The 259,844-nt window shown below is 46.8% G+C and overlaps 3 protein-coding genes, 2 long non-coding RNA genes, 31 other non-coding genes and 1 pseudogene across 38 annotated transcripts; 14 read left to right on the top strand and 23 right to left on the bottom strand.

Annotated features, from left to right (window-relative positions):
* The first annotated feature begins 20,343 nt into the window (after positions 1–20,343).
* GPX5 (glutathione peroxidase 5) lies at positions 20,344–28,081 on the top strand. The gene is made up of 5 exons (XM_026489570.1): positions 20,344–20,430; positions 23,245–23,398; positions 26,186–26,303; positions 26,707–26,806; positions 27,875–28,081. Exons 1-5 carry the CDS (start codon positions 20,344–20,346, stop codon positions 28,079–28,081), a joined length of 666 nt encoding a protein of 221 aa, XP_026345355.1.
* Positions 28,082–32,345: 4,264 nt separating this feature from the next.
* On the top strand, positions 32,346–32,780 carry LOC113248144 (oligosaccharyltransferase complex subunit OSTC-like; annotated as a pseudogene).
* A 1,505-nt stretch (positions 32,781–34,285) lies between these two features.
* TRNAI-UAU (transfer RNA isoleucine (anticodon UAU)) lies at positions 34,286–34,378 on the top strand. Its single transcript is given in 2 exon segments — positions 34,286–34,323; positions 34,343–34,378. It is a non-coding gene; the product is annotated as a tRNA-Ile (tRNA).
* Positions 34,379–45,458: 11,080 nt separating this feature from the next.
* Positions 45,459–45,531, bottom strand: TRNAR-UCG (transfer RNA arginine (anticodon UCG)). Its single transcript has one exon. It is a non-coding gene; the product is annotated as a tRNA-Arg (tRNA).
* Positions 45,532–52,459: 6,928 nt separating this feature from the next.
* Positions 52,460–52,533, bottom strand: TRNAT-UGU (transfer RNA threonine (anticodon UGU)). Its single transcript has one exon. It is a non-coding gene; the product is annotated as a tRNA-Thr (tRNA).
* An 8,863-nt stretch (positions 52,534–61,396) lies between these two features.
* SCAND3 (SCAN domain containing 3) lies at positions 61,397–77,145 on the bottom strand. Its single transcript, XM_026489530.4, has 4 exons — positions 76,267–77,145; positions 66,965–67,112; positions 64,542–66,037; positions 61,397–63,515 (listed from the first exon to the last, which is right to left on the bottom strand). Exons 1-4 carry the CDS (start codon positions 76,684–76,686, stop codon positions 61,599–61,601), a joined length of 3,981 nt encoding a protein of 1,326 aa, XP_026345315.2. The 5' UTR covers positions 76,687–77,145; the 3' UTR covers positions 61,397–61,598.
* Positions 77,146–81,728: 4,583 nt separating this feature from the next.
* Positions 81,729–155,541, bottom strand: LOC123000493 (uncharacterized). 2 transcript variants are annotated; one of them, XR_008956634.1, is made up of 3 exons: positions 155,472–155,541; positions 125,551–125,816; positions 81,729–89,695 (listed from the first exon to the last, which is right to left on the bottom strand). It is a non-coding gene; the product is annotated as an uncharacterized LOC123000493 (long non-coding RNA). The 2 variants fall into 2 exon arrangements; XR_006408493.3 differs by having other exon boundaries at positions 155,427–155,525.
* Positions 82,655–82,736, bottom strand: TRNAS-GCU (transfer RNA serine (anticodon GCU)). Its single transcript has one exon. It is a non-coding gene; the product is annotated as a tRNA-Ser (tRNA).
* On the top strand, positions 89,399–89,470 carry TRNAA-AGC (transfer RNA alanine (anticodon AGC)). Its single transcript has one exon. It is a non-coding gene; the product is annotated as a tRNA-Ala (tRNA).
* TRNAA-UGC (transfer RNA alanine (anticodon UGC)) lies at positions 98,651–98,722 on the bottom strand. The gene has a single exon. It is a non-coding gene; the product is annotated as a tRNA-Ala (tRNA).
* Positions 103,290–103,361, top strand: TRNAA-UGC (transfer RNA alanine (anticodon UGC)). Its single transcript has one exon. It is a non-coding gene; the product is annotated as a tRNA-Ala (tRNA).
* Positions 112,581–113,063, top strand: LOC113248138 (60S ribosomal protein L21-like). Its single transcript, XM_044380472.3, has one exon. The coding sequence runs from the start codon at positions 112,584–112,586 to the stop codon at positions 113,061–113,063; it is 480 nt and encodes a 159-aa protein (XP_044236407.2). The 5' UTR covers positions 112,581–112,583.
* Positions 119,415–119,488, bottom strand: TRNAT-CGU (transfer RNA threonine (anticodon CGU)). The gene has a single exon. It is a non-coding gene; the product is annotated as a tRNA-Thr (tRNA).
* Positions 128,851–128,922, bottom strand: TRNAA-AGC (transfer RNA alanine (anticodon AGC)). The gene has a single exon. It is a non-coding gene; the product is annotated as a tRNA-Ala (tRNA).
* Positions 141,782–141,853, bottom strand: TRNAA-CGC (transfer RNA alanine (anticodon CGC)). Its single transcript has one exon. It is a non-coding gene; the product is annotated as a tRNA-Ala (tRNA).
* Positions 153,971–154,043, bottom strand: TRNAK-UUU (transfer RNA lysine (anticodon UUU)). Its single transcript has one exon. It is a non-coding gene; the product is annotated as a tRNA-Lys (tRNA).
* A 2,852-nt stretch (positions 155,542–158,393) lies between the features above and the next one.
* On the bottom strand, positions 158,394–158,465 carry TRNAA-CGC (transfer RNA alanine (anticodon CGC)). The gene has a single exon. It is a non-coding gene; the product is annotated as a tRNA-Ala (tRNA).
* Positions 158,466–163,681: 5,216 nt separating this feature from the next.
* Positions 163,682–163,753, top strand: TRNAA-AGC (transfer RNA alanine (anticodon AGC)). Its single transcript has one exon. It is a non-coding gene; the product is annotated as a tRNA-Ala (tRNA).
* A 439-nt stretch (positions 163,754–164,192) lies between these two features.
* On the bottom strand, positions 164,193–164,264 carry TRNAA-AGC (transfer RNA alanine (anticodon AGC)). The gene has a single exon. It is a non-coding gene; the product is annotated as a tRNA-Ala (tRNA).
* Positions 164,265–165,751: 1,487 nt separating this feature from the next.
* Positions 165,752–165,823, top strand: TRNAA-AGC (transfer RNA alanine (anticodon AGC)). Its single transcript has one exon. It is a non-coding gene; the product is annotated as a tRNA-Ala (tRNA).
* A 9,234-nt stretch (positions 165,824–175,057) lies between these two features.
* Positions 175,058–175,130, top strand: TRNAF-GAA (transfer RNA phenylalanine (anticodon GAA)). The gene has a single exon. It is a non-coding gene; the product is annotated as a tRNA-Phe (tRNA).
* A 491-nt stretch (positions 175,131–175,621) lies between these two features.
* TRNAF-GAA (transfer RNA phenylalanine (anticodon GAA)) lies at positions 175,622–175,694 on the bottom strand. The gene has a single exon. It is a non-coding gene; the product is annotated as a tRNA-Phe (tRNA).
* A 1,576-nt stretch (positions 175,695–177,270) lies between these two features.
* Positions 177,271–177,344, top strand: TRNAT-AGU (transfer RNA threonine (anticodon AGU)). The gene has a single exon. It is a non-coding gene; the product is annotated as a tRNA-Thr (tRNA).
* Positions 177,345–178,699: 1,355 nt separating this feature from the next.
* On the bottom strand, positions 178,700–178,772 carry TRNAF-GAA (transfer RNA phenylalanine (anticodon GAA)). Its single transcript has one exon. It is a non-coding gene; the product is annotated as a tRNA-Phe (tRNA).
* A 2,019-nt stretch (positions 178,773–180,791) lies between these two features.
* TRNAA-UGC (transfer RNA alanine (anticodon UGC)) lies at positions 180,792–180,863 on the top strand. The gene has a single exon. It is a non-coding gene; the product is annotated as a tRNA-Ala (tRNA).
* Positions 180,864–183,117: 2,254 nt separating this feature from the next.
* Positions 183,118–183,189, top strand: TRNAA-CGC (transfer RNA alanine (anticodon CGC)). Its single transcript has one exon. It is a non-coding gene; the product is annotated as a tRNA-Ala (tRNA).
* A 3,887-nt stretch (positions 183,190–187,076) lies between these two features.
* TRNAA-AGC (transfer RNA alanine (anticodon AGC)) lies at positions 187,077–187,148 on the bottom strand. The gene has a single exon. It is a non-coding gene; the product is annotated as a tRNA-Ala (tRNA).
* Positions 187,149–188,945: 1,797 nt separating this feature from the next.
* On the bottom strand, positions 188,946–189,018 carry TRNAR-CCG (transfer RNA arginine (anticodon CCG)). The gene has a single exon. It is a non-coding gene; the product is annotated as a tRNA-Arg (tRNA).
* Positions 189,019–192,116: 3,098 nt separating this feature from the next.
* Positions 192,117–192,189, top strand: TRNAK-UUU (transfer RNA lysine (anticodon UUU)). Its single transcript has one exon. It is a non-coding gene; the product is annotated as a tRNA-Lys (tRNA).
* Positions 192,190–202,874: 10,685 nt separating this feature from the next.
* Positions 202,875–202,946, bottom strand: TRNAA-UGC (transfer RNA alanine (anticodon UGC)). The gene has a single exon. It is a non-coding gene; the product is annotated as a tRNA-Ala (tRNA).
* Positions 202,947–206,274: 3,328 nt separating this feature from the next.
* Positions 206,275–206,347, bottom strand: TRNAF-GAA (transfer RNA phenylalanine (anticodon GAA)). The gene has a single exon. It is a non-coding gene; the product is annotated as a tRNA-Phe (tRNA).
* Positions 206,348–212,582: 6,235 nt separating this feature from the next.
* Positions 212,583–212,654, bottom strand: TRNAA-AGC (transfer RNA alanine (anticodon AGC)). Its single transcript has one exon. It is a non-coding gene; the product is annotated as a tRNA-Ala (tRNA).
* Positions 212,655–220,662: 8,008 nt separating this feature from the next.
* TRNAA-AGC (transfer RNA alanine (anticodon AGC)) lies at positions 220,663–220,734 on the bottom strand. The gene has a single exon. It is a non-coding gene; the product is annotated as a tRNA-Ala (tRNA).
* A 7,603-nt stretch (positions 220,735–228,337) lies between these two features.
* On the bottom strand, positions 228,338–228,409 carry TRNAA-AGC (transfer RNA alanine (anticodon AGC)). Its single transcript has one exon. It is a non-coding gene; the product is annotated as a tRNA-Ala (tRNA).
* An 8,205-nt stretch (positions 228,410–236,614) lies between these two features.
* TRNAR-CCG (transfer RNA arginine (anticodon CCG)) lies at positions 236,615–236,687 on the top strand. Its single transcript has one exon. It is a non-coding gene; the product is annotated as a tRNA-Arg (tRNA).
* A 1,263-nt stretch (positions 236,688–237,950) lies between these two features.
* LOC125283544 (uncharacterized) lies at positions 237,951–249,815 on the bottom strand. Of its 2 annotated transcripts, XR_008956585.1 has the most exons (4): positions 248,412–249,815; positions 246,739–247,261; positions 242,745–242,886; positions 237,951–239,822 (listed from the first exon to the last, which is right to left on the bottom strand). It is a non-coding gene; the product is annotated as an uncharacterized LOC125283544 (long non-coding RNA). The 2 variants fall into 2 exon arrangements; XR_007191455.2 differs by lacking the exon at positions 248,412–249,815 and having other exon boundaries at positions 246,739–248,404.
* A 3,271-nt stretch (positions 249,816–253,086) lies between these two features.
* Positions 253,087–253,192, bottom strand: TRNAL-CAA (transfer RNA leucine (anticodon CAA)). The gene is made up of 2 exons: positions 253,155–253,192; positions 253,087–253,132 (listed from the first exon to the last, which is right to left on the bottom strand). It is a non-coding gene; the product is annotated as a tRNA-Leu (tRNA).
* Positions 253,193–259,844: the final 6,652 nt, after the last annotated feature.

The following is a 259,844-nucleotide window of genomic DNA, read 5'->3' as shown; positions in this document are numbered from 1 at the left end:
TCGGTAGGTCCAGAGGCTGAAACTCCAACTCCCCAGGTTCCTGTTGCAACAGTCCTGACGAGCTTCTGAGCACCGTGGCTCCTGGCCTCCAGCAGAAGTGAAGGTGTGGAGCACACCCCGGGCGGGAGGAACGGGTCTCTGGTCCGCTGGAGGGTATCTCAGGCTGCAATTCCCCTTCTGTCCTCCAAAGCCCACTTCCTAACCTGCTTCCAGGAATCTTGCTTCTCCCCTTTGCTTGTCTCCTTCCTTCCCCTCACTCTGCCTCTGTTGTATGATTTGTTATAAAGATTGTATTTACTTATTAGAGAGAGAGAGAAAGCACAAGGTGGAGGCAGAGGCAGAGGGAGAAGCAGGCTCCCCGATGAGCAGGGAGTCCGATGTGGGGCTCTATCCCAGGACCCTGGGATCATGACCTGAGCCGAAGGCAGACGCTTCACTGACTGGGCCCCCCAGGCGCCCTCTGATGTACGATTTTCTAAAGATCAACTTTGTTGACATCGCTCGTATATTAAAATGCTTTGGTTCCTCCCTAATTCTTACACCTTTAATTTGAAATTCTCCCATGGAGCACTCTGGATGTGACACTGGCAAATTGCTAGGTGTATCCCTCCCTCCATAAATGTTATGTTCCTGGCCAATTGAACTGGCTCCATCACCCAAAATCCACCCAATGAGGTGTCAATTCTTGACGTTTTAGGTAAAATCTGAGCCAATCCTTTGGGATCCTACCTGAAAGATTTCTTGATATATTAATGACCTATTTTTATTCAACATGATGGAACACAATTTTATCAAACGAGACTTCAGAGGTAACTTCTGAGGCCTGAGTCGCAGATCAAATCCTAAACAGCTTGACCAGGCCTTGAATTGGACCCCAGATCAGGCCTGCTGCCTTTCACAAGTAGCCTGGGGCAGACAAGGGTGAGACTCAGATCAGTTTGTCTCAGTCACTGCTTCTGTGACCCAGTTAGGAGCAGTTTTTAAAGGACACAGGAGGAGTCCTAAGGGAAGCGATGATCTGACCAGGTTATAGGGTGTTATGGGCTGAATTATGTTCTCTCCAAAAGATATATTGAAGTCCTAACCCTCTGTACCTTGGAATGTGACCTTGTTTGAAAATAGGCTTGCTCCCAGTGTGATTCGTTGAGATGAGGTCATCCTAGAGTAGGCTCTTTGTAAGAAGAGGGTCGTGTGAGGCTGTCCCGTAAAGAAGGGACAGAGATTGAAGTGCTGCTGCCATGAGCTAAGGACGGCCTGGGGCCACCAGGCATGGGAAGAGGCACAGAAGGCTCCTTCCCTACAGGTATCAGGGCGAGCAGGGCCAAGGTCACTCCTTGGTCACACTTCTAGCTTCCGGGACCGTGAGACAGTACGTTGCCGTGGTCTCAGCCACTTGTTTGTGGCTCTTTATTAGGGCAGCTCTCGGAAACGCACAGTAAGCTTCTGTTCTCTCTACCTGCTTTCCAGATTCTTCCATTCCTTCTGTCCGTCCCCATGCTCACCACAAGCTTCCTTCATTCTCAGTTTCTTTGATCTAAAAGGAAGCAAAACTCTGTACGGCTTCCATGCATGCCTTCATCCTAGTTCCAGAACAAAACTACTTTGTTTACCTGAACCCCAACGTAGAGATTCCAGCCTCTGCCTGATGCGACCTGAAAGATTTTTCGGGTTCATCCATCTTCCCCAGTATGGGGGGCCGCCCTCTCAGGACTCTGGGGACCTCCTCCTCTGACCTGCGAGAGACACAGATGGCGGCTCTGCCCCCGCCATGTTTGTAATGCCATTCCGGTGTGCTGTAAACCGTGTCTTCCATTCTCCATGTCACACCGTCCTCACCACCAGAGGACACCTGCGGCAGGAGACGTGAGAGCGTGGTTTAAAAATATAAAGTTACTTGACTTCAAATCTAATTTTTTGTTTGTTTTTTAATCTCCTTTGACTTCTTTAAATCCATTAACTACACGTATTGGGAATTTGAGGAGAGTGGTGATTTGCTGTATTTTGTTGTTGTTGTTGTTACATTTTTAAAAAGATTTATTTATTTCTGAGGAGAGAAAGAGTGTGCAAGTGGGAGGCGGGCAGAGGGAGATGATCTCAAGCAGACTCTCCACTGAGCGCTGAGCACAGAGCCTGACGGGCTCAGTCTCATGACCCTGAGATCGTCATGACCTGAGCAAAATCGAGAGTCAGACGCTCAGCCCCCTGAGCCGCCCAGGCGCCCCTGCTATTCCATCTCTGTCCCGGTGTCTGTCTGCTCTTGCCTTATCCTTGAGGACACCTCAGACCCAGGCTGGCTGTGGCCCTGACCCAGAGCCCTCACGAAGGCAGCCAGTCCTGAGAGGCCCTCCGGGAGGCTTGGCTGCTGCTGCCAGCATCCCCGGCCTCAGCGGCCGGCCAGATCACTAGTGCCCAGTGAGGCAGCAGGGACAGCATGTCCAGCAGAACTTGCTCTTTCCCAGGCAGGGCCAGGGTCCATTGTCCCCAACCTCGTGTTCCAGGGAGGTGCCCCTGAGTCCACACATACACCGTGGGTGCCTGAGGCACCGTGGGCTCCCCCAAGAGCCATAGAACCAGCCGTCCCGGGACTTCCGTGACTCGGGCCTTTCTCTTCCCTGGGGAGGAAGCAATATGTCATCTCATCAACACTGCAAGCCAAAAATCCAGCCATGACCTGGGACAGGGGTTTGGGACTACGAGATGACCGTCCTCACTGCCTTTGACACTTCATATCTTTTAATATTTCCACATCTTTTAAGAGGTGCAGATCTCTTGGTGATTTAATTTGACCAACTTGCACCTTGGGAAGACTGGGAAGAGAAAGCATTGACTGAGAAAACTCTAAAATTTTAATGCCCGAATGTTTTAGTTTCTTCAATTCACATATGGCCTTTCAGAGGCCCAGAAAGTGGAGTGATTGACCCTTCTGACCTCGGGTAGCCTTACGTAAAAAACAAGCACTGACTTCTGTCCCTGTAGCCATCAGGTCAAGTCAGGGGCAACAGAGAGGCTGGGAAGCGTCCCTTCTTCCTGTGGATTCTCACTGCCAAGGGTTCACACCGAGCTCTAGCCTGGGAGGTCCCTGCAGCTCTCAGCCTACTTTGGGGCAACTCTGCCTCTCCCTGGATCTGACCTGCAAGAGGAAGTTCAGTAGAAACAAGGGATGCTGGAGGAACAGGGTGCCAGAGCGAGAATGGGGAGAAGTTAGAGGAGAAATAGGGGAGTGACGAAGGGAGAGGGGAGGGAAAGGGAAGAAGGAGGGAAGGAAGAACAAGGTATGAAGGACAAGAAGGCAGGAGAATCGGTCTGTATTAACTCCATGTTCAGTAGTACCAGGAATATCTAGATAGATTTTCTTACTGAAGCATCACCAAAATGACCACTAGGTTAACATTTTCTCCATTTTATAAGTCAGGATTAAAGACAGAGTAAAAATAAATGGCTTCTCAAGTTACAGACCTAGTAATATGTCAGGCTGAGATTCACACTCACATATGCTCTGATCCTAAATCCAGACTCTGTGGTAGCCTAAATAATAGCTCCCAAAAGATATCGGGTGTTAATCCCCAGAACCCAGACGTCATCTTCTATGGCAAAGATTTTGCAGATGTGATTAAGTTAAGGATCTTGGGATAAAGGGATTATCCTGGATTATCTGGGTGGGTACTAACAACAATCACACATATTCTTAGGGGAGGGAAGCAGGGGAGATTTTACTAAGAAGACAGGAGAGATACCACAGTGGAAGCCGGAGGTTGCAGTGGTGCCAGAAAGGGGTCATGAATCCTTTTCTCACTTTCCCACAACATGTTCCTCCCTTCCTTCTGAGCCTTTGCCAGAAGCATCCTTTAATACCCATATTTCTGCAACAGTTAGCTCAAGCCATTCTAGGCTTTTTCTATCACGCACCTCGAGATTCATCAAGTGTCTACACATTACCCATTTTCAAAGCCACTTTGAGATATATATAAAACAGATAGATATATAGATATCTATATCTAATTTTATATCTATATCTTCTGTAAGTATACAGATAACGATATCAATATATCTGTATTTATGTGTATATATAGGGAGAGAAAGAGACAGAAACAGAGAGACAGAGAGAGATTTATTATAAGGAATTGACTCACCTGATTTTGGAGGCTGAGAAATCCCGAGATCTGCTATCAATCAGCAAGCTGGGAACCCAGGAGAGCTGATGCAGTTCCTGTCGGAGTCTGAAGGCTTGAGAACCTGGGGAGCTGATGTTACAAGTTCCACTCTGAGTCTGAAGGCAGAGGACTAATATCCCAGCTCAAAGACACAATTCTTTCTTACTCAACCTTTTTTTCTACTTAGACCTTCAACAGATGAGATGATGCCCACCCACATTATGGAAAACAACCTGCTTTATTCATTCTACCAATTTAAATGTTACTTGTATCTGGAAACACTCTCACAGACACACTAAAAAATAATGTTTAGCCAAAATATGGGCATCCCAGGACCCAATCAAGTTGACATAAAATCAACCATCATGGTAAATGCATTATGAAGATTGATTATGTAAACAACATCTCTTTATATATTTAGATAGGTATGTTTCTGTTTGATCACACCAGTAACACGACATATAAGTATATAATTCAAGAACATGCATATAGTGTTATAAAATTCTAAGCTCTTTACATTGCCTAGAAAGAGGGGAGAAGAGACAAAGTAACTATTTATGACTAGAATCTGATATATCCCAGGTGCATTTTGTAATCTCAAAGAATGATCAAAGTGTGTATAACCATCAACCTTATCGGAGTGGGAGGGGGATAAACATATACCAAACAGTTCAAAAGAGAGCTAGAAAGAGAGAATATGGAATATAGAACAGAAGAGAAAAAATACACACCCAACACAGGAAAATATATGATGCTTGAAAGTAAAAGGATGGGAAAGAGTTACTAAGCATAAATAAACCAAAATAAAATTAGCTATGTTGTTTTGAGACAAGGTAGACTTTAAGACAAAATAGGTAACCAAGGATTTAGAGAAAGTTTGTGTAATGATTAAGCATACAATTCACCAGGAAGATAAAAGTTATTCTAAATTTGTAAGCACCTAATAACATAACTAATAATATATAAATTAAAAATTGACAGAAATCTACAGAGAAATATACAAATCTGCACATCACAGTGGAAGACTTTAACATACGTCTTCTAGTAATAGATAGAAAAAGCAGGAATGAGTAATGATAGATGAGATTTAATCAGCACATTTATCATATTAGACCTAGCAGACATATATAGAAAACCCAACAACTGAGGGTACAAAGTATTTCAAAGCAAACAAGGAATATTTATAAAAATTGACCATATGCTGGGCTATAAGCCAACTATCTATAAATTTCAAAAGACTGAAATGATACAGACCATATTCTCTGACCACATGCAATTAAGCCATTATTCAACTAACAAATAACTAGACTTCCTATATACTTGGAAACTGAAGACTATACCATAAAATGATGTATGTTTATAAGATGACATCAGAATGGAAATTATAAAGTATTTTTTCTTGGAAAAAAAAGTTTCATACTTTGAAAATACATCTCACACTGGTTGGGCCATTCATCCTCCGCCTCAGAGTAGAGGTCTCCAATGCTAGTAGCTTTCCAACGTGTCCTTGATTTCCTTCAGGTAAAGTGCTGTTTTTCTTCCTCTCCCACATCCCTATGTCCTCCATGGCCTGCTTCTGGGCTCTAGGAAGTATTTTGAGCTGAATGATAATAAAACTATGACAGCAAACGTTCTGGGCTGCACACAGGGGATACATGGAGGAAATTAAATAAAATGGAAGGAAGGAACTGTAAGGGTAGAAGCGAGAACTAATGAGATAGAAACCCAATACACAAAAGAGGCGGACTTAATCAAAAACTTAAAAAAAAAATTACTGTTACTGATAACTCTATGGCAATAACGTTCCAGAAAAACAGAGAAAGCACAAATAGCTAATATTAGAAGTGGAAGAGGAAGGGGTCTGGCTGGCTCAGTTGGTGGAGCGTGCAGCTCTCCATCTTGAGGTCCTGAGTTCAAGCCCATGTTGGGGGTGGAGTTTCCTTAATAATGATAAAAAAAAGAAATGGACAAGGAGACATCACTTCAGATCCTATAGGGGGTAAGAACACATATCATGAACAATTTAATGCTGATGAATATATGAGTTTAAATGAAATGGGCAAATTAGTAAAAGGATACAACTGTATCTTTTCTCTATTTCTGTAATAAACACAAAATATGAACAATAATTCGGTGTTTAAAGATATTTATTTCAAAAAATCTTCCACGAAGAATTTTCCAGGTATACATGACTCTGTTAGTAAATTCTACCAAACATTTAAGGAAGTACTAATCACGAGCTCACCAAAAAATCTTCCAGAGGATAGCAAAACAAGAAAGAATCCTGAATCATGTTATGATATGGATAGTGTAGCCGTACTGTCAAAATGTGACAAGGACCAAAAAAAAGTGACAAAGACATTATGAGGAAGAAAAACCATAGGCTCAATCTTCTTCATGAACAAAATATTAGTAAACCAAATGAAATAATTTAAAGTTGGATTTTCCCCCCGGAAAGCAAAAATGGTTTAACAAAACCAAGCAATTAACATACCATTTTAACAAAATGATGTCACATGGTCATCTCAATATGTACTTCAGAAAACGTGTGATACAATTCAGCACTGATTCATATTTTAAACTCATAGCAAGCTGAGACTGGAAGGGAGCTGTTCTACCTGATAGAGTAACACAAATCTGCAACACGTATTATACTTCATGGTGAGATATGTCATCGTTACCCCTGAAATAATAGTCAAGGGAAGGATGTCTCTGTACTACCTCAATCCAATATTGTATTGGCAGAATTAGACAGCGCATTTGAAGCAAAAGAGGGAAATTTAATGTACAAAGATTAGAAACAAATGAAGCTGTCATTAGTATACCTTGTGAACATGTAATTTAAAAAGAAACTAGCAATAAATTATTACAATTTTATGACTTTAGCAAAGTTGTTAGATAAAAAATTAATACAAAATTCACTATATTTCTATATACTTTTCATAAACCACTAAAATTAAGCTTAATTTTTAAAAGTGGCATAATCAAATACTCAGCAGTAAAGTCAGCAAAAGATATCCTAGATTGCTTTGATGAGAAATGTAAGTTTTAATTGGTACATGTTTGAAGAGTCCTAAATTTTTAGTATACATGCTAATGAATTAGAAGAGTCAATGATGTAAGAATGTCCATTCTACACAAACCATTCTGTAGAATTAATGCAATCCCAACCAAAGTTCCAACTTCCCCAAATTTCTAAATTTCTGTGGAATTTGAAAACAATGATTAAGAAACTTAAACGTGGCTAAAATAAAAAACACAAGAAACAAGAAGGATGGTGAGGATGTGGAGAAAGGGGAACTCTCTTACGCTGTTGGTGGGAATGCAAGCTGTACAGTGACTCTGGAAAACAGTATGGGGGCTGCTCAAAAAGTTCAAACTGGGACTACCCTATGATCCAGTAATCGCACTACTGGGTATTTACCCCCAAAATACAAAAACACTAATTCAAAGGAATATAGACACGTCAATGTTTATGGCAACATTATTTACAGTAGACAAATTATGGAAGGAGCCCAAGCACCGACAGATGAATGGATATAGAAGATGTGGCGTTCCTCTCTCACTCGCTACGCATACGCGTGCACGCATGCACACGCAGGAATACTACTCAGCCGTTAAAAAGAATAAAATCTTGCCATTTGCAACAACGTGGATGGAGCTAGAGAGTATTATGCCAAATGAAATAAGTCAGTCAGAGAAAAACAAATACCATATGATCTCATTCATACATGGAATTTAAGAAACAAAACAAATAAAGGAGAAAAAAAAGAGACATACCAAGAAACAGACTCTTTTTTTCACGTTTTTATTTTATTTTATTTTATTTTATTTTATTTATTTTATTTTTTTATTATATTATGTTAGTCACCATACAGTAGATCCCTGGTTTTTGATGTAAATTTCGATGATTCATTATTTGTACCAGTGCACCATGCAATACGTGCCCTCCTTACTACCCATCACCAGTCTATCCCATTCCCCCACCCCTCTCCCCTCTGAGGCCCTCAGTTTGTTTTTCACAGTCCATAGTCTCTCATGCTTCATTCCCCCTTCTGATTACTCCCCCCCTTTCTTTATCCCTTTCTTCTCCTACTGATCTTCCTAGTTCTTATGTTCCATAGATGAGAGAAACCATATGATAATTGTCTTTCTCTGCTTGACTTATTTCACTTAGCATTATCTCCTCCAGTGTCGTCCATGTTGCAGCAAATGTTGAGAACTCGTTCTTTTTGATAGCTGAGTAATATTCCATTGTATATATGGACCACAACTTCTTAATCCAGTCATCTGTTGAAGGGCATCTCGGTTCCTTCCACGATTTAGCTCTTATGGACAGAGCTGCTATGAACATTGGGGTGCATATGGCCCTTCTCTTCACTATGTTTGTATCTTTGGGGTAAATACCCAGTAGTGCAATGGCTGGGTCATAGGGTAGCTCAATTTTTAACTTTTTAAGGGACCTCCACACTGTTTTCCAGAGTGGCTGTACCAACTTGCATTCCCACCAACAATGTAGGAGGGATCTCCTTTCTTCACATCCTCTCCAGCAATTGTTGAAGAAACAGACTCTTAACTCCAGGGAACAAACTGATGGTTACCAAAGGGGAGGTGGGTGGGGGGATGGGGGAAATAGGTGATGGGGATTAAAAGGACACTTATTATGATGGACACTGAGTAATGTATAGAATTGCTGAATCACTATATTGTACACCTGAAACTAATATAACACTGTATGTTAACTATACTGGAATTAAAACTTAAAAACTTAAATATAAAAACACCTGGAAAAAAAAGAAATTTAAATATAAGTGCAAATGGTCAAAAATAGTCAAGACACTTCTGAAGAGGGTAGGAGAACTTGCTTATAAAATATAATTGCACATTAAAAGCTACATTAAACACGGCTTATTTTAAGGATAAACAGCAATAGAAAGAAATAGAAACAGACGTGCACATCAAACACTTGATTTATGAGAAAGCATGCTGCAAAGTAATAGAAAAAGGAAGAATGATTTTTTAAATAAATAATAATGATTCAATTGGATATCCATCAGGAAAAAAAATTAAAATGTTACCTCTACCTTATGTCATATATGAAATCTGTGTCTGTTCAAGTCATTGACCTCACTTCTAAAACAAGAAAAATAGGAGAAGGGAACCAGGTAAATAGCACTGATTGAGGAAACAATAAGACAAACAAAAATATGGGCTATGCCTCGGGACAACTGGATTTGTATCTTCAAAGATGCCCAAAAAAAGCACTTTAGTGGGATTGTTCTAGATTGAAAGTAAAAGCTGTGAAAAATACGTTAGCAATGAAAATCAAAACATGAACCTTGAATGAATCCCAGTTTGTATGAAAATTATAGTTGGTTTAGGAACTGTTGGATGATTTTGATTATGGAGTGAATGTTAGAAAATTTTAGGGTTTTTGAGGCGGAATCAGATATCTTTTAGGTAGAATATATTGTTTTTAGGATAAGGTTACCGGTGTATATCGGGTGATGTATCTGTATGTCTGCAACATAGTTTCAACCGAGCCAGCAAAACAAATGAGCAAACACACGTGAATGCACAGAAGCTGTGAACAGCAATACTGAAAACAGGAGGTGGACAATCCGGCCATCACGTCTTTCTTTTAAGTAGGCTCCAGACCCAGCATGGGACTTGACCTCATGGCCTGAGATCGAGAGCCACGTGCTGGGACAACTGAGCCAGCCAGGTGCCTCCCCACCCCCGCCACCCTTTTATTTTTCCAGTGATCATGTTTCTGCTTTGTCAAATACGTGTATATTTTCTAATTGTCATAATAAAAGCTTGTGAATCAATGAAATCTAGGAGAATTGTAGATATAAATGGGAAAGGCCAACCAATGACGCTTTTAGAAGACAACAAGCAATATCTTTGTGACCTGGGGATTAAGAAAAATGGCTGAGATAAGACACAAGAAACATGGAGTATAAAGGGAAAAATTATTAGATGACTAAAGAAACTTACGAAATTCTGCTCACCCAATAAGCAGCATGCAGCTGGCGTCAGTAGCATGCCTATAATACTTTGTTCAACATACCTAGCTATTGTGCAGAGAGGTTTTGCGGGACCACGAGTACATAGATGGGTCAAAGGAGGTAACACGTTCAAAATACGTGTATACTATTCACTTAGTGGGAAAAAACAATAAACTGATGTTTTTTCCTTTTCCTTTTTTTTCGGGGACTAGTGAGCATTTCCATTACGTTGGAGCACAATTTAGCCAAGACAGGGGGTTACGGAGGGGTTATGTGGGGAAAGGCAGGCTAAGGCCCTGGCTGGCAGTGTTTGAACGGTTCTGCGGAGAAGCATGGACTTCATCTCATCGGCACAAAGAAGGAGCACGAAGCTCAACGAGCGTGTAGGGCAGAGTCACGGGATCAGCCGGAAAAGCCCGCTTGTGCTTTTCTGCCACCGACCACGTGCTTCCGCGAGTTTGCTGGGAAGGTGATTCCACTGCGCGGGTCTCTCGCAAAGACCCGCTGGGGTGCTTCAGCAGTGGGCTCTCCTTGCTTTAGCGTGCTGAGCCTTGGTTAGTCCGGGTCCCAGGGAAGCCATAGCACCTGCAGACGTGAGCGTGCAGAGGCTTTATTACAGACGTGTTGCCTGTACACGGTCATCGGTCACAGAACAGTTCTGTCCAGGACGCTTCAACGCCACAGACAGACAGAAGCACGGAGTGTTATTTAAGTGCCCTAATCCTGAGTTCAGGAGACGGACGTGGGCGCTGCTCCCTCAGTGGGTACGTATTGAGCCTCGGACCCCCCCAGCAGCGGCCTTACTCAGGAGCTGTAGTTTTTCAGACTGGAGCCCAAACTAATAGCCAGTGATGAGAGGGAAACTCTGAGCTTCCAGGGATACCTGTCTTTGTTTCAGAGGCTCTGAATAAACTGAGAACTGGCAGATTATTATTTGGCCAGAACATCTACTCCTATCAGCTTCTGGATGAAACCCATGTCCTTAGAGGAAAATATTTTCTGTTCCTGATATTTTAAACAAACCAACATAGCTATAGACAGCAACAAGTATTGAGGAATCAGGGACCCCTTGATATTATATATGTATTTTTAAGATTTTATTTATTTATTTGACAGAGAGAGCACAAGCAGGGGGAGATGGAAGCAGAGGGAGAGCGAGAAGCAGACTCCCTGCTGAGCAGAGAGCCCCATGCGGGGCTCAACCCCAGGACCCTGGGACCATGACCTCCTGGTATTGAGCCCCTAGGGGAAGGCAGACGCTTAACCAGCTGAGCCAAACAGATGCCCCACCCCTTGATATTATAACCATAGTATCTAGTGTCATTTTTTAGAGAGAGTGAGAAGTCCATAGTTTTCAATAGATCTGTAAAATTACTTACTTACCTCTGACCAGATTTACGAACTCTACTCTCAAACATCTAGAGATCTACTTATTCATCCAACAAACGTTCGTTAAGACCTCATAAATACAGACAGGTGCCTTTTCAACAAATCAGACAAAGTAACCTGCACGTGGATAAGGTACACCATAAATCAGTACACACTTATCTCCTAAAATAAACAAGAAAGTGACAGACTTCGATAAGCCCTGTAAAGAAAACCACAGATGGTGTCACACAGCGGAACCAGGAGTGAAGCGCATTAGAGGAGTCAGAGAAGGTCTCTGCGCTGAGCGGAGGTGGATGAGACCTGAACCAGCGGGAGATGCAATTCGGAGGAAGCAGCGCGTAGAGACGCGGTGGGGAAGCGGTCCAGGCTGCGAGCAGCCTGCGTGGAGACCCGGGGTGAGAGCGAGCCTTGCGCGCTGGGGAAGCACAGGACAGACCCGTGTGGCTGGAGGACGGCCGGCAAGTCCCGGGCTGTAAAGTAAGTCGGGAGAGCAAGCGGGGCTCAGATTCCCTAGGGCCTGTAACCATCCTGGTTCTGCAAGCGCTCTGAGCAGCTTCGGGAACTCCCAGTGGGGAAACGCTGCCATACAGTCCCCACTACATTCTTTGGAAGGTCCCTCGGCCTGCTGCACAGGAAAGGTACCGTGCGGGCCAAAATCGAGGCAGACAGAACATGTCTTCCTCCCTTCAGTAGTTCATCCAGTCACTCTGTTACCGGGTCCCTCGCTTCTGGTCCCAGATGCAGCGAAGAACTGGAGACCCCAGACCAGAATGGGGAGATAGTTGACTGAGGAGAGGAGTCTAGTACACGGATAAGAGAGAACGCCCGCCAACGCCGGAGCGAGAGCAGCAGTGGCCCCAAGGCCCGGAGCTGCGGCCGTACAAGCCTGCTTCCTGTGTATGTAGATTTGCTTTGATTGACATTTCTGATTGACAGCTGGTGGTTATAGCCCATTTTGGATCCTGCGCATGCGCCTATCCATGATGCAGTCTGTTACAGTTGTATTTGTTTATGTATTGCATATTTATGAGTTTCTCATACGCTTTTGCTGTGACCTTGAGGCAAGCTGCACCTTTCCTGCGCGTGCTCAGCCCTTGGAAGTCCCTGTGGCCTCTGTGGCTAGGCCTTCCCGTCCTGGTGGCCCTCAGGGGTGGCTCCCAGGGTGGCCAGCCTCTGCTTTATCCCTCCTTGCTCTTGTCTAACTGCCTCGCAATGCAGCAAATACATATTGGAAGTTAGCTGACATTAGAATACGGTCTGATTTATTAATTTATGTATGTTTAAAACTTTTTAAAGTTTTACTTATTTAAGTAATCTCTACGCCCAACATGGGGCTCTAGCTCATGACCCTGAGGTCAAGAATCACATTCTCTTCTCGCTGAGCCAGCCAGGTGTCCCTGTTAATTTACATTTTAATTTGTTCTGTCCACAGGTAGAAACATTAGTTCAGATCTGATCTGATCGATTAAAAGCACATTTTTTGGAATGCTGTGCACTGATCAATATAGTCCAAGATAGCATTACTTTCTCTAATATCATCGAACACTATCAGTTCACTGATTTTTTTTATTTTTATTGATTCATTTTTGACTTAATGTCAAGTAAAAGTCAGTCTAAGTCTATATGAATTTTACCATGAGGATAATGGTGCCTGCTTTAGTCTATCCCCCAGCAATGGACCTTTTCAATCTTAATCTTTCATCTATCATAATAGCTATTTCCACCGGCTATCAATGATCTATGCATTTGACGAGCATACGTTTTGTACCTTCCACGAAATAAAATCTGAGTTTGCAGGGCAGAGAGAGGTGAAGTGCAGAACATTCTGCCCAGACCTAGAGTTTAACTGACAATGTTAAGATGCTTGTGGTTGACTTTTCGTAACCCCATGCTGGCCTACAGCGTCCAGCACCCACATGTGTATTAACAGTCTGTCTAAAACATGTCCTCGGGGCGCCTGGCTGACTCCGTGGGAGAGCACACAGCTCTTGCTCTTGGGGTCGTGAGTTGAGCCCCACGTTGACTGAAGAGGTTACTTAAAAACAAACAAACAAGTTTTAACTAAAAATAAAAGAAAATTAAAAAAAAATAAACCAAAACATGTCCTAAACAGCAGCCTTGGCTGTAGAACTTCCTTAGGTTGGAAAGTTCATTTCCCCTGCTTTGGAAAATCAGGTCATTTGTGTGTCTATCAGGACATCTGCTTCTTGTGATGACCGGCGGGGATCTATGGGAACACGCACAGCACCCCTCGGAGGCCAGCATCTGTCCCCATTGGTTGTGCCGGTTCGGCAGGTTAAATATTTGAATGTCCCCTTTGATTACAGAACCAGTGCAGGTGAAGTTATGGTTTTAATTTTTATCTTGAGATCTGTCTGGCTTGTGTCCACAAATTCACATACAAGTGGATGGCTTTTGTTAATCCCTGGTTTTAACTTTAAATTCTCTTTGTCTTGAATTTGTTTTTCTTTTAAGTTTAAATATATATCTTTCTTAATGGAGAAGAAAGAAGCAAAGTCAATGTGAAGTAACATTGCTTTCTCGTTGTCAACGATTAACCTATCATTTCCCTTAAGTTCTGTATTTATCTCTTCCTTGTTCCCTTTCTACTATAATTTGGTTTGCAAACACACCCACACACTCACAAGAAGTTAGTGGCAGGGCCAGTCACACATGTCTGGGAGGTCCTGGGTGCAGGCACTGGCAGAGGGAGGACAGGGATGCAGAATCTGTGTTCCCTCCACAGCACTCAGCGGACGGCACAACAGATTTCCTATGAACATATCCTGATGACGGATTAATCATTCCTCAGAAGGGCCAAGGTTGAGCAAAGCCAGCCCTTGTCGCCTGCTGACCCAGGAATGGCTCTGGAAGGCCTTCTTATCAACCCAGTCCCTGATGCTGAATTCACTGATCCTCATTCTTTCTCCTTTTTTTTTCTTTTTTCCCCCATTTCTATACCTTCTACCCTTCAATGTCTACAATTGCTTTTTTTCTCCCTCCCCATTGTGCACAGGGGAAAAGTTTGGATTTAGGATTTAAACAGATCTGGCTTTGAGTTCTTTCTAGCTATGCAATTTTGAGCAAGTTATATAATTTTTATGTATCAGTTTCTTTTTGGTAGAAGGACATAATAATGACTTTTAAAATAAAGATTAAGAATTTATACCCGGAACTGTCTGGCACGGAGTAAGGACTTAGTGAATGTTCACGTAAGTCCCACTGTTTCTTTGTCCTCTTCCTTCCTTCCCCTTCCCTCCCTGCTTATCTCTCTTCTTTACCCTCTGACCTGCTCTATTCCTTTTCTATCCATTAGTCTTAAGAAGTCCCCCACCCCAGGTGTCTCCAGCATGATACTTTTAGTTAAAAATTTTATTATGGAAAATCTCAGACATGTACAAAGGTAGAGAGGAGAGTACGACTCACCTCACGTATCTATTACGTCAGCCGTGATCAGCACACCTGGTGCTAATTTCATTGCGTCCAGATCCACACGTGCTTCTTTCCACCCCGCCTCCACACAGACACATACTCGCGGAATCGTTCTGAAGCAAATCCCAAGCATCGTACCGCTTCATCTGTATTTCCTGCCTCTGCTGATCTTACCAGAAAGAGATTCCACCTTGTCTCTGGGTGTCCTGGGACGACTGCAGGGAGTTTCCAGGTGAACTCCTGCTGCTTCCCACTGCCCCTGATGCCCTTCTTGATGTGCCACAGGCCAGCAGGTTGTAGGATGGGACAGAAGCCAAGTGGTCTCACTCTCAAATTTGTTGTTCTGAACTCATCTGATTGTAACATGGAGAGAGAGTCTGTGTCTGTCTGGCCCTGACCTTGAACTTGGACAGGGCAATCTTTCCACTTTCCCGGGCATCTAGTTCTCATGTATACAGCTGTGACCTGGAAAACCTGTATGACACAGTAGAGCTCGAAATTCATAAGATTTCTTGCTTCTTACTCTTGTTTCCCAATCGTCTAGGGGTAAAAAAAAAAACTGATCAAATCAGCTTCAGAGGTGATCAGAACCTCTCAAACTTGGGAACATCAACTGAGAATGTCAGCCTTAGAAGGGACTTCGGTGATTTTCTGTTTACAGATGGGTAAACTGAGGCCTAGGGAGGTGTCTTCCCAATGCCCCACAGTGCTATTCACGCCATTGGTGATGGCTGCAGGGGGTGTGTGTTGAGGTGACGCATATTTATTCTTTCCCTGGGAGCAGCAAGGGCCGGAGGCACAGACTGGAGGCTTTGCAGGTGGGAGGGCTGGGGTTTTGAATGCTGTGGGTTCCTCAGATTCCGGTGGTTGTGCATGGACACGGAGCTCTCTCCCACGCCCTCCCCCAGCCCATTAGGACAGGAGTAACAGACAAGAACACTGCCTAGGGGAGCACACAGCCTTCCTTTCACTGCCTCCCCAGCCTAACCCCCAAGAAGCAGAGCTCTTCCAGCCTTCCTCCTTCCTGGAGGCCAGGGAGGAAGGCTGCGTCAGTGACACACCCTTCAGAAAGTCCGAGTGCCAGGCCAGCCACCTCTGTGAAGGTTCAGGGCCATGGTCAGGCTCGACCAGAGCACAGCCCCAGACCTCAGCATGTTTGGGGAAGGAAGTCAGAAGGTTAAGAGAACATGAGGATGAAAATTAAATGTAAAAGGACAGTAGTCTCTCTAGGACTTTCCTTCATTTCCAAACATGTTTTATGGGAAATGGAGCCAAGAGTGGAGAGACAGGTGGATTTGAAGTAAAAACTCAAGTTTATGGTCTAGGTCCACACTATTCTGAGACTTTGCCCAAGTCACGCCCCCTTTCTGATCCTCACTTTCCCACTACAAATTCGAGCAAGGAACCCATGGCCTCCGCATGAGAAGGGCTCAGTGGGAGGGCGAAGTGGGGTCACTGGTGTGAAGGACATTTGTGAACTACAGATATTATATAAGCATACGCAATATTATTTTAAAGGAACGGGTCTTACGCCCCACACTTGCACCCGGAGTAAGGAAAATCCTGGCGGTCTGCGTGGGGATCTCACATGCCCACAGAGATGACCTAATTCAGGGGAAATATTCAAGTAAAACTGTCCCCAAGTAAATGGGGACAAAACTCTCTAGGTCAGGTTCGGGTTGCCGAGGCTGGGTTTGAATCTGGGAGGAAGACGTGGACAGCACCTGTGCAGAAGTGGAACTTGTCTCCTTTATGATCAAAGGAACCCAACTTCTGTTACTTTTAGCTAAAACACAGGAAACTTGGTATTGATTTTCGGGGAGGATGAAGTCATTAACAGGCTTTATTTGAGTCTTTAGGCCACAGCTCACTAGCTGCGTGACCTCTCCTCATGAGAGTCCCAGCTCAAGGAGAAGTCGGAGTCTGAGTGGGAAAAAGCAGGCAGTGGCTGAGACATAGGGATTTTCGACACCCTGCCTATTGAAGATTATGCACTACTTGCGATTGTAGGATTTTCAAAGTCAGAAAATGACAGGAGTTTATGGCCAGGTTAGATCCGGACGGGTCTTCGGCCTTAACGCTACGGCTCAGGTCACAAACATTGCCACTTCAAATCTTGTTTGATAGAACTGCATTCCCCCGCCTCTCGGTGGGCATAACTGTAGAGATACCTTGGAGCAGGGGCAGAAGCGTCTGGAAGTACTCGGAATAACTGACCTCTAAGTTCAAGAGTCTAAGTCCAAAGAGGTGTGTTTTAGAGAACGTGTGGATTTAGGGTGTGCGCAGAGACTGGCGGGAGGGAGTCCTGGGGGGACGTCGAGGGCACTGTCAGGGCAGGTTTGGGGACCCACCTGTTCAGGTCTGATGCTCTGCTAACCCGGTTAGCCTGACTTTATCAGTGGGGCGTCAGCCGGCAGGTGCCAGAGGCTCAAGGCTGCAGGAAGGGAGGAGCCTGGAAGAGAGAAGACAAACAGGAGATTATTTCCACATTCAAGACAGGAAAGGACAGGGACTTGATCAGCAGCCCTGGTGGAAGGGGAAGAGGAGGCAGCAGCTGCTGCTTATAGGCAGGGGGACCGAGACAGGAAGCGCCCCCTGAGGCCTCCTGTGGACAGTTCCGGAAACTTCTCCCAGACAGAGTTCTTGTCTTGGGGAGACTACAACAGTGGGACACAGAGACGGAGGAGACTTTAGGTCACTTGATCTGACCAGCGAGGCAGAGTTTAAGATGAGAGTTTCTCTTCTACTCTGGGAGTTCTTGCGTACCGAGCAAAGATAGAACCGTGAAGAGAGGGGGGAATTTCAAACAGTAGGCGGGAGCAGGGCGTGATTCCACGGGACTTTGGGGAAATCGGTTTTTCTGCGTCTGCTCTGCTCGGTTTCTTCCTCTGTTGAGTAAACATGGGATGTTTACCTTGGGGCCAGGTCGGGGCTTGGAGTTTAAATGAATCACCTTTGTTTTTTTTTAATCAGCCGTGTCAAGTTCACATTATTCTCCCAATTTGACAAACGAAAACTGAAAACCGGAGGTGCAGAGGGTAACTTGCCCCAGGTCACAGAGCTTGGGAAGTAACAATTAAAACCGTGATTCTTAAGGCTCGAGGTTTTGATCTCCATCACTTTGCACTGAGAGAGAGGGGACCAGGCGGGGGTCAGCACCGGCAGGCAGCAGACACACAGCACAGGAACGGGGGCTCAGCGGCCTCCAGGGCTGTGGGACTTTGTGGCTGGGTCAGAGGTCATTGTTGTAGGCTCGCCCTCCCCCCACCAGATTAGAGGCCTCTGAGGAGAGAAGAGGAATCTGGGGGAACAAATAGCTTCTGTTTTCCAAGAGACTGAGGAACGCCCAACTCAAAGAACTGAGCCGATCAGACTTGAGTTTTCAGGAGGTGGAGGCCGTGCTCCCTGTGGCCCTGGGGAGGGCAGCTGGCGGCCGGGCTGGTGGGAGAGGAACTTACAGCAGGGGAGGGGTGTGCCGTCTCAGCACAGGGGAGTTAGCAGAGCGAGCTGGCTCGCAGACCCTGGGGCTTGGGGGGGACGGGACGGCTGTGGGAAGAGAGGTGACGGGAGGCAGCCCGACCCTCCTCAAGGAGTCCAGTTTCCAACGTCTCCTTGTCTCTCACCACAGCCGAGCCCAGGGAGCTGCTGCTCTCAACTTCGACGACGTGGAGTCAAAGCTTGAGGAACAGCCAGGCCACACGAACGCCCCCCCCCCCCCCCCGTTTACTCATTTGCCTTCTTGTCGCCATTTCCCCAGTCTTCCAGGAGGCAGAGCTGTTTCCTTGCCAGTTCCCCCCACAGCCGGGAAAGTGGGAGTGAACTGGGGACAAAACCATTTTTAAAACATTAATATAGTAAGGGGCGCCTGAGTGGCTCAGTGGTTAAGTGTCTGACTCTTGATCTCAGCTCAGGTCATGAGTTCGAGCTGGGTGTGCAGCCTACTTAAAAAAAATAATACAATAAGACAGTCACTGCACAGCCTAATGATGATAAAGTGCCATAAATTTAAGAGTTTGATTAACTCAACCCTTTGAATCTTATGTCCAAATGGGGGGAAAAACTAAGTGATGTTTTAAACTTCAAGGGGCTAATAATCTGATGAGGAATGCACACGTTTTTCAAGAATACAAACAACGGGAATATTAAACACATTTTACCCGTGGGGAGAGGGGAGGGAGAATGGGGTTTGGGAGTCAAAGCCTGGGAATAATACACGAAACAAGACAGGGGCCTTGCAAGGACAAACGATCATGAATTCCGGAGTGCGATGAACTCAGGCCCCAGCACTTGGGGTCCAAAAGTAGACTGTATTGTACACAAGAGGGAGGAAGATCTTGATAAGTCTCCTGACGGGTGGGGTGGGGACTAAATATGTCATGTCCGTGGGAAATCCGGCAGTTCCTAGGCTCCCGGTCTCTGTCCCGCATCTGGTCCCGGAGCGGAGACCACTGAGCGGCTAGGAACGGCAAGCCAACGACCGCGGTATCTTTCTTCTTAGAGGAATCTGTGTCTCCTGTCCTTATTCTCTCAGGCCCTGGGGCTTCCCGGAGATGAAGAGCACTTTTAAAAGAACTGCACTCAGAATGGTGGATTATCCTCCAGAAAACTGCCCGCCAGGAGTCCGCCTCCCCCGTCTGGAGTGCCAGAGCCTCCGGGGCCTGGCCCACAACTGCAGGGCGGGTGACGCCACCCACGCCTTTCAGCTTTGGCCGATCTGATAAACACAGAATACATCCTTTCTTTGATTATTGGGAGGAGAACATTGTATCCCAGCACAGACGCCGTTGGGTTTATTGTCTGCGGCCCGTTTTCTGCAGGGCTGGGTGCTTCCCTTACTGGTTTCTCAGCACTTGAAGGCTGTTGCATAACGAACATAGACATGGGCTCCCTTCATACATGTTGAGAATACTTTTCCCTCCTCGGGGCCGGTTTCCTTCCAGATCTCTTGAGAGGTCCCGGGTGGTCCACACATCATGATATCAGGGATGGTATTCGGAATGTCTGTCGTCCCGTTTGCAGTGACTGCACTGCAATGCTGGGAAGCGTTGTCTGCCTCTGGACCCTACTATCCATGCGGTTCAAACACACAGTAATCTTCAAGGACCATGGGTGCTTGCCCTCACCTGTTCATAGTTCTGCCAGAATTTATACGAGTCCCAGGTCCTCATCGCACCGGTGAGCACTGAGTGCCCACGGGGGTGTGTGTGGGTGAGGATGTGGTTTAAATCCTACGTCCCCACTCATGCCCCAGAAATCCTTGCCGCCTTGTGCCCGGCCTGCGCAGGCTTGGCCAGCGCATCAAAAGGCTGCCGGGGTGTGCGAGATCTCAGCCTCAGACACTAGAGCTACGGGCACTAGTCATGACTGCACGGTTGAGGGCCGCCTACCTTGTACCCCTTCTGCTAGTCAGCGTCACGCAGACAAATGCCAAGCTTGAGAAGATGAAGGTGAGTGACCTCCAGAGATGGCGGGGTAGGGCTCCACGGTCGAGTTACTGCGCTGTCCTGCTGCAGTCATTCTTGTAAGACTCTGACCTCTGCTTTCTTTCTTCTTGCGGTTTTCCATGAACCTTTCCTTTCTTCGTGCCTCTTCTTCCGTCCTAGAAATGGGTGTTCCTTGAGCTGAATACCGGTGGGGAGAGTCTCCTTACTGTGGTCCTTGCTGTCCTGCATCTCTCGTTATGGTGGCCTGGACACCCTTCCAGCCACACCAGTATCTGCACCAGAGCTGGGCCCAAGGCACAGGAAGGCATCGGGCTTCACAGTGGGGGGCAGGGTTTAGAGGAGAGGGTGGGCTAAGTCATCTCTGATGCAGCTCATGGGACACCTAGGGTGAGGTGGAAAAAACCAATGTGGAAGTTTTACAGATGGATAAAGCCAGAGAGTTAATCAGAGAAACATAACACACAGGCAAAATAACTGGAGGTCTAGGGGCACCTGGGGGGTCAGTCGGTGAAGCAGCTGGGTCTGGCTCAGGTCAGGGTCTCAGGGTCCTGGGACAGAGCCCAGAGGGGAGTCTGCTTCTCTCTGCCCCTTCCCCCGCCCATGTGTGTGTGTTCTGTCTCCCAAATAAATAAAAAAATAAATAATTGGAGGTCTAAGGCAACTGGGTTTAGAATCAGGAGTGTTGGATCTGGCCTCAGTCTAGTCCCAGTTCACGGCTCAGTGGCCTTCATGATGAACCGTGGGTATAGCAGTGGGAGGGGCAGCTCTGGGAAGGGCGGCAATGGTCTGGGTGACCTGGAGGCAAAATGGAGTCATAAAGTGAGAGGCAAGCAACCTTCCCTCCGTGTAGGGGGGCGACCGCTTCTGGTCTCGGACAAGTCCCTTCGCCTTTGTCAGCCTCTGCTTCTCATTAGAAATTTGTGGGCAACAGGTGAGCCGCGCTGTGACACTAGAATGTGCTCAGGGAAAGGCAGCTCTGGTGAGGTCTTCCCACCTTTCTGAGAGTGACGGAGAACCTCCTGGGTGGCCCTCTACTGCTGAGAATTGGTGTGGCTTTTCTGTTACTCAGGGCTGCCTCATTGGGTATGAAGACCTGGACCCTGGGCTATAGAATTTGCTTAGTAAAAAGCTGAGTCTGGAGGTACTGGTGATGTATCATATGGACTTAAACACGTTTGAAGCAGCAGTGAGTAACCGGAGGAAGCGGGCCTGAGAAGGACTCCCCAGGTCCAGAGTCTCTCTACAACCCCACACCCTGGATACCCAACGTGATTTTCAGTAAATTTCATTGCAGTAGCAAAGGAAAAAAATAAAAGACAAATTCTTAAAAACATTTAGCTTAGAATCATGGAAATCGAGATGGATGACTTCATACTGTACTCTCTTTCCGCATGTCTCAGTCTTGCTGGGATGCGTTGTGTGTGCACTTGGGAAGGTACAAGAGCCTGCATGGAGAAGGCACCTTTCTGCCCAGGAGCAGGAGCGAGTACAAGAGCCTGGTGAGCTAGTGACAGACGCAGTTGGCCTAGGAGGTTGGAGAAAGTCTGGCTTTGTTAGTGTTGCATCCGGGTAGTGGCGGTTGGCTAAAATCCTTTCTAGTCCATCGGATTTCCAGGGAGCCTCGTTTAATCTTAGTTTAAATCTGGACCTTCCTCATCCCCTTACGTCCTTCTCCCCTTTCTCGGATCAGTTCCTCTTTGCCTTTTTCTCACCGTGTAGTTCGGTGGCTTCCTTCTCACTTCCTGTGTCATACTCCCTGTGCTCCATGGGCGACTGGCAGCAGCTTTCCCAATGTTGAAGAAGGGGTCCTTCACCGACCCAACGTGGATAGAGTGGAGGAAGAATAAGGTGAGATCTGCCTTGTAGAGGAATTTAAGCTGAGAACAGGCAGTAAGAATGTCGTGGACAACTTATTTCTGTTATTTGGAATTTATTTGTGTTACATGGAATTCTGCTCAACTATGTTCAGGAGATTTGGGGACGAATAGGATAGATGGAGCCAGTGATGGAGGTGAGGATTAGACTCCCGGAGCTCAGTGGGGCAGGTTGGGGGGCTGGTTATGCGGCAGCTGGGTGCTGCCGGAGAGATTTCTGTGGCACTAGCAGATGATCTCGTGCTCTCCGTCTGCCGCTGGGAGCCACAGACAGTTTCACAGCAGTGGCTTGTGTGACCATCTTAGAGTAAGAGAGTGACAGGACAGAGAAGACTACTCAAGGCACAGCTAATACTAGGTTCTAGAATGTTAAACCGGGAAGGCCCCTGGAGGACCTGGTCGGAATCTAGATGAATGTCTTCATTTACCAGTGGGGAAGCTGAGGGTCAAGGATGAGAACTGCCCAGGCTCACAAGAGCACGTGGCAGCAGAGCTGGCTTCTGATTCCCAGGTCAGAGCTCTTTCCACTATGCAAGCGGTCCAAAACCTTCCCTTCACTGGGAGAATGCAGGCAGGCTACCTTCAGTCCAGAGCCAACCAGAAGCACGAAAGGCAATGAGATTTTCTTTTTGGCCTCACTTCCTCCCTGGTCTTCCCATCCCAGCTCATGAATCTCTGCTCTGTTCATCTCATCCCAGCACATTTTCTGGTATCCTGCCTCTCCCAGGATAACAGGAGAGGGCACTTGACAGTTTGTTGCTCAAAAACCAGTGGCTTCCAAGTCACAAGACTTAAGTCTCAATCCTGTCATACACACCGTAGACAAGTCCTGTTTGCTGCTTGGCTGTTTTCAGTTAATGCAAGTACTACCCTTTGAGTGCTTTGAAAGCTTACACAGATGTTAGGAATTGTTGTTATTAATATCATTTTTTAAATCTTCCAGATGGATTGCTACAAAGATGTGAAAGGCACCATCTATGAATATGAAGCCTTCCCTCTGAATGGAAACGAACACGTTCAGTTCAAGCAGTACGCGGGCAAGCACGTTCTTTTTGTCAATGTGGCCACTTACTGTGGTCTGACAGCTCAGTATCCTGGTAAGAATTCATAGCCACATCTCCTTGGGACTGAATTTTCCAGCTCATTATATTCTAAATCTTAATGAGAATTATATTCTCATTACATATAAAAATCAATGCTCATGATCAAGTGACTTCATTCCCTGATGTCAGGAGCCACCAAGCAATGGCCCACAGGCCCAATCTGGCCAACCCGCTTGTATAAACAAAGTTTTTTTATCAGAACATAGCCACGCCCCTGCACTTACATACTGATTTCATACCTCCAGGCAGAGGTGAATAGTTGATGAGAATGGTGATGGAGACCATCTGGCTGGCAAAGTCTAAGGTGTTTACCATCTAGACCTTTACAGAAAAAGTTTGCTGACTCCTTCCCTATGTCCTGCCTCTGCTTTGCTCCTGAGAGTTCCAGGAGAATCAATAAATCTCTGAGGACTAGGGGTCTCTCCGCAGATTCCAGAAGTCTCCTTGGTAAATACCAGAGACAGGATCGATGTTTTTGAGACTTTTCCAGAATTTTACAGATAACCTACAAAGACAGAGGGGGGATGGGGTTTTATACAGGAGCCGTGTCTGGCTGGAGAGCTGGTAGACCAGGTGCTGATAGAGGCAACTCTTCTGGCTCCGACTCAGTGCTTCCTGGACATAGATTCCCCCTCTCTGTACGTTACTCAGGAAGGGATTTTATCTTTCTCATACCTCAGACCACGTGATTTAGAAGACAATGAATAAAGAGTACAATTAAGGGTACCTGGGTTGTTCGGCTGGTTAAACGTCCAACTCTTGATCTCAACTCAGGTCTCAATCTCAGGGTCCTGAGTTCAAGTCCTGTGATGGGCTCTGTGTTGGGAGTGGAGATGACCTGAAAAAAAGAAATAATGAATGGGATGAATTTTACCAGAAACAGAGGGACTTATATTTAAACTAACAAGAACTTCATCTTTTGTTGTTTTTTATTATGTTTTGAATAGGTAATATATTCACAACTCTCAAAAATTATAGGAATCTAAAAGTCTACCATGAGCAGACATTCCCCTCTCCTTAGATGACTGGTATTGTCATGTGTACAAAATATATAGAGTTTTTTTTCTGCATTCCCCTCCCATTTGCAGCATAATGTAAATACTACTTGCCACTTTGCTTTTTGTTTTAATTAATAAAGTACTTTAGAGTTCAGACTATCTCCTCATTCTTTTTTAAGACTGAATAACACTGTGTTGGACCATAATTCATTTTACCAGTTTACAGTGACTTTAAAAATCAACTTATTTAGTTCCCACTCCGTAAATAACAGACAAGGACACTAAGGAATAGTTGCTTAAGGACTGGAAGACAGGATTCCTAATTTATTGTCTTTTTCCTGGAGGAAGTGGTCATGTACAGTGACTGAAGACGGGGGGAAGGATGTGGGGAGAGGTACTGAGGAACCATATGGAATCAGGAAAACAATCTCTAGTTTGTGAAAAGGAAAGAAAGAAAGATAGAAAGGGAAGGGACGGAGAGGAGAGGAGAGGAGAGGAGAGAGAGGAGAGGAGAGGAGAGGAGAGGAGAGGAGAGGGGAGAGAGGGGAGGGGAGGGGAGGGGAGAGGAGAGGAGAGGAGAGGAGAGGAGAGGAGAGGAGGGGAGAGGAGAGGAGAGGAGAGAGAGGGGAGGGGAGGGGAGGGGAGGGGAGGGGAGAGGAGAGGAGAGGAGAGGAGAGGAGAGGAGAGGAGAGGAGAGGAGAGAGAGGAGAGGAGAGGAGAGGAGAGGAGAGGAGAGGAGAGGAGAGGAGAGGAGAGGAGGGGAGGGGAGAGGAGAGGAGAGGAGAGGAGAGAAGAAAGGAGAAGGAGAAGAACAGGACTCGGAGGACCTACCAGTTGACCAGCTGGCCATGCAGAATCTGAGTGGGACTGGCTGGTGTTTGTCAGGGGACTGAAGCCACATCTAGCCCAGGAAGTGTTAACAGAGAAGTTGATTATAAACATCTGAGCAATCAAATTGGAAAACAGTAAAAGGGAAGGTGCAGTCTTGTGTTTGGGCATGTCAGTGAGGACCACTAGGTAGAATGTATCTTCGACATCCTGAGGATTGTTGAAGAACACCAGGAAGCTAGACCTGGAATTTCTCTGGTTCTCTTTGCACCTGTCAGGTTGATCTCTGCTCCCCAGGGGCATCCAGTCTCTACAGAGGAGAGAAGCCCATTCTCGTCATCTGTGTCTTTCCCTTTAATAAAGAAAGATTCAGTCTAGCAATTAATCAACCAGGGGAGGCAAACTTTTGTGTGTGTGTGGTTAACTAAAGACATAATATAAAATTTACAGTTTTAACTGTTTCTAAGTGTACTGTTCAGTCATGGTAAGTGTAGTCACATTCTTATGAGACGAATCTCCAGAACATTTGCATCTTGTCACACTGAAACTGTACCCATTAATAACACCTCAATACACTTTCCATAAGCAGTTGTACCTTTTACAATCAACAGGAACCTGGTGAGGTTCTGAATAATTGAGATGAGTGGGGAACGTCTCAGAAGAAGGGAATCAGAGAATTCTCTGGGATGGGACCTGGTCGCCCCTGTTTTTCAGGAAGGGCCCTCGGCTGATTCTGATGTGCCACAGATTTGGGGAATATTACCCTATAATAAAGGGCTTTTGAATGCGTGTCTGGAGCTCCAGCATCTAACCTCAGCCCTGCCACTAAGAGTCTTTCCAATCTAGAGATTCTTCCTTCCGGAGGCCTCTCTTTCCCTGAAAGCGCATACGGATCGTTCTCTCCACAAAGCAAGTCTCCAGTCGGGCCTCCTCACTGTCCCTTCTCCACCCACAGAGCTGAACGCACTTCAGGAGGAGCTGAAGCCCTCGGGCCTGGTGGTGCTGGGCTTTCCCTGCAACCAATTTGGAAAGCAGGAGCCAGGAGAGAACTCAGAGATCCTGCCAGGGCTGAAGTAAGTGCCCGCCTGGATCCCCAGAGGAGGCCCCTGTCTACCTTTCTTTGGTCTCCAGAGCCACTTTCATACTGGGGACTTCCTGGGCAGGTGGTAGATTGGGGGCACCTGCCAACTGACCTCAGCGTTGTCCTACCCCGACGTGATCCTTCTCCCTGGGAGTGAGATCTGGAGGGACCACAGAGGTTCAGGACAGACACCGCTGGAACAGAAGCAGAGCAGGGAGCACAGCAGAACAGAGAAATATTATGTGAACTAGGGAGCCCAAAGTCAAAGAATGGCCTTATTTCCCCTTCCCAGCCCTGTCTTCCACATCTTTTTCCACATCCCCTCCCATGGTGCCCCATCATAGCTGTCTCTCCCACTTTCTGGAACTTCCTGGGAACGTTGTGGCTCGTTGCAGGTACGTCCGTCCAGGGAAAGGATACATACCTAATTTCCAGCTTTTTGAGAAAGGGGATGTGAATGGCGAGAAAGAACAAAAGATCTTCACCTTCTTGAAGGTGAGTGAATTATTGACCCAAACCTCTTCTTCCCCAGTGTTCCTAGCATAGAGCTGGTTCTGGTGGAAATGGACCCAAGGCTCATGCCTGGAAGTGGCATTGGACTCTTGGCAAGAGGTCTCCACATTAGCACAGAGATCGGGGTTTAATTCGTTAATATTTATGAGATTCTGGCTTTTGGGATGGAGAGGGCTATGTAGAGTGGTAGTGTTTCCAAGGACCACCCTCGTTTGCTCATTGACATTCATTCATTCAAGGTACATTGGCTGAGTATGACGCAGTTTGCTAAATTATGTGGATATAAAGGAGGGTAAGACACAGTCCCTAGTCCTTGATGGGTTCCTACTGGAGAAGGGGAAGTAGAAATCAACAAGTTAATACCATGTAGTAAGTGCCTTTTATGAAACACTGACTTTTAGATACAGAGAACAGAAGGCTGACAGGGTCCCTAACCACCAGCTATTGTTTCTAAATGCTGGGTGGCAAGCCAGTGCTGGCCCAGACAGATATTTTTATATACCCTCAGCAAATTGAAGAAAACAGGGCAGTGTAAAGAGGGTTTCATAAACTCAACAGACTCATAGGGTTTCCCTTTATTCTGAGATTAGGACCTATATGTAATTTATTCTTACAATAATCTTTTTTTAAATTAAATGATGAAGTGATGCTGCTTCTCAAAAGTTCTATTATTTGACAAAACAAAATGTTGGAACTCCATGTTGGTCCCAAAGATATTTTTGGAATGCTACTGGACCAGAAGCCCTAAGACCTAGGAAACCGCATTCTAATCTAAACCATTCGCTTTGCGGAAAAGGAAACTGACAGCCACAGAGGTGACGTATCTTACAGTGGCGTGGTTTGTGATCACAGCGGTTACAGGGGAACAGGAGAAGGGAACAGACTTTTGCTGTTACATCTACAACCATCTTGATAACTGGCGTGGTGGCAATCCAGAGGATTTGTTAAGAATCACAGGAAATCAGAATATCTAGGTATGGGAGGGAGCGGATTCCCTGTGGGTGACAATAGCAGAAATGATGCTGTTTGTTTGTTCCATCTCTGCTTCAGCTCTCCTGCCCACACCCCTCTGAGGTTCTGGGCTCATTCAAACACATATCCTGGGATCCCGTAAAGGTCCACGACATCCGCTGGAACTTTGAGAAGTTCTTGGTGGGGCCTGATGGAGTCCCTGTCATGCGCTGGTTTCACCGGACTCCCATCAGCACTGTCAAGTCAGACATCCTAGAGTACCTGAAACTGTTCAAAAGTAAATAGGAAGGCCGAGTCTGGGGAAGAGCCACCCTGCTTCTTATCTGAAGACCTTTAAAAAAATTCCCTATTTCACTACATTCTTCCTAAATGGCCTCCACTTGACTAAATCACTCTATACCACCAGAGTTCCCACTCTCTACCAAGTAGATTTATATTTGGAAGGCTACTGATATTTCTCCTTGCAAGAGTATATATGTGGGAGAAGAAGAAAAGAATGGAAACCCTAAATCCTCAGACCTCTGTTATACATTTAATCACTCCTCTCCATCAAAGGAAAATCAGCCTTCCATGAGGATGGTTCAGTCTGCCACGGCATCCTGAAGAAGAATGTTCCTAGACAGAATGTTCCCCCTTCTCTCTCTACCCTGAAGGTGTAGAAGTAACAGTGGGATGGTAGCCGTACAGCCCAGGTTCCACCTCATAACACTCTCCCTCCCCTAGGACAAACATGTATTGTCAGTTTCCAAGTCTTCTCAGATCAGTGTTCATCCATGACACCCACCCTCCCACACGCACGCTGACTGGTCATTCTGGTTGAGGGGCTCTAGGGTGGAGTGGGAGCAGGAGACTGTCTTGCATGGAGAGAAGGCATCTTCATGAGAGTGGGACCCAGAGCCCCTCTCTAATTGAGATCCTACAGAAACTTCCCTACTGTTTGACCTCCAGTGCACTCCGGTTATGACACTTGGGCAAGGCATCCTTTGAAGGATGGGCTTTCCCCTCTCCACCCTGGAGTCCTCAGCCCCAGAACCAGCCCTGCACTGTCTCCAATAAAATGTTTTCTGCAGCATTTGGCATCACTGTGGTGGTTTTTTTTACCCTATTCTGTGCTCAAACTTTTCTCATCTCTCTCTTCTTTCTCACTGTGACTATCACAGATGGTGTGTTTCTCAGATTACCTGAACCCCTTGGATAGAAGGAATTATCCTCCCAGATCTTTGGGAGGTTGTCACCTGGTGGCTCTCAACCGTTATCCCTTGTTAGGAATTATCTCAGGTTGAGGTCATGTCCCCTTTCCAGGGGCAGCCTGTATCCAATTACTGGTCAGTGGAGGGTATAAAAGGCAAGACCTGACTTCTCAACTTGGGACACCTCTGAAGGGCCCATCCCAGTTGCAGAGACCCCGGAGGGTCTGAAGCCCTTCTTGACCCTGAGGTAGTGCTCCAGTAAGCTTTGCAGGCAAATCTCCATCTTTGAGTCTTTACAGGCAACCCAGCCCGCAACGGTTGGTGCCAGAAGGGATCTGAGGAAGAAGGTGCTAAGATGAGAGCTTTGAAGCTGAGCTATCCACCATCCAGGTGGCAGTGAGGAGAGGGGTAGAGCGCAAATAGCCACCGGCATAGAGTAGCCGTGCAATTTTCATTTTTTATTTTTTTAGAGAGGGAGAGAGAGGGGGGTCGCAGAGGAAGAGGAAGAGAGAGAATCTTAAGCAGACTCTATGCCCAGTGCAGAGCCCAACACGGGGCTCGATGTCACAACCCTGAGATCATGACCTGAGCCAAAACCTAGAGTCCAATGCTTAATCGACTGAGCCACCCAGCTGCCCCATAGCAATTTTTAAAACTTTCATCAAACCTGAATGAGGTGGTTACACTGGTGAAAGGATACGTATCGGTGGGTGTGATGTGTCAGGTGCCTGAGAAATGTGGGAGAGGCAGTACAGTTAAGGCAATACAATTTTAAGGCAATTGTAAGGTGGTGACTAGAAGAAATTGATGCGTTGAAGAGAGATGATCAAAGGCTGCGGGTGATATCTGACCCAATAAAGGCTAAAGGTGGAAGCCAGAGTGCCTCCATAAAAGGAGATGAAGAACCTCTCATATCCTGCAGCCCGACAGCACAAAAAGCTAAGGTTCAGGTCCAAGACTTAATCGTAGGAATAGCAGAGCTCCAAAGAAGGTTAAATTCTCAAACTAAATTATCTTCTATGTCCAGGTCATGGCCTTGATTGGAAAAGACTAGAACCTTGAGACACTGGGCGGAGACATCTGGTTGGATGCATTAGAACATCTAGATCCCCAGATTTTCCAAGACCCCCCAGTCTCCTTATTCAGGGTAAGCATGTCCCTCTTGCTTGACGACAATGCAGAAGCTCTGTTCTGCCAAACATCATGGGCTCTGCCACCTACTCAACACCTGTCCCATAAAGAACTAGATCCTAAAGGTTCTGGATCAAGGGGCATGGAACACAAAGTTAGCTACAGGAGAGCTCATTGATATTGGAATATTTTCCCAAAGTGCAGAAATTTTACACATTGGCAAGAACGCAACACACTGTTTGGATTCTCCTGCTTGGAAAAAGAAATGGCTCTCATTAAATGTAGTAGAAATGCCAGGATTGTTGTGCCTGATGACAGAAAGGAGGGATCAAAAGCTGAGAGAAGTGTCCACACTAGAGTGGATTTACCATGTGATGCTGGAAACTCACTGAGGACGATGTTGCAGGAGTTGGAAAAAAGAAAAAGGGATGTGCAGGATCACTGAGAGGATGTGTGGTGAGTGTCCTCGAAAGGCCTGGGCTGATACAAGAGTCTGCTATAGAAGTAGCCTCACTGTTAGTAATGTGGATTATAGGATCCTGAAATGATTCAGGCCAGACTTGGCAGCACTCACCCATCAGAATCTGTGTGTGTGTGTGGCAGTCAACTCTCCAGAGTGTTGGAGACGATTCATAGAACACAGCTTCCCTAGAAGCAAAGCAGATGAGCAGCCAACACAGGTTATCATTGTCTGTACAATCAGCGGAAACCAAGAATAGATAACCAGGAGACTGAGCACGGCAGCCCCAGTTACAAATAAAATGACAACACCTTGCTCAGCTTCTGATCTTGAACCAGTTTTCAGACCCAGAATCACTGACAAAAGGAGAAGCCAAGTCTTGAGAAAGCAGGAACTGCAACACCACCACAAATATATAGAAAGTAATTTCCCCATTCCTTTCCTAAAGGGGCTTCTGACCATTCACTCAGTAACCATAAAATCAGGAAAGAGAAATACCCTAACATTTCAAGAACTGTTGTACATACGATCCAGGTGGACATGGATACTGGAAGGCCTAACATGTTGCCATGGCCCCGGTGAGAACGGAGGCTATGGGGACCACGCAGCAGGAGTCCTGGCCCAGGTCTGGTTCACTGTTCATCCACTAAGGCCATGGATCCATCTGGTAGAAATGTCTCTTGTCCCCAAATGATATACGTGGTAGTTGGCAAACCGCCACATTGACATCTTCGCATGTGCTGTAAGAGCTATCACAGTAGAAAAGGCCAAGTGAAAGGCCTGATGCTGACTCCCAGATCCACGGCCAGGGAAGTAAATGAGGCCGTCCTCCCCGGGAGAGTGACAGGTGGACCAAAAGGATGCACAATCGTCTCTGCATATAATGCACCAGCTTGTTCCTACAAAGAGTAAAAGAAAGACCCTGGAAAATGGCAGTGGACCACCTACCACAAAATAAACCAGGGACTAGCCCTAACTGAAACTGCTGTACCTGATGTGGTATCTTGGTTAGAAAAGATTGATTTAGATCCTTGGATTCTTTAAAGAAATAAGTGGAAAATAAGATTAAGTGTAACCTTTTTTGGAGCCATTAGTTCAAAAAAAGTAATCTGAACACCATCATAAAGTCTTACCCTTGACTCATCATACTTTCTACACATCCCGACACTACCACCTTATCCCCAAACCTGGCTCAGAGAACATCCACGTTTGCTCAGAAAGTATTAAGGACACTGACCCTCTGGGAATGTTGTCCTATCAGAGACTGACTTCTCAGCTAGGAAAGCCACATTCCTACTCAGAAGACAATGTTTATGGTTTGGGGGTCAAAGACAAGAGAGGACCAATGGGTTGGTCAGACCTTTGGCCCCTCCCCAGGACCAAGAATTGAGCTCGCTCTTTAACTTAGGCTGGGATAGTCCTAGGAAGAGAAGACACGGAGTCAGAAAGACAGCCTGGAGCACTGGTCCTCAACCTCTAAAATGCACCTCAGTACCAAATGTCTTCTTTATCAGAAGATAGGTCAAAGACATCCAATTAAATTGTGATAGATCAATGGATGGATTGAACATTGTCTCTTACACATAATGTAAGAATGTGGAATAACGAGTCATTATATGTTCAGTTCTTAGAAGAGGTCCAACCCCAATAGCTAGGGCTATATAAGTGTTTCCTTTAGCTTGACCATCATGGGAAATAGTTTATGTTATAGTGTTAAATAAAAATTAAATACTACAGGGGGTCAAGAGCTGCCCCTGCCACCATCAACATGGAGACTTTGGACTGAGTCCTGTTCTTAGTGCTCGAATGCCCCAAACTAAAGCTGAAGGAGCCACCTTGGGTGCACTTGCTGTGGGCCATGACTGTGTATGCTCCGCCGGTGGTGTTCTTACTTCCTCATCACCAGAAGAATCATTGATGATGTTACTGGTGAACCTCCGAGTTTTGGCTCTATGACCGATGAGCACGGGCATCAGAGAGCAGTAGATTGCTTGGACAATATATTATGGAAGGACTCCAATCCAGCTTCCTGTTTACAGTGGGAGGCTTAGGGCTCATAATCCTGGATGGATCGAATGCACCAAACATTCCAAAATTCAGTAGATTTCTTCTTCTATTTATTGGATTTGTCTGTGTCCTATCGAGTTTTGTCATGGCTAGAGTATTCATGAGAATGGAAGAGTTGGGCTACCCAATGAGTTAAAATGCCTTTTGAGAAGAAATCAATAGATATTGAATTTGCTCCTCTTAATGAAGTTTTAAAGGCTGTACCAATCCTCTGATGTGAAATATGGGAAAAAATGAAAAGAACAGAAAAGTGAACACTTTATCTAGTGAAAACATAGGAAGGTATTAAAGCTTGAACTAGAATGTTTTCTTGGCATCAGAGACAAGCTTATCATAGTATTTTTTCCTGGTAGTCTGTACTGATGTAACAATGATGATAAGTGGCATTTACTTATTAGTTTTTCATTTCTTAAAGAAAATATTTTCCAGGGACGCCTGGGTGGTGCAGTTAAGCCACCCCTTGGTTTGGCTTAGGTCGTGGTCTGGGGGAACTGGAATCCAGTCCCTTGTGGGGCTCTGTGCTCAGCGGGGACTCTGCTTCTCTCCTCTGCCCATGACCCCACCACACCTCTGCGCTCTCTCTCTCTCAAATAAAGAAATAAGGGAAGACATGAAGAAAGTTTGGGGCACACCAATGAAAAATTAAAACCTTAAAAAATATATATACTCCAGTTTTACAACTATAATATTGAACAAAGTGATTATTTTCTACAGCCCCCTTAACAATTCTTGGACATGACATTTGTGACTTTCAAAAATCAATGTAAAAGTCAGGAAGTGAGATCCCCTAAGCTGAGAACTCTGGACAGATGATCAGCTCTATGGTACCTATGGTATTTGCCTTTACACAGCGTGTGACGATACATTATTTCAGATATGTATGCAAGACTGTTTCTTGCACAGTAAGACGTATTAAAGGAGCAGAAGTTAAAATTTTTCTAATTAAAATAATAAATACATATATATTATATTGTATATACGTGTGTGAGGGTATAGCTACAGCCATGCCCACTCCAAAAATACTCCAATGAAAACCTTCATAGAACAAAGTCTGAAATGAGCTAAAACACAAGTCAACAGTGGATTTGAGTACGAGACTGTAGAAAATGTTCAAGTAATGATCACGTTGTTTCCTGCATTTCCTTCGCCCGTGTTGCAGCTACATATTTGGAAAACAGTGCTATTTCCGAAGGAAATACTAGCTCTCTGAAGGCTTCAGGGTAGTATTTTCCATCCTCAGGTTAGAACCCAGCAACCAAGGGCCGGGCGGGCTGGGGGTCCTGCGAGGGAGGAAGGCGGGCGGGACTCCCCGGCCGGAAGCGCAGGAGTCCGGCAGGTGGAATTCGCTCCCCCACGTGGGCACCTCCGCCAGGGTAGGAACAGGCTCGCCTGCTTTGCAAGGAGTCGTTGGGGCCGGTGTGCCTCCTTCCAATGCCTTCGGACACCGGTCTGCGCGCGGAGGGCGGTGGGGATCGGAGCCCAGCCGCGGGCCTCTGCCTCCGGCGTCTCTGGCGGCGGGGGTCGCGGGGGTCGCGGGGGTCGCGGCCCGCCGGCGGGAGGCTGTGCGGGCGTGAGTCCCTCCAGCAGAGCGGTCCTGGAGAAAGCATATTCACTGCACCGCCGCAGCCCTGCATCCGCGCAGCTCCAGTGGCGCAATCGGTTAGCGCGCGGTACTTATAAGACAGTAGCTGGTGGGCGATGCCGAGGTTGTGAGTTCGAGCCTCACCTGGAGCAGCTTTTACCACCCCTCCGACCCTACAGCTCAATGAGGGACCGACCCCTCAGGGATGCTTACATCCCACCCCGAGCCTGCTTGTCATTTGTCCCAAAACTCCCTGCTCGGGGTCCTGCGTCACCAAGAGCCCGGCGTTTTTGGCGCCTGCCCTCTCCCCACACCCCTGCTAGTGTGTGACGGTTGCCCCGGCGACTGTTCACAGCAGTCAATTCAGCGAGAAAAGGACCGTCAGACAGAGACTCGGGCCGAGTTCAAGTATATGTAACAATTATAAAACTTACTGAAAAATACTCCTATGCCTGCTTTGCTGACTCCATGAAATGTGGACAATCGTGGTTTTTAGTTAAGTATTTCAGTGGAAACTCTCCTGTCTTTAACCTGCCTTCCTTACCTCAGTTTCTCCACTCCTCCGGGCTGCGTCCGGGATCCTCACCACTCAGGTCCGCGAGGCCTGTCGTTACGACGAAGACACAGGTGCTCAGTGTGAGAAAACGAGCTGACCCAGTACCACGTCCGACCTGAGCGGGAATCTTGCGTCTAGACAGTCGGGGTTGCCGGAGGCACCCTGCAGACAGGGACAGAGCTCTGCAGCTGCCCCGGGAGATGTGAAATCGTCCGCGTCCGTGCTCAGCACCGTCAGGTCTCTTCCAGATGCCTCTACAAGTCGGAGTGTCCACAGCCCCGCCCCCCCCTGAGCTGCCCACCACGAATTACGGTTCAAAACCAGGCCCACAGACCAACTTTAGGGGGACACTTGGTAAGGAAGTGATAATGAACAGTTTCCTCCCCGAGATGTACAGTGAACACATGAATAGAGGTTATTCACAGAGTTGTTTTCAGTTACAAAGGAGATAATAAATTATCAATTAATTAATGGCCACAAATTCCTCCCATCTCTCTGCTGTCCCCTTGCAAGGTGATTTTGTGGTATCTTCCATCAAGAGATGGGGTCTGTTTCTCTCCCTCTTGTATGTGAGCTGATCTTGTGATTGATGAAATATAATGTTGTGAAAGTGATTTTGCAAGAGTTCCGAGATAAGGCCTGGAGAGGCCTTACAACTGCCCCTCTTGCCCTCTTGGGACCCTGAGACCCACCATATGAAGAAAACCGGTCTAACCTCCTAGAGGAGCACATAGAGAGAGAGAGAGAGAGACGCTGCCATCCTAGCCTTCCCAGCCTTGCCAGCTGACACCCCACATGTGGACCGTCCAGCGCCAGTCAGACTGCCAGATGACTGCCATCACATGAATGACCGCAGGCAAAACCAGCAAAAGAATTGCCCAGCTGAGTGAAGCCCAAATTGTTAATCTGCAGTAAATGAAAGAACACTTATTGTTTTAAGCCACTAAATTTGGGTGCACTTTGTTATAAAGATATAGATAACTGTCAAAAGCATTTAGCACAGAGTAAGAGCCTAAGACAAATGAGCAGATTATTACTTTGGGGGATCTTCTCATTGTCCTAAGCATTAGGTCTTCTCTGTTCTTGCCGCAGCATAGAGACTCCAAATCAAGGGAACCTTGGGCTATTTAAATTTATTCCAGGAGTAAGCTGTCTCCTTGGGTCCTTACACCAAGCCCAGAGTTGAAAGGCCCAGAATTTCCACATCACTAGAGTGAATAGAGGTATGACTGAATAGTCAGTGTCCACATTCTTTGCCTGCTTTTGCAAACAGACTAGGCTGTAGGATCCATATTTCTCTCTAGCTGCATTTTCCCAATGCTGGCTATCCTTTTGTTAAATGTCCTGGTTTGCCTTGTTGCCCGTGACAAGGAGACAAGGGACTGATACCCACATTGAAGAGCATTTGCATATTGAAGCAATTTAGAGATACCAAGCACTCGCACCTGGTAGCTTGTTGCCTAACATTTTTTAAAGGAAATCCTATAACAGAAATCCATAGGGGTAGTATACTTGCTGTCCTGGTGGCTGAAAGTCACACGTACAGTTCTTTTTTCAGATAGGTCTCCAGGACCTTCCCACTGGGTAACCCACCAAGATACCACATGTAGGCCAAACTTTTTTGCTTATACAAAAAAGCAATTATATAAAACAATATATGCATAACGTATTGTTGGACCTATAACAGAGAAATGTAATATATTTGCCAATAACAACACAGAGAAAACAAAAAGTAAAATGGCAGATATAAATACCACTATATCAAAAATAACCTAAGTTGTGAATGAATTAAATAACCAATCAAATGGCAGAGACTGTCATACTGGATCAAAAGATCCAATGTATGTGGTCTACGGGAGACACACTTTAGATTCAAAGATACAATAGATAGAAAATAAAAGAATGATAAAAAGATAGATCATGGACACAGCAACCACAAGAACACCAAAGTGTCTATGTCTAATATTACACAAAAAGACTAAAACAAACAAAAAAGGTTCTAGAGATAAAGAGCAACATTTCATAATGATGAAAGGATCAATCCATCAGAAATATATAACAATTATAAATATGCATGCACCCAATGAAAGAACACCAAAATACATGAAGCAAAACTTAAAGAAATAACGAGATGAATAGACAATTCAACAATAATGGTTGGAGATTTCAAAATCTTACTTTCAATAACAGATGGAACTAGACAAAAGCTCAACAAAAAATAAAAAAATAGGGGCGCCTGGGTGGCACAGCGGTTAAGCGTCTGCCTTTGGCTCAGGGTGTGATCCCGGCGTTATGGGATCGAGCCCCACATCAGGCTCTTCCGCTATGAGCCTGCTTCTTCCTCCCCCACTCCCCCTGCTTGTGTTCCTTCTCTCGCTGGCTGTCTCTATCTCTGTCGAATAAATAAATAAAATCTTTAAAAAAAAAAAATCTCTATCTCTGTCGAATAAATAAATAAAATCTTTTAAAAAAATAAAAATAAAAATAAAAAAATAAAAAATAAAAATAAAAAAATAAAAGATCTGAACCATATTATAAACCAGACCTAACAGACATCTATAGAACACTCCACCATCAATAAATAAATACATTCATCTCAAGTGCACATGGTACATTCTCAAGGATAAACCATATACTCATAAAACTTGATAAATCTAAAAGGATTAAAATAATACAAAATATATTCACCAATCACAATGTATAAAATTAGAAAGTAATAATAGAAAGAACTTGATAGAACTTACAATTATGTGAAAATTAAGCAATATACTCTTAAATAACAAATGGGTCAATGAAAAAAAACCAGTAGAGAATAGAAAATACTTCAAGATAAATGAAAATGAAGGCTTAACATACCAAATCTTATGTGATGCAGCTAACATAGGGCTTAGAAGACCATGTATAGCTATAAATTCTTACTTAAAAAAAAAAAACAAATACCAATCTCCAATTAATAACGTAACCTTCCACTTTAAGGCACTGGCAAAGAAGAGCAAACTAAATCTAAGCAAGCAGAAGTAAGGAAATAAATATTAGAGTGGAAATTAATGAAACAGAGAATAGAAAAACAATAGAGAAAATCAATGAAACCAAAAGCTGGTTTTTTGAAAAGATCAACAAGACTGACAAACCTTCAGCTGACTGACTAAGGAAAAAAGAGGGTGGACTGAAACTCCTAGAATTAGAAGTGAAAGAAGGGGCATTACTATAGACCCTACAGAAATAAAAAGGGTTGTCAAGGAATACTGTGAAAAATAGAACACCAACACATTAGATTACCTAGATGAAGCGGGCAGATTTCTGGAAAGACACAAACTAATGAAACTAATTCAAAAAGATTAGACAATATAAATAGATCTATAATAAGCAAACAGATTGAATTAGTAACCAAAAAACTACCAACAGAGAAAAGACCATTCTCAGGCATCTTCACTGCTGAATTCTACCAAACATTCAAAAAAGAATCAATATCAATTCTTTACAAACTCTTTTTTTTAAAGATTTTATTTATTTATTTTTTAAGATTTTATCTATTTGCCAGAGAGAGAGCACAAGGAGGGGGAAGCAGCAGGCAGAGGAAGTCCAAGGTGGGGCTTGATCCCAGCACTCTGGGATCATGACCTAAGCCAAAGGCAGATGTTCAACTGACTGAGCCACCCAGGCGCTCCTACAGACTCTTTTTAAAAATACAAGAGAAGGAAAGACTTCCTAACTGATTTTTATGAGGCCATTATTACCCCAAGGCCAAAACCAGACAAAGACATCACAAGAGAACTATAGACCCATGTCTCTTATGAACATGGATGCAAATCCTCAACAAAATACTAACAAAATCCAGCAACACATAAAAGGAATTATATACCATGACCAAGTGGGATTTAGCCCAGGAAAGCAAGGTTAATTTAACATGCAAAAATCAATTATTGTAATATACCACATCAACAGAACAAAAAACAAAAACTACATGTCATCTCAATAGATGCAGAAAAGAACTTGACAAAATCCAACACCCTTTCCTGATGAAAATCCTCAATAAACCAAGAATAGAAAGATACCTCCTCGGGGCGCCTGGGTAGCGCAGTCCTTAAACGTCTGCCTTCGGCTCAGGGCGTGATCCCGGCGTTCGGGGATCGAGTCCCACATAGGGCTCCTCCGCTGGGAGCCTGCTTCTTCCTCTCCCACTCCCCCTGCTATGCTCCCTCTCTCGCTGGCTGTCTCTCTGTCACATAAATAAATAAAATATTAAAAAAAGAAAGAAAGAAAGAAAGAAAGAAAGAAAGAAAGAAAGAAAGAAAGAAAGAAAGAAAGAAAGAAACCTCCTCAACCTGACAAAGGACATCTGTGAAAAAACCCCACAGCCAACACTATAAATGCCATTTTTCTTTCGTTATGTGTCTGTGGATGAGCTAACTTAAAAAATTTTAATGCTGTCAAATTCGTCAATCTTTTTCCTTATTGTTGTCATGTTTATGAAATTCTTCCCAACTCCAAGTTTAACAAATATATTCTTTATAATTTTCTAAAATTTGTATATATTTGTCTTTTACATGTAAGTCTTTAGCTCAAACAGATTTTTTTCTATATGATGAAGTACAGGTCAACACATTTACATTCATTTTCTCTAGAACTATATACCTAAAAATTCACTCCACCCTCCATCTGTAGTGTATCCTCTGTTCTCTCAGGTGTCCACATGAGCATAAGCTCTCTGTTACGTTTGATTTCTCTATTTACCTATTCTGGCCAGTGCCATGCTTCTTTAATTACTGTTGAAACTTTGAATGAGTCTTTTTTTAAAAGATTTGTTTATTTAAAAGAGAGAGTCAGTGCACGAGGGGGGGGGGGCAGAGGGACAAGGTGAGAGAGAATCTTAGGCAGACTCCATGATCAGCACAGAACCCAAGGCAGAACTTGCTTGATCTCTCAACCCTGAGATCATGACCTGAGCCAAAATCAAGAGTCAGATGCTTAACAGCTGAGCCACCTAGGCATCCCTCTTTTTCCATTTTAAATATTAAATATTCCTGGCTGTCTCAGTTGGTAGAACATGTGACTCTTGATCTTGGGGTTGTGAGTTTGAGCCCCATGTTGAGCATAAAGATTATTTAAAAAAATTTTTTTTAATTGTGTGATGATAAAATGAGTTAATATTTTTTTAAAAATAAGTATTATTTTCCCTTGTTGGAAAAGAGAAGCAAATGGGTATTAAATGGCATTGCTTTCTTCTGTCAAAGGTAATACTGCACCATTTTCCTGCTACGGTGGCTTTATCTTTTCCTCGTTCCTTTCTGCTATAAGCTTTTTAAAAGCATGTGGGGCGCCTGGGTGGCTCAGTCGTTTAAGTGGTTGCCTTCGGCTCCGGTCGTGACCTCAGGGTCCTGGGGTTGGGCCCCAAGTCAGGCTCTCTGCTCGGTGGGGAGTCTGATTCTCCCTCTTCCCCCCACACCCCTACTCATGCTCTCTCACTCTCAAATAGATAAATAAAATCTTAAAAGAAAAAAGCATGTGCACACCAAATACCATAGTTAGTGTTGGGACAGTCATAGGGGAATCGTAGCTGCAAAAGCAGGAGTTCTATTTATTGACATCATTGAAATTTAGCTTCTCAAGGCAGAGACTATTAAAATTGTTCATTTTTATCCCAAGAAACAAGAAGTGTGTATGAAATTTAAAATACATCAATATGTGTTTAATTAATAAGTGATTTCTTCCTAGGAGAGGCTGAGGTCTACATGAGATCAACCCTCACTCAGCAGGCATTTATATCATGAACTCATGTTACGATGGGTTCTGAACCCCTCATTATCCCCTGGGACTTTGCTCCTGAATTCCCTGCATTTCCTTTCTTCCTACCCTTTCTCCTGAACTTTGCCCTGTACATTCCGCCCTCATCCATTACTCTCTTCATGTCTTCCATAAGTCTTTATTATTGAATAGTGAAGATAAATTGGGTTTTGGAACATTTGGGATTGTTAAGAAAACAAACTTAGGCATATTATTTATTTTCTGTCTGTGTTGACTTCCTTATTGACATAATGGGCACACTGACAGCCACCTGCTCATTGGTGAGGGCTAAATGTGATGTGTTTGAAGATGGCTGTCACGTGGTAGGCAGCTTGTCAACATTAGTATTCTTCTCTTCCCGCGTGCTTCTTCCTTCCCCTCCCCTCCCCCCCCCCTCCGCCTTCTTACCTTCCTATCTTCCAGCCCTAGACTCCCACAACACCTCCTGTCGCCATCGACTCTGTCTTGACCAGGATGTGAGCCAGAATGGACGCGTTGGCCCTGAGAGCCTGAAAACTATAGGATCCGACAGGCCACTATTGGCCTCGATGTCTTTCAGTGGTAGTCTACTGGCCCAGGGAAGGGAAGGACCCCGTGAGTAGGCAAAGCTCTTTCAGCCTCTAGTTTTTACTCTTACCCTGGTTGCAATATGGGTATGTCATGCTTTCAGGTGGGAGTTCTGAAATAAACCCACCATGTTTTCCCTCAAATCTAGATTGTTTGCTCTTCTCATGCTGGAGGCATGCTCCAAAGCTTCTAAAAAGCTTATCAGAACTTTGAAACTCAGAGATCTGGGAAAGCAGAGTCTTTAGGCTACTTAGATCTGATCTGATCTGTGAGATGGGGCCCATAAAGAAAGAGTTTCCTTACTCAAGGGCCAATTACTACAAGTTAAACAAAGATTAATAGTCATAGATGGTTAGGAATTAGTAACAACATGTGAGGGGTGGGATGATATCACAGATAGAACCCTAAATAGGTAGGAATATGGAAATTGGATTCCTTCCAACGTTATTAACCACATGATATGGTATATCACTTCCCCCCACCCTGAGCTACAAATACATAATGTAAATGATAAATACAATTTATTATGCACAGGCCAAATGCCATGCCTCATGCTCAGTGCTTTATAAACGTGTATTAATCATATTTTTTATTTTCTGTATTTCCTGATGCTTTGACGTCTTGGGGCCTTGCCAGACCAAGAGAAAGACTATCCCTGTCCCCAAGGGCTAATCAATTCCCAGAGGTAGGAAACAATGCCCCTGTGACTGCGCCTTTCCCATGCAAACCAACTGGTCCAGAGTCTGTGCTCCAGACAGCTTCCTAACAAGCTCTTGTGCCTGGGCTGCTATTCTCCTACCCTAGTCATCCCAGGGCCGGGTACCAGATCACTAGGGACAGCCCTGAACCATTCAAACTGCCCAGTGCTAAGCCTGTTTACCCTGCCTCACTCATTCCTCCTACAAAAAACCACAACGAAGGCTCTTGCCCAGTTCCTCCATCACTCGCTCTGCCTCCTGCCTGACCCTAGTACTTCTCCATATGCCACAGCTTCTGTTTCTGGGGATCTGTGAGTACAAAAACTTCTTTCATGACAGCCAAATCCTGTGTATTTTACCATGTCCGATTAAAACAAACCAACGATATATTCCACAACAATATCTTAACATTTAATCTCACGAGGCAGGTATCCAGTAGTGTGGGACTGAGTGTTGTAATGTCTCTGGTGACAACAGAAGAAGACTTTTGCATGACTGCCCTAAAGGGCTTTGGGGTTTTTGAGGCAAATTCAGTGTTCTTGTGCTTTTTTTTTCTCAGTTTAGAAGCCCCGAGAAGAGCTCAGAAATCTAGAGACAGAAATGGTTTCTACTTCCAAAAAAAGCTTTCAAAGTCTCATAATCCACCATCCCTGGCTCAGGCCAGAAACCAGTTCCACCTGGAGTTCAGTTTCAGAAAGGACCTGGAGGAGGCAGGGGGATGGAGGGGACAGGGTCGGACAGGCAGGTAGAGCAGGAGGACTTCAGCAAAGTAGAGCTGCTTTCGGTCTGGATTGCATGACATGCTCTCAGAGCCCCTCCGTGAAGACTGTCGGCGACTGATTAAAACAAAAAATGGAAACCGTGTCATAAATGAAGTCTGTCTATCAGATTCCTGGGCTTCTGTGGAGTCAGCAAGGAAAGCGCTCGTCGACGTAAGCGTAGAGGAGGCGTATTCTCCAATCCTCTCATTTTCTCACTGTAGGTAACATACCCTTCGCGGTTCATCCTTCATAGACACAGGCCATTATAGTACCATCTCAGCTCTCACAAGCTATTACGTTGTAATCGATCAACGTGATCCAATAACTTACCTTTGTATGTCATCGTACCATCTGGGAGTAAGCACATTCCTCTTTCCTCCTTTCTAGTCATGGGACCTTGTATTCCTTTTTTGAGCATGACTGAAAAAGACAATGAATGAGGCACACAGAAATCCATAATCTTGAATAGGAGTGATAAGAGCTAGTCCCTGATTTGTTACCAATCTCAAACAGAATTTTTCATCATTCTGCGTATAGTCAATATTTCACATTTAAGATTGATGTTGACTATAATTTCTCAAAGACGCCAGGTTAAAGACATTACCTTCCCTCGCTAGGTTGCTTGGAGTTTTGATCGTGACTGAATGCTGAGTTTTAGCAAATACTTTTTCTCTCTACTGAGGTGATCCCGTGGCATATTTCCTTCTTAATGTGTAAATTGGAATGATTTATGGTAAATCTATGGTAAAACAGCCTTGTAATCTTGGTATAAACTCAAGACCAAAATGACTTACAATTAATTTTAAATATGACTGTATTCAGTTCCTTAACCGTCAAGATAGCTCACGTCTGTGTTCAAGAGTGAGGCTGACCGTGACCCTCCTTTCTCACAACGTCCCTATCGCGTTAGGTATGACGGTAATACCAGCCTCAGTTTGGCACTTTCTTTTTAAAACATTAAATATAGACCTACCATACGGCCCAGCCATTCCACCCCATTCCAAGGGAAATGAAAGAATATGTCCACACAAAGGGTTATACACAGATGTTCATGGCAGCTTTATTTATAACTGGAGGTAATATAAATATTCATCAAGGGGCAAATGGGTACACAATTGTGGTACGTCCATACAACAGAATACTATCCAGCAATAAAAAGAAAGGAATTACACATATGCAGATCATGGGTGAATCTCAAAATAACGGAGGGGAAAGAATAAAGAGAGCCTATATTGTATGATTTCATTTACATAAAATTATAAAACTACAAGCATAAAACGTTTCATAAAACTACAACATAATGACAGGAGGCAGTGGCTGTGGGAGGGGGATGATGTCTGTGCTCACTACCTTTCTTGTAGTGATGGCTTCATGAGTTTATACCTGTGTCAAACTCACATGTATGTTTAAATATATGTAGTTTATTCTAAGAAAACTGTGCCTCAAAAAATCCATTTAAAAGATACATTAAGTGGGAAGAAAATCTCATGACGGCATTCTGCAAACATAATTGTGTGTCTTTCTTTCTCTCTCTTACTTTCCATGCTGTGGAAGTGCTCGCCCGGCAACAGGAGCAGCCAAGGAGCCTCACGGGAGCTCCCGGCCCCGCTTCACGGGGGCTGCTGCTCCGCCCCTCGTGGCCGCGGGGAGGAAAGAATTCTCAGGCTGGCGCCGAGGAGCGGTCAGGGAGCGGGCTTCACACACACGCAGGTGGGCAAGAGCGAGTACAAGCAGGTGGAGGCGGGATGGACGAGCACCGGCGCACGTCAAGGTCCCGCGTCTTCATGCGCGGCCCGGCCACTGAACGCGTTGACTCTCCACCCCCGGGGGCGACTTCTACCGTGAAAGCCCAGCGCGGGGGTCCGTCCCGGTGCGGACCGCTTGGGTCCGGCGCCCGCCAGACGCTGGGCTCAGCCCCTCCCTCCGCATTCCTGCCGGATGCGCGGCGCCAGAGGCACGGAGTTCACGGCGGAGCGCGCGGGGTGCGGCGTCCGGGTGGGGGGACCCGAGTCCAGTCCCCGCTCTGTCTCAGAAGAGTTATGTCTGATCAGATTGGGCTCTTTGAATGTTTTAAGGAAGTCTCCGGTAAACGACGGGACATGGGATTTTCTCAGTAGGAAGACTTTTGAGAACGAACTCAAAACGTGTCATAGTTGAAGACTTCATAATTGATACTCCGTCTTGAATCTCACTTGGTCTGTCATACTGTTCTAGCATCTTGTCCATTTCATCTTAATATTCAGCTGTGTTTGGCCAGATTCTTTACACTTCTGCCGAGGCTGCTCGCTCTTGGCCCCCGCTCACTGGGTTCGCCTCCCCTGGAGGCTTGGGGTCTCTGCGCGGGCGCCGGGTCCTCACCCGGGCTGGTGGCGCCCGCTGAGCCGCAGGGGGTTGGGGGGTCGTCAGCCCGAGTCAGCAGGACTCACCGCCTCTGCTCCGGCTCCCCTAAGGTAGGAGTGGTCTCCTTTTGAAAGGGGCAGCATTTAAACTGACTTCAAAGAGACAAGTTGCTCAAAATACAGGTTTTCTGTGAGTCTGCTGTGAAATCACTGAGCGCGGCCACGAGGTGCCGGGAAGCGGAGTAGGGTCATTTCCCGCCGAAGTGACCGAGTAGCACCCGCGCTGCAGGGGCCGAAGTGACCGAGTAGCACCCGCGCTGCAGGGACCGAGAGGGCAGAGGTCCTCAGCCTTCGCGCCCCACTCCTCTGCCCCACACACCTGTGCACCTGCCAGGCCGCGCCGCCGCCTCCTGCGCAGGTCTGATCTGTCGGGACGCACTGTCCAATTTCCTTCCAGACACCTGGATCTGGGATCTGAAGGTCGGGACAGACATGCCTGGGAGAGGGGAGTGTGAAAAAGGGAACTGCAACCACGAAGGGATTCGAACCCTCAATCTTCTGATCCGAAGTCAGACGCCTTATCCATTAGGCCACGTGGTCCACCGGTTTTATTGTTAGGAAAAATAGGACAAGTGTTGAGAATCTGGGCTCTCTGGATTATTTGCGTATTCTTTGCATCCCAACAAAGTAACGTCATCTTTTCTGTTAATCCCATTTCAAAGAGAATGTGGTTAACACTCCCAAAGCCAAACAACTTCACCCGGGAACAGGCTAAGGCAAAGAGGAATTCTGATTGCCTCCACGCTCCTGCCTTTAACCTGACACCGCATGTCCTTTGTGAACCTAAGTGAGCACTTGGGCTGCGCGACCCCGCTCCGCCAGCTGCATGGGGCTGTAAAGACAGGAGGAAAAGACTGACCGTCCCTCTGTGAGCAGGACGACAGACTCTCAAGTCACCTTTAGAAGGAAGACAAAGTCAGAACGGAGACCCCTGGGAGAAAAGGAAAATCATCACGAGGGGGACAAGTAAGCCTCTCCTGCGGCCTCTCAGCTTAGCCCTACGCTGCTGGGACAGCGTCAGGTAGGGCGGGATCCAGGGCACCTCCTAGGCCTGGCTCTCCTGGAGACTGCGCAGAGTGGAGCTGCCAGTGCCTTCCAAGGACCTTTGTAAGAAGCCCCAGAAGGTCCCAGACACTCTGTGCACGACTGAGAAATGGCCGCCTTCTTGGGCGACCACACATAGGAATAGCCCCAAATCATTCAATAAACTGAATAAATAGTCAATTTTTTTCCCCACAGAGAAAACTTCAAACCCATCTGGAAGATGGGTCATCTGCTTAATAGTCTCTCTCCCTCTCTGTCTCCCTCTGCTCCTCCCCTGCTCTCTCTCTCTCACCCCCATCTCTAAAAAAAAAAACCAAACAAACAAAAAAAACAAAAAACCCCCACCACTCTTGTAAATGTTTGTGTGTGTGTGTGGACTTGTGCACAAGTTTTTGGGGTATTGTAATTAAGAGGTTGACTATTACTGATGTTTGCTGATAGCTTTCAAGACTTGTCACTCTTTACTCACGGCTAAACTAGCTCATGAGAAAGAGCACAAGCTCCCTCTCTCGGCACCAGAGGGAAGTTCAAACTGCACAACACTGTTCCCACCTGGGAACCCTCATCCCAGCCCAACCCTCCAACCACAGTAACAGCCAAAGCCACTCACCCCTCCTTGCTTTCTCAAACCATTTTGGGACCTGTTTGGGAGCCTCGTTATATAATAAACCACATCCTGGTGCATGTGTAGTATTATCAGTCCTGTGATTTAAACCAAAGGGCACTTACTTTCAGCCGAATGATTGCAGGACAGATGCGTACTGAGGACTGGACTTGCTGAGTCATGGCAAGAACGTTTAACTCTCCTACAGATACTGTTGCGAGCAGCATATGTGATTTCCATCCATCTGTAATTACATAGAAAAGAAATGGGCAAGCTGAAAACAGCAAAGGAAGAAATATGACAAACTAGATGAGAAACAACTGTCCAACAAGTTCAGCTGTTGAACACAAGACTTTATTCCAACACCGTGGAAACGCCACGGAGGTCAGTAGAATTTCTACTCACTTACTCAAGGACTGATTTTCTTATAATAGGAGAACTGTTCCTCTGTAAGTCCTGTCCCTCCCACTGTGGTGTCTCAGCACAGACAACACAGGTAACTAAGCTCACAGCAACAATCTGAAGTAGAAGGCTGGCCCATAATCACTTGAGAAAGCTCCTTATGTGGTGGTTGATCTGGAAGGATGGGAAAGTGATCTTTCATAGGTAGGAATTGAGTGGACGGACAGTCCAAATGCATATTCCAATTAATGGTCCTAGTTTGAAAGAACTGAAGCCTCTGACCAGTGTCTAGAGAGAGGGTAAAAAAACCAAACCAAACCAAACCAAACCAAAAAACAAACAAAAACCCCATATGGGGGGCACCTGGGTAGCTCAGTCGTTAAGCGTCTGCCTTCGGCTCAGGGCGTGATCCTGGCGTTCCGGGATCGAGTCCCACATCGGGCTCCTGGGCTGGGAGCCTGCTTCTTCCTCTCCCTCTCCCCTGCTGTGTTCCCTCTCTCGCTGGCTGTCTGTCACATAAATAAATAAATAAAATCTTTAAAAAAAAAAAAAAAAAAACCCCATATGGGCTGTCAACTCTGCATTTGTACAAAATACATTCTTGCATCTTTTAAAACGTAAAACTACTTGCATACATTTCTCCAACATGGTAGAACACCAAATGACCCAAGTCTCTGGATTACACTCCAGTCTCATTAAGGACATCAGTTTCTGTCCTACCACTGCCAACGTTCTTGCGTATTTTGTGTAATTAAAGCAATTACGTTCTCAGATAAAAATTGGTCTTTCAAAAAGACAGAAGGGAATTCAATTTGAAGTAATTGGCTTGGTGGTACAGCATTCTTAAGTAAAGTAGTTAAGTAGATCATTTTTAAAAGAGACTTTACTTATTTGTCAGAGGGAGGGAGAGAGAGAGAGAGCGAGTGAGCACAGGAACAAGGGGAGCCACAGAGGGAGAACAAGGAGAGCTACAGAGGGAGAGGGAGAAGCAGGTTCCCCGCTGAGCAAGGAGCCCAATGGGGGACTTGGGACTTGATCCCAGGACCCTGAGATCATGACCTGAGCTGAAGGCAGACGCTTAACCGACTGAGCCACCCAGGTGCCCCTCAAAATACATATCTGATAAAGAACCGATATCCAAAATATACAAAGAACTCTTAAAATTCAAAAACAAAAGAACAACTCAATTTGAAAATAGGTCAAAGACCTTAAAAGACATCTCACTAAAGAGATATACCGATCCAAACAAGCCTATGAAAAGACGCTCCACATCATATGTCATTGGGTAAATGGAAATTAAAGCAACGATGAGATACTATCACGTTCCAATTAGCAGGGCCGAAATCCAGAACACTGACAACATCAAATGCTGGCAAGGATGTGGAGCAACAAGAACGCTCCTTCCTTCTCGGTGGGAATGCAGAATGGTGCAGCCGCTTTAGAAGACAGAAGTAAACATACTCTTACCATATGATCCAGCAATCACACCCATTGTTATTTACCCAAAGGAGTGAAACAGTCACGTTTATCCAAAAAGCTACACATGGGTGTTGATGGCACCTTTACTCATAATTTCCCAAACTTGGAAGCCAGAAGATGTCCTTCAGCAGGTGACTGGGTAAAAAATCTGTGCTATACCCAGACAACGGAATATTATTCAGAGATAAAAAGAAATGAGCTATCGAGCCATGAAGAGATATTGAGGAACCTGAAATGCATGTTACTAAGTGACAGAAGCCTGTCTTAAAGTCTGCATACCGCACGATTTCAACTATACGACAATCTGGAAAAGGCAAAACCATGGAGACAGTAAAGAGTTCGGTGATTGCCAGGCTTTCAGGGTGGAGTGGAGGGATGAACAGGTGAATCACTGCCGTGTTGCACACTTGTCCAGAGAGGAAATGATTACTCAGAGTCCAGTAACTTGGAGCAAAGAGAGGCCAGAAGGGGCCGCACCACCAGGCACCAGCAAGAAGAGTCTGGGTGGACTCTCGGTTGCATACCGTGATACGTAAAGTATGCGGGAAGCAAGGAGGGACACACAACTTAAGAAAGCCATCACATGAGGGGCAGCTGGGAACTGTGTGTGCGCGACTGTTAGCGCAGATCCTAGGGAAGCGTAAACTAGGGGACTGTGGGGGGTGGAGAACTGACCTCAGCAGGCCTAGCTATCTTATCCACCATCACCACTGTTTTCAGCACAGGCCGATGGCCCGGATAACTGGCTTTCCCACGCGTCTAGAGCTGTGGCCATTCATGCGTGTTCCTGTTCTTATTGGCTCTTTTACCCGCTAAGGTCCTGCTCTCCCACAAAGCACCAAGAATTTTTAGGGCAGTGAAAGTACTCCGTAGGATACCATAAAGATGCATACACGTCACATTTGTCCAAACCCACAGAATGTAGAAAGAGAGCGTACTGCAATGTAAACTATGAACTTTGGGTAATAACATGTGGATGTAGGTTACTAATTCAAACAAATGTATCACTCATGTATGGGATGTTGTTGGTCACTGGGGAGCCTATGCATGGCTAGGGGCAGGAATCTGACAGGAAATCTCTGTATCTTCCCTTCAGTTTTCCTGTGAACCTAAAACTGTTCCCCCCACACAAAAAAATCTTAATTTTAAAAAGAGTACTTTTTCATATTTTTTCCTGATAGCTCATGTTTATATACAAATCATTTGTTCTTCATAACATTCAAATTGATGGTAAAATCAAAGTAGTAAAAACTCAGTCTTATAATATGCTTGATAAGACTAATAATATTTTAATAGTATTTTAAAGGGTAACATTTAAAACCTACATGTTATTATCTATTATTTAATATTATTTAATGTGTATGTATGATAAAATACATATAAATCAAGGCATATCACACATCATTTTTAAAAGGAAGCTTGTGTATAAAAGAGGGAAGAGGGCTGGTGACCGAAAGTCAAGCGGCCATCAAGCTTTGCTTTCTGTGCTTTGATGTGGGCCAGGGTTTGATCTCATCTGATCTGAATGTGTCCTCTCAAAAGGGACGGTCCCTTCCACGTGCGTGCGCTGTGTCCTGCATTTTATAACATGCTGTGAGCAAACAGGGTAATACGGAGTTCCTCACATTCGAAGCTGAAAATCCTGATTTGCAACATTATTTTCTGTGATTTTTTGATACACAAGCATGGATACTCTTATTAGTGACAGGTAAGGTGATCCTAGTGTTTGTTCTTAGACGCCTGTGCTCCTGACATCTTTTCCTCAGGCTGCTTTTCCCCCACAGCTGCAGAGACCAGTAAGGTGTCCCTGACCTCACCCCACCTTGGAGGCTACCTAGACGGCCAGTTGGTGACACCCCAGTGTTGTTCCTTCTTCTAGCCCACACTGGTGCTCAAATCAATGGGGGATGCTGGAAAACTGGACATTCCGTATCTTCTTTATTAACCCAACAGTATTATACCAGCTGCCCTGTTCCTTGAGCTCCAACCCCCGGGAGGATTGTCAATTCAAAGAGAAAAGGGCAAGTGCCATTGATAGGCATATTTTTCAGGTGACCGTGTCCCATTTCAGGTTCAGAAGTGTACCTGGATTCACATACATCCCATCTTCAGATCAGCTGAAGTTGTACCTGTACACAAGCTCACATGGTAAGTGTCAAATTTATTTCTAATAAGACTTTATTTAGGGGGCGCCTGGGTGGCTCAGTTGGCTAAGCGGCTGCCTTCAGCTCAGGTCATGATCCCAGGGTCATGGGATTGAGCCCCAGTCTGCTTCTCCCTCTGCCTCTGCCTGCCCCTCCCCCTGCTTATGTTCACTCTCTCACTCTCTCTCCGACAAATAAATACACTTAAAAATCTTAAAAAAAAAAAAAAAGATTTTATCTTTAGGTTTAAAATACTTTTGTCACTTGGCATTAGGAGTGCCAGGTGGCATCAGGACGGAATGCAATACATTCGAAATTCATGTCCTCAATATGCTTTCCCTTCAAACTGACCATCAGGGGAGACCTGTGGATGGGGTGTCGGTAATTCCATGTGCTTAGGTCCCCACGAGAGGACTCTTTCCTCCTAGGTCACTGTCAGTCACTGGAATAAGTTAGGGGCAACCACTGTGTCTTCCATCAACAGGTTTCTAATCTTCTCATACTTGAGGGTAGATGCTTTGTTACAGGCCAAAAACAGGGTCTTCTGGTAAGTAAATAAATAAATAAAATCAAAGGAAAAAAAAGTCTTGGCGTTTCACTGGGAAGTTTCAATATACCAGGAATTCCTGTTTATATTGCCGGGGGAAACTCACAGTATTATATTCTGTTCGAATTTTGTTTAGGAAATTGGAACTGAAAATACAGCCCACATTCTGCAGAAGTAGCCAATACCATCTAATTGTCGGTCTTCTTTTTGTTCATATTTTTTGCTTCACTAAGACCTGTGCATCCAGAAACAACAGTTTTGTGTTTTTAAATTTACAGAAATAAAATCATCCTGGAGTAAGTATTCTGAGTTGCAGTTGTTCATTCAACGTTACACTGGGAAATTAAAGAAATATTATGTTTTTACCATAATACTGTCACTGCGACTTTAGACGAATTGTTATTATTTAAAAGGAAACGTCCACGGTTTGAGGGCAGCGAGGGCCCCTGCGAGCCCCGCCTCAGGCGGTGGGGACCCAGGACGGGGACTGGGGGCAGCGGCAAAGGGAGCGGGCCCGACGCCCCCAGGCCGAGTTCCCACCCCTCTCTGACCTCCCTGCACTTCTCGCCTCCCCCCACCCTGTGCCCCTGGGCTCCAACTTGTCAGCCAATAATGAAATAGGGACGAGGAAGCAGAGAGCACCAGCACCCATCAGCCGGAGAGGGGGAGAGCTGGGGGGAGGAGAGGACCAGGGGAGAAGGGGGCGAGGGGGAGGGAAGGGGTCAGCAGAGAGGGAGGAGAGGGAGAGACACTTTCTTCGGATCCCGTAGGAAACGTGCGGAAGAGAGGAGACATCCTCCCTTCGTTCATCCAAGCGTCATTTACTCATTCAACAAACACGGCCGAGAACCTGGCTCGCGCGGCACGACACAGCCCCAGCAAGGTGCGCGTGGTCCTGGAGGACCCGGTGCGGGGAGAGGAACAGGCGGCCCGTCCTGCAGAGGCGCCGGGACGGCCTCCAAAACACCCTGCTTACAGTCATCAGTCACTGTTCCTGAGTTCCTGACTCTCCGCCCGGGGTGGGGGGGAACACCTGCTGTGCACCTGCCGGAGCCCCTCCCGGGCCACTGTCCCATGAAGGACGCGGAGGCAGAACTTCCCTGGAAAACGACCTTCTGTGATGGGAAGAAGGACCGCGGAGGTTTAAGCTGATGCCTGCGCGCGGGCGGCTGTCCTTCCGTCATCGGGACGACGTCTCCATCCCCTCCCCGGCCACCGAGACGTTCGCTAAAAGGGGCGCGTGGCCCGAGGCCCCGCTGGGAGTCGAACCCAGGATCTCCTGTTTACAAGACAGGCGCTTTGACCAGCTAAGCCACGGAGCCAGACTCAGCGCCTGCTTCAAAAAGCACCTTTTAATTCATCGTTTCCCCCTTTTCTTTCCTGTTTGTTTTGAGAGACAGGACCTTCTTTCCTCGCTGCGTCCGTATGCGGGCAGTTGGAACGGGTGCCCGCCGGCGCAGGTCACCGGCTCGCAGCAACCCGGGAGCTCACGGGAGACCCGCGGCGGAGCCCAGACCGCCCGCGGGCACCGCGTTATTCACGTCCCACGTTTCCGCGGCACTTCAGAATTTACCAAAAGCGTCTAAATGTATTTCCGCCTTGAACTTCAGCGGCAACCCCAAGGTGCCGAGCATGGGAGGTTTGGGCCCCGTTTTATGCTGCACTCCGGTAACATCAACGGACCCTTCGGCTCAGCCAGCCAAGCGCTTGCAGTCGGACGCGCGCGTTTTCTGACGTCGGTCCCGTCGCGTCATCAGTGCGGCGTCTCCGGGGCGCTGTGCGCGCTGAGCGTCCAGGAAGCACAGGGAGCGGCAGGAACAAAGGCGATTGTTGCTCAAGCCGTGCCGTCGGGATCCGGCCCGGGTGCCGCAGCGGATGGTCCCTTGACCCAGGAGAAAACGGAGTCAGCAAATCGAGGGCCGAAACACGTGGATTCGCTCACATTTCATTGTCCAGCGTGAAGAGAATGAGGCAAATCTGGTGTCTGTGGAACAGGGGGAGTAATGATCTTACCCCCGGAGGTGATCTTACCCCGGGGAGTAATGACCTTACCCCAGGAGGTGATCTTACCCCGGGGAGTAATGATCTTACCCCAGGAGGTGATCTTACCCCGGGGAGTAATGATCTTACCCCAGGAGGTGATCTTACCCCGGGGAGTAATGATCTTACCACAGGAGGTGATCTTACCCCGGGGAGTAATGATCTTACCCCAGGAGGTGATCTTACCCTGGGGAGTAATGATCTTACCCCAGGAAGAGGCAGCAGATACTTGTAAATAACAATCATCTACCACAATGACCATCCAATATTTTCTCTCATTTGCAAAACCCAGAGGTTTTTTTCCTTTTAAAAATTTTCTTCATTTGCTCATCTTCTCCCTGTGCTGAAAATGTTCAGTTTTGTGGCTTTCAGGCTTTATTCTCTTTTACTGGACAATGGCTATCTTTATATAAAAGAGAAGCTCTCGAGTTTTTTGGCTGGGCTTAAGCCAACATCCAGGATGTGTCCTACTCCCCTTGAGTGAAGATTTGCGTAGGGTAATTATGTGACCCAGTTGTGGCTGTTTAGTTGAAGAAGGAATCACTGGAGGCTTTTGGAGAAGACTTCCTTGCTGATGAAAGACGGTTTTGAGAGAAGGTTCTTTCCTACTTAGCTGCTGTTCTGTGAATGACACTAGGAAAGCCCGCTGTGACCTCTGACAACCAACTCAGGACAAAGAGTCCCTGACAATATTTCTGGGCTATTTTTTAAAAGATTGATTCTTTATTTTAGAGAGAGAAAGACTGGTGGGGGAGGGGCAGAAAATCTCAAGCTCCCACTGATCACAGAGCCTGATTCGGGGCTCGACCCCACGACCCGGGTATCAGGGCCTGAGATCATGACCCTGAGATCATGACCTGAGCTGAAGCCAAGAGGTGGTCCCGTAACTGACGGCCACCTATGCACCACCCCTCTGGGCTACTGAAATAATCTTGAGACCATTTTATCTGGCAATGTAAAAAAAAAAAAAAAATGTGTTTATGATTTAAAAGACTTTTAGTTGAATATTCTGGGGTTTTTTGGTTTATGCTTTTTGCTCTTGCTATGTCTTCCCTAGAGATGATGTATACTTTCCTAATCCACTGACACTGGGTTTAGCGACAGGGCTTGATCTGACCAGTGGAATGTGGGTGGGAGGCGAGTGTGTGGCTGTGAGCTGAGGGAAGTTCTCAGCCCACCTGCGTGAGCCCACCTGCCCACCTGCGTGAGGCCAGGAGAGGAGCACACCAGGTGGCTACTGGTCTGGAATGAGAAGACATATGGAGACACACAGATAACACAACAAAAGCCTGGCTAATCCCTGCTGAGCCCAGCAGAATCTAGCTACACAAGAGACCTTTGAGAAGTAAATGTCACTTTTAGCCCCTGGAATCCTTGACCCATTTCTTTTCTTTTACACCGTTCAACACTTTTCTTATTTATTGAAAAGATCACCATCAAACATATAAATATAATAGACCAAGTGTATCTATCTACTGTATTCTAAACATTTTCCCAGTTACTAATTTTTATATTTATTAATAGCTTGTTTCAGTATAGAATTATAAATTTTCAGTGGGGTTAAATCCAATACTTGCTTCTTTATAGCCTTCCTGGGAGTCATTCTTTGATCACTTTCCCTCCCACTATTTACATAATTATCATTTATCCTAACATTTAAAACATACATTTAAACAATAATATATCCAGGATTAAAACAGTATGGAGGTTCCTCAAAAAGTTGAAAATGTTCCACATCACTTGGCATCAGGGAAACACAAATCAAAACCACAATGAGATACCAGCTCACACCAGTCAGAATGGCCAAAATTAACAAGTCTGGAAACGACAGATGTTGGCGAAGATGTGGAGAAAGGGGAACCCTCCCACACTGTTGGTGGGAATGCAAGCTGGTGCAGCCACTCTGGAAAACAGTATGGAGGTTCCTCAAAAAGCTGAAAATAGAGCTACCCTATGACCCAGCAATTGCACTACTGGGTATTTACCCCAAAGATACAAATGTAGTGATCTGAAGGGGCACCTGCACCCCAATGTTTATAGCAACAATGTCCACAATAGCCAAACTATGGAAAGAGCCCAGATGTCCATCGACACACAAATGGATAAAGATAGATAAATACACACACACACACACACACACACACACACACACACACACACAAAGGGAATACTACACAAACATCAAAAAAATGAAATCTTGCCATTTGCAATGATGTGGATGGAACTAGAGGTTGTTATCCTAGAAAGACAATTATCATATGATCTCACTCATATGTGGAATTTGAGAAACAAGGCAGAGGATCATAGGGAAAGAGAGGAAAAAATGAAACAAGATGAAACCAGAGAAGGAGACAAACCATAAGAGACTCTTAATCATAGGAAACAAACTGAGGGTTGCTGGAGGGGAGGGGATGGGGATGGGGTAACTGGGAGATGGGCATTAAGGAGGGCATGTGATGTAATGAGCACTGGGTGTTATATAAGACTGATGAATCAGTGACCTCTACTTCTGAAACCAATAATACGTTGTATGTTAATTAATTGAATTTACATAAAAATCTTTTTTAAAAAGATGAGGGTTGACTCAGTGCTTTTGATAATATAAAATCACTATTCTTTGCTGTGAAGAAAGATCGGGACATATTAATGGGCCGATTACTACATACGTACGAAAGCTCTTCAGATGGGTTAAAGTCAGATGAGGTTAGATATATGCACGCTGTGCATCTTGTCATCATGAATTTGAATTTCTGGCTAGTTTCTCTGTTCAGATGAGCAAGAAGCTCTCCTATCAAATTCGAAGATATTCATAGTAATCGCCATTAGGACTTTTAGTGAAGTATCTTGTCACTAGGAAATTGCATTTGTTGGATATAAGTTGAAGAAAATTGGGTTTGTTCCTTATAGTTTAAATTATCTTTAAAAAAAATTCTTATCACCCTGCTCTGCCCAACTTACTTGTTTAGTGTTTCAAGTTCCTTCTTGGTGTTTTAACCCCAATAATTACACATGATTACTAACATTATGTTACAGGAAATGTTTATGTAGATTTCCGAGCTGTTATTTTCTTTGCTTATCCTTCCTTGTTGAGCTTAGTTTTTCCTTCATGGTTTAATTTTATTCTTTCTTAATTATGTCCTTATAGTTTGTTTTAGTGACAGTTTATTGGTATCATGTCTCTCGTGAGATTCGTGAAAATATTTTTATTCTTCTGTCATTGTTGAACACGACAGTGAGCAGTGGGTTTCATCTCTATTAAGTTGGTAGTTATTTTTTCTCAGCTCTTTGAAAATGCTTTTCAACTTTTTCTGGTTTTTGTTATGGCTGTTGAAAAACCTCCCATAAGTCAATTCTATTTGTTATTTTTAAATCTCTTTTAATCTTTTTCCCACTATGATAGATCTATGTATAAATTTAGTTTTATTTATCTTGCTTTGGGGTGGTTTTGTAGCTTGATTTTGGGGGCTCAGGCCTTTCTCAATTCTAGAATATTCTTATGCTTCATTTCTTCAAAGACCACTCAGTGCCCGCTCTCTCTGTTCTCTTCTCATGAACGGACACTGAGACGTCCCGGTCTTTCCTCCATAACGTCAGTTCTATCACAATTTTTCATTTTTAAATCTTTTCATCCTGTCTTCAGCATCAGTTTTGTCAGATTTATATTGTATTAACTAATTATTTTGTACCTTAACCTTTGGAAAGATATCAGAGTATTCATAACGTGTGTACAAGGCATTAAAACAAAAGCACCCCCCACGTTGAACACGAGTGTCCTCACCGACTACGACCGAGTGACCCTCCCAAGTCACAACCTTCCTTCCCTCACCCGGCACAGGCCCTCCGTCCGGGGTTCCGTTTCCATATTCTGCGGGTTCTCCTCCTTCACATTTGTACCACATCGCATCTCTCATTTGTGCTGTTTAGGTTTTTCAGACTTCCAGAACTTTATGAAGCTTTTTTTTATATGGACGGAGCAGTACTTCGGTATTGTTGGGCAACTTTGCTTTCTCCTTCAATATTGTACCCTTGAATTAAACCCGTGTTGACGTAACACAGGTCCCTCGTCTTTAAACTAAACTTGATTGAGGTACACCGTACAACAAATGCACCCATCTTAATCCTGTACTTTGAGGAGCTTTGACAGATACATTGCATTTCATCAAACCCCCAACCCTCAATGATGACTCAATGTCACTACCGTAGCTAGACGTTGAGTAACATAGTCCATTTTACTCTGTGGACGGACATCTGGGCTGTTTTGCATTTGGGCTCTTGTAAGCGCTGGTGCCGTCGGCATTCACAGGCACGGCTCCTCCCGACGCCTGGCGTGCAGCCGACAGTGTAGAGAGACTGCGGGGCAGGCCCCCGTCTTCAGTGTCTCTGGGCGATAACCGATAAAACAAGTTCTACGGCTTTGCATTTCACATTTGTATCTTCAATACATTTGGAATGTAGGGATCCAGTTCCACTTTTTCCCAAAGGGATAATCAATTTTTTCTTTTCTCCACCAAGCAGGAATAGCTCTGCCGTATCAAGTTTCCACTGATCAGTTGGATTGCTTCTGGGATCCCTGTTCTACTCCAGTGGTTTGTCTACCTCTGTTCTCATACCATCCTGTCCTATACACTCTGGCTTTCTGATGACTTTCAACATTTGAGGTGAGAATAAGCAAGTTTTCTCATCTTTTTAAAAAAATGTTCTTAGCAAGTCTGACCCTTTGCTCACATATATATTTTTTAGATATTGTTATATGGCATGAAACCTCTGTCGGTAAATTCAATAGGACTGGACACTGGCACCTTTACAATCCTGAGCCTTTCAAATAACGTCCCTTTCCTTTCATCCCTACTGCCGTGCCCCCAGCCACACCATGACCACTAATCTAGCCCACGACCGGACGCGGCTTTCTTGCCTCTGGCACTCCAGGGTACTGGCCACACTGTGCGCAGAGAAGCCTTGCTAAAATGTGATTCCAGTCCCCTTCTATTTACCATTCGTTCAGTGCTTCCCAGTGCCTCCGGAATGAAGGCCACACTCCTTACCTGGGTTTGTCCCGTGAATCGGCTTCTCTTCTGCGGCCTCCTCATCGCCGGCCACCTTTCCCACCTACAGTGCCCGGCGCTCCTGTACTCTGGTCACTCTGAGTTCACATTTGGTTCCTGCAGTTAACTATGAGAGGAGATTTTCCGACAGGAAAATAGCAGTTTGGAAAATTTGCCCTCCTAAAGATGCAAGAGAGATTTCAGTCAGAAATTAGTGTTTACTACGATAACGCACATTATAATCATAGTCACACTCTTGAAAGTCATACAGTCCACAATGGCCTCACGCTCTTTCCCTTTTTATATTTTTTAATGAACCCAAGGCTTAATTAATTAAAACCACAATTGTATCAATAAATAATTGATAGTAAATTCAACTTAACACAAGTATATCAGAATGCAAAGCACATAGTACGTCCTTTGAACCAGTAAACATGTTTTATTTCCTCATCATAATTTCTACTTCTAGGGGCGTCTGAGTGGCTCAGTCAGTTGAGCGTCCGACATTCAGTTTCTGCTCAGGTCCTGATGTCAGGGTCGTGAGATCAAGCCCCGCATCAGGCTCTGGGCTCAGCTCAGACTCTGCTTAAGATTCTCTCCCTCTCCCTTTGCCCCTCCTCATTGCTCACGCTCTCTCAAGTAAACAAAAAACAAATGTGTTATGTGTAATGTCTGTAATTTAAAAAATAGTCTAGTTCTATAGTTTTTGGACCTTTCACAATAATCTATCGTGGTGAACACCAAAACAGACATTCTGCTAGGAGAGCCCCGTGGGCATAAAGCTGAGCAGGCCACCTGGCCATCAACTGCACGTCCCTCTTCTAACCTGCTTCCCCCAAACTCAGCCCTATTCGTGACAATAACTCTTGCTAAGAGGCCAGGGTTCGTCTAACGATGTCAACACACACACACACACAGTGTAAATTGGTAACATGCTCTCTGATTAAACCCTGGAACTCTAGCTTCCTTATGGGGAGCACGTGAGATTTTCTGAGGACATTTGTGGGGGCCTTACCTACATATACAAGGACAGAAAGATAATTTACCTCCCGCTTCACCTCCTCCATGGCCTTCAGCTCCCAGCAGCCACAGATGGCAGCAGCCTTTGCAGGTGAGCTCTCCTGGCTGGAGGACCATTTTCCCGCGTGGGACACTAGCTGAGAGTACAGACCTACATTCCTTGGTGTCACCTGACCCACAGGGAATTTGCATATTTTTGCCCCAAACTGTGGGACCCTGGGCCGACCTGCTGCAGGTCGAACCACCTCTCTCCAACTTTGTTTTCCAGCTCAGGTAGCCATAGAACCGGTGAGCACATCCCCTGCCTAAACTAACAGCCAGTCTGGAAGTGAAATGCAAGTCTCCTCTTCCTGAAGGCGCCCCTTGCAAGTGACTCGTAACACCGGAAGGCGTGTCTGTGCGCGTGAAGGGCAGGAGGCTTTTGGGTCTAGGCGTGCTAACAGGTCTTTAGGGTGGGGGAGCTTACTATCTCCTCGACCCATTTTGGCCCCTCTGTAGTTGCCATTCTTTGAGTAACAGGAAACGTTCAACACGACATCCTGCTATACACAGATAACCATAAATGCAATTTAAAAACGACACAAACATAAATGATAAACGGGTACAAGCACAAAGTCATACGCGCACACGAGAGAACACGAACTCTGTGGTGTATGCGTGCACCACGGGTCTAGACGGGAAACTCGCCGAACATAGGAAGACAAAGGTCTTCTGATTTACAGAATCACTAGTCATCAAATTCATGTTTTCATGTAAACTAGACCTCAATAAAGCTGCTAAAGAAAAAAAATGTACGGTAAGACAATAAAACAGGGAGGAGGAAAGGGAGGAAAGACAAATATTCCTTAAAAAAAAAAAAGTAGAGGGAAAGCAATTCAGCCTTCTGGTACTGAGTCATTTGCAGGAAAAATACACAGGCATCTAAAGCAAATATCTGAGAGGGCCAAAAATCACATCAACAATTTTGTCCAGATGATTCTAATTCTGCTTTCAGATATCCAGTATTCTGTATTTCTTAGAGAAAATAAGGGAGTTTAGTTCTCTTTTAAAATGTACTCTTTATGTCCCTCGGTTTCTTTTCTCCCAGACACTTCAGGCATTTATAAAAATAAGTATAAAATCACCACACATACATTGCTTTTTAACACTGAAAATTGGAAGCACAATACTTTACTCAATCAACAAATGGCAAAATTTTTAAAACCTAAGTCCCTTAGCTCCAAAATAGAGTCAAGCAGGAGACAGGACACCTAAGATGTAGGAGGACAAAACCAAACTACTGTCGTGGACATCTGTCCACCACTAGCACCTTATTTTTGAAAAGCTCTAAGATTTTATGAAACACATACAATAAAACATAATCCTACTGAAGTTTCAGAATTGAATGTGAAAAACATTTCCTCCACTTTCTAAGAGTTTTGGGATCCATTGCAATGGAACTTTTCAATCAATAAACTAGTAGTGACATTCTGTGTTACTAAACACCCTCCCCTTCTTCAACCTTCAGTTACTTTTCTTTGAAAAGCAGCACTTACTGTTACGCTGCTTCCCTGTCTAGGAGAAGACTCACTTTCTCCGAGGACCTTGGTCTGTTTTACCTGAAGAGCCTGCTAAGAGCCCGTTCTCAGTCATTCCGAGCGAGGGCAGACGTGTGGCGCTTCCTGAGGTTATTACATGCCCCAGAGGAGCTAAAACCCCTGGCTTGTCCCACAGAACCGCAGCAGCAATCGGCTCAGGAAAACCTGAACACCTGTGCCTGATCCGGCTCTGCGGTCCGACCCCCCCGCCCTGACGAAATCGGAACTTAGCAACGTGCCTCCAAAGCCATGACACCACCACAAGGTGCTTCCCCACCTCAGCCACATAAGCACTGCGTCTAAACGCGCACCAACAGAGGAAACCCAACGTCAGCTTCCACCCAGGACCAGCTGGAGAAGCCCACCCCTCCCTGACCCTGGCACCCCGATTCTAATTCCAGCCCCGAGTCCACTTCCCGTCATGGTCTAAGACACCATTTCAAAGAAGTCATCCTACAATCTAAATATCCTAATGAAATACAACAACAACAAAGACGTACAAAACGTAAGACCAAATTGTTTAATATTAGAAGCAACAGATTTAAAGTTACATTTTAATAAATATAGCAAGAAAGAAAAGAATTATAAAAACTGTACATTTAACTGAAAGTGTACATATGGACAATTTATACAGAGAACTGCTATCCTAGTAACTTTCCATATTCCATGATGTGCATATGCACACCCCGACTGAATACTTTCAAGTTTTTAATGTGATAAGTGAGCTTGCTTCTTGCTTGTCAATCTGTCTAACCTCGGCTGGATGGATGACAGTGCTACTCTCAGGGGATAATGGATATTTAAACTGTTTCTGTGTTTTGCTTTAATGACACTCAGAGTGGAGAACCCAGTCTCACAGAGGGACGTGGAGGGGAACAGAAGAAGGGATTTCAGAGCCACCTCAGCAAGCTCAGGGTACACATTTTTAACTTTTATCCAAAAGGAAGCAAGTGATGCTGTACTTTCAAAGTTCATTTTCAGCCCTTCATCCGTAGCCAGCTTCAACAAGTTATCCTGTAGGGTTACGGTTAAATTTACATTATCTTTTGATGAAAGAAATGGATTTTGGATCCATGAGTTTCCTACGCGTGGATCTTCTTTCGATGGAAAGTACAATTCAAAACAGTCCAACAAATTTGTAAGATGTTCGTTGATAACTTTTCGCAGATGGACAATATCAAGGTCACTGCCCACTTCATGGATAACTGTTGTTAAATTATGGAACATGTCATAACGATCTGTAGAAACTCTGTTTTTCCAAGCTTCTAACTTCCGTTTTTGTCCTTCAATCTTATCAGCCATTGAAAAACAGGTTGCGTTCTTTCCTTGCATGGAAACGTTAAGATCATTAAAAATACCGAAGATATCAGATAAATAAGCAAGTCTGGCTGTCCAATTCACATCTTTGAAAAGCTGGGACCAAACTGGTTTCTTGCTTTGCAGGAACACTAAGAGTTCGTTTCGTATTTCAAACACTCTTGACAGCACTCTCCCCCGTGATAGCCACCGAATCTCGGCGTGCACTAACAGCTGCTCGTGATCAGCTTCCATACTGTCGCACAGTAAAGAGAACAGTCTTGAACTTAACACGTTAGACTTGACATAATTCACAATTTTTATCGTGTCAGTAAGCACGCTGTTTAGTTCCGCGGATACCCTTCTCATCGCCAGACTCTCTCGATGAATGAAGCAATGTGTTATTCTGCATTCTGGCGCAAGCTCCTTGAGCTGGGTAAGCACTTCGGAGTGCGTTCCTGTCATGGAGGCTGCGCCATCAGAACAGACTCCTACACAAAACCTAAATTCCAGGCCACACTTGTCGACCACGTAATTCTTCACAGCTTCGTACAGTTCTGAGCTAGTTGTGTGTGTCGGTAAAGTGGCTGAAAAGAAGAATTCCTCCTTGATATCATCACCGTGTTCGAACCGCACGTACACCAGCAGAACGATCATGTTAGCGATATCTCTGCACTCATCGAGCTGCAACGAGAAGTACTTTGCTTCTCTTATTTGCTCTATGAGCTGGTCTTCCATGTCGCTGGCCAGCTCCTGAATGCGCCGGGCTATGGTGTCATTGGAAAGTGGCACCTGGGCCACCCTCTCCGCCGCGGACTCACCCAGCATCTCCAGACAGACTTCTCTGATGCAGTCTTTCACCAGCGTCTCAGCGATCGTGTAGGGCGTTTTAGACTTGGCGACCGGGAGCGCCACTTTGTACGAAGCCCGCAGGGCACTGATGTTGATGTGAGAAACACTGAACACCTGCTTTGGCTGGCTTTTTAATTCGTTACTCTTCCTCTCAAAGAATTCTTTTGGTTGTGAACTTACTTCTTTATGTTTTGAATATAAATGCCGCTTAAGTTTTGATGGTTTCATTGCTTCATTAGCCAGTATGTCTCCACAAATAATACACTGTGGTTTCAGCACTTCACCATCAATTACGGCTACAAACCCAAACTCGATATATGAGGGATCATACTTCCGAGTAAAACTTGTGTGAACTCTTCTGGTTTTCACCTGCTCTGGGCGACTTCCATCGTTACCATTTCTCTTACTACTACTGCCATATTCAGAAAAGGGATGTTTTTTCTTGACAAAAAAGTCCAGTGAAGGTTGTTTTGCCATCTGCAAATTATGATGAAAAATAAACAATACAAATTTTACTTTCCTCCTTTTTCTGATAAAAACTATAAATTAAAAACTAGGCTTGATTAAAAACTTAAAAATGGTTTTAAAATTAAGTTATAAAGATAAATAAAGGCTTCCATTTTTCCGAGTTACAGCAAACTAGCCATCAAACATCACACGTTGTAACTGTGCTTGACTGGCGTGCATCTCCCCCCACAGTGACTGGCCCTGGGAGGTTAGTGATGCCCGAGCCGGGCCGTGTTCTATTCAAAAACGCAAGTTCATGCATCACGGGTCTGGATACTACGGTGATGTCAAACTGTTATGACTTTCTGAACACTCCTTGATTAGTGTACTTAGCCCTCTGTAGACCAGTGCTGGTCCGCAGATCACACTCTGGGTACCATTGGCCCAAATCATGCGTAACCTCCATGTTTCAAAACTCCAAACTCACATTAACTCTACTTTATAAAACCTACTGATTTAAAATACATCTATTTGGCCTTATCTCATGCTCTCCATTTAAATCCGAAAACTGAGCTTTTTCTCAACACAAACCCGTATCCCCAGTCGAACTGATCATCCCTTGCCCTTCCTAAATACTTCTCACTTGACCTGAGCCGCCCTTTCCTGGCTTACCTCCCCACCCAAACTTACATACAATTAAAACAAAGTAACATTAAGATGGGCTTTTCCCACATTCACCCTCCTGGAGAAACACACCCTCACACACGCGGTCTTAGCTTTCTCACCCCCCAGGAAATGCCTGACACCAGAAAGGAGTAAAAGAAATACCGCCATGACCCCAGACAACAGATAAAGCAGCATTCAAGGTTACAACTTCCAACCTGAAAGGGGGGGGGGCATTAAAAGTAATGGGCTTTTCTCTGGAGAAAACCAACCCAAGTTGGCCCAATGGTGCTTCATGTCTCTACCGCACACATCCTCGCCCAACACGCGCACAGTGACGTGTGATGAAGCTCTTCCCCTGCTCTCATCTGCAGCACACACTCAGACTCTTACCCAATCTCCCACTTTGTCTAAGGAAAATGGTGTGTCTGACGGCTTCAGCATTTTGGAAGTCTGACCAGTCAAACTTCTCTGGATCTCGTCACGTTTCCTTTTCACTGTCGTGGTCTCACAGCAGAGACTACACGCTCCTCTGTGGCGACAGCCCTCAGCGTCATGTGGAGGGGGCGCTCTGCGGATCGCACGGACGTTTCCGTCACGCGGTACACGACTATGAGCCCCTGAGCGTGCTTTCTCACAAACTACACAGGATACAAATCTCAGTCTGTCTTCGGGAGGCTTCTTCGCGGCCCCTGGAGGAGAAGCAGAAAGATGCTCTCCGGTATCACTGCTGTCCGTGCCCGTCTCCATGTTCTCTGCAGACTGCGCTCCTGGCGTGCTTCCTAATTCTCCGTCGGCCTGATCGACCTCATTGTCTGGACGCAGGCGAGCAGTAAGTTCTTCAGCTAGCTGACAACGACACGGGCCTAGTCTAGCTTCAGAGCTAAGGGTGCCTGCAGAAGGAGCCTGCCGCATGCCTCGGTGATAGGGTTGATTTTGGGTCATCTGAATGAACCACAAAAATTCAGCCCAGTGTGACGAACGGTTAGTCTGCATCCAGGAGATAATCCTATTCTGGATATCCTCATTACTCTGATTCATAGAACTTTGGCTTTCACAGGGCAGAGGCTTCCCATGGACAATTTTCAATTCTGGCCAAATATTACTGAGCTCACTGACAATCTGCCTTGAAAATTCCCTCCCATTGTCAGATTGTAGGACACTGGGTGCGCCAGTGATTGTAAAAATATCTAAAAGAGCATGTGCAACTTCCTTAGGCTTTTTAGATTTTAGTGACCGCAAAAAACTCAACCTCGTACGAAGGTCTTGATAATGCATAATAAATTTATACTCCCCATCAGGATTCAATTGCATGTCGATAAGATCCACTTGGCATCTTGAATTCACTTCCTTCATTGGCTCTGATGTTAGAACTTTCTTGAGTTTTGAGTTTTTCTGTTGGCACGGTCTGCAGAGAGTCAAGTATAGCATTATGACTTCCTTCGTGATGTTCCTGTACTTTGCTTGTAACTCTTTTTCCATGCGGGTACGCCCACCATGTCCAATGCTGAGATGGGTGTCATGCAGAATGTCAAATAACTCCTCGCTGTGCAAGTAATACCGTACTTTATCTGTTTCCCCATTGACAGCCTCAATCAGCTTCTCATTTCCTTGTACGAGGATCACATCAAATCTAGCCAAGCGACGGGAGTCAACGGAGTCCTTTCTCGCCTTTGCTTTCGCCTCTTTCACTTCCCTTACTAACTGACAGTACTTCGCTTTAGAAAATATCTTGGTATTATTACTTTTGTTTTCCAGTAACACTGCTAAGCTTCTGCAGAACTTCTCTCTCATGTTTTCTGGTTCAATTTCTGGTTCATCAGTGTCTAAGCTACTAGGGTTATCATCACCCATGCTTTGAGACATCATGGAAAGCCACAAAAATGACCCTAAAATATGAAGAAAAAACCAATTAGAATATTTGGGAATATAATTAGAAATATATATACTACCCAAGTAGCTACTAGCGTTTGAGGTAGAAGCAGAGGCTATGAGCACACAAGCTGGTGGAATACAGTTTTAGTTCGGGAGTCCAGCCTTGGAGGAACAGAAGGTAAATGAAGAACCCCAGCCCGGAACAAAAAGTGCTGACACAGTAAAGAGCAGAAAGCCAGGATGTGACCTTCCAGAGCAGTATCTGGGATTAGCCTTAAAGTAAAGCACTGTTTTATGAAAAACAAGAAGTAAATTGATGTTATTTATTTACTTACTACCTACAAAAGACAATTTTTTTGGCTAGAAAAGCCTCAGCAATACAGTAATAGATTTTTAAAAAGATATTTACTTATTTATTTAAGAGAGTGTGAGTGAGCAAGCAGGGGGAGGGGCAGAGGAAGAAGGAGAAGCAGACTCCCGGCTGAGCAGGGAGCCCGATGTGGGGCTCGATCCTGAGCCCCAGACAGACGCTTAACTGACTAAGCCACTCAGGCGCCCCTCATTTTCTTTAATAGAATTTCTAAGTAGTATTTCCAAGTCTTAAACATCGTATGTGACAAAATTTGCGGCAGAGGCTATAGAAGTGGGACCTATGGCTACACTGACAAGCACGCCCCACAGACATCTGGCTTATCCACAGGTACTTAACTCCACTGCAGAATGTCCACGGAGAGCCACAGGTATTCAACTACTGGAACCGTATTCAACTATTTCTTACATTACCACGTGGCTGCTTCATTCAACTCCTCTAACAGCCTCACACGACGCGACTTTTCCTTCAGCTATGCTCAGTAAGGCGGCAATGGATGAGCTCTGCTTACTTCTCAGGACTGGACCCTTCCTGCTCTCCAATCTCATCTCTCAGACCACACCGTCCTCACCGTTATCTTGCAGTGGGTGTGGCTCTGGAGAGTGACATTCCATTCCATCTTCCACCGGCTGCAGCTGGGCACCTAAGGACCCCTCTGTGGTGTCCACAGGAGTCATTTCCTCCATAGGAATTTCCAGCCCATCTGTGCCCTGTGGGACCTGAGGACAAACAGGAACATCTGGAAATTAACAGACGTGCTCACTGCACAGACCACTGCGCAAACCTCAGAACATTCTTCTACTGAAATAGAACATAAGAAGACAAAAGTCTTCACTGAACTCTTAGGAGGAGTCCAAGACGGGATAAGAAGAAATAAAAAGTGCTGGGACTAATAAAGCCAGAGCCAGACAACAAAAGCTGCCTCCACTGGACAGAGGCCGATACTCATCCCCGTGGTTGCTGTTTGGGGGAATAACAACAGAAACACATTAACGGAATCCTCCCTAAATTGTGATAATTAAAAGAAAATTGTAAATGGATTTCGGTGTGAGCAACTAAAAATAAATACCTGGGGTGAGGTTATGCAAATTATTTAAGAGTTACTAATGAGCTATTCAGCCCAGAGAGGAATCTAACAGTTGTCTTGGAATAAATGTGGAAAACGTTACCCCAGTGTTATGGACGGGGAAAGAAGCCAATCCGTTTGGATGACTGTGTTGGGTGAAAAAGAACACATTATCTCCTCCTTACACTAATCATCTCATATATGGTTTATAATTAAATTTCCCTAACTGTCCTCAAAATATATTTTATGTTTTTTTTAACTCTGTGAAACAATATTTATTCACTGCTTTTGGTTATTATGTCTTTTGATTCTTTTAATCTAAAATAGTTTTCTGCCTTTTTAGGTCATTCCATTTTTGAAAAGTCAGAGCCAGTTATGTTACAGAGTATCCCACGTTAGGGATTTGTCTTATTCTTTCTTTGCAAATGGACTCAGGTGAGTAATTTCTGGAAGAAGGCTACGTAAGTGCTGTGTACTTCCTGTGGAGTGTCTCAGGGCACACGCGATCACGTCATCTCATTACTGATAACGTGATCACGTCTTAGCTCAGGTAGTGACCACCAGCTCTACCCATGCACTTTTCCCACTGGAATCAGTAAGTCAGCTATGGGGGGATAGCGTGGAACTCCATAAATAGCCCATTCCCCAACACTCTGAGCATTCACTGATGATTTTGATCGATTTTTATACTGGAGGCTGCAAAATGACTGCCTGTCTTTATCATTCCTTCTACATTTACTAGCCAGCAATTTTCTGTAAAGAGCTTTCTGTCTCTTTTTGGGGAGAGAGAATGGCAGGCGTGTGAAGGAGACAAACTCTTAAGCAGGCTTCACGCTCAGCACAGAGCCTAAGGCGGGGCTCCATCTCACGACCCTGAGATCATGCCCTGAGCAACGGCAAGAGTCAGACAGTTAACCGACGGAGCCACCCAGGTGCCCCTCTGTCTCTCATCTTGAATATCAGTATAGACTTACTTTGTAATCCATTCCATCCTTACTCACCTTGATCTTAAACTGTCTCCCATTTAGCCCCCAGCGTCCCTTTCATCAGGTTCCTGCATCCTTGAACACAACCCCACTAGTGTGTTTAGCACATCCATGCTTTCCAGAACAATGAACCCAAGGACCACGCTGTATTTTCCCAGATCTAGTTCCAACTGTTTTCCCCCAGAAGTCTTGATTCACTGTAGAGCAACCGTGTTAGTAACGAAGACTGAATAGCAGGTAGGCTCGCTGTTAATGGTGCGTCCTCCCCTCCAGGCCCTTTCATGAACAGAGCTGGTAAATATACGTCTAGATTATCATGAATTCCATTCCATGTCAATACCACTAGACTTACCTCACCTCTCCGTATTCCATTTTAACACCTCCTTCTCCCACAGCGACACGAACAAAACCCAGTTCAGTACAATGTTTGTATTTACACATATGCTCTGACCCACAATAAACACCCAAGTTTCAGAATTAAGTGCCATGTGTTGTGCAGCGGTATCTCTTTGTGGCTTTCTATGCCCACAGACGGCACCCCACAGAGTATATAATCAGAACCCCGTGTTCAAGTCACCTGAGTTATTGTTCTGCTGTTATTGTTATTAATTTGATATGCGGTTGAGTTCATCTGTTTCTGTGTTTAAACATTTTAACATTGCTTTTAAAATATTTAAAACATTTACATGATATTAAAAAATTAAAATAAATATTCAGAGAAGTCTTGTTTATATTCTACTCCACCCCCACTCCCATAAGAAACCATTTTGGGGGCACCTGGGTGGCTCAGTTGGTGAAGCGTCTGCCTTCCGCTCAGGTCATGATCCCAGAGTCCTGGGATCGGGTCCGCATCAGGCTCCCTGCTCAGTGGGGAGCCTGCTTCTCCCTCTGCCTGCAGCTCCCCCTGCTTGTGCTCTCTCTGTCACAAACAAATAAATAAATAAAAATCCTTTAAAAAATAAATAAAACAAAACAGACCACGAAAGCTACTTTTTTAAAAGAAAGCAAGTTGTCATCTCCCTAAAAACAGAAATTCTGATCTGTATTTATTTAATATACCTTCCGGTGTAAAGGACACAAATAACAGGCCTGGACTCTCTGGCTGGAGCTCTGACTATGGCACCTGCTCCCACCTCTGCGAGTGGGCTCCATACAGTGGAAGAGCCTGGCCACTTCACATTCTTGCCAAGCCTGCTTTCTTGCACAACAGCCTCATACTGCAGTCAAACCAAACATTTCAGACTTGGTCTGCCTTGCCAAATATTCTCAAGGATAAAATAATGAAAAAATCGGACCTATTCCACACCATTAGGTGTAGAAACCTAATCAATTCTTGCTCTGCCATATTACCCACGCTCTGCATCTAACTTGCAAAATCCAAGTAAAAATTTAGCTTATCCTTTGGAGGGCATTTACAAACCTGGTTAATTCTGGAAATTTCCCTCACTAGGTCTTTGCTTTACAAAAATAATTCCTCATTCACATGACATATGAATCTAAAAATGTGCACATAGTCAAATACCCCAGCCTATCATGCAGGAGACACCACGATGGGATAAAAATCTTTTCATTAATACAATTTTTAAGGATTTATTTATTTCAGACAAAGAGAAAGAGAGTACACAAGCAGGGGGAGGGACAGAGGGAGAGGGAGAGAGAGAATGTCAAGCTGACTCCACACTCAGTGTGGCGCCCACATGGGGCTCGATCTCACCCAAGAGTCAGCTGCTCAACCAACCGAGCCACCCAGGCGCCCCGCAATTACTACGATTTTTAACTGGAGTTAAAAAATGCTTAGAAAAAAGTACACAGCTCATAAGCATAGAGCTCAGTGATTTATCACAAAGTGAACCTCCCTGAACGTGATCAACGTCTCAGAAGGCTACGTGTGCCCTACTCTCTTCCCCAGAAGTAACTACGACGCGGACGTCCATCACCAGAGTCATTTTGCTTTTTGAGCTTTATATAAACAAAATCAGACGTGTATTTATTTTTGTCTGACTTCTTTGCTCAACACTATGTTTGTGAAATTCATCCACACTGTTGTATGTGGTTGTTCATTTATTTTCACTGTTGTAAAGTATCCAATGGTACAAATACACCATAATTATGTTCACCTACTCCATTTTTAATAGTCATTTCACTTGTTCAGCGTTTCTGGCAATTGCAATAATGCCGCTATGAATATTATTTTACATGTCTTTGAAAGTGTTTCTTGTAGACACATACCTGGGAGTAGGTTTGTTGGATCATACAGTATGGATGGCTACACGTGGTAGATGTTTCTGAAGTGGCCAAAACAACTTATTCCTACCAGGACATAAGCATTCTCGTGGCTCAACATCCTTACCCAAATTTGGTCATGTCAGCACTTTTAATCCACACTGGCTGGAATAAAGTGGTGCCACCTATTGTTTAAATTTGCATTTTTCTGATTAGTAAGATTGAGTCATTGTTTTAGTTTCATGGGCCCGTTATCCTTTTTCTGTACAGTGCGTGTTCAAGTCTTTTGCTGATTTTTTATTGGGGTATGTGTCCTTTTGCTTATTGATTTGTAGTGTATTATACATTCAGATAGGAGATTTTTGTATGTAGTCTGGATCTGGCATAGGGAAATGTAAGTCTGGAAGACCTTATTGTTTGGAAGTGACGGTCTCAGGGACAGCTGAGCTTGTGCTGAGATTTTCAATGTTAAGGTGTGACAAGCTAAGCAATGGAAAACAATTATTATGGCAAATTAAACAAGCCATGCATATTTTAAAAAAACTTTTTATCCATATTACTATAGATGGCATACAATGGGCATAAAGTCCATTATAATGCACGTGTAAGTTCTTAACACTGCCCCAGAAATATTCATTAATCTACATTATCAAATTCCTAATGAAGTTGTCACACAACCCAGATTACCATAAAATACTGTTGATTTGCATGTCCTGATCTATTTTAGCTAATTGGCTAACTCCCCCTTTGTAGACACTGAAAAGAAATGCTAGCTTAAATAATCAGGAGTTATCCTATAGTTGACAATAAAACTTAGAATTAAGTGGGGGTTTTTTGCTCATTTTTGCTGGATTAGTAAAGCATATATAAAAGCATATACATAAAAATATACTATATATAATATTATTATATAACATTATATTCACTTTACTAGGTATTGATGGCATCTCATCATTTCCTATGCTCAATGCTGCTATGATTTTTTTAAAAATAAAAAATGAAAAAAAAACAGAGTCCATAGCAATGTTCAGATGTCAGCTAGTGAAATGTTATGCTTTAAAATGTACAGATTACAGATAATTTTATATTCATCAGCAGTATCTACGGATAGAAACAACTTTGTTTCTAGTATTGTCAACCTCCTCTCCTAAAATTTATCAACCGAATAAAGAAGTTTCTGAAACGGCTCCAGACACATTTATGTTCAAAACAGGAAGTGGGAAAATACGGAACTAAACACATCTGTCCCATTTTATAAGGAAAGTAAAAACTTTCCCAGAAACCCCCAGAGAACATGCCTATTTCTCCCCGGCCAGAGCCATGCTGCACAGCCAACTCGAGTACAAGGAAAGCCGGAAAAGCACGTAGGCAGGTACGTGGGCAACAGGAGCAGAACCATCATGTTTGAAGGAGGGAAGAGGGGAGAGCGGATGCAGGTCTCCCCGCTGTACAGGAGTAGAGCGTTCCTACGAAAACCACTGTAAGCCGAAATGGCACACAGCCAACAGTCTCCCCACTTTCTGCAAGTCCACGCGGGGCTGCTTCGCCTGTACAAGGACTGCATTCGTCCCCGTGTTTGCTCACCAGCAGAAATCCATAGAGGATTTTCATTCTGATGCAAAGGAGCCATTGCTGTACCAATGCAGGTGTTCTGCAAGGGCAAGTGGAGTAAAGTGAAGTGGGGCGGAGCGGAACTTTCTGAAGCAGGGACGCCTGTGTCCAGCTGGCAGCTAAACGTGTCTGCAACGATGGCATTGTCCCCTTCCTCCAGAAACCACACAGAAACGAGAGCAATGAGAAACACATATGCAAACGAAATATTCCATAAGACGAGGAGATACCTATAATCCTGAGTCGTATGAAAAACGATCAAATATGAACATTACCCAGAACTGACCAAACACCAAGTCCTACCAATGGCTACATTTCTCAATAAAGCTGAAAGAGGAAAATTCTAAAGTAACAAGCACATCTTAAGGGAAAAACCAGTATTGTTTATTTGAAACAAAGGGAGAAGATGTGCTGGCTAGAGGTAAGAAACTGCGTATACAGGCATCTATGTTAGAATATGTGAACTCATGAAAAAACATGCTTTCTGCAAAACCATACAAAAAAGTAACCAGGTTTATGGAGAAAATAAAATTACAGGATAGACTACTGAACATCTACACAACTTTGTCATCACAGTGCTAATAAAACTGTAGCAATTCTAGTAAAAATAAAAGCACTAAAAGCATAGTCAAAAAGACATACTAAAAAGAATGATTACATTTCACATAGGACTTTACCTTACAAAGGTGAAGCTACTGTGTTAGAAAGAGGTACGAGGAAAGGGTGGAGCAAGGTTAGAGATGCTGCCATCAGAAGTCCAGGTGGAGAAGCATTTGCACATTTTCCAAGAAACGTAGTGATTTGGGGCACCTGGGGGGCTCAGTCGGTGAAGCGTCTACCTTCAGCTCAGGTCCTGACCCCGGGGTCCTGGGATCAAGTCCCACGTCGGGCTCCCTGCTTAGTGGGGAGCCTGCTTCTCCCTCTGCCTGCCACTCCCCTCTGCTTGTGCTGACAGGTAGATAAATAAAGTCTTTAAAAAAAAAAAGAAAAGAGAAATGTAGTGATTTTAGAAGAAGTATAGTAATGGTTCTGGCTCATTGTCTTCTTTTTACTTCTTTGGCATTGACATAAAAAAATATCCAGTTTTTGCTGCTTAAACATCTTCCTTTGTTCATAAAGCAGCAGCTTCTATGGCTCCAAACAGGACCTTACGCGGAAGTGCGATCCCACCGCGTTCTGCGTTATGTCTGGCCCACTGGCACTCCTTCTCCAGTGGACCTAGAGCAGAAAGTGACGCGGAAGTAACCTCTTTCGGGGTAGTTTCTCCCACACCTTCCATTTGTGCCTGAGTGACTACCTGTTGCAGCTCTTACGTGAAGAGCTCGTCTGCGCGGGACTGCAGCAGCTCCCCAACATCCTTGATCCCAACTTCTCAGATTCAGCCTCCTCTGCCGAGCAACACAGCTGGCTCTGCTTGGGGCAGCTCTCATGAGGGTTCAGGGCCTTCAGAATCATGACCTAAATCAGGGAGAATGTTACGCTACACTCCAAGCAAGCAGGCTTTCGTGACATCATTCCAAACCTCTACAATACTATCAACGGCAAGTTTAATGTTGAATTTATTCCAGAATGCAAACACTGTAGGTGCAGTAAACATCTTGAACGTTCTCCTTAAGTAATGAGCTTTAAAGGCTGATACCACACCCTGATCAAGGGGCTGGAGTAAAGAAGTTGTATTAGGAGGGAAAAGAGAACTTTGATACTTGAAGAAAGCAACTGCTGGAGGATGGCTTGGATGGCTTATAATTCTTGAGAATTAAAAGAATTTTAAAAGACAATTTTTTCCTCTTGCAGTTACTTTTTTAGATCACCTACAAAAACATCACCTAAAAGACCAACAAGTACCTCCCCGTTTTGCAGCCTCTCTGCTAGAACTATAGCAAGCTAGGCTTGCAAGTCCTTTCAAAGCTTGTGGGCAGGCAAAGTGATGAACCACAACAGGCTTGAGCTTTACACCCTCACGGGCATTTCCACCCAGCATCACACCAGACGATCTTCTGTAGCCTTCAGCCCTCGAGTGTGTGTTTCTTCCTTCAAGATACAGGCTCTTGAGAGAATCTGCTTCCAACAGACACTGTTTCATCAAAATTAAAAATCTGATCCCAGGTACAGCCTTCTTCATCAGCCAAATTTCGTAACACTGGGAGAACCGTCTACACTTCTTCCATCTGCACTCACAGCCTCACCGGAGGGCTTAACGCTGCAGAAGGTGTGGCAGTTCTCGAAGTCACTGAGCAGACACTACTTACGCTAAATGAAAGCACTTCTGCAGGACTTCCAGCTTTCATCTTAAAGTGTTCACATACCGTGAAGACCTTCTCTTTATTCTGAGAAAGGCTGCCTCTGACTGCTTCCGTGTTTGGTCCTCAGTCCACACACTTAACAGATGTTCCACGTCCTTCATTTCCTCACGTCTTGTTCTAACCACCCTGAGCACTGGCACTGGCCCAGCAACGTAACTCCCCTTCGTTTTCCCAGTGTGGTCTCGAACCGAATGCAAAGCTGACTCCCTCGCATCCATCAGTGTCACAGGTTCTTCCATTTTCTTCATAGCGTTTTATAATTTCGAGCTTTTCTTCAATTGTTAAAGCTTTTCTTCTTTTTTTTTTTTTTTAAAGATTTTATTTATTTATTTATTCGACAGAGATAGAGACAGCCAGCGAGAGAGGGAACACAAGCAGGGGGAGTGGGAGAGGAAGAAGCAGGCTCATAGTGGAGGAGCCTGATGTGGGGCTCGATCCCATAACGCCGGGATCACGCCCTGAGCCGAAGGCAGATGCCTAACCGCTGTGCCACCCAGGCGCCCCAAAGCTTTTCTTCTTTTACGCTCAGTAGCAGGAATTTTATCACCAGCATGCTCCTGTGCCACTTGTAAACCCCTGTGCTTGCTCATTTTCTGGAACACAAAAAAGTTTAACAATGCACAAAGATGGGAGGGAGCCATGCAAATGAGCATCTCCAAAACAGAGCGTGTGGCCAAGAGAGCCCAGAGGAAGGGCGTGGAGGTGAATGGGCATTTGGCACAGCACTGTCTGTCTTCAAAATGCGCTGCATTCCACTATCGTCAGATACTTTCCATTAAGCCACTCTTACCTGGTGGCCCAAAACATCCACGTGCTGGTCAACTTCACGTATGAGTCAATTTCAGCATCATACAGACTCAGGTCCCTATTTATCAGTCTCATATGACAGATGTGCATTTCAGAAAAATGTGTTTTAACAGATCAGACTGTATACATAATATGTTCATATTTAAAGGATTCAGGTAAGTGTATGGATGCTATCATTATAGCAACGTAAGAGTGTTTGGCAACATCCATAATGGTCTAAAATCACTGTCCTAGAAGCAAGTATACTCTCTTAAAAATAATCTCTAATGTCATGGTGAAAGACCAAATACTGGGCTCAATACACTTCCCGTACCAACAACTCCAAGTACTGGGAAGTATCTAGAAAACGATGCAATGAATCTCTTTGTTGTACAGATGAAGACATTAAAGCCCAGAGAAGGTGTGATATGCCCAAGGTTACACAGCTCATTAGTGACAGGGCCTATTACGGAATCCAAATCCCATCATTCACCCTTTCCTGATTATTTCTATTACATTTGGCTACTTCTCTATTTGTGTCTCCTAGAAGGTATTCCTTATATTCTTATACTGATTAGTTTTCATATATGGTTAAGGTAGTGGGCATCCTAAGAAGAGACAGCTACTTTACCCTCACAGTCACTAAATAAATATATTTTCTGCTGGTAAGCGTTGGACCAAGGTTTCCCATTTGGTTAAATCGAGTTACCTGGATCCGCTATCACTTAACATCAACACTGTCATCCCATTGCATGAATGCATTCCTCTGCACCGGAGGTCAAATGGTAACGCCCCAAACCAGAGTCCGCAGCCACCAGCGTGAAGTTCACCGCACGCACTCCACCTTGGACCCATGAACTCAAATTCCCCAGGGAAGCTGGCACTTGCCAGGTCTCACCTGCTGTCGAGGCTCATCCAGCTCCCTCTCCAGATCTTCCAGCACAGTCACCACCTGCTCGCCGCTCTCCGGCTGCTGCTCCCGCACCCAGGCCTGCAGCTCCTCGGGCAGGATGGTCAGGAACTGCTCCAGCACCAGCAGCTCCACGATCTGCTCCTTGCTGTGGGTCTCGGGCCGCAGCCAGCGTCGGCACAGCTCCCGGAGCCGGCTCAGCGCCTCGCGGGGTCCGGGAGTCTCCTGGTAGCAGAACTGTCGGAAGCGCAGACGGCAGAGCTCCCGGGTGTGAGACGCGTCCTTCTGTGGGCAGGACTCCTGATCCCACACGTGGTCTTCTTCCTTAACCTTCACTCTGATAATCTCCGCGTGTTCCCCTGCAGCCCGGCCAGCCAGGCCCGGGAGGAGCCCGGAGGCGGCGGCCATCCTGAGCCCCGAAGTTCAGCGCGCCGCTCTCTGCGCCCGGGGTCTGGGCAGGTGGGCCGCTTGCCTTGCGCGCCGCCCCCGCGCTGAGTCCGGGAAGTCGTCGTGAACACAGAACGACGGCAGCCACGGAGGACGACTTGTGTCCGGGACGACACGGCGTCACTGGAGCGAGTCCGCGGGACGGGCGGCCGCGCTCCGAGCAGACCAGAACCGCGCCCAGCGCAGAACCGCGCAGCACGGGACCCGCCACGCCGAACCCCGACGTGACCGAGGCCGTCGCGGGCCTCACGACGCTTGGGCCCCGCAGCCGGGCGGCCCGGCGCGGGGAAGGTCGCTCCGGAGCCGAGCCCGGCGGCCGCTCGCACCCCGGCGTCCCTCAGCCGCGGCTCCGCCCCCGAGGAACGCAGAGCGGCCGCGCGACGCCGGGCGCAGGGCCACCCTCCCGGCCGGCGGGGCTCCCCGACGCGCAGCCGCCCGCACGTCCCCGCCGGCCAGGCGCGCACTTCCGGTCCGCTCTAGGACTGCGGGCGGTGCGAGCTCTCGGTGGTCGTGGCCGCGGGCTGCGGCGCCCCGGAGCCAGCGCGGGGAGAGCCGGCGCCGCCGCCGTCAGCCGTCCGTTCCACCGGCTCCAGGCGGCTCTGGGTTTTCTTGGCGGTCGGACGCTGGTGCGAGGGCACCCCTGCGGCGCACGCCACGGCCGCGAATTTGCGGACCGCACCCCGCCTCCCTCCCCGGTCGCCGCAAGCCAGGCTCGAGAGTCACCTCTCCATTTCACGGGTGGAGAGGCGCCCGACCCACAGAGAGGGTCTGCGAGCGCGGCCCTGAACCGACCCCAGAGAACGACCCTGCGCGCTCCGGCGCGCTCCCAGAGCCCCGGAGTCCCCGCCCGGGAGCCCGGAGACCCCCCGCCCGCCTCGTGCTCCCTCGGGCCGCGCGCTCCGCAGCCACGGCGTCGGCAGGTGCGCGCAACCGCTTCCGCGCCGCGCGGGAAGGCTGCGGCGAGCGCGGCGCCCGGGGCCTGGGAGCACCTGCAGCGGCGTGGGGCCAGCCCTGGTTCCTCTGGGTCCTCCGCACCCAGCCGGCCTCCCGGCCTGGTTAACACCCTCAGAGAATGATGCACACCCGAGCAGTGCTTGCTGAGGGCTGGACGGCTCCTCTCTCCATTCTCTCTTTCCTTCTACTTTGGTCTCTACTGATGACTCACATTTTGGCATTTCTGATTCAAGAGGCTTTGAAGAATCAGGACGTGTCTTTTGGAAATCTCTGCATTAAAAATTCTTACCCCTGGGTTCTGTAAATGGTCCCTAAACCATTTTTCAATGGTCAAATTGTATGTAAAATTTTTCCTTCTGTGCCCTAGTGGTCAGATCTTCAAAGGAGCCTCCCCGGTTTCCCAGCCACTATTAACGTGTTGCATTTGTCTTCTGTGGTTTTCCCGTAGCCAACTGCTCACCCTTTGCACTCACGGATTCCATCTTCTATCCCTTTTATTTTCTGTGCTATGCTCACGGCCATGCTGAGCCCAGTACGGGGTCAACGTGGAGTAAACAAGACTTCTAAACCCTCTACGGAAGGGCGTTTATCTCTTGGTAGATTATCACTTTTAATATCCAAAGTGATAGACACCTGTAAACAAAAAAAGTATGTCACAAAGGTGAACATGGCAAAACATGAAAAGCTCCTTTAGCCCCCAATTCCATTTCTCAGAAAAATTGATACCAACTTTGGTATATATTCCTCGAACCTATTTAAAAGTGAGTATATAAACCCACAAATTAAGACATAAAAATTACATCATGCTCTATATTACAATTGAGAAATTGCTGGGGTTTGTTTGTTTGATTTAAAGTAAATCCTCTCCCAAAACTGCCAAGCCAACATGTGGGTACCTACCTCCATCCCAGCATTTTTAGTAGCTGGCTATTATTTCCATCAAGTGAATGGGCACATTTTCAAATTTCTGATATCGCAAAATATTACAATGAACATTCTTAAACAAATATTTTTAATTTTTTTGTACTTAAAGAAAAATTGTTGAGGGAGATTATCTTGAAAGATACTGCCAAACAGCCCTTCAGAGAAGTGTTTATCATGACCCCTGACTTGCACGCACCCCCCAAGGCCCTGGAAGGGGTAGCCCTGTGTGAAACATGTTTTGTAAAAGTGCCAAGTGTATTATCATGGAGAGTAGATAAGACTGCTGCCTCTTATCCTCAGATATATCACATACACCTGAGAGTGGCTGCATCTAATTCTGTGTTGATAACGTCTATTCTTTTTCTTAAACAGAACCCCCTAAGTTGTGTAGGCTGCAGACCTCACAAACTCTGGATAGCAACAAAGCGGGCTGGAGAGTGCCCCGACTGCCTTGACTTGTATTCTGCTCATCGCCTCTTCAGCGACAGTGCAGGTCAGAGTCCGTTATCAGCTTGGCCCCGTGGAAGCCTGACCCACCTCCGAATTGGAGACACTGCATTTATTTAGAGGAGATATTTAACCACAACGATGCTATCCATCCTCGGTCCCATGAAGCAGCGGCTAGCACTTTGGGCCTGGAATCCTCAAGCTGCGTTCGAGTCTCACCTGATGCCACTTCCTGTACTTTCTAGTTCCTGGGATGGCAGCTGTACGCACAGCAGTATTCAACTTCCCAACTAGAATCAAACAGAAGAACCTGGGGATTAAATTCCATTTTCAAAAGTTACCTCCCTGGGGCACCCAGCATCTTCAACATTTCCAAGTACAAAGGTGTCCCCTGCCCAGAGCTCTCAGTCTGTCCCCCCCCCAGATGCCAAGCCCCATGAATAGGGCACTTCTCACTCTTGAAGCACTCATCCACCCTCTCTCCTTCCTCCTCATTCCCACCACCTATCCCAAATCCCTGGAGGGCAGCCTGGAGGTGGCAGGATGCTCCTTGACCGGCACCCTATGCAGGTGGCCCAGGGTAGGGTGTCCTCACACCAACAAACATTGCAATTGAACCAGCCAAGCTGAGACTCAGGGACAAAAATGTGCTTGAGGAACATTCTTCTCACCGTGTAGACAAGATAGAGTTGGGCATAAAGATCAAACCTAGGAAGTCCGTACACTCATGTTACCTGTAGAACAATGAGAGAAACAGGCCACAGGAAGGAAAGATTTCCTTCCAAAAGGACAGGAGCTAAATTAGGAAGAGACAGGTATTAAAAAAAAAAAAAAAAAAAAAAGGAGGGGTGCCTGGGTGGCACAGTGGTTAAGCATCTGCCTTTGGCTCAGGGCGTGATCCCGGTGTTCTGGGATCAAGCCCCACATCAGGCTCCTATGCTATGGGCCTGCTTCTTCCTCTCCCGCTCCCCTGCTTGTGTTCTCTCTCTCGCTGGCTGTCTCTTTTTGTGTCAAATAAATAAATAAAATCTTTAAAAAAAAAAAAAAAGGAAACCCAGGTATCTGTATTTTGTACAGACGAATCTCTTCTATGTCATAAGAGGCAACCTTTAAATCCAGTGAACTACTTCCAGATTCCTTTTTACTTCAACATTTTAATGTTCTCATAACAGAAAGTCAAGTCCTACTCTTCCCAATTCCAGTAATTCATTAGACTACGAAAATTTATTAGCTCCTATTATGAATTACCATTGGTTACACAGAACTTATGTAACAAATTAAGGCCACTAAGTTTATGAAAACAGATTCTTTTGGTTCCCACCGGGGATGCTTGATGGCACCTGCACTTACATGGTCTGTGATAATGCCAGCTGCCAAGGGAAAGAACCTGTTCTGCTTGGGCTGTCGCCAGCAGGTGCGGCCCTGCCTTCTTTCCACCTGGCTGATGCTAGTGTGATGAGGCCTCCCCCAAAGTGTCTTCTCTCTTCTGAAATGGCCTGATGGCCTTCCCGTCTCAGAATTCTATACTTGCAGTCCTTCGTCCAACCAGCACCACCTCCAGCCTGTGGTTCTCTCAGCCGTGCAGCACTGACATCCTCACCAAAACAAACTCAACACCACATATGGACCCCAGCCTTCCAACTTTATGAAGTGACACGAACAGAAGGAAGAAATGCTTCTTAAATACAGAAAGATATTTTAATGATGTAATCATTATGATCATATCCAGCATCAAGGACCCACTTTAGCTCAAATCCACGAATTCAGACTTTATTCCAATCCTCTAAATTAAGGTAATGGAAAAGGCCTGGGTGGAGGGGTGTCTGCGCCCAAGTGACCCAGGACTGGGGAGAAGGCCACGGAGCAGGTGCCACAGGGAGACAGAACCAGCCAGACACACGACAGAGGCTGGGAGGGCACGTGCGTACTTCTGCTGGTTCCTCACATGTTCCGTGGCTCTCCTATGCCTTTAGGAAGCTGAGGGAATCTCTGTGGGTGTTAACAAGGACTCCCTCCTTGACCAAACAAGTGAGGTTCTTCTGAACAAGGCTCCATCCTTGGCCTGTCAAGCCCAGTTTCATAAAGAATCCTATTGAGTCCAGTTTAGGTGGGAAACCCCTACCCTTGATATCAAATCAAGTTCCTTCTACTCCACTAAATATTTAATCAAGTTTTTTGTGTTTTTGTTCTTGTTTTTTTAGCAATTTTCCATCCAGTGACTCCCTTACCCTGCCCATTGGCTGTAAGCCGCTGGCTGCCCCAGTTGTATTCCAAGTTGAGTTCAATCTGTCTTCTATTGCAATAGTCTTAACTTTTTAACTGTTTAACTCCATCTGGTGCAATTTTCTTTGATAGTTCCCTCAAAGAACTCACAGACACACCCTGGGAAAATGTCTTTTCCAGAGAAGAGACCTAACTCAGGATTTGAGGATGCAATCAGCTATGTAGAGAAGGTGTGTCCAGAGGAGAGTGAATGAATTAATGGTAGCCAATTATCTGAGGATATGAAAACAGTTTTAAAGTCTGTACCAAATAGGAGAGATGTGGCTGGGAAGATTGAAGACAGGAGCAGCTTTCCTGGGCTGAACATTTATAGAAATAAAGAGAATCCTGGGTGGTTAGATGTAACAGGCAGGTACCTAAGCCAGATGATACAAGTCTTTAAGGTCAACAGAAGAAACATCTGAATGCTTTATTAAATCACAGATTCAAAAGCACACTCCTCGAGATCATAATTTAACAGATCAAGAGTGAGGCCCAGAATTCTTCATTCACAACAAGCACTTAAAGCAGCCCAGAAATCATATTTCAAATACTGCTCTCAGCACCCCCCAAAAAAGCAAAAACAAAATTCAGATGATTTAAAACAAAAACAATTCTATTTTCAATAAATGTTCAGAGGTGTTCTATTGTAACAAGGGAGATGGAAGTTAAATCGTACTGTAATATCACTCTCACCTACTAAACAAACGGAGAGCCCAAAGTTGACAACATATCCTACTGGGGAGGGTGAGGGGAGCAAGGACTTCAATCATTATTGGTTGGGAGTGTAGACTGATAAAATTCCTTTGGTGGGCAATTTGGCACTGTGTCCAATATTTCAAATGCATATATCCTAGGAAGCAGCAAATTCATTTCTAAAAACGTATGTTACAGTTTTACAGATGAACACATTCAAAATTACATCTCGGGGGCGAGGGGACACTTTAAATTAGCAAACATGTTGAAAATTGCAGTACAGTTAAAATCTGGCTGAAAATACCGTGCAAAATACAATATATACAATACAACTTATTTACCTCTGTGGATAACTTTAAGCTCAGCAATGTCTTTCTCGCTCAACTGCTTCTTCAAAACTCCTGGAGAGTCCGTGGAGGGGGGGAGGCATCTCGGATGAGAGTGAAGGTTGGTCAAACCACCCCTGGTGATAACTCTGGTGGTTCTTGTGCTGCTGAGGAAGACCGGGCTCTGAGACCCAAGAGCCTTCTCGGGGAAATTAGCAACAGTAGTGGCTGCCCACAATCTAAACTGGTCAGGGGGAACCAGGAGTGAATCCAGGCGGTTCTCCCAGAGCCATCCAGCCAGGAGTTCGCGGGAAACCTCTCGACGAGGGTGGGATTCGAACCCACGCGTGCAGAGCACAATGGATTAGCAGTCCATCGCCTTAACCACTCGGCCACCTCGTCGGGTGCAGCCCTCGCGCGGTCAGACTCTTCACCCCGCAGTCGGTTCTGCGGTGATCCATGAAACTGCATTTCCCCTGATCCAACGTGGCCTCGATGCTCACGACTGTACCCCCAGTCAGGTGTGTCCGGGTCCCCTCACGACATCACACCCTAGATGGGCAATACACCCAGCAGGCGGAGGGTATCCTGCGCGTGCACCTGTTGGCCGCCCCGCCCGCGCGCAGCAGCGCCCGGGACTCCGATGTGACCGCCGCTCCCGGGTAAGGCTGGACCCTCCAGGATTTGCCCCCGAAACACGTGAGACTGCTGGGCCGCGCCTGCAGGTCTCTCCTGTTCGCTTCTCTGGGGCTTGCCCCTTACAGCGACCCGGGAGAACTTGGCTGGAGCAGAAGATAACGCACACGCCCGGAGGAGACCACGCTGGCGCGGGAGTGACCTGGGATCTTAGCACCGCTGACAGCGTGGCCGCGTCCGCCCTGGGGACGCCCGGGTGGGGAGACCCGGGATTCGGGGTCCAGCATGCCCGGGGCGGGGGCTCCATCACGTTCACCGGCGGCTTAGCGCAGGCCATCTCGCCAGCTCCACCTCCAGCCCCCTCCCCACCTCCGTGATGTTTCTTCCCAGGAAGAAGCCGAACTCGACAACTTAGGTAAACCCAGCGTCAAGAAACCCCTTTCACTCACTAGGCTTCTATGCTTTTCTGTATTTAGTGCAGGATTTTGGAGAGAAATGGTAAGACAAGAGATTCTTATTTGCCAGGGTGCTTTTCCCTTCCTATGAAACCTCTCCTTCTGTTCTTAGCTTTGGCGCGGGAGACCCTCTTCTCTCCGTCAAGTTTCTTTACTGAATTTCATAAACTCACCTCCAGCATACACCACCCATCAAGGGAAACTCACCTACAATCCATGCGTTAGAGGACTGAGGATTCATTCATTTAGTGAGTCAAACAACCATATTACCTGTTTTTATGATTTTCCTTAAGCCTTGAGTTTTTGTTGTTCAAATCATTTATGTTCACTTCTTGTGTGTCCCTCTTCACAGTTCCAAGGAAACCTAATTTATACCAGTGACTTCAAAACTATTTCTCAATACAAATTTTGAGTCGGAAATTTCCGTTAGATTAACAAAGACTTTTGGACTGTTTTCCCTCCAGTGCTCCCCAGAGGGCAGAGATCATATTTCATTATTCATCACGTTAGACCGAGCACGCTGGGGGCAAGTAGTAGGCACACAATAGCTGTTCTTGAGTGAATGAATGAAACCAATCTGTATTTTAGTAAAAGAACTACTAAACACCAAAAAGCAAGGTACACAGAGGACTATTTTTAAACTTCAGTTTGTTGGGCTCATAAGTAACACTGCAGGACGGCTGTGAGGATTGAATGAATATGCGAAGTGCTTTAACAAGCCTGGCACTGGGAATCACCACTGCCTGACAAAGCTTTGCATTCTCATTATTATCCCTAAGAAAAGAGAACTGGCAGAAAAAAATGAACCATGACCACGTGCAGTGCAGGCAGTCCACAGAAGTAGGGAAAAAGTCAGACAATAAATGTCCCAAAAGAAGCTCCACTTCATGTGTATTTACAGATATGCTAATTAAAATAGTAATATATTCTCCCTTCCATCAGATTGACAAATATTTATAAAATTAATAATAACAAATGTGGGCCAGATGTTGGAAAGCATGTTTTGAAATACTGCGGTGAGAATGTACATTGGCACAAACACATTCACAGATAATTTTATAACACCTATTAAATTGTGTTAAACTTACATCCTTATTCCCTTCCTAAAACCCAACTATCAAGTGGAGGTGGGAGGGATGCAAGTTCAAGTATAGTATGTATAGTTTTGTTATTATTATTATTTTAAATGCATATGAAGGTAGATCGATTACCTACCGATGGATAGTAGTATCAGTGAGGGCCATTTAGCCTCAGCCTCAATTTCATGAAGGCTCAAATTTAGACTTTTCTTGATACCTCCAAAGTACATTATACATACAAGTATTGTATACTTATTTGGTGTTAACAGAGTTCATCTGTAAGTATGATTATTTCAAGTATCTCCCAATTTTTAGAATCTTCCTTTTGTATTTATTTTGATGTGCTGTAAGACTAAAACAAGTGGAAATTGCCCTTGGCCTTTTGCAACTTTTGAAAAATCATAATGGGCACTGACATCAAAAATATCTGCATATCAGATAGAGGGCTGGTATCCAACATCTATAAAGAACTCATCAAACTCAACACCCAAAGAGCTTGACTGATCCAGTCAAGAAATGGGCAGAAGACATGAAAAGACACTTCTCCAAAGAAGACATACAAATGGCCAACAGACACATGAACAAATGCTCCACATCACTCGGTATCAGGGAAACACAAATCAAAACTACATTGAGATACCACCTCACACCTGTCAGAATGGCTAAAATTAACAAGACAGGAAACAAATGTTGGAGAGGCTGTGGAGAAAGGGGAACCCTCTTACACTGTTGGTGGGAATGCAAACTGGTGCAGCCACACTGGAAAACAGTATAGAGGTTCCTCAAGAAGCTAAAAATAGAGCTATTGCACTACTAGGTATTTACCCCAAAGACACAAATGTAGTGATCCGAAGGGGCACCTGCACCCCAATGTTCGTAGCAGCGATGTCCACAATAGCCAAACTATGGAAAGAGCCCAGTTGTCTATCGGCAGATGAATGGATAAAGAAGATGTGGTCTATATAGACAATGGAATATTACTCGGCCATTAGAAAGAATGAAATCTTACTATTTACATCAGTGTGGATGAAACTGGAGAGTATTATGCTGAGTGAAATAAGTCAAGCAGAGAAAGACAATTACCATATGATCTTACTCATATGTGGAATTTAAGAAACAAAACAGAGGATCATAGGGGAAGGGAAGGAAAAATAAAACAAGATGCAATCAGAGAGGGAGACAAACCAAAAGAGACTCTTAATCATAGGAAACAAACAGGGTTGCTGGAGGGGAGGTGGGGGGGGGATGGGGGTAAGTGGGTGATGGGCCTTAAGGAGGGCACGTGATGTGATGAGCACTGGGTGTTATATGCAACTGATGAACCACTGATCTCTATCTCTGAAACTACTAAAACACTATACGTTAATTAATTGAATTTAAACAAAATTTAAAATAATCTGCAAGAATAGATACCAACTGTCAAAAGTTGGTATCTCAAGGGCTGCTGTTATGGGGCTCTTGCACTTCCCGTATCATTTGTGTAAGGTTTTACTTTTTACTTTATTCCCAAGCATGTATTAATTATGTAAATAAAAAGTGGAAATAAGACTTTTGGTTTTCAATCCCACACGTAAAGACCTTGGAAGTTGTCACTCCCATCCTTATAATAAGGAAAAAGCTGAAAACAAATCTTGTTAGACCCACCAGAGAATTGAGTCACAGGGCAAAGACCTGCCCCAAAGCTGGAGAGACAGATAGATAGTCACGATTTTCAGGAGCGGAAGTCCAGGAACAGAAGTTGCAGCTGAAATCAGTATCAGGATAGGAAATCTTAAGCCATCATTAGTGAATTGCTGGGAGCTCAGTGTAGGGTAGCTTGAGAGTTGGAAACTGCAAGGGGCTCTATCCTGGGGGAGCCCCCACGCTTTCCTACATCTTAACACCAGGAGCTCTGCGACCAGGCTCTCACTTTGCAGATACAGAAAAATACCCTCTTGCTTCTGGCTAGGACAAGGGAAAAGTAGCCACTTTGAAATGTAGTAAGCACACCATAGCTACTCTTCAGTGACTGAATGAGTGAATGAATTTTAAAAATTCAACTTTTTAATAAAAGAACCACCAAGCATCAAAAAGCAAAGTACACAGAGAGTTTCCTTTGCAAGCAAGAGCTCTTACCCAGACCTCTGAGTTCTCCTAACAAGGTCTGCTTGCAAGGAAGCTACTTTATAATTATAAAACTTCTAATGGGTAACACAGGAGAAAATCTAGGTGATGTTGGGTTTGACAGAGTTCTTAGACACAACACAAAAAGCATGATCTTTGGAAGAAATAATAAATGGTACTTCATTAAAATTTAAAAACTTACGCTGCGCAAAAGGCAGTATCAAGAAAATGAGAAGACAAGGCAGACTGGGAGAAAATATTTGAAAAACACGTATCTGATAAAGGATTGGTATACAAAATATACAAAGAACTCTTAAAACTCACAAACAGGAGAACGAATAACCCAATTAAAAAATAGGCAAAATATCTGGACACCTGAACAATCTGGACACTGAAGATGTACAGCTGGCAAGTAAAACATTAAAAAGAAGGAACACATCATGAGGGAACTGCAAATTACAGCAAGATGCCACTACACAGCTATTAGAATGGCCGAAGTCCAAAACACTGACCATGCCAGATGCTGGCGAGGACGTGAAGCAACAGGAACTCTTTCTCCTTGCTGGCGGGAATGCACAATGTTACAGGCACTTCGGGAGACAGCGTGTCAGTTTCTTAAAAGACTAAACATAGTCTTCCCATATGATCCAGCAATCGCACCCCTTGGTACTTACCCATATGAGTTTAAAACTTGAGCTCCCACCAAAACACGCACGTGGAAGTTGATAGCAGGTTTATTCATGATTGCCAGAACTTGGAAGCAGAGTCCTTCAGCAGGTGAATGGATAAGTAAACTGGTTCATCCAGACGATCGAACGTATTCAGTGCTCTCCAAAATGAGGTCCTCTTGCAAAATATAGTGCCCTCGAGTCTCACAGGGCTGCCTAACAAAGCACCACCAACTCCGTGGCTTACAGCAGCAGACATCTACTCTCCTACCGTCCTACACGTGTTGGTGGGGCCCGCACTCCTTCCAGGGGCTGCAGGGGAGAATCTGGTTTTTTTTTCATTTTCCAGTTTTTAGAGCTGCGGGGTTTTCATTTCTGAGCTCCTGGTTTCTTCCTGTGCGATCGAAGCCTCAGGGCAGCATCTACCCTCCAGGAACACACTGCCTTCTTCTCCTTTGCTTTCCCTCATGTAAGGACAGGAGTGGTGACATTCGGGGCCCATCCAGATAACCCAGGATGACTTTCCCAGCTCAGAACCCTTACCCCCACCACGTCTGCACTCTCTTGCTGACTGAGGCAACAGTCACAGGCTCGGGACTGAGACCGGAATGTCTCTGAGGGCCCTGATCTAGCTTATCACCATGTATTTTTGGGCCCTGGGTGTCTCTCCCAGCGAAATTCTCCCTCAAATCTTCGGGGGAAAGTTTACAAAGATGCTTTCTGTAAGCAGACACAGCGTCTAATTTCAAGCCTTAAATCTGGTCCTTATCCCCCTTCTTTTCTCGTCTCTGCTCTTTTCATTCTAAATACTATGAACGTGGGAGTTCTCCCGCTAAACACGGGAGTATTTGGGCATGGTGCTGTCACTCACCCTCCAGACACCATCCTAACACAACACCAGCTATGCAGTACTCGGTGGGAAATGCGCGACCTGAAACTAATCATGAGAAAACTACAGTCAGACCCAAAGTGAAAAACGTTCTATTTAAAAGAGAAGAAGAAGAAAAGACATGCTTCAAATGGCATGTTGAATGTCATAAAAGACAAAAAAAAAAAAAAAAGTCTGTGGAAAAGTTTCAGATTAAAAACTAGAGAGACAGGCCAACTCGACGCAATGCCTAACCCCAGAGTAGACGCTGCACCAGAGGGGAAACCGGGCCAGCCGGTCCACTGGCAACTGAGCGCAGAGGAAACAGGCTCCGGGTCGGTGCTGGGTTCCCCGGGGTCCCTAACAGGACCCGGTTCTGCAGCGAAGTACGTGAGGACGACTGAACAGGATGGCCTGCAACCTACTCTCAAACGAGAGGAAGAGGAAGCAAACGTGAAAGCAAATGGAGCAAAATATTAACAATAGCTAAATCTGGGTAAAAGGCATCGGGGTGTTTTTGTACTATTTTTATCCTTCTCAACTTTCTAATAGGTTTGAAATCGTTTCAGCCGCAGAGTAAGGGAGACCGCCCTGGGGGCCCCAGAGAACCGACGGCTGGGAATCCGGGCCGCACCGGGCCAACATTTCCCCTAAATCCTCCGAGGAAGCAGCAAGTCTTCGCGGCTCCCGGGGTGCGGGGTCCCCACGGCTGGTCGAGGGGAAGCAGACGCAGGGCTGTCAAGGTGCTCACCTGTCACCGAAGCAACATTCCCACCCATCCCCCACCAGCCCGCACAGCAGGGGCCGCCGGGGGTTGCGGACGCGACACCTGTCGCCCCGGCGCGGGTGCCCAGCTTGTCCGGGTCGTGAACCCGCGGGCACCGAGCGTTCCTTCGGCTCCGGAAGCGGAGATGCTGCGAGGGTGTCGGGTCGGGGCGCGGGGGGCGCGCACCCCCGGCTCCCCTCGGGCCCCCCGCCCATCCCCCGCGCCGCCACCTGCTGCGGCCTCCCGGGGGGGGGGGGCTGCCCCGCGGAAAGCGGGAAACCGAGCGGCCACGAGCCCGACCACACCCGTCTCCGCCGCCCCCTCCTGAAACCTCAGGCTGGCTTTTTGGGTTCGCTGGTCGCTCCTTCTGAAGCCACCGCGCAGCCGGGTTCGCGCGCGAGGACATTTCCTCCGCAATCCACTCATCTCAGAGGGAAGAAATGATGATTATAAATCACGAAAGGAATCCAAAGGCACGCAGCCGCAGCTGGGGGTGTAGCTCAGTGGTAGAGCGCGTGCTTAGCATGTACGAGGTCCCGGGTTCAATCCCCGGCACCTCCACCAGTTTTGGGAGGATGTGCTCGTGACGCAATCACAGTCGCTCGGGTTCCCGCGACACCCGCCGCCTCCTCTGCTTCCGTTTTCTACCTGCGTGGATGCCGCAGTGACCCCCGATGTCTGTGGATGCGTGTGCACAGGTCCTGGGTCCCACGGGCAGCAAGCAGCAGACGCTCGGTTTCACCACTTTCTTCTGAATTTTGGCAGGTTCTTGGGGCCGAGAACACCCTGGAGGTGGAACAGAGAACGAGCTGATGATTTTTTCCTTCTGAACCTGCGAACTCCTTTGCCCCTTTCTGAGTCACCAGACATGGACCCAGGGCCCCCGCTGTCACTGTGGCGCTTTACGCACATGAGGGACGCCGAAGGACCATCTGCCGTAGCACGTGGTGCCCAGACTGTGAGTGACAGAGGCTGGGGGTCCGGAATCCTGCCTCTGCGGACACTGCGCCAGACAGCAAGCATCTAAAAGTCTCTGCAGTCAAAGTGGAACTTCAATCACAATAAATGCCGTGTCAGGCTCATTTCAGACATGACTGGAGGACCCCTTCCACTGCCCCAAACCAACAAGCATCCCACAGGTAACTGAGGGATGCATATCCGAGCCAAGTCAGAATCAAAGCTGAGTCGCTAGTCTGAAATATCAGCTGAATACATACTGTGAGAGAGCGAGCCCTCACTTGCAAACTTATTAACTTCTAGGGATTATTTTTTATTCTGGAAAATCATTCTGTGTAATATATATTGTTAGGAGATGTTTATGATCTGCACTCCCTATTTAAGTCTCTTTAAGGCATTTTGTGTCAAACATTTATTAAATTTTTTTATGACAAGATAAGGATGTCTATTACCTTCACTACTATTTAATGCTGTGATAGAGGTATTTCTTTTTTCTTTTCTGTCTCTCTCTTTCTTTCTTTTTTTTTTTTAGCGAGAGAAAGAGAGAGGTGGGGAGAGGGGCAGAGGGAGAGAGTGACTCTTAAGCAGGCTCCACACCCAGAGCCGAGCCACATGTGGGGCTCCACGCCTGACTCAATCTCAGGACCCTGAGATCATGCCCCTGAGATCCTGATCTGAACCGAAACCAAGAGTCCAACCCTTAACCGAATGAGCCACCCGGGCGGGGGCCTCTGTGATGGGGGGACTATTCAAGACACTCAGATAGGAAAAAACAGAGGATTAAGTATTGGATAGCAAGTGAGAAAGCTATCTCTATATATCTTGGCAGGATTATACATCTGGAAATTACCTTTCAAAGTGGAAAAGCCACTACAAATAAGAGAATTTAGAGCATCTAGCTGTAAAACCAACACAGACTCACACACAATAGTCTTTCTATATCCAACCTTTGGAGGTTTTTGGAGAGCATCTCATTATTTTGAAAGCTCACCAATGAGGGAAAAGAACCAAGTATTTATCCTATATGAACAATAGGGAATGTTTTTTGTTTTGTTTTGTTTTGTTTTTAAGATTTATTTATTTATTTGACAGAGAGAGGGAGAGAGAGCACAAGCAGAGGGAGCTGGACAGGGAGAAGCACGCTCCCCACTGAGCAGGGAGCCCCATGAGGGACTTGATCCCAGGATCCTGAGATCATGACCCGAGTTGAAGGCAGACGCCTAGCCAACTGAGCCACCCAGGTGCACTGAATAATATGGAATGTTTTAAAAAAGATTTTATGGATTTGTTTGAGAGGGAGAGACAGCATAAGAGGGGGGAGGGGCAGAGGGAGAAGGAGAAGCAGACTCCCCCTGAGCAGGGAGCCTGGTGGGGTGCTGGATCCCAGGACCCCGCAATCACAACCCAAGCTGAAGGGAGATGCCTAACTGACTGAGCCACCCAGGTGCCCCTGGAATGTTTTTTAAGATAAACATATAGTTGATAAGGGAAAGATTTTCTCCATAGACTCACAGCTGATAAATGGCAGTGGAATGATGAAAATTAGGGTCCACATTTTACAGCAAATATAATGCATACAGGTCACAATCATCAATGGCAGCTACAACCACGAGGAGAAATGGGACGGGGAATTCTAGAATGGGCAGAATAGGCTGACATCACCTAAAACCAACGATTAATTCCATGGCACTAAAAGTGAGAGAGAACTACACGTGATGCACGTCTGGATACAGTGAACTAGAACATACCCAACCCCACCAACGAAACACTTGAGCTGAAAAATTAATGCTTTACCCAGTCACGCGGATGGAGACATCTGCTTACAGTTAAGAATTGGGAATACAAGAATATGTGTAATAACACATGAAATCCGCCAGACCCAGAACGTGAAAAATTCTCCCGGGTAAACTGACCCTCAGAAAGTAAACGGCATCAGGGGGGAAAAGGAGGTAGAACTAATACAGATTAAATGACATACAAGGAGATTAAATGCATGTTTGGACCTGGATTCAAACAAAGTAACTGGAAAACGAAACAACTGAACATAGACTGAGCATCAGATTAAGAAGTTTCTTTAATTTTGCTGGATCTGATATTGTTATGGTAGTGTTTTTAAAAGTTTGTAACAATTCGCTATACATGTGAAAATATTTATAGTTAAAATTAATATAACATTTGGAATTTGATTTGTTTTCCAGTGGGAAGCAAAAATAAAGAGTTAAAGTTGGTAAAAATTGAACAAGAACAACAAAGTGACGTTTAAACGCTGAAACCGTGATGGAATGAAGCTGAATTCATTACAGTATAAGCTCTATTTTAGACTCTGTGAAACAGCGGAGCCTGGCTGGCTCAGTTGGAGGAGAATGTGACTCCTGGTCCTGGGATTACGAGGTCAAGCCCCCACATCGGGGGTAGAGATTATATAAAAAAATAATAATAATCTTAAAAATAAAATAAAATGTCCAAAACAGAAGTTAAAAATGTTTACATGTAATATTTATGTTATTTACTTTATATTATTTATTTAAATATATTTTTAATTTAATTTTTGTTTTTCTCAAAGAAATGAGCAAAAGACATGAACAGACATTTCTCTGAAGAACACATCCAAACGGTCAAAAGACACATGAAAAAATGTTCCACATCACTTGGCATCAGGGAAACACAAATCAAAACCACAAGGAGATACCATCTCACACCAGTCAGAATGGCCAAAATTAACAAGTCAGGTAACGACAGATGTTGGAGAGGATGCAGTGAAAGGGGAACGCTCCTACATTGTGGTGGGAATGCAAACTGGTGCAGCCACTTTGGAAAACAGTATGGAGGTTCCTCAAGCCATTTAAAATAGAGCTACCCTATGAGCCAGCAATTACACTACTAGGGATTTACCCCAAGGATACAAATGGAGTGATCCGAAGGGGGACCTGCACCCCAATTTTTATAGCAGCAATGTCCACAGTAGCCAAACTATGGAAGAGCCCAGATGTCCATCAACAGACGAATGGATAAAGAAGATGTGTTGTCTATATACGATGGAGTATTACACAGACATCAAAAAAATGAAATCTTGCCATTCGCAAGGACATACTTGGAACTAGAGGGTATTACGCTAAGCAAAATAAGTCAATCAGAGAAAGACAAGTAACATGATCTCACTGGAATTTGAGAAACAAGGCAGAGGACTATAGGGGAAGAGAGGAAAAAATGAAACAAGATGAAACCAGAGAGGGAGACAAACCATAAGAGACTTTCAATCACAGGAAACAAACTGAGGGTTGCTGGAGGGGGTGGGTGGAGGGATGGGGTAACTGGGTGATGGACGTTGGGGAGGGCATGTGATGTAATGAACACTGGGTGTTATATAAGTGTGATGAATTACAGACCTGTACCCCCAAACAAATAATACACTGTATGTTACTTTTAAAAAATTAAAATAAAATGTTCAAAACAGAAAGCTAAAAATGTTTACATTTAATATTTATGTTATTTAGATTATATATTTAAATATATTTTTAATGTAACTTTCATTTTTCCCGAAGAACGGCTTCTGTTTCTTGAAAATCGTTTCAGTGTATAGTTTTTTAATTAGGCATAATTGACAACACTGTAATATGTTTAATACAAGGGTACCTAGGTAGCTCAGTCACCTGAGGAGCCAACTCTCGATTTCGACTCAGGTCATGATCTCAGGGTTGTGAGATCAGGGTCCCTGCTCGGTGGGGAGTCTGCTTGAGATTCTCTCCTTCTCCCTCTGCCCTTCCCCCACTCTCTCTGTCTCTCAAATAAATAAATCTTAAAAAAAATAAAATGTACAATGTGATGATATACGTATAATGTAAATCAGAACTACAGTGAGATATCACATCACCCCTGATAGGATGGCTAGTATTTTAAAAAGGTAACAAGTGTTGGCAAGGATGTAGAGAAACCAGACCCTTGTGTACTGTCTGAGAATGTAAAACGGTGCAGCAGCTATGGAAAACAGTACGGTGCTCCTCAAAAAAGTAAAACTAAAACTCCGGGATGACCCAGGAATCCCACTTCTGGACAGATACATATATCCAAAAGAATTGAAAGCAGGATTTTGAAAAGACATCTAACAGTCAAGATATGAAAACAACAAAAGCATCCTTGACAGATGAATGGATAAAGAAACCCTAGCATGCAGATAGATAGATAGATAGATAGACAGACAGACAGATAGATGATACAAAAATATTATTCAGCCTTTAAAAAGAGGAAATCCTGCCGTTTGTGACAACAGGGATGGACCTGGAAGACACTGTGCTGAATGAAATAAGCCAGCCGTAAGGACAATTACTACATGATTCCACTGGTACGAGGCATCTCCAACAGCCAAACTCATAGAAGCAGAGAATGTGATAGGGGTTGCCAGGAAGTGTGGAGGGGAGGAAAGAGAGAGGCCGCTCGGTGAGTACAAAGTTTCAGTTATGCTGGATGAGAAATCTGCCTACAGTTAGCAATAAGGTATCGTGCACTGCAGAGTCTAAGAGGGTAGGTCTCTCTCACACACACACACCCCAAAACCAAAGGACACAAGGAAACTCTGGGTAGTGGATATGCTGTGACCTTGCTTGTGGTGATGGTACAAGGGGTATTTGCTTATGTCCAAGTTCTTCAAACCATACACACTGAGGATGTGTCGTTCTCTGTACATCAAGTGTACCTCAATACAGGCACTAAATGTGAGTAATGTCAAGAGGTGACAGGTTTATTATTGAATTGCAGCTGTCCTTTGAATGTTCTAGAAATTATTTCACTTTTTAATGACGTTTTAATTATTGCAAATAACTTCTCCCAATCTGTCATTGTGTTAGGTGGTTCTCATACGTGTGTGTTGTAGTTTGAAGGCCTGAGGGATGAAAGGCTGATGACAGAGATTCCGCTTCCAGTCCGAACACCTGAGACCAGGAGCCCCGAAGGCAGGAGATAATGTCCCAGCTCCGACAGTCAGAGAGGAGGTGAATCCAACATTCTCCCTTTTTGTTCTATTCTGGCCTTCAACAGATTGGATGATGTTCACCCATACCAGGAGTGCTATCTGCTTTACCCAGTCTACCAATTCAAACGGTAATCTCTTCTTGGGGGGCCCCTGGGTGGCTCAGTGTTAAGGGTCCTGATCCCTGAGTTCTGGGATCGAGCCCGGCATCGCGCTCCTCTGCTGGGAGCCTGCTTTTCCTCTCCCACTCCCCCTGTTTGTGGTCCCTCTCTCACTGGCTGTCTCTCTGTCTCTGTCAAATAAATAAATAAAACATTTAATACAAAAAAAAGTTTAAAAAAATCTCTTCTGGAACAGCCACAGACATACGCAGAGACGACGTGTCACTGGACACCTGGGCACCAACGGCCCAGTGAAGTTGTCGGAAAAGTTAGTCATCACAGTCATCAGTGTGCTAATTTTTGCTAAGGTATCCTTTGTTTCTAAGGTATCCTAAATCCTTAACAATCTTTAGTTTCTTTATAACTAAAGAATGCAATTAAAATAAATATTTCATTTTGATGTATTATAATTTATCTATCACTTCTTTTAACCTCCCGGACTGTGCTTGAGTCTCGGGCACTGACATGCTGGGAAAACGAGATCATGGTGATGATGGAGGTGAGGACGGCTGCAGCTAATTTACTGTGTGCTGAACAGGGAAGAAAGAGGTCTTGGACTGTTGTTATTAAAACTGGGTCATGTGGGTAATTATGATGAAAGAACAGAACCAAAGTTATCAGCCATAAAGTCGAAATAACGACTCCTCTCCTGCTGAAGGGCGGCCGGAGAGGCACAAATCCGAAGAGCAAGTCCACGCATCCAGCCCCTCTTGCCTGAGATGCCCTTTTCCTTCAGAACCGGTCTTGTGATGGAGGAAGCCCTGCTCTACTGTCCCTGGGAATCCATCCGACCGGAGCTGACCTGCTACGTATCATTTACAAGAAGCTGGCTTCAAAGAAAACCAGGAGGAAGGGAAGTTAGAATGAAGGCTTCCCGGCAGCGAAGATCAGAGTGCGACTACAAGGTAGTGACCAAGTGGGGTCTGCGCCCACGCATCATTCCGCCCTCCTAGGAGAGCTGGTGGACCGGCATCCCAGGTCCTAGCGTGGGAGGCCGTGCGGCTGCGTCTCGGCACCTGCGCCTCTTCGTCAGACCAGGTAAGTTACTTGTAAATGTTCAGTGTTTGTATGTCACAGAACAGAAGAACAGCCATGAGCACAGAGGGCCCACGTGGCTTCACGCTCGTTCCGTGTAACATTCCCTAGGTCAACAGCTGTTACACGAGAGCAGGTGTGGTCTATCGAAAGAAACTATGCAAGAGTAACTGAAAATAGATTTCTTTCCTAGAACTGAAAGGGAGAAAACTCTCATCATGTGATATGAGGACCTAGAGTAAATAGATGTTGTGAAGACTCATACGAAAGGATAAATTAAATACCCAGAGGCCCTTGCAGGGATCAGAAGGCTGCTTGGTACCCACATCCAGCCTGTGCAGCCAGCTAGCACATGGAATGACACATCGGTAATCAATACAAAGGCACGTGAGTCTGTGTGTAAGTGGCTGTACTTCTATTCCAGAGTTGCCAAGGGGACAAAGCCAAAGCCTTGTTTTGTTTACAGAATTCAGGTCATGCCTTGACCTCTGAAGGGGCAACTGGAAAAAGGAATGCTGGGGATCCTGTTCAGTTTGGGTCCTCCAAGAGGATCCTTCACTGCAAGCCTAAGCACATCCCCCTGATAGGTATTACTGAGTCTTCCGATCGTTGACCAAAAATGCCACCAAAATGGCATCTTTCTATAGCTTCTTAGAGACAAACTGTGCCAGAAGTGGGAAGGAAGCTGGAGAGCGAGAACTAGCCAGGGCAGATGAGGGGAATGAAATAAGCCATGAATAGACAGACAGGAAGCAGCCAGAACTTCGCTGCGCCTTATCCCTTGGTGGGGGAGACACAGAGGTAACAAGGATCGAACCGGGAACCCATCCATGCACACTGTAAACTCTCCTGTTAGATCCTCTCAACTGGGTCTGTTCTCTCTCCAGTCTTTGGTCAAAGAAAAAAAAGGTTTGACCTGATTTGCAGAGTTCCTTGTTCATGACTCTGTGTTATTCAGTAAGCAGTTGAAAATCTGGCTTACAATAGGCTGTATGTATGACAGTCAAAAAACGTAGCATGTTGGTAAAAGATGAGCATAAAAAGAAAACATATTGAAGATTTATTCAACAGAATGAGAGAGCAAGCACAAACAGAGGGAGTGGGGGTGGGGGGAAGCAGACTCCCCGCTGCGCAAGGAGCCCAGTGTGGGGCTCCATCCCAAGACCCTGGGACCATGACCCAAGCCTAAGGCAGATGCTCAACTGACTGAGCCACCCAGGTGCCCCTAAAAGAAATTTAAAGTAAGTTGCTTAGACAATTTCTGACATAAAGCTCGAAGTCTAACTGTTGGGAGGGCATGATCCAAATAGGCAAGGGAGAGGGCAGGCTCATCTTCGGAGGCACTGCAGAGAATTCTATTTCTGGTCACGAGTCATCACCTTTAGTCACCTGATGTCTGCCTCCATATAAACCCCATTCAGAGACTTGTTTCAGAGGAAGTTTTATAATCATTTTGTTTATCTGTGATGAGATTAAAGGATGTAAAGTATTTTTTAATGATTCTATTAATTTTTTTTTAAATTTAAATTTAGTTAATCAACATACTGTGTATTATTAGTTTCAGAGGTAGAAGTCAGTCATTGATCCATCAGTCTTATATAATGCCCAGTGCTCATTACATCACGTGCCCTCCTCAGTGCCCATCACCCACTTACCCCTTCCCTCCACCCACCTCCCTCCAGCAGCCCTGAGTCTGTTTCCTATGATTAAGAGTCTCTTGTGGTTTGTCTCCCTCTCGGGTTTCATCTTATTTCATTTTTTTCCTCTCTTCCCCTATGATCCTATGTTTTGTTTCTTAAATTCCATATGAGTGAGATCATCTGATAATTGTCTTTCTCTGATTGACTTATTTCACTTCTCATAATACCCTCTAGTTCCATCCATGTCATTGAAAATGGCAAGATTTCATTTTTTTGAGGGCTGAGTAGTATTCCATGCTCTAAAGTATTTACACGATTTTGATATATTAGCTTTATAATTTTATTAAGTGGAGGAATTTGGCAATATTTAAATTTTCCGGTAATTTACTACACCTAACTTTAAATGTCCGCAATAGCTTATTTCTTTAAGTACTGTAGGACCGAGTGCAGAGGTGTCCCAAAGTGCACCACAATGGCATAGTGATTATTTTGAATGGAACTACTCCGGAAACGCAGGTGCAAGGACTGTCCCCCTAAAAGCAGGAAACAAATCTCCCCTATTCAAGGCACCCTCCTTGTGCTAAGAAGTAAAAGACATCCTTATCACCAGAGATGGGAAATTTAAAATTGAGACAGCTGTATAAACCAACCTTATTACTTTTTTCTTACTAAATCTACCTCAGCCCAAATTCCACTTAAAATCTCTAACTGAAGTTCCCAAGCATCTGTTTTCTTTATCCTGCCAAGTCCTCACAAATTTATTTGTCCAAAATAGGTCTCAATTTCATCATTAGGCCTCTGTGCACAGGTCATGAAACTCCCTTTGTTCACCCTCTTAATCTGTCTCAAATCAATTTAATTCTGAGTCCACTAAGCACTTTGGCTGAAGGAAAATTCCTTTCTCTCAGTAACTTTAATAACTAAAGGGCCCCAACGAGGGTGAAATAAGAAATGAGCTGGAACCCTTGGTTCGGTTTTCTGAGAGTGGAGATGCCGGGGATCGAACCCGGGGCCTCGTGCATGCAAAGCACGCGCTCTACCACTGAGCTACGTCCCCGCGGGGAGAGCACTCTTTTTTCCCTCAGTTGGCCGCCAGTAGTTCTGCTTACTGGTAAGGTGTGCGGCTAGGATTCCGCGGGTTTTTTCAACCCGCATTCACAGAAGCACATAGTCGACTTCCCAAATGCGTACCAGTGTCATCCACAGACCCCCGTCCCTCCTTTTAACGTCCTCTAGCACGGGTTATAGTCGCAGATCTATGCTACTGGGTTAAGGGCGCTTCATCCTCGAGTCGGTGACTTTGGAAGGGCGGAAGCTGTGGCTGGCTGTTCCTTCTCACCCTACCCCAAGCCGGCAGCACGGAGCCTGGCACGGGCAGCCACCCCGGAAAGAGCGGTGAGGACGTTCAGCATAGCTGTGACTGCAGAGAATCTTGCAGTGAAGGGTGTCGGGGCAGGAGGACTGAGAAACACATAAACGGGTAAATTCAGGACAGTCTGACGAGTGCTCTGCCAACGCGCCCCAGACAGAAAGCATCGCCCCCTGACCAGAAGCTGGTGGCTGCAGGCGTCCTGAGATCAGCACTGGGCCAAGGGACTACAGGCCGAGGGTGATGCGCGAGGACCATTTGGGGCCTCCGGGGGTGGGGGTGGGGGGCGATGCTTTTCGGATTACAGCCCAGAGAGGTTCCCCGCACGGATCTGCTCAGGCTCCAGGTCGAAGGCGTTGCGGGTCTGAAACGCATTCGATGGTTGTCCTGAGTTTATGCTCCCGAAGCTAGTTGCTGGGTGGGAGTGCTGGACCTCCCGGGTGCGAAGATCACTGCGCTCGGGAGCCCAGGGCTGAGTGTTTTCCGGACGCTCACAGTCCCGCTCGCCAACATCTGCACCCTCTTCAGCAACCGAAGCATGGTCCTTGCTCCGCGCTCGCGGGGTCTTCGCTCCGGGGTTCAGGTTCGCGGGAGGCCCAGCCACAGGCGAGGCTCGCGCGGGATGCTGCCAGGACTTCCCGCGTCGCTCCCAGCATTCGGAGCCAGGCCACAGTTCCAACGTGTGCCTCGCTCTGCCTCAGTTTCTCACCTTCCCTCCCACCCTTTCCCCCTGGTGGAGCCCCTGGCCTCACCGGGTTTACCTCCCGCGGAGGCCGCTCCTCTGTGGTTGGCACGAGCCTTGCTGTTTCCAGGCCGGCTGTTCCCGGGGCCTCACAAGCACCAGAGTCTCCCAGAAAATGCCCAGAGCAGCGACAGTGCCCTGCCCGTTCCGAAAACTCCCCTGGCACTGCCGTGTCGGAAAGGGGTTAGGAGAGTAGACACAAAATAGGAGAAGAAAAGGTCAGTGCTAAGGAGAGATGTTTGGAACGGAGTAAGGGAGACACAAAAATAAGTATGTCTACAAATAAGCAATAAGGCCACTGGTTTTATCCTCCAAGAGGCTCGAGAGGGTTGGCGAAGACGGACGTCTTACCGAAAGCCTCCCCCCACGTGAGCGAGGGCGAGCACGCCTGGATCAAGGTGCAAACCTCCCAACACCCTCCTTCACTCCACGTGACGTCGATGGAAGTGCTGTGTCCCCTGGTGTCTCCAGCTCCCCGCCGGAGTGCACGGGCCCACTACCCACCTGCCGCCTCTCCCACGCACGAGACCGTCCCGCTGGAGGGGAGCCCCAGGAGACAGCCGAAGGACGCACTGGTCACCTAGTGGTCCCGGTGACCCATGAAGACATCAGTCCCTCTACCGTGAAGTCATGTGTGTCTTGGAGTGAACGTGCCCCGGTCCAGTGGTGGCCCAGATGGCAGTCGCTCCACTGCAGCAAGCTCCCAGGCAGATGGGGAGACTGGTGTGCGGTGTGCACTCCTGAGCAAGCTGAGTGCTCCAGCCAGGCCACGGCTGCTGATTCGTCTTCGTCCCAATTCCCTCCTCTCTCTTTCCGGTCAGGGTAGGACACGCATCACACCCAGGGGGTGAAGGACGCCCGAGTTGGGACACCCTTCGCTCCCCGGCTGTGGGGTCGCTTTTCTCCCGTGGTGGGAAGAACACCTGCGGATGCGGAGCGTGCCTTGGAGTGTAGTCTTTCGTCCAGTGGAGCCACCGCCTCCCACCCTGATTCTCACCCTCCTCAGTCCTGTTCCCCGCCTGGTCCTTGGGGCAAGTCGCCTGCCAGTCCGCACAGAGGTCTCCCGGGGTCGCGAGCTCGAGGTCGCTGGGCTCAGGCATCGGGCAGCGTCTTGGTAAGTGTGGCGAGGGTTGCTCCCAAGCAGCGAGGTTTGGGTTGGTGCTTGAGGACCCCTCACCCCCATCCGGCCCGGGGAGGATCCCTCTCTAGCCCTGCGCCTGAGGCCGCCTCCGGGCCGTGCGTTCGCAGAGGCCCCAAACGTTCTCCCGGGGCCTTCCCGGGTGAGGCTCCTTCGATCCCGGGCCACTGGCCCGCGTGTCTCCTCCCCTTGCACCTGCCGGTGAGAGTCCTCACCTGGTTTGCTCTCTCAGGGCACAGGCTCGTCTCTGACATGCCGCCCGCACGACTAAGGATGCCTTGTGGGGACGGTGACAACGCGCTCCTTTCCTACCCAGATCGCTGCGCTTACTCCCGAGCTAAAATCTCCTGCCGGTGGTGCGTTCCGGTGCGTGAGGCTGAGGATGAGAGAGTCGTCGTCGCCGTCGTCCTTGTTTTTCCGGCGGAAATCCGCTTGGCGGTGACCCGAAGCTGGTGAGCGGGTTCGCGGGTACCTGCCCCTTCGCAGACCCGGGAGGGCCCCCAGCACCGCCCCGCTCACGCATCTGCGTCGGTGCGGGACAGGGAGCCTGGGACGCCGGCCGTCGCGTGTGAGGAGGGCGACGGGCGCCAGAACGGCCCGCGTCCACCCGCGCAGGGGCTGCGGCGCGGGGAGCGGCCCGGGCCCGACGCCACCAAGGGACGCGCGGGCAGCTGCGCTCCGACCCGTGAGTAGCGCCCCGGCAGTTCTCAGCGGCGGGGCGGCCGCTCTGGTGCGTGGAGGTAAGGAAGGGGCCCCTGCGTGACCCCCAACGGTCGTTACCAAACCCTTGAGAATCAGCCCGCGGAGTCCGAGCCCCGCGGGGTCTACAAGCCGTCCGACGCCGCTCAGCCCGCGGACACACCGTCCAACGGCTCGTCTTCGCTCCCCTCAACCCCTTCGTGACGCGCGCCAGGGGCTGCACTGTTCCGCACCAACCAGGAACGTTTGTAATTTTGCCCATGAACTTCCTTGGCCCGTGCCCCCTGCGCGGCTGCTGGCGCCTGAAGGCCGAGGGCGTCCGGGCCGGCGGGGCTCTTCCGTCCCCGCCTCGGCCCTCCGACGTGACGGCGACGCAGGCGCTCGCCCACCGGCCGGCTTGTCCAGCTGGGTCCGGCCGCGGGACCGCTATCTGCAGGCGCGCTTTACTTCGCGTTCCGCGGTTCTGAGTCTGGTTTTACCCATCTTTATCCTCTTCTCTTTGAGTGGCTCATGGACAGAATATCTCATGTTCAAGGGCTTCCGAATATCAAGAGAAGTATCCGCTGCTCTTTCTACGTTCGTGCACAATTAAGTTGTAAAAGTTAACATTTTAGGAGGCTCCTGGGTGGCTCAGTCGGTTAAGCGTCCGCCTTCAGCTCGGGTCCTGATCCTGGGGTCCAGGAATTGAGCCCTGCAAAGGGGCTCCTTGCTCAGCGGGGAGCCTGCTTCTCCCTCTGCTGCCCCCCCCCCTTTGTGCTGTCTTAAATAAAAACCTAAAAAGTTAACATTTTAAATATTCATATGCTATTTTCACAGTATATTAAAAAACTAAATTCAAAAATTAGATTTCCCTCATGCACTTAAATAGTTCGAAAAATTCAGGCCTAATGTGTTAAATTATTTGATCCTCGAACGCTGGAAATGCCTTACTGCCGTAGTAATGTGTCCTGAGTGTTAGTACTAGCGTCCCCTCAGGGTCTTATCAGAACACACATGCTGGACCCCCACACCCAGAGTTCCTGACTCATCCTCAGTGGTGGGGCCCAAGAATTTGTATTTTTAGCAAGATCTCAGGTGATGCCGATGCTGGGTGGTCCAAAGACCACACTTGGAGAACAAATGCCTGACACTAAAACGTGTTTCTAAACTTTTACTCCACAGGATACAAGTTAGTCACCCGATCCACGGAGGGGGCTTTCCCTTCCAGGGCCAGGCTGAGACTGTGGACAACGCCAAGCCTGCAACCGGAGATTTCACGCACCTTGCAAGAGGGGTCTGCCGCAGTGCTTTACCTGGCTGGAGTGGCTCCGGCTACACCTGGATTCCCTACCATATACATCGGAGCATTTCTAGTGTCCTCTGTGGCCATCTGCGGTTCTGTGTTTCTCTGATGCCGGCCTGTCCAAGAGGCTCTTGATCTGAATGACTCACATTCACGGCGGTTGCTGGCATACAAGCCAGTTTTGCCCCTGCTCTGTTCTGAGCTGAGCCTGGGCAGATTCAAATGAAGCTAAAGCCTGTAGTGAGGCTGATTTAGACACACCTTCTCCAACATTCAGACCAGTAAAATTCCTACTGTTCTTGCACATCAGAGCATAACAAAATACATTTTAGGGGAAAGTGGACGTCTATTCCTAAAGAATGGTATTCTTTCACCACACACTCCCCACGGCCCTGGGGATGTAGCTCAGTGGTAGAGCACATGCTTTGCATGTATGAGGCCCCGGGTTCAATCCCCGGCATCTCCAGCCTTTTGCTGTCTCATACTTTTTTGAAATGCCACATCTTGAACCGGACATATTTGGTTTTTAGCACTTTGGTATTTCCAAGCAATTTAAACTTTAAACAAGTAAATCAGATTTCAATCTAGTTGGAAAGTCAAATATGCTGCTAAAAAAAAAAAAATACACTCTGCTTCCACTGCCAAGAGCACTCAGGCAAGTTTATAGTTCCAGTTAAAGACAGACTGGCTGACGGAAAGAAAGAAAGAAAGAAAAAGACAAAGAATTGACAATTATGTCTCAAACCTCAGGTGCAGAGAAGAGATGTTTTTTCTCTGAGTCTGTGAGTTACACGGTCACAGTGTTTTACTGTCTTGTCGACCGGGAACTCTAAGAACACCTTCGTCCGGTTCTGGGTTTCTCCTGTACTCTCACACGACGACCGCACTCACAACACTTCTGATACCAGGTGTGGGTGGGGTTTTCCCATATTAAGCAGTTCTGTGACACCAGCTGGTGTCCTACAGTTTAACTCAGTTCTGACCCTAACTGGAGATGGTGTTAGATCCCACGAGACTGTCTCTTACTTCAGACGCCAGATACAAATACTGTGGGTCCCCAGGTTACCCACAGCTTGTCTGACTTCACTACAAATCACAGGTTTTCGTGACCTCCCGATAATTTGTTAGAACGGCTCACAGAACTCAGGGAAACACATTTACCAGTTAAAGGATGTGATAATGGACAAAGATGAACAGCCAGATGCAGACATACACAGGGCGAGCAAGGTCTGGGGGAATCCCGAGCACGGGAGCATCTGTCCCCCTAGAGTTGGGGCGTGTGTCACCCTCTCTGAGTGGATGTGGTCACCAACCTGGAAACTCCCCCAAACCCCGTATTTTGGGGATTTTATGGAGGCTTCCTCATGTAGGTATGATCAATTATTAACTCAATTTCCAGCCCCTCTGTCCTGTCTAGAGAATGGGCGGTGGGAAGCAGGGGTGCTGAAAATTCCAAGATTCTAATCTAAATTTAGTCTTTCTGGTGACAAAGCCCCATCCAGGAGCCACCAGAGATGCCTCATTAGAACAAAGACACTCCTAGTGCTTTAATCACTTAAAAATTTATAAAGGGGGGCACCTGGGTGGGTCAGTCAGTTAAGCATCCAACTCTTGATTTCAGCTCAGGACATCACCATCTCAGGGTCATGGGATCAAGCCCTGTGTGGGACTCTGTACTCACACTCTCTCTCTAAAAAAAATAAATAAATCTTTAGGAAAAGAAGATTTAAAAAACAAGCAAACAAACAAACAAACCCCAGACTCTGTAAGGGTTTTAGGAACTCTGTGCCGGGAATAGGGACGAGGATCAGATATCTATTCCTTACTACGAACCACAATATCACAGAAACTCCAAGTGACATTTCAGTCACTGAAGCTTTAAGTTGTGCACTGAAATGTAAATCTACTTTTCCAGTTTTATAATATTTTATTGGAATCATTGGACATTTTAGCTCAAATCCCTATTGAAAGTTTCTGAGGAAGGAAAGAAGGAAAGGAACGAAGGGAGGAAAGAAGGGAGGGAGGGAGGGAGGGAGGGAGGGAGGGAGGGAGGAAGGAAGGAAGGGAGGAAGGGTAAGTAATTAGTAAGATACCGAGTAATTGAACAAATGAAAAAAACTTGAAGAAAATCCCACATGTGCTTAATCCTTGTTATGCACTGAACTGTATCCCTCCAAAATTCAAACGCTGAAGTCCTAACCTCCAGCACCTCAGAGTGTGACTGTGCTTAGAGACAGACTCTTTAAAGATGAAATTAGGTTAGTTAGCTCATGAGGGTGGGCCTTAATCCAGCATAACTGGGGTCCTTGTAAGAAGAGATTACCACACAGACGCCCTAAGGAGAGAGGACACACAGACACTGGAAGACGTTGGCCATCCAGCTGGCCACCCACGAGCCAAGCAGACAAGCCTTTAGCGACGACCCAGCCAAGACCGACTGCAGACTGCCACCCTCAAGAACCGTGGTGAGGGGCGCCTGGGTGGCACAGCGGTTAAGTGTCTGCCTTTGGCTCAGGGCATGATCCCGGCGTTGTGGGATCGAGCCCCACATCAGGCTCCTCTGCTGTGACCCTGCTTCTTCCTCTCCCACTCCTCCTGCTTGTGTTCCCTCTCTCGCTAGCTGTTTCTATCTCTGTCAAATAAATAAATAAAATCTTAAAAAAAAAAAAAAAAAGAACCATGGTGAGACCATTGTTTCAGCCATTCCGTCTGAGGGACAGCCCAGGAAAACTCACGCAATTCTAAATGCTACCCAGGAAGCAATTTCTAAAAATAACACATGTTACTGTTACTCTCTTCACACGCCAGGGATAAAAGAAGAGTTTACACTCCTTGGGTGTGCACTGGCAGCCAGCATCCACTCTTCCTGCTGACATTCTCTACTGGAGGGCCTGGAAAGCTAGACGTCTATTTCCCAGAGCCTGTTTTACCTAAGGATCTTGATACAATGGGTATTAAAACAATTACAAGGCACACTTTCCTGAGATTTACAAAACAGGATATTATCCTGCTGATGTTGGCAATTCCCTGTGGGCCAAGCAAGACTGTGGACGTGTGCTTTCTCTGCAGCAGTGCTGGGAACGGCCAGCATTCCCCCTGTCGACCCAACGGATACAAGATGATTCCAGACTCTGATGTAAAAGAGAGGGGAAGGCAAGGGGGTCCACGCTCAGAGATGAAGACCCTTCGCTCTTCTTTGCTCCCGCCTTTATTGGTCCTTCAGGAAAATCACAAATCCTTATCATTGTTTCTCAAGCATGGGATGTGTGACAACGGATTTACGGGAAATATACGATATGCTCATCTGCGTGTTCTATGAGTTACGCTAAACATAGCCTAGGGGACAATGCCTACCTCTCTTGCACCACAGGGCGGCTGTTTGGGCTAAGAAAGCTTCAGGGACAGGAACTCCTGCAGGCCTGGGCATTGCAAAGGCCTATGCCCTCCCCGGAAACCGTCCCTCGCCCCCAGCGGCCTCCGCGTTACATTTTAGCAAGCTAGGTATTACGGCTGATTTCATGCTCTCCATGAACCCCCACATCGCAGTGTTACAAGTTCCCTCTGTAACCAGGAGAAGGTAACGGCAGAGTTACAGAGAAAGCAGTTTCCGAACCCTAACCTGGCTGCCCCAGACTGCAGGGAGAGCGGCCTGTTGGGGTCTCCGCACTGTTACTACTAGCTTGCCTTGTACGTTAGCTCTATACATTAGATCCCTTCTAGGTCGGGGAAAGCACGAACACAGTCCTATAGATATTTTCTGGAGTCACACTTGAGGGTCTGGGCTCAAGTGTGTTTCTCAATCACTTATTTCATACTAAACCCAGTTTCCTGTTTTTAAATCCTTCCCGCTTAAAACATGTCGAGTGCTTCCTGTTTCCTACAGGGAACTCTGAACAGTGCTTCAGATGAAGGGATACCAAAATAAATACTGAGAGTAATGGGTTATAACTTACTGGATACAAAACCCACCTGTGAATGAGTCCATACAAGTAAGTCAGTGAAGAAGAACTACTCTTCTTCTAATAAGAACTCAAATGATAAATGTAGAAAGAATGAAGGATTTAGAAAATCGGCACTTGGAAATCATTACGTTAATAATTCATTTAGACAAGGATCATCAATGAGTGATAAATTCAATAGGTAAAAGTCGAAGGAGAACAGGATGTTTACATAGTCTTAAAGTAGCTCCTCTCAAGGAACTTACTAACTGCAATAATAATAATGACGATAATAATTAATAATAACGATGATAATAATAAAACTAATAATAATAATAAAGGAGTTACGGAGAAGCCTGGCAGACATCATCATAAGCAAATGATCAAAATTAACATCACCAGTAACGGGACAACTGACATATGTCCACTGACATGAACTGAAAAAGACACACTATCAGTTGTCTTATATTCCCACCCAAAATACACAGCCTGAATTAATTGTGAGGAGATAGCAGACTAACCCAAATCATGGAATATTTTACAAAATAACTGCTCTGTACTTTCCAAAAGTGCCAATGTCATAAAAAGAAAAGAAAGCCTACAGATGAAAGGAGACGCCAGAGAATGACAGCTGCATTCCGCACATAATCAAAGACGTTCTTCTGCTAAAAAGCATTACGGGGGACGGAGACTAGCATCAGCAGCACCGCAGAGGAAGAAGCCCGGGAGCCTCCTTCCCACCACAAGTGCACTGTTCAGCAATAATTCCTGGGCAAATTCCCTTTCTGAGAAATCAGAACTAGCAATCGTCCTGCACCCCAGGAAACTCAGTGAAGGTGGTAGGGAGATTCAGAATATCCCCTCATCAGAGACCCTGCCCCTGGCTTAGTGCCAAACCATCAGGAAAACACCTCCTAACTCCCAGCTTCACAAAAGGGGAGGAAAGGTTGATTTGTGCATTTGGAACCCTAATTTCTCCAATGGGGCTCCTCAGAGAAATGGTTTCTGTCTTGCCATGCTTGGAGCTGTGACACGTCTGGCAGTTTATCCATCTGGGGGAGAACTGAGGCAGCAGCTAAAATCCTAGGTCTCACGTTCCCCTGGAGAGGAAAAGAGTGATTCATGTGTCCAGAATCCCAACTTTTCTGGGCTTCCCATATAACTAGCACCTATGTCACCAGTCCTATTACTCTGATGGACCTGGTACAGTCTAGCACCCACAGGAGAATGAACACAGACACTTGGGCTGGTAGAAGCAATAACTCCCGCCCACCCCCAGCACAGAGCAAGCAGACAAAAACCAAACTGCCTACTGTCCCTGGGGAAGGAAAGAGTTGGTAGAGGCACCCAGAATCTCTGGCTGAGCTTCTCCCACATTAGTCCATGAAGACTGAGAGAGGTTCATGCTTTATCTAATGTGCAAATACCAACTCAGAGAGTCAAGGAAAATGCAGAACCAAATAAAGATGTCCCAAACAAAGGGACAGTAAACCTCCAGTAACTGACACGAATGAAGTGGAATTACGTGGTCTTCCTGTCAAAGAATTGGAAATACTCTAATAATGATGCTCACAGAGGTAAGAGAACAATGCATGAAAGTGAGCATTTTAACAGAGAGACAGAAAATGTTAGAAAGTACCAAACATAAATCATAGACTTGAAGAACACAATTAAGTGGACCGAAAAATTCACTAGAAAGGTTCAACAGCAGCTGGATCAAGCAGAAGAAAGGATAATATAACTTGAAAACAGGTCACTGGAAATGAATCAGAGATACAAAAAGAAAAAAGAATGAAAAAGAATGAAGAAAGCTTAAGAAAATCAAGGTACGAGGCACCTGGGTGGCACAGCAGTTAAGCGTCTGCCTTCGGCTCAGGGCGTGATCCCAGCATTATGGAATCGAGCCCCACATCAGGCTCCTCCGCTATGAGCCTGCTTCTTCCTCTCCCACTCCCCCTGCTTGTGTTCCCTCTCTCGCTGGCTGTCTCTATCTCTGTCGAATAAAGAAATGGAATCTTTTAAAAAAAAAGAAAAGAAAATCATGGTACACCATTCAAGCAGAACAATACACACATTATGGGAACACAAGGAGGAGGAGGGAGAAAGGACAGATTCAAACAAATAATGGCTGAAAACTTCCAAATCTGGATAAGGAAAGGGACATCCAGATCCGAGAAGCCCCAAGGACAGAAAATAAGAGAAACTTAAAGAAATCTACACCTAGACACATAATTAAATTGTTGAAAATCAGGGACAAAGAATTCTGAAAGCAGAAAGAGAAGAGTGCCCCCATAAGACTCAACATATTTTTCAGTAGAAACCTTGCAGATAGGAAGGGAATGGGATGATATATTCAAAGTGCAGAAAGAAAAATGCTACCAACAAAAACTACTATCCCTAGCAAAACTCCCCTTCAAAAATGAAGAAATATTTTCCAAGATAAACAAAAACTGAAGGAGTTCATTGCCATTAGACATGCCTTACGAGAAATGCTAAAGACAGCTCTTGATGCTGAAATAAAAGGATACTAAGTAGCAACATAACAACATAAGGAAGTATGAAACTCACAGGTAAAAGCACATATATAGGCAAATACAGAATACTGTATGACTGTAATGATGGGAAACAAATCATTTTTAATTCTACCATAACAGTTAAAAGGCAAAAGTATCAAAAATAACTATAACAAAAATATGTTTAAAAGATTCACAACATGAATAGATGTAAATTGTAACAAGAATTACATGAAGTGTGTGGGAGGAGCTCTTGGCTGCCTCACTTGGAAAAGCATGAGACTCTCAATCTCAGGGTCATGAGCTCTGGCCCTACACTGGGTGTAGAGATTACTTGAAAATAAAAAAGAAATCTTTAAAAAAAGGTGTGTGGGCAAAGTTAGTGTAGAGTTTTTGTATGCAATTGAATGTACGTTGTTTTTAGCTTAAAACAGACTCTTAACTGTAAGATATTTTATATAAGCCCCAAGATAACCACACATACACACACACAAAAATAGCTAGAGAAGTGACACAAAAGAAAAAGAGAAAGGAATAAAAGCACATCGATTTTAATCAATTTTAAAAAGCAACAAAACATAAAAGGAAGGCAGCAAGAGAGAATAAGAGAGACCAAATGATTGCAAGATTAATAGGGAACCACAAACAAAATGGCAATAGTAAAACTTTCTTTAGCAACAATTACTTTTTCTTTTGTTTAATTCAGTAACTTTTTTTTTCTTAAATGCCTATAAGATTTTGTGATTAGAAATAACAGGGTAAGAGGGCAACCCTACAGCCCCCAAGCGAAGCGGACCCGCCAGCCCAAGCTCGCTCCACACTTGCACAGACCTCCCCCTAGCGACTTTGCCCAGCTCCAACAATTAATTTCAATGTAGATGGTTTAAACTCCACCCCCCCCAAAAAAATACAGACAGATTCAATGGATAAAAAACAACACCCAACTGGGACGCCTGGGTGGCTTGGTTGGTTAAGCATCCAACTTTTGATTTCAGCTCAGGTCATGCATCTAAGGGTCATGAGATCAAGCCCTGTGTTGGACTCCATGCTGAGCGTGGAGCCTGTCTAGGATTCTCTCTCCCCTGCCCCTCCCCCACTCTCTTTCTCCAAACAAACAAAAAGCACAAAAAACCCCGCAACTATATGCTGTCCACAAGAAACTGGCTTTAGATGTGAAGGCACACATAGGCTGCAAGTGAAGGGAGGAAAAAAGATACTCCATGCAAATGGTAACCAAAAGACAGCAAGGATGGCAATACTTATATCAGAATAAGTATTATATTTAATATAATATTAGAGAGAGAGAGAGAAACTTTAAGTAAAAAATCTCACAAGACAGAGAAGGACATTCTATAATGATAAAAGGATCAATCCACAAGGATGATATAATAATTATATATGCACCCAAGATCAAAGTATCTAAATACATAAAGGAAACATTGGCAGAACTGAAGAAAGAAATAGATAGCAATACAATAATAGCTTGGGACTTCAATACCTCCCTTTCAATAATGGACAGAACATCCAGAAAGTATATCAATCAAAGTATATCAATAAGGAAACAAAGGTCTTGAATAACACTATAGTACACTTAGAAGTCATATAAAAAATACTTCACTCAACAGCATCAGAATACATTCTTCTGAAGTACACATGGATTTTTCTCCAGGATAGATCATATCTTAAGTCACAAAACCAGTCCTAACAAATTTAAGAAGATTGAATTCATACCAAGTACTTTCTCACTACCATGAAATGGAATTAGAAATCTAATGCAGAAGGAAAACTGGAAAATTCACAAACATGTAGAAATTAAACAACACACTACTGAAAAACCATTGAGTTAAAGAAAATATCAAAACAGAAATTAGAAAAAAAACTTGAGAAACAAAAACAAAAACACAAGATACCCAAACTTACAGGATGTGGCAAAAGTGGTACTGAGTAGAAGTTCATGGCAACAAATGCTTACATTAAAAAAGAAGACAGACTTAAAATAAACAATTTAACTTTACACCCCAAGGAATCAGAAAAAAGAAAGACAAAATAAGCCCAAAGTTAGCAGAAGGAAGAAAACAGTAATAAAAAAAAAAAAAGAGCAGAAATAAATGAAATAGAGAACTAGGAAAACAACAGAACTAAGAATTGGTTTTGAAAAGATAAATACTGATGAACACTAGCTACACTAATGAGTAAAAAAGGAGAGAAGATTCAAATAAAATCAGAAATGAAAGACGACTTGTGACAACTGGTACCACAGAGACAAAGAGGATCATCAGAGCTGACTGCGAACAATTAATGCCACCAACTGGACAACCTAGAGGTGGGTAAATTCTTAGACCCATACAACCTGCCAAGACTAAATAATGAAAAAACAGAAAGTCCGAACAGACCAATAATCATTATGGAGATTGAATGAAAAGTCTCCCAACAAAATAAAGCCGAGGACCAGATGGCTTCACAGGTGAATCCTATCGAACATTTAAAATACAATTAATGTAAATCCTTCTCAAACTATTCCAAAAGCTGAAGAGTAGGAAATATTTCTAAACTCATTTTATGAGGTCAGCATTTCCCCAATATCAAAACCAGACAAATACATCACAAAAAAAAGGCCAATATCCCCAATGAATATAGATGCATAAATTTTCAACAAAATCTACAAACTGAATCCAACAATACATTAAAAGGACTATACATCATGACCAAATGGAATTCATTCCTCGAATGCAAGGATGGCTCAACACCCACAAATCAATGTGATACATACCATTAGTAAAATGAAGGATAAAAATCATATGATCATCTCAAAAGACGCAGAAAAAGCATCTCACAAAATTCAACACCTTTTCATGATAAAAGCTCCCAGCAAACTAGGAATAGAAGGAAAGCACCTCAATATAAAAAAGGCCATATATGGAAAGCCCACAGGTAATATCATACTCCACAGTGAAGAACTGAAACCTTTTCCTCTAAGAGTAAGAACAAGGCAAGGATGCCCATTCTGACCAATTCCATTCAACATAGTACTAGAAATTCTAGCCAGAGCAATTACGCAAGAAAAAGAAATACGAGGCATCCAAAAAGTAAGTAATAAGGCATCCAGAAAATAAGAAAAAGAAGAATTGTCCATGTTTGCAGACAACATGATCTTATACAGAGAAAACCCTAAAGACTTCATTAAAATACTGTTAGAGCCTTTTGGCCAGAACCACCATTTTCCAGTAATTTGCCAAAATGACCAACACAAAGGGAAAGAGGAGACGTACCTGCTATATGTTCTTTAGGCCTTTTCGAAAACATGGGGTTGTTCCTTTGGCCACATACATGCAAATCTACAAGAAAGGTGATATTGTGGACATCAAGGGAATGGGCACTGTTCAAAAAGGAATGCCCCACAAATGTTACCATGGCAAAACTGGAAGAGTCTACAATGTTACCCAGCATGCTGCTGGCATTGTTGTAAACAAACAAGTTAAGGGCAAGATTCTCGCCAAGAGAATTAACATATGCACTGAGCATATTAAACACTCAAAGAGCCGAGATAGCTTCCTGAAGCTTGTGAAGGAAAATGATCAGAAAAAGGAAGCCAAAGAGAAAGGTACCTGGGTTCAACTGAAGTGCCAGCCTGCCCCATCCAGAGAAGCACATTTTGTGAGAACCAACGGAAAGGACCCCGAACTGCCGGAACCCATTCTCTATGAATTCATGGCATGATAAATGTAAAGAAAATAAAAGACCTCAAGACTGTAAATACAACAACAAAAACACACACACTGTTAGAATTAATGGATAAATTCAGTATAGTTGCAGAATACGAAATTAACACACAATAGTTATGTTTCTACACACTAACAATGGGCTATCTGAAAAGGAAATTAGGAGAACAATCCCATTTGTAATAGCACCAAAGAGAGTTAAATACCTAGGAATAAACTTAACTAAGAAGTGGAAGGAAGACTTGTATACAGAAAATTATAAAACACGGATGAAAGACATTAAAAAAGACACAAAGAGAAAGACGTCCCATGTTCATGGATTGGCAGATTTAACACTGTTAAAATGTCCATGCTATCCAGATCAATCTAAAGATTAATGCAGGGGCGCCTGGGTGGCGCAGTCGTTAAGCATCTGCCTTTGGCTCAGGGCGTGAACCCGGCATTATGGGATCGAGCCCCACATCAGGCTCCTCTGCTGTGAGCCTGCTTCTTCCTCTCCCACTCCCCCTGCTTGTGTTCCCTCTCTCACTGGCTGTCTCTCTCTCTGTCAAATAAATAAATAAAATCTTTAAAAAAAAAAAAAAGATCAATGCAATCCCTATGAAAATCCCAATGGTATGTTTTACAGAAATAGAAAAATTATTTTAAGATTCATATTGAACCACAAAAGACCACTTATAGTCAAATCAATCTTGAGAAGAACAAAGCTGAAGGCATCACACTTCCTGATCTCAAAACATATCACAAAGCCACCGTAACTGAAACAATATGGTACTGGCATAAAGACAGACGTATAACCAATGGAACAGAATACTGAGCCCAGAAATAAATCCATGCATATATGGTACTGATCTTTGACAAGGGTGCCAAGAGTAGTAGTGGAGAAAGGATAGTATCTTCAATAAATAGTGCTGGGAAAACTGGATATTCACATGCAAAAGAATAAAATTGGATTCTTATCTTACATAACACAAATCAACTCAAAATGAATTAAAGACTTAAATGTAAGACCTGAGACTGTAAAAGCTTAGATAAAAACATAGTGCAAAAGCTTCATGACATTGGTCTTAGCAATGATTTTATGAACATGACACCAAAACCATAGGCAACAAAAAGAAAAATAAGCAAGTGGGACTACATCAAAGTAAAAGTCTTCTGCATAGAAGAAAGAAAAAAATGAGTGGAAACAATCTCTTGGTAGGTTGAAAACGCAACTTAACACAATGGGAGAAAATATTTGCAAACCATGTATCTGACAAAGGATTAATCTCCAAAATATATAAGGAATTCCTACAACTCAATTAAAAAAAAGAACTCACCACCAGATTTAAAAATGGGCTAAGGACTTGAATAGGTATTTCTCTGATGAAAACATACAAATAGTCACCAGGTATATGAAAGATGCTCAACATCACTAATGATGAGGGAAATGCAAATTAAAACTGCAATGAGATATTTTCATTCACACCTGTCGAGATGGCTACTATCAAAAATATAAAAGACAAGTACTGGTAAGGATGTGGATAAATTGCAACTCTTGCACACTGTTGGCTGGAATGCCAAATGGTGCATGAGCTAGAAAACAGAATGGAGCTTCCTCAAAAAATTAAAAATAGAACTAGTATATAATCCCACAACCCCATTCTGGGTATTTGTCTAAAATAACTGAAATATGGACCCAGAAGAGACATTAGCACTCTTTTGATCATCACTGCAAAACTACTCACGAGAGCTAATACGTGAGAAATACCTAAGTGTCCACTGACAGATCAATAGATAAAGAAAATGTGATATGGGCATATACTGGAATACTATTCAGCCTTTAAAAAGAAGGACATCTTACAATATGTAAAAACATGGATGAACTTTGATAACATTATGCTAAATAAAATAAGGTAGTCACAAAAAGACAAATACTGCATGATTCCACTTTTTGAGGTGCCTGCTATAGTCAAATTCATAGAGTCAGAGTGGAATGGTGGTTACCAGGGGTTGGGGGGAACGGGAAATGGGGCATAAAGTTTCAGTCAAACAAGACGAATAAACTCTGAAGATCTGCTGTAAAACATTGTACCTACAGTCAACAGTAATGTATGGTACACTTAAAAACTGGTTAAGATAGGGGCATCTGGCTGGTTCAGTCAGTAGAGTGTGTGACTCTTGATCTCGGAGTGGTGAGTTCCAGCCCACGTTGGTGGTAGGGTTTACTTAAAAAAGATTGGTTAAGAGAACAGATCTCATGGTCAAGTGTTTTTACCAAAATAAAGTAAGAAAGTTTCTAAAAGGACATTATAGGGACAATTAACAGTCGGAGTAAGCCCTGTTTATTAGATAATGGTATTATATCAATGTTAATTTCTGATTTTGAAACTTATGCTGCAGATATGTAAATGGATATCATTATTAGGAAACATACACTGAAGTATTTATAGGTAAAGATCATCATGGTCTACAACTTCCTCTCAAACGATCCACCAAAGATTATATATAAAATATATATATTATATATATAATATATAAAGTAATATATATAATAGGATAAACTAAATAAGATAAAATGTTCATATTTGGGAAATCTGGATGATGGATAAGTAGGAATTATTTGTTCTATTCTTGTAACTTTTCTAGAAAAATAAAATTACTTTAAAAGTAACAGTTAAAAGGGGCTCCTGGCTGGGTGGCTCAGTCAGTTAAGTGTCTGCCTTTGGCTCAGGTGATGATCCCAGGGTCCTGGGATGGGGCCCCGCGTTGGGCTCCCTGCTCAGCGGGGAGCCTGCTTCTCCGTCCCCTGCTTGTGCTCTCTTTGTCTTTGTCAAATAAATAAATAAAATCTAAAAAAAAAAAAAAAAAGGTAATAGTTAAAAGAAAAATAAAAGAATGAAATATAAACTAGAATAGTCAAGTCACTTAACAAAGGTCCACATGTGGTTAATGGCAGATTTAGGACATGCTTACAGACTTTGTCACCCCAAACTCCATGCTCCTTTCCTTCTGTGCATGGTCAGTCACTTAAATACCAGCCTGTTCTCTGCACTTACACGAACACAGATTTTATTTTTTACAATAACAATTTGATCCATTGAGTCAATACTGCTTTCCCCAGAGAGAAAGCATCTCTGGATTGAATTCACTTGTTAATTTATGCCCAATGCAGAATCTTAGGAGTTCTTTGTTAAGTTTACACTATGAAGAAACTGATTCAACTTTTGACTGAGTTTGAGGAGACTGCAAAGGTCCATTAAGGCATCTTAGATAACCCCTCTTGGAGCTCAAAATCAAAAACAAAACAAAGCAAAAAACAAAAACAAAAGAAACAAAAAAAAAACCCTCAAAAGACTTGACCTCCAAATTCTCTTACATCAACAGTTAGGAACATCCAGTAAGAAACGGAATGGAGAGTTTAAATTTCCAAAGAGAATTCCCCATTAGCACAAATGAATGCTCAGGAACACATCAGTGAGTTCACCCATTAAGTAAAGAGAGAAAGAGGATAGGATGTTCCTTACTGCTCTATAATTAAGCAGAGGGAATGGATGTATCTACTGTTTTTTCTGCCAAAGATCACTCTAAAAACATCTTGAAAAGGAGTCGTTTTTGAAGGATACCTCCCTGGGAGATAGAAATAGGCTCTCTCAATTTGGGGAATTTTCCCCCTAAAACTTGATACCAATTCCCTTTGATTATTTCTTACATCTATGCTTTCTGACCTCTGGTTATGTTGCTTAAAATCTTTTTTTTTTTTTATTTTTAAATCTATTTTCCAAAAATAAAACAATAAATAACTTAGGAAAATAAATCTGAAATTTCATACTTTCTGTCTTGGTTAGTCATTTTTCATAATGATTATGTGTTCACGTTAACTCCCACATATACTGTGGCTGCTCTTAGTATAAAATTAAAACACCCCAACATGGCGGATAAAAGCCTGTCATCGTTTAGCCCTATGCGTTTCCAGCCTCATTTCTCATCTGCTTGTGTGTGTCCTTTCTGCTCTAGCCATGCTGCCTTTCCTTCAGTCCTATGCGCTCTGCCTGGTTTCCACTGCCTGGCTCTCTCTATGCTCTACCTCTCTTTCCTACCTAATTCTTCCTTTTCTTTGCAACTCAAGTCTCTCCTTCTCTGACTTCCCTCTTGCATATGTTCTCCTAAATCTTATTTTTGCAGCATTTATCATAGCTATGACATTTTCTTTCTCTTGGTGATCATGTAATTGATTTCCATCTCCTCCTCCTTCCCCACTAAGATCTTACCTCCTTTGAGGTGAAGCCCAGAACTGTTGAGCTTACCTTTCCATATGTTGGAGGAGTAGGCATAAAATACATAATTCTTTAAATAATTGAGGGAATGAATGAATAACTTTCATAACTGTCGGCTAAAAGAGATGAAGGTAAATCTTCTTGAGACCAGCTATCAGAGTTGCTTGTGCACTCAGAAGTCCTTCCAGAACGCACTGCAGTGATCTTAGATCCAGAAATGTAACTTCTTGAAACTGGCATGCTGGCCCAGAGTCATGACAACTCTGACCAGATGTCTGCCTCTGATGGCCTCATTTAAGTCCACTAAAAGATTAAGAGTCCTATAAAAAATAACATCAAGAAGTAAAATATCTCCCCAAAATACCTTATGTTTGCTTAACACCAATTTTGATTTAATTTATTACTTTATGAAAGTCAAGGATTTTTTTCAGTGGTTCATGGGCACCCAAGAACTTAGGTCAGTAACATCTTTTTTTTTTTTTAATTTAAATTCAATTAATTAATATATAATGTATTCTTGGTTTCAGAGGTAGAGGTCAGTGGTTTGTCAGTCTTAAATAATACCCAGTGCTCATTACATCACGTGCCCTCCTTAATGCCCATCACCCAGTTACCCCCTCCCCTCCCCTCTGGCAACCCTCAGTTTGTTTCCTATGATTAAGAGTCTCTTATGGCGGGTGCCTGGGTGGCACAGTGGTTAAGCGTCTGCCTTTGGCTCAGGGTGTGATCCCGGCATTATGGGATCGAGCCCCACATCGAGCCCCACATCGGGCTCCTCTGCTATGAGCCTGCTTCTTTCTCTCCCACTCCCCCTGCTTGTGTTCCCTCTCTCGCTGGCTGTCTCTATCTCTGTCAAATAAATAAATAAAATCTTAAAAAAAAAAAAAAGAGTCTCTTATGGTTTGTCTCCCTCTCTGGTTTTGTCTTGTTACATTTTTTCCTCTCTTTCCCTATGATCCTCTGTTTTGTTTCTTAAATTCCACATATGAGTGAGATCATCTGATAATTGTCTTTCTCTGACTGACTTATTTCACTTAGCATAATACTCTCTAGTTCCATCCAATTGTTGTTGCAAATGGCAAGATTTCATTTTTGATGGCTGAGTAGTATGCCATTGTCTATATACACCACATCTTCTTTACCCATTCATCTGTTGATCGACATCTGGGCTCTTTCCATAGTTTGGCTGCTGTGGACATTGTTGCTATAAACATTGGGGTGCAGGTGCCCCTTCGGATCACTCCATTTTTATCTTTGGGGTAAATACCCAGTAGTGTAATTGCTGGGTCCTTGGGTAGCTCTATTTTCAACTTTTTGAGGAACCTCCATGCTATTTTCCAGAGTGGCTGCACCAGCTTGCATTTCCAGGTCAGTGAACACCTTGAAAGAATATACAAAATTTATCCATATGTCTGTTGGCTTTTTGTTTTTGTTTTTGGTGGTGGTTATAAGCAAGTTTTCATCAGATAATCTAATGAGTTCATATACCATACAATTTTAGGAGCTATTCTAAACCACACTGGATACTGTTTGGTTTTATAAATAAAATTATCTGAAATGCAAGACCATGACTTTGAACTGAGAAGTATTAGGTTAAGACCCTAGCTTAATTATTTATTTACTAGCTGTGATTTGGGGAAGTTACTTCGCTTCTCTCCCATTCTGTTTTCTCTCCATAATATGTGCATAATAATGCTCACTTTTATGAGTATTTTTAGGGATTTAAAGGTATGTGAGAAAATAACAAAGTGAAACGCGTTCAATAAATTGCAACCATTTCTTATCTATGCATAATGTAAGATGGTTTGAGTCTGGAAAACTAGCAGAATACATTTTTAAATAGCTTGAATTAAAAACTTTCCAATTTTATTTTAGAAATTCTGCCTATGACTGATCTTCAACACCCAAGTAGTTAAACGCACAGCAGAACCATGTGATACATCACAGCGAGCAGCAGAGAATCATTGAGCATGCAGGTGCACTGAGAGGTTGCAGAGATCAGAGCTCCCAAGCCGTAGATCTGGTACTGAGATTAGAGCTGATTTCAGACTAAAAAGTCTGAATAAATTACCAAAACAAGAAAACAACCTCGCAGGCCCCGCTGGGATTCGAACCCAGGATCTCCTGTTTACGAGACAGGCGCTTTAGCCAACTAAGCCACAGAGCCAGCCGCGCTGCAGGTAAAGGTACTTTTCTGATCACACTGTCCTGGATCAGGAGACAAGCTGCGAGGCCCACGAGCGTCCCGGCACAAGCCCGTCGGAATGCACGGCCGGGCCGAGCCGGAGGCCCACAGAAGAGCCGCCGGAGCCCCGAGCCCCAGCCGCAGGGCAGCACCGGCGCAGCAGCACGCATGCGCGCACTCCCGCCTCGCCAACCCTCGCGGAAGCCGCCGGGATGCGCACGGAGGCGCCGCGCCGAGCGTTCTGCGCACGAGGGGCCTCCTCCGAGTGAGGCCCGCACGGCTACGGTCTCCGCATCCCCCCCATCGCAGTAGAGACTCATCAACCGAGGGGGTCTTCCCACTGTCAGCGACCGGCTCCTCCAGCAAAGCCGGTCCTTTCCAACACTGATCACGCGACCAGCGCGTCCGGCTGGTGGAAGAGCGCACACCTGCGCCCGGAAACCCGAAGCCAACCCAAACCGCCCCGACCGCCAGCGCCTTGCAGACGGCTCGGCGGGCGGACGCAGCAGCCGCCGCCGCAGCACGGGGCTCGCTCAGGGGTCACTGACCCGCCCTGTGCTTCAGCGCCGGGGCCCGGCAGCGCCCGCACCCCGCAGGCCGCCCGAGGTGCGCAGGGGCACGCACGGCTCGGGCGGCTGCCGAGCACACGCCTCGCTCGCCGCTGTCGGCGCTGCTGTTTGCGGAGGCTGCTCTCCTGTGCTTCCCCTGGAGCCTCAGCTTGTGGGAGCCAAACACGCATCGCCTGACTGTCCACTCCCTACACGAGGCGTCCGTTCTTCAGCGGTCAGCGGCTGCACCCTCGTCCTCGGCCTCTGCTGAGAAGCGGCCGACAGGGAGGGCCGTGAGCTCACCGAAGCAGTGGGTCCCCCGGCCCCTCCCCGGCTCCCGCTGCCGGCCCACAGCGCGACGGGGCGGAGTTGCGCGTGTGCCCAGGCAAGGCTAGGGCGCGCTCTGGGGCGCTGACGCCTTGGGATCGCCGAGTCCTTCCTAACGCCTTTCCTGAGCCCAGTGTTCTGGGGTGGCTACTTTCCGTTCCACTCCGAGCGTTTCTGCAGGGAGTACAGTCGTAGTTTCTTGCAAACCAGGACGGTCACTTTTAAATTTAATCTATGTTAGCAAACTTCTGCGACTAGAACACCACTGCTCCATTGACCGTGCATTTACCGAGTGTGGAAAACAGCACGTCCGAGTCATAGTGGGCCAGACATCATGGCATTTCTGAATTCTAATTAGCTGCTCCCTTTATGGTAAGGACTGTAAATTTCGGTCACAAAAGTGAAGCTGGGATGCCAACGTGCACAGTGAAGCATCACCCAACAAGAGTGGCACACCTGAGGACCTACTGTGCGTCAGGGGCTGACCTGAGTTCTGTGTCTGCCACTAGGTACAAGATGACCACAGATGATCGAAAATGAAACAAATTTCAATAAAGTTTGTAAGTGTTACAAGAAAAGAAATACAAGGTAACAGACGAACACTTAGTGCAGCCTGGTAATACAGTGACGTACACAGTACTCGGTACTATGTGCACGGCTCAGTACATTTTGGGGGGCATTTCCCTTTATTAGATTTTTTTCTAGAAAAATGTCATATATAACACACGAACTATACAATTAGTACTTGAAGACATCTTTCATACTTCCAAGTTAATTCCAGGTGTTTAACGGAAAGAGGAATTTGTGCCAAGGTGTAATGAAATAAATCTGACCGAAGCCCAACGGTAGGAAGGTCTGTGAAGTACTTTTAAAGAGGCAGACCCAGTGGAACCTATTCCAACAAGGACCTCCCAGAAACAGACTTGCATTCGGATGTGGGAGTGAACAGGAAGACGAGACCACGGGGCAATCTGATGTAAAAGTGCTTGACTAACGTTAGACCCAGAACAGCTCAATGAGGGACAGGAGTATGGATAGCGGGACATTAGATTTTTCATAACTGCAATAATTTCTCACGACCCTCAGCGAACGCTTCCTCTGTTGAGAACAGGGCGAGCTAACACACTATAGCTAATAGGTGTCATCAGTTGAACTTTGTCCCCCTAAACTTTCCTATGTCGACATCCCAACCCCCAGTCCTTCAGAATGGGACATAAGTAGTTAAGATCAAGTCATCCTGGAGCAGGGTGGGCCTCTCTGATATATAGTCTATATATATTACCTATCTCTATCATAGGTTGCCAGAGAACCACCAAAGCTCAGGGAGAGGCATGGGGCAGAAGAAACACCCTGCCTACACCGTGATCTTGGATTTGTAGTCTCCAGAACTGTGAGATAATACAGTCCCATTCTTCAAGCCTCCTCGTTTGCCTTATTTGGTTACGGCCATCCTAGGCATCATCCTCTGAAGAAGAACTAAGTTTTTTCCTACGTTTTGCCCCAAACGTAACTGAAATAAATTTATTTTAAAAGGGAACTGAACAGGGGGTGATGGGAGGAATGCGTGAAAGGTTTCTATACCCTAGCTAAAAATCTGAACAAAAATTAAAGTTCAAAGGCAAAAAGAAAAGGAAAGTAAAAAAGAGAGGAGAGGAGAGGGGAGGGAAGGAGAGGGGAGGGGAGGTGAGTGGAAAGGAGGGAAGGGAAGGAAGGGAGGGAAGGGGGGAAGGGAGGGAGGGACGAGGCAAGGAAGGGAGGGAAGGGAGGGAAGGGAAGGAAAGGAGAAAAGCACAGAGAAGTACATGTCTGATCAGTGATCCAGGTCCAAAGTTCCTGGAAACAAACAGAAGTGGGGAGAGAGTGGAAACAAGTAAGGTCCACTCAGAACTGGAATATCTGACACACATGTGGGAAGAAGACAGCTACAGCCTGGGAAGGAAAAGTAAGAATGGGGTAGCACAGAAGCTGGGGAGGATAGAAGAATCAAACAGGAGTTATGGGGTAAGGGGCCATTACAGGGGGAGCAAAGACTGAGCTAGGAGCACAGGGCAGCTAGAGCCTCAGAGGGGGTTGGAGGGGGAAGGTGAGAGAAGGGGAAAGCGGGAAGGTAGGTGAGCGAGATCTGAGACTGAGTGGCTGGTACTCCAGCACAGGGGTGAGGGTGTGCGGGAAGAGGCACTCGGCAGAGGGATGCAGCCAGGAGAGGTGTGGCTGGAGGCCACAGAGGGGAGAGGGGGCTCAGTTACTGGGTCAGTAAAACAGGCTTCTAGTATAGGGAACCTGTGAAGATATATTTGCTTTGAAATGTTTTCCCCCATGTTTCTATTTACTGGCAAACGCTAGCTTCTTACAAACTTCCATCATACTTTATGGGAAAACCTCATAATTCTGACCTTATTTTTCCTTGATTTAAGATGAGTTACTTTAGAATAAAAGAAATCATCATTACACTTATAGTGGATTTCTCATCAGTAGCACTAGAAACCAAAAAAGAGCAACAACAGACAAATGATGGAAGAACACGATTAGGTGCTGAGGAAAGATAACTCTTGAGACCAAAAGTCTTTAGCTAAATTATTGAAAAATAAGGATTAAATAAAGACCTTTAAAAATCTGTCATTAACTAAGATCTTGAGATCAGTGTGAAGTAATTAATTCGAGGGAAAAAGGAACTGAGCGAGAACTAGTGAGATGTGACAAGCAACAGTGAGCTAAATAGGAAGTTTCTAGCTAAATTTTTAAGCGGCATTTATTTGAACTATAATCGTTACATCTGGATGACTTTAGGAAGAACAAGGTCTCTGCGGGAGCTGGGTTACACTCGGACCTACAGAACTGTAAGATAAATTTGTGGTGTGTCAAGACTAAAACAAACAAACAAACAAAACAAGGTCGAACCAAACTGTTAGCAGCAACGTCGGGGAAATCTGGAGGGCAATACTCATCATGACAACATTGTTAAACCCTGGTATTGCTCAAGAGGAGTGCAGCATTGGTCATGTCGCATAGGTGTGACGGACCTCCCGTGAGTGAGTGAGTGAGCCCGGGGGACAAGGACATTCACCAGGCTGATCACTAACCCAAGGGTCACTCTGTCTGCACTGACGTCAGCTGTGGAACCCTGTGCCATGTAAGAGCAAAAGCCAGTCGTCCCGTAGCAAACGCGTGAGGCATAATGTAACACGGAGGCTGACAATCAGCAGAAACGCGGACAAAGGCTATACAGACTCAGCTCCCAGATGAAGAAACATAAAAGGCCAACAAATGTATGACATACACTGAACCTCACCAGTAGTTTGACAAACGCAATCTGAATACATGTATCTTCCTCTACGGGCAAAACGTCTCGAGTTCAACAATGCCAAGGATTGGTAGAGAGTGGGAGATATTATCATTGGTTGTTGCTAAGAATATACATTTTGCACAAGCAGTATGGAGAACATTCTGGCAATATCTAGAAAAGCCAGAGATATCCTTACTTTACGATTCAGCAATCCCACTTCCAGACACTGGATTTAGCAACTCCTTACAAATTGTCCAAGGAGACATGAGCAGTGATGTTCTCTGCAGCACTGCTTGGGAAGCAAATATTGGAAATAAAGCCTTACGTTCTCCAATAGATTAACTACACAATTAAAGTTTAAGTGCGATGCGTCTCCTTCTATCATAGGAATTTGTGTGAAACAGATAATAGTGAACAAAAAGAAGGTTGTTATAAATACGTGCAGTGGGACAGGTAAACAGCGTGACATTTTTACAGATATACATACATGTGGTAAAAGATTAAAATGTACAGTAAGGGTATAATGCAGGGAGGAAGGGAAATGAAAAGTGAGGGGTGAATTATTTTCTGAGAAACAGAAAGGTTTGGATAATGGGTTTCTGAGGTCTGCTGTAATAGTCTCTGTATTTATACTTTAAATATCTCATCATGAATTTTAATTTAATGAAAGAGTTTGGCATAAACTTTCACATTATCACATTAGAAAAATAATACATAACTAAAGCAAGAGTCCAGTGCACTTGCAAAACTCCCAGTATTAGCCTACGTGCCCCACATGCAGTAGTCTCTTCCATTCATCAGATATTGCTAGAATTTCTAGACTTTCAAAGCTATGGATTAAATGCCTGAGGGAAATAACAAAGGGCAGAGAAATGGTCTTTGTCCTAAGTGGCTAAACGTTAACTGACAAAACAGAATGTAGCTGTGGGTGATGATAGTTCAAATTTCTCTAGAACACATGTTCTGTGCCTTCTTAAAGTGATTCCTATCTCTTCATAAATTCAGGGACCATCACTTCCCTAGAGAACTGGCCGTCTTTTGTGAGATAAAAATTTACACAAGAGAATTGCAGGGTCTAAGAGCAAAGTTTGGCAGTTTAATTTTGTGTCAACTCGGCGAGGGTATCGTGCACAGTCGTTTGGTCAAAACCCCTTCTAGTGGTTGCGTGAAGGTATCTGTTTAGATGTGATTAACATTTAAAAGGGTAGATTTGAGTGAAGCAGAGGACCCTCCTTAACGAGGGAGGCTTCATCCAATCAGCTGAAGGCCTGAAGAGAACGGAGTTGCCCCGAGGAGGAAGAAATTCTGCTTCCAGATTACCTTTGGATGGATTCAAGACTACAACATCGCCTCTTCAGACTTGCCAGCCTGCCCTGCGAATTTCAGACTGTTGTGGGAGCCAACTCCTTAACACAGATCTCTCCCTTTCTCTATCTGCGTCTCTTTCTACACACACAGTAACACACACACAATATTGGTACGTTTCTCTAGAGAACCCTGACCAGCTCACAAAGTAAGATGCTCGGTTGCTAAGAGAAGAACACCTGTTACAGGAGAAGACCAGCGCGAACTGAGAGTTCAAGGAACTCCTAGACCTTCCCCCAATTCTCAGCATCACTCTTTCTCCATTAAGCCCCTAAACTTCACATGTAAGACCTGGAGAACTTATAAACTCCGCTGATCTAATGACTGAGCTACATACAGGTTGAAGCTATAGCTGGTAACCGGCTACCTTATACCCCTCACAAGCAATATCCCTTTAGCAGGGTCACGAAAGCCTGAGGCTTCCACTGTCGCTTTGAGCAGACCATTAGGATATCTAAGAACATTTTGTCCATTAGCAAATTCAATGTAACGTATAACCATCCCCCCTGTGTCTCACTCACCCTTCACATTATTGTGGGCAGAGCGCCTCAGTCCCAAAAGTCTTCCTCTCAGTAGGGTGTTCATTCCGGGGGACCGGAGGTGGTCACTTCCTTCATGTTTCAGAGATTCTCCCCAAGCCCTGTCGGATTCCCTTCCTTGAGTGTTCGAACTCTCCCAGATTTGCTCCATTTTGCTGAAATCCTTTTGCTCGGAAGGCACTCTGGTCACCTTTGTGAGAAGTGAGATTGACTTCTTCCTTCTCATCTCGTTTGTCTTCTCTTTGTACCTGAAGGTCCAACATAAATAAAGAAGAGAAAATTTTAGCCTTCTATGCTATCTAGGTACCGGGACGTATTTTATTGTAAATCACCAAGAGATCACTGGTCACAATTTAAAATTAAACTGTGCAAGGATTGCCCTGTACTACAATGGAGATCTGCTATGTCTCGCTCTCCTTGCAATGAAAAGAAAATATAAGGTGTATATTTTCACGAAATGACCTAATTTTCTCTGGCCACAAGGCTTTGTAGAAACTCCTAAATGCAGTGAGACCCAGTGTAGGCTCAGAGCAGTTTCACTGTTGCTATAGATAAAAGGAGTCTTTAGCCTTTTCTTCAATGCTTAGGAATAAAGATCGGCAAATAGAATTTCCCCCAGGTATCAGCTCTCTGATCATTTCTATGCTTTTAGAAAAATAGCCCCTTTTCTTTCTATCTTTACTCCTCCTAATATTCTTTGGGCAGAAAAACTAAAGAAAATGAGATCTGGCTTCATCTAATTAAAATAGTCATCTCTTGAAATACTGTAAAAACATTATTAATTTTCAGGGAGCCAGAACCACATGATACATTAAAACAACCCCTCCCTTACGAAGACTTAGCCCCAAGTTACCAGTATCAACTCCCCTTTTCCAGGAGATAATTTTATTTCAGGAAACTAGGTCAGAGTCTCTCAGATCACTGAGAGATACCTCCAAATTTAAATCTGGGGGAGTAGGCTTTAGGATATATCCCTTCTGTCCCAGAAGGCCCTGAATTATTAAGTGATCTACTTTCTTCCCAATGACCAGCTTTGCAAATTAGGGATCTCAGGGGTAGAAAGGGAGGGAGGAGGGGGAAGGGAAGAAAAGGGAGAGGGGTAGAAGAGGAGAGAGAGAGAGAAAGGTGGGGGGGTAGAGAGGGAGAGAAAGGGGATGAGGGGAAGGGAGGGAGATGGAGGGAGAGGGATGGGGAGAGAGGGGGATGGAGGGAGAGGGATGGGGAGAGAGGGAGGGAAAGGGAGGGAGAGGTGGGCAGAGGGGAGGGATGGGGAGTAGGTGGGATGGGGAGAGAGGGAGGGGGAGAGGGAGGGGGAGAGGGAGAGCAGAGAGAGCAGTCTTCTCTCCACTTAGAACTGAATGTGGAGAAGTTAAGTTCCATCCCATTGACAGCCTCCATCTGCCCCTGACTTGGTCAGTCTGCAGACTGCTCACATGTCTATGACTATCTGAGGGCCAGTGGTGTCTCTAGACAAGCTAAGCCTAACTGAAAAAGCAATAAACCTGCAGATGTCCTCTCTGATGCTTCTTCCCACCTTTGTGGATATTTGGAGATAATTTCAACAGAGTGTCTAGGCCAGTGGTTCCCAATCTTGACGGCTTATTCCAGTCACCTAGGGAGCTTTTAAAAATGCCCGTGTCCATTCCACATTATAGACAAATTAAACTAGAACCTCTGAGTGGGATCCGGGCATCAGAAGTGCCAGAGCCCTCCAGGTGACTCCAGTGTGTCCCCAAGTTGGACAACCACTGCTTTAGCTCTGAAGACATCTGTGGGCTCAGGGAACTCTAATGACTCCTCTTTCCCCATCTGTCCCAATGCCCCCGACACACCGTATTCAACAAATACAATACTTTAGCCGGGAGACTGTTCTTGAACTGTCCCTAGAAGTTTTATTGGCTGAACTGAAGGAGCCTGTTTGTGTGGTTTGGAACAGAGGAAGCCGAAAAACAATCTCTGGCCAAGTTGATCACAGTCCGGTGACCCGAAGTGAAGACAAAGGAAGACAGGATGGGGATGAAAAGAAAGATCACGACAAAAACCGTTACTATTGCTCCGTAGAACTCTTGAGATTCCACAGCGGCCCTCCTTGGCCATGGGCAGCAGGCCGCACGGAGAGGCCTGTGGACGCTCTCCTCACCGACCACTCAGCTGGTAGACGCCACGGCTCCTCGTCTTCATTAGTGCGGAGTGTTGCAGTATCTTTGGGGGCCCATCAGAGTCACACTCGTCGGCCTGGATACGTACTGGCAAGAGCACGCGCGATCTATCCCGACGCCAACGGGGTGGGAGCTGCAGGGCGCCACAGGGTCACAGGCCCATCCCAAGGCCTACACCTTAATTCTGTGGGGTTTTCTCCTTAAGGAGTTAGGCAGCAAAACGTCAAAGAGTCTGACGCAAAGGACGATAGTCACCGTCATTGTTTAGGCCGGGTCCCTGCACCTGCAGAATTCGGGACACTCCCGGGGTCGCGTCCGCGGTCCCGGGACTGCAGAGCGGCCAGAGGCCAGCCTGGGGGAAGACCCGAAAACACAGAGAACCGTTCCTCAGTTCCGTGCGCTCGTCGTGTGACCGGGTGTCCAGGGAGGAGAGGCGGGGGCTGAATTCAGCGCGAGAGACCAGACGCCGCGTTCGCAGAGCGAGCAGATCTCCAAGCGAGAGCACCGAGGAGCCGCTGCCGACCGTCCTCACCCGCAGCAGCCGGGTCCTAGGGCAGCGGGTTCTCGCGCAGGGCCGAGGCGAGCGGCCGCAGACGCAACCTGCAAACCGGCTCCCGCCGCGCGGACGCAGCGCCGAGCGCACTCGGAACAAAGCCGCCAGCTCCGCCCTGCTCGCGGGGGTGGCCCCGGAGCGAAGGCCACGTTCCGGGGGAAGGTCCACCCGCGTGACCGCGGAGCGTCCGCAGAAGAAAGCCTCGTCTCCCGCGCGAGCCTCAACGTGGAAACCTCAGGTGGGCTCGCGCGCCCCGGCCCCGAAACGAAGCGAAGACACGAACTGGTCCCCAAACCTTCTAGTTCAGAGTTTACACGGATGAACGTCAGTAGTGCTTTTTTCTGGACCCAGGAGGGACCAGGGCCGCTCCGGACTCGCTTGGTGGGCGGGCGCAGGCAGGGGCTGCGGGCGCGAGGCGGGTGCAGTTTGCAGCGGAAAGGTTACGCGCACACCCCAGCCACCCCAGCCGACCGCGAGCGTTGGGGAGCAAGACGACCATTCCTGGGATCCTGCGGGAACCGGCTGAGGCCGGAACAAGAAAGCTACTTCCCAGCAAGGGGACAAAAGGAATGGAGATGCTGGGGATCGAACCCGGGACCTCATGCATGCTAAGCATGCGCTCTACCACTGAGCTACATCCCCACTACACGCACACGGTGCTTTTTAAACTGACTTCACGAAATGAGGCAAATTTATCCCTCTTAACAGTTCACAAAAATCTGCCTTGTTCTTCCGTAAAGGGAACTCGAATTTTCACCACTTTCCTCCATAGAAATCCACTGGCAAGGAACTGTGACCCGCAAACTGCCGACACTCAGGACCCGAGGAGAACACGCTGGGGGGCGAATCTCGGCAAGAAACTCGCCCACACGTGTCCTCAGTGTCTGAGCGCTTTTCTGTGTTTCCAAAGGCCTGTGGGTCAAAGGAAAGATGCTTCCAGGAAAGAGAAAAACGCTTTGGCAATGACCGTCTTTAACCGGGGCCACCACAGTCCGCCAGCTCTCCTCCGCCTGGCTGCACCCTGTTCCCGGGCTCCAGAAACCGCCGTGCGCCTTTTCTCAGAAAACAAGGAGCCGGTGGAGGGAATTCTGTTAAAGAATAACCTTCCACTGCAAACGACTTGGAGGGCTGAAGGGGAGAGAGGCTGGATTGCTGCCTGCGGCCTTCTGACCCTCATTTTATCCAAAAATGCAAATCAAACCTGGACAGTATAAACCCTCGGATCCCGCTCTGATGCTTCGGAACAAAGGGCCCGGAAAGAGCTGAGAAACGCGTTACTTGTAAGATTGGGGTGAAACACCTGCTTCCCCGCCGCTTTATTTGCTGCAGAGGGAGCGGTTCTCCCGCCATCCCGGACCCTCCCTCCCCAAGGGTGCAACCCGAGGTTTTACGCCTGCCTGGCGTTCAGGGGCGTGCCCGGGCACGGTGCCCTGTGTCTGCTAGAACGGACGGGGTGCCCAGGAGCAAAGAGGGGAAGCTGAGGCTGTGCTTGCACAGGCGCGGAGGGCGGCTCAGGGCGGCTGCTCTGGGGGGCTGGGGGCCCCGAGGAGACCCCGCCGCAGAAGCCGGCGCGACCGCAGCACCCCAGCATTCCTCATGCTTTCACCTTGCCAAGACCGCCTGAACTCCGTTCCCGCAGCAGGGATGGTGGGCCCACACCGTTTGCGGCAATCTGAGTTGTCTAAAGTAATTAGGGCCTGACCCTTTCTTTCTGCCAGTGACCGCTTTAATGGAGGGTATGCCAGTCCGCCCAAAGACTTCAGGTTCTTGTCAGGATAAAAAGGGAAACGGGAGAAGACAACCGCACGTCTTCATTTAGCCTTCCAATTCGATTTTCAAGGAATATGGTTTCTGATAATAGTCTGGTATCTTGAGAGAAACAGATAAAAATTATTTTTGTAAATAATGACTATTTACCAAAGAGAAACTTTTCTTGAAGGCTTGCTGTGAATATTAGTTATCTATTGCTGAGTAATACTCCAAAATTTAATGGGTTAAGAACATAAATGTGTATTATCTTGCAGACTGTGTGGGTCAGGAACTCCAGAGCGGCTTGGCTGGGTTCTGGCCCCAGGTGTCCTGTGAAGCAGAACTCAGGCGTCTACAGGGCAGGCAGCCTCTGAGGTGTGACTCTGTCTGCAGGATCTGCATTCAAGATGCTGGGAGGAGGCCTCGGTCCCTCCTCACCTCTGTCTCCCCGACTGATTTAAGTGGGAGGGAACTGCCCAAGGGTGTGTAATGGGGAGGCAAGGATCTCACTGGGCCTTCTGAAGGTTAGCCAAGAGACTGTGTTATCCCTAATTGTACCTCAGTGCGGACTACAGTACGTGGCATGAGTAAATACTTGAAGCATTTTTTAAAAAGAGTGAATGAGTGAATGGATAGAGACAGAGACGCTTGTAAACATGAATAAACAGAGTACTTTCAGGGGCCACTTAGGAGACTTTAAATGGAAGAAACCATGAAATTTGCTGTCAACCCTCTCAATTCCAATAGAAGAAATGGAAAATTTGTAAAAATGCATAAATTACCAAAGAGTAATTGTAACCTAATTCAATATACAGGCATTTTAAAGACTGAATCAAGAATTCAAGCAAAATTTCCATAAAATATAATTTCCAGTCTGAGACAATTTTACGGCATGTTGTATGAAATCTTACAGGAAGTGATAACCTCTATGTTATACAAAATACTCCAGAAAACAGAAAAGCTTATTTGAAGATACAAGCATAATAGTGCTACCAAAAGCCAATGAAGAAAACTTAAGGAAGAAAAATTATAGGACAATTTCACTAATGAACACAGAGGCAAAAACACAAATAAAAAACTGGAACAGATTTCCAGTTTCTGATTCCATATATAGGGAATTTGGAAGTCACCACTCCATCCTGATAACAAGTAAAAAGCAAAACAGACTGAAAAATCAACAACTCTTCTGGATCTGTGAGAGGGGTGAGGACACAGCCCAAACTGCTGCCCCCAAGGCTGAAAAGACAGACAGGTAATAAAGGGAGGGAGCGCACTCTTGACTTCTACTCAACGTGGACTGCAAGTCCTCGCTGGGCAACTGGGCAAGAGAAAGAAAGAAAAGGCTCACCAAATGGAAACGAAGTAAAACCGTCACTATTTGCAGATGCCGTGATAGTATGTATATAGAAAACCCTGAAGACTCCACCAAAAACTGGAAACTAATAAACAAGTTGCAGGATACAAAATCAATATACGAAAATCAGTTGTTTCTATACACTCATAACGAACTATCTGAGAAAAATTAAGAAAACAATCCCATTTTAAAGAAGATGTGGTATATATACAGAATGGAATATTACTCAGACAAAAAAAGAATGAACTCTTGCCATCTGAAAAGACATGGATAGAACTAAAGTAGTATGCCAAGTGAAATAAGTCATTCAGAGAGAGACAAATACCATATGATTTCACTCATATGTGGAATTTAAGAAACAAAACAAATGAACAAAGGGGTTAAAAGGAGAGAGAAACAAACCATAAAACAGACTCTTAACTATAGAGAACACACTGATGGTCATCAGAGGGGAGGTGGGTGGGGGATGGGCTAGATGGGTGATGGGGACTAAGGAGCGCACTTGTGATGAGCACTGGGTGCTGTAAGTGATGAATGACTAAATTGTATACCTGAATCTAACATGACACTGTATGTTAACTAACTGGAATTTAAGTAAGAACTTTAAAATTTTTTTTAAAAAATTAAAAAAAGAAAGAAAACAAACCCATTTATAGTTGCATCGAAAAGAAAAAAAAAAAATACCTAGAAAGAAATTTAACCAAGGAAGTGAAGATCTATACACCAAAAACTGTAAGACATTGATGAAAGACATTGATGAAAGAAATTGAAGAAGACATTAAGAAAATGGAAAGATATATCCATGTTCATGGATCGGAAGAATTAATATTGTTAAAAATGTACCCATACTACCCAAAACAATTTACAGATTCAGTGCAATTCCTATCAAAATTTCAATGGCATATTTTATAGTAATAGGAAAAAAAGTCCTAAAATTTATATGGAACCACAAAAGAAGCTGAAGAGCCACAATGATCCTGAGAAAGAAGACCAAAGCTGGAAGCTTCACACTTCCTGACTTTAAACTGTATCGTAAGGCTAGAGTAATCAAAACAGCATGGTACTGGCATAACAACAGACACAGAGATCAATGGCACACAACAGAGCTCAGAAATGAACCCATGCATATGTGGCCAATTAATTTATGACAGAGGAGCCCAGAATATACAATGGGGAAAGGACAGCCCCTTCAGTAAATGCTGCTGGCAAAACCGGACAGCACATGCACAGGAATGAAACTGGACTCCTATCTCATATTGCACACAAAAATTAACTCAAGTTGGGCTAAACACTTGGACAGAAGACTTGAAACCATAAAACTCCTAGAAGAAAATGTAGAGGGTAAGCTCCTTGATATCGGTCTCAGAAATGATTTTTTGGATTTGACAACAAAAGCAGAAACAATAAAAACAAAAATAGATAAGCAGGACTACATCAAACCAAGAAGCTTCACTTCTGCACAGCAAAGAAAATCATCAACAAAATGAAAAGGCGGCCTACTGAAATGGGAAAAAATATCTGCAAATCATATATCTGGTTAGTTAGCTGATAAGGGGTTAATATCCAAAATATATAAAGATCTCATACAACTCAATAGCAAAATTGAACAAATAATCCCATTTAAAAATGGGCAGAGGAACTAAACAGACATTTTTCCAAAGAAGATACACAAATGGCCACAGGTTCATGAAAAAGTGTTCGACATCACTCATCATCAGAGAAACAGAAATAAAAACCACAATGAGATCTCACCTCACACCTGTTCCAATGGCTGTCAGCCAAATGACAACATCGCAGGTGAGGATGCGGAGAAAAGGGAACCCTTGTGCAGCCACTAGGGAACACAGTAAAGTGGTTCCTCAAAAACTAAAAACAACTGCTATGTGATCCAGCAATTCTACTTCTGGGTGTGTGCTGACGTGGGAAGGATGTTTTAGGGTTAGAACCCAACGGCCAAGAAAGAATTCTTGGGACGTCTTTGGTGCAAGAAGGTGGTTTTATTAAAGCACGGGGACAGGACCCGTGGGCAGAAAGAGCTGCACGGGGTCACAAGGAGTGGCCCATTATATGCTTTCAAGCTGGGAGGGGCAGGGACAGCACAAGCCTCCCAGGACCCTGAGGGGGCAGCTGTTGTTAGGAAAGGTCGTTTATTACTGCTTAGTAAGAACTCAGTCCTGAGACCCCTCAGATGTGGATGGGTGGGTCATATGCTTGGGGGATGATTGCCAGCATGTATCTTGGGGGTAGAAATAAAGGAATTTCCAAAGGTAATTCTATATGTTAAAGGAGACTCACAGGGTCCGGGGGTCGGGCTGAGGTTGCCTTTTGCCCTCAGCAAAGCGTCAGCATCCAGGCAGCTGAGCTCCCAGAGGAAGGTCACACTCTGCCTTTAAGGACTTGTGAATGGGTTGTAAGTAGTAAGGAAATTTTTCTTTTGCTTTTGTTTCCCACATCATGTCTATCTGTGATGTTGTGATTTATAATAGGAAATACGTATTTCATTTTCATCCTGTTGCTTGCACAGAGCTCCTAAAATCCATCAAATTTCCTAAATCATTACAGCAACGAAGGTGTCTTTGGTTATGTTCATAGTGACTGCACCTAAGTTGTGGGCTGGTTGTCCGGAGATTAAAGGCTGGAACTTCCAGTCCTACCTCTCTCACCTTCAAGCCGGGGAGAAGGGCTGGGAGTTCAATCAATCGCCAACCGCTGTACGTAGTCATGCCTAGGCATGGAGACTTCCCTGCACAAAACCCCCGAAGACGATGATTTGGAGCACTTCTGAGTTTGTGACCACGTGGAGATGTGGTGTGAGTGGTGCACCTGGAGAGCATGGAAACTCCACGCCCTTTTCCTGAGCATCTCTTCCGTCTGGCTGTTTCTGAGTTACATCCTTTTAATCTAGTAAGTAAAATGTTTCTCTGAATAATGTGAGCTGTTCCAGCAAATTAATCAAACCCAAGGAGAGAGGGTCATGGAAACCTCTATTTCTAGCCAGTCAGTGAGAGCGCAGGTAACAACTCGGACATGCGCTGGTGTCTGAGGCAGGCACAGCGAGTGGGAGGGGAAAACAGTTCTTTGCTGGAACGAGCCTTTTACCTGTGGGATCTGATTCTGTCTCCCGGTAGACAGTGTCAGAATTCAGCCGAATGACAGGACGCTCAGCTGAGACACAGAGCATTGCTTACTGGTGTGGGAAATTCCCTGCACACACACAGTGTAATTTGGTGACGAGAACCACCTTTTAATATTCAAAGGAAATCAGAACAGGTATCAAGGAGATATCTATACTCCCATGTCCACTGTAGCATTAATCGCAGTAGCAATACACGGAAACAACCAAAGTGGCCATCCACGGAGGAAGGGATGAAGATGTGGTCCACGTATTCAATGCAGGATTACCCGGCCCTGAGAGGGAAGGAAATGCTGCCAGTAATGACCCCATTCATGGCCCCTCGGGGCGTTATGTACGTGAAGTAAGTCTCAGAGGAAGACCAATGCTGCGTGGTAGCACTTCTATGGGGAATGGGGGCGTCAAACTCATAAAAACAGAGCAGAAGGCAGGAAAGTGGGGGAAACAGAGGCTGACAAAAGGGTACAAATGTTCCCCTCGTTCACCTTGAAGATGAGTAGGGTCCAAGGATCTCCCGTAAAACACGGGGACTGGAGCTGGTAACACTGGATTGTGTAACCGGAATCTGCTGAGAGGAGAGCCTCCATGTTCTCACACACACGACAAAGAAAATGATGGATGGGGCGCCTGGGTGGCTCAGTGAGTGAAGTGTCCGACTCTTGATTTTGGCTCAGATCAGGGTCTCAGGGTTGTGAGAGTGAGCTCCCTGCTCATGGGGGGTCTGCTGGAGATTCTCTCCCTCTCCCTATTCCTATTCCCCTCCCCCTGCGTGTGCACTCTCGCTCTCTTTCTAAAATAAATACACACATAAAAAGAAGGTGATGGATGTATTAATTAACTAGATGGGGAAACCCTTCCCAGCGTGTATGTGTATCAAATCACGCACACTGTACACAATAAATACCTGACAGTTTCATGTGAATCATAACTTTTGTGATCTATGCCTGACCCACACTACTTGCCCAAAAAACATTACTTGCAGAACTTCCTGAGATACATAGCAATTGAAGAGGAATAGGCCTCAGCAGCGGATAGTTCTCAGGAAACAGAAGAACGTAAGAACTGCCACTCTCAGACCAGGAGATCACCCAACCCTGTCCCACGCGGCGAAAACTCCCAGGGCTGATTCGGAAGTAGAGACGGCCCAAAGTCACCTTTGCCGGACCTAATCCCCTATGAGCCTCAGACACACTAGGTCAGCTCCAGAGAACTGATGGTGCGACCCCTGCTGGCCCAGGGACTTCGACCTGGACTCTCACCTGGAGGCGACCTTTGCCCCAGTTCACGCTGAATTCCCACTGCAAAAGCCCTTGGCGAGTATGCCGCACTCTTAGGTTAAAGCTCCCAGTTTTGTTGTTGAGGAGACACTGCTCTGGGAAACATCCCTGGTGTTCTTTACTTGTGCAAATAAAACCGTCCCTGCTCCTATTCCTTGGCTTGGGGTGTCTTTCGGCTTGATGCCCCCCAAGAGACAAGCCCAGTTTCAAGTGAGATCACAAGTCTGATGTGGATTACCTCTGCCTCTCCCTGGCTGGATATAAACGGAGGTTCACACGACTGCCTCCTCAGAGCCAATTAATCTGCTGAAGCAGCTCACAGACCTCTACCAACCAGGTCACTGACACCAGGGTACCTCCCTGACTGCGTTATTAAAAAGGGTACACTACAAGACACAGACTAACAGTCACACGGAGACAGACATGGTGAGATCTTCAAGGGTCCCGAGCACGAGAGCTTCTGTCCATGTGGACCTGGGTGCACGGCCCTCCAGCGTGTAGGTGCTTCACCAGCAGGGACAGTCAGCAAACCCTGTTGCTCCAGAGTTTTGTGCAGCTTCGTCTTTAGACCCTCACTTCCCAGAGGCCGGTGGCTGAGGCTGGAAGTTGCCACACTGTACCCGCTGGGTCTTCCTGTGATCAGCCCATCGAAGGCTACCTAGCGGGTCCCACCCTAAGTCGTCTCATTAGCATAAATTCAGGTGAGGTCAAAAAGAGCTCCTTACCGTAACAGAAGTACCCCGGTCATTGAGGAAAGCACCCGGGTTTTAGGAGCTCTCTGCTAGGAATCTGGGACAAAGACAAAATGTATTTCTTATTATGCCAGAATGAACAGCCATGATTATTAAGACAGGGAAAGCAAATCACTAGGGAACAATATTGGGATTTCCAGGCAGCACAGTCTACCCATTTAATATTTGTTACTCTGAATTTAAAATGAATCCAATGAGCACAGTTGAGTGTTGTTCTTTGGAAAATCTGGGCTTCCCAGGCATCGGCACAGTTAGTTTCCACCTTGACTAAGGACCTTGCCAGCACGTGCAATGCAAGGAGAGAAGGGAAGTTGACTTACGGGCATTTATGAGTTTGAAGAATGGCTGGAGATGCGTACTACAGTGAATGAGTAGGAAAGTAGTGTATGCTTTTGACAGGTAATGGAGACTAGCACTGAGAGTCCTGGGTGATTGGTTAGCTATGTGCAGGTGGGGGGGCGGGGGGGGAGCAGGGCAAGGCACCCATGGAACAGCAAGGTGGAGAAAAGCCATAGGCTACGTGCCTCTGACTCTTGTAAGGGACCGAAGATGTGTTTTGAGAAGTATCCGCTTGTAGAGTGCATTTAGAGCAGTTTAGGACACAAGACGGCTTAGGAAGAACGTGTGGGATATGAAGAAAATCATCTAAGGTCTGAACTCTGAAACACACCAACATTTACCAAAGTATGTGCATTAGATTTAGAGACAAAGGAGTCACTGGTGACTCTGATAACCAATCCACTAGAGCTCTAGGATTCAAGGCCACATTCCGAGAGTAGAGAAGGGAGGGTGAGATGAGGAATGGAGACACAGGGTAGAAATAGGCATTGTGAGAAATATGGCTGGGATCTGGAGGGGAGGAAGAGAGTGGTGACCATAAGACAACATGCAGCCAGGGGAGAAACCTGAGCCACTGTAGGTAATAATAAGAAGTCGTGAGAGAGGGAGAGGTGGAAGTAAGAATAATTGAGAGAGCAGGGTCCCTGTGACTGCAGGACACAATGGCTCCAGCACCACTGGACGACTATAAACCACAGAAATGTATTTCTCACTGTCCCAGAGGCTGGGAGTCCAGTCAACACACAGGCAGATTTGGTGTCTGGTGAGAACGTGCTTCCTGAGTCGTGTGTGTCCTAACAGGGTGGAAGGGGCAAGAGAGCTCTCTGAGGTCTCCTTTATTTATTTTTTTAAGATTTATTCATTTTTATTTGAGAGAGAGCACATGAGAGAGAGAGAGGTTGGGGGGTGCAGGGGGAGAGGGAGACAAGCAGACTCCCCACCAAGCAGGGAGCCTGATCTCACAACCCTGAGATCATGACCTGAGCCAAAACCAAGAGAGTCAGGGGCGCCTGGGTGGCACAGCGGTTAAGCGTCTGCCTTCGGCTCAGGGCGTGATCCCGGCTTTATGGGATCGAGCCCCACGTCGGGCTCCTCCACTATGAGCCTGCTTCTTCCTCTCCCACTCCCCCTGCTTGTGTTCCCTCTCTCGCTGGCTGTCTCTATCTCTGTCGAATAAAGAAATGGAATCTTTAAAAAAAAAAAAAAAAAAAAAACAAGAGTCAGATGCTCAAGCGAGCCACCCAGGTGCCCCTGAATTCTCCTTTATAAGGGCACTAATCCTACCATGAAGATCCCACCCTCATGACCTCACCACCTCCCAAAGGCCCACCTGCAAATACTATCACACTAAGGACTAGGTTTCAATCTATGAATGTAGGGAGGTCACATTCAGTCTACAGCAATATGAAAAGAGCAACATGCAGGAACTGAAGATTCACAGGGAGAACAAAATGTTAAGGAACTGGGAGTTTCAGTTCAGTAGAAAAAGAGAAGTTGTGGAAGTACCTGGATGAAATAACCAGGAGAGATAGATTAGAATTAGACTGCAGGCTAGTGTGGTACATAGAATAATGGCCCCCAACGACACACGTGTCCTAATTCCCAGTCCTGAGAATGTTACCTTACACGGTAAATGGGACTTAGAAGTTTGACGAATTTGAAAATCTTGACATGGAGAGATTATTCTGGATTATTCACGTGAGCCAAGTGTAATCACAAGGGTCCTTACAAGGGAAAAAGGGAGCAAAGTCAGTCAGTCATATAAAGACAAATACCATATGATCTCACTCATATGCAGAATTTAAGAAACAAAACACATGAAAACAGGGGAAGAGAAAGACAAATGAGATGAAACCAGAAAGGGAGACAAACCATAAGCGACTCTTAACTCTAGGAAACGAACAGGGTTGCTGGAGGGGAGGTTGGGGCGGGGGAGGGGTAACAGGGTGATGGGCATTAAGGAGGGCATGATGTGATGAGCACCAGGTATTATATGCAACTGATGAATCACTAAATTCTGCCCTTGAAACTAATACAATGTTAACTAAATTAAATTTAAATTTAAATATTTTTTTAATCACTGTATACCACACAGACTTAGTATTTTAGTATAACAGGGATTCGTGTTAATATGGAGAGCATGGTCATGGATGTGAGTGGCTGAAGCAGAGTGGGAAGTAAAGGTCTTTGGGAAATCAGAGACTGGGGAGCCAGAAGCTAAGGTCCTGGGTGACCTGTCTTCACAGGTGCTGACGTCACCAAACCAAGTGGAAGAAGCGAGGCACCAGTCTCCATTCATCTAGGAAGAATCTTCTCGATGAGAAATGTGACATAATTGTACAGACCACAGCTTCCAAGGGACAGAGTTTTGTGTTTTTTAATGCAGATAGAAATTTAATGGTTTGGGGGGCGCCTGGGCGGCTCAGTCGTTAAGCGTCTGCCTTCGGCTCAGGGTGTGATCCCAGGGTCCTGGGATCGAGCCCCACATCAGGCTCCCTGCTCTGCTGGGAGCCTGCTTCTTCCTCTCCCACTCCCCCTGCTTGTGTTCCCTCTCTCGCTGGCTGTCTCTCTCTGTCAAATAAATAAATAAAAATCTTTAAAAAAATAAAAAGAACGAAATTTAATGGTTTGGAAATTGGAATGAGGTCTCGGGAAGGTGCCAACCCGTCTCCTGATTTGAGATTGAAGAGCGTGCTGATTCTACTTGAAATAGCCATCTCACTAGGAAGAGCCGGTTGAAGTTAAAGCAGGAGTGTGTGTCTAGGTGGGTTGTTAAACATGGAAATATGAGTTACAAAGAGTGGAGCTGAAGTATTCAGGTGAGAAGGACTGCATGTTTAAGTCATTAAAATGGAAGGACAGAGGGTATGTACATCCTGGAAAGTACCAGAGAGGGTAGAGAATTGGCGGGCTCATGTCTGCAGTGGTGAACTGGGACAGCAAGAGAGAGAGAGAGACAGAGGGTTTAGCCGGCCAAATGGTTTCCAAATAAATTAACCACTCTCCATAGTCCGAAAGATCCCACTGGAAGTGGAAAAATGGGTGAGGAGTGATTAAGAAATTAAGAGATTGAAACGAGCAAGGCTCTCAGAATTTAGCTTCATCCCAGAGATGGATCCCCTGCCGAACCTCAATCTCTTTGAAAACAATGAGCCTGCCTACTGTGCAGGTCCCTGGGAGCACACAAGCCCCAGACTCTCACTCTGGGGTTCTAAGGAACGGTCTTGGCACAAGTCTTGATGTCCTGAGGCTTACTCCTTGGTGGAGGTCCCCACCACAGCTCTTCTGACTCCTGCAGTCATGACTGAATGAATCTAGTTTTCTCTTTCACCACCAGTCCTAATCCATTTTTTCACATTGTTTACAGAATGACCTGATGGTGGCAACGTCTTCTTTAAAATGCTTCTTTGTCTCCTCACTGCCGACTGGGTCCCCCGGGAAGGCACACACAGGGACATTGTCATCGGAAACGTGTGTGTCTGCACTCCTTTATGATGTTTAGGGACTCTGACAGTTTGAGTCAGATGCTTGCTTTCAAGGTTACGGGCATTGATCGAAACCTGGCCAAGCAGATATTCTTTTCCACTTAAGTTAACCAAATTCAGTGTTTGCTTTTTGCAACCAAGAACACTGACTGATAGAGTCCAAAACCGCTGACGGGCCATATAGTCCTACATTTCCCTAGAGCACCCTGTGATCCGGCCATATGTAACCACCCAAACTGTCCAGCACTGTGTGTCCTGTCTTCATGCCATGTGCATTTATTACGACTAGAATCACACTACGACCCTCACTTCCAGCTGCAAACTCCCACTTATTCTTTAATGCACATCACTAGTATCTTCTTTTGGGAAGATTTTCCTGACCTACCTCCTCAGAATTGATCCTACCCAGTATCTCCCACAAACCTCCAACATGCGAATTATGACAGAGTTGCAATATGGTTTATAAATCCTCTCCCCTCCTTTCCGCTGTTGCCTCCCGATTCAGCACAGCTACACAGCAATATAGAAAAAGCACCCGACGGAGGGTTATGAAGTAAATTATTGGATTTCCTTCTAGTAAGGGCAAATACATGCTACCATTTTACTGTATTTTTTAATGTGAATGGAAACAGTAAATTATTGTTACATTATCAATATTTCAAAGCACTCAGTTGAATCAAGGAATCAATGTAAATGCAATCGGAAATCACATAAGCCTAAAACCCCATCTGCTGAGAGATGGCCAGAACGGGGCCTCACTTTGACCTCCGGTGCTGTCAGGCAATCTCCTGCCAGTTTCTAACCAACTCTGCCTTCCATTTCTACGAGCTATTTCTAACCTTAACTATTTTCCCAAGCCTCCTGCACTGGCCCAAGACCAGCTCTCCTGCACAGAATCCTTAAGTAAAGCCAAAGAGGCAGTGAGAAATAAAATGGTAACTAGGTTAGTGACTGTGGCCTATGAAGAAATTCCTCGAATGGTCTTAGGGTGGACTCTTGAATATTGATACGCAACTCCCACCTCAATACCAAAATCCTACCTTACCCGTCCCTTTAAAAATTACTGAAAGATATGTTACTTCTGATAATTTTCCAGTGTAACGTGAGAATGGATGGGACCTCATGACGTGCAGCTGTATCCCCTCTTCCTCGATGCTTTCATAGGATGAATTTCTTTCGAACTGTCCCTCTGACTTTGTACTTCTCACTGCGTAATAAAACACCCCAGGGAAATTTCCAGAAAGCAGGGAATATGCGGTGCTTAATCAAATGTCAGAGAAATAAACACAGACGGGAAAGAGCTGTACCTAAAGGGAATGATAACGGTTAAAGATGAGAAGGGACTAAAATGTTTCATCTGGAAATTCTAGAGCAGAGGCTGGACTAGTTAAGAACCGGAATAAAAAGCTGAGTGGAGATGCCGGGGATCGAACCCGGGGCCTCATACATGCGAAGCATGCGCTCTACCACTGAGCTACATCCCCTGGCGGGGAACAGCGGCCGGGCAGCATTCCTGTCCTGTTAAAAGCGCAGAATTATTCGGCGCTGTTCGGTCCCCACCCCGAGCGTGCGGTCCGGGAGGGAGGCTCCCACCTGCAGCCTCGCTGCCAGCGCGAGCGGACGCCGACCCCGGAGCCGCGCACCGCCCGTCTCCGCCCCGGCCACACGCAGCATCCGGCACAGGCGCGCACGGGCCGTCCAGATCGCGGAACCAGCTCCGGCCAGCCACAGGCTCACAGAAAACGCCGCCCCAGCTCCTCGCCGCTGAGTCGGCTGAAAGGGGGACCGAATCTGGGACCTGCCGCCCCCAACTTGACTCCGCTCAGAGAAAAACCTGAGATAGACCAACGCGCGCAAATCCTGCCGTGATCCTGCTCCCGAGGCAACGGCTGGGCCCACACACACCTCGCCAGCTGACACTGGAGCGCGCACCTGTGCACCCTGGCTTCGTGGAGAATCTCGGATTCAACAAGCCCGGGTTCTTTCCCTCTTTGCTTGATCCACGTGCCAGCTTCTCTTTGCTCGCGTCCCGTCGAGCCCCCGCGAGTCCGCGCAGAGGGAACCCCGCACCCGCCCGCCCCGGCCCCCAGGGGTTTGCGCAGAGGGAACCCCGCACCCGCCCGCCCGAGCCCCGCGAGTCCGCCATCCGCTAGAAGGGTCACCACGTCGGACCCCGTGGCAGCCACCGGCCCGGTTTCCTGTGTCTCACCTCGGAAGTCACACAGGAGAGAACAGCGACCGCTCCAAAGTAAAAACGACAGCACCAAGGGCACACGATGCATAAAGAAAGTCATTGGTAGGTCGAACTTCACTAAAATTTAAAACTTCTGCTCTGGGACAGACACTCTCAAGACAGTAGGACAAGCCATGGAGAGCGAGAAGTTTGTGCAAGGCACTGACCTGATAACAGAATGGCATCTGAAATATGGGAAGAACTCTCAAAACTCACTAAGAAGCCAACTGATTTAAAGAACAGACAAAATACCTTCAAATAAACTCGGCAAAGAAGATACACAGATGCCAACTAGGCAGAGGAAAAGATGGGCCACACCAAAGTCCTCAGGGAATGCAAATTAAACAATGATGAGATAAAAGGACCCACCTATTGGGACAGTGACAACCCCAGTACCAAGAGCACCAGGTGCTGGGGAGGGGGTGGACCCACAGCAACTCTGACTTAGTGCTGGCAATAAGCGGTTAAATGTGATCCTGTTAATGGTGGATCCGAGCCCGGACACATCTGTCAGAACCCAGAGACTGCACAGCACCCAAGTGAACACAACGTAAACCACAAGCTCTGGGTGGTAATGAGCTACCCACGCAGCTGTTCCTTCTTTCCGCATCCCCTTGATTTCTCTCTTTTCTTCCTCAATCAGCCAGTACTTTCAACCATACTGAGAAGGAGTGTTGAGAGGGGGCATCCTTGCTCTACTCCTGATTTAGCCAGCAGATTCCCGTTCTCGCCATCAGCTGTTAGCTGCAGGATTTTGCAGATACTAGTCTTTATCAAGCTGAGGACATTCCCTTCTACTCTGAGTTTGCTGAGGGTTTCTATCATAAATGAGAGTTGGATTTTGTCCAATGTTTTCTCCATTTACTGACACGGTCATACGATTTCTCTTTAGCCCGCTGATGTGATGGATTACATCAACCGATTTTCAAATGTTGCACTACCCTCGCATACCCGCAGTAAATCCCATTTGGGCATGATGGACAATTCTTTTTTAATACATTGTTAGATTTGATTTGCTATTTTTTGAGGGTTTTTGCATTATGTTCATGAGAGATATCGGTCTCTAGTTTCCTTTATTGGGAATCTCTTTGGTTTTGGTGTTAGGATAAAGCTGGCCTCAGGAAATGATTAAGTACTCCTAATGGTTCTATCTATTGAAAGAGACTGTTGAGACTTGGTATAATTTCTTCCTTAAATGTTTGGCATATTCCCCAATGAACCCATCTGGTCTCTATGCTTTGTTTTGGAAGGTTATTGCTTATTCATTCAGTTTCTTTAACATATATATATATTTATTCAGATTTTCTGGGGTTTTTGTGAATTAATCGGTGTAATTTTTCCTTTCCCTTTTTATTGCAGAACATCTTAAAATATATGAGAACAAAAAGAATATTGTAATGAATTTCCACATATCCAGTTTTATTAATTACCAACTCGTAACCAATTTGCCTCATACAGTAGCTTTCATGCGCAATTCCGTTCCTATGAATGAGTTCCAGCATCTTTTCATACATTTTGTATACTTAAGACCCATTTCGATTTCCCTTCTGTGAACCATCTTTTCATATTCTTTGCCAAATTTTCTGCTAAATCTTTTATATTTTTCTAATTGATTTGTAGGTTCCTTTTAAATGCATAGGAGTGTAGTAATTGGTATTTTCCCAAATATGTCCCTTCTCCATTTCTGGATACATGTTCTGGACATGTTTTTCTGCTCCCTTGAAGTCAGGTGTGACCGTTTTTTTTTCCACCCCAAAGGCATGTGGCTTCTCACTTGAACTTTAAAAGGCACGTGCCTAATTCTTCAGAGCTCACTTTCATAATTCTTTCAGCGCTGTCTTTCCCTCGAAACAGCAACTGACAATATTCTCGGTAGAAGCTAAAATATGCTACCCCAAACTATGTCACTTTGGCAAAAAGATTATTTTAAGTTTAAGGCGAATGAGACTCAACAGGCGCAAAAAAGCAGCTTTCCCAGAACTTCCTTTATCTAAGTAAAAGCAAAAATTTCTGAGAAATGAGGACTGTTATGAATTCCCTCTCCTGGGGAGGTTTTATGGCCACAAAGAAATAGAAAGTTGGTACTGAGATGGCTTCTCACAGGCAAGCCTTACTCCATTGGTTTCCCCCATGTATTGACCTTCCCGCAGTTCGCTGCCCTTGGAAGTCCAAAACCCTTGTCCTTTATTTTGCCACTACTCTACAAATGTATTGTTCTTTGCTAAGATGCTTATAAGCCCAAGTTTGAGCTACTCTTACGCACGCATCATGAAGTCCTCGTAGGTGACACAGGCAGCAAGCACAAGTAAACTTCTGTTTCCTCCTGTTCATCTGGTTTTTGTCAGTTTAATTTGCAGGGCCCCAGGCAATTAATTTAAACTGGGTAATAGAAAAAGACTTCTTTCCTCCCCTACACTACTTTATAGTCCTACATCCCAGATTGAGAAGCCTGCGGAGGAAAGCCATCAGCCAACCAATGAGAGAAAAAATGTCATGGGCTAAGAATAAGCTTTTATTGTTAAGTCACTGAGATTTTGTGGCTGTTTTCTCTTACACCGTGATCAAGCCTACACTGAGTGACACGGGGAATCCTTTTGGTGATATTAATGACGGAACAGAAGGCAAGCTGAGGACAAAGCAGAAACTGACACCCTGCACCCCCCCACCATGGGATGTAGGTGACATTCCTCAGGCACCCCTGGCTGCCCTAAAGGGCAAAGAAATAGTTAACCTATAGAGACCACAATCCTGCAAGACTTGAGTCTCCTTCAGTTTACAAATGTCTTAGCAGTTTACAAGAACGAAGCATTTCTACCAATAACCTAGCTTCGGGAAGGGAATGTAGATACACTTAAATGTCCTCATAATCTGCAGCCTCCAGGAAGTTCCCAACTATCTCAATGCTAATGCCTTCCTAGAGGGAAAAACAACCTTAACTTGACAATGGCAAGGCCTCCGGTATCCTGTGTGTCTTCTTTAACATATGAAAGTACTTTCTCAACCTCCCTGTTTCCTTACCTCCCCCAACCCCACAGCAGCTCTTTCTGCCCACGGGTCCTGTTCCGGCGCTTTAATAAACCACCGTTTTGCACCAAAGACGTCTCAAGAATTCTTTCTTGGTCATCGGCTCCGGACTCCACCCCACTGAACCTCACCTATATTCCCAACCTCATCACATATGAATAGCAATTCTATTTTCCTAGCCTGAGATTTCTCTTTAACGTTGCCTGTGGAGTTTTACTCTGTCATACAGGAGGTTTGGTTTTGTTTCACTCCATGATTATTCTAATCATACATATCTATTGCATAAAGTATGGAAAGTAGAAGGGTAAATATACTAAGGGAAAATTCGCTATACTCTTACCAGTCTTTCAGAAGCTCTCTTGAAATAAAATTTGTCAATATTTTCCTTTAAATAATTCTGGATTTTTTTAAAGATTTTATTTATTCATTATATTGAGAGATAAAGAGAGAGGGCAAGCAGGGGGAGGGCCAGAGGGAGAGGGGAAATCCCAAGGAAAGTGCGGAGCCCCATCGTGGGGCTTGGTCCCAAGACCCTGAGATCATTATCTGAGCCAAAGTCAAGAGCCACCCAGGAACTCATAATCTTGAATTTTTGAATCACAATTGGAAACACCATTTGGAATTCATCCTACTTTATGTTGGGGAATATGGAATCAATTTTTTCTTTCTAGATAACTACCCAGATTTTGCTACATCAATTAAACAGCCCATCTTTACCCAGAATGGAAGATTATAACTCACTAGGCTTGTAGTTATAAATCTAGCCGAGAGAAAGTATAGATAGAGAATAGTTGAGCCTAGTTGACTAGTTAACGACAATTAGCCACTTTGATCGAACAGATATATACAGAACTCCTGAGAACAAAGTCCCTCATGATGAAAATATTGTACTAGTTACAGAGTCTAAAGCCCAACTAAAAATTTTTACTTCCTTACCTCATTTTCTTCCCCTGAAAGACACTGTGACTTGCTATCTTTTCAAATGTGCATCTGAGTTTCCTTCCTGATGTGAATTTTACCTTGTTTATAATAATTTCCTTTGCTGCAAATATGTGTATCTGAATCTCTTTTCAAATACATATTTTATATTTTTACTGTTACACATTCTGTTTTTAAAGCATATACATACGTGAATAGCTTTAAAAGTGTATTATCAACATTTTGAAGGTGATTTTTTTTGTGAACACAGGAATTTCTCTCCCCAGTGGATCACAAAGTAATCTCTGGAACATTAAGGGATTGAGAGGGTTGTGGAAAAAGGACCACAGACTTGGAAATTTAAATATGGCTTCCCGCCCACCCGCAGGTTGTGACCCACCCGCAGGTAGTGACGAGGGCAGAGAGGCCGACGGCTCTTTTGTTTCAAACCTTAACACATCCATCCTGTGAATGAATGATCTGGTTAGAAGACAGTCTTCTGTCATTCACAGAAAATACAAATAAGAAGAAAAAAGATGGTAAAAGAATATGAAATATGAAGCACTTTATCAGAAAGAATTCAGATAACTTTTTTTCCCCTAAGATTTTATCCATTTATTTGTGTGAGACAGAGAGAGCACATGCAGGGGGAGCTGCAGAGGGAGAAGGAGAAGCAGGCTCCCCGCAGAGCAAGGAGCCTGATGTGGGGCTCAATCCGGGCACCCTGGGATCACGACCTTAGCCGAAAGCAGACACCCAACCAACTGAGCCACCCAGGCGCCCCAGATGACTTTAAATAGCGGCAATTTACCAATGCCTGCCTAAGGACAAAAATGAACGAACATCTGAATACAGGTTTTGAATGTGAGTCATGGAACTGCTTTAATTTGGAGCACTTTGCACATTCTATGTATTTTCTTCTGTCTGTTCCAACGTGTTAGTTCTTAGAACTCTGCTGCCCGATAGGACAGCCTGGTACATGGAAATTCTGAGCACCACTCTGACTTGAGATGTGCCGTCAGTATAAAATACACACCAGTTTCAGACTTAGCATGAAAAAACAGAATGTTAGACAAATATCTAGGCAATATGTTTATGTGGATTACTTGTTGAAATGATAATACTTTGTATATATTGAACTAAATAAAATATGTTATTCACTTCACCTGTTTCTCCTTTTTTCAGTGTAACTGCTAGAAAATTTTAAATTGGGGGGTACCTGGGTGGCTCAGTCAGTTGGGCATCTGCCTTCAGCTCAGGTCCTGATCTCAGGGTCCTGGGACTAAGCCCTGCAGTGGGGCTCCCTGCTCGGTGGGGAGCCTGTGTCTTCCTCTCCCTCTGCTGCTCCCCCCGCTTGTGTACGTTCTCTCCTCAAATAAATAAATAAAATCTTTTTTTAAAAAATTCTATATGTGGTTGGCCTTTGTGGCTCACATTATATTGGGCAGTGCACCCCAAGAACACTACCATGCTTTTGCTCAATGTATCGTCCAAGGTGACAGAGCAAGTTATGTCTTATCACCTTTAACATTCAATTTTGCAAATCAGTGATTAATCACAGGAGCTCTGGGATGTACCATATTCTCCAGACTGCCCCCTCTTAGCACTGCTGTGGGCCTGTCTCACGTGCTGGAAGCTTTGGTTTCTGGTTTCTTTCCTTCCAGAAGACTAACTCCTTGCAGTGACTATCAAGGGACCAAAGACAAATTGTGAGTTCTAGAAAGATCTGATTTCAGGATAAGTTTTAGAGGTTTTTTCTTTTTCTTATTTTAGAATAAATACATGCTTTTCACAAAAAAAATATGGGAAAAATGAAGATAAGCAAGAAGGTTGAAATAAAAATCAGGACAGATTCCACTACCTCAAATTCAAATCTGTTAACATTTTGCTGTCTGTGATTCTGGTATTTTTCCCTGTCTGTGTTTGTTTCATTTTTCTTAATAAACTGGAAATACACTGTCATATATATTTTCAAATGTATCTAGGTAATTGTACTGTCTGTCAGCCCCCAAACCTGTGGGTTCCTTCATGCTGGGAACTGTGTCTTATTCAGCTTTGTATCTTCAATGTCTAGCATGTCATTTTTTAGTATTTGTATAATATTATTTTAATGTACTAAAATTTATCTCCCCAGCAGTAAACGAATACAAAGAGTAAGAGTATAATAAAGCAGGGGCGCCTGGGTGGCACAGCGGTTAAGCGTCTGCCTTCGGCTCAGGGCGTGATCCCGGCGTTGTGGGATCGAGCCCCACATCAGGCTCCTCCACTATCTGCCTGCTTCTTCCTCTCCCACTCCCCCTGCTTGTGTTCCCTCTCTCGCTGGCTGTCTCTATATCTGTCAAATAAATAAATAAATAAAATATTTAAAAAAAAAAAAGAGTATAATAAAGCAAAATAAAAGCAAGAGGTTTAAATGATTGGGGAAAAAAAAAAAACAGAATAGTCACTGTTCACAGACAAAAACAGCCAAGCAGAATAAACTCAAAAAAACCCTCAGTGAACAAAACAAAGAAAACAATGTGAATGACCCATATCACTGGAAAAATCTTTCAGGACCAATAGGAATCTTCTTTAAGAAGCACAACTGAATGGCTGTCTCAACTGCCCCTTGTGTTCAAGCTCTCCTGTCTCACAGTGCAAGCTAGTGTGTGTATCCTCATTACCAAGGCCACACTGCCTTCCGAGAATTAAAAACTCTCATTTGAAACACTCAGTGCTGCAAAACTTGAACAGTGAGGATTACCACCTTTTCATAATGAGCAATAAATGACTGTGATGGAGATACTGGAGTGCAGTGCCGACGCCTGGATCGCCGGCCTGAGAACAGGAGACCCGCCGTTGGGTAGAGAGTTGCCAGAGCTGGTCAGCTACGTTCTCTAACATGCAGTTCAGTGGTTGGTCTTAGGACTTCTGTGGTTTCAACTCGGGATGAACGTAAACCACATCTGTGATTTCTCTTGATGCCAAAACCACAGACGCTGCCCACACTCCTGTGCTTTGCTGCCTATACTCATCAAAGGAATAACAAATTACGGTGAGAGGTTAGTAAATATAAATTTGTAATTATTTCCCATCCAAGTTCTTAAACCCCTGAAATCTATCCATAGACTCCACTGGGGATCACTGGGCTCTGGGTTCAGAATCTTTCATTAGTTTACCCTTGTGTTATCTCATTTAACCTTCATAAAGATCTTATGCAGTGGCTACTATTATTATCCTCATTTAACTGCCCAGAAAATGAGACCAAATATTTCCTCCTAAGTCGTATGACTAGTAAATGGCAGAGCTGGGATCTGAACCCAGGATAACGGACCCCTGCATATAAGCCTTTTTTTTTTTTTTAAGATTTTATTTATTTGAGAGAGAGAGCAGAGTGAGAGAGAGCATGAGTGGGGGTGGGGAGGGGCAGAGGGAGAGGGAGAAGCAGGCTCCACACCAAGCAAGGAAACCCGCCCTGGAGCCCCTTATTTTTTATTTTAAACTAGAAGTTTATGTATATCTAGTCCCATATACTTTTAGCACTATCACTGAACTTTCTGTCTATTCCTGATTCATTTCCATTTTGGTTTAATTATTGTAGATTTATAATGTTTTATATCTACTAAGGCAAACTGTCTCTTACCATTCTGACATTTTTTTCAATATTCAAACTAATTACATCTGAATTTTCAGGAAGGATTTTTTTATTTATAGGCTAATATGGGGAGAACAGATATGTGAAAATACTAAGCATTTTGACCTAGGAACAGGATATTCTCTCCATGCGCTAAAACAGATAAGCCCCTCAGTAAGATAATGTTGCTTTTGGGGGCTCCGGGGTGGCTCCGTCAGTTAAGTGTCTGACCCTTGATTAGGCTCAGCTTAAGATTCTCTCTGCTCCTCCCCTCCTTCCCTCCCTAAAAAAAAAAAAAAAATTTCTTTATATCATTGATGTACTTTTAACTTAATTTACTATCAGTTTACATTTTTATTACAGTTACAAATATCTATTTCCCCTATATTTCCTTCTGATTATTGCCTGTTATGGTGTTTTAAAAATGTATACAAAGTATAAAAATGTATACTTCTCTCTTCAAGAAGAGGAAACTAATTTCCCTTGCCTGGAACATAGACTAGACTTAATGACTCTCTTCGAATGATTAGAATGAGGCAGAAGAATTGCACAATCTGAGGGACCAGTCATAAAAGATGGGGTAATTTCTTATGCAACAATGGTAGCTAATACACTGGTATATATTTATTTCCTGCTTAGCCTTTGTAGGAACTTTCTATAGGTTTTTAGCTGCTTGGATCTCTTGATATAGCAAATTGTATTATCAGAACATAAATGTAACATAAATGTAATTGTATTATCAGAAGAAAATGTAGTATTTTTTGATACGATGCCTTTTTCTTATGTCATTCCTGTTGCTCCTGACTTTATCCAAATTATTCTTTCCGGTAAGAATGACTATGGTTTTTAATGCATATAATTCATCACACTAAAATTTCTCTCCCCTCGCTATTTTTCTATGACGGCATGTGTAACAACAGGAATGAAGACCAACTCTGAGAAGTGAATTTTAGCTTTTGTGATAGCATTATAAAGTACTGACGATGTAGTCTCTGAAGTAAACAAAATCCTACTTCCACCTGGAGGTCGGTATTTTCTCTTGGCTACTGTTACACTCAGCTACTCCATGGACAGCCTGCGAGCGAACGACGGGTGGCTGTGTGTGTGCACGTGTGTGCAGACATCACTTACACAGAACACGTAAAGTTATGTATCTATTTTCCTCTAACTGTAAGGAAGGAGGAGACAGATTCTGAAATAGTTTCCTGCCGGGAATGGCGAGCAATCCCTGTACAGACCGATGAAGGATTGCTCCAAACTTGGCCGTGAAAGAGAGGAAAGGGCAAGAGGGTCAGGGGTCAGAGATGAAGACCCCTTGCTCTTCTTTGCTCCACCTTTCACTGGTCCTTCAGGATAATCACAAATCCTTATCATTGTTCCTCAAGCACGTGACGTGTGACAAGGGGTCTTCCTGGAACCGGGAGGATCTGTTTACGGTGAAGACACATATGCTACTTTGGGGATGGTCTACGAGTTCTCCTAAACAGAGCCTAAGGGACAATGCCTACATGTCTCGGATCACAGCGCGACTGTTTGGGTAGGAAAACCTCGGGAAGGGAACTCCCTGCGGCATTCCAAAGGCAGAGTGGTGACGTCGGCCTCCACAGTCCTAGGGCCTATGCCCTTCTCCGAAAGCTTCCCTGCCCTCAGCAGCCTCCAGGTTACGTTTTAGCCAGCCGGGCATTACGGCCGATTTCATGCTCTGCATGAACCCCAGCATTTTCCTAGATAAGTCCAATGAGAAAGTAAACTTGGAGTTAATGGCCACGAAGAAGATAAATATGATTTCTTACAATACACTTAGTTCCTGCCTAAGGTTTCTCCACCCCGACCCTCATTCTCACTGCCCCTGACTTAGGCAAGAGCACCCTGAAGACCACACTACCTTCTGTCCTCTCCCAGCTCGTTACTTGTATTCAGGCTTCTCCTAGACTTCCTTCTAATGGACTATTAGAAAGTGTTTCGTTTCTTCCCTTTAATATTGGTGTATTATAAGGGATCCCTGAGAAAACTGGATTGGACAGGCAAGTAACAGAGTTCTTCCGCTCCCCGCTATAGAAGGGAAGTGAGAGCATTCTGGCACAGGATGACCTCATGTCCTAACTGAAGAGGCCTGTATTCCTCTACTTCAGTCCCTCAGGATTACTCTGTTCCTTCTGGTACTTCCTTACTCCAAACTGCAGAAATGAAAAAAGTTGCTTGATTTAACTTCTGACAATTGACCTATGACGTCATACTGGGGATTTGCTAAAGATGGTAATGGAAAGCGGGAACATCATTAAACAAATATTTGAATGCCTTCAATGGGCCTGGACTCCCTCCAAAAAGGCACAGAAGGCTTCTGTTTCCCCTCAGGGCACAGATGGGTTAGACACACGTTCCATGTTCCAGGGTTTTCTTTTTCAAGATTTTATTTATTTTAGAGAGAGACAGCAAGAGCAGAAGGGGCAGGAGAAAATGGAGAGAGAGACTCTCAAGCAGACTCCACGCTGAGCCCAACATGGGGCTCGATCCCAGGACCCTGAGATCCTGACCTGAGCTGAAACCAAGAGCTGGATGCTTAACCGGCTGTGCCACCCAGACACCCCACACTCGGGTGTTTTCTCAATAGAGTATATTGGTCATGGGTGTGTTCTGTCTTCTCATTAAAATGAGTTCCTCAGTTTCTCAAAAAATTCTGTAACTTGAAGAGTGAATCCCGCACCCTTCCATTGAACACTTGGTAACACTGGCAAAGAAAGATTGGACGCCGCCACAGAAATCCAGGGAGAATTCTGGACGTATAGCTGGAAGTAAATGGGAAAGACCCATCCGTGTCAGGGATGTGCAACAGCCCCCTGGGGGACAGCCCGCTGCAACCGCGGGAGAGTGATGATTTACCAAACACGGGGCATGACCTCCTTGCGCTTTGCACCAGGGCACAGAACCAAGTCAGAACAGCCATGTCCCCAGCTCACACGTGTCTCCTCCTCAGAGTCCAGCAGCCTGATGAGACAACTGGGAGACGAGCTCTGCACACAAGAAGTTCACAATCCACTGCAGGGGGTTTCTGGGGACATGAACAGGGGTCTCTTACCAGCAGAAGGCAAAGAGGAGATAGCAAAAACCGCGCCTCAATTTCTAAGCACTTCCTGGGATTTCTAAGGAAGTTCCAGAAGCATTATGCCATCTAGAGTGAATCCAGAGCCCAAGATCACTCTAGCTTACTATGTGATTTTCCATGAACACCATTAATGCGTTCCCAATCTTCCAATCACCATGAACACTTCTCAATTCTCACTCTATGTACTGTCCCTCTCCCCTGTAGCTAGCTACATAATTAATAATAATTTTTAGGGGCGCCTGGGTGGCTCAGTCGTTAAGCATCTGCCTTCAGCTTAGGGCCTGATCCTGGAGTTCTGGGATTGAGCCCCACATCAGGCTCCTCCACCGGGAGCCTGCTTCTTCCTCTCCCACTCCCCCTGCCTGTGTTCCCTCTCTCGCTTCCTCTCTCTGTCAAATAAATAAATAAAATCTTTAAAATAATAATAATAATTTTTAAAGAAAATCTTAGAATGAGAGATTCCTACAGAATAACAGTCTCAAGGATCGCTGTGTTTGTCAAGTATCTTCACAAGGCTGCACCTTAAATGTGTAGGTATCTTAAATTAATCAGGTTCAAATCCAAGTTCCCAGAACCACCTTCCAACAAGGTGGAGAACATTCTTTTCATACAGCTTGGGAAAAGGCACCTCCCCCTACACAAGCCAAGACAGAGCACGTGCTCCCCGTGCCAAAGTCAGAATACACGGGGGAGAAAAATAATGAACTTGACGCCCGAACAGGGACTTGAACCCTGGACCCTCAGATTAAAAGTCTGATGCTCTACCAACTGAGCTATCCGGGCTCATGGGCTCCCTCTTCTCTCACAGCCTAGTGAAGGGAAGTGTGTTAGGCTGTTGTTGACTTCCATCTTTCTGGGCAACATGTTGAAAGCGATCATTTCCACAGGCAACTCACACACTCCAACAAAGCAGCCGGCGACCCGCGCCCACCTCACTAAGTGCTCTCTGCACAGCCTGACTCCGGCCTGGAACCATCGGGCTTCCCTCAAAACCCAAGCACAGGGCGCGCTCCCAAGGGCTCAGGTTTGGAAAGAGGCTCCCAGCCGCTCTGAAATCCCACCGTTTGTGCAAAAATGAGTAGGATCTTCTCGTGGGACAAAAGTTTTCATCTCACCTCCCTTAAAATACACGGGACTCCAGTGTTTCCTTGTACCTAGAGGATGCAGAGAAAGGCCTAGAGCTGGACGCGTGCTTCCTACCCATCTACCCAAATGCTCTTCGTGTCTGAAGATCCACATTCAGGCCCTCTTCTCCCTGCTTTGCTAACCGTGTCGCAGCAGGCAGGCACCGAGGCTCTAACAGGATGCCCGGAGGCCAGCAAGGGGAGGCCACGGCCGGCTGTGGGGAAGGTCAGTGGCCTGTCCTGGCCGCATCCACGAGCAGCCGGATCCCACCAGACAGGCCCAAGATGGCGGCGCCCCGACAGGAAACCCCTGAGCGAGTGAGGAGGAAAAGCGGGAAACCCTGCTTCCGACCCCACATAACAAATACTCCGCCCCCTAGTCCACAGCTGCCAGTAAAGGATAGGAACCCAGCCCCCAGGACGCATCTCTGCGTCTCTCCCTCACGTCTCGAGAGTGGACTTTTGCTTTAATAAACTTTCCCGCTCGTGTCCCTCAGTCCCCGTGCTGCGCGCTGTCCTTGAATTCCTTCTCCTGAGGCCCAGAACTTTCCCCGACATCTTCGGGTCGGGCTGCGTGGAGGCCCCAGGGCCGGGTCTCCCCAATTCCCCCCGCGGCCTCCTCCCTCGCCCCAACCACCCACGCCTCAGCCCCTCTCCCTCCCTCCGCCGCCTCCTCCTTCCCAATTACGCGGTCCAAGCTACCGGGTTCTGGGCTCCCAGCTCTCGAGGTCTGGGCTTCCCGGGCCTGCCAGACGTTCAAGCTGGGGAGCTTCTCACTAGTATAAAGTTCTGTGCGCCACGCGTGACGACGACACAGGCAGGCCGAAGGCTGAGAGCCCGCGCTCCCGGGGCCCGGGGTCTGGCCGGAGCCGCGCTCAGGGCGCACGGGGCACCAGGCCGCACGGGGCACCAGGCCGCGGACAGTACCGGGCGCACGGCGCCCTCGCGCGTTCCTCACTCCGGGACGTTCCCTCCGAAAGCCGTCCTGGCTCCGACGAGAGCGTTCTCCCTCCTCCGTCCCACTCCCCCCGCCCGAACTGACCCTCCGCGGGGCGTCGCGCGGCGGCCCCGGGTTGGCGGCACTCACCGTCGCGCCGTCCGCCCCGCCGGGTCCGGTGACTTGTCACGGCGCCGCCTCCTCCCGGAAAAGCCGGAACCCCGCCCCGGCCGCGCGCCGCCGGCCTCGTCTTTGGATCCCTCCGCGGACCCGCAGGAGGCTTTGGAGGCAGAGCCGGAGGAAGTGGGCGGAGAGGAGGCGCTTGAAGCCCGGAGTAAACGTCCGCGTCCTGAGACTTCCCGGTTCGAGTGGAAATGCTTCCCGGGAATTAGCCGAGGAACGGGAGCTCGGAGCCCCGAGAGGACCAGGGAGATCCGTGAAGCACGAACGACGAATCCCGGGGCCCAAAATCAGTCTCAGCCCAGCCTTGTGTCTGTTCTGCAGAAATAACACCAGCGATTCCTCACTGGCCCGTTCCAGCGGGTCTCGCCGCGCGCTCGTGGGACCCGCCCCCGCAACATCACGATACCGCCCTCTCGGATAAGCGCGTGGAAACCCAGGCCCCGGGCGCGAGCTCTCTGCAGAATCCCGCTCACGGACGACCGTGCTGGAAGGACCTTGTCACCGTCCTCCTGAGGACGCGTCGTCGACGTTCCAAATTCACTGTGTGCGAGGACCGCCAGAGCGGGGACTGGGGCGGACTCCTCCCCCTTTCCTTCAGTAGCTGACGATTTTCTGTCTTCTCTTTCCGTCTAGACTAGATTTCCAGAGACAGCATTTCAGTGTCTGTGCGCGCGCGCGCGTGTGTTTCCCTTCGTGCCGCCTCCTCTGCATCTTCCGGCAGGTCTCTGGTAGTCGGGAGCCGCGGAGCTGCAGGGACCCGCGGTGACGGTGTCGGAAACCCATGCTACCAACAGGGACAGATCTGGAGGTCCAAGCTGAAGGCCATTTGACCCCTGCGGCCATGTGGGAGCCAAAGGGGAGGTTTGGATGCCCTGGGTAGTAGCTGTTTCCTGGAAGGGTGCCCAGCATATGGATTCCCTTGGAGACTACGGTGGCCAGACTCCCAGTGCTCGATGGAGACGTTCTGTCTTTCATGGTTCTGCCCCACTGCCCTACTGAGGCCATAGAGAGGCTTCACATTTAATCCAGTGAGAGTAGGAAGAGGAAGAAGAGTTCTCTGCCAAGAGTCACCAGAAGGAAAATTCAAGAGAACAGCCAATTCACCCAAAAAGGAATTTAAAAGCAGTGTTTACTTGGCATCTGCCCTGAAATAGCCACTGCTTTCTAACAGTGGTTCTTAGCGGGCGAGTCTAGAAGCACCTTGGACAGGTGTGCTTCAGGTGGTGATAGCGCCCGCGGCATAAACAGGGCATCCTGAGTTCCCGTCTGGAGTCCTGTCTCCAGAAAACAACTCATTTTGAGGGGTGCCTGGGTGGCTCAGTGGGTGAAGCTTCTGCCTTCAGCTCATGTCATGATCCGGGGCTCCCTGCTCCCTCTCCCTCAGCCTCTCCCCCTGCTTGTGCTCTGTCTCTCTCTCTCACATGAATAAATAAAATCTTTTTTAAAAAGGACTCATTTTGATATATCCACACAGGAGAGAATCATGTTTAGAAACAAAGTAGTTCTATAATTTTACTGGCTCCCCCTTTATAGGACAGTGTTTGTTTTAGGAAACACAAGACACACACATCTATCTATCCTTACCCTTCCTCCTAGCCCCACAACCACACACACACACACACACACACACACCGTCCCTTTGGGCTGCATCTCTCTCTGGGATCTTTGGTGTGGTGTTAACTCATGTATTCCACTTTACGACTTTCCTTAAAATTCTAAAAACGAGTGTTAAAAATGATTACAGAAGACAATTGAGGTGATGCAAACTTTATTTAACACTTGAAGTGGCCAGTCTCAGAGAACTGCAAAATGGGGTAGAAGGCAGGATACTTTTATAGGAGAAAGAATGAAGAACAAGGAAGTGACAAATAGAAAATTTCTGGTTGGCTGGGGCCACCTCAACCTTGTTTGGGGCCAGAAGGCCCAGAGTTGGCCTGGTGTTTGGGGAATCACCAGATACTGGCCCAGCAGGTCATTCACAGGGATGTGGCAGTTACCTTAATTTCGGTTTGCTGACGTGGCACCCCCCACCCCCGCAGAAGCTGCTCGGTCTTGGGCCTGGAAAGTATTTCAACACGAGAAACTAGAATCCAGGGCGCGGAGGTAAGACGTGTGGAAGGGAAAGAACTGCATTCATTGCTCGCCAATGACACCCTTGCGGTTTTAGTCCAGCCACGTGTGTGTACAGATTTGGGTGTTTTCCACCACGTGGCATGTGGAAATCTCCAGAGAGACTCGATTTACCTTCTACAAGAACAACCGCTCTGCCAAAATCTGGCGTTGAGCAAAATGCCTGTAATACCTTCCGCCTAATTTCCCAAATCGAGCTTTTCCTGGGGGCTGAGAGCCCCCAGCCTCGACGCTTCCAACTGCCTTTTCAACGTTCGCGTTGGCAGCGTCCACGGTCCCGAAGCGCCGATGTTTGGGGTCGCCCGGCGTTTTCCCAGTCGCTCCCCAAAAAGGTTTGGGATCCGCCCCTGCGCCCCAGCTGCGCGCGCGGTGATCGGCGGTCGTTGCGCGCGCGAGGCGAGCGGAGGGGACACCGACCGCCGAGGCCTGGGGGGCAGCTGTCCTCCTCCTGTCGGACCACCCGGATCTGACGAGCACAGCGGACCGCTTAGAGAACTGACACACAGAGAGCGTGTAGATTCGTTTCCTTTCAGTCTGTCCTGTTTCCGTCCTGCGCTTTCTGGAGCGACCCAATAAAACCCACTTAGAATGCGCGGCTTCCTGCTTCCGAAGGAGGAGATTCCGACGGACTTTGGCTCCTTCTTTTGCGCCTCCTCCGTCTGTCTTCCTTTTGCAACTGCGGGTGCCGGGAGGTGTAAGCCCCAGGGGGAGAAGTAAAAGCAATCCAGTAGGTTTCCTAATCCTGGAGAAAACGAAGAGTGGAGGTGCCGGGGATTGAACCCGGGGCCTCGTACATGCGAAGCACGCGCTCTACCACTGAGCTACACCCCCTCGCTTCTCTCCGTTTCTTCTGCTTTGTAGAATATTACTTCTATTTTCCCATTTTTTAAATACAGGAATTGGCCAACAGAACGTCTATTGGGCTAAATGTCACTATCTTTGAAATTATTAAACTGGGTAGCATTTACAGGCTTCACTGGGTAACTAGACTGTACTCCGAATAGCGCCTTTTCTCGCTCTAAGACCTCCCCCCTCAGGTAACCTGCTCCAGGGTCCGCTCACCAGCCGTGTTGGGGGAAAGCTACTTGCCTCCACCAGGAAAGTTCCAAGAACGTCTCCTACAAAGACCGCAGGGGGAACGGTTCAGATCGACGCCCCTGCGGGTCCCAGGCAGCCCTCCCGGCCTCAGGGGCACCGGCCATTGAACTTGGCACCTGCTGGCCTCGCGGCGCCCGCTCAGCGCCGGTCCTCAGTCAGGCTCCACTCTCCCTCTCTGTCCCTCTCTTGACGGTTATGTCCACAAAGGGTTTTACAAACAACAGCAACTTCAAAAGTCTCTCCACTTTAAATGAAGCGACTTTTTCCCCCGCGGACTGGAGGAATGAACAGGCGCGAGGACAGTCGTAGGGCAGTGGAGCAAAGTTGGGGGACCCGGCGAACTGCCTTGGCTCTGAAACCCGCTGACACAGCGAGCAAGTCTGCTCTAGATACGGATATTTGAAAGAATAAAGTCAAAGGGCCCTGGAAACTTTCAAGTGGTGCCGTGGGTGGGTTGGAAAATTCGGGGAGTCCTGGACTCTCAAAGCAAGTAGGGTTGCTTGTCTGGGAAAGACAGAGGAAAAGCCATTTGCTGTGGAATGCTCGCTTTCTGCCTTGTCTGCGCCGCCAGACGTCTACTCACTGCCTCAAAACCTAAGGCTCTTCATCCAAGGGCTTCATGTAATATTGACGAATGTATTTCTTGCAGATTTTCATTTAAAGACTTAAAAACGGGAAGTGTTTGCTAGGGAAGGTGAGGAAAATGGAAGGCTCCCAGTTCTGATTCTCCTCTCTGAGTCCTCTGGAAGATTTACCGGAGACAATGAACCCAGACGGACGTTTGCCATCAGGTGACATGCTGTGGGAAGAAGAATCCGTTGATGTCACCTGTGGGCCTTCCAAACTGGGGATCCGGGACTTGGAGGCCTTTAGTCTACGGCTTTCCTGACTTACTTCCACCACACCTCTGACTCCATGGACACCAACAGTTTTCCCAACTTTCTGTTCAGAAAGCACTGCAGTCTTGGAGAGAGGTCTTGCCCTTGCTCCCGCCCTCGGAAGTTGGGATCAATACCCCACCATATTTGGTGATTGATCTGGCCTACTGATCTCTCTCTCTCTCTCTCTCTCTCTCTCTCTGTGGTGTGTGTGTGTTTATATGTAAGGAAAATCAGGGAAGAGAAAAGTCAGTGGGTAGGTTTTCTGTTCCTCAGCCTTCACACAGGTTCAATTGAGAATACAAAAGAAAATTTAACAAACATTGCACAAGGGCCTGTTTTTCTTTGCTTTGCTCTTTCTTTGCTTTTTTTATTTAAGATTTTATTTTTAAATAATCTGTACACCCCACATGGGGCTCAAACCCACAACTCCACGATCAAGAGCTGCACGGTCCACCAATCGAGCCAGCCAGCCGCCCCTGCTCTTTCTCCCTCTCTCCTGCTCCTTGGTGAGCTGTGAAACCCACGGAAGGAGCAGAAGCTTATTCGTGCGGCCATAGCTCGCTGACTCCTCTCCCTCCCAGAGATCCTAAGTGAGCACGATCTTTCCTTCTCTTTCACTCCTTCTTGTCTTCCTTGCTCTGATGCTACTTGGATGCGTACAGCTTTGAACGGGAAAGAGAAGGACCGTATTGAAGGAACCCAGGAGTAAACCGGACTCTCCTGCACGTGGAGTCTCTGTCCTCCCACAGAGCTGCACTCCCGGATAGACCCCAGACTACGGTAAACCCCTACGACGGATGATTGCCCTGATCTCTGCACTATTACAGGATCGGACAGTTGGTAGAAGAAGGCTTACTGTATTTAACTTCCTTATTTCACAAAATCCTAGGCCGAAACTTTTTTTTTAACCTATGTCATGAGAAGGATATCTGAATGCTAGACCAAAGTCTGCCACTAAGCGCCCCCAGCCTAGCCCACGCCAAGGTCTGCTCACCACCAAAAGTCTACCTCGGAGTTCTAATTCTGCTCCAGGGAGAATCCCAGCTGGAATATTCACTTCTGTCTCCAGTTTCCTTTTCTTTCAACTTCTGTTGTGACTACAAGGCAAGAAAGACCCTGTTAAAACTAAATACAAGACAGAGATCAGACTGGAAAGTTGCCGGGGCAGACAAAATGATTCAAGCCACATAAGCCGAACTAAATCTAGCTTACCTCATGAACAGAAGTGAAACCTAGGTTATTTCTTGTAAACGCCTCCGATAATGCTAAAGCTGTTGTAAAGCAATCACTTCTAAGCAATCCCCTGCCATCTGGAACCCCCACTGCAACAACCAATCACTATAATAATTAAACAGCTTCCTTATGTTCACATTGTAAAGCATCCTGTGATGTCATGCCCTGGGCTTCATACCAGCTTTAAATCTGAAAGCTCCCCAGTTCACGAGCTGTTATTATATGCACAGTAAACTCTTACTAAGTACTATTTTATTGATTTGGTGGTTTTTATTGTGCTAGTCTGATTTTTGATAAGCCATGATAGTGCAGGTATGTAGAAGGTTAGCAGAGTGTTACCTCCAGGAAATCAGGTCCGGGTGGGAGAAAAGGCAGGAGTGGACCAAAGTAAAAATGTTGGTGAGAAATGAAGCAGAGTAAGATGGGTGACATGAGGGTTGATCTAAAAATTTAGGCTAACATGGGGCAGATTCGACAGACGAGGAATAAATTTCTCACAAAACTTGGTCATAAATGAAGAACAGTGTGCTTTACCCGTCTCGCTCTAGTAATCCCTGGTGTAGACCCAGTTAGTGAATGCTTCTGCTCTGGGCTCAGGAGACCCCTTACAAAGAAGAGGGAAGAAAAAATGAAGGAAAAGCTACAGTTTATTATAGAGCCTTCTTTGGACAGAATTCTCCCCTAAATAAAGAAAGCACAAAGAGGCAATATGGGAGCTGGGACATGAGGTTTTGTAAAGCCTTTGCAAAAATCTAAGACCTTGGAAAACCTCCACAGGCTTAGAGAAGTCCTCAACTTCATCACGTAAGACACAAAGAGTAGCCCTGAGTTTGGCCACTATTTTGTGTGGCAGTCAACTCCCACAGAACTTGGCTGTTGCTGTTGTTGTTGTTTTAAGATTTATTTATTTATTTTCAGAGAGAGAAAGTGCTCAAGGGTGGGGGAGGAGCAGAGAGAGACTCTCTAGCAGACTCCCTACTGAGTTCAGAGCCCCACACGGGGCTCAGGGCAAGGCTCCAAGTGGGGCTTGATCCCCTGACCCTGAGATCATGACCTGAGCCCAAACCAAGAGTTGGTCATTCATCTGCCTGAGCCCCCCGGGCGCCTCCCACAGGAACTTTGGAGCAGGCTCTAAGACACCCTCAAGGAGAAGCAGTCAATACTTTCTGTGAGTTTAAAGCCTCCCAGGCGCTTCTGTTAACCAACCAGTCTGGGAACCGCTAGCCTGAAAAATCAAGCACCAGAGATTGGACTGGATTGATTTATTGCCAAAATTTCATCCAAAAGGAGATGTATCTACAGATGGTCCCCTCTATTTTTCTCCCCATCTTCTGATCACACACATACACACACACACACACACACACACACTGGACAAGGTTCCCTTTCTCCTAGAGAAATAGAAGGCGCTGAAGACGCGTGTCCCACTGGAAGGTCTGACTTGTCTAGTCCCAAGCTGTTATGGCTTTGACAGGGCCTGGCTGCCCTTTCTGTGCTGGGTGCACAAGGTGGACATGCCTGGGCTGGTCTGGGGTCCCTCGGTGAAGGAGCCTCCGTTGCAGGCAGCTCCCGGAAGACCCACAGGAAGCCAGCCTCCCCGAAACCCTGTGTGTAGTACGTTGGGAGCCATGTTGAGTACTTGATTCAGGCTTGAACATCTCAGGTACACATGCGAGTGAAATCAGTGTGGAGACCTGGAATAAAGAGAAAGCACGAGGCAAAAACTCACTTGCTTAGATTTCTGTGCTTTCTTTGCCTTGGAAGCAGCATAGCTCAGCCGGTGATGGTTTAGTCTTTTAATGTGAGATTTCAGAATTTAAGGCCCGGGTTAAGGTCAGTCTTTCCTTTCACCTGCATATTTCTGATTCTTAGAGGCTAACGGAAGCCTGGCTTTCTCCTATAGTGTGCACCTCCTTTCATACATCTTCCTATTTTCTCAACTGGCTTCTTAAGTCAAGACTCTGAGGGAGCAGAGCCAGAGTTGCAATAGAATAAGAAAACCATGGGTCAAATGTAGGCGACTCCGCACTGTTTGTATTCTGTCCTCCCACTGAAGGCAGGAAGACAATTTTAGAGACTCTTACAAGCTGTAGATGGGGGAACAAAAGGGTGAATTTAGGCATGAAAATGGAAAGACACATTTGGGAGTACAAGAAAAATGTAGACTGAGTGTAGACTGACCCAGGACTTGGAGCCATGTTTGAATTTGGGGGGCGAGGGTTTCTTTGCAGATGTAATCAAGTCCAGATGAGGCCTTGAGGGTGGGTCCTAATCCAATATGATTGGTGTCCTTGTGGGAAGAGGGAATTTGAACAGACACACGCAGGGAGGCGGCGTGTGACCACAGAGACGGGGTTTGGAGTGGTGCAGCCGCCAATCCAGGAGGCGGGGAGAGGAGGGCCGGCTGCGCCTACAATCCTTGCGTCTGCCCCTGGCCGGCCTTTACAGCTCTCCCCTCCACCCCCATTCCCTACTCCCGTCCCATCAACAGGCTCCGCGGCTGGCTGAGCCTTTTCATCTGGCGGAAGGAGTCAATCTTCACAGCCGAGAGTTCCGTCTCCCGAGCAGGGCTCCCTGTGCGCGGTTAGTGTCGTTCTTAGGACTTTAATCACAGTACGTGCGATTATTAAAAGCTCCCCCCGGGAAACGTCCTTGAAGGCTACACCTGCGCCTCTGTAAGCCCATTGCACAGGAACGCAACGTCTCAGCGCTGGAGGGTGTCCGAACCAGCGGGGTCGCGCGGAGCGGGCCCTGACCCGTTCGCTTCTGCCTGGCGCACCTGCAGACCGCAGTGGTAGCCAGTGTGCTGGAGACGCAGGGTCCCCGCGCAGGGGTGGGGGTGTAGCTCAGCGGTAGAGCGCGTGCTTAGCATGCACGAGGCCCTGGGTTCGATCCCCAGCACCTCCACGAGGCGGCCCCCGCCCGGGCCGTGGCTTTTACAGGAGCTCGGAGGCCGCGACTTCTTTCCACCTGCTCCCGAAGGGCCACGTTCTCTTCACTCTGCCAAGTCCTTTTACTGCGGTGTGGACGCAGCGAGGTTGGAGGAACCGAGGCCCTCGGAATTGCAACGGATTCGTATTAAATAATCACGAAAAGGAAGGAACAAGAGCAAGGAAAAGACAAAAAAGACGAAGAAGCGGTCGGACAAAACCCCTAGGCTTCCGTTTTCTCGCGCTGTGCTCGTGTCAGTAGAGAAGATCTGAGCTCGCCCTTTGATTTTCCGGTGCCCGCTCTTCCCCATCCGCTCACACGTGCCTGGCACGGACGGGCGTTCAGATCGGTGTCCCGGAGCGGCCAGGTCGCCAGGAGTCGAAGCCACGGCATTCACGCAAAAGCAGGGCCCGCGTGGAGGTGCTGGGGATCGAACCCAGGGCCTCGCGCATGCTAAGCGCGCGCTCTACCGCTGAGCTACACCCCCTCCCACAGGCCTGCGCTCTCCGCCGTACTGGTTGGCACCACGGCTGCAGGTGCGCCAGAGCGAGGCGAGGGGGCAGGGTCCGCCCGGTGCACAGGGGCGGTTTGGGAAACCCTCCGAACCGCAGAGCCGCCGAACGCAAGGAGGCTCTGCTAGCTGCCGGGCGCCCGGGGCACTGCTCGCGGCCCACTTCCCGCCCACCGCCAAGGAGAGTCTCCGGACGGAATACTCTCCCGGTCCCTCAACCTCCTTCCCCCCTGTCTGCAGCGCTCTCCGAAATGCGCACGAGGTGGTGCAGGGCACGCAGAGACCCGCAAGTGTAGAGGATCGAGTGCAAGGGTGGGGGAGGGGAGGGGAGGAAGGAAGGAAAAGAAAACCCAGCACCACAGAGGTGCTCAGGAAATTCAGGTCCGCGCGAGGCGGTAAGACTGCAGTGCAACTACCTCACAATACTGGTGTGAAATGAGCAGCAGAGCGTGTCAGTCACTACTTTCCTAAATGGCTGCGCCCACATCTTTGGAGAGGGGCGTCCTCATGCTGTCCCGGGGCTGCTTCTCTGGTCTGAGAGCCCCAACGACGGGAGACAGGAAAGGGGATTAGGAAACACGCTCCTGTGGACATTGCACCTCTTTCAGAAAAAAATGTTTCCGGGGAACCTGAAGGAAGCGAAAGAAACGAACTCGTTCTTCATTCGTTCCTAGCACAACACACTAAAAATCAGTCCTTTCCAACCATAATGACGCATGCACACCGTTGCAAAGAAAACCTCTTCTCCCTCATCAGTCCAGGACTCAGGCATTCTTCTTTTACCCATTAGAATCCATTTATTTATTTTTGTTTAAGTGGGCTGCACTCCCAGCCCTCGGGCTCGAATTCGCTGCACTGGGATCAAGGTCGGGATGCTTAACCAGCTGAGCCATCCGGATGCCCCTGCTTTTTGTTCATTTTAATGGTCAATGCTTCCAAGATTTGTGTAGCAGACCCTGTGTGCGTCTAAACCATCATCTGTTGAGCACTTTCTTACACTCTGGCAAGGCGATGGTCCAGGCTCCTCTTGTGATTTCCCTGCCGCAACCCTCGGGTGACAGCAAATTCTTCCTGCCGCCTTGGTTCCTGCCTCTGGGGATCTGTATTAGGAAATTAGGATAGGAGACCAGCTTTCCTCAAAGTCCCCAGGGTGTCACTGTTTCCATGCAGCGGACAGAGCCAGGACGGGGCTCTTCCCTGCCGTCTTCTCTTAAGGCTGTGTGTGGCCCCAGCTTTCGGGTGGGCTGACCAGCCTGAACGGATCTGGGAAAGGTGCCCGTCTGCCGCGCATCACTGCCTTCATCTTTACGCAGCGGGAAAGAGATGCAATCTAGGAGGTTCAGAAACAAGGGAGCTGTATAGAAGGAGTCTTTCGTTAGCATTCTCAGGTCCTCAGGACTGGGGGTAGGTACAGGGCTGTGATTAACATGCTTCTGAAAGAAGAAAAAAACGAGCAGGGCATCGGGGGTGTAGCTCAGTGGTAGAGCGCGTGCTTAGCATGCACGAGGCCCCGGGTTCAATCCCCGGCACCTCCACATCCCAAGTTCCTCCTGTACCCCTTGTGCAGGGAATATTTGAATGAAAAAAAATCCAGGTTTCTGTCTGCAGTGCTCCGAACTGCCTAGTCATTTTGGAATACAAGGTGATGATTAATGCTCGTTTACTCAAAGGTGGCTCTAAAGTCTTACACTGCACAAAAACTGAGGTGTGGGGAAAATCTGAGTTCGGAGAAGGAACCTCTCCTGCAAGGGCAGCTCCTAAGACAGTTAAACCATACCCAGGTCGGCATCCATGCGCCCCAAACTAGCATCCGGAACCAGGTCAAGAGGGTTTTTCCTGGATGAGGGAAAACTTAAAATTAAAGTCGTAGAAAATCTGAAAAAGTCAACCGGCTCTAGTAGTTTCTGGGAGGACAGTTTCTCCTCTGGAACGAAGAACAGGGATTGCCCAGGAACGAGAGGCAGCACAGCCGGCTGCATAGTTTGCTGGGCCCTGAGCCCTGCCAGCCGCGCTGGTCACCGTCCCCTGCAGCTGGCCCCGAGGACAGGCCGGGTGACAGGTCTCCCAGCTGAAGAAGCAGGCTGCCCTCGGTTCCCTCGCCATCTCTGGAAAGACTGAGAGCTGCTCAGGGATGCTGGGTGTGAGCTGAGAAGGCAGGAGATGCTCGGTTACTACAAACACTTGTCACCTGCCCGGCCCTGTTTGGATTCCAAAATTAAAGAAGTGGCCAGAGTGCAGGAAAATTTCCCCCTCCCACTGGCCCTGAACTCAGACGCGTGTAGCTGGCAGAGCAGCGCCTCTTGGAAAGGCTGCCAAAGATGAGCCACAGGAGTCCCAGGTCCTTAGGGGAGCATCCGAGGACCCAGCGCACCTTCTCCCTGACGTAGGGCGCTTGCTCGGTGCTTGTGGGACAAGTCTACCTTCCTCCACAGGGGGCTTTACATCCACCGTCCCAACAACAATCATAACTTTGATGAGTCCTCGTGAGTTTGGTCACGTAACCCAGCTTATAAAGTAAAATAGTTCTGATGTCTGACCTAAACCAGGAGAAGATAGAGTTCAGGGAGACCTGAGCGAAAGAGAAAGGCTCTTCTTGATCACAAAAGAGGTGATTTGGTTTGTGTTAATCCACTGTTTGTCACAAATAACGTGCCACTTGCAGGAAACCAAACCTCGGCATTAATCACGAGCACTGTGAAGGTTTTGCTTCAAGAGTTTAGGAACCTCGCACCTCTCCCACCCCATAAATGTGGGCGACATTGGCCAGTCATGCCCATCAGCAGTTGTTCCCTGAATTAACTTACACCAACTCCAGGGGGCGTGCTCACCCACAGTAAAGGTTCCTTTCCTGCGAGAGGAGCCGCCCAGCAATTCTGTGCCTCCGGGTTTCACACAGCATCCAACCCGGGGAAGACGTGCCTTCCACTCTTCCCAAGACCTGTCTACCCACCCCTCACTGCGGATGCGGAGTCCGCCAAACACGTTCTAAGATCACACTCTTATTTGTCCTCCAAATATCTTCACTCCTTAATTTGACTTCTGTAAATATGTACTTACTCATAAGAGACAATGTTTTTATGCCACACGACGGTCTGTAAACAGTGTGCGGTTTTCAGTTGGTTATGAGTGATCAAAGGAATCCTAAAGAAAATTCTAAATGACTTACAGGTTTGTGTCTCTTGCAGAGTTCCGAGAAGATAATTTCCCTACGGCAGTGATTCTTCAACTTTGGTAAGATCGCGTTCCTGAAACCTGCAGTATAAATGGATTGTATGAAAGACTGTTTTTTCTTCTAGTGGAGACGTCCCCTGGCCAGTCGCCTCTTACAGGTTCTTCCCGGAGCGTGTTCCTCAGATCCCCGCTTCTTCCCGATATTCCATCCCTGGCTAACCACCCCCCCATTCCTGTTTTCTCGCATGTCATTTTCTCCACCTTCATGGCAGAAGTCAGTCCCTGGCTCAGGCTTCTCCAGCCCAGATGCCTGAATAATCACAATCATGGGAGTCCCATCAAAATCAGCTTGCCTCCCTGATCTCGTACTGTATCCCCCTTTGTGCTGAAGAGCTTGGTGTCAAACTTGGCCATCCAAACGGCCTATTGTACAGCCATCAGCTGTGCTAGCTGATCTATTCTGGTTGCGCTTGCATTTAAAAATTTAAAAATAAAAATCTAAAGTTTCTTTTTAAGATGTTATTTATTTATTTGACAGAGAGGGAACACACGCAGGGGGAGCGGGGGAGAGAGAGAAGCAGGCTTCCCGCTCAGCGGCTCGATCCCAGAATGCTGGAATCATGATCTGAGCGGAAGGCAGACACTTAACGACTGAGCCACCCAGGTGCCCCAAAATCTAAAGTTTTTAAAAAAGATTTTATTGACTGATTTAAGAGAGAGAGAGCAATACACACGAGGTTGGGGGGAGGAGCAGAGGGAGAGAGAGAGGGGCTCTCAAGCAGACTCTGAGCTAAGTGCAGAGCCGAAGCTGGGGCTTGATCATACAACCCTGAGATCACGACCTGAACCGAAACCAGGAGTCAGACACCCACCTGAACGAGCCCCCCAGATGCCCCTAAAAATCTAAAGTTGAATTGGGAAAGTCTAGAAAAGTTGGAGGGCAAGAATTCCGATATGCTACATGGCAACAGTCTAGTTCATTCCTGCTTAGAGGCTTTGTATGTGTGCCGTGAAAGGGCCGTAGAAGAATCTGTGTGTGTGTGTGTGTGTGTGTGTGTGTGTGTGTGCGCGCGCGCGCGGGGGGGGGGGCGTGATGTGATTGCTGTATGAGAAACTATTTCACCTTAGGCCATCTTGGTTTCTCCGGTGACGTGGGGAAAATTACTGAACATCTCTGGTCATTTTAACTGAGTCTGTTAATTTTTCTTACTGCCAGACAGCCTTGCAGATAACATGCCATCGCTGGTGCAGTTTTGCCCCTGTCTGGAATGTCTAAATTTTAAGGGCTCCAGGAAAGAACAATATTAAACATTCTTGAAGGATAAGTTCACTGCTGAGATTAGAATACTAAAATCTGAAAGCAGATGAAAACTAAGGTCATAAAGATCCAGATATGAAAACCTAATTTCATCAAGGATAGGGTGGCTCTATCTTTAACGTCTTGAGGAACCTCCATACTGTTTTCCAGAGTGGCTGCACCAGCTTGCATTCCCACCAACAGTGGAAGAGGGTTCCCCTTTCTCCACATCCTCGCCAACAACTGTCCTTTCCTGCTTGTTAATTTTAGCCATTCTGACTGGTGTGAGGTGGTACCTCCTTGTGGTTTTGCTTCGTGTTTCCCTGACGACGAGTGATGTGGAACATTTGTTCATGTGTCTGTTGGCCATTTGTATGTGGTCCTTGGAGAAATGTCTGTTCATGTCTTCTGCCCATTTCTTGATTGGATTATTTGTTCTTGGGGTGTTGAGTTTGATAAGTTCTTTATAGATTTTGGATACTAGCCCTTTATCTGTTATGTCATTTGCAAATATCTTCTCCCATTCCGTGGGCTGCCTCTTAGTTTTGTTGACTGTTTCCTTTGCTGTGCAAACCTTTTTATTTTGATAAAGTCCCAATAGTTCATTTTTGCTTTGTTTTCCTTGCCTTTGGAGACGTGTCTTGCAAAAAGTTGCTGTGGCCGATGATGAAGAGGTTACTGCCCATGTTCTCCTTGAGGATTTTCATGGATTCCTGTGTCACACGAGGTCTTTCATCCATTTTGAGTTTATCTTTGTGTATGGTCTAAGAGAATGGTCCATTTCACTCTTCTGCATGTGGCTGTCCAATTTTCCCAGCACCACTTGTTGAAGAGCCTGTCTTTTTTCCATTGGCTAGTGTTTCCTATTTTGATAAATGACATAACTTTAAAATTCTAATTTAGCTACCAATGTTAAACTGTAAATTTTAAAAATGGACTTAATTGAAAGCATTTAAATATAACAAGATCCAAAAAGACATACTTGTAACTTCTCAGGTCTTCATACACTTTTGGATTAGTTGACAAATTAACCCTAAAATATCACATGACATAACATGGCCCCATACACATGACGTGTGAAGGGAAGGAAGCCAAAACATGTCACCTAAAATATACCACTTTGACATAAAAATCACTTTGAACAGAAGGCAATTAAGAAGCAGCAAACACAAGAAAAGCTCTATCTGCCCTTCCCCCACTTCTGCCTAAAGTCGGGACATAAATCCTCCTTTTTCAGGAGACTGACACTTACCCGCCCAGAGAGGCGCCAGAGGGATCTGCAAACAAACCTCCAGTACTTTCCTCCCATGTGTTCACCTTCCCAGTTTGCTACACTTGGAGCCTGAAACTGCTTTCCTCTGTCCTGTCATTTCTCTGCACATGTACTGTTCTTTGTAGAAGATGCTGAGAAGTTCTAAGCTGCCACTTTCAGTTACTGTGCACTTGGGGTAATCCCGTGCCCGTGTGATACAATCTGTGCATGCTAATAAACTGTGTTTTTCTCTCGTTAATCTACCTTGTGTTAAAGAGTCCCAGCTGAAAACCTACGACGGGTAGAGGCGAAGTTTCACTTCCCTGTACCAGCCTGCTGCTCTCTCTGCATTCTACTCACTGAGCAGTTGGACAGCCTGTGCCAGACCCCACACGGTGAGATGCGTCAGGTCCCCTGGGCACGCACTTGGGGGTCAGAGCTAGTAAAAGATTCTACAACATTTTTAAGTCCTTATCTCCATGTCTACACTCATTTCATGGAGACCAGTAGCAAATAATAGAAGTCAGCAGAGACAGTATTTTTCTGAACTTCTTGGATTATCAGAGAGCGTAGCTCAGTGGTGGAGAGCATGAAATGATGTACTGGGTTCAATTTCTAGCACCACCATTCCTGCCCTTCCCCTTCAGTCTCTCAAGACAAACTTTTCTCACTTTCCTGTCTTCGTATTAATTGACTCACTTTTTCCTGCTCATATCAAAGTTAGATGCATGCCCTCTATGGGTTGCCTTTGCTCCTGACCCATTTCAACTCCATGGGCCCCATCATTACTGACAATGCCTGTCCTCCCAAGGAACATTGAGTGAAGAAAACAAAAACGAGAGGTCCAGCTCACGCAGGATCTGCGGAACCAGAGACCACAGACACGGCAGCCCCAGATCGAGCGTGAGTGCTCTGTTCCGTTGGCGATAGATGGAGGTGCGCAAGAGGAAAAGAACAGGAAGAGAAAGAAGCAATAAGAGATTCTCAGTCAATTATCTCTGAAAAGGCATTATTTTTTCAACTGTGCCTGGGTCAGTGCCACAGCTGCAGATCAAGGAGAAGCAAATCTGCCCGGGGACTAGCCCCCTTCTTCTCTACCCTTCTCCCTCCAACTGCAGATTATCCTGCACAGTCACCGAAGCAGTGAGCCGTGGATCACGACTCTTCCTACGCAAGTGAACTCCACAGAAGAGAACTAATCACTCTTTCCATCAGCTTGGTGCTTCCACGGTTGAGAAAAGTGGAGGTGGAAGTCAGGGGTCAGTGACCCACACCGTTCTGGTGTAACCAGAATAGGCCTCCCATCCTTACTGGATGTAGGAAAGGTACTGTTTTTGTCTTAAAGAATTCTCATCCCTCCGCTCGTTCACACAGTCTAATAGACCACATCATCCCCCACCCAGTTCCTGAGGTGAATTCTTCAGAGCACTGGCAGAGGGAATGTAGGGATTTCACGTCTTCAAGTTCTCCTCGGCATCCGCCTCGAAAACTGCCTCCCCAGCTGTTTTTAGCTCTTTAAATAAAATCATGCCTGTTGTACCAAGTTCCACTCACATAGAGAGCGCTGGAAGAAACATGTAAAGGCTTTGGAGTCAGAATGAAGGTTGTCAGTGCCGTGGACAGGAAGCAGAACGTTCCTGTGGCCATCAGCTGTGACAGGGAAAGGGGGAAAGGACGCCACGCCATTGCCTCTGATTCCTGCAACAGTAAATCCCGATGAGAGAGAGACAGTGCCGTCCTGCTCGCTGACTCAGACACTGACCACCTCCTCCATGTCACTACCCTAGCTCCCAGGAAATGTTGTCTCTTGGCTTGTACCATAACCAAGTACTGCAAAGGTCATTCCACCGTCCAGTCAGGCCAGGTGCTTGCTTCAGAGTGATGGCAACATGGGGAGACCAGCAAACTCCGGAATATTAGCCCATTGCCATACTTCCTTTGCTGTAAAATGGTGTATTATCTCAGACACAGCGCCGTGGGACCTAAGACACGCAGTAATTTCGTGGACGGTAGTTCGGCAGGAGCCCTGTGAGAGGTAAAGGCAAAGCTGTATCCAGGGTAAGTTTCTACTGGGGTGAAAATACACACTGGCCCTCTAGTTCGGACGTGGTCCATGGTGCTGAACCTGGCTCTCCCGTGGAATGATAGCATACGGAGGCCCAGGGCGTGTCTGTAATGCTGGTAGTTTGGTCATTTAGAGGCTGAACCAGATCTATTTCGCTGTATAAAACTCCACGCTCTGAGCCCATCCACGGCCTTCATCCCTGTCACCACGGCCACTTTGTTCATCAGCTCACTGGACAAGGACAGGGATGACTAAGGAGAACCTTACAGGCGTCCTCCATCAGGATGGGTCGTCTTGTTCACCTGCCTATGAAGATTCCCCGCTGAGGAGGCTGCTGCTTGGGGAGCATTCATGGGGAAACAACTATCCTTAGATTCTGCACATTTGGGGAAATCTGTCCATCTGCCTCCTTCCCACACTTCTTTGTCACCACTTTACCAATAATTTCCCTTCCGAACCTCTACTCATCCACCCGAACTATTAGCTATTTCTCATTAATTAGCGTAGACCTCTACCTCACATTCGTCCTTGCAGGCAAAGCAGCCGGGTGTCTTGCTTGATGTGCCCACTGGGAAGGTTTGCTTTGCCACTGGCCTCCAGGTACCTTGGAAGCTTCTCGGTTTGTGTGGCGCCAGCATATGACGCAGAACCACCCAGAAACCTTCTTCAGTTATAGGAGACGCCCTGTGGGAACCCTCCTACACTGTTGGTGGGAACGCAAGCTGCTGCAGCCACTCTGCAAAACAGTGTGGAGGGTCCTCAAGAAGTTGAAAATAGAGCTACCCTATGACCCAGCAATTGCACTACTGGGTATTTACCTGAAGGATACAAAAATACTGATTTGAAAGGGCACATGCACCCCGATGTTTATAGCAACATTATCAAGAATGATTATCAACAATAAGTCATACTGGACTAGGGCTCACCCATATGACCTCATTGTACCTTAATTGTCTCTTTAAAGGTCCTATCTCCAAATACAGCCACAGACTGAGGTCCTGGGGGTTGAAACTTCAACATATAATTTTGGAGAGACAGAATTCAACCCCACACAGTGGTCAGTTTCTATCAGCATAAAGAATGAACTATTTTCTACAGCAATAGGAGCATGTCACGTACCAGTGGCTACGATGATTTGTTCCAGTGAGGAAATCATGGCTGGGACAGCAGCTGGAATCGAAATCACCATGTCCTCAAATTCACAGTAGTCTGCTGCCACTTTCCATGATGACTCTGTCTTCTGCACAGGCCAAACAGGCAAACTGGATGGAGACGTGGTAAGAACCACCAGCCCGTACATTTTCTTACTGATGGCACTTATCTTTAGAATTCTTCCAGAACTGCGATATCCTTCGTGTCTATTATTTGGGTGGGTAGCGAGAACTCGTGGCTTCCAGCTGGCCTTTCCTCACTTCATATCTCACATGTCAGGAATCCAATCCAGATCTCCTTGAACGAAGAGGAGACTGGCTCCATGTGAGAAGGGAACTTGGTACACAGCTAAAAATGTATATGGCAAATATTTCTTTTCTAGCCTTCTCCAAAAAAAGTCCACTTATCAAGGCAATTGTGTGCTGGAAACAGAAAGTTTGGATATTATTGAACGTGACTGTGAACCGATATTAAATATTGGAACACGAAATGCCACTGCGGTCTGCTGGTCAGAGGTGGCTTATAGAGGTCATGTGATCAATAGAATCGGGTGTATTTTACTGCAGGTCTGTTTGAATCCCTGAATCTGCCTCAGAGTTATTTCCCAAGATCCAGGATGCCTGGTTAGAATAGACATGCACAGCCCCTCCAGCATCCCGTCATCACAACTGGATTTGGGGAGTCATTCTAACTGTAGCATCTGCGACTGCCACTCCTGGACAGCAGAGAGTACCTACCGCAGAGGCTTGTCAGGAAGGAGGCTGCTGTCCTCACCAACACATTCCTCAAGGACCCGGTGAAGACAGTCCTCTAGACCGGAAGTTTCCACAAAATTTTTCTGTAAATGGCCAAAAAGTAAATATTTTAGATTTTGCAGGTCGCACGGCAAAATCAAGGATATAGGTACTTATATAACAAGAGAGAAAAAAATTCCACTTTTTTTTTTTAAAGATTTTATTTTTTTTTAGTAATCTCTCCACCCAATGTGGGGCTCAAACTCACAACCCCAAGATCAAGAGTCGCACGCTCCACTGACTGAGCCAGCCAGGCGCCCCAAAATTCCACTTTTAAAAATGAAATTAAAGTATAATAATAGTCGAGTACAATTATTATTACTAATAATAATTAGAAGAATTATCCTTGGGGATAACATTTTGTTCAAAGTTAGTGTTCCCTATCATTAAAATTTCTCAGCATTTTTGGAGATAATGACAGACGAAAGAACGAAAAGAAGAGAAAAATGTCGAACCTCAACAGGTATTTCCTTTGGTTTCTTTTATTCTCTGAGAGGTGCCTGGGTCTACTCGCCAGATGCCCAGGAGCGGAAGGCTGCAGCTTTACCCCACCATCGCCCTCTCCCGCCCCCTCCTCCACCTGCCACCCCCGCTGCCCGGACCCCCGCCCCCTCTCGCACCCCTTGTCTACCTGCCACCCCCGCTGCCGGGACCCCCGCCCCTCTCCCGCACCCCTCCTCCACCTGCCACCCCCGCTGCCGGGACCCCCGCCCCCTCTCGCACCCCTCCTCCACCTGCCACCCCTGCCGCCGGGACCCCCGCCCCTCTCCCGCACCCCTCCTCCACCTGCCACCCCCGCTGCCGGGACCCCCGCCCCCTCTCGCACCCCTCCTCCACCTGCCACCCCCCGCCGCCGGGAATCCGACCGACCCGCGCACACGTGGAAGACGGTGGGCTCCGAGTCTTTCTGGGTCGGCAAAGATACCGGACACCTAGACAGTCACACTTAAGGGCTCTAAACCACCCGAAACGCAGGGTGAGCGCAATGCGAGCATTGAAGGGGGAGGGGGAGGGGCAAGAAGAGGCTGTCAGGAGGCGGCCGAAATAGCTCAGTTGGGAGAGCGTTAGACTGAAGATCTAAAGGTCCCTGGTTCGATCCCGGGTTTCGGCAGACCGAGCCTTTTGGTCCCTGCGCGGGGTCGCTGCGGTTCCCGGGAGCCCAGGGCGGTTGAACGTGCCGTGGATACCATCAGCCGAGCTAAGGCGGTGGCTGCACAGAGAACACCGTGCGCGGCTGGGCGTAGCTCGTGACCCGGGCCCTTGCTGCGTCCGCGTGCGCGCGCGGGTAGGAAGGCGGGCGGGCGCGCGGGGCCTGGCAGCGCTGTGGACCCGTCACTGCGGCACGTGGCGCGCGGCGGCCGCGGCAGGAGGGGGCAGGACCGTGAGCACGCCGCGCTCGGACGCCGCGGGAAAGCAGCCGGCGCCGGTCACCGCTCCAAAAGTTGGAGAAAGTGAAGGAAGAACAGCATTTCGTGAGACCCGAAATTCATGACGTTCCAATTTCAGCGCGCACCTATAAAGTCACAGCCTCACAGCCTTCATCCACAGTCCTGGGCTCCCGGGAACCGCAGCGACCCCGCGCAGGGACCAAAAGGCTCGGTCTGCCGAAACCCGGGATCGAACCAGGGACCTTTAGATCTTCAGTCTAACGCTCTCCCAACTGAGCTATTTCGGCCGCCTCCTGACAGCCTCTTCTTGCCCCTCCCCCTCCCCCTTCAAGGCTCGCATTGCGCTCACCCTGCGTTTCGGGTGGTTTAGAGCCCTTAAGTGTGACTGTCTAGGTGTCGGGTATCTTTGCCGACCCAGAAAGACTCGGAGCCCACCGTCTTCCACGTGTGCGCGGGTCGGTCGGATTCCCGGCGGCGGGGGGTGGCAGGTGGAGGAGGGGTGCGAGAGGGGGCGGGGGTCCCGGCAGCGGGGGTGGCAGGTGGAGGAGGGGTGCGAGAGGGGGCGGGGGTCCCGGCAGCGGGGGTGGCAGGTGGAGGAGGGGTGCGGGAGAGGGGCGGGGGTCCCGGCAGCGGGGGGTGGCAGGTAGACGAGGGGTGCGAGAGGGGGCGGGGGGTCCCGGCGGCGGGGGTGGCAGGTAGACGAGGGGTGCGAGAGGGGGCGGGGGTCCCGGCGGCGGGGGTGGCAGGTGGAGGACGGGGCGGGAGAGGGCGATGGTGGGGTAAAGCTGCAGCCTTCCGCTCCTGGGCATCTGGCGAGTAGACCCAGGCACCTCTCAGAGAATAAAAGAAACCAAAGGAAATACCTGTTGAGGTTCGACATGTTTCTCTTCTTTTCGTTCTTTCGTCTGTCGTTCTCTCCGGAAACGCTGAGCAATGGAATCCAGGGACGGTGTACATCTGCTGGAGGGATACGATCTACATGAACATCGCCCGGCTAGACTCTCATGACAACACGTCAGCAAAGTGAGAAAACGTAACTTGGCAGAGCCCACGGCCGCAGGACTTCGCAGAAGGCGAGGCGGGCGGAGCAGGAGGGGCACCTGCCGTCCCCTCCGGTTGTCCCCCTTTGGTAGAGACCGCCCACCGCAGCCCGGTATCCGATGGGAGGGTGTCGACTTTGGGGTTTTCAAAACCAAGTGTTAGACGCCCGGCTGCAGGGTTCCGACCGCCGCGTTGGGAGAAGACCGGGGCGCAGTGCCCGGGCCCGTCTTCCCTCTGGTCCTGCGGGTCTGGGGTTCTGTCTCCACGCGGGCCCGTCTCCCGGGGGGTCTCTGCAGACTGCCGCCCCCGAAGCCCCGCCGAGCGCCGGTGGCAGCGGCTCGGACCTCAGGAGCAGAGCAGGGCCCCCGCGCGACGACGCAGGACGCCCGCAGGCGCAGGGCCTGGTCCGCAGGGTCGTCTTGGGGCCTGGGGGCTCGCCGCCCACCTCTGGCGCCAGCGGAAGAGGGAGAAGAAGCTCTGAGGCCCTGACGCGTTGTCGCCCGTCCCGTCCCCGACAAAACGGGCCTGTGCGGCTTCCCGCGCCGGCGTCTCTGCGCTCTCGGGGGTGTCTGCGCAGAGCGCCTTCCCCTCCGTCTGCGCGAGCTTCCCCGAGGCCGCGTCGAGGCTCCGAGTGCAGAGAAGTTGTGCAGAGCGAAGCAGCGACAAGACCACTGAACCCCTGCGTGGGTCACGGTTGTTCACGCCCGGGCGGCTCCGAGCCGATGAAAGCCCGAGAAAGGGGGGGGGGGGGGTCTCTCAGAAACACAGCTGCGGTGCAAAATCATACCCGCATGCAAGAAATTGCAGCAGCTCGCTGGCGTGGGCTCCGTGGCTTAGCTGGTTAAAGCGCCTGTCTAGTAAACAGGAGATCCTGGGTTCGAATCCCAGCGGGGCCTGGGTAGCTGCTGTGTTTACAGGCTTGCTCGTTCCACCAAGAGGTATTTCGCCTGTTTTTGTAAACTTGGATTCGCCGTTTTTATTTCGCAATAAAAATTGCGAAGGCCTCCCTCCACACTACTCCCCAACTTTCACCCCGCCATCCCCGACTGTGGACGTAACAGGTAGCGTCCCAAGGCCTTGGACACAAAAGGGAGCTGATCTTGGTACAGCCACGCAAAACAAGGCTGTGCTACCCTGTTTTCTTGATGTGTTTTCTTGTAAATACAAACCACAAGTTCCCTTGGGATTGTCCGTGAATGTTATGTCGGGTATTCTAATCCTGATTTCATGCAGTTCGTGCGCGGACTCATCGAAGTTCAGAGAGGGAGCTCCGTGGGCGTGAATGTTAATACCGTACTTGCCAGTGCTCTTGAGATTATAACTCAACTGCAGGTGTGTGGGGAGCCGGGCGGGGGCGCAGAGGCAGGTGTATTCAACCCCAGAAATGTGTGAAAGCATATTGTGAATGTTGATTGAATGGTCATCAGCACGGGTCACATAACGGCCGGCCACGTGCAAAATGAGAATGTAAGGGCCCTTACTCAAAACAGGAGAGGAAGCCTGCGGCCACTGCCAGCTTGGCCCTGCGCTGGTGGTCTCCACCGGCTGTATTCCAGCCAGAAGACTTGCTCCTCCCTCCGGGGTGTAAACTCGGGGCTGATATCTGCTGAGCTCTAACAGAAATCCAGAATTTCTACCGCGGTGCTTGTAAGGGCTCGCTTTAATTATTTTGAAATAAGAATCTGAGGTACAACGCCGTCGCTCTTGGGAGCATGTGTAAGCAGTGGTTTGTGGCTTTCACCCCAACATCGACTCTTCCTCTTGACCGTCCCTGTAGCCCAGCAAATAAGTAAATAAATAGATTAATTAATTTTTTTTAAAGGAGAGGGAAAGTTTCATTAAAAGTAGCAATAAAATATAAAGTTTTTTTTCCCCCTTTCTTCCTTGGTCTCTCTCGACCTGTTAATGCATTTCCCATTTGCTTATTTAATGTCATTCTAATTAAGTGGAATGCACATTGTGAATTATCAGTATGAATATTATTGTTCACCTTTATCTCACACGTCAAGGTTCACGGGGCACGGCAAGCGCTGTTTGCAGAAAGAGAAGCAAGGAAAGCCAGAGCGCATATCGCGCTCATTGCCTTTGTTCAGACGCCTAGTTCAGTTGTGCCATTGAACATCACTTACAAAACGCAAATTCCAAGGTGTAATTATTATGACGTTTCAAGGTGGCAAACACAGGTCTCAGGGTTGCGGGAACGGCCTGCCGGGGGGGGGGGGGGGGGGGGGGGGGGGCAACAAAAACAACCTGCCGAAACCCGGGATTGAACCAGGGACCTTTAGATCTTCAGTCTAACGCTCTCCCAACTGAGCTATTTCGGCCACCTGCAGATGGTGTTTCCAGATATTTATTTTTCAATACATGGATTGTTTCCAACTTCCATTTTAGGAGATTTCAGATTCTTCAAGTGCTGCTGTCTAACTGTATCCACCCAGAAACTTGGGGGACCTATTGTCTTCCGCCTTTATCGCTTGGACCCAATTCCTGGCAGCGTGGGGCGGTAGGGGGAGGAGGGAGACACCGGAGAGGTAAGGGGGTTCCAATAGAAAGGCTTCCTGCTCTTCCGCTTCTTGCCGGTTAACCCAGACACATCTCAGAAAATTAAGGAAACTAAAGAAAAAATTTCGTGGGATCCCATACATAGGAGAAAATCTTTGCGGCCTTGGGTCAGAGAAATATTTTGTAGCTATGACAACAAAAGCATAAAATTTGATAAATTTAACCTCATCAAAAAATGTTAAATCCTGCTCTGTGTAAGCATGTTTAAAAGAACAGAAAGACAAGTCACAGACCGGAAGACAACCTTTGCGAACCATGTATCTGATAAAGGGTTTATGTCTAGAACATATAAAGGGCTCTAAATAGCCAACAATAAGAAAACCTGATTTAAAAATACGAAATATTTAAGCAGAGACTTTGTCAAAGAAGCTATAAGGACGGCAGATAAAAGACGCTCTATATCCGTCATTAAGGGAACACGAATTAAGACCACAGTGATGTACCATTGCAGTTATAAGAGTGGCTGAATTTGCAAACGCTAGCCATACCAAATGTCGGTAACAATGCAGAAGAAATGAAACTCTCATACCCCATTAGCAGTATTGAAAAAGAGTACTACTTTGAAACAGTTTCGCAGTTTCTTAAAAAGCTGAAGATGTACCAACCCCATGATCCAACCATTCAAATTCTAAATATGTATCCAACAGAAAAAAATAAAACTATTATGTCCATACAAATTCTTGTATACAAATACTCATATCAGCTCTATTTATAATAGCCAATAACTGGAAACAACCCAAATGCTTATCTTAAATGGGTGAACGGAGAAACAAATTGTGATATATCCATACCATGGAATACTATTCAGCATAAAATGGCATAAACTATTGATACATTAAACATGGGTGATTTCAAAATAATTATGATGAGTGAAAGAAGTAAAACCAAAAAAGTAAATTTGATACAATTCCATTTGTATAAAACTTTAGAAAATGCAAACTAATCAGTGACAGGAATTAGGTCAGTGGTTGCTTGGGAATGGAGAGGCAGCGATGAGTAGGAAGGAAGCTGAACTCAAACATTTTCTTCCTCTCTCTTACCCCAACTTTCTCTCTCTCCCCCTCCTTCCTTCCCTTCCTCCCTTTCTTTCTCTTTTCTAGACTTGCCAACCATCTGTAGGGTGAAGACCATTTCTCAAGATATGAAATTGAGGGACGCAACGCAATTGGAAACAAGGAATAATTATGTTCATTCTGCATATAGGCTGTCAATGTGCTGTTTTGGTTTTCTAGAGCAAGATATCCTGCTCTTGAAGATGGCTGGTAAGTAAGGCAAGGTTCAGTGTAGAAAGTGGAGGAAGAGAGTAATTACAGACGAAAGACACTTGAAGAGGTGGGTATGGACAAGATGGTCAATGAAGATTAGGTAGAGTGATCTATGGAGGAGAAAGACACCATAGAGAAAAAGAATGAAGACAAGTGAAAGTCCCAACCTGAGATTTTTCTGGAGAAGTGGTTCTCAAAAACAAAACAAAACAAAACACAGGCATTAGGATGGTAAGAAGCTCTTAGAGAAGACTGACCATGGCTGGGAAGAACCTAGGAGCAGGAATGGTATCAATTTGGCCTTAGAATTCATTATACTTGACTCTAGCCAAAAAAAAAATCCAATTCAGAAATTGTAGAACTGGTGTCATTAACAGAGTAAATTTTCCCTCTCCCTCTCTCTCTCTCTCTCACACACACACACACACACACACACACACACACATATGGCCTTGCCAAAGAGTACAGAAGATAGTCATATTTCCTAATATATCATAAAGTAAGCAGCTCTTGCCTGGGGGTGTAGCTCAGTGGTAGAGCGCATGCTTTGCATGCATGAGGCCCCGGGTTCGATCCCCGGCACCTCCAAGGGCACTTCCTGTTTTCCTATCTCCAATGTGCTCCGTATCCCTACACTCCTTCCTGGATGCCAAATCTTTTCTGTTTCTGTTTTTTGTTAATTCTGTTTTCTGCTCACATGGAAAATAAAAACGATTATGTGCCACATCGGAAAGAAGAAAGGGAAAAAAAAAAGACTTATTCAACATTCCCCAATGCAGCCAGCTTTGTCACCTGGACTATCATTTTACAATAGGATTTTTAAAAAGGAAGATCCGAAGTAAGAGGAAGAGAGAGAAGGAGAGAGAAGGGATGAGTGGAGGAGAGAAGGGGAGGGAAGAGGAGGAGGAGAGAGAGAGGGAGAGACCCGTGCAATTTCCTTAGCCAGAACAACTAATCCTAAAGACAAAGGCATGAGAAAAATTAGGGTGATGTGAGCAGGATTCCAACTGTCTGGAAAAAGACTTTGGACTGGAAACTGAATGCCTTGGACAAACAAGTATTCACGATCCTTTATTACATACCAGGAATAGAGCACATGAATTCAAACACGGACTTTTGTTTCTTCAGTAAGAGCCTGAAAAATGACAAAGTGAGGAAAATCCCATTGTCGAGCTGCTTTAATTTTGGAGACAAAGTAGTGTTCATCCCCCGCAATACAGAACGCTTCGCTCTCAGATAAATCCACGTGATGGAGAGGTCTTGGCTCCTGGGAAGTCAGCCATCTCCTTGTTTCCTCCCCATTCCCCTGTACCTGAAAAAGTTGAGAACGAGGTGCTCTGCACTAGGTGTGTGTTGGAGGCAGGAGACCCTCCCTTTCAATAAACCAGCCCCTGTGGACTATTTCTGCTCAAAGATGGTCCTTTGGGGACTAGAGGAATTGATGCTATGTCCTTGCACAGGAAATAGCCCCTCTCAGAAGCTGCTCTGCAAGGAGTCTGACCACGATGGGGTCACCATGCTACGAGAAAGCCCACGCTAGAATGGGGAGAGAAACGTGAACAGAAAACCACATAGGGTCATGCTGGTGCCCCAGAGTGGAGCCTCCTGGGACCTTCGAGTCCAACCCTGGTACCAGCTAAATGAAGAGCAGTGAATGACCCCAGCTCCAAGGAGCAGAAGACGGCCCAGACAAAACTTCTGACCCAGGCAACTGTGAGCCAATGTAATTGGTGGTTGTTTAAAGTCCCTTGACTTTGAGAAGTTTGACACATGACATTATGTAACTAAAGTAGTCACAGGTTCCCAAGGAGGGAGAAAGAAGAGACAATCACCTTACTGGGGAGCTGCTGGTAGGAAATGGGACTTTTACTGGTGTTCTAAGGAAAATGTAAGACCACAACAAGGAGGATAAATTTTCTTAAAATGAGATCAGTCTAGGAGCAATCTCATTTTTTTTTCATTTTTCATCAACACCAATAATAAGTTCTTTATCTACTGGTCTTGATGGATGACTTTAAGTCCTTACTCTACCCACTTCTGAGACGCCCTCTCCTCCCAGCCACGTGAATGTCGGAAACTCCGGTTCAGAGAAGTCTGCGGAATCCCAGACTCAGACTCTAATTATGTCATATCCAAACCCAAACTCTACGTCTCCCCCTTATCGCTCCACCTACGCCCCCAAAGCAAAAACAAACCAACAAACCAACAACAACACCAAACTAACAGAATTCTCACCCTCCTCTTACATTTACTATTCTTTGCGGAAGGCATCACCTCCTGCCCGGTGCAACCTGCAGTCCTTCCTAAGTACCAAGTCTCAGACTCCAGCAAGAGTCCAACTCCCGCGTCAATCGACCTTGTTCCCCAATTCCTCCCTGGCCTGTCATTGTTAAATTCGTGGTTTTATTTATCTAGCAGACCCTTGCAAGAGCCTTGGAGGTTGCCTGGTGAGATTAGGACGGAGTGAAAAAATCACCGGACCACATACCTGTGTGGCTTTCTCGTTTTGCTGCAGCCTGAGTTTGCCCCCGACGCCGCTGCTCAGAAGCCAGTCCAGCCACCAGCAGGCTGCGAGGAGTGGAGGAGCGCACACCAGCGTGCTCCTGCGAAGCTCCAGTGGGTTTCCATACAAAAGCTGGAAACAATGGAGAGGAAAAGGAAAAGAATTCCTCAAACGGCCTTGAACTGAACTCTTAAATCTCCCATTAAGGGGCTCAAACTGCACGCTGACCTCTACCACTTCACGACAAAGGTGCTTCCTGAAATCTAGTCCAACAGAAATATGTGAGCGACAGGGACACTTTAATGTTATAGAGGATCCCCAGGGGGGCCCTCAGCGGCTGGGGGTGTAGCTCAGTGGTAGAGCGCGTGCTTCGCATGTACGAGGCCCCGGGTTCGACCCCCGGCTCCTCCATCCGTGCTTTTTCGTGCTCTTCACCATGTTTCCCCTGCTCCCACTAAAATAATAGTTCAATGCGTTCCCTTCAATATTATGCCATGTCCACTCAATGGGACTTGATGCCACCCAAGATGCGAACATTCGCAGAAGAGAGAAGGGGAAAAGCGCCCTCGCCGGCCGCGACGCCGCCTGGAACACCAAGTTGCGGGCACATCCACAGACCCACGCACTTTAGGTCTCATTTGGCAGAATCCAGAAAAGATCTGTGAAGTTGCCTAGGTTTTGCGAGCACTGCGGCGTCCGAGGCGCAGGGGCAGGTCTCCCCTGCCCCCCTCCCCGGCTCGGGGAGCGCCAGGAGCCGCGGTGTGCGGGCGCGGGCCCAGCTTCTGCGGGACGGGGAGCCGGGCGCGGCCCGCAAGCGTCAGGGGCGACCGAGACCCGCGCCTAGCGGACGTCAGAGCATCATCTGGGAGCTGGAGACGGCAAGCCGCGCGCCGATGCGCGAGCGCCCGCGGGCCGTAAAGGACGGACCCTGGAATTTGGCAGCACGGTTCCCGGTATTCCCTACCACGTTGACTTTCACGAGAAGTTCACAGACAACGTGTGCTGGAAGGGCTCCCACTGACTCCGCACCAGCCCCTCGACCTCAATCTCAGAAACACTGGCAGACGACGGATTCAAATTCCTTTACCTTCGACCTTCCCTCGCTGAACTCTTTTTGTTCCCAAATCTTTAAATGAATGAACACCCCGTCCGTGTAGCACCACAGCGAATGTCCGGAGGAAGATGTGGCCAAAGGTGTTTCGGTGGGAATAAGGACAAATATCTAAGCTGCTTGTATTTAAGCAAACAGCACTTGTCAAAGAGTTGGTACAAGCTACGGAATATGGAATATTAATGCTCTGCACTTTGTTTTCTGTGCAAATCGCATGTTGGGTGAATGCACCAGAATCGTTCCATTTATCTCTGCAAAGCTTTTACATGTTACCTTTTGTATTAGAAAAGGATGCTTTACAATGTGGAGTCAAACTTTAAAAGACGATGTCTAAATTCCTGCATTTGGAAAAGCTAACACCATGTTTCTCCTAGCTCCTCTGAGATCAGAACATAAGGAATAGCAGGGAGATTGGTAGAAGGAAGGGAAGAATGAATGGGGGGGTAAGTAGAAGGGGGAATGAACCAGGAGAGACTGTGGACTCTGGGAAACACACTGAGGGCTTCAGAGGGGAGGGAGGTGGGGGGATAGGCTAGCCTGGTGATGGGTATCACGGAGGGCACGTATTGCATGGGGCAGTAGGTGTTATACGCAAACAATGAATCATGGAACATTACATCAAAAGCTAAAGATGTACTGTATGGTGACTAACATAACATAATAATAGTTTTTTTAAAAAGGTGAGGAAGCAGGGATCCTTCACAAGCTCGGTTTCCTTCAGGTCTCAAACCCCAAACAGCCGCCTTAGCCCGCTGAGCCACAGACCCCTGCCAGGGCCATCTCTGGGCTACCCTCATTCAGCTATGTTGTTGTCACACCACTTTCTATATTATTTCAGGGCAAAGGCTAAGTGAATGAGCTTTCCTTCTCATTCTCTTGCCTCCTGACTGGGACGCAGAGTAATGAGCAGTGGAAAACAGCTTCTTCCATTTTGGACCACCCTCTTCCATTTTGCCAAGCACCCATTCTCAGGCATGATTTTCCTCTTGCTCTTTACAGCCTCACTGTATTTCGCAAGGAGCCCTGAGACTGCCTCAGAGAATCTCTCAAGCAGCTGTTAAAAGCCATGAGAGATAAGAAGTCACCATAAAGCAACGGAACTCTGGGCACATAACCCTCGAGGGCATCCGTGTGTGGGATACGTTTTTTCAGAGGAAGGAAGTAACTGCCCTGCAGACCCTCAAAGCCTCAACTACAGGCATGCATGGCCCATCCCAACTCAGGTGGCTTCAGGTTGGAACTCCGAATGTGTCACTCCTTCCCGGCTCGTCTGGTGGCATCACGTATTTCCCACATCATTACACCGCGTGCTCTGCACCTGCAACCCTTCTGGCTGTCGTCCCAGCAGGAATCGCTAGAGGAAGGGCCCCAAAGAACAGGACCTGAAACGTTGCCTCAGGAAGGTTAGATCCAGATGGAAAAAGGAAACATCCCAAATAAAAAAAACAGTAATTGTATGTCATCAGTCGTTGCTATAGCAAACTCTGGTGCCGGCATGGTGGTCGGGAAACCCGGCAGTGGTTTTGTCTGGAGGACTCTGCCGTCGGTCTCTGGGACCCACAAAGCAGCACAGGGAGACCTTCTGGAGGCAGAGCAAGAGCTGCTTCCCGGGAGCAGGCTTACTGTTGTAACCACCTCCCCACCCCGATCGGCTGCTCGTCGGCATATATTCAAACCTCAGCATCACAGGGGCACAAAGAATAGACACTTCCCTCCTCTTCCAAATTTTCGGCAACCAGATATGCGTTTGGGGAGAAATCCTAAATGATTGTGTCAATGACTGTGTCTTCTTTCTTACTTTGCATTCGGATACTTTCCTCCCTGTGCGAAATCCGTACGTTCCTGAATATCCCAGTAAGTTGTAGATCAGCCCTCCGGTGCCCCAGCCGCCTCCGCTCCTCTCCCTCGAATCACAGGGCGAGGCTCAGTTGGCGCCGGGACGTCGCCGAGACCCGCGCTTAGAGGCGAGACGACATGCGAAAGTCACTTGGTGAATAACCTCATCGCCCAGAAGCGACCTTCCAACACGGAGGTGAAGATTGTGGGTCCGAGCGCAGCGGTTGCCGAGCCTGGGGGGCCGCTCGGGACTTGGAAATTCCCCTCTTCCACCTGATAGCTCCTGAGCGCGCGAAGGCTGGCGGCGGGGGGCGGGGGCGGGAGGCCTATGGAACTACATGCTCCCCCCCGCCCGGCCCGTGCAGGTGGGAGAAGCGCTAACCTAGAACGCGCAGCCGCCGTCCTGAAGTGCGCCGAGCTGCTGCGAGCGTCCAGCGGGGAGGAGGCGATGCGCGCGGATGGGGGGCACAGGGAGGAAAAGTGGAGGAGAAGCGACACAGGACGTGGGGGGGGGGGGGGCAGGAGGAGGAACCAGACGGAGACGGGAGAAAGGGGCGCGGGGCCAGATCTCTGCACCGAGGACCTTCGCCGGCGCGGAGGCTTTGGATAGCGGGGAGGCACTTCGTGCGGGCGTTGCCTCTGTTTCTGGTTACACCGGGGATGTAAGAAACCAGAAGGTTCTCTTCGTCCTGCGGAAAGTGGGCTTAAAACCGCTCGTCCCACGGGAAGGCCTAGCCCCCCTTGAGCTCCGTAGCGGCTTTGAGGGCGGCTCGCTGCTCTTCCCACCTCTGGGAATCACTGTCTGGACGATGGATTTTGGAAGCCTCCGAGTTTCACCAGAAGCGCTTTTCCCTCGGACAGTGGACGAAACACTTCTTCACAAGAAAAAGCTGGGATCACAGCGCCCCAGGACTGGTGATTGGGCCGAGCTTTTGCTGCCCAATCAAAATTATGGGGGGGGGGTACAGGGGCAAGTGAGGACCGGGCAAGGGGAAGGACAAAATTCTCCTGGGCCAGCAGTCCGGTCCATGGACCCAGGCGCAGCTGAGGGAAAGTGGTGGGGGAAAATAAAGGAGTTTTTCCAAGGACCTCCTTCCCCCACCTTCTCTTTTTTCTTCCCCACTTCTTAATAATAATGAGAATTTGCAGCGAAAGAGAACCGCAGTCTACGGAGGGTGCGAAGCTTTCCGATGGCTTCTGAGGGCGCACGCTCTTCTGGCTTTGCTTTGTGCAGCAGTCTGGTTGCATAAATGGATAAGTGCCCAACGGCACGCACCTTAGGGAAGGGAAATGCGGGAACGTCCATGGACCACCGTCTTCAGCTGAGCGGGTGGCGGGACCTAACGGTCAGTGGAGGTGCCGGGGATTGAACCCGGGGCCTCGTGCATGCTAAGCACGCGCTCTACCACTGAGCTACACCCCCTTGGCGGGTGAGAGCCTGGGAGGACCCCATAGTACTTATTTATAGCATCGTCTAAAGACTTGGCCAGTCCTCCATCCGTGAAACCTCGGGACCGCACCCTGTCTCACAGTTGTGCCAAGAGACGCAGAAATGCATTCTGAACCGAAAACCCCTCAGCTTTTCCCCATCAAGGGCGGCCCGAGCCCACTGCCCGTCCTGCCAGCTCCGGTCGTCCACGACGACTGAACCTGTTGTAGGTCTTCAGATGCTCCCTTCCTAAAAACGTCCTTTGAGGCCCTGGAAGCTGCGGGGGGCGGGGGATACAAAGACGCGCCCCGGGAGCTCCGGGGAGCGAATGCAGATCCTGGTGTGGAGTTGAGACCAGAGGGAACTAAGTCACGATACTCGACGGAAAACGAGCGACAAGTGCGCGTCTCGGGCAGCCTTGCACGCTCTTGCAAACGGCGGCGGTGGGCGCCCGGCTGTGGAGACGTGCCGGCGGCCAGTTTCGGCGGCAGCTCGGGTTTTGAAGACAATACGCGCAGGCGGACGACAGAGGACAAACGTGGACACCTGCGTCGCTACAGCGTCTTTTTCAGAGCAAGCGGCCGGCGCTGGGAGGGAAGCGCAGCGCGGCTGGGATCAGCCTGCGAACCTCACTTTCTCTCTCTGTAGACCTCCCTGCACGGGCGCGCAGATTTCCTCCGTCCCCAAGGCGCAGAGCCGCCGCTTCCCACCTCCAGACAACCCTGGGAGCAGACCCTGAGATCAAGAGCCACACGCTCCACCAACTCGGCCAGCCCAGCGCTTGTTTATTAAATACATTCCATAGTCTATTCAGATCTCCTTGGTTTTTAGCCTCGTCACCTTTGTCTGTTCCACAGCACCACACTACGTTTAGTTGTCAGGTGTCTTTAGGCTTCTGGTTGTTGTTATTGTTTTTGGCTGTGACAGTTTTGTAGATTTTTCTTGTTTTTAATGACTGTATTAGTCAGGGTTCTCCAGAGAAACAAAACAAATGTGCGTGTAAGCACATGAGTGGACAGTACAGAATGACAGTGTTTAAGGAACATGAAATCTCCCAAAACTGAAAGTTAAAAACCTTATGAACAATTGAAGCAGCAGTTGAAATATTAATCGCGCTGAGTGGCTCCGAGTTGTTCAAACTGGACGGCCTGGAGCTGACCTGATCCCTGGTTCCGAACCAAGTTTGGTAAGATGACTGGCCATTTTGGTCAACATCAAGTCAACCTTCACAGGATTTTTCCACAAATCATGTGACGGAAGATGCCAACACCCTGTGCTTATAGTAAAGGCAAATACGGGAAAGATTGAGAATAATTGACTTAGTAGCTTTGAGTAAATTCTCAGGAAAAATTGGATCCCTGAGCCCGGATAGTTCAGTTTGATAAACCACAGACACTATGGGGTTCAGATTTCCAGGGCCTGTTCTGGACTCCGTGTCCCACCCCCTCCAAACTCCTACTTGTAACTCTGAAATAGAAGCGCTTTGGAGCCCAGCTTTCCAGAGCAATGTCTGTAGTCGGCTTCTCTACCACTCCCAGCCTTTTGCTGGCCACGGTCAGCCAGCTCCAGAGCAGAGCTTCCAGCCAGAAAGCCAGGCTTGACACACTGTTGACAACCATTCATCAGTGTTCCTTTACTCTTATTTAGTGATTAGAGGCCAATAACAAAATAAGTTATTAGTAAGTCAGCACCACCCAGGGCTGGTCTTTTCAGGTTTCCAAAGAGTACTCAAGTGTCCCCCCATGGAAGTCAAACAAAGGAGTTCCCGTTTCTCCTTTGGCAAGAAAGGAGCGACCACGAAGGGACTCGAACCCTCAATCTTCTGATCCGGAATCAGACGCCTTATCCATTAGGCCACGCGGCCCACTGATAGAAGGGCATCTCCATGCTTGGAAGCTGAGATGAAATAGTGTCTGTTTTCAAAGTTTTAACTGCAACTGGAGGAAGATTTAATTATCAACATTAAAAAAAGGAGTAAAAGGAATGACACTCCATGCGGAATCCCTAGCAACAATTACTTAGAACGACTGCACGGTGAGATCGTGAAAGTATTTTACTATAATTCATTCATACCTTGACTCTCCACCAGACGATGAGAAGAATCACCCCACATGGGGCAGGGTAATGGGTCCCCAGCCTCCTCGAGAGAATGGGGCACATCGCTGCCACGTCTGAGACACAACGTGGTGTCTTCCAAACTCCAGGGCGGGGAGGGGGCAGGGCCACAGTAGCCCCGAGGAGTGCCGGCCTCGCCGACCCCTTCACACCCCAAGCAGTTTGCCTAAAGGTGGTGGGCCCCAGGCGCCCCCGAGGATTGATCCTCGGAACAACCCCTGTGTGTGACCACCCTCCCAACTGTGCCGCTCGGTGGGGTCGGAAAGATGGGGAACCCACAGAGTCCTAAAGGAAAGCAATGACAGACTCAGTTTTCGCATCCTCTTGGTTTCCTGGAAGTGTCGCGTTATTTAGAAAAAACAACTCTTCTCTTTTCCCGTGTCCGGTACTGGCTTTCCTCCCAGAGAGATCAGTTTGCACCTCTAACCGAGCCCGTGAGCGGCCGGAGCCCGACCAGAGGGCCTGGTTAGACCAAGGAAATGCCTCCAGATGTTTCCTATGGAATTCACTCAGTTAAGCCCCTTTCTTGAGGTGGATTCAGTAAGCGTCCACCTGGAGAATGGTCCCTTGGGTCCCCGTTTAGAGGAGCCTGAGAATCGAGCCACACAGCTGTTGGGAAGGTGCCAACCGGCACAAGTGCTCCGGCGGACGCTCAAACTCGCTCACACGTGGAGATCGTTCTCAGTTGGGTGGATTTTGTGGTCGAGGAATAGCAGACTAAAACCTCAAGATAACACAAAATTTTCAAAAACTGATATTTTTTAATTCAGTCTGGGAGAGGAAAAAATTCACAGGTAGGCATAAGCAGCAGAGTAAGGTTGTGGACTGAGCAAAACCATCAACATTTCTTCTTTCCACAGAAGCCTGGGGTGCGACAGGAAGGATTGGCACAGACATTTTTAAAATGATACTAAATAACTAATAAATAGCTTTTGAAAAGCGTATAAACCTTTCTTCACATGGATGATACCGTTCCCTCCAAAGCCGTCCAGTGCTTCTTTCTCTGAGATTTTTATCTGATGTGCTCTAGGCAGCATTTCTTTAAAATGTTTAAATATTTTGAACGAAAGTATTTTGTGAGGAATCCAAGGAAGCCTGGAAAGCATGGAATTCCTGTTCTTGCTGCATCGGTCTGTCGAGATATTCTACTTGAGGGAATGGATGGAGGAGGGTGTTCATGGTCAGAAGAGGCTTCTGTGATATAGTTTTGAAAAAAGAGTTCTTCCTTGTCCTGCCCCCCCCATTTTTTTTTTACTAAATCAGACAACCTGCCAAACCATGGATCACATCTCACATTTACACCTTTAGAGCGAGAATCTCCCAATGTGGTAATGTCAGCCACTTAATCTGTGACCCTAATAATTTCCTTATTTCTTGAATTTGGAAAGCACAGCACATCCCGTGTCCTGTGTGTCTCATTGATGCAGACACAGCTGAGAGAACAGGGAGAGGAAATTATCTGTGGTCATCTTTTCCGATGTTGTTTTTGTTCTTTTCTCTTTCTTGCTTTCTAATAATGCTGCGGTTGGAGCCAAAGGTGCACGTGTGATTTCTGTGGAGTTACTGCCTCCTGCTGGAGAGACCCTGAGGAAGCCGCGTCCTCGCCTCCTCCATCTAATTTCCTTCCCCGTGCTGGCTCAGTCACAGTGGTGCTACCAGGGCCCACGGAAACGCTTTCACTTTCTATGTGAGCAGCAAACAGTGAGAAACGACGTGAAGGATGAAGAGATGGTGAACTTGGTGGGAGAAGAGAAGGACGAGGAGAAGGGCGAGGAAGAGATGGAGGAGGCGGGGGAGAAGGCGGAACGAACGAGCAGGGAAGTCAAAGGAAGGAGCAAGGGCTCAGACAGTTACATCTCGAAGGAAAGTGTGGCGGCGCCGAGGACGAGCCCGGGGCTTCTGCTCGCTGGGCACTGCCTGTCCCACTCAGGCACACTGCTGTGGACACTTGGCTATTAAGAAAACGTCCCTGATTAATTACCACCGTCTGTGAGTCTTTGGAGAAGGAATAGTTGGCAGAACGAGGCTCGCTGTGTTTAGCACTACTGTTTTCTTTCTCTTTTTAAAGATTTATTTATTTAATTTGAGAAGAGGGAGAGCGCACAAGCAGGGGCAGCAGCAGACGGAGAGGGAGAAGCAGGCTCCCCGCTAAGCAGGGAGCTGGTTGCTGGCAGATCCCAGGACCCTGAGATCATGACCTGAGCTAAAGGCAGGCGCTTAACCCACTGAGCCGCCCGGGCACGCCTCGCGCTCCTATTTCTAAAACTTTTAGGCCACAACCTCCCCAGGGAAGAGGCGCTGCGTACCAGGCTGACCCCACCACACCGCCCTGCATGGCTGTCCCCGTCACCGCTCAGCCCCTGGGTCTACTGGCCAAGGGGGCGCTGGCGAGGCAGTCCCGCCCACCAACAGAAAGGGGCCCGATACGGAACATTTTCTTGCACCGTCAAGTTCTTCCTCCTTCAACTGTCTTCCCCTCTGACTACGAAGGCTGCAAGACAAAGCAGAAGGACACAAACAGAAGCAGCGTGAGTGCTGACTTGAAAAACCTAGGTCAGGTTCTGGGCAAGAAATGAAACCTTCTGCATCTAGCAACGTGGCCTGACACCTGCCGGCTTCATCTGAGACACGGCATCTCCGGTTCTGAAAAACTGGGGTGGGGGGGGGCAAAGAAGAGAGAAAAAAGGGAAAGGCTCCCGGAGACTGTAACGTCTCTCTCAAGGGCACCTCTTTGCTGTGAGTAGAATTCAAGGCATGATATTTGAGGACTAGGACATGAAACATAGTAAGAATTGGCCAAATAAGCCAGCCTAGGTTAGATACTCATGGGAAGATGACATCATGTGAGCCTGGATAGCTCAGTCGGCAGAGCATCAGACTTTTAATCTGAGGGTCCAGGGTTCAAGTCCCTGTTCAGGCGGATGGACTCCTGTTTTACCCTGGGTGGTCTCCATATAAGTACAGCAAGCGTGTGGGAGAGAACGGTTCTACTTGCACCTGGACTGCAACCTTGTTTACTCTTTGATTTACAGAGATGATCTCTATAAAGATTGCTGAACTGGAGATCTGTATTTTTATGTGGTTTTTAGAGAACAGTCATCAGCTGACCGGAAAAAAAGCAATCAAAACTTCCGAACTCTAAAAACAAGAAAAAAAAAATTGAAACCAGAGAAACAGTTTGAATGAGAGCAGCTATCTCATCAGGAACCACAGAGGTCAGGAAGAGCGGCACATGTTTCAAGTGCTGAATGAAAGGAATTGTCAATCCAGAATACTATATCCAGAGAGAATATGCTTCAGGAATGAAGGGGAAAGGAGATCTTCCAGATCAGGGAAGACTAAGATAATTGCTGTCAGCAGAACTACCTTAAAACAACGGCTCCAGTAAGTTCTCCAAACAGACAGAAAATGATAAAAGAAGGAATGTTGGACATCAGGAAGGAAGAAAATACATAAGCAAGAAATATGGTAAACACAATAAATTTTCCTCATCTTGAGCTTTCTATGCTTAACAGTTTCTTTTTTTTTAAGGTTTTATTCATGTATTTGCTAGAGAGAGAGCACCCACAAGCAGGGGGAACGACAGGCAGAGGGAGAAGCAAGCCCCCCTCCCCCCTCCCCCCTCCCCCTCTCCCCCCCTCCCCCCCCCCCCCCCCCCCCCCCGCTCAGCAAGGAGCTGGATGTGGGACTCGATCCCAAGACCCCAGGATCACAACCTGAGCCAAAGGCAGATGCCCAACCAGCTGAGCCACCCAGGTGTCCCTATGTTTGACAGTTAGAAGCAAACACATCACAGTCTGATGTGGTTCTAATGTACGTCAGAGAAGTTGCTAAGACCGTTATGTTACAGACGAGGAAAGCAGAGGGACAAGAAGAAGGGTAGGGTCACTGCGGCCCACTTGAACTGGTAAACAGTGGCAGCAGGACCCTGTGCAAGGTGAACCCAAATGATGTCATCCTGGAGCAGCCACGGAACACCGATGCCAAGAGACACAGTCTGAAATGCTGTCAACAAACGAATACGAAATACTAAAAGACGTGAAAGTACTCCATAAAGAGGCAAAAAAGGGAACAAAAAGTGAAAATCACAGAAATAAGCAGAAAGCAAAAAAACATAAAATGCCAGACTGACGCCCTAACATATCAATAATTATATTAAATACAATCTTAGTCCACCCATTAAAGGATGGACATTAATAGGGAGGATTAGAAAATATGACCCAACTATATGCTGCTACACGAAACTCACTTCAAAGATAACTACAGGGACGCCTGGGTCGCTCAGTCAGAGGAGTGTCCCACTCTTGACTTCGGCTCAGGTCGTGATCTCAGGGTCATGGGATCAGCCATGCCCTGGGCTCCACGCTCAGTGGGGCGTCTGCTTGAGATTCTCTCTCCCTCTGCCCCTCCCCCTCTAAAAAATAAATCTTTTAAAAAAACAAATATAACGACATAGGCAGGTTGAAATTAAGAGGGGAAAAGACGTGTCGTGAAACATTAACTGAAGGAAACCTGGAGTTACTATACTAACATCAGTAAAGCAAGCCTCAGAACAGAGATGATGAACAGAGACAGAAAAGAACATCATAAAATGGTAAAAGACGTCAGAGCAATGTCTGCCGTGTGTGCAGCAAATAACAGAGCAGCAAAATATGTGACGCAAACACTAAGATCTGATAGAACCGCAAGTAGACCAATGCACGAGGTAGCGGAGAACTGCAAGCCCTCTCTCAGAATAACTGATAGAACTAAAGAGAAAACGAGGAAGCAGGGAGGAGCGCCACAATACCGTCAGCCGGGGACCCGTCAACACCCGCCACCCGACAGGAGCAGCGTTCACATTCGCTTCAAGGCTTCCATCTAACGACATAGAACATAGCCTGGGCCGTTTGCCAAACCTCAACAAAATCGTTCCTATTGTCTTCTCCAGTTTTACTGAAACGTAACTGACCCACAGCACTTCACCACTTCAACAGGGACACCGTAGTAGCCTGACTCACGGATACTGCAAAATGGCTCTCGCAGTTTCCTTAACATCGTCATCTCATACAGACACAAAAAAGAAAAAACATGTCTTTCTCCTTGTGATGAGAACTCTTAGAATTTACACTCTCGAAACCATGCAGATACAGACAACACGTGGCACGTTACATCCCTAGGACTCACCTGCAGAGTGACTGGAAGTTTTTACCTTTTGACCACATTCGTCAAACTCCCCACCCCCTGCCTCTGGGACCCTAAGGCTGATCTCTTTTTCTGCTGGTGTCTTGGGTGCTTTTCTTTTTATTCCACATATAAGTAATGTCATACAGTATTTGTCTTTCTCTGACTTATTTCACTCAACAGAATCCCTTCAGGGTCCGTCCATGTTGTTGCAAATGGCAGGATTTCCTCTTTTACGGCTGAATAATACTCCCGTGTGCGTGTGTGCGTGTGTGTGCGTGTGCGTGTGCGTGTGTGTGTGTGCACCACGAGTTCCTCATCCGTTCATCTGTCATGGGCGCGGAGGCTGTCTCCATGTTACCGTCAACAGTGCTGCGGTCGCAGCATAGGGGTGCAGGCGTCTCTTGGATGTCATGTTTTCATTTCCTTCAGAAATATTCCCAGAAGTGAGACTGCTGGATCGTGTGATAATTCTATTTTTAATTTTTTGAGGAACCTCCATACAGTGGCCACACCAATTTACAGACCCACTGACAGTTCCTTTTTCCCACACCCTCACCAACACTCGTTATTTCTGGCCTCTTTGACTCCAACCATTCTGACAGGTGTGAGACAAAATTTCATTACGGTTTTGATTTGCATTTCCCTGATGATAGTGACATTGAGTGCATTTTCATATACCTCTTGGCCATTTGTATGTGTCCTTTGGGAAAATGTCCATTCACGTTCTTTGCTTATTTTTTAATTGGATTATTATAGTCCAATTATAATTGGATTGCATTGTTTTATGAGTTCCTTCTATATTTTGGATATTAACCCTTTTCAGATGTATCATATGCAAACATTCTTCCCCTGCTGCAGGTTACTTTTTCATTTCTTCTGTGACTGAGAGATTTCCTTTTTGAGAGTTTTTAAAGTACAAGTTCAACATTCTTAGTGGTTACAAGTCTATTATATATATATTTCATATTGTTTTACTTCAATACGCATCATGGGCAACTGTAACACTTGGTAACTACTATGACACACCCCTTCACTCTTCTTGAAGATACATCTGATTTTCTGAAGCTCTGAATTTCTGCATGTTTTGTTAGTAGTGTTAACATATGAGCTTGCTTTGGACAGGAGGAGCTCCAGAAGTAGGGAGGGGGGTGCCTGGTTGGAATGTCATTCTTTAATGTGTAGGACTTGGGATGGAAGGTAAGGACTCACACGTAATTGCTGCTTGTACTTTATGCTGCAATTCTAAACAGCTGAATTGTTAAAGCTTCAGTATTCTCTTATGGGTGGTAGGAATCTAGTTTTCTTGGGACTTTTCTGATTTCCTCCAGAAGTATCTTACCTTAAGACACACGGATATTGAAATTCAGCTCTCCCTGGCTAAAACATTTTGTGTGCCTCTTGGCTCACAGAAATAGGGCAGGATTTGTTGAGGGAAAACTGGCGTCAAAATAGAAACTGAGTAATTCATTCAGCATTTTTAAAAACCTCTCTGTTTGTTCTAAGTGCAGAAGCAATTTAGCAAGCTCTCTCAATAGTCCAGAGGGTGAATTCTTAGGGCTCGAACTGCACTGCAGCCTGAAGGATAGAGAGAATGGGAGAAGTGTGAGAAGGTAAACAGACATGCAGTTAGGGAGACAGAATGGAATTTGGAGAAACGAAACTACAACAAGGTCATTCAGCAAACAGGAGAAGCAGAAAGGGACCATACGTCAATCTTTCTGGGGGAGAGAACAGAAGATGGGGATGAGTTTGGTTTCGGATGTGCGGAATTCCAGACACTTGTGGAACACCGTGCTGCCTGTCGTAAGCCCTGACACAGTGGCGGGCGCTGGCCTGGAGACAGATTAGTGACTGATCCGTAGGCACATGCTTGCAGGAGTGGAGGGAGTGAGAACTCAAGTTTCTTTTCAAATTGGGGGGTTAGGAATTCATTAATGATACTTGGGGAAAATAAAGAGATGAGTTCATGGCTAGACTGTCCTTGAGCCCTGGTGTTCATACTGGTGAATCTTATGTTCCTTGGAACTTCTGAAGACCAAGAGAAGTTCCATTTTATGGCATCATATTTTTAGTAACTGTTTGCCCTTTCTCATCCTACTTTCCCTAACTGTGAGCTCTTACCTATATTTGTAAAATACCTGTGAATCTGTTGTGAAAATGACAGAAACGGATTAGTCTGGCAGAATTTCCCTTAGTTGACTTATAGGATTGGCAGAATAGGATAGGAAAGAGAGAAGGGACAGACTTCACTGAAGAATCTAGAACAGTATCAAACACCAAGACCTTCAAGTTCTGACGTGTAAGTGTGTGTGCCCGTGTATGCAAATGCTGGTGGCCGCAGGAGAAATGTGCTCAGCTATCTGATCACATGAAAGCACAGTTAGGAAAGTTTCCAGAATTACCCACTGATGTTTCTCTGTGTTTACACCTGGAAGAATCTGGATACCGCTTGGATTCACGGACATTCACAGGAAGGAGCTGGGTTCTTTTTTTTCCAGTGTGCTTCGCGAACACCATAAGCCCTGTTCATTAAATGTCGAATACAGTGGCTGGACCGTGGGCTTACGCACCATTGCAACATCAACAGGGAAGGTGTTGGATAGTTTCTCAGGAGAGAATCTTCCCACGGTCTACACATCGTGCTCAAGGTAGAGAACACCCTCGTGCCCTATCATGTGTAATTCAGAAACCTGTGGTTAGCCACACTGTATTGCGTCTTTGAAAGTTGCCAGGAGAGGGTATCTTAGAAGTGTCCATCACAAGAAAGAAACCGTTTATGTGTGGTGATGGATGTTTGTTTTTGTTTTTGTGGGTTTTTGGTGAAGGATGTTAACTCGCCTTTACTGTGAGGACCTGCACAGATTATTACGTCGTACGCCTGAAAGTAATAGAATTTTATACATCAATTATATGTCAATTTTCAAAAGAAAGAAAAAGGAAATGTGAAAGAATACATTTAACGAACAGATGTAGGGGAACCTGCCTGGTTCAGTCAGTAGAGCACGTGACTTTTTTTTTTTCCATCCAGGACTATTTAATATTGCATTATGTCAATACAGTCCAAGCAACAAAAATCAATAAATATTTACATGGTGTCTCAAATGTATCCAGAACTTAAAAGAACAAGGTGTCAGGCACATGTCCAAGTTCCCACTCCTTCCACAACTGAAAGATTTGAAGAATGGCAATGAGCAGGTTATTAATATGAGGAAGTATTGCAAGAAGTCCATTTATACTTGGCTGTTTTACCTGATGGAGCCTTAAAGGGAGTGATGCTGGGGAAGCACTAAATAGGAAGAAGTTGCTGAAACTGTAACAAGACTGTCCTGGATGTTCAGGGCTATGATCAGTATCTCTTTAAATATATTGGAATGTGTATCCTTTCCATTAAAAGCAACACGACTCAATAAACCATGTTCATCACCCAATCAGGTCAACCAAGACTGATCTATCACCCACCACGCTTGCGTCCTGCACATCTGAGTCCTTCAAAACCTAAGGATACTCTGATGACCTGTCGGCTCATGCTGGAGAGAAGTGAGTTCTGAGCAAATTTGACTATACCACTACTATTTGAACCACTCTTGTGAGCCAAAGCAAGTGTGTCCACTAGTCCCAAGTTCTCCAGTGTCTACAGGTAACAATTCTCAAGTCCATCAAGGTAAGTGCCCTGATAAAGCTCACAGAGTGAAAACTTCCCATTTTTTCCCACTTCCCCAGAGAATCAAATATAATTCTTATTTCAAACATTGACGACCACAGGGTATATATCAATAACATGAAATAGACTGCTCAGTCAGCAGTGAAAAACAGTCCAAGATAAACAAAATGTGGAATACCTGTCCAAGGGAATGTTGATTAGCCTTAAAACAGAAGGAAATCCTGTCACGGAGCACGTGACTCTTGATCTCAGGGTTGTAAGTTCAAGCCCCACATTGGGTGTAGAGACCACTTTTTAAAAAATCTTAAAAAAAAAAAAAAGAATAGATTTAAAGTATCATGGGTATGCCACCCATCATGGTAATGATTGAAGAAAATCTATCAGTCTATTTTAAAACTATGGTTAAAATTTTGGTGAGGAATGAAGTACTTGTATGGCCTCAAAGATTTCCCCACAGATTACAAACTAAGTTAATGAGGGGAAATTTCACATTCAGTTAACACCACCACTCAGTGGAAAACCCTTATGTGACACTGAGAACAGGACATCAGTTATATTTTTGCCAAAAGCGCACAACCTCCATCCAATCACAAAGAAACACCACATCAGCTCAAATCGAAGGGCCTGGGACTCGACAATGGCTTGAATCTTGAGAACCTGTCAATGTCATGAAAGACAAAGAAAGACAAATGGTTGAGAAGCCATTCCAGATTAAAGGACGTTAGAGAAACAAGAAAGCCAAATGCCATATAGGATCCTGAAGTGGGTCCCGGTTGGGGGAAAAGTTGCTCTAAAGGACATTTTTTGAATGATTAGTGAAATTAGAATATGAACTAGATATTAGATAATAGTATCCCTATTAATGTCAAAATTTCAGAACTTGGAAATTGTTTTGCAGTTTGTAAGAGAACCTCCTTTCTCTTAAGAAAGACGCACTGAGCTATTAGAGATAAGATCTAGAGCACGCAAGTTATTCAGAAATCGTAAGAACATAATTTGCCTGTGTTTACATTCGGAGGGGGAGGAAGACGGAAAACAAACGGGGACGAGGCTGGGTAACCTGTGTGTGGTCATTCTTGGTACTCGTCTTGCAAACTTTTCTGTAGGCTTGACATAATTTCAGAATAAAAGGTTTCGTGTCTCTCTTTAACTCACCCGTCGACGGCGTCCTTTCCTCCGCTCACCGGGCTGTCGGGACCAACCGGACGGCGAGCGTGAGCGCGCCCAGGCGTGGAGGGCCGGGCCCCGCGACCAAGTGGGAAACAACGGACGCCACGGTCCCCGGCGCTCCTCAAGACCCGTAAGTGGGTCACCGGCTGCCCCACCGTGGCCGTGACCGGGCCCAGCGCTGCGGCCGCGGATCCGCCCCGGGCTCGGCTCGGAGACGCACGGAGAGCGCGGCGGGGACGGAGCGGGGGGCGCGGCGGGAAGGCGCTGCTGGCCGTCGTCTAGATCCCGTGGTCCCAGAGCAAAGGGCGGGCGCTTCCGGCCCTCAGCCGAGAGGTGAGACAGTTCGGCGGGAATCCGAAATCTTCTGGGACCGGGTGAGCCAGGAACCGACCGTGTGTGACCGCCAAGCGCGGGGATTCTGAAAACCGGCGGGTTTGGCAGCCGGAGGCCTCGAGACCCCGCGGCAGGTGAGCTGAGCTGCCGAGGACGCTGGCGCCGGGCGGGCTCGGCGAGGAAGGCAGGACCCGGGCGGGCGGCGCGGAGCAGGTGCGACAGGCAGGGCGCGCGCGCGGGGCCTTGTGAGCGCCGAGGGCGCGCAGGCGGGAGGAGGCGTCGGGCTGCCGCTGCGGCTGCGCCTCGTCCGCGTGCGCGGGAGCGGCGCGCAGGAAGCAGGGTTCCCGCCCCGAGGCTCGCGGCTTGCAGAGCGTCTCCCGGCACCGCGCGGCCCCGGGGAGAACGCGCGCGGCGGAGCCCCGTTCCCGGTGCGCCCGGGGGCGTCGGCGGCCGGGTCGCCGCCGGGTCCCCACGTGCTGGCGGCGGGACAGGCGCTCCAGGTGGAAGAGAGTTCCGCACCTCACGGAGAGGTAGGAACGAGTGTTTCGTTGGGTGTTGAGCTCGGAATACAAGACCTGGAAAATCAGAAAGGGAGGCAGTTAGCGAATGTTTCCAACTTGGAATGGTTTTCAGGAAGGCAGTCACCCTGTCTAGACAGCTCGTTGTGCAGGGTGTGGGGATTCCATGCGCGCGGTGACGTCTAGACCCCTTTCACTGGAGCAAGCCCGGGGAACCCAGGCGCGCGTCTCCGGATTTCAGCCCCCCTTTGCAGCGGGCTCCCGCACCGCCCAGATGCGGTTCTTGGAAGCGCGGAGAGCGGGAACAGCCGCGGCTACCGCGGGGCGGGAGGCACTTGTGCGAGCTAAGGGGAGAGAAAGCAGAGGCTTAGGCCTGGGGGAGGAGGGTACAGAGGGGAGGGGAGGAGGGTGGGGAGCAGCAGGATTTCTTGCGAGGACGGGAAGGAGCGGCCAGTGAGCCACCGAGTCTCCGTCCGCAGCACAAGCCTGACTTAACCTAAGGAGACGTTTGAATTACGACTCACTCGTATTATAGTTTTTAGCCATTTGATCCTAGACGAGAGAACTGGCCGCATTAGTAGGGCTGCACAAGGAGCCAGAGTGAGAGTCCCAACCGCGAGGGTGGAGAGGACAGTTGCACTTGTTGCTGTAGGGGCTTGGAGTCCTCCGAGCTTGGGTTTCCAATTGAGAAACTCAAATAGCTTGCTCGGACCCCAGGCATTTTGGTAGGTGAAGTCTCCTAGCGCCCATTTGAGTTCATCCGTAGAAAACTCAGTGGGGTCTTTGGTGGGACCTGCAAAGTCGCCTGAAACTATTGCTCTGGGGTTGGACCTGGACTTTGGAAGTTGACAGCTCTCTAATTCCACACAACCTCCCCCCTCCCACTTTAGTGTCCCACGCACTATTTGCTTAAATGCCCGGAGAAAACAAGCAGATAGTAGAAAATACGTGAAATGACTACGTTATCTCCCTCCAAAAAATGCGTCCTATACAAATAATTGGCCCCAAGGCGCACGGCCAGGCAGCAGCAGGCAGATTTCTGAAGCCGGTCTGTCTCGCCTCTGGAGTGCCTGCTGTAGATATTTTCCCAGGAGAAGGGGATCTGGAAATAAGGACACCCCAGCCTGGTGGAGGGTGAGAATTACCAACTGGAAACAAATTTCATTCCCTCCCAAAGACACTTTGATCCCACAGGAAGTAAGTACCCAGATAGCCGCAGTTTTGAGACCACGGAGCTTTGGAATTTCTGAAAAGGTGCTGTGATAAGGGGCGCCTGGGTGGCTCAGTCGGTTAAGTGTCAGGCTCTTGACTTCGGCTCAGGTCCTGATCTCAGGGTCTGGAGATTGAGCCCCTCATCAAGCTCCGTGCTGGGCGTGCAGCCGGCTAGGATTCTCTCTCCCTCTCCCTTGGCAACCCCTGGCTCCTCCCCCTGCTCGCACTCTCTGTCTCTCAAAAAAGGGTCTGTTAGGGACTGAATTGTGTCTCCCCCCCAAATACATATGTTGATGCCCTGACCCCCCCCCCCGTGTGACTATATTTAGGTCGTTAGGGGGGTAGTAAAGGTTAAATGAGGTCGTGCGGGTGGGGCCCTCCTTGTAAGAAGAGGAAGAGACACCAGGAGTATGCACAGAAAGGAAAGGCCACGTGGGGCTACAACAAACAGGGAGCAGGCAGCCGTCTGCAAGCCAGGTAGAAAGGTCTCAGCAGAAACCAACCCCGGGGGCACCTTGGTCTTGGACTTCCAGCCTCCAAAACCATGAGAAGATACATTCTGTTGTTGAAACCACCCGGCCTGTGGTATTCTGTGACGGCGGCCTGGCAGACTAATGTAGGTGCCAACCGTGCCGCAGAAATTCCTGGGAGTGCCCTGGTCAGACAAAGCTGCTGTGATAGGCTCAGCCACGGAAGGACAGAGGAAGAGGCTGTCCTGACCTGCGGAACCATCCAGCACACCTGCGTTCTCGTCACCCTTTGCTTTGCATCTCTTTTCCATCGTGACAGAAAAACCTTTTCCTACCTCTTCATATGGGGGCCTTCATTTGATGTTAACTGGGGTTTGCAGGCAATGTTGTATTTAAAGATTTAGAACAATGGTAAAAACAAGATGGCGAAGAAATATAGGAAAATTCGTATTATGGAATATCAGTTGAGAATGTGTTGATCCCTATTTATTTCTTTCGTGTTCGGAAGGCCCCTAATTAATTCCCTGACAATCTTTTCTACCTCGTCCAGCATCCTGTGGCTCGCTCATTCACAAGGACTCGGGGTCCCCTGCCCACTGTAGGACTGAGCTGTTGGTGGCACTCTCCACGCAGGTCCTGGGGGTCCCGATAGAGCAGCCAATGGGTTTATGCTGCTTTCCTTTTGTCTTTGTCCCAGAAAACGAACTAAAGAACATGTAGGTGGGGCGACGCTGCTTCTTCGTTGTCTTTCCCTCTCTTTCATAATAGCACGCAGTGGGAACCGAGGTGAGTCGCTCATTCATGTGCTCGGCTTTGCTCGGTTCAAGAGATGCTGTTATAGGATCCCGTTCTCCCCTCCCCCTTCCCTTTGTCTTCTGTCCGAGTCGCCTTAGGTGATATGGAGGTTCACAGCAAGAGATGAAGGAGAAGTCAAGGCAATCTGTTAGGTTATGTTTTTTCGTTCCATATGTGCAGGAATGGAAGAAGAAAAAAGTTAGGAGTTCTAAATCAGTATTTTTGAAGAATGGCTTTGGATGATGTTAGGTCAGAAAGGGGAAAAAAATATGTTAAGGTCTGGAGGTGCCGGGGATCGAACCCGGGGCCTCATGCATGCAAAGCATGCGCTCTACCACTGAGCTACACCCCCCTTTAAGGGTGCCCTTTGCTAATACTTATCTGGAGATAAGTGTTGTTTTCTGAGGCCCTCGATCCCTGACTGTCGTGGTAGCTCAGTGGTAAGGGACATCAGCAGCTGCTCTGGGCAGGAGACCTTCAGGAACTAGAGAAGGGGACTGATTCTTCAGAGTGCAGAGCTTGAAGTAGAAGGCAAAAGATTGGAAAGATGATAACCCGAGAAGTTCCCACTGTGGCTTCAAACCATGGTTATAGTTTCCTTCTCCCATTGGGTACCACTGGACACCATTCTCCTGGCAAGGAATCAGTCAAGCCCCGCTTTTCAGCTCTTTTGATTTGTTGCAGATAAGGCTGCAATAAGCATAAGGGTGCATATATCCCTTCAAATTAGTGTTTTCATATTCTTTGGGTAAATAACCAGTACTGCGATTACTGGATCGTAGGGTGGTTCTATTTTGGATTTTTTGAGGAACCTTCACATTGTTTTCCACAGTGGCCGCACCAGGTTGCATTCCCACCAACAGTGCAGGAGGGCTCCTTTTTTTCCACATCATTGCCAACACCTGCTGTTTCTTGTGTTGCTAATTTTAGTCATTCTGACTGTTGTGAGGTGATATCTCATTGTGGTTCTGATCTACATTTCCCTGATGATGAGTGATATTGAGCATCTTTCCATGTCTATCGACCATCCGTATGTCTTTGGAGAAATGCCTGTTCTTGTCTTCTGCCCATTTTTAATTGGATTATTTGGTTTCTCGGTGTTGAGTTATGTAAGTACTTTATAGATTTTGGATACTACTCCTTTATCAGACAGGTCATTTGGAATTTTTAGAATAAAACCAGAAACATTAAGGACAGGTTTCACTGAAAGAGGGACTAGAGAAGTATCATGCGTAAAACTGATGGGTGTGTGTGTGTGTGTGTGTAAATACTGAGGACAATTATCTTGACAGTTTGATGTTGTAAAATATTAGGCTTATGATGCTTTACAATATTAGGAAAGTTTGCAGAAACATTGGTCAGTGCTTGTGTTGCACTTGGAGAAAACTGGATATCTGTCTATTGGATTCTCAGGAATTCACAATAAGAAGGTATGCTTTTCTTTCTGTTTGCCCCATGAACAAGATGGGATTTTTTTTTTTTAAATCAAATGTCTGTAGCCATCTTCAGACTATGGATTCATTTAATACAAAATTCTTCAGATTTCATCTAAATTTAGAGACAGAGCACATTCATGCCACGCATATTCAGTTCAGAAAATCTGCAAATATATAAAGTATATGTTTAACCCATCACTGTCCAAAATGGTAGCCGGAGCCACACTGAGTATTACACTTGAAATACTGAGATGTGCTGTAAGTGTAAAATATATGCCAGATCTCAAAGACTTTATTTGATATTTAAAATGTAAAATATATCACTAATAATTTTAAGATTAATTGTTGAATGATGTTTTAGACATCTCAAATTATTTAAATATATTTTTAAATGAATATAACTTGTTTATTTTTTAATGTGACTACTATTAAATTTAAAATTACAAAAGTGGCTCTCATTTATGGCTTTATTATATTTCCTTAGGACAGCTCTGGCTACAGAAGACATTATCTGCTTAGGTGCTCTTTTGGGGGAATCCTAGAGCCAGAGACTATGAAACATGGTCTTCCATACCATGCAAGGACTGGACAGAATGCACTCATATGAATGATCTCCTTTGATCTTTACAGACGTTCCCCTTCTATGTAGACATCATGGACCTCATTTTTAGGGTACTGAGTGGAAGGCTAATTATGTTTGGGAATTACCATAGACCTTCCCCCTCAACAGAATGTAAAAGGAAGCATTCCTGTGCTAGGCAGTGAAACACGCAGTGATGCTGTTTGTCTGATCAAATATTTTTTAATGAGACAGAATGCAAGCTTCTGAGTTAGGAGGGCTCTGTGGCGAGTGGACAAAGTATGGAATTTCAAGCTCCTGTGAAGTCAGTGTCCCTACCCTGATGTTGATTCTCACTTTGTACTGATTTTCCACTTGCAACTTGAGGCAGTTTTAACCATTTTCCTCACACAGGGTCCAGAGTTGTCAGGGAAAAACAGATACTGTGGTGATGCTGGGTGGCTCAGTCGGTTGAGCATCTGACTCTCTTGGCTTTGGCTTAGGTCATGATCTCATGGGTCGTGGTATCGTGCCCCACATTGGGCTCTGTGTTCAGCGGGAGTCTGCTTGAGGTACTCTCTCTCTCTCTCTCCCCCACTTTAATCCTCCCCCCAAAAATAAATAAATCTTAAAATTAAAAAAAAACTGATATTGTGAAACCAATATATTGAAAAGATAACCGTTCGAAATGACACAAGAATGACCTATTATTCCCAACAAATAATTTCCAGGAAGAAGTTGAAGGAAAATATGGGTTATTTGTACCTGAGTCTTGATGACTTTACTGTCCATTTGCTTTTATTTTTCCGTATTCTAGGTTCCCTTATAAATGTTCAACAGATTAATGCTTACTGCAATGTTTATTTTCATTCTTTCAGGAATACCAAAACAGAAATAACTTAAGATGTGCAAATTCTAGACACGGGTGCAAGACCGAAGGAATGTCTTGTCAACAAGAAAACTCAGAATATTCTTACAACCATTTAAAAGCTTAGTGATACTCAAGAGTGTCCCTTATTCCAGCAGTTTATTTTTTATTTATTTTTTAAAAGATTTTATTTATTCATCTGTCAGAGAGAGAGAGTGCACAAGCAGAGGGAGACGCAGACTCCCCACTGAGCTCAGAAGCTGATGTGGGACTCGATCCCAAGGCCCTGGGATCATGACCTGAGCTGAAAGCAGTCAGTTAACCAACTGAGTCACCTGGGCATCCCACAGTCCAGCAGCTTGATAATGGAGTGGACTCAAGATACAAACCCGGATTTTCTGATTGCAAAATTGTCCTTGCACATACCACACCCTCACACACACACACACCACGTACACCCTACTACACACACTGTAGGGGCTCCTTTTCCAGTTTTCAGGTTTCTCCCCTACGATTCTTGTGATTAAAAACCACCCCCCACCCCACACACACACCATCAAAACAGAAATGAATGCTTACCATGTAGCATATTGGAATTTCTTAGATTTTAAAACTTTAAATATTCACTCTGTCAGTTAACATTTCATAGAAGACCTCAGTGAACAGAAACCAAAAGAGAGGTGATAAAAATGGGAATGTACACTCCGTGATCAGAGTTGCAAGAAGAAGTGAGAGTTATAGGTATAGATACACTTTCTGGAACTGGGGCCCAACCCTTGTGTAAAGGGGAGGTGTCCATACCAAAGCAAAACTGAACTGCCGAAACCCGGGATCGAACCAGGGACCTTTAGATCTTCAGTCTAACGCTCTCCCAACTGAGCTATTTCGGCTGCTGAAAACCACCTTTTTTAGTCATTCTTTCAAATAGTAAAGTTTTCGTTTGCAGGGCCAGGGTATTCTTCAATGTCCGTTCTTATTTTATTCAATGTCATCCGTTCACTTGCCCAAAAGGACAGGCGCTCCGCTGAAATCCGTGTGTGGAAATAGGATCTTTGGAGACCATGGACCAGTTCGCAGGAGAAATGGGGAGAAATTGGTAAAAACAGGAAGGTGCTTTCTGCGTGGTCGCCTTTGGCTGTTCCATGACTCACACCGCTCAGACAATGGAAAGAATTCAAGCTGAAATGAGGGAGTGTCTTCCTTCGGTGGTTTCTCAGCTCTTCAGCGACAGCGCGGCGGGGAACAGAGGATTCCTGGGCACCGGAACTGGGCTTCTTGCTCAGGGCCGAGGAAACCGGGAGCCAGCCGTCTGCTTCCCCTGTCCCTGCCCTTCCCGGGTCTTTCCAGCGCCGACACTGCTCGCCGGCCGGGGCGGAGACCCAGTGCACAGAGGCGCATGGCCTCGGGGACAACCTGCTGGATAATGCGGTCCCTCCCGCGACAGCGTGCCAAGCGTGTTTGTAAATGGAGAAAAGTGCAGGATTGCCCGAGACCGACAGGGAGATGCGTAGGCGTGGTTTCCAACCTTCTCCCAAGGAAAGGACGCACCAGCCCGAGCCACACCTCGCACAAAAAAAAGCCCTCCTTGAAACATGAGCCCTATTTCCTGAAGGGTCTTCAAATGCAAGACAGTAGGCTGGCTGGAGAAATGCAGGAGGATGGCAGGTAAGATAATACAGTCTGTTCCTGAGACTTGTGCCCGGTCAGCCCCAGCAAACTGCCTGAGGTTTGTTTTCTGCAAAATCAACAGGAAACAGTACCTGCTTGAGTGGCTCAGGTGGTTAAGCAGCTGCCTTCTGCTCAGGTCACGAACCTGGGGTCCGGGGTCCCGGGATCGAGTCCTGGTAGGGCTCCCTGCTGAGTGGGGCTTGCCCCTCTCCCCTGCTCATGTGCACACACTCTTTCTCTCTCTCTCTCAAATAAGTAAATAAAATCTTAAAAGAAGTACCAGGAAGATCTCTGGATGGAACTTTCTCCTGTGTCTTCAACACCTCTCCCCTTCTTTTCTTTTTCCTCTTCTTAGAAAGTTTTTCAAGCCTGCTCCTCCTTAAGAAAGGAAGATGAAAATCAATCAATTAATCAATCAATCTTAAAAAAAAAAAGGGGGCAGGAGGCACCTGGTGGCGCAGTTGGTTAAGTGTCTGCCTTCTAAGCGTCTGCCTTTGGCTCAGGTCATGATCCCAGGCTCCTGGGATCCAGTCTCACATTGGGCTCCCTGCTTAGCGGGGAGCCTGCTTCTCCCTGTCCTCTCTACTTGTTCTCTCTCGCTATCTCTCTCTCTAATAAATAAATAAATATTTTAAGAAAGAAAGGAAGATGAGCCACAGTCTGAGAAGATATTTCAATACTTTAAATTACAGAAGGCTCTTATTTGGGGTATGTGAAGAACTTCTACAAAGCCCCAAGAAACAGTTAAAATCTCAAAAAGAAAGAGCAAATTAGCATGCACTTCACAAAAGGGGATACCCCAAATAGCCAATAAGCAATTTAAAAGGTGTTCAACATCTTTGCTAACAAGGAAATTCAAATTTAAAAGCAATGAAATAATACTTCTCTTCACCAGTATCACCGGCAACTTAGAGGAACTGACAATGTCAAGACCCACTGAGGACGTGGAGCAACTGGGACTCTCACGCATTGCTGATGAGACGGGAAACTGGCACCCACGCTGGGAAACTATTTGGAAACATTTTCTTTAAGATTTTGTTTTTTTAGTAATCTCTACACCCAACGTGGGGCTCAAACTCACAACCACAAGATCAAGAGTTGGAGGGCCCATCAACTGAGCCAGCAAGCCACCCCTACAAATAGTGACTAAAACAAAATATACATATAACCACTGACTCTGAGACTCCGCAATTGCATTTATGCCTGAGAGAAATGCATGAGTGAAGGGGAGTAGAATGTGCCACCCCAAAATATGCCACTTTGGCATAGTGATTATTTGAATTAAAGGTATTTGAGAAATAGCCAGAGCAAGGACATGCTGATTCTCTTTGGTGTCCCTGAAAGCAGGAGATAAGTCTCTTATGTGAAAGGTACCTCCTTGTACCAGAGGGTGGAAGGCATTCTTAGCACCAGAAACAGGGAATTTAGGGTACAGAAAGCTATATAAATAAACCTGTTCCTTCCTCACAATTTACTACCCCAAGCCCAAACCCCTTTGTCTTGTAAATTCTTTACAAAGTATGGTTTCGTTGTTTAAGAGCTATAGAAGCTTCCTGCTTTGATCATTTCTTTGAGTTTCATACTTTTGTGGGGTCTTCATATATATGAAATTAAATTTGTTTTTCTCCTGTTAATTGATCTTACATGAATTTATTTTTTATAGTGTTGTTGCTGTTGCCCAGATGCTAAAATTACATTTTTCTCTGTCAGGGCATTACTAACATCTGCCACACCTATTTTAAACCACAGACCATTAACTTGAACCCAACTATTTGAGAAACTCAGAGACCTTGAATTAAGAGTACAGATGTAGAATTTAGAAACATTCCTAATTATTTTACAAGTCTATTGTCTTACATTAATTTCATTTTTAGACCAGCCAAAGAACCTAGAAGGGAAGAAGGGAAAAAATTCCACCCCCTACACTTGAAAGACATGTACAGGAATGCTTGGGGAAGTGTTAGACAGGTCAGCCAAAAACTCGGAGCACTCCAAATAGGCTTCACACATAAAATGAGTTAACAAATTGTGATGTGCAGTTTTCATACAATGGAATGCTTCCAGAGCAATGAAAATCTGCTACTACCAACAATACGGGTGAATTCAATTTTTTAAAAGATTGTGTGGAAGAACCCTCAAATGAGTACATGTTGTATGACTCTATTTATATTATTTCAAAACACAAGAAAAACCACTCCATGGTGGTAGACGTCAGAAAGTGATACAGGTTGTGATGAGGCCCAAGGGAGTTCCCGGGAGCTGAAAACTCTTGGCTCTCTGCCTGAGGTGTTGGTTACCTGGTGCATGCATGTGTCATAACCATCGAGCTCACTGATTAAGCCTTATGCATTTTACTTTATATAAAACCTCAGTTTAAATAACAAGAAAAGAAGAGCAGGAAAGAAGGATGTCCTTGAAAACCTCCCCGCCTCCAGGACATACTGTCTCTTCATTACGGTTTTTCAAACTGTGGTCGCCACACTGGTCACTAAGAACTGGTTTCATCCATCAGTGAGCCTTCGAAACTCTTACAATTCGACAGTGCGGGGACTTTGGACTCCTTTGGTTAAATAAGGTAGAAACAATTTCAGGGGTTTTCCAAATTTCAGGAACAATCATCTCTGGAGCCAGGAAATGGCATCCACAAGGGACCCACCTTCCGGGTGAGTTTTAATGAAACCCCGAGTTTGTCTGGACAGGTTCTCAAATCCCCATCTCCAGTGGAGGCTTTAGCCCAAATTTGGTAGGAGGGTACATTTGGATGGGAGGTTTGGGATTATTTTCTCCAAAACTATTCTGATTCTTCTACAGATTCTTTCTCCCCAGCACAGGAAACCTTCCTCGACTGAGGGTCTGCCCCCCCCGGCCGCGCACCACGCCCCAACCGGGCCTGGACTCTGCCTGTGCTGGAGAAGAGCTGAACGGGGAGGAAGGAAACTCTATAGAAAGTGATGTGGAAAATGTCAGCGCAGAGATTCAAGTGGGCGATGAGAGTCCTGGGGGTGCGCTGGGCCGCAGTGAAGTCTTTGGGCGCACAGCGCGCGGAGCAGAGGGGCGCCAGGTGCAGGGAGGGGGCGCGGTGTTGGGAGGGAGGAGGGCAAGGAAAAGCATCCTCGAGAGGAACAGAATCTGAGGGCAGATGAGGCTGGGGAAGCGACGCTCCCATCCCTCCGCGGCTTCCTGCAGGTGTGAGGCCAGAGGAGCGCTCCTTTTCTCTCGAGGGAGGCGGGCCGGTCCCACCGGAGGATCTGGCCCGTTTTGCCCTGGGCTGTAGCGGCTTCGGAGCCTCACGGTTCTGGGGCGCTGGGCGGACAGGCTGCGCGCTCTGGGGACGCGTGAGGCAGACTTCTCGTTTGAAGCCCCAGCGCTGCGCAGGTCGGCGGCTTGGGGACCCACCGGCAGCTGGGGGATTGGGCACGAGCCAGGTGCTGCGAGCGCTGTGTTCGTGAAAGTTTTACCTGGAATGCGAGAGAAGCAAGTCCTCATTTCTCTGCTCCACCTCCCCCTAACCTAGAAAGCAGCTCCCCGAAGTCCAGCTTTCTCCCGAAGGGACTGTTGGCCCTGGCGAGGCGCGCCTTTCCTTCTCAGGCCTGCTCCTGCCCCAGCACAGGGCCGGCTCACCCAAAGTCGGGGAGGCCCGCAGAGTCGCAGAGTCGTGCAGGGGCAAAGCCAGCAGTCAGGCGGGTGGTTTGTGAGCTCCGGGGGGGGGCGGGGACTGGGAGGGAGCGGGTGCATTTCGGAAGATCCCCAGGATTCTTGGCTTCTCTCCATGGAAACGAGGCTGCTTTTCTGCCGTCTGGGTGTTGAGTACATTGACTGCTTCTTTCCTTTGGTGAGTGAAAATAAGACTAGGTTTTAAAAACAAGGTGGTGTTAGGAGCTTGCATGGTGTCCTGCGGACTTCTGTTGAGGTCCCGTGATGTCAGAATCCGAAATTCTGGGGCGCCTGGGTGGCACAGTCATTAGGCGTCTGCCTCCGGCTCAGGGCGTGATCCCGGCGTTCTGGGATCGAGCCCCACATCAGGTTCCTCCGCTATGAGCCTGCTTCTTCCTCTCCCACTCCCCCTGCTTGTGTTCCCTCTCTCGCTGGCTGTCTCTATCTCTGTCAAATAAATAAATAAAATCTTTAATAAAAAAAAAAAAAAAGAATCCGAAATTCTGCAAAGAGCTCTCTGCTCTGGAGACAGGCTGCTCCGCAGTCTGGAGGGGAGGTGTTCCTGGAGAATCAGAGCATTGAGGGTGAAAAGATCTACGGTGTTGGGGGGCTAAGAGCTCCTTCTTTGTGGGGAGACAGAGAGATGAGCCGTCCCCCAGGCTGATGTTGGACATGGGGGTTCTGAATGTTCGCCACCTCAGACCAGAGGCACCCGTAGAGCCCCGGAGAAGTACGTTTCTCTCGACCTGACTTCAGCTGAGGTGACTGCTGTCTTTTGTCACTTGTAGCTGGCGGTGTAACGGGTTCCCTGTGAGTAAGCTGCAGAGCTGAGGGTCTCGGATGGAAAAGGCACGTCCCGCCGTCCAGCACCGGCAGTGAAACCGAGTGAAGTGTTTCAGTGAAGGCTTCTCAGCCCTCTGCAAGCTGGGCTAGAACGAGATAGAATAATCATCATAATAATAAACCGTAAGAGAATGTGAGTGCTTAACCCTCTGATCCAGAATCAGACAGCGTGTCCATTAGGCCACATGGACGCACGTTTCCAGATGGTTTCAGATTCCGCACAACTGGAAATCACGTGGTTGGGAGGACTGCTTGCTACTGTTGGAGGCAGCTAGTGAGGCTCTAACAGGAAGCCTGGAGGCCAGCAAGGAGGAGGCCACGGCCGGCTGTGGGGAAGGTCAGAGGCCTGTCCTGGCCGCATCCACGAGCAGCCGGATCCCACCAGACATGCCCACGATGGCGGCGCCTCGACAGGAAACCCCTGAGCGAGTGAGGAGGAAAACCCCCCCAAATCCTGCTTCTAAGAAATCCCCACCCCAACTAATGAGTATTCCACACCCTTGTGAACAATTGTCAATAAAAGATAGAAGCCCAAACCCCAGGGCACACAGCTCTCCTTCGAGCTGCCTGCTCTCGCATCTTGGGACGGTATTTTCACTTTAGTAGACTTTCCTGCTTGTGTCCACAGTGTTGTGTCTGTCCTTGAATTCTTTACCGTGAGACCAGGAACCTTTGGCAACATCTTCTCAATGGGTGGGGGCGGGGCCTTGGGGCCTGGGATCTCCCCATTCACCTGACTACACGGCAGGCTTCTGCAGCCTCCTGTTGGGGGCCCACATGCCCGTGACCGCTGAGACTGCTGGCACAGGTGTGCTGAGTAACAGATTAGCCAAGAACTTCCGTGCAGGAGCAAGACTACCTCCTGTGTCCCAGCCAGGCTAAGAAAGAACCGGGGCGGCCAAGACAACTCAAGTTTGACCGGAGGTATTTGGGGTGCAGGTGGAGAAGGGAAACCAAAAGTGGAGGTGCTGGGGATCGAACCCAGGGCCTCATGCATGCTAAGCATGCGCTCTACCACTGAGCTACACCCCCCTGCTCCTGCTGGTGTTTCGTAGACCTTTGACGACCCCCTGTGACTGCCGTTGTCTGAGTCTCAGGACTAAGTCAGCAAAGCAGAACCACGTCCTGTTCAGTTCTTGCTCCTGAGCTCCCTGCACCGCATCCCTTCTGCGGCACAGCTGCTCTGGGAGAAAGGCGCCAAGTGGTAGAAAAGCTCCTCCTCCGTGGTCAGCTCAGGATCAGCCCTCCTCAGAGCCGCTTCCCCTCCGAGGGGACCGCCTGGAGCACATTTCCATCCCGCCGCCTGCGTGCTTCCCTGCAGAACATTCTCTTGCAATTTTTCTGAGTATTACTTTTAGTTTTCTTTTAACTCTTGAATACATCAATGTTTTACATAGTAAAAAAAATGAAACCGACCCAGGTGTGTGTACAACTACTCTGAAACTGAGTACACCCAGAAGCAACTCGATCATAACACAACCACATTGAAAAGAAAAAGAACAGGTCCAAGTGAGTGTTTCACACAGTGCTTTGTCTTAATTGTAAAGACAGGGGGGAAAAGGCAAACATCTTAACCTCTACGTAGTGGATTTTTTTTTTTTTTTTGGTAGTGTTTAAGGGTATAGAAGTTGTGATATTTTGTGTGAATTTATTTTCATTTGTGTGTATCTGTGTGAATTTATCTTTGTGCGATTGGAAAAATGAATACATATTTGGTGTTGGAAATCGAGGCCATCTCTGGTAGAGAAGGAAGCAAGGAAGGAACAGCCCTGTTGGCTCTGGATGGGTATTTGAGGCATCAGTGTGAAATTATACATATATAAATCCTCCATTTCCCCAGATTTATCTGCTAACAGGGCCTAGAAAAAAATATACATCTGTAGCAAAAAGCAATGCTAGCCCATTTTCTTGATTTTTTTTTTTTTAGATTTTATTTATTTATTTGACAGAGAGAGACACAGCCAGTGAGAGAAGAAACACAAGCAGGGGGAGTGGGAGAGAAAGAAGCAGGCTCCCAGCAGAGCAGGGAGCCTGATGAGGGGCTCGATCCCAGGATCCCAGCATCCCAGCATCCCAGCATCCCAGCATCACGCCCAGAGCCAAAGGCAGACGCTTAACCACTGAGCCACCCAGGCGCCCCCATTATCTTGATTTTTAAATACCGTCCCCCACTAGAAGGAACCAGAGATACTTTTAGGAATCACTGACTCTAGGACTGGACTGGGGAAAGTACAAGATGAACTTAAGGTATCTTTCTGTGCTCGAATGTAGGTGCTTAAAAATGATGGGGAAAATTCAGAAGGACCCAGAAGCCAACTTGAAGGGCCTCTCTCTGGTCAAACTGGACACACTTTGAGCATAAGTAATGACAAGTGATTATAATCCTTGGATACTTAAATAAATAAATATGGAAGAAGGGAAGATTTTCCTTATGGTGGTGTGTGAAGTAATAATAGAAGTAATACTAAGGTTAGAAAGTCACCCCTTGGCTGACATCAGAGCAATGACAGATTTGGGCAGAATTCATACATCAATGCTAAAAACAGCTACAGGTTTGATGGGGATCAAGATTTTATATAGTCTCAGAGCATTTCCTTATAGGTTACTCACTAATTACAAGGGGGAATGATAATTTTAAGGGGAAGAAACCTGGTGAACACAACCTTAACCAAGTGATCCAAGCCAACATCACTAATAATGGGAACCTGACATCACGTGCCTCCTGGTGTGATGGAGGGAAACACGTTTCTGGATATCCCTCTCAAATACTCGCAACCTGAGTCTAGTCTAATCACAACATAAATTGAAGACCATTCTACAAAACCATTGGCATGTGCTGTTCAGAAACCTGTGTATCTCATGAAAAGCAAGAAGCTTGAGAAACCATTCCAGATTAGAAAAGACTAAAGAGAAACTAAATTCATACGTGATGCTGGAATGGACCCTAGTTTGGGACAGAAATTTCTATAAAGAATTTTGTTGGTAAAATGAAAGTTAATATGGACTGTATATTAGATAATATTATTTTACCAGTGTTAAATTTTCTGAATTCGAAATTTGTGCCGTAGTAAGGAAATGTCCTTGCTCTTAAGAAATATATGCTGACATGTATAATAAAAAGATTATGATGGAAGTTTAAAATAAGAAGATTGTGGATAAAAAGACATAATGTCCAAAAATGGTTTTCAAATAGTTTAGAAAAATAAGACTATCTCTAGGTAAGTAGGTAGGCAGACAGGTAGGGAGGCAGATGGATGGGTAGGTAGGTAAGTAGGTAGGTAGGTAGATATCTAGAGAGAGAGACAGACAGACAGACAGACAGAGGGAGACACCTGGGTGGATCAGTTGGTTAAGTGTCTGCCTTTGGCTCAGGTCATGATCCTGGGGTCCTGGGATCGAGTCCTGCATCGGGCTCCTTGCTCAATGGGGAGCCTGCTTCTCCCTCTGCCTGCTGATCCCCCTGCTTGTGCTTTCCCTCTCTCTCTGAAAAATAAATAAGCAAAATCTTTTTTTAAAAAAAGGATGATAGATTTGTTGGTTATTGAGGGAGAGGCGCACAGTGCTCTGGAATGATCCCAGCCTTTGGACAGTACCTGCTTCTCAAAAGGTTCCTGTCCTATTTAAAATATTGCTAAGCAGAACAAAGATGCAAATTTGCCCATTTATAATATTAGAATTTAGCAGCTGTTTTGCTCTGTTTCCCTTTCAGAATAAGGACAGCTGAAAGAGATTGGATTTCTTTCTCAGAGCTGGGAGGCAAAGAGGGGCTGCTGTGGTTGGGAAAGAAGCAGTGATGATGGGAGACAGAGTGAGGCCTTGAGTGGACTAGGAATTTTGAGGCATGCCTGGGAAACGCAGAGCAGGAGTGTGGCCGGGAAGCGGTGGAGGCAATGACTGTTCTTTCACGACAGTGGAAATGTCTTAGATATCTGTGGACTACTTGTCTTGTTGTTGGGTGCCTAATAATTTCCATTCTGACTCATACCAAAAGTTTTTTTTTTCTTTTTTTGCCATTTCTTCCTAGTAGCATGTTTGGTGGTAACTGATATTTCTGGGTGTACTTTTAAAAGAAGGTAGGATAAAAGAAGGGCGTGATGGAATTGCAGAGTATGAAATAGCTCAGCACATGCGGGCTATCTGGGTGATTTAAAGCAGTTGTCTGTCTGTGTTCATGTTTGGCAGACTCCGGCTCCTGGACAGCTGTCGTTTTGGGGTAGCACCCCCCCACCGAGTCACCTAGTGTCCTGGCTTCTTGTGGGACCAAAGTTTTGGTGATGGACGGAGGAGGTAAGTAGAAAAGTCAGGGGAGCGCTGGCAAGTAATGAATCATTGAACACGACATCAAAAACTAATGATCTGCTGTATGTTGGCTAACTGAATTTAAATACATTTAAAATTTTTAAAAAGAAGAAAAGTCAGAGGGAAGGCTTTTGATTCCTCCTCCTAAAACTTCACAGAAAGGAAAGGAGGCCAAAGTACTTTCCCTCAGACCTCTCGTTTTCTTCGTCCCTTTTCTGTCTTTCCTTCTCTGGATGGTGGTGGGAAATAGAGGCCAGCACGACAGGTGCGGGGGCATGGTGACCCACTCGTTTTGAGCTCAGGGCATCCTAGGCTGAGTAAGGGCTCCGAACATAGCAGGTGTCCGCCCCGGCCCCTGCGTTCCTTACAGGGAAGGAGTGTCTTTGCAGGTGGGATTGCATCAGGGGTCTTGAAACGGGCACCGTGCAGTGGGCCCGCTGTACGCGCAGGTGTCCTTACAGGGGAGGGGAGGGAGCAGCGCGACCCCGGAGGCCGAGCGGGGGCTTGCGGCGGCCAGGTCAGCCCTGGGGCAGCCGCCGCGGCTGGAGGAGACTCGGGGTCTTCGGCCCCCCGCGGGCGGCAACACGTCACCCCCGCCCAGGGCAGGAAGAGACCGTGAACATGTGGTCTGCCCGCCGCCTGGGGTGGCTCCGGGGCTCGCGGAGTCTACACAGGGTGGCGTCGAAGTGAACGCGCTGGGTCGCGTGTTCGCGAGGACGAGGAAGCCAAGTAAGAAGCAGCAGGGCGCAGCCCGCGTCCAGGGGACGGGAGCGCGCGACTGGAGGTGCCGGGGCTCGAACCCGGGGCCTCGGGGCCTCGTGCATGGGAAGCACGCGCTCTCCCGCTGAGCTGCACCTGCTCTGCTGTCCGGCTGGACGCGTCTCCCCGCGGTCCGCGCTCGTCTCTGCGGCAGGCGGGCGGGAGGCGCAGAACGCGTGACTCCGCCAGGAGCGAGCCCCGGGGCTGCGGAGTCCTGACCCTTTAGCGCACGAAGCTCAGAGGGGGCGCGCGGTGGGGAAAACGGTCGCGGGAAAACTGACCGGCTCCTCCGCGGAGGAAACACCGGCGCTGCTCGAGGCTCGCTCCGCAGGAACGTCCGGGGCACGAGGGCGGTGGGAAGGCCCCGGGGAGAATTCGAACCGGGCGCCTGGCAGCGATGAAGGCCTGCAGCGGCCGAGAAGGCCGAGGGGTCGTCGGGGCAGTGATGTTCACGGCGAGGACCACACCGCGCGTTCAGGGGCGGAAAGGACGGGGGATTGCAAAGCGAGTTCGCAGGGAGCTAGCCGCGCGTGGGGAGACCAGCTCTGCCTCGGTTTCCAGAGCGAGACAGACGGAGACGCGTGGAAGAGGCCCGGTCCTCTCGAGCACAAAAGAGAGGCTTGCTGTGAGCGCCGTTGTGCTTGATGGAGGGACGTGGAGAGGAGGCCAGGGCTGTGCTTTGCGGCGGGTCAACACACCCCTCTATAGGGTCCCCGTGGCTGCAGCTCAGTGAACCCGCCCAGTGCCCGGACCTGAATGCTGGAGCGTGGGTGTGACCCGGGCCCAAGTGCGACAGGCAGTGAATAGAACGAGATCTGAAAGTGTCCGGAAGTTCTGGAGTCAGGAGCTCGTCTACTGATAGCTGTGAAACCAAACCCAAAAACACTTCTTCCCAGCACCCTAGGGTTCACACTGGTTAGCACCATGGCCTGGACACTTCCATGGAAGACCCCAAAAGACGCCTTTCCTGGTATCAGCCTCCTAGCAGGTGTTCTCTCTTCTTCATTCACCTTATGTCTTTGCTATATTCGTAAGTACATCGTTGAGTCTCTTAAAATTCACGGACCTTATTGACGTGGCAGAATTTCTCTCTTGGTTGGCCCATGGGGCTGGTAGAATAGATAGGCCACGGGCGTCGCAGGTCTCCCTGGAATTGAGTGCTAGGGAAGTGGTGTCCACAGAGCCCTGCAAGCTCTTGTGTGAGGTTGTGTGTGTGTGTAAGTGTTGGGAGGATGCGTGGAATATTATCTAGGCTGTTTCATGGTGTGAATACACAACTGTGAAAGTTGCCAGTGTCATCGAGCAATTATCCCCTAAATTGCTCCTGCAGAAACCTAGATACCAGTTAGATTACTGGAAGCTCCTCACAAAAAGGTTTGGGTGGGCTTTTTTTCCTGTTTACCCAAAGGTACACCGAACACCGTAACTGTTTATTAATTTTCTCTGACAACATTCAGACTCTCTGCCCACAGCATGATAGAAATATCTGCTCATGGGGACATAGCAGGATGAGTTTCAAATATGATTCTTCTTATGAAATAACCATTTATCTCATAAGATAGAATTCATTCATACTCAAGAAACCTGAAGAGAGTTCCAGTACATTTCTAATGCATCCAGGACCCAGGGGAAAAAAATTGTAACTGGTTGGGTGCCATTTTGAAAAAGTTGACAGACCCCAAAGAGTGGATTTTTCACGTAAGAAGCTTTTATGTTGTGCTCCAGAATTTGAATCCACGCTTTGGGTTTGTTGTTTTTTTTCTTGGTGTTTACAGTGTCTCACCTTGTTAACATGGACAGGGAAGATTCGTTCTATTGCTCTAAGTCTCCCACCTTGATTGAATGTGAAGGAACTGTTTCTACACTAGGCAATAAAGGTTTAAATAAACTTTTTTTCTCCAATTAAATATGCCTTTGAAAAAAATGAAGCACTGCCGTTTGAGTTTGAGTGACTTCATGGCCTGAGGGATCATGTCTGCTCTCACCTTCCTGTGCAGCCCGTGGTCCTGCCCCGCTGCATCCTTGCTCACGTTCACAGAGGGTCCCACACATGGCCACATCTCCTTTCCTCTAAGAGTTTCTTAATCTTTAATTTCTCCCCAAGAAACCTAAACAAAAGATAAGCTTGTTGAAAGATAGAACACCCAAGTAAAACATGGTTGAACTTCCAGAATTCATCTACGGTGTACTTTAAAATGAGTCACTCTTATCCTGAGTCAAAGTTAGGCACAACTTGCTCTCACAGAAGTACTTCAGTCAGCATATATTATTTGTTTTATTGGCACGTAATTTTAAAAATTTCCATCCGATACTTCCTATAGCTTTCTCATACTAAGCTCTTGGCTTTTTCACCATATCCTCTTCCCTTTTGAATTAGAGGTGGATTTCCATGGAGAAGTCTATGCTTGGAAGGAAGGGGAAAAATTTTTTTTTTCTATTTGGGCCCGAGCCCTAATATAATCCACAAAAACAATGGTGATAATTGATGATATTCTTTCTCATATTTTGTCTTTTTTCTTTTTGCAACTTGATGGATTCCCATAGTTGGGGCATGTGAATAATTTCTCCTGGCATGGAAGGTATAAGTGGCAGAAAGATATTGTGAAATTACACCTTGAAAACAATAAAAGGGAAAGAAAATATGTCAGCAGAACAGAGAGTGAACTATTGCCCCCATTAAAGAAAGTCTGTCTCCTGCACTAGTTCTGAATCTTTTATGGAGAAGTAAATCCCAAAGCCAGGACATCTGAACTGGGGAAAGAATTTCCCTTGGAACTTATTTCCTCCTTTGAAAATTCCCTGATCACTTCACAGGAAAAGAGGTGTCCTGACATGGTCTTTGTTCCGGGAACCAGGATTTTCCCAATGGCTGCACAATCCTTCAGCCCACACTTCCACTGTGGTTGCTAAGGCTTTTAGATCTTCACCACCTATCCCAGGACTTAGTACACGAAAGTGGGCTAATACCAAAGTTCCTAAAGATTTGATGAGGAAGAAGCAGCTGAGTATGGAAGTGATTACAAAATATTATCCTACTTAAAACGTCGCTGAGCAGAAACAAAGATACAAACTTCCCAGTTCATACTGGAAGTTAGTACAGTTCTGATTGCAAAACTTGCAAATTTTTATGAAAAATAAAAAGGAACTTCACATCAAATTCAATTATGTATGTTGCTTCAAAAATATTAGTAAATACTATATTACCATGGGAGAGAACAAGGTCAATTATTAGAACACAAAAATGGTCCAACAATAGAAGGACAATTTTGCAATTATTTTCCTACATTGGAATAGGAAATTGGAAAAAATTAAAATACAGGCATATATTTATAAGATATACCCACCTGAGCCACGTCCCAGGACCCAAACCCGTGCTTCTGAAAGGTTAATGTGCAAAGGCGTCTCTTAGGGATCAGGTTCTAGTTCAGAAGGCCTGGGGTGGAGCTGACCTCCCGCGTTTCCAGCCAGCTCTCAGGTGCCGCCCATTCTTGGTCCGAGGACCGCACGGAGAGAGAGCGCATCCGCCTCGGGTAAGATTCCTCTGGAAATCCCCTAAGCCATTCAGTGAATTGCAGCTCTCGGGTAGGAGCAAAGTCAGAACCAAACTGGACATGAGTTTTTGGCTGTTGGGATGTTGAGCAGACGCCCCCGGTGCGGACTCGCGCGCGTCTGCAGGGTGACGGTGGCCACCGCGGCCAGGAAGCAGAGGAACTAGGAAAATGGTCTGCGAGCCCGTGTTTCTCTCTCCTTAAGCGTCTCCGTCCTCACGTTTCCTTTCCTGCTGTTAGTAATACTGCAAAAAGAACCGAGGCGACAGCCCCCGCGCCGTGCCGGAGCCCAAGCTGCCGCGCCCGTCTTCCCGGCCACCTGTCCCCGCTCGCCGGCGTGGCCCCTGGCCGAGCCGCGGGGATCGCAGACGTGGCAGCGCGGATACCAACGGCAGAGAAGGGAGCGAAAGTACAAGAAAGACGGGCAGCAAAAGTGGAGGTGTCGGGGATTGAACCCGGGGCCTCGTGCATGCTAAGCACGCGCTCTACCACTGAGCTACACCCCCGCGGGAAAGCGCCATTGCCTGAAGTCTATTAAAGGGGAGCGCAGGCGCTTCGGAGCCGGTTTCGGCAGAGGCAGCCCCGGGCCCAGGGCCCCCAGTCTCGGGTCCAGGACCTGAGTCCCTGTCGCTGAAAGAAGAGAAACCACGTTCTGGACCGGAGGCCCGTAAGTATCCCGGATCTGTCCGCGCCGCCAGCGGTGCCCGGGACCAAGTCTTCTCTCGGGTCTCCTTGCTCTCCTTTCCCCGCTCTCCAGGCTGCCAGAAAGCCACCAAGCATAACGTGGGGACACAGAAACAATGCGTGGGCACTGCCTGGGCTCCAGAGCAGAGGGCGACCGAGGAGGACAGGTGCACCGGGCGGAGGGCGAGCGGACACCGCCCCGGGCCAGGCTCTGCTCCCGCGAGGCGGCGGGGGCGGTGCACCTGCCGCCCACACCTGCGCCGCCTGGGCCGCCGCGTGGTGCTCGCGGGCGCCGCGCCCCTCTCTGCAGCCGCGCGAGTCCGGCCCAGCACAGCCGCACGGGGCACGCCGCTCACTTAGGCAAAGATACACTGACGCAATGCGGGTCCCCAGTGCTTCTCCAACTAGACAGTGAGAAGTAAGAGAACCAAATACCCAGCCAGGACGTTAGAAAACGAGCAACAAAATAAACCAGAGGAACCAAAGTAAACTAGAAGAAGGAAGGGCGGCTGGAGGCAAACGCAGGCAACAATGGGTTTTTAAAAAGTGGAATAAACAAAGAAGCTAGACATTTGAAAAGGCAACAAAATAGACCTCTAGCTAACCTAACTAGGAAAAAAGAAAATAAGTGCAAATACTTAAAATTGAACTGACTGGAGAAAGCAACCATCAAAACAAAAGAGCTTTTAAAAAAAATTAAAAGAAACATCATAGCACAACTCAGCAAATGATTTGAAAACTCAGATGAAGTGGATTTGTGAATACGGTTTATCCAAATTAATCCTTGTAGAGACAGGATTAAACAGACCATTACTTTAGAAAAAAAGAGAAAATAGTTGAAGAGGCACACCCCCAAAAGAGTATCTGGAAAAATACTTTCACAAGCAAATTCTACCAAACTGTTAAATATCAGAAAATCACGGTGCTCCTTAAATAATTCAAAGCAAAGAAAAAGAAGAAAAACTTTCAATTCATTACACAAAGTGAGTATAACATTTACCACAAACTTTCTCAGTTTGCACCAAAAATTAAAACTACAGGCCTATTTCACATAATACAGATGTCCAACTGGGGATTATTCCAGAAATGCAGAGATCTCTTGTTATTGAGAAAGACATCGACAAAGATTCTCTTCTCCACCAAACTCTGCTCAGGGTCCCCTGCACTCCTTTCCAACTGGGTCTGGATATGTGGACTTCATTTCTTCTCTGCATAGTTCATTTTCAGCAAAAATCCTTCCTTGGGTCAGCTAGAGTCCCCCGTCCTCCACATCTGATGACCCCCGATATCTAACTGAGTTCCTCCATCCTCCCCCAGGTGATGTAAGATCACCTTGGCCTGCTTCCAGCAAGGATCCTGTTAGGTCCATTTAGCCAGAATCCACCCGTCCCCCTGATGTTTCCTCTTAGTAATTTTCTATCCACCAATGGACCCCCACCCCACTCTTGGCTATGAATTCCTCCTTGCCAAATACTGTATTTGGAACTGGTCCCAGTTCTATTCTGAGGCCTCTTCCCCCTATTACAATATTCCTGAACAAAATCTGTTTTTCCTGCTTAGCTCCTATGCAGCTCTGGCTTATCTTTAACAACATTAATACAGAACATCGACCATCATGTTGAGAAAAAACATACACGGTTATCTCTATAGTTTCAGAAAAAGCATGTGACAAAAGACAACATATATTTAATATCGTAGTGGGTTGAATATGTCCTCCAAAAATTCACATCCACTTGGAACCTGAAAATGTGACCTTGTTTAGAAATAGGGTGACCTTATTTGTGACCTTAACTAGAAATAGGGTCTTTGTAAATGCAATGAGTTAGGAGGAGACCGTATTGAAATGTGGTGAGCCCTAAAGCCACTGACTGTTGTCTTTATAAGACGAGGAAAACATGCAGACCCAGAGACGCCCTGCGGGAAGGAGGCCATCCCATGATGCTGGCAGAGACCGGAAGTGGAGGAGTGCCAGGTGCCTTCCGAAACTAAGAGGAGGCAAAGAAGGAGTCCTCCCTAGAGACTCAGCGGGAGCAGAGCCTTGCGGACACCTTCATTTTGGACTTCTGGCCTGGAGAACTCTTAGAGAATAAATCCGTATTGTTTCAAGTCACCCAGTTTGTGGTAATTTGTGAGAGTAGCCCTGATAAACGGACACAAATATGCTAAAATCACTCAATAAAATAGGAATTGATGGACACTTCTCAGCATGATATTTTTTGTCCCATTTTTTTGGTGTCCTAGTCCTCATGTATTCTGAAACACCCCCCCACTCCACTTCACATCGAATCTGTGGGGTTATGAGAAACAGAATAATGATACAGTATAGATAAGAGACTTTGATAATACGGAGGACAGAACTCCAAGCGCCTGTTTGTCTGGGTGTGAGACTCCATGTCTCTGGGCCTCTACTGAAAATCGTGAAGGAGCTGGATATAATCGGACTGAGCAAGAGCCAATCATTGATTCTACACACTTTACTTGGTTCTATGGCGAAAGTTTTGTTGTCTTTCTATTTGCTGGTAAACCACCAAAAGGAGATTCTGATTTAAAACCCACCTGACCCTCTTTAGGCCAGTGGCCTGAAGCACGGCTCAAAGTAGAGGAGGAGCTGCTTTAATTCACTACGTTCAGTCAGTAGGGCGGGTGACTCGACCTCAGGGTCATGAGTTCGAGTCCCATGTTGGGGATAGAGATTCCTGAAAAAAATAATACAAACACAGTAATTTGAAGAGGCACATGTACCCCAATGTTATAGCAGCAATAGCCAAACTATGGAAAGAGCCCAGATGTCCATTGACGGATGACTGGATGTGGTGTATACACACACACACACACACTGGAATAGTACTCAGCCATCAAAAAGAATGAAATCTCACCATTTGCAATGACATGGTTGGAACTGGAAGGTATTATCCTAAAGTGAAATAAGTCAATCAGAGAAACACAAATACCTTATGATCTCACTCATGTGGAATTTAAGAAAGAAAACAGAGGATCATAGGGGAAGGGAAGGAAAAATAAAATAAGATGAAAACAGAGGGAGAGAAATCATAAGAGACACTGAACTCTGGGAAACAAACTGAGGGTTGCTGGGGAGGTAGGTAGGGGGATGGGTAGCTGGGTGATGGGCATTAAGGAGGGCACTTGATGTGGTGAGCACTGGGCGTTATATGCAACTGATGAATCACTAAATTCTACCCCTGAAACTAATAATACACTATATGTTAACTAAATTGAATTTAAATAAAGAATTTTAAAAATAAATTTAAAAAAAAAAATCTGAAAAAAACACCACACACAGCACCCAAACCCTAGGTTCCTCTCCCTTCACTGTCCCAGAGACCAAAGCGGTCATCTGCACCTGGAGCTGACTGTGTGTCTAGGTCGGTGTGCTCGCCGCCTTCAGCAGCTGTCCTCGGGGCTGTAGCACTTGCTGCGTCCGTAGTCTGCGTAGACGGTGTACGTCGTGGTTCTCCCGAAGGGAAGCCTAGCACCTGTTAAGCACAGTTCAGAGGAGGGGAGGTGGGAAACAGTGACACAGAGAAGAATCTTCTGATTCACCAGTTTTTGTGAGCTATGAAAAGACATGCATCATATGAGCAAGACTATATAAAATGGAAGTTCTAAAATAGAATCCTGTTAGGATTCATGCCAGAAGGGGCTGTCGCCTGTGCCCACTGCCAAGCTTTTCAGGGGCAAAAGGTCTAGTGAGGTCAGACATGAGTGTATTTACAAGCTGGTGAAGGAGATGGAGGTGACCAGAGTTATCTGCTGACACGAGTGTACTAATGAGCCTCATTGATCTCTTCATCAGACAAAGGGGACTAGCTCCCGACTGCCACGTGCTGACTGATAGTCCCCGTGAACAGCTGTGATGTGGCAGTGGTTCAGATCTTTAAAAATTCAGGGTGTACTTCTTTAAATGCAGTAAAGGAACCTACCTACCCCTTTGCCAACATCTACTCAGATGGTGAGACTGAGAGTTCTACTGTGAGCAGGAGAACCTGCTAGAAGTTAAGGCTTAACATCTACGCTGAGAGTAGGTGAGACTGCGGTGCTGCAATGCTGTGAAATGGGCTCATGGAGGTTTTCTTGACTTGACACAGAGCTGACACGTAGTGTTACATAGTTTCAGGTGGACAAGAGGTTCTGTACACTACGCTGTGCTCACCACAATGGAAACAGATGTTTAACTGTCTTGGGAACCTCAGTTAAAAATTGGAGGGGCACCTGGGTGATTCATTGCTGAGACTCTTGATCTCAGCTCAGGCCTTGAACTCAGGGTCATGAGTTCAAGCCCGGCGCTGGGGTCCATGCTGGGCGTGGAGCCTACTTAAAAAAATTGGAAAATGTTAATGATTTATTAGAGGAAAATCAACCTCTGAAAAAGTTCAGTTGTGGATCTTGAAGCCTATTCTAAAGAGAGACCGTTGGAAGTTAAAGAAAATTCCCTAGACCCCTGCTCTCGGTATGTAAAACAGTTTCTCCATGTGACTTTGAGATTCGGGAAGGACATAATCAAAAACAACAATCTAGGGGCGCCTGGGTGGCACAGCGGTTAAGCGTCTGCCTTTGGCTCAGGGCGTGATCCTGGCGTTATGGGATCGAGCCCCACATCAGGCTCCTCTGCTATGAGCCTGCTTCTTCCTCTCCCACTCCCCCTGCTTGTGTTCCCTCTCTCGCTGGCTGTCTCTATCTCTGTCAAATAAATAAATAAAATCTTTAAAAAAAAAACAAAAAAAAACAAAAAAAAACACAACAATCTACCATCGCAGAGGGTTACTGGCCCTCTCAACTCATCCACAGCACATGACTCTGGTGTGCCCACGGCGGCCGTCAGGTGGCGCCTACACCGTTCTGCGGAACTTTGAAGGGTCTTACTGACGAAAGCGCTGGTGAGGACAAGGACAGCTTCCTCCAGACCTTTAAGTTGTTGTTAGGAAAAGTTTGCCCACACGCTCTTTGGGTGGCCGAACCTTTTCTATCTCTACTTATCATAACCCCCCAAAAAACCAAAACTAAACTAAAGCTCTGGTGAAATTCTTAAGATTCTCCGGTTAAAACATACAAGAGAGAAACATACAGAAACTGAGAAAGCCATCCAAATTAAACATTTTCAACTTCTCAGAAGAGCGGTCTTTATCCAAAAATTCTACCTTTAGTCCTATTTTAAGAGAAACTGAGGCATGTTAAAATGTTTAAGAGTTTATTTGAGCAAAAACGGATTCGGGTCAGCCAGTGGCACACTGGCCTCCCCCCCACACAAGGTGGGGGGACAGACTGGACACAGAGAAGCCCCAGAAGCAAAGAAGGCAGTTATTTGATTGGCTAGAACGCCCCGGTGGCTGTGATCGGTTGTCCTTATTGTTTCTGTTTCCAAACCTTGAAGCACAGATGGGCTTTGTTTTAATCTGCTTATGCAGACATCAGAGCCCCTCCGTCCACTGGCCTCCGTGTGTAATCGCATCAGAGCCCCTCCGTCCACTGGCCTCCGTGTGTAATCGCATCAGAGCCCCTCCGTCCACTGGCCTCCGTGTGTAATCGCATCAGAGCCCCTTCGTCCACTGGCCTCCCTGTGTAATCGGTGGAAGAGTCCTAAGATAACGGGACCTACGCCACAAAGGCCTCGCAAACCCTTCGCATACAACACCGCGAGAGGACCCCGTAAAGTTCAGATTGACTTCTTCCTCTGACACATTCTACCCTGTCGCTGAGGGAGTTCAGCACATGCTGCTCCAAATATGGCATTTGGGTGTATTAAATATTTTAAGCTGAAGGACTCTGAGAAAACAGCAAAAGCAGGAAGGTCCCTCTGAGCTCCCCTGTGGCCCTTCTTCCCTGAAACAGGTCCTCAGAGGGGATCTGTGAGAGACAGCCTCCCTATGATGGAAAGGAGCATCCTTACTTCCAAAGACAAAGGGATGCCAAGCAGACCCCTAAAAACAAACCTTGCTGAGTTCCCCCCAATTTGCTACAGTTTCCTCATACTCCTTACCGTCTCCTAGGCCTGCGTGACTGCCCTCTCTGCAGTAACCTGGCAGAAGGTACCCAGGGCTGTGTCTTTGGACTTCATCTCCTGGGCAAGGCTCTCATGTCACAGTGTCAGGTAGCACTTCTATTAAATAAATGTCTGTTGTCTTGTCCTGTTAATCTGTCCTTGTCGTTTTAATGTCAGTCCCAGCCAGGGACCCTAAGAGGGTTGAGGAAATCTTTTTCCTCCCCTACATAACCTTCTAATTTTGCAAGTATTGTCACAGTCTAATGGAAGTATACAGCCCTGTGTCCAGCAGGGACAAGGCGTATTTCCAAAAGGGACACTACCAGACACACATACATGAGTCAGGAAACTGGGTATTTGGGGAAGGACAGGCAGTGAGGTTAACCTTAGAAGTACCTTGGAAAGGTTTGGTTAAACAAATACCCCCTAAAACTGTGGAGCATGTGCTCCCTATCATGCTTACCCCGCGGCAACAGGCGGTGTGCCCTGGGGCCTCCCGGGGCCATGTTTCCTCCTCTGCATATGGAGTCCACACTCCATTTACCCGGGCCCCCGGAATTCTCTGTTCAAACAGCCCCATGGTCCCTTCTTCCAGGGCGTGCCCAGGCCTCTTCTCTGAGGCGGTCCTTCCAAGGGCGGCCCATGCCGTTGGCACGCATGCTCCCAGGCCCCGCAGCTGGCCCTTGACTGGCTCTTTGCCAGGGTGTGTTTGAAGCTTGGAAGTGTGTGTTGAGCTGTTCACACACGCAGGTGCAAAGCCCTTCAAAGTGTGGGATGGAGCCAGGAGTGGTAAGAAAAGGGCATGGAGGCTGTGTCTTTACTTTCTGATTCCTCTCCTTAATGTATCTTTCAAAATGAGCCAAGCAGGTGCGTCTTCAAGTCAGATAAGAAGGATTTTTATCCAGACCCGAAGCTTGCTTTATGCCTTAAAAGTTCCTGTAATTAGTCAGGAGCAGCGAGTCACAGAAATGCACAGAACGTATAACGGCAGAGGGAGGGGGTGGGAAACCGACCCGGAAAGGAAGGCGCGTGTCCCCGGAGGAGGGTGGAACGGCTGCAGAAGAGAGCGCCAGGGCAGCTGCGGGGAACTTCCCGGCACCGCGCCCTGCTTCTCTTCTCGCCTTGCCCTTCGTGCGCGTCTTCTCTTCGGTCATGCTGCGGTCTGGCATTTCTGTGCCGCGCTGGTTGACGCGGTGCCGCGCGTGCTCTCGGGGTCGGGGAATCCGCAGGAGCAGGTGCTGCAGACCTGGCGTCCGGGGTGCCGCTCCGGGCCTGGAGCGGAGACGCGTGAGCTCTCCTGGCTTTTCCTGTGAGTTCAGAGAACTGCAAGAGAAGGAAAGAACGAGAAAAGAAGCGCGCAGCAGACACAGTTTAACAAACGATGAGGCCGCCAGGCTGGAGGGCAAGCAAAAGCGGATTCTCAAAAGTGGAGGTGCCGGGGATTGAACCCGGGGCCTCGTGCATGCTAAGCACGCGCTCTACCACTGAGCTACACCCCCTCACGCTTGTAGAAGGCTCGGAAACGCACCTATGGCTTCTCGCCACCGGTTGCCGCCGCGACAAACGGCAGCTGGCCACGTCGAGGTCAGTCCTAGGACTCTCCGTCCTAGACCGTCCTGCGGCCGGGCTCCCCGTCTGGTCCGCAGACCTCACTCCGTCGCCACCTGCCGGGGACGCGCGGCCGGGCGCAGGGCGAGGTCTGCGAGGGGCCTCCGTGCGGGGAGGGCGGCCGGAGAGCCGGGGGCACGCAAGATGGGAGGGGAACTGCGCGCGTGGGGCACCCGCGGGGGCGCACCTGCCGCGGCGAGACACGGACGGCGCGGACCGGGAACCGCGGGGAAGGAGCCGCTCGCGGGCGCGGCGGCCCTGCAGCGCCCTCTTCCGGCCGGAGCCCGCCCCGACTGCAAAGACGCGGAAGGCGGGCCTTGTCGCGGGAGGCTGGGTCTGCAAAGGCCGCTCACCGCCCAGCGGGCTCCAGACTCCCTGGACGGCTGTGCTGCGTGGGCCGCGCCGCAGTGCGCCGCTGTGCATGCGGATTATTTCCAGGGTAGGGCAATCAAGCCCCAACGGACTCGGGAAGGACTCTTGATCGCCCGCTTAGTTGACTGCCCGAAGAATTCAGACGGGGAGCCTGCACCGGGAGGAGAGCTGTCCCGCGGACAAGCTGGTCTGAACACAAGACAGACTTCTCGGCACGCCGGGCAGAGCTGTATTACCAAGCATTGACCCTTGCCATCTTTTTGTGAATTGCTTTCCTTGCCCTCGAAGTCCCTAAGTCTCGGCATCTGAAGAACGGCTGCTTTCCCTCCCCGGCATCGCTAGCTCTGTCCCCATCTGCATCTGTCGGGGCGCGGGAACCAGCCTGTGGTCGTCGGGCAGCAGGGCCGGGTGGGGAGTGGGCCTCCTGACTGCAGCACCGGCTGTGCGGCTCGCCTCCCCCTTCGCGTGCTTCGTTGGGAATCTTGCGCAGAGAAAACACAGGGTGCGCGCAAATGCGTATGCTTTACAAGATTCTCAGAAAAACACGAAGTTTCTGAATGTAGGCCTCCGAGCGCATTGTACTGACAGGATCCGAGGATCGAGCTCTATCCATGGGCGTGCAAACCACGTCCTTCTCCTCCAAGGGAAGAACCGTTGAGCCGGGCTTGGCCCTGGAGGCCTTACACGTGCCGCTGGCCTTCTGCTGCTCACACGCAGCTGAGGCTCGAAGCAAATCCGAGGAGCAGAACTGGGGGAATAAAGGCAGAGCCAGGGCTGCCACACGATTGCACAGCCAGTTGCTCAACGTCTGATTAATCATGGACCCGGTCTGTCGGCCCTAGGGAAGGAGGCCTGGTGGTGGTACCGGCGCTCGTCCAGTGGAACAGGGTGAAGGCCTCAACCAGCAGAGGCTGCGGAGATGGAAGGATAGGACCTTCTGAACAGAAGGAAGGGCTTAGAGTCTCCAAGTTGAAGACACAGCGTGCTCTCACGGGATGCACACCCGTCGCTTGAGTAACGTGGGTGTCCCTGTCTTTCACCAAGCTAGTGAGCTGGGAGCTGTAGGATTTCTGCTTAGTTACTTGTTTTTATTTGTGGTCAGTGGGATGGGACTTCTCTGTTATTTCCTTCTTCTCACATAAACACTTGTTGAAATCGCTTTCCGAGCCCAAGTTGGAGCCACTCCTGCCAGGGGGTGTCACGTCAGCAAACCGAAATTTAGGTAACTGCCACATCCCTGTGAATGACCTGCTTGGCCAGAACTGCAGAGTATCCGGTGATTCCCCAAACACCAGGCCAACTGGGCCTTCTGGCCCCGAACAAGGTTGACGTGGCCCCAGCCAACCAGCAAATTGTTGTTTTTCTCTTCCTTGTTCTTTAGTCTTCCTGCTATAAAAGCTTCCTGCCTTTTACACCATTTTGCAGTTCTCTGCAAGGAGACTATCCATTTCATGAAGAGTTAAAGTTTGTTTGTTTCACCTCAATGGTTTTCCTTAATCATTTTTTAAACACCAGAAAAGCATCTTGAATTCAGCAGGAGGACTTGGAGATCTGAGCTTCCCGCCACACTTCCCTCACGGGCCAAGGTTCTTTTTCACTCTCTCTTCCCAGGATGCTGTGCAAGAGTGGAAATGCGGTTCACATATGAAAACAACTTCAGGGGTGCCTCGGGGGCTCAGCGGGTTAAGCACCTGACCCTTGGTTTCATCTCAGGCCATGATCTCAGGGTTGTGAGATTGAGCCCCAGGAAGGCTTCCCACTCAGTGCAGAGTTTCCTTGGGATTCTCTCTCCCTCTCCCCTGCACTCTGTCTCTCAAATAAATAAATCTTAAAAACAAACAAACAAAAAGCCTTCAAGGATTCCCCAAATGTAACAACAGTTTGAAAAATATGCTTGGTATTGCCAACAATAAGTTGTGAGGAAAAAACAAAAAACCAACACCTCTTCTAAACTATATTGAAGAAATAATTTAACCATGTTAGAAGACTGAATTATCTATTTCTCTCTAAAGAAAATAATACTACAAAACTGTTGTTATGTGAAAAGTAATAAAAATAATGCAGCTAAATAACATAGAAAAAACAAAGGTATATTAATAAGTTAACTTTTTGTGATGTTTGTGGAATTCATCAACATTTCAAAATTTGTAATTTGTTTCAATTTAATTTCTTACTCTAAATAAATATTTACTTTCCTAGCTAATTTTGTATTCACACTTTTGTATTTTTTTCCTAAAGATGGCCCCCAATAGTATATAAGCATTGGTTCCAGAGGATGGGCATCTGCCCTGCCACTGAATTTTAAAAATCATGCATCTTGGGACACCTGGGTGGCTCAGTTGGTTAAGTGTCTGCCTTTGGCTCAGGTCATGATCTCAGGGTCCTGGGATTGAGCCCTGCGTCGGGCTCCCTGCTCAGTCTGCTTCTCCCTCTCCCTACTCTTGTGCTCTTGCTCTCTCTCTCCCTCTTAAATAAATAAATACAATCTTTTTAATAAAAAAATATAAAAATCATGCATGTTTACCCCAAACATTGTTACCCAAAGCAAAACATTATGATTGATATAGATATATAAGGAATTGAGAGTCCAGTGCTATGACGTTGACTTGAACTCTCCTGGGGCTCCCCTCTGCCAGCTTGAGTCCTGCTCACAACAGCGTTGCTTTCTAACCTAGACGCTGCTAAGAGTTATTTGTGGCCACGGTACCACTAACTGTTTGACTGTGTTGGCCATGAATTGTTGACGTCATGTTGGGAAACATTAGTACCAGGAGCGGCACACCCGTTCCTTGTGCCCAGTACTGCTTAGCAAGGTAAGGACGTACGGCCAATTTGAAGCTCAGCTTCTGACCTCAGTCTCGACTTTCTTTTCTTGCTAGAGAAGAACATTCTCAAAGCTGAGGTACTCCGACTTGAAATAATTTCTTATTGGACAATTCTGTAACGCAAAAAGAAAATAAGCCTGATTACTAACATAACATAATAAAAAATTTAAAAAATAAATTATTTGTTGAGGAAAAATAAATGAATATAAAAAAAGAAAAGAAGCCTGAAATTACTGGTTTTCAGGGAACTTGAGCTGCCCCTCATTATCCCCAGCTCGTTCCATCAGCAGTTCTCACGTGTCTTATCGGAGCAGCTCCACATCTCGCATGGAAACCACAGCATATTCAGGATATAGTAACAATTTTCAGAAATCCTTGAGCAGCTGGTGAAAGAAAAGCAATGTGGTCACCTAAATGATGGCAGGCTGTGAAATAACATTATGTACACTTCCAATGGCATTTACAGTGTTCTGCAGTATATTTTTAAAAATTACGTTTTCCTCATAGGGGAAGGGAAGGAAAAATAAAATAAGATGAAAATAGAGAGGGAGGCAAACCATAAGAGACTCTTAACTCTGGGAAACAAACTGAGGGCTGCTGGAGGGGAGGTGGGGGGGGGGATAGGGTCACTGGGGGATGGGTATTAAGGAGGGTACATGTTGTGATGAGCACTGGGTGTTACATACGACTGATGAATCACTAAATTCTACCCCTAAAACTAATAATACACTATATGTTAACTGCATTGAATTTGAATAAAGAATTTAAAAAAAAAATAAGTTTTCCAATTCATTTAAAGTAGCTTGTGTAAACTTGACTCCAAACCTTTCCAAAGCTGAATGAAAAGGAAACAGAAGACTGATCTCATTCATGTGTATTGTTGCAAAAATTATGAACAGACTGTTAGCATGTTACAGTGAGCACCGTATTGAACTAATACTTTCCCAGGAACATGAGAATGATCTATCATCAAGAAAAAATTCATTATTAAGATGAATTAATAGCTTGAAGGAGAAAAAATGAAATGAATTCAGTAGGTGCCAAAAGGAATTTGGAAAAATTCATAATCCAAATTGGTGCAGCTACTATGGAAAACAGTATAGAGGATCCCCAAAAATTAAAAACAGAACTACCATATGATCCAGCAATTGCCCTTCTGGGTATTTGTCCAAAGAAAGCAAAACACAAAGTGGAAACGGTATCTGCACCCTATGGTTACTGCAGCGTTACTTACAATAGCCAGGGTATGAGAAAAAAGCCTATGTATGCGTCGACAGATGAATGGGTGATATACGCACATTTTATTTATATATATGTACATATGCATGTGCGTGTGGATAGATAGATATAAAATGGAATATTGTCCAGCCAGAAAGAGAAGGAAACCCTGCCGTTTGTGACAACAGGCATGGACCCTGAGGCCTTTAGGCCGAGTGCAATAAATAGACAGAGACACAAATACCATTATGATCTCATTTATAAGCAGAACCTAAAAGAAAACAAAGCCGCCCAAACCCTCATACATACAGAGAACAGATCAGTGGTTGCCAGAGTGGGGGCAAGATAGGTGAAGAGAGTTAAAAGGTGCAAACTTCCAGTTATAAGACAAGTAAGTCCTGGGGATACATCATACAGCATGCGACTAAAAAGGAAAAAAAACTCAAAAATCAGAAACTTTCCCAGGCAGATTGGAGAAGATTGTTTCTGTGCTTCTACCATATCCTAAAACTAAAACAAGATCGTCCTTTTGAATCCAAAGCCAACATCATATTTAAAGAATAATGTGGTCGGTCTAGTCTAACCAAGTACAAGAACAATGAAGGGAAGAAAGAAAAAGTACAAAATTGGGTTAGGAGAGATGTAATGATGTCAAGATAAAAATCCAAGAGAATCCAGTAAAGAGTTTAGACGTCAGATGTTCAACGTGATGTGATGAGCACTGGGTGACACACTCAACTAATGAATCATTGAACATTAGATCAGAAACTAACGATGTTCTATACCTTGGCTAACTGAATTTAAATAAAAATTTTTTTTAAAAAAGAAGTTCAACGTTACCTCCTCTGGAAGTTTCTAAACAGTGCTACTTAATTGTCACGCAAACCTTCTTCCCACCTTGGACCTGCAGTCCACCTTCAAATTTCTAAATTTGTTTGTTAGGGGTATTAAGATTCTTCCCATCCGTATTTTCACTCTTTGATCAAAAGATTATTAATAAAATCACAAACTCTAGCATGCTCTTTGTCTCAGAATTATGTGTCAATTGGTTTTGTTTCTGCCTTTTGGGCCATAACAGAACTGGCAAGTCTATAGTTTGCTGGGCTGTATGTCAGTCCTACTCCCCAACCCCTACCCTCCCTATTGCCCCCATCACCCTTTCAGGGAAAAGCTCCCAGATTTTCAACCATACCTTTCTGTATTAGTGGAAAGCAGCATTCCTTTGCCTCCCTAAGGAACTGAGGGGCACGTCATGGTTAACGAAAATGCAGAAACGTTTGCAGCCCTGTGATTTAACAAATTGGGATTAGACAGCTATAGATAGCTGTAGATGTAAATATTATAATGTAGGAATGTCTTCCCTTTTTTCCCCCTTCCTTCACATTTCCTTGTTTGCTCTCTGAAGTATAAATTCTAAGATTTTAGCCCTAAAGTTACTTTTAAGGCAGTGCAAATATGTTGATTTCTAATTATGAATGGGGGAAGGAAAATTTGTTAATCAGGCAAAGGAGGGGAAGGGGAGAGAGACAGAAGTTAGGGTCCAATAGATTTAGGGAGAACGTGTGAAGCTTTTTTTCAGTGAGGTTTGTGGCAAGTGGGCCCAGCCATTACTTAGGTTGCTGAAAACAGAGGACACATTCGTCTCTGTCCATCCAGCCCTCCCCAGGGCTTGGGCACTTTCCCTGGTCGATACTAGCAGTCTGGGAAGCCAATCTACTGGAAGATTGCCTTGAGCAAAGAATCCACATAACGTTGAATCACTAAATAGCTCAGTTGGCAGAGCATTACTTAGACTGGAGGTTTGAACTTCCGTGGTTAGATCTTGCATTTCACTGAAATTATTTTCTCACGGCCCTATTCCGAAAGTAATTGACTGAGGACCCCCACTCCTTGCAGAAATAAATATGTTAGAGTGACAATGCTTGGTGAACAGGAATTGCAAATCTTTCACCTTTTACCCAAGGGATATGGTGTGGTTCAGGGCATGATCCCCCCAAAATGGCAGAAGCCATTTCTCCTACCCGCGAAATAGGTCATAAGACCATCTAGTGAGAGGCCCCTTCCCTGTACTGAGAGGAAAGGAATGTCCAGAAAACAAAGGAAAATCAAGAAGAATCCTAACGAACAGGCTTTGCTGAGCCTCGCCCAATTTACTACACTTACCCCATACTTTTTGACGTATACCATTTCTCTCTGGCTACCCACTCATCAAACCCAGCATAAAAATATTCAGCTTACACCGTTTCTTAGGGTCTTCACTTCCTCATGAAGGTGCCCATGTCACCCAAAACTTACATCTAATAAATTTCCATACTTTCTTCCTGTTAATCTCTTTGTCCTTTTAATTTTTGGACACAGCCAGAGACCCAAAGGGGTCACTTTTTCCTCCCCTACACTACCTTCCTAAAATGAATTGGGATATTTCTGTCTCTTTTTGTGCTCTGCAGCTATTTCTATAACCCACGTGTTATTAGGACGCATCTTGCGCTCCTTCTGGGACACCCTCCGCGCACGCGCGTCTCTCCCTGGTCCGGGTGCCTGGACCCCAGCCCTCCCCAGCAGGCACTCCAAAAATGCTGACCGGAGGATTGGGCCAGAATGTGGGTTTTGCCTTAATCCCCAGGGAAGATACTGCTGGAGAAAACCTGCAGACATGGGCGACATTGGCAGGAGAGGCCCTCTCCGTGGGAGAGTGGGAGAGCGGAGGAGAGAACTTTGCTCTGACTTGGGTTTGCTTCAAACAACTCGTCATTTTCAAGGGACCCAACCATCAAGTCCCTGGACAGACGGGGGTTACTGCTTTACTTCTAGGGTTGGACGATTCACACCTCCCCTGTTCCACCCACACTCCTGGTGGCCGTGAAGCTTTTCCAAACCGCTGCTGCTCGGTGGACTAAGCCGCAAACGAGTCAGGGGACACCGCCGCGTCGAGGACAGTTCCACTCCTTGTCCCCGGAGTTCACAGACACGGAGTGGCCAGCCTTCCTCCGGGCTTGTGCGGCCTCCCCGGCCCGCAGCGCCCTCGAGGCCTCCAGGCGGCCCCAGGCGGGCCCCAAGCAGGTGGCAGCATCAGCCCCGCGCACCTGCGCCGGCTCTCCGAGCATCGGTCAACGCCTCAGTGATGCTCCCCTCCAGCAGCCAGCCTGCCTTTCCTGACGTGCAGCTGTGAGCCCTCATGGGCCCTGCACGGTTCGTGGCTCAGCTGTGCGCCCTTGAGGGCTCTGCACGGTCCGTGGCTCAACTGTGCGTCCTCGTGGGCCCTGCAGGGTCGGTGGTTCAGCTGTGCGTCCTTAAGGGCTCTGCACTGTCCGTGGTTCAGCTGTGAGCGCTCGCGGGCCCTGCACGGTTCGTGGCTCAGCTGTGCGCCCTTGAGGGCTCTGCACGGTCCGTGGCTCAGCTGTGCGCCTTCGCAGGCCCTGCAGGGTCCGTGGTTCAGCTGTGCGTCCTTGAGGGCCCTGCAGGGTCCGTGGTTCAGCTGTGCGCGGTCGCGGGCTCTGCACTGTCGGTGGTTCAGCTGTGCGTTCTCGCGGGCCCTGCAGGGTCCGTAGCTCTGCTGTCGGTGGAGCTAACCTCGAGCAGCTCTGTAGTAGCAGCATCCCCAGCACGGGCCGCGGGAAGGACCCCTCCCCCACTGCGCCATACACTCTTTATACCCAACGTAGTAAAACAGACCTACCAACTGGCCGCGTGGCCTAATGGATAAGGCGTCTGATTCCGGATCAGAAGATTGAGGGTTCGAGTCCCTTCGTGGTCGCTATTTTCTTCCGCTGCCGGCCGGTAAGGCGTGTATGGTTCCCTCCGGTCCGCTGAGCAGCCTTTTCCTTCTCATTTAACAAGCGCACGCGAGCTGTCTGCTGTGCGACACTTGCTTCACCGACGGACAAGACGCAAGTAGCAGGTGTGTCCTCAAGGCGCTTCCTTTCTAGTAGACAGATGACATCAAGTAGACAGAAACACAATGACCAAAATTTGTTACAAGTCCTAGGAAGGGGGATAAGCGACAGGCTGAGATCAGGAACACGGATGGGGGGCGGGGTCTTCAGGCAGAGTAATCCTGGCAGGAGAAACTGCTAACTCCTGGACAACCTGGAGACACCTGCTCTTCCCTAAGCTCAGGTCACTGAACTTTTTTTTGGGGGGGGGGGAGGGGAAGGGTTCACTGAAAAAATCAGTGAAAAGGGGGTAAGGGTGGGTTGAATTTCTAGGCACAGGATTCCCTATGACTGGGGCTTTGTACGTGGTTTGAAATCAGTGTTCTCCAGATTTCCTTTAGCTACCATAAATACAGCACTACCTCCCAAACAGCGATCGCAGAGAGAAGCCTAAATAAAGACAGAAGGCACGAAGGCTTTTGTCCTAAACTGAACTGTCCTCCGGAGCAACTTCTGTTAGTTGAGTCGTGATGGGTTCAGTTTTTAGCACGAGTGCAAATGCCATAAATGGATCTGAACAGCGGGGAGGTTCCTCAAAAAATTAAAAATAGTACCACTAAAAAAATGATCCAGCAATTCCACTTCTGGGTATAGATCCAGAAGAATTGAAAGCAGCAGCACACCCATGTTCATAGCAGCATTATTCACAATAGTCTAGAGGTGAAAGAAACCCAAATATCCTTGGAAGGATAAATGGATAAACAAAATCTGTATATTCATACAATGGAATATTACTTTGTTTTAAAAAGGAAGGAAACCCTGTCACATGCTACAACATGGATAAACCTTGAGCTTGTTAAGTGAAATAAGCCAGTCACAAAAAGACAAATACTGTATGATTCCACTTACACAGTTTCTAAGACAGTCCAATTCAGAAAAAACAAAGTAGAATGGTGGTTACCATTCAGTGGGGGAAAGGAAAATGTGAAATCGTCAAATGGGTATAAAGTTTCAATTTTGCAAGATAAAAAGAGTTCTGCCGATCTCTTCCACCATATAAATATACTAACACTACTTACCACACTTAAAAATGGTTAAGATGGAAAATTTTATAGGTTTTTAAATCACAATAATACACATATAAATGATTTTTTAATCATTTAATCATTATTTTAAATCACAACTAATAATACACATATAAATGATTTTTTAATCATTTAATCATTATTCATGTTTTTTAAAAAATCATTTGATCATAAACATATGGGTTTGTTTCTGAACTCTCAATTCTTTTTATTAGTTCTTAAATTTTACTTCCGGTATACTTAACATACGGTGTTGTATTGGTTTCAGGGGTGCAATGTAATGATGAGCCAACAGTCCCATTCATGACTCCGTGCTTGCCACGGTAAGTGTGCTCCTGATCCCATCACCTATGTCCCCCATCCCCCGCCCACCTCCCCTCTGGTGACCATCAGTTTGTTCTCCATAGTTGAGAGTCTGTGTCTTGGTCTCTCTCCCTTTCGTTCATTTGTTTTGTTTCTTAAACTGCACATGAGTGAGGTCATGTGGCATTTGTCTTTCTCTGACTTATTTCGCGTAGCGCAATAGTCTCCAGAGCCAGCTGTGTTGTTGCAAATGGCACGATTTCATCCTTTCTGAGGCCGAGTAATAGTCCGTTGTGTACATGAACCTCACCTTCTTCATCCATTCATCAGTCGACAGACACCTGGGCTGCTTCCGTAATTTGGCTGTTGTCAATAAGGCTGCAACACACACGGGTGTGGCTATATCTCTTTGAATTAGCGTTTTTGTATTTGGAGGGTAAATACAAACGTGGAGTCTAGGGCAGTTCTATTTTAACTTTTTGAGGAGGCTCCATACTGTTTCCCACAGTGGCTGCACCAGTTTGCATTCCCACCAACAGTGCACAAGTTTCCTTTTTCTGCACATCCTCACCAACACTTGTTTCTGTGGTTTTGATTTTAGTCATGCTGACAGGTGTGAGGGGACATCTCCTTGTGGTTTTGACTTGCATTTCCCTGGTGATGAGTGACGTGGAGCATTTTTTCATGTGTCTCTTAGCCATCTATGCGTCTTCTTTGGAGAACATTCAGGTCTTCTGCCCATTTTCAAATTGGATTATTTGTTTTTTGGTGGACTCCCCATTCTACTCCACTGGTCTGTATGTCCACCCTTACGCCATTAACCACACAGCTTCGGTTACCTGAGCTTTCACTAAGCTTTGAAATCGGAAGTGTGAGCCCTCCGCCTTTGTTCTTCTAAGATCGCTTCAGCAATTCATATTGAAATGTAGTATGAATTGGAGGAACGGCGTTTTCTTTTCTGCAGAAAAGATTGTTGGAACCCTGATAGGAATTATATTGATTGTAGACCACTCTGGGTACTATTAACACCGTCACAACATTGGTCTCCCTATTTAGGGACCCTGGATGTCCTTTCTGGGTCCTCTTTTCTTCTTTTCTTTCGGGAATGTTTATAGATTTCAGCGTACAAGTCTTTCACCTCCTTGGCTGAATTCATTCCCAGGTATTTTATTCTTCAAAAGCTATTATAATTGGGATTGCTTTCTTAACTGTCTGTATGGATTGCTGTTCACTGCCGGTAGATAGAAACGGAACTGACTTGTGTGTGACTGTCTTGTACTCTGCAACTTGCCGAGTTCATTTGTTAGCTCCTGTGGGTTCTTTGGGATCGTGTCCTCGGTGAGTAGAGACTGCATTTTTACTTCCTTCCCAATTCGGAGGCCTTAGATTCTTCTTGTCCAATTGCTCTGATTGGAACATTCAGTACAACGTGAATAGCATAGTGGGGAGAGAGGCATCCTTGCCACATTCCTGGTCTTAGGGAGAAAGCTTTTTCAGTGTTTCAACATTGAGGATGATGTTCACTGTGGGTTTTTCATAAATGCCCTTCATAATGTTGAGGAAGGGCACACTGTCTTAAGTGGTGAAACACAGTCTCTTTTTATCTCATGTTCCATGAAAGGGGGATATCTGTAATAAAATTGAATGAAATGCAGTTAAAATAGGAATACTGTGTCATTTTCACAAATTCTACATCAAATTTATTAAGGATCCCAGAGCAGAGAACTCGCTGAATTCTGTACTAAAGAGTCCTGGTCTAATGATGCAGAGAGAAGTCGCGTTTGGGTACTTGTCCCGTGGTTTCCCTGGGCGCCTTCTGCTGCTGGAGCACATTCGCCTCGTTTGTGCTCACTCGTCCATGGAGCTATCAGGGACATTGGTCACCTGTCCTCTGCACCTACTTTCTATGCTGAATATTCTGCCCCTTTTAAAAATGTATCTTCCTTTTTAGTGAAGCAGGAGCTCTCCACCATTCATGTGAATTTTAACTTGACTTTTAGATCTTAGACAAGCTTTACCCTGGGGAATATTGACTTCACAATGATAGGAACTCAACTGTTAGGGTGAAATTTAGTTAGTCCAAGGATAGCTTAGTCAAACCCGCATTTCCTGCTTGATTTAATTTTTAATTTTTTTCTTTTAAAGATATGGAACGCTTCCTGAATTTACATGTCATCCTTGCGCGGGGCCCACACGGATCCGTTCACTTTAACACTGGTGTACGCGTGCCCAAGCGAGCACTGTTCTGCACACGTCAAAATCCAGAGAAGTGATGTGCGGACCTTCTGTTATCCTCCAAAACAGTTGCAGTTGGTACACGGCCGTGTGGCCTTGCCTACGCCCACTGGATTCACTTACAAGCAAGCTGCTCTGTGTAAAGACCCAAGGAAAGACGGAGCAGTGATTGGGAACTGAATGCTGGGGACAGGGAATGATGACCCCCCGAGAGAACTGCTACGATTTCTTTCACAATCTGTGGGCTGTCCGAAAGTGCCGTCCACCTAAATTCTTATTCTGCGAAGAGGTCTATGTTCTCAAAGGGTGCCTGGCTGGTCAGTTGGAAGAGTGTGTTACTCTTGATCTTGGGGTCATAGGTTCAAGCCCCATGTTGGGTGTGGAAATTACTAAAAAAAGAAAACAAAAAACAAGAACAAAAAGAAACCTAGAAAAAGAGAATGAGGCAGTGAGGTGGAGGGAAGACTGAAAGGCTCTGTCAGCAGGGGACATTGGTTCTTAACTGCAAAAACCAAAATGTATTTCTACACCTGTAGGGAAAGGAGGAAAAAGGCAGACCATGCAACGAGTTTCCACAAACTTACATTTACTTAAAGGACTTTTATTCTTTGAGTATGTGCTTTTTAGTTCTGATATTTAAAATGCTTTTCCTTTTGTTCTGACACTTTAGAAATTAATGATTAATAATAAAAGTTGAGCTTCAGACCCACGGCTTTATAGTTATCTAACACATATCAAGTCAGTGAGTTAAGCAGCTGACTCCTATCTCAACTCAGGCCTTGATCTCGGGGTCTTGGGTTGGAGCCCCACACTGGGCTCCAGGCTGGGTATGGAGCCTACTTAAAGGAAAAAGAAAAAAAGGAGAAGGAAAGTGCTGACTGTCTGTAGCTTAACGCCTCCTTGGCTGTTTGCAACCACTGAATGTAATTCTGTAACCTCGAAGCATCGGTAGGCGGAGTCTGGCCGACTTACATAAGCCGCCAGAGCAACAGGCCCCTCCGTCTAACGACCTCCTGCTTTAATTCACTTATCACACTACGTGGCATTCAGATAAAAGAAACGCACCACTTTTGATAAAGAACAGAGCACAGTTCAGTCTTACTTGCAACTGGAGGCTAATTGAATTAACAAACCTCAGTAATTAAAAAGAACTATCAAGCCATGAAAAGGCATGCAAGAGCCTTCAATGCATACTTCTAAGTGAAAGAAGGCTACATACTGTGTGATTCCAGCTCCATGACACCCTGGGGAAAAGCAAACTACAGAGACAGTAACAGGATCAGTGTTGCCTTGGGTTCACTTGAGAACAGGCAGAGTGACCCCCAGGGCAGAGAATCTGTCATGTATGGGACTGTCATGATGGGTACAGGACACTGTACATTTGTCAAAACCTACAGAATCGTACAGCACAAAGGGTGAGCCCTAATGTAAACTATGAACTTTAGTAAATAATGTATCAGCATTAGCATCGATTGTACCAAATGTAACAACATGTAACAAATGTAACAAAAAACTAATGCAAAGTGTTAATAAGGGAAACTGTACTGTGAAGAGGAGGAGGGGGTATATGGGGACTCTGCATGAACTGCTCAGTTTTTCTGAGGGATGGGGGCGGCACAGCGGAGGGGGCAGTCTCAGCAATCACTGAGCATGCACTCACGGCATCCCATCTCAGTATGGCACGCCTCTCCTCCCCTGGGCTGACCATCTCTCAGTATAGCCACCCTTTCTAGAGAACAGTCTCCAGTATCCACCTGTGACAGAGAAGCAATCACAACCAGCAGTGAGGAACGGGCCGGAGACCCCAGAATCTAAGTGCTTCTTAAACAACTTACACGAACTTTCCTTGTTTCCGCGGCCGCCTGCACGCTCACTCACAGACATAACTGCTGTTGCCTTCCATCCACTGTGTGAACTGAGATTTGTCACTGACAAAACTTGCAAAATCAATTAGCCTTAGCCAATCTGCTTTCCTGCTTCTAAAATGTTAACTGCCCTTCCATTTTCCTTGCTGTTGTGGGTTTGTGCATTTTTAAAAATCTTTCTAGTCTGGTCTGGGAGGGAATTAAATTAGTTGCTCTCGTTATCGTTATCTTTACCTACATGGTCACATCTCCGGTAATAAATAGTACAATGTGCTCTTAAAACTTTATAGGAATGATACCACACACTCAGCAACTTCTTTCTTCAACCAACATTGGAATTTTGGCCCCTATTCTTGTCAACAGCCACAGACATAGTTTATTTCCTTTAATTGCCATATTGCATTCTACTGTCTGACTGTAATAATTTTATTTATTCCTATATTTGACATACTTTTAAAAAATGTGTTCGGGGGCGCCTGGGTGCCTTAGTCCATGAAGCGTCTCCCTTCAGCTCAGGTCATGATCCGGGAGTCCTGGGACCGAGTCCCTGGGTCCTGCTTCTCCCTCTGCTGCTCCTCCTGCTTGTGCACTCTCTGTCAAATAAATAAAACCTTTTAAAAAAAATAGAATAGGGGCGCCTGGGTGGCTCAGTCTTTAAGCGTCTGCCTTCGGCTCAGGGCGTGATCCCGGGGTCCTGGGATTGAGCCCCATATCGGGCTCCTCCACTGGGAGCCTGCTTCTGCCTCTCCCACTCCCCCTGCTTGTGTTCCCTCTCTCCCTGGCTGTCTCTCTCTCTGTCAAATAAATAAATAAAACCTTTAAAAATAAAAAAATAAAATAATAGTGTTTTCAGTTTTCATTTTGCACACCAGCACTTGGAGCCTGCCAGGCTTGCTATACACATACAAGTGTGTGACACACGGAAGTGTGAGTGAAAGAACATGGACGGAGCACCATCAGAGAAGCACTCAGCTCCTGATGTTGGGGTTATGAGTTCAAGTCCCACCTTCGGTGTAGCACTTACTTAAATAAGCTTAAAAAAAAGAAAGAGAACACAGAAAAGCTAGTGGGATTGGGAAAACGAATAAAAGAAACTCAAATTGCACTAAACACAATATGGTTTAGTCAAAAGGAATAATTCTCACAGGACCATAAGCATTCTGTAGTAACAAAACACTATCGTGACAGGAGTTGTATGCCTTTATCATCAAACAAGCCAAGCAAAACCTGGAATCCAGTCTGATCCCTGCTTTTCTCTTTAAGTCATTAAATACGAACAATGTCCTTTCTTCTTCAAGAGTCCCGTTAGAGCAAGAGGACCCCATCGAAGTGGAATGCAGACCCTGCAAGGACAGGGCCTTCAGCTCCCCCCAGGTGCTCTGTCGGAGCAAAGCTCACAGCTGTGTGCACCCCAGGGGCTGCTCCGCGAACAGAGCCCTCAGCATCAGGACCAGGGAGCTCTTCTGCTGGCAGCAGGCACGGATGTCCTTCTTCAATCACACTCTGTAGTAATGCCCAACACACTGGGTGAATGTGCGATTGCCCCACCACGGGCAGCAAGGATGTCACAGTCCCCCGGTGTCCCCTGATCGAACATTCGTACCCATGAGAAGGGGCCCTGCAAGAGTATTTTATCTGCAGCTGATATAAAGTAATTGCAACTGAATTCTCCGGTATGACATACTCCAGTGTGAGGATTTTAGAAGTAGACAATGAAAGGAAAACACTGAACTGGGATCCCTCATTGAAATTTGAAGGATTACAAAGAAATTTAGAAACATTTCCATAGGATTATTATTATCTGTGCTTCCAAATGTTACCCAGCAAAATCACTTCTCTGATAAAGTCTGGCTTAAAACAAAACAAACAAAACAAACAAAACACCTAAAATGAAAATAAAAAGGGAAGTTTAAACTTTACAGTCTCTGCATTTGGGGACAATATAAACCACGGGATATGAATTCATGAACTCTTTCTGCTGCCACGGCTGCACCTTTAATGGCTGATCGGCGGTCAGGACTTTCTTGCATTTTTCTACGTAACATCATCCACGATCAACACCAGACTCAGAATTCACACGGCCACTTAGTTTGCTGACAGTGCTTAAACAATGTTAGAACATGTAATGGGAAAAGGATCCCTTTTATAACAATAAATTTAAAAAACAAAACCTTAACAAATGCGGAGGGTTTCTACTGGGATTTTAAAAAACTGCTGCCTTATAAAAAGGAAGACTTCAATAAACAGAAATATAGGCCTCGCTCTTAATCTAGGAATTCAATGTAATCCAAATGTAAACACAAATAGTGGAGGGGGTGAAGGAGGGAGGTAATAGCATGATACTAACGTTCACCGGGGAAAATGAACACATACTAATCAGAAAAGCACTGTTAGAGAGCAGTGAGGAGGACCAGCCTTACTAGACATGAAAAATATATCTTATAAAGTAAGATGAAAATGCAAACCATAAGAGACTCATAACGATGGAGAACAGAGCTGCTAGAGGTGGGGGGGCAGGGATGGGCCAGACCGGGGACGGCACTAAGGAGGGCACCTGCTGTGGGGAGCACTGGGCGTTGTGTGTCAGAGACAAATCACTGAATTCTCCAGAAACCAATACTACACTATATGTTACCTAACTTGAATTTAAATAAAAAGATAAAAATTTAAAGAACTTTTAAAAATGTATTTGAAAGCTACAATGATTAAAGCGCATTAGTCCTGGAGAAGAAATGGACCAACAGGAGGAAGTGGGTCCACCTGCCCACACCCGTCGCTACCAACCTAGAATCCCTGCGGACAGTGAGGTGACTGGGCTACACCACTTTACGTCGTCCAGGGTCTACTTGGTCCAAACTACTTGGTAGTTTGGTCTACCCCTGTAGACTTGTATCAGCCCCCCCGCCTCCCGCCTTCCGCCCGGGTACTTGAAGTCACAACAATCTCACTGATCTAACTTCATCAGTCCAGGACTGCACAGATTCCCTGTAATTAGGAAAGCCTATCTTTCCTTGCAATATGTGTTTACAAGTAAGATGAAATCATTCAGGGGGCTCCCGGGTGGCTCAGCCGGTAAAGCGTCTGCCTTGGGCTCAGGTCATGGTCCAGGATCCAGTCCTACATCGGGCTCCCTGCTCAGCGAGGAGCCTGCATCTCCCTCTCCCTCTGCCGCTCCCCCTGCTTGTGCTCTCTGGCTCTCTCTCTGTCAAATAAATAAATAAAATCTTAAAAAAAAAAAAAAAAAAGATAAAATCATTCCAACTGACTTTTTAAAGCTGAAGAACCAAATATGTCACTCTATTTATGCGATCCCTTAGTGAATATTTAGGACAATATGTTTTCTGGATAAAAAGCAAATACTAAAGGTAATGCAAAACAGCACAGCTAGTTTGGAAATCAGTCTGGCAGTTTTCCTGTAACGTTAAGTACACTTACCATCCGACTCAGCAATACCACCTCTACGTATACTTATCCAAGAGAAATGAAAGCGTGTTCTCAGACAGACTTCACTCATAATAGCCAAAAACTAGATACAACCCAAACGTCTATTAACTGGCAAATGAATAAGGTACCCATACACTGAAATTCTACCCAGCAATGAAAGAGCAGGAACTACGGACAGTACTACACAGAAGAACCGCAAAGCATCGCTGTGCAGTGAAAGAAGCCAGACACAAAAGGCGACGCTGTGATTCTACGAAGCTCTAGATAAGTAAACTACAGTGAGAGAAAGCGAATTGGCAGCTGCCAGTGGTCTGAGATGGGGAAGGGACTGACTCAGAGGAGCAGGAAGGAATGTTTCTAGAGCATGAAAACTTCGTGTGGACAGCTTTATGGCCATTGACTTATTTGTCAAAGCTCATGAAATTGTACTCTTACAACTGCTGGATTGTATTGTACCCCCTCGAGCTGGTGAAAACAACAGCAGCGCGAACACGCGGCCATCTATGGCTGCAGTTTGTCCGTGCAGGACGGCCCAGCTGGGCTTGGTGGGGCTGTTCCTCTCCCTGCACCAAATGTGAGTCTCTCTCTCCCTGCGCACATTCTAGGAGTTACCAGAACACCCCGTCCAGAAAGCTGACCTTGAGCCTAGTAACAGGAGATCGCACAACAGCAAGAGAGGTTCATTTGTACGCGGAAAAGGTCATTTTCCGTATTCATTTTGGTAGCTAGGTATCTGCACTTGCTGAAGCAATGTTCCACTATCTGCCTCTCTTCCCGAGGGCATCAACAGAGTTAAGAATCAGATGTAAGAGAAAAATCCCTGAAAAATCCTAACAGGATAAAAACAAACCCCTAAGCTAGTAGCTCTATGTTTAGAAAACACTGAAAGTTGTCCACTCTGGAAGTGCCCGGTAGATGCCCCACCCCCACCCCGCAGACCAGAGACCTGTACCCCTCCCCAAGGACAGCTCCATTCTGTCCCACCTGCTCTCCCGGCTCACCCAGCTCCCCCTCCAGACTCGCCAGCACAGCCGCGGCCCGCTCCCCGCACCCGGGCCGCAGCTCCTCGGGCAGGACGGTCTGGAACTGCTCTGGCACCAACCGGTCCAACATCTGCTCCTCGCCGGGGTCTTGGACTTCGGCAATCGGTGGCAGAGCTCACCCAGCCCCGCGCCACTCAGAGCTCAAGGGGTCCAGGTGTCTCTGGATAGCAAAACTGTCTGAGCACCTGCGAAAGAGCTCCCTGGTACGCAGCTTCTCCCTTTGAACGCGGGCGTCTCCTTTCCGAATGCGCGCACGTTCCTCCACCTTCAGGGTCACAAGCCCCACAGGGTCCTCCGGACTCGGAGGCTCAAAGCTCCAGCTCCGCTTGGCTTCATGGTCTGCCGGACTGAAATAACCCCCCGCGTGCACTACGCTCTCTCAGCTGAGATTCCCCTCGAGGTTCTTCAGTGTGGCAAAGGAGGAGGAAACGCTACGAAGAACAGGACGGCCGAGATGCCAGATACATTCCGACTCAGGAAACTATAAAGAAAGACCAATAGAAAAAAACCGCTGAAGTTATGCACACGCTACAGAAAGACAATTTCCATAGTTGTCCGTAAGCAAAGACGAGCGATCACAAACTCGAACTGCCAGGTAATGAAAGGTTCTCGCTTTTCCTGCTGCCCCGCCAATTGGCTGCCCCTTCCTCTGCGATTCACAACGAGCAGGTGTCCCCCCCTCTTGGGTACCGACCCGGGACGCAGCTACTGAAGTCCACACCCCTGTCTCCACCCCAGGGGCGAGTACCCCGTCTATACAGCACATTCACACCTAAGAGTCCCTTCCGGTTTCTGAAGCGCTGCTGATACCCAGCGGGGCCCCGGGCTCGCCCAGCAACAGGAGCGGCCAAGGGGCCTCACGGGAGCTCCCGGCCCCGCTTCACGGGGGCTGCTGCTCCGCCCCTCGCGGCCGCGGGGAGGAAAGAATTCTCAGGCTGGCGCCGAGGAGCGGTCAGGGAGCGGGCTTCACACACACGCAGGTGGGCAAGAGCGAGTACAAGCAGGTGGAGGCGGGATGGATGAGCACCGGCGCACGTCAAGGTCCCGCGTCTTCATGCGCGGCCCGGCCACTGAACGCGTTGACTCTCCACCCCCGGGGGCGACTTCTACCGTGAAAGCCCAGCGCGGGGGTCCGTCCCGGTGCGGACCGCTTGGGTCCGGCGCCCGCCAGACGCTGGGCTCAGCCCCTCCCTCCGCATTCCTGCCGGATGCGCGGCGCCAGAGGCACGGAGTTCACGGCGGAGCGCGCGGGGTGCGGCGTCCGGGTGGGGGGACCCGAGTCCAGTCCCCGCTCTCCCTTCCGCCAACGTCTCCTTGATGTCACAACCAATGAGGCTAAAAAGAAATACTCTGCAATTCCAAGTAACTCCAGGGCTCCGAAAGGGAAGCCCGGGACGGTCTCGAGTTCAAGCGTCTTCCTGTGATACTTCCCCGCACCCCGCACAGCGCGCGGCCCCGCGGGAGCTCCGGCGGCCAGCCTGGAGGAGGCGGCGTGCGCGGGGCCGCCGGGAGGCTGCGTTCGGGCGAAGAGCGCGCAGAGGGGCCCAATCAGGCTGGGGCAGCCCTCCGGCCGCCCCGCTGCTGGCCCGCCGCCCCCTCCAGCAGCCTCCCCGCAGGTTCCGGCCGCCCACCTGCAGGCCCACCGCCCCCTCTGAGGGCTGAGCAGGTCTCCCACGGGAGCCGGGGCCGCGCGCGCCGCGGGAGCGGAAGTAAAGATCCGCTGCCGTGGACCTTAAAGAGGCGGGTCCTAGAGCGGCCGGCGGGGGGAACCAAGGTCGCTCTGGAGGGCTCTCTAGGACGCGGGCGGTCTCGCGCTCTCAGTGGTGCCCCAGTGTCTGTCGGCTGCCCCCAGACTGCTTCCAGGTCGTCCAGCTGTGAACACTGTGCCCGTCCCTCCAGAGTTAGGTTTGCTTCTCCCACAGCACCTGCAGACCCCTTTCTTTGTCCTGGGAACAGGTGCACGTTGCACCATTACCTCACTGGATCCTGGAATAAGGCATGAGGTTCAATGGTCTGAGAGTCAAAGAACTTTAAACTGGGAGGTGGCCTTTTGCCACAGGCTTCATGATTTTACTGAGCTGCAGTGTTTTCCTCCCAGTCCTGTGACAGCAGAATTCTGCAGTTTGACACCTTTGAAAAGCCATCGCTTGATTAACTCAGAGTCCACAACCTGTCTAGACTCACTTGGGCTCTAAAACCTGAACAAATGTTAATTGCTTCCCCTAACTTTAAGTAGAGGAAGCAATGGATGAAACTCCCAGAAAAGGCTTTTGTAGAATTCTGAAACTTGTAAGAGGGGAAAAAGAATTTTCCCTCTACCCTTCTAAGTTCTTGGTTGGGGTCCCGGTAACAAAAGCGTTGAACGAGAGAAAAACACAAGTTTACTAACGTGTATATCTCATCTACACGTGGGAGAGACCCACGGAAAAATGAGTGACTGTCAGAGGTGGCTTAGAATTCAGGCTTGAACACCATCTTCTGCCAAAGACGAAACAAAGAGGGTGTAGGGGAGGTCAGTTACGGGAGCTGACCAAGAAAAGTATAAACAGCAGTAAGGTCTGTTAGTACCTTCTTGTTTCTTGTGATTTGGGGTCATCCTTCTCTTCCTCATACAGGGGAGACACCCTTACAAAAGGGTAACTTGTACTCTGTTTTCAGAGCTTCTGCTGTGTCTGCTGTTTCTCAAAATAATCCTTATGCCAAAAAAAGCATATTTTGCTACCCTTCAAACTCATGCCTTATTATGATCCCTTTTCTTATTATAATCTCTTGATTTGTGACCATATTTTGAAAGGAAGGAATAACGATCTTATACCCTTTCCCTTCATAACATGTAAGGACATCTTCCAACTTCCTTGAGCTGTCCAGATCAAGCTCCTCTAGCAGGTTTCTCCAGGTCAAGACATATATACTTTACTTCTAGTTTCACTCTTTAACTCTTTCAATTGATACAGGCTATAGACATGGATGACCTCACCCAGCTCCAGCATGGAGACTGAGCTCCTCAGTATTACAAAGTCAAGATTACAAAATCAAGAGTTACAGGGGTACCTGGCTGGTTCACCGAGCAGGGCACACGACTCTTGATCTTGGCGTTGTCAGTTTGAGCCCCATGTTGGGTGTAGAGATCACTTAAAAATAAAATCTGAAAAAAAAAAAAAAAAAGGCTATTGGTGGGCTGGAGAATTATCGCAAACTGGAGGGTGCTTGCCACGATGTGATGAGATAAATGCCTATTTCCCACTTTTTAATAAATTCAGCTCTAAAACCCAATTCCATATGAGCGTTCTAGTGAAATAAGGAAGATGTTTCAGTTTTGAAGCTCATGATCACAGCCACCTCCACTGTGAGTTTTGTCAGGAAAAATTTTCAGAGGTTTGAAATGGATGACACCAGTTTCCAAGGTACGTTGAGAAGGACAAGTGTCTTAGTGCAGCTGCTGTAGCAGAATGCCACAAACCCGGCAGCTTAACTAACAGAAGTTTGTATCTTAAGAGTTCCAGAAGGTGTAAAGTCCCAGATCAGGGTGGTCCATGAGGCTGGGTTCTCGTGAGGGCCCTTTTCTGTGTCTGAAAGCCTGTCTTCTTGCTGTGTTCTCACATGGTGGAAGAGCACGGTGGGGAACCAGGGTCTCCCAGGATTCCTTACAATGCCCCCAATCCCATTTAGGAGGGTTCTAACCTCATGACGTCTTAATCCTAGTTACCTTCCACAGATCCCGTCTCCTAATACCATGACGTTGGGGGTAGGGTTTCAACATATGAATTTTGGAGGGACACATTCAGTCTGTACAGTGATTTTCATTGATTTTGAGCTGTCTCACGACTCTCCGAGTTGTAGGAAATGGATAACAGTACAAATGGTTTTCATCCACAAAGATGCAAATGCAATTATGTCCAGTGGAATGCAAACGATCATTGCCCTGGAAATTGACAGTTAAAAAAAAATCTGTTTGTAAATTTACTTCAGCATTCCGGATTATCTATAAATATGTATTTGAATTTTTTTTTAATTTATTTTTAATTTTATTTTCTTCTACATTTTTTCCTTTAAATTCAATTAGTTAACATAGAAGGTATTATTGGTTTCAGAGATACAGGCCCGTGATTCATCATGAATTTTCTTTCAAGCCAGTTGTAACATCTTACTGGTTGTAACATTATTCAACAGATACTCATTTGTATAACAGTCATAAATTTACCTTTTTTTTTTTTTTAACACAGTCTTTTAACAATTTGGAAACCAGGGGTATACACTAATGACAGAAAGAAAATACCAACTTGTGGCTGGCAAATGTAGACTGAAGAACACAGTTCGGATCTGAGACTAAACTGGGCTGTCTCTACTCCTTCTTCCCATGTCTATACCTGCAACCCAGTAGATACACTAACCCAGCAGCTCTGTGAAGGCACAGGTACTCCATAAAACTACCAATGCAAAGAGCTAAAGAGACCACAGCACAGCTGAACATTAGTGCCACCCAAAAATGCGGATCAAAGAAGGAAAAACTATTACTCTTCCTCGGATTTTTCTTCGTATGGAGAGGACAGAGGCAAGGGTGGAGAAAGTTAAGTCTCTTCCCAATAATTCCAAGACACATTTGTGTGTGGAACAGAAAGGGGACAGTTCCTCCTAAGAAGTAGTTTTGTAAAAATTCTGTAATCATGTTTTTTGGTATTTGTTTTAAAACTAAAATTAACCTTTTAAAATCCAATATGCCAGACATAGGAGAAGTCGGAAGCATCCTTATTTTCTTCCCTTCTACAATTTTCCAGGTGAAACAGCTACCATCTCCTCTCCCTCATATTATCTTCCTGTCTTTCTCTAACTCACCCAGTTCTCCGTAAGAAGCTACAAATTCCTCCAGAGTCTTCAGAAATCCGTTTATCTGCTCCTCTGAAAACGATTTTATGAGGACAGTGGTTATACGTGCATGTGATATTACGTGCCGTACATGTGTGTATTTAATAATAATAGTAGAGATTTTGTAAGAATTCGTTTCATGTCCCCTCGCTAAGCTTTCATATTTCATTTCACATCTCACTTGACCGCAGTTAATGTAAATACTGCAGGGGTGAGGCTGGTGGGTGGTACTGAAACCCTTGGGCTCCGCCGTCTGAATTCAGACTGTGGCCCGGCACGTGGAGCAGGTGGATCTTGTCCATGCTGAATGTCTCCCGAGAATCGTGTTGTTGAGTGAAACAGCTTTCTTTTCACCTGCACCGTCTCTCACGCTTTGACGATTCGCATCAAATCAGTGATGAGGTGGGTACGGTCACGAGTGGTCATGATGACAGAACACACGGTGGTTCAAACACGAATCTTCTAGAGCCGGCCTCAAGCGTTTAGTCTCAAGGCTCGGGACTTAACTCTTCTCCTGAGAGAGAAGGGGAGGGTGGAAGGTGTTCCTGAGGCAGAGCCGAGAGCCGTGTAATTGTAACATAAGCACAGGGCAGAAACGTGTTTTTAAATTTACTTGTTTATCCTATCCTAGTTTCTACTTTTACTGCCACAGCCCCTGGCACATCATAAGCACGCATGAAATAGTTGTCGGATGAACGGTAACTATACCTTAAATATTTAGGGGGAAAAAAGCGGCTAAAGGAAGCCGGGGGCAGGTGTCCCGGGGAACGGTGCGCCGCGCTTGTCAGGAAGAAGGACGTGTCCACGCGGCGAGCACCGGGCTGTACCGGGCGAGGACGTGTCAGCGAACCGCACGTGTGCAAACGGCTGTCCACGGTGGCACGTATGCAAACGCAGGCCCAGCAGACGCGCAGGAACACAATCCAACAGGGAGGAGGGCGGCAGGGCCGTCCTGCTCTCGTCTCCAGTTAAGACGGTGCTCAGGGGGGGCCAAGGACGCGTGAGATGCACAAAGACAACGTCAGGCCGCGGCTGCACGACTGCGGGACACGCGGAGCGGCACGGAGGGTCCGTGCAGGGCTTCCTGGGCAGCGCGGCGGCGCGAAAGTGCTGCGGGAGTATACGGGACGGGGACGCTGGAGAGAGACACCGCCATCACGCCTCCCTCCTCCACACCACAGGCGGGACTAGCCCCAAATCTCGCGCTTTCCACATATCTCGCGATGCCATCCTCTAGTCGCCTCGGCTCCCTTAAGTCTGCACGAGATCGCTCAGCTTTCAAAATGTATCGCGATATTTTAGCTTTCGAGATTTTCGGTGTTTTAACAGCCCCGTAAGAAAATTTTAGGTCAGTTTTTAATACTATAGGTTGGTAGGACCTCTTTTCATGCTACTACCACCGGTCTAGTTGTGTAGGAAATTAGAGGGAGGAGAAAAATGATGTGTCAGAAGTGGGATTCGAACCCACGCCTCCATTCGGAGACCAGAATCCCCAGCGCGGGGAAGCGGAGCTTGAGTCTGGCGCCTTAGACCACTCGGCCATCCTGACACCCTGCGAAAGATGAGAGGTTTTCTACTAAAGTCGATGTGGAGGAGTGGCGCTTCTGTGACGTACACCGGCGCGCTGGCGGGAGCGCTGACGCCAGAGGCGCCGCCGGCCCGGGAGGAGGACAGAGCCACCTGTGGATGGGAAAGGAAACTCCGCGGGAGGAGCGCAGGTGCCGCGGCGCGAGAGCGGACACGGTTTCCCGCGGCCCCACGGCGGCGGGCGCGCCTCGAGGACCGACAGCCGGCTTCCCCAGCCCTCTGCTCGGCTCCCAGGCTCTTGCCCTCACGCACGTCCCGGCGCGCTAGTGCTTTGCTTTTGACGAGAGAGGAACGACAACACACGAACAGAAGACCCCAATTCCGTGGCATGGCCCCCGCGTCCCCACAAGTGCCCCGCACTCCCGGGAGTCTGTTGGGTTCCGAAAGCGCCTGCGCCCGGGCTCATCTGTGTAGGGACAGGGACCGGGGCAGCGGCAGCGGCAGGAACAGGACAGGGACAGGACAGGGGCGGGAGCAGGGACAAAAGCAGGGGCCCTACTCCCGGTCCTCGGGCCGCTCTCGGGCGCTCAGGTCCGAGCCCCGCGCGTCCGCTGTGAGGTCGGGGACGACGGGGGCCCCGCGCCACACCTGCCGACGCAGGCTTTCTCCGCTTTGCCAGCTCTGCGCGGAGTCCTCCGAGCACCGGGCCCGGAAGCCGCGAGCCGCGACGATAAGCCCGCGTCTTCCCGCTGCGCCGAGAGCCCCCGGGGGCTGGGACACGGCGCGGAAGCAGCCCTTGCAGGGCCGCAGCGGCTCCGGGACCGGCCCGCGCGCAAGGTAGGGGCTCAGCGCGTGGGTCCGACTCGCCTCGGCCGCTCTGCTGGGGGCTCAGCTCAGGGAGCAGAGACGGATTTGGGAATTTTAAGTACATTTTGTCCCAATGGGTTATTTTCTGTATTCACACAAAAACGTTGTTCTTTCTGCAAGGCAAAGGTTAGGTCTCTTTTCTTCCTGAAAAAGATAGTTTGAGTGTTGGTAGCTCTATCTTAGATTTCCAGAGGCCCTTGGTTTCACACCTGTTTTTGATAGTGAAGGAGAAAACGGCTTTGAACTCTACGGAATTCCTTATTCACTCCCATTACGAATCTACGACCACGTGACGAGCGTGACTGGAGAGGTTTAGTTTTATAAACACAAGCAGCTATGAAATGCAAAGCTGCTGTGCGTGCAGCTTACTGCCATCAGTGTCATTCCTGTGGCATTTTCTGTCACGCTACCTTGTGAATAAAATTTTTCTATAGAAATTATTTTAAAACTCACACTGATGACACATTTAATGGTTTTCAGCCTGCTTTGTGGCTAATTTTGTTACTTGATGTGCTAATTTGGGCAACTTAATTTACATTTTAGCAATCTGTGTAGATAACTAAAAGCCCAGTTAAGTATTTTATAATTTTAGGCTATTTGTGCCACGCTTGGGTTGTTGTTTGAAAGAAAGAAAATACACTTCACATATTTCTGCACGTTCACCTTTACCTCTAAATAAACCCGTAGGTGATTTGATGAGTAAATGAACATATTTCTTGTACATGCACACCAAGGACATACTTGTGGCTAAAGTGATTGATAATGTTGTGCAAAGGATAGTTGTCACCACCTCATTTCTTTATGGTCCATATGGAATAAACATCTTGTATACTGTTAATTCTGTAAACACATGCATGTTCAAAAGCTCTATGGTGGTCTTGTAATCTTAATCTATTTTAGATATTTTAATTTTTTTCCCTCTTGGGAAATACATCAAGTATAGTGTAGAAAATACTTCATGACATTTTCATATAAGGTTATATAACTTTTTGTACCTAAACATGAAATTTGTTGTAGAAAATTCTTTAAACCAAACATTTTAATCTAGGACTTGTTTAATCTGTTCCTTGAATCTATTTTTTTGTGGGCCTTAAAAACATATCCAAAAATCCATTGCTAATATAGCAATAAAAATACTTTGGGTACTGACAGCCTCTCTGGAGTGTGTATATATAAAACTGCAAACCTGAATTCATATTCTTTTCTGTGATACGTTGTACTAAAATAAAAACACTTTTGCACCATTTTTAAAAACAATTTTTTCTTTGGACGTTGGTACCAGATTTACTGTAAATGCTGCTTTGGGGGTGAAACATTTTATTAGTGAAGATACAACCAGAACACTAAATTATGGATAAAAATTTCAGAATAGGTGGCATAGTAAATACTTTTAGGCTTCATTCAAAATTCATTTATTATCAAACCATGCCATTTTTTCTGGAAAGGAAAAAAAATGGTGTGTTTTTCATTGTAACGGTTACATTTTTCTGTAGGAAAGAGGAAATTTCTTGGTCCATGTTGTAATCCTCACTCATACTCCAATTTTAAGGTTGTCTTATGTGTATTATAGTAAACAGATGACTTTGAGATTCAAGGCTCCTAAGAGTTTGATTTGCTTATTTTTCCTTAAAATAAATACTGTCTTTCAAAAAGAAGAGGAAGGAAGGGAGGGAAGGAAGGAGAAAGGAAGGGGGAAATAGTAGTGAGGAAGACAGGAAACAATGGTTTCCTAATTTCCCTCCCTCAAAGATGTGAAATTTGCTGTACTTTCTTTCAAAAGCTGTAGTTCTATGGGAAGGAAGTTATCCCAGAAGTGATTCTAGAGGTGGCAATTGTAACCTCTTAAAAATGTGTAATTACTACCTTTTTTCTAATTGCAAGCTACTGCAGATGCCCCATATCAAACCAGTACTGTTGAACATTGGATTATTTCCAATTTCTCTCTTGTCAGCAACACTCTAAAGAACATTCTTGTGTAGATAAATATTTTCAAATACCTGTAATTATTTCATTACATTTCTAGAAGTAGAATCCCGAGATGAAAGTTTATCCAGTTTTAAAGGCTTTTGATACATACCGTCCAAGTGCCTACCAGAAAATCTGAAGCAATCTAGAGACGTCCAACCTGGCCAACAAAGGATACTACGATTAAACAGCAGAACATTTTCATGGGTGAAAGGTGGCATATTGTTCCATAGCTTTACTAGTGAGGCTCAACATTCATGTTTGTTGTTAACTGCTTATTACATTTCTACTGATGTGTTCATCTTTCCTTACTGATTTGCGAAACTCATTATATGAAAGATAAACCCTTGTGATAGTTTCTATTTACCAAGAACCCAGGCAGAAATTCCTTTTACTATATTTAACCTTTTAATCTCATTGTCCCTTATTTAGTCAATTTTCATCTCATAGAAACTATGAGCTATAAAATTAACTAGGTTCCCTTAACAATCTTTAAAAAAAGCCAAGGCGTGGGTCATATTAGTTTCCTGTCATCATGCTATACATTTACTTGTATTCTTGGGTCACTTTTGCCCCATCCTGATTTCTCTTTCTTCTTTTATGGCATGTCAAACTCCTGCTCCTTTCTGGACTAAGGTGAGGTATAATACGTATTTTTACTATTTACTAGCATGATTTACCGTGCAGTAGGACTCCCCCATCCTACATTTTTATGAAAATGTCTTCCACAAGACGGATTTTGAAGGACCTGAAAATTTTGAAGGGTAGAGGGAACTAAAAAGAAAACCAGCTGACAGTGGTGGTCTATATAAATTTTTTTAAAAAAATTTAATTCCCAACCTCGAAATGAATGTTTTATATGAGGCTCATAAACACATCTGATACTCTTTTGATTATCACGTCCAAGGAACGGGGATAGGGGTGGAAATTCAGGGGACGCTACATTGGAAATGGAATTGGCCACAAATTGATGGTTGAAGCTAGGGGACGCTATAGGGAGTTCATCGAATATTTTCCTCATTTTTGTGTGTACTTAAAGGTTTCCATAGTGAAGAGTTCAATACAGGGGGAGAAAGCATCCATAATCTCATCATAAGCATCTGTTAATACTTTGGCATATTTCTTTCCAGTTTAAAAAAAAAAACATGTAGGTTGAGAAATGTGCAATCTCTACACTAAAATAAATTATCTCCTCTTTTCCTATTACATTCCAGTGCATCATAAACCCCAAACTGGATTTGGCAATTGTATCCCACACTGTTACTCAGACAAATCCTGTGCGTTCTGAATGGGGAATCAGGGAAGAATGTACCTCAAAAAGTTACCTTCAAATGCCCTGGTTACATTTCAAACTTCAAACATGAAATTAAGCCAACAAATAAGCCAAATCTGAGATATTTGTGCTTTCTCTCCAGTAGGGAAACAGGAAATGTAACAGCCACTATGGTCATATTCAAGTCTGTCTGGAGTTGGAAATGCGAGCTACTCGTCACCTACCCTGGTGTGGCAGGGCTTTCTCACGATTCCTGAGACCTCACGCAGGGGGAGTTCCTGGGTTAAGGAGGTGCACGGTTTCGGGATTTGGTTACATAATCACATAAAACTTCTATTGCAGGCCCGAGCTAGTGAGTCCCAGCCCCTCGGCCTAGGAAGTGCAGCCGTGGCATTTCAGCCTCCTCAGACCACGGCGGTCTGCAGCACACATCTCACTAGCCCACAAATCAGCTTTTGTGGCTACTTCTTTCATTTTACTTTTTCTCCTCTTAACTGACTTTATTAACTTTTCCAAGAACAGAAGCCATGTTCTCTCGTATCCTCCTGGGGAGTCAAGTTCAGCTGGGGTCCCCAACACTGGGTAATTGTCATTTGAATCAAGGAGTCATTGTCCCTCATTTGTGAAGAGGCACCAGACCCACCACCAGTACACTGAGAAAGAACCTTTGACGTTTTTTTATTTTGCTGGGAGATGTGTGATTTCCACCTACTCTCTGGTGGGGATCGCAGGTAAGGGAAGGCATTGACGAACGGCTCATCGACCGTAACGACAGTGATTTGCTTTCAATCTCGTAGCACCTGTAAGTGTTAGGCAGTTACCCCAACTATTTCTCATCTTCTCAACTGCACACCCAGGGGGGTGGGGGTGCGGGCAGGATCCGTGTTCAGTTTGTTCTCCTTCTCTGCGCCGGCCTCTTCCAGGCCTGTCTGCTCTCGGGGAAGATGCTCTTCTCTGCCTGCCAGGCCAGTGCCAGACAAAGCAGGAGCAGCTGCAGACACACAGTGATGTCCTGGGGCAGGAAAGGTCTGAAGAACGAGCTGCTGAAGTCCTAATGTGTAATTACCCACTTCCGACGTAATGAGGAGAACCAGACAGGAGCCAAAGGGTGGTACTTGAGGGGCCCCAACCCTGATCCCACGAATTCAGACGCTGCTTACCTTTCTGCAGATGTGTAAATTTAGAATGACTTACAAGTTCATTCAACCTCACAAAAAATGGCAGGGTTTTTTTTAAATTAAAAAATGTTTAAATACCTATGAACCCACCACCCACAAGAACCAGAAGATAACCAGTGACATACCAACCTCTCCCTCCACCTCTTTGCCATCCCCCCACACCCCCCACTGGAAACCAGCCCTTTTGTTCATACTGTAAAGAGGGTATCGTAAGGTACGTGGTCTTCTGACACTCCCAGCCCGCATGGCTGGGAACACTCATCTCGAAGCACAACCACATCACACTGAACCCAACACACTCCTCGCGATCTAGCTGCCGGGGCTGTTACTAGAAATGCTGCTCCTAGAGCACTGGGTCTCCTGGGGATAAGCAGGCCCACCGCGAGCCCCCCCGTGTTAGCCTGGAGACCGCTCCAGCGCTGGCCCAAGGACTGGCCGCCACGCCAGGGACGTGCTTTCCTGGTCACCTGCAAGGCATCCTCTTTGTGGGCTCTTATTCCTCCTCCCTGCTCCCAGGGGCTAAACTAAGTGAGGCTGGGATGCGGTTTGGGACTCTCCACCCAACTTTCCGACTGCAGACCCTTCCACCTCGAGTAGACAGTTCCTGTTAAAGGCAGGTACCCTGGTCGATGGGCCGGCACGTTAAGGCTTCCAGCCAACGCTCTGCCTTCCCACGCGGAAAAGCATAATCACATGTCCTGAGGGGAAGGACAAGGAGTACGTGGTCAAGCGTGTCATCTCCATTTGGCTCGGCAGCTTCCTAGCTGTGCACCTCAGATGAGCCACGGACCCTCTCTGTGCTTCAGTTTCTGCATCTGTAAATTTTTTTTTTTTTAAAGATTTTATTTATTTATTTGACAGAGACAGAGACAGCCAGCGAGAGAGGGAACACAAGCAGGGGGAGTGGGAGAGGAAGAAGCAGGCTCATAGCAGAGGAGCCTGATGTGGGGCTCGATCCCACAACGCCGGGATCACGCCCTGAGCCGAAGGCAGACGCTTAACCGCTGTGCCACCCAGGCGCCCCTCTGCATCTGTAAATTAAGGGCAACCCTACAAAGGGCACTTGTTAGGAACATTCAGAAACTGTGTGCCTCGCCCGTGTCTGTGTCCGTATTTTACATACACACACTGTATCCTCACGTAAGCCCCTCTCCACAGGCCCTGGTTACGTTATTTCCTTGACCAGAATGAAGAGATACATGAAGGAGGACATGGTATCACCAATTCCTGATCTTCAGCCATGGGACCTCGATGCCCCGTACAGGACAAAGTACAGACCACACCATCTTGTCTCCTGAGCCCATGTCCAGACGCAGAAAAGACCCAAATCCCTGAAACGGAGCTGTTCTTAGCCTGGTCTTGGCTCCTCAGCACGTGGCAACCTTTGCACC

Source organism: Ursus arctos, unplaced genomic scaffold (genome assembly GCF_023065955.2).
Source record: "Ursus arctos isolate Adak ecotype North America unplaced genomic scaffold, UrsArc2.0 scaffold_31, whole genome shotgun sequence".
In the NCBI taxonomy this organism is placed as follows: Eukaryota; Metazoa; Chordata; class Mammalia; order Carnivora; family Ursidae; genus Ursus; species Ursus arctos.
The sequence above is the reverse complement of the archived record's forward strand: the minus strand, read 5'-3'. Positions and strand labels throughout refer to the sequence as shown.

Coding starts and splice junctions, on each gene's coding strand:
- LOC113248138 (XM_044380472.3), top strand. CDS start 112,584: ATGACCAACACAAAGGGAAAGAGGAGACGTACCTGCTATATGTTCTTT.
- GPX5 (XM_026489570.1), top strand. CDS start 20,344: ATGACTGCACGGTTGAGGGCCGCCTACCTTGTACCCCTTCTGCTAGTC. Junction 23,399..26,185: donor TCTGACAGCTCAGTATCCTG/GTAAGAATTCAT, acceptor CTCCACCCACAG/AGCTGAACGCACTTCAGGAG. Junction 26,807..27,874: donor AGATCTTCACCTTCTTGAAG/GTGAGTGAATTA, acceptor TCTCTGCTTCAG/CTCTCCTGCCCACACCCCTC.
- SCAND3 (XM_026489530.4), bottom strand. CDS start 76,686: ATGGCCGCCGCCTCCGGGCTCCTCCCGGGCCTGGCTGGCCGGGCTGCA. Junction 67,113..76,266: donor TGGATGAGCCTCGACAGCAG/GTGAGACCTGGC, acceptor GTTTGTCCTCAG/GTCCCACAGGGCACAGATGG. Junction 63,516..64,541: donor TAGACAAAGTGGGAGATTGG/GTAAGAGTCTGA, acceptor CATAATTTGCAG/ATGGCAAAACAACCTTCACT.